The sequence below is a fragment of the Buteo buteo genome, chromosome 25, assembly GCF_964188355.1.
Source record: "Buteo buteo chromosome 25, bButBut1.hap1.1, whole genome shotgun sequence".
NCBI classification, from domain to species: domain Eukaryota; kingdom Metazoa; phylum Chordata; class Aves; order Accipitriformes; family Accipitridae; genus Buteo; species Buteo buteo.
Window position 1 is genome coordinate 16,874,439 of NC_134195.1, and position 288,358 is coordinate 17,162,796.

The window sequence follows — 288,358 nt, forward strand, 5'->3', positions numbered from 1 at the left end:
GTCCCCAAAGAACCTAGACATAGTCCCACAGATCTGTCTTGTCTCAAGCTTGCTGGGAACTCTGCTGTGAATAACACAGTACTTCCACCCTTGGGATTTTTTTTGGGGGGAAGGAGTGGCTAGTTGGGGAAGGGGGTGGATCCTGAAAGGAAAACAGTATGTAATTCCACCCATTTGGGTTGTTTGAGAAGCATAGTTCTGCTGTGGGAGCACACAAAGCTCCTTTGACACCCTTGTGGGTCACTTCTCCCTACCCACCGGGGTCTGTCCGTGTGCCTATGATGAAGTAAATGGCACTTGTTCTCACAGCTCTACACCACTTGGCTATGCTTTGCGACAATCTGGGCAGATATGAGCTCTTTTTAATAGTATATTAAATAAGCTTAGTAAGTATGGCAATCATTGCCGTATTCTGAGCAGCACACCTCCTGCTGAAGTTAATAGCTAAGGACCTGAAGTCACACTGAAATCAAGGAGCGATACCGCTAAGCAAAAAAGACTACCCAGGATAAGGTCCAACATGCCCTTGCTATAAACGCAGCATAACTCTTCTTCCACTGCACAACTTGTAAAACAATTTTCTGCTGAGCCTTTGCCAAAAATAAATCTTAGTTATCTAGAGCACCCTAATTAAGTCATTAGCTCTTCCCACTTATCTGATCATTGCTGAGCTTATCTTTCCTATTTGGCCAGAAATTTTTCTTTGCTTCTTTCTACTGAAAAAAGTGCACAACATAGTCCATCCCTTTCACTGTAATAAGACTGATAAACCTCTAAGGTCCCCAGGATTTAAAATGAGGAGAGCTTGCCCTTTGTTAACCTGAGTGTTTGGAAGTTAGGTTCCCAGATGTATTTATGTACCGCAAATTGCAATGTTGCAGAGCATAACTTAAGTGCCCAGCCTTATTTCCTCAGATAAATTATTTTCCTAAATCTCTTAAAAACTGGGATTTATCCAGTCATCCTCTATAGTAACGCCTGTAATGCTGGTACTCGGACTATTCCAGACAAGGAGGTCTGCTGAATATACTGAAATTCCCTCTCTGTCTTGCTCCTAAATGTCATTCTAATTAATCTAAGGCCCACAGCTGGGATAGCAGAGGTAGGAGATTCAAGAGACAGGTTCATTTTAACGTGTTGCACTGTCATGGTATGACAAAAGATCACTAGGTCTGAGAAGTGCTTGCAGGTGCTCAAGACACCCAGCTCAATATAATTTGAAAATTAAATAAGTTTGAGTATTGAACAACTGTTTAATGTCATGGAAGGAGGAAAATCTGTTAAAGAAAATTTTCTTTAGTTATAGAATCTTGTACAAGAGTTGCTTTCCAGCTCAGTATTTAATGTACCAAACAGTCATGGTTTCTTTTAAATGTCCATAATTTTTTCTTCCTATTGTTCTGCTGTGAGAATGATTCTAACCTAATTAGGAACCTCATTACTCTGATAGAAAAGTTATGAGCATGTAGGGACAGAAACATCTGAGAAAGGAGAGATTTACAGGTTCTCAGTTAATTCCATTCCCGGACAGTTCTCTGCTAATGCCCCTCTTTCCCACATCTGAATCAGGTGCAGTGTAAATTTTATCTGATGAAAATCCCTAAGAAAAGTAACAAAAAGACTATCTTTCTCAAATGAATCTCTAGTCTCACAGGCATCTACAAGAGCAAAGAATTAAGATGGTCTGCAGGAAGTGTATTCACTACAAATTACACAAACAAACACAAAGTACCTCAAAAATGCACAAGAGACTTTATCCATATCCATGTGGGATCCAAAAAAGGAATTATTTTTTTCTTTCTAATTGAAGAATCTTCCATTGTCTAGAACTGAAAAATCCTGTCATTAGGAGTGTACCTCAGGGATTGCTACTGGCTCCTATAGTGTCCGACATCTTCGTTAATGACCTGGAGGATGGGACACAGTGCACCTTCAGCAAATTTGCAGATGATGTAGAACCAGGAGGAGTGCTTCATACATCAGATGGCTGTGCCACCAATCAGAGGAACCTCAAAAGGCTGGAGAAAGGGGGCAGAGAAGAACACGCAAAGGTCAGCAAAGGAAAAAGCAAAGCCCTCCACCTGAGGAAGAATAAGCCTGTACAGTTTGGGGGCTAACTGGCTGGAAAGCAGCTTAACAGAGAGGGACATCTGCGTCGGGGTGGACACCACGTTGACCATGAGGCTGTAGCGTGCTCTCGTGGCAATGAAGGCCAAGAGCAGCCTAGGCTGCATCAGACAAAACATTGCCCGCAGGTCAAGTGATCCTTCCTCTTTGCTCAGCACTGGTGAGACGTACCTGGAGTGCTGGGGCAGTCCTGGGCTCCCCACTACAAGAGAGACATGGACATAGTGGAGCGAGTGCAGCAAAAGACCACAAAGGTGATTAAAGGACTGGAGCGTCTTGAAGACAAGAAGAGGCTGAGAGAGCTGCGACAGTTCAGCCTGGAGAAGAGAAGGTTCGGGGGGAGATCTTATTCATGAGTGTAAATATATGATGGGCAGAATAAAGAAGAGTCAGCCAGACACTTCTCAGTAGTGTCCACTGACAGGACAAGGGCACAAAAGTGAAACTATGTCTGAACATCAGGAAACACTTTTTTACCGTGAGGGTGACTCAGCACTGAAATAGGTCACCCAGGGAGTTTGGGGAGTCTCCATCCTTGGAAATATTCAAAACCTGACTGGACACCGTCCTAAGCAACCTGCTGTAGTTGACCCTGCTTGAGCAAGGAAGCTGGACTAGACTATCCAACCTCATCTATTCTGTGTAATTCTGAGTAGTCCAGCCTTTTTATGTTAAAATTGGATGTCAGTTCTGGGATCCATCTTACAGGCTACACGGGACAGATGGCCAAGATGGCTCTCTGATCTCAGTATTGAAAGCACTGACTCAGCAGTGTTAATAACAATGTCATTTCTCCCTCTGTGTATAAATTCTCCGTCTACTTGAAGCATAGCAGGTCAGATCAAGTCATCTTCTGTGACAGATTGCCACTTTATCCACTCTGCTTCAGAGTGGACTGTAGGGAAATGGGAAAACCAGAATCTATTCTTAGGTTAGTCAAGGGCTTGTACAGGACCTTAAGAAAGTTCTTAAAGGGGCATTAATCTAATAATTTTAAAAGTTGGGCAAAAGCACGCTAGCTTCTAAGACTCTAATGTATGACCAGAGACATAAGAACTTTCTGAGTAAGCATTGATATGATAAGGTAGCAAAGCTCTTCTTCTTCAAGCAGTTGGGAGGCTAATTGTCTCCTTAAGCATAAAACAAGGTGGAATAATTATGTTCGATGTCCAAAATGGTTCTGGCAGTACATGCAAGTTTCATATCAGCTACTCAATCCTCAGTCATCAACAAAGTAACCCTTCCCACATGACAACTGAAGTGATGTTTCCTTTTGACTATTTTAAAAACAATACTTGTTTTTAAAACTTGAACATTTTTTTTCTCTCCTTTAGAAAATGTACAGCTTAAAAGAGACATTTACTGATGGAAAAGACTTTTTCATTAGCAATTACTGGCATGATAAAACAAAACAAAACCCTTACATAGGCTTAATTTCAACAATTTTACCTTTCTCAGCTTGCAAGTTCTACAGTTCTTTTAAAATTATACCACATAAAGCAGAAAGAAATAGTCCTTGCAAACTAAAATGATAGGATTTTACTGTAAAAAAAAATTCATAAATGAAAGACTATATTGTGAAAAGTGTATGAAGTAATTAGCACATTGAGCTGTTCTGAAAGCTGCTGGCACTGTTTAGAGATTAAGTCAGCCTTTGGCATTGCTGATCGTTATTATTTCAGTGCTGTATTTTTAAAAGGGGCTTTTAATGAAAAGCTATTGGATTAGTAGTTTGGAAAAAAAGGTTTACGTTATGAAGCAGATTTATAATGAAAGTCCATGTTGGTGGCAAGGGCAACAAGAGGAATATACCTCTGGTATTGCAAATCACTAGATATGCTTTATGCTGAGCTTTTACCTGAAAGTACAACTTTGAACAACAGCTAATTCATCTGTGATCTTGGGAAACAAATGAATCTTTTCCTTTGCAAAAGAAATAGAATAAAACAAACTCGAAGTTCAAAATGTAGGTCTGAGAAATTTGGCAATTTTCTTTCAAAAGGGAGTTTCAAGAGTGTGCTGATTTCCGGAGATGTGTCTCAAACCATTTTCTGATTCTCTCATATTTTTTCTCTTCAGGGTTTGAATGAACTGTTGACTTTCTCCTCTCCTCATCGAAAATGGAATTTTTGTCACTTGTTACCTTAGATATATAGGAAACATTTGGCAATCAGCAAGCCTCTCAAAGCACAAGGTCTGAGTTACCAGGTACAGGTTTTTATCAGGGCAACAACCATTAATATTTGTGAAGCAGTTTGTGAGGACAATGTAAGTGAATCACACTCAGAATCAGCAACTTTTTGCTTCTGTTTTCCATTTTTTCTGATTTTATGCAGCTGCCTAAGCACAAATGCATATTGAAAAAATATATATTGAAATAGAATTAAGCTTGCATAAAGCAATTTCTGAATTTAGATGGGATGCACTAATTCACAGGAGATACACTGCTGTATATTCACTGCAGATCTAGGGAATACTAGGGAATCCCTACCTTAAGGACAATAAGAAATACTAGGTCATCAGAAACTAGGGACTAAACGTTAGAAAAGGATGCTTGTCATTGCCTCATTCCATCTGGTCAGATTAAAGCAAAAAGGTAGTTTTCAGAGTATTCATATTTTCTTCTACAGGAAATCATACAACTCCCTATAAGCACAAATGATGACATGACTTACGATTTCCAAAAATCCATTTCTATTTGGACATAGATAAATGCAGCTCAACTTTTGCTGTGATCTTCAGTTCCATTGACTTATATAGGATTTAAGCAGACCCAAACATACTAACCTGAATGAAAGTGATCCCCAGAGCCTCAGCTAACATAACATCATCAAATAACCCTCACCAGCAGAGAAGCTTGTAAGCTCAATTTAAGACAAGGTCGTGTTGCAGAATCCACAAATGAAAGCTTCCGAAGTCTGAAAGCCATTCAAAATATTTGCAATAACATCTTTTTTTTTCTTTTTATGCAGAGCAGAATGCTTTGGAAAGCACTTTTAGCAATACTTTCCTTCGAAAATATTTGCTGTTATTTAAACAGTGTTATCAGCTATACTACTACAAGGGAATAGGATGCGAAGAAGATAGGGTAGTCCAACAAGGCAGAAATATTTTTTTTTTTTTTATCTTTCAAGAGCATTTAGAAGGAAGTTAAAATCATTGAGAATTACATTGTTTATGGCTTTTGTAAAAATTGTTCTGCTCAAACAGAAAACAAGTCACGCTGCTCAAAGAAATCTCTCTTCAGTTTATTCTTCAGATTCCAATAGGGACCATTATAATCATCAGATGTAATGACAGATATCAATCTCATCTGATCATATATTACAAGTGTAATGAAAACCCATTTCCTTTGGGACAAGAAATGTTTATTCTGAAGGTATCTGACAAAGAAACTATTTCAGGATCCAAAATGAAAGACAAAAACAAGGGCTATGTTTTTTCTCTATGTGATATGTTGCCCTAGGCAATCTTGGGAACCTTCATAATTTTGTAATATTTCTAAATCACTTTGTTCTTATTCTTTTTATAAGCTGGTGGGAAGTAAAGTAATTTTGGGTAATCAGACATCTTCCGTTAGCTACTTTATATCATCAGCTCCTAATTACACCAAAAAATTAACATTCCTTAGAGAACTTGACTTTTTACTAGGATGAAGTTAAGTCTGAGATTTACCATTTTACCAAAAAATCCTGTATTCTCTGTTAGAATGAGGCAACAATTTTCTCTGTGCACATTAGGGGATGCAGTTTTTTAAAATGCAAATATATGTAAAGAAACACTCCACACAGATTTAAGTCATAAACAAAATCATTCTATTCATGATTTTATATTAACTTCTCATTAATATGGTAATGTCCTATTAAGTATAAATGTAGTGCTTAGAATCAAAGTACAGATTAAATAAAAGTAAATTACTCTGTCACAGCCTCAATCTTTTATAGATACTTTCCAGGTGACTAGTATGCCTGACTGTTAAACAAAGCAAATATGGACCATTTGGAACTACTTGGAAATCCTTTCATCATTTGCTTAAAAGAAATGTGTCCCAAATAGTTCAGCACATCATCCTCTGGAAACCATTTAACTAATTTATAAAAACAAGACCACTGTTGAGAGTGTGGCCTGCATCTACCAGGCATAATGATGCTGCCTTATGTTTTGTTCATTCTGGAAACAATCAGTCACACACGTGCCAGGAATAATAGTTACTACATGTTCAGAAAGTACCCAAACACCAGAGACACATGTATCTCATTGACTAAGTGGGGAGTATAAATCCACACCAACAAGCATCATATTCTCATATTCATAAGATATTTCATTTCAGCTGCTGACAGATTCAGATCATTTTTGTATCTACTGCATCACAGTTCAAAAATACCATGGAGATAAAGCATGTGAGTGAGAAAAAGAGAGGGCTGTGGTGAACGGAGAAGTGAAAGCTGCAGAAAAAAAAGACAAATAGAAGACAAATTAATAGTTTTCTGTGACAAATTTTCAGAGCAGCTGGAGATACCAAGTAGACAATTACAAAATATCCCATTTCTACAAATTCAATGTGATATGCAGTTGTTATAAAATAAAATTCACACAGCCCAATAATATCTGTTAGAAATTAAAACCAGGATGTCTCAGAAGCACAATCTACTTTCCTAGGACCACTCACAGGACTAAATATTGAACAATTTCAGGAAACTCAACAGAACCAATTCCATAACAATTCTTTTCACAAATAAGTATTCCTGGCAGGAACTTGCTTCCCTAAATCTCCCTAATAATCATTTTAGAAAACCAGCCACCCACTCTACCTTCTTCCAAAGCTTTTCCCTCCCAGTTAACAGAGTGAACTGGGGAACATTGCTGTATACAAAGAAAAAAGAATATTGAAGGCTGTATCAGTTGTATCTGGCTAGAAAGATTTTGTTAATACCTTGCCAATAGTTTATGTGTTCCTGTGGACTACAAAGTGGGGTTTTGCTCTTTAATTCAATCAGGCCATGAAGAATCCCAGCCCTTGCTGGAACTGGAAGACTGCCTTCATGGGTGTTGGACAGCCACAACACACGAGCATTATCGACGACACTCTCTTGTTCTCTTGTCTGGTTCCCAAAGTATTTATGGGGATATATCCTCTGGTGACAGGATTGGCAGCACAGTCTTCCCTTTAGCACTTTGATGGGAGAAAGTATGTCCCTTTAGTTATGTGATTTAGTTTAATGTACATTCAGAATAACTACACACAGGTCAATAGGTTGAAACAGATGGAAATAAGCATGTCTGAGTCAGATTTAGTAGGTGAACTAACCAGTAAAATGTACTTTTACACTGAGGCAAGACAGAAAACACAACTGATCCACTACGGGCAGGGTAGAGAAGTTACTGTCTAGGGGCCCATGGGTTGCCTTAGCATAAAATCAATGAGGGTTCAGATTTGATCTCTCAAGATGAAAGGATTAGTGCATCTGAGAAATGTCAAAGAAAACAAGATTACAGTGCATGTGATGCATAAAGAACTGAGGGTTAAGTATGCACAAGGTCTCTGCAGGGTCAGTTTGCTGGATCTGCTCCTTTTCTCTGAAGGCAGAGTAACCTACTAGCAAATCTTCACTGGAAATGCATTATTAACTCTGCCTACATTACGGTTCATCTTAGAAGCATTATACATTTCACTTTGAGAGCTGCATCTTTAAAGCAAGATTAATACAGAATTAGAGGTAGGTAAGCTAATGGAGGACTGGATGGCTGTGATGAGACATACAGCCCCACATGGCCTAGGAGCGATTGATCCGTTGGGAAACCCATGTCAGATCCCCTATCGGATGGCTCACAACCCCGCTGACAAGGGACCGTCGTGGCACTTGTTCTCTTCGTTACTACCATGTGGTTTTTGCACGGAGCTCTGGAATACTAAGAGGACTGTGCTGTAGCCCACTAGGGTGGTTTTACTATAAAATGAAACTGGGGGATAAGTGACACTGCCTGAGCTGCCACGTGAAGGGGGACCTAAACAGCGTGGCTCTGTCTTTTCCAGACTGCCTCTGGAGAGTAGTGCCAAGAGAAACTTATCCAAAGTCTGGGATTTGTCTCGGGCCTCACTAGTTGGAGCACTCCTATCTAGGGCAGGAAACGAACCAACAATTAAGCAATGTGTCTGGTCAGGCATCTGGTACTGGAGCTCACTACCTGGACCTCTTTCATGCAGATTCACAGAGGCAGTGCCTTAATTACACAAAGCAACTGAGCAGATCCTGCCTGAGAATTGATGATGCTTTTCCTAACTCCACTTTACCTATCACAGGATGGTTGAGGTTGGAAGGGACCTCTGGAGGTCATCTGGTCCAAGGCCCCTGCTCAAGTAGGACCATCTAAAGCCAGTTGCCCAGACCACGTCCAGGCAGCTTTTAAATATCTCCAAGGATGGAGACTCCACAGTCTCCTTGGGCAAGGTGTGCCAGTGCTCAGTCACCCTCACAGTGAAAAAGTGTTTCCTGATGTTCAGAGGGAACCTCCTGTGTTTCAGGTGGTGCTCATCACCTCTGGTCCTGTCACTGGGCACCACTGAAAAGAGCCTGGTTCCATCTTCTTCACACCCACCCTTCAGGTATTTGAACGCATTTGTACCTACTGTGGCTTTGGGCTTAGGAAGGGAGCAGCAGAGGCAGTGATATCTTCTGTGATAATTAAAGACACAGCATGAGGTTCAGGACGAAACAACTGATTTCTTGTAACTCCAGAAGTAACTTAAACTCTGGTATTTCCTAATTTTCAAGTACTCACCTTTTCAACTTAAATATAGTTTAGTAAGTCTGGGGGACATAATGGAATACACATTTCCCTCCAGTTATAGTACAGCATAAAATTCAACTAGTATCTCAGGTTTTGCACTCATTTTATGCTGTACTATAACTGGAGGGAAATGTGTGTTCCATTACGTCCCCCAGATTTACTAAACTATATGTTTGACTAATTATATCTTTACATTAAAGAGGACTTGTTTTAATATATATTACCATTTTAAAACCTTGTGTCAGCCAAACTCTCTTCTCAAAAGCATCTGTGAAAATGTAAGCAACAATAAATTTGATCTAGTCTCACCTGAAAAATCAGCTTTGGCATCACGTTTAAGCTACAAACTGAAAAGTAATCCAGTCTTCACTTTCTAATTTACCTAATTCCTATTTTACTTGAAAAGAAAAATAAAAGATAAAAATCAGTGGCACACATATTTATTATTTCTATTATTTAGTTATTATTCTGCATATACATACACACACATATATACACATGCTGTTTCTAGACACAGTGAGGTTTTATTGATAAGCGAAAGTTATCAGGGAGAATCTCTGACCTGGGTCAAGCTGATGAGGCAAAACTGATAGGTCATGAAGGTCAAGACCTCTTTCAATTAACCCCACACCATGTGAATGGCATTAGGTAATTACTGTTTTAGATGTGCCAGGGTGGATTAATTGTGTGTCTATTAGCATTTAGACATTGAAGTAGTTATGAGTGAAACTTACGGTATACTACTACAGTCTATTACCTGTAAGATGGTAAATGCTGATACTTAAAAATACTTTTAACTACATAAATTTCAGTTTCAGAGCAATAAATTAGCATGATGGCCAAAATACTGTCATTAGTCAGACTAACCTCCCTTCAAGGTTAGGGAATGAGGGGTAATGCTACCATTTCATTAAAGGAGTAGCTATAGGCCCTTATCCAAAAAGCATTGAAGACAAGAATGCTAACCAGAAAAAATATGGGTAGTCTTAAAAATTATTAACAGACAATAAACTTTAAAGAAATGCATATTGATGTATGAATTATAAATTTATTCAATCTAGCATCATAACCAGTTTTTTATGGCTAATCTGTCTACCTTTCCAACATTCAGCAGCATCTCACATCTTTCCCAGTGAGTGGGTTCCTGGTCCAGGACCTGTCTGCTGGAAGCAAGACCAGCTGTGGTGTGAGACACTGGTTAGAAATGCGCTGCCTTCTTTCACGGGGGAAGATACCTGAAGAAGAGCCCTGGTTACAAGCAGAAGTACTTTACTGATGGTTGTGTGCTTCAATAACAGTGAATGACTTCTGGCCTAAGGCCTGGAAAATGAAAAGTGACAAGAAGAAGTTCAGAGCAGCTGAATAGATGGTGCCTCTTGTGCAAGAGAAGAGTGGTTGTGTGTAGGTACCGGGAAGAAATCTGAAATCCAGAGCTCTGTAAAGCTTTGGAGCAGTTCTGTCCCACCAAATAGCACAGGGCACTTGCTACAGTAAAGGCTCACAAGATCACCTACGGCTTCTTTGAAAAAGAGAATCTAGTTCATCAGTTTACTGAAGTGACTGATGTTACACCCATGGCATTAGCATCCCTTGACAGCTGTGTCCACAAGAAGGAGTATACCGGTGTTTGTAAGAGGGAGAGACTGTACTTCAACTAGAGCAGGCTTTAGGCTTTGGATTTTTATAATACAATGAATTAGACTGAAAGACTCACTTTTTCAGAGCACCACAAAAAACTTGTGCTTGGCTTAGCTCTCATTCAGTTTCTCATCTATATGCAAACATCTACGACACAAACAAAACTAAAGCAGAACCATGAAAAAGACTCACAAAACACTTCCATATCCACCCCACTGATTTTTCTTTTTCTTTCTCCTGTACCTCAGCAAGCCACTCTCAATAGAAATTTAGGGAATATATTTTGCCTAAAAAGGACACTTTTGCCAACATTTCTTCACCTGAAAATACCAGTGGAACTAAACTAAAATCTTTGTATTAAAAGCTTTGAATTTCTATATATCTAGGATGAAAAAGTTTATCAAAACCAGAACGCAATTGCCAATAAGCGGAGGGGCAACACAAAGGACTCTCTCACAGAGCAGACTTGCAGCTGGGTCTCCACCATTGCAAGGAGATACTTGAACAATAAAATTTTACTTTTTATGGGCTGGATGTTTGCTTTTCCATGGCCAGGTTTATTCCCATGTAGAATACAGTACAGAGGTTCTCTGAACAGACATTGTGCTTGCTGTGAAATCTCCAGTTTGGGCTGCACTTTACTAGCTACACTGAAATAAAAAATAATCACCGTCCCAAAATATGGGGAGAGAGACAAAGTGGCTTAAAACAGTCCTTGCCAATGTTTTATTGCAAAGACTAATGCAGCAGGATTATTGACCTCTTTTGACCTTTTGACCTTGGTTAACTACATCTTTAAAAAATACCATTTGCTCCATGCATTTTTCCCCATGAATGGGAGTAATTTTTTAACCTTGTGGTATTTGTTAGGCATAGCTCAGTCAGGAGGAGGGAGAAAATGTATGTTCTAAACAGAGCTGGTGGCATTGTGAATTCTGAGCTTTATCATTGTAGAAGTTACAGATAGTCTTTTTTTTATTTGCATCATGAAAAAAATTATTATTCTTCCCATCAGCTTGAGAAAAGAATAAAAGATTGTTATTCCTCTCTTGAAATCCTCTTAAGTTACACACAAATTGCAATGGGAATTATCATTAAAGTATATGAGCATTCTGCCTACATTTTTTGTTACTCATTTAAAAAGAAAACAGTACATATGTCGTTATAAGTTGTAGATCTTTAGAAACACAATCTCTTCATTTGATGTCCCAGCTTCTTGTTGTAGGTGTTGGCTTTAGTGACAGAAAACACAAACTTGATGACAGAATGAAAGGCTGAAAGCACCTAATTAATTATCATAATTAAAAAGGTTCATAATTCTCTTTGCACATGCGGTGTGTACTTACATTTTAACTGAGACAGAATCAGCACTTCCATGTATGTTTAAAGATCAGAATTATTTTGGGAAGATATAGTGATTTCAGTTTCAAAGCTTTTCCTTTTTCTTCTAGGAGCATGTCACAAGGAAATATTTCTCCCTGTGCAGTTCTTTACACAAACACTGACTTGATATATCAACATTCAATCAGTTATTTTTGCCCCTTTTTCAAAGCCAGAGAAACAGTACTGTACTGCTTCAGTTGTGCTGGTCCTCCAAAGAATTCTTTTTTATAGTATCACAGTATAAAATTCCATTCATCTTGATGTTAATTTTTGTATGTAAATATGTTGCCTTTACCGTCCCAGAGCTAGAATTTTATGAAAACCAAAAGTGAAAATATATGGACTGTGCTAGTAGGAACATCTCCATTTCAGTCCCATTGATTCACTGAGCCCTGACTTCATGAATTATAAGGGGCAGGAAGTCTACCAGCTACTAGGTTCATTACAAAAGGTATTAAGGACATAGTCCCAGCGATGCTTTGTTCTAAGAGTAGCACCAACACAAGCCTCAGCTGCACTTGTGAATTACAAAGATGTCAGAAACCACATATTTCCTGCTTTCATTACAGTGCTGATAACATCAGAGCTACCAGGCTCTGTGAAGAGTAATATAGTTAGTAGTTAAAGCTTTCTCATCTGTAGCGAATGATGTGCATGGCACTAATAAAGTTTACTGGTTTACAAATGTGCAATAAAAATCCATCACATATTTCAGTGTGAAAAAGACTAAGTCTCAGGTGTTTCTGAGATTTTATGTCAATCTACCCACTTCTGGATGAAAAGTAAATGCTAATTACTCCCAAATGGCACTTGTGAGCTAAACAGCTATTTAACTGGGGGAAAGAGGTGAAGAAAGGGTAATATTCCCACCTCTGCATGTTTTCCAGGCCAAAAAATGGAAAAAATGTCTTCCAGATATAAAGCAAGATAGAAGATACTGCGTAGTATAACAACTAATGGACCAAACCATTCTTCAGATCAAATATTTATCTACCTGATAAGAAGGAGCCAATTTTGGAAAAGTACTCAGCTCTTCTCTAGACCAAGCTGTTTGCTGTATCTTGAATTAATATTAATTAAATCACTCAGTATCTCCTTAATCTTGGTTGCATTTCCGTAAAGGAAATAAATCATAGTTTTCCATTAACTATAATGTAATATGATTTGGCTGATGTTAGTGAATTGTTCTATAATGCGATCAATCCATTTCTTCCAGAAGTATTCCAAAGCACTGTATGTCCAGTCTTTGGATTAATAAATAAATATGTAGGAAAAAAAAGGGGGGAAAGGTTGGCATTTGAGAAACTAAACTAAAGTCATTTCTTGTAAAGTTACCTTGATTTTTCTATGCTAGACCAAAAAAACCTTAAGAACCACCCTCCAGGTGTGCACATTTAATGCTGTTTAGCCTTTGTACTTAAACACCAACAATCAAGGGATGCAACCTTAGTAATTACAAAGTACAGTACAGCAATTGCTCTGTGCTGATTAATGCTAATATATTAGTATGCTGCTGATTGAATCCAGAGGTCATGACTTGCAGTGAAGTTCTGGTGGATCTCTTCACTACCAATGCCTTTCTTTTGATAGAAATACATAGAAATAGAAATTTACAGGGAATTTTTTAAAGTTGTATTAATATCGCACAAACTCTGATGCTGAGTGTATCACATAGATCTCATAATAAGATATGAGTAACTTTTCTGGGTTTGTTATTATTAAATGATCTTGTGTGAGTGTTTTGGTGCACAATCCCATTGTGTTATTTTATTACTCTAAAGTTGGATACTTCCTTTTCCTACTATAAAGCACAACGGACACACTCCTCAGAAGAACACTGAAGCATCAGCAATATGCTTGCTTATTTGTTTCTAGATTAAGTGACCCTGGAGCTAAAAGACCCTTCGTGGCCTTTTCAAAGCTCCTTAATATTTTATATCTGATGGAACCATACTTGGCAATATGGTCCTTGTAGTGCAGGGACTACTTCATGAATGCCAGAAAGGTTTAGTTTTCACTTCAGGTATGAACTCAAATCTCCATAAAAATCTTCTACTAAACCCCTCATCTATTAGTTGAGTCTTTGTGCTCTTCATATTTGGCCATCCACCTTTAGTGTGATAAAATTTTCATTTGTCTCAGTCAGAAACTTAGTATATTTCCCCTAGGTACTTAAGTCAAAAAGCTAGAAGAATGAAGGTAAGGCTTTATTTTCAGAATCACATAATTTATCTTATCACTTCCTCTCTTTTTCATTTCTTTTTCTGAATATATCAGCTAGTGCAGAAATACCAACATTTTATTAGAACTCTCAAGCTCCTTCAATGCCATTCAGAGCATTAAATCCGAACCCCTATTTGGGCCTATTTTACCACTTCGTGAAGTGGAACTAGAAAACTTTGTTAGCCTCTCAGCTGAGTATACAAAACCCGAGTGTTAGCCAGTCCTCCCAGTGTAGAGGACTCTTTATGAATAACCTGGGAAATATTCAGGGAGAAAATGTGCCTCACTCCCAAATAACTCCAAAAATCTTCCCTTGCATCATAAAATCCCTGGATTCCACCGCAAGCTGATGCAATTTAGAGGCTGCTTCAAGGATTCAGGGGAGAACCATGATTGATTACTGCTTTCTTGTTTTGTTTTCCTTTTGTCCCTCTCTTAGGTTATGCAAAGCAACAAATTATAACAGAAACTGGATTAAACTGCTCTGGAAATTATCCAGATCACCAAGCGTAACAGCTCTGAAGTACCATCATATTGTTAATGCCCAGAAATAGTTGTTAGATATTTCTTCTGAAGTAGTAGCAGCAATTTTCATAAATGTTTCATTTTATGTTTAATATATTAATCCATTATGGAATGAATGTCACTGCTCATCCTTTGGTAGTATCCTGTAAAAGAGGTTATAAAGTATAGTAATAACATTTAGGCATGCTTAACTAATTATGCTATAGGAACATACTGAAATGCTTCTACACTCAATACTATGTTTGTCATTCTAGAATGCTTTTTTACTGTTAAAATACCGTTTTGTGAGCAGTGGTAACGATACTGCTCAAAGATAGCATCTGCAGTTGTGCAAATATCTGTGTCAATTTTTGCAACCACCCGAATACCATTTTTGTAATAGCAAGACTGACTTCCAGCCTCTTTAGTTTGACCTAATCAATGAGCACACCTTGAGTATTTAACACATATCTTTTGCTTAGTTTTTGCTGAATATACACTTAACAATACATCTTTAACTAGAAGGGGAAGTTTCTCACTTCTACAGTGAATTTGCCTACTGAAGGCAAGTTTCCTATTAGTTGTGAAGAACACAGCATTTCTATTCAGTGATCTGTATTTTTAAGCACAGTCAGTCTTTAGTTCACCAAAATCATTCAGTATGCATGCTTAGAAAGCTTTAAGGGGGGGTAGTCTCATGTGCCTCGAAGCTTAATTCAGATAGGAGTAGTTCAAAGCACTTACATCAAAGCCCTAATTTTTTTGCCATTAAAGACTGTGGAGGTGAGTTTGGCAGACGCCAAGTCTTGCATTAAAAGCCAGAGGCGAATGTATATATCTCTAGGCATGTTCTGTTCATGTTTTCCTTAATTGCAAAGAATGTATTGCTTTAGGCTTACTTTATACTATAGATAACAGAATCACTTCAGCAGAAGTAAAAATTCTTTAAATCACCCACAGAATTAGATACAGACACTGAAGAATTTTGTGGTCCCTATTTTGCTATGAAAAAATACTTGAGATTTCTCTTTATATTTTACAAAACAAGCCATGCCCTCACCAGTAGAAGGCAGTTTACTTATATGCTCAGCAACGCTAATGGTACTAATTCTCCAAATTGTTCTGAGATGCGTGAAAGAGTTATGGGAAATGGGAGGAAGAAATTGAGTGGGGATCAAGTGATAAAAAAAAAAAAAAAGATATTTTAGCAGTTCCATGGCTCTAGATTACAGTGATTTTGTGGATAATTATAAAACTTATATTCTTGAACCTGACATACCTGCAGTGACCCATGTTGCTCCCATTAACTGTAGCAGACTGTCAGTGTCTCTGTTGGCTCCTCAGCTATGTGTGAGAAGGGACCACAGAAAGAAGGGCGGTTTTGTTAATGGAGTTTGTTATCTGTAGGAGCTGCAGTGACAAATATAAAGGAACTAAGGAAGTAAGACAAAAGAGCTGTGAAAAATAAACTATATGTAAGCTGCTAGTAGAACCTTCAGGGTAAAAAACAATCTTCATTCCTTCAGGAGGAAAGAAAAATCATCGATTTAGCTTTATTTTCATATGCTTCTTATACACCTTTCCCAGTCACAGCTAGAAAACATCCTAACCATAGCAAACTGTGGTTCTGGTAGGGAGGTGACAGTTAAAGACCAAGAGGTAAAGAAAAAGGAAACAGTCACCAAGGTCACCTTGAGCAAAAAGACCTTCCTATTTGGGGTCCCAGATGGTTTTGGTTTCCGCTATGGAGACTCGTGCAGCATGAAACCAAGCAGAGCCCTAGCAGAGATGGGGAAGCTTCTTACTGAACATGTCAACGGAGTTGATGTGCAATACTTGTGGGGTGGCAGCTGGAATAGGATCAATATGCAGTCACCTTGAAATGCCTGGAATACTAATGTGGTAATTAATACTAATGCTAAAATTTGCAAGTCTGAGGTACCTGGAGTCATCTGTGGTTGCAGAAGTTTTGCTCACTGAGTTTTCACGGAGTGGTGTTTGTGTGTAAGAAATCAATCAATTTAACCATCTTAATTATATCCCTACAAAGGGTAGACACTCAGATAGACGCTTTCCCTCCAACTGCAATGGAAAGATCAGAGGGGAGCCAAATTCTTTGGTCTTTCCGTAAGCATTAAATTATCACTGAGGTTTCTCAAATTCCAAGGCCCTGTTTGCCCCTACTAAAGATTGCTGTATTTCACACATATGAGTAAAGAACTCTCGAAGGATGAAAGCTCTGCCTATGCTTGGGGCAAAAGGGAAAAGCTTTGTCTTTTGTCATAAGAAAAAGCTTAGGCCAGAGTTTTAAGCACATAGGACCAAGCTCTCAGTATCACTGTCAACCGCAGAAGGTTACAACAGCAAACAGCAGCAACCCAGTAGCATAATGTAAACACATGCTGGGGAAGTAAGGGTTGCCCTTAAGAAATGAAGGAAGTTAATGTTTTGGGTTAATGATGATTTTTCTGGAAATTCTTGGGAGGTCTAACTGTACTCTGAGAGATGTTTGGTTTCTCAGAATTGCACAGCTTCTGAATTCTCCCTCACACACACACACAAAAGCCAGTGCTATGCACTATATAGTTGTGCTAAGAAGTGAAGCTCTCTGTAGGGACAGCTCACCATTTTCTCTACGTTCCGGTGAAGCCAGTGCTGGAACGCCATTGAGGTCCTGGCATCTGCTTTTTTAGTAGGTTGTTGGATGGAAAAAAGCTTTTTAGGAGTTCTACCCAAAAGACAGCAGTAGCAACACAGGGATTATGACTGTCAAAGTTACACATTTGCTTCACCCATGCATGTGTGCATACTAATGGAGTAATTTGATTATTTTTTAAAAAGTGTGCTCGTCGCTTGGTTGGTTTAATAATCAAGAATTTGAAAAGCAGAGTTTTTATACAGTAGGGATTAAATTATCTGCCTTTATGGTTTGTGTTTCTTTGTGCCCTCCCTTCTCAATATTCTATTTACCTGCTGCAGTTTGAATCCCCCACCTTCTCAGCCCGGCTTTTGGTGCTGTTCTGCTCCCATCTTTTACCACCCTTTGTTTGTTACAAATAAGATGTGATCGTAGTTACACACCTGCTGTTCTCATTTCATGATAGCATCAGAATACTACTTTCCCAGCAATGTGAGACCGACAGCAGTCAGAGCTTTTTGTTGGATTTTTCTTTTTTTTCTAGCACATCTTTTTGAATATTTGGCATTAAGTGAAAAGCAGTCTTTTCCTTTCACACTAGTGCTGTTTTGAACAAGCAAGGTTTCAATTTCTTTGAAGATAAGAGAACAAAAAAATCTATTCTTTGGACACATCTTCACTATTTTCCTGTATAATGACAATATTGACTCTTCTCCTCATGCCATTAGATCATCTACCTTGAGGCCAGGCAGTAAAGATGCTTAATTTGTCTCTCACCTGACCTTGACATTTATTTTAAAATTGCATACATCATGCATTATGGGAGAAGACTCTCTCATAGATAAAGCACATACCTCATAACCATCTCCTTTCATTTCAGATTATCTAAAATGCATGTCCCTGCTTATGCTACCTTCTTTTCAGTAAGTTATTTCAGAGTCCTTTCTGCTAGTTAATTCCTAACCATTGGAAGTCAATACTTTTTTTTGCTGTTAGTTTTGTTTGCTCAGCATTACCCTGACTTGTGCCTTGAACATACCCCATCACCATTCTCTTCAAACCGCACTGTTAACAGTGCCAGCTCTCTATTTATTGCCTTTTTTCAGCCCTTTTTTTCCAACAGTTGCCATGTGTTTGCTGTTGCCATCTGCTTGCTGCACATTTACATCTCACTTAAAAACCTGTCTATGTTCACATGGGTTGCAGATGGAGAGCTCTTTTTGTTGTTCGTAAGTTAATTTACTATCAAAGAAAAAGGAAAAATTACCTGAAGTGATTACTTCCTCTCAGTCTCCATTTTGCAGGGTTGGAAATGTAAATTAGTCTTGTGTAGAAATGTAGAATCAAGTATGCTGTTGGTGCTAAACAACTTTTGCATATGTATTTATTAACTGACACAGAGAAATATATTTAGGAGCAACAGCTATAAAAGGTTTTCACAGTTCCTTACTTTGCTTTGAATTAGGCTTTCATGTTATCAGCTGCAGTATCTGAGTTAGAAGTTAATCTGTTGCAGCTTTGGGATAAATGCATAATGCTAAGATTACATGGAATGCTATTACTATTTGCATACCCCTCAAATCAATTAAATAAATGAAGCTAATAAAACTACAAGCCAAATAAAGCATTATCATCATAGCAGATTTTAGTCATGATTATGTACACAGACCTCTGAAATAGCACTGCTTAGACTCTCTGATTTCATCCAATTGCCTTTGAATTTACATTAGTAAAACTCAAGCTAGAAATTCATTAATTCTCTTTGCAAAGAGATTTCTATAATATCTTGGCAAATATGAGTCTTGTTTTTAATCACTTTATGAATGGAAATGAATTCTACTGTGTATTTGGTAGATATATTAGGTATCTTAGATTATGTGATATCTTCAATACTACCTATGAAAATTATTAGATACCTTAGAATACATGGAGTCTTCAATACTGAGAGTATTTTCTGTTATTATTCACATCATGTAATGCTACATGTGCACAACTTTTATTTGAACTCTATATGATCACACTTTCACAACGTGTATTACAAATGAATATAGATCTTCGAGCCCAATATTGTGATTTTTTTCCTTAATTTGACCTTTCCTGAAAAGTTTACCTTTTTTTTTTTTTTAAGCTGAAAATTCAGGTGTTACCTACTTGGGATCTACCCAAGGAGCAGTCAGTTTATGCAAAGAGTCTGTAATGTGGAAATAATTCAGACTTCTGCAAAAACATACCCAAGAAGTTAATCCTTTTGCACCATGTGTATATTGACTATGAAGAAAAATGGGGAAATTCTGAATTATTATTTTTGTTCTAACCATCCGTCAGTAACTTTCACTTTTTTTTTTTTTCCTTTGACCTACTAAGTTGTGTGTATGCTCTAATGAAACTGAGCTACCCTGGGACACAGAGAACTGAAATGAAAGAAGAACATGAGGTAGTCAAAGGTTCTTGTTTAATGAACCTTTATTAACCTCCTACACATTCCTTCTCATTATGTTGATTTCAGTCTTAGAAAAGATTTAAAAAATATATTCAGAGAAACTGCCTGCTGTGGAAAAGTTTGGGTTGTGAGGAATGTGGTGGTATGCCAGTTCTTTCAGCATGGAAAGAGAAAAACTAAGAATGCTTACCAATTAAGGCAATGTAACTCAGCAAGCCAGAGCCAAATGCAAAATAGCTCTGCTAGACTGGAATGATATAACTGCGGCGTAACAGTGCAATCCTAGAAAGGATTTGTGAGAATCAGTTCCTATAAGACAACCTTACGATAAAATTAATTTGTGGCTGAAGACCTTCACCAAGGAAAGTAACACATGGGAGGAAAAGAACTGCCTCACTCTTTATGGTGTGACTAGATAGCATAAACCAGTAGAGACCAAATAAACCATTATTAAAGTCAGTATTGTGCAAGGAGATAACAGAGTCTTGCAAAAATACACTTTAATTAGTAGCACCTTAAAGTCAAAATGGCTATGTTGATTTATAGTAGCTGAGAATGCAGCCTTCTATCTTCAAAGAACTCCAACTCAAGGAGCTTTGAATCATATAGGACTAGAGTAATATCATTTCCCTCAAGACAGGTTCTCAGTATGGGGACATTGCTACAGGGTGAATTTATTGACTGCATCTTTGATGCTACTGACCAAAAGGAAACTGCACTGTATTTTCTCAGGTTGCAAGCTCAACTTTAAGGATTTCAACTTCAGTGCTCCTGCCTTGTGAAATGAAAGGGAAACGTGTTAATTTGCTCTTGACCTCGAGGGATAACTGTCATGAAAGACATCGTCCCCCTTAAGTAGCTTAATATTTCTCTTGCCTTTCTTATTTCTAACAAGAGTGCAAACTCTTTCCTGACCAGGTCTTGGCAGGAAGGATGTGCCCTTTTTACCTTTAGCAGTCAATCTAGCTATAGTTTTAAATGTTTAGCCCAGGTACACTTGTATTCCTCTTTCGTTGTACAGAAACAACCCAGTTTGGGGAAATCTCTGATATAGAATACAGTTCTATTTTAATAACATTACTGGAGATGACAGTGAATATTGAGCATTATTAAAAGAAGGACTTAGTCTACACCGATTCTGAGACACTGTAGTAGCTGTGAGAAGATTAATAAAACCGTCAGCAGCCCAGACACTGGACTTCAACATGGAGCATAAGAACTGATAGAGTTGCAAATATCTGACATTATGCAAAAGTTAAATCAGGGCCCAGATCAAAATTTCACAGGCTAGTCACATGGCTGTTAGAGATCTGAATAAACAATGCTGCCCTTATTTTTACTTTCTCGTTTCAAACACAATTATGCTACATAAGAAGCCAGTCAATCCAACATCCTCAAACACACCATGTTCTCTCTGTATTGGTTTTCTAGCTGTTTCCTCTTCAGGGAAAGTAGCTTCAGGTTTGTCATGGTTTAAGCCCAGCTGGTGACAAAGCACCATGAAGCCAGCCATGGTGGGATGAGGAGAAAACATAAAGAAACGCTCGTGGGTCGAGACAAGGACAGGGAGGGATCACTCCCCACTTATGGGCACGGGCAAAAGACACGCTCAACTGGGGGAAGAAACAAAATCCATTTAACTTACTGCCAATCAGATCAAAACAAGGACACTGAGAAGTAAACCCAAACCTCAGAACACCTTCGGGGAATGGGGGCTGGGGTCGGTTCCTCACCCCTTGTCGCTGCCGCTCCTTCCTCCTCAGGGGAGGAGGACTCCGCACTCGGGCCCTGCTCCAGCTCTCCCACCCCAATCCCCCACTCCCTGCAGGTTTCCCCTCTTAAATCTGCTCTCCCACCGGTGTTTCCACCATCACTGACGGGCTCGGCCTGGATCCGACATGGAGCCAGAGAAGGTTCCAGCAGCTTCTCACAGGACCCGGCCCTACGGCCCCTTCAGTACCAAACCCCCGCCACACCAACCCAAACCAGGGTTGTACCTTTACTTCAGACACTTAAAATTTTGTCAGTACGTCTGCTCCTTCCTTCTCCTTCTGAAGGTCTGCAGCTGGACAGTGGCGTTTGTGGGAGGACACCAGCTGTGCTGTATTGGTGAAGGGAAGTTGGGAGGGGAGACAGCAAGCAGAAGAGAGAGAAAAGAAAACCAGAAAGGAATAATTTATCTTGCAATATAGATGGCTTGTCTTAGCAGGATGCTTTAATTACCTTATTAAACTAACTGTTTGTTTGTTTGGGGTTTTTTAAAATATCCAATAACATCAGAAATTCTAGAGTACAGAGTGAGTATTTTTCTTTTGAAATTCCCTGTCTTTACTTATTTTCTACCAAGGAAACACCTAGAAGCTTGAGGATATTTTTATCTATGCATTATAGGATGTTAGGGAAAAAGTAAATCTCTAGCCAGAAGAATTGATTAGCTAAATAGATAGCCAAGAAATTTCTGTTATCTATGTTTCACTGGGACAAAACCGAGGAAACAGCAAAATTCAGTAATTTGCCAAAGGTTATATAGCAAATTGTGATGCTTTGAATTCAGCCCCAATTCTTCTGTCTTCTAGTCTTGAGAATGAGGTCGGCCCTCTCTGCTGATGGGACGGGTGTCTAGCAGCGTTTCTACTTAGACCTCTGCAATAAGACTGTACGGGACTATGTCAGGACTCAAGCTCCTTTGACTATATCCACTTGCGTGGGTGCACCCTAAAAGACGACGCAGTGCACAGCCACTTGGCCATTCCTTTTTCCACCCACACTAAACAGCATTAAGGCAAACGTCATAGGCAGAGCTGACAGAAATAAATTGGACAAAAGCGACAGAGCATGGAGAATTATTTAGCAATAGTGGAAACTTCTAGTCAATACTGACCTTTACTCAAGTGGCAATATTTCTAGGTGATGAATAATTGCAGACATACACTCAGTGCATATATACCTTTCTGAATCTTTGACTTTCTATGTGGTTTTTGTCTATTTAGCCAATATTTATTCTTCCTCCACTGTATTTGTCTCTTAAAAGATATCAAAACGAAAGCAGTGTAATATTTTTTTTCAAAGCTTTACTTATTTTATTAGCAAATTCAAGACATTTTTTATCTAAAGCAAATGTTAATGTATGACCTTCTGCAATGGCAGGTTTACATCCTGAGGTGACAAACAGATTTTAAAATACACCTGGTACCTTTCATCTCTCAGTCACGAGTGTGCTTCAAAACCAGTGAGATATCCTATGACCAGCTTTGATGACATTCCTGGAAGAGTATGGTGTAACTCAGAGTTGACTAAGGGCAGCAGAACAGAACTGTCATTGAACCATTTTCTAATTACACAGAAGTTTACTGACAATTTTGGCCACAAGCCCAAGTAAATCACATCACATATTCTGCATGTGTTTAATGCTGCAATTTTTATCTCATGAACTAAAAACATTCCAAAAAGTACTCTTGAAGTAGTGGAGAACTCTGCTGCAGTAAGATGTCTAATTCTGTTAAATTAACAGGGAACGCACCATGTTTACAATCTATGTTTTCATTTGAATGGAAGATTTTCTATAGAAAAAGCTAGTTATTTTTCTTACATTCTAAAATTGGAAATTATATAGAAAAGCAGTGTTTATTGTCTCACTATACGAGCGTACCTGTAGGTTGTGCATGACTGGAAAACTCAGCGTTTGTGCTGAGGCTGTAGGAAGGGTGACATCCTGTAGTGTTTTCTTGGTCCTGCCCTCCAGAGGGGAAACTGGGAATATTTTCATAGCTCTCTGCAGTTCCCCTCTGCTCTGCAGGTCCAGGCTGCCTTCTGTAATCCAAGGCTATAGAGGCAGGAGGAAGGGTTAAATGATATCTTTAGACTTTGGAGACAAGGAGCAGTCAAAAAAACCCATCAATTTAGACATAAATGAGATGTAATTGATAATATGATTGAAATAACAGTGAATCAATCTATGTTGTTGGTGGTGTTGGTTTCTTTTTTTCTTTTTTCTTTTCTTTCCTCCACAGTAGATGTATATCCTGGAGCAAGAAATCCTATATAGCTAAAATATAAGAAAAATAGGTTTCTTTTTCTTCACTGTCAGATGACAACTAACAAGTCTCTTTTCAACAAGATTCTTATAAATGATAATCGTATCTGTCACTGTTCTGTTATGTTGAGTCTTTGGTTCAGTTGCCATTAATCTATACTAATTTTACTAGTAATTTTTAAAATAGGATTTATTAATTTATTAATAGGATTACTCATGGACATAAGAAATATGCCTAGATGTTAGGTTTACATATGTAAAAATGGTCTTTGGCATTTATGAGAAATGCCAAACAAGCTTTTAGTCTTGTACTATTGCACTTGTATAACACCAAGGCATTAATAATGCAGACAAAACTCAATTTGAAAAAGCTACCGTATGTATGACAGATTCTTCTTGAGATTTCCATTTCATACTATGAACCCTTTTTACATGAGTACTTTATATTCACTGAAGTCAAAGGAATTGCTCTTATAAGTAATGCAATACTATGAGCCCTTTGAATTTTAACAGCAGCTCTCTTTTAGGAAAAAAGACTCTTTATAATAGCAATTAGAAGCATTCCTGTATTCGCAATACAGGACTGTTTGAACTATATACCACTTCACATATTTTCCAGAGAAGTATAACAGTGTATCCAGTACTGGGAGTTCAAGTTCTATATAGAAAGAAAATATAAGCAACTCATGTTGGAAGTCAGTAACAGCTGCTTTATTTTAATTATTATCCCAGTAAAAAGTAATAAATAATGTTGGAAAATTGAAGACAATAGCTGATTCAACTCCTTAAAGAAGGGCCAATTCTGCAGTTATCTTGCTCCGATTTAGAAATATAGTTGAGTTATATTTTTCTCCAGTGCCAGTTCCAAAGCATTTGGTATTCATCTTAAAGATGGCAATTTTCAGAAATTTTCTTACCTTATGGTCCAGTCCTGCCCATGTTAAATTCAATATAAAGTTATCACCATTTTCCATTAAATCATTGGTATCACTCCAAATTTGACAAATTTGTCCTTTCCATCCTGCCATTTCCCTATCAGGTCCTTTGGGAGAATAACTTCCCAGTTTCCTGAAGGATGCAGTGAAACATCGCAGGAAAGATACAGAAGCATTAATGAGAAGAACTGGGAAAGCTCCTTTCAGGCAGGGTGTTAAGCTATGTTCTCTAAAACTGTTTCAGAAGTGTTTGTGAGGCTTGACTACACATATGCCAAGCTTACCCAACTGATTTCCTAAGGACACATTTAAATACTTCATAAATTTCACAATGAAACTTTTCTTGAACTCCAGTATCCTAAACTAGTTATAATAGATAACGGTGACACACAGGCTTCAACTGAGAACCAGAACAGTTCTAGGAATGCTCTTCAAAGACACTAATTTTTAACAGTGAGGGAGAAAAAATATTTTTTTCTTAAAGTTTTTTCTTAAACATGCAGCACAACGATTGAATGAAGAACAATGTGTCGTGGATAGGACATAGAAAGTGCATGCATTACAATGACACAAAGTGTGGACAACTGATAACTTTGCTGCTTCACAATGAAAACCAAAACTGAACTTAAAATTAAAGTCATTGCAGTAATGCAAAAATAGAGATGATTAAAATAATAATAAAGCAGAAAGGCTTTTCTATAATTTTCATCTTGCCAGGAGCTGTTTCGACTATCAGCATACAGTGACCACTGCATGGATGTTAGAGGAACAGTAACAGCCTGACAAATGAAATGAGGTGAAGTGATGCCTGCCCACGAGTTCCTGTCCAAGCTAGTTATTCTGGCTGTTTGCCCAAACCAAGCCTCGTCTCATTTCAGTATTCTTCCTCCAGTGTTTTCTGGACACCTATTGCCCTTACTAATGACGCTGAAATAAACTGCCGGTGTGGCTATCCACACTTGCTGAGATTCCATCCGTGTTCTTTTATGATCTTGCTAATCATTATCCTAGTTCTGTATTATAACGTACACTGCATGTAGGCCTACTAAGTTAAAATCAAATGGTAACTCTACAGCAGTAGTTTTTTACAGAAATTGATTTAATTTCATGAAATATTCTATCAGCTAATAATTCTATAATTGCTGTACATATCACGGAATGCCTTACCAAAACTTCCACTGAGAAAAAATTACTTCTCTATTAGAAGAATCCATCATTTTGTAGGCTATAACAACATAGAAAGATGTGAAATTTGAATTTCCTTTTGTTGAAACTTGTGATAACTTCTGCTTTTCTCTTATGTAAATTTTCCTCTTTCATTTAATGTTTTAAAGACATTTAATGTTTTAAAGCATTTAATGAAATGTGGTAGGACACTTTTTTTCAAATTAAAAGAAACCCAACCCATTATCATAACTCTCCATGAACTTCAAACAACTAAAAGGAAATTAAACAAAGTAAGTTCATAACTTTCAAAGGCTGTCACAGATAAGTTAAAACCTCTAAAAATCTAATAAACCTCTGAAAAAAAATCTATGAATGATTATTGTTTTACAGTTTTGTGCATGGTGGCATTACAGGGCATTGTATGTAAGATGGGAGACTGCCCACATCCCTGCTTCTTGACATGAATTCTGCCATCACCACTTCGGCAACTAGCTGGGAGGAAAGTGAGCTTGCTTTGGCCTCTCATTCTTCTACCAGTATAACCAGTAGCAATATGCACTCTTGAGCTCAAAGTACCTGGTGGCACTTGTTGGGGATTTTCTCACTGTCCACTCTGCATGTCCTGCACTTACCCAGATATCCAGCTCCCTGGATCTATGAAGACAAGGCTTTCTCCTTCAGGAATGAAGTAGGAGGCTGGTCCTCACGTATTCAAAGCTGGCTAAGACCTTTAAACACCCACATGCCTGAAAGCAAAATGAATTGTGCTTAGGACAGAAGTTTATTTCGATGGCTCTTAAGCCCTGGAAACCACATAAAATCTCTTCAGGAAAGGTTCTCTAGTACTTTATTGTCCTCACTAATAAAAAATATTTTCCAAATACTTAAATTTGAGTCCATTAGATATACCATTAACTTGAGATTACTACTAATCTTTCTTTAAGATGTACTTCCTTTATCAAGTCTGCAAATTTAATAAAAACTCCCTATTTCACCCTCCAAAATGTCGATGAAAACAGCACATAATCCTGGACAGAGCAAGAGTCCCTGTAGTACATTAGTGGACACATTCTTCAAAATTGGCACGTATCATTAGTAATTACTGTCTAAACATTTTTTGAAACAAAGTTTGCATATACTATAAAGCTTTCATTTGAATAACATTTTCCAGATTTGACCCCAAGTGTAGAAGACAGAGCCAAAAGCTCTGCTCAAATCAAGATATGCAGAAATGCTCTTCTTTTCTGTCTTGAAGGGTTGTTGCTATGTTATATGAAGAAGTTATGCTACTGTTACAGTTTAGTCTTTATAAATTTGTGTTGGCCATTTTTTTTGTTGCCTACATTATCTTCTAAGTTTTCACAGGTTGGGCCTTGTTATTTTTTTCCATCCTTTGCTAGGTGAACTTCCTTTATGCTTTTGCTTATTTTTGTCCCCACGTCCATCTTTACTGACCTGCCCACAGGCAGTATGCCATCTGGTATATGACATCAATACTTTGCAAGTTAGTCAAGTTGCAAGTGCAGCTTGGTATTCTTTCTCTAACAGACTACAGCCTCTTTATAACATCCTCCTCTGCAGGATTTTGCCTCCTGAGTCTATTAGATGGTAACACCACCATGTTCCAAAAACTTGTTGGACTCCCTGGATGGGATTCATATCATCCTACTTTAAGTATCTTCTGCATAGACATCTGTATCTTAGGTTTTCATTAAAAGATCTTTTTGACAACATAAAAAAAAAAAAAAGGCATTTTAATGCATGGTTACTCAGATCTCAGCAACTTTTTAGTGCCTCTGTTGACTAGAGAGTAGCCAGCACAGCTATACATGTCCTCTCTGTAGAAGACACCCTTAGTCAGGTGAGTTCCCACCTCCATGTCTTGCTGCGTTCTTTCCACAGATTATGCCTGAGTAGTGACCAGTGACTACCAAGTAATTACAATATTACTACCAAGTCTTATGCTTGGATTATTCTGATTTTCATCTCCAGGACCATCACTATGATAGTGTCCATCTTCTTTCTCCTTCAGTTCCAAGCAGTATAAAGAGGGCTCTGAACACCCACAAGAAATGTATGGTTATCTGTAATCTGGCTCTCAGACCAGATGTAAGCACCCTTCACATTTAAGAATATTTTCTTGCTGCCTTCATTAGTCTCCTGCTTGCCTTTTCTGAGCAAGGTATACCCTTCAGTATTAATGCTGTGACACATGTGAATCATCCAACAAGATTTTAATCAACCAAATGTCATTTACAGCAAAATGTTGGCCACGTAATAAAGCCTCCAGTTCCTCCTACTTAATCCCTACATTATCTAATATGTTTGGTGGACCAACCCACCATTCTCCTTTTTGTCTCTCCTCTGACCTTACGGTAAATACTTCTTATCTTGCCAATATTTAGACTTCTGTTAAGGGCAGAATAGTTCATACTAATCTGGTGGGGTTTGTGAACCTGTCTCAATAAATCAGTAAACTGGTGTGAGAGAGGTGCAGTTCTTCCTTGTGCCATAGGGTTTATGGAACATTATTCCATGGTCAAGGCAGCTGACATTCTGCTGGCAGCACCATCTGCTCACTCACATATTTATCTCCATGTCACATCTGTCCCTAAGCCTTGACCTTTGATCAGCAGAATTGACAAAAAAGCCACCTGAGCTCCTGACCCCTTCACCTCCCCGTTCCCAGAGCCTTACAGTAGCTTTTAATCTGTGCGAACTCATTCCCAGTGATGTTATTAACACCCACATGGAATGAGAGCATGGGGTAGTGTTCAGAGGGTTGGAGGAGCCCTGGCAACATTTCAGTAACACCAAGGATTTGGGTTCCTCAAAGGCAGCACGCCTCCCAGAATGTCAAGTCTTGTCAACAGATGGGTCCCACTGTCATTCTCATCACTACTGTCATTGACAAATCTTATAATCATGTCACAAAAGTGGTGTTACTTGGTGTTTTTCATGCAACCTAATCCTTTAAATTCTTAACTTCTTGAGAATTTCACCTTCTTCTCTTCCAACGTCTGCCCTCCTGTTATTGTCACTCTTGTAAAATTATAACTTCTGGTTACAAAGAAAAGCTCAAAACCATAAGTCTTGACTGGAAGAAACCAGAATGTAAATTAAAATGAAACAAACCAAAACAAAACCACATATTTTTTCTCTTTAGAGAAGCTTATGATTTTTCAAGGTTATACAAGTTTGTATACAATTCCAGGGATTATTTTGCCAACAACAATTAAAAGTACAGTAGAATAAAAGAATACAAACTCATCCATCCTTAGGGGTAAGTGGTTGAAAAGAGGGTAAATGTTTTTAGTAATAAGCTTTCGCCTTAGCTAAACCTCTGACTGCATTCTTGAAATACTTCCTGAAATACACTTCTGTAAACAGTGCAAGTTTACAGTGGAATGACTCTATACACACAGAGTGCCGTGCCATAGACAAAGTCATACTTCTGAAACACTTTAAGGGACATCTAATATAATATAATATAATATAAAATCAATCTTTTTGTGACATAATGATTAGCTGCTGTGAGGATGCATCGTTCCCTTTATTTAAATTTATAACAAGAAAGCAGGTAGGGATAAGAAAATTTTAGGGAAAATCTCTGACACGAAGCCAGTAGCATAAACATTTTATGGTGCAAATTGTGACCCATTATGGGGAAAAAAAAATCACTCATCATTATAAAGATTTACCTTTTTTTGTCCTTTTTAGATCCTTTATGGGAGAAATAGACTCATTTTGTAGAAGACTAAATAAGGAAGGCAATCAGCTGCAATCTAGCCCTTTAAAAGTTTTCTCATAACTCAGTTATTGAATCACCTGGGAGGAAAGAACAAGACACTAAATATTGGAAAAAGGAATGTTCACACAAATCTGTGAAGTACAAAGCATCTCATAATGTATGCAATGACAAATGTGATAATATTGCTAGATCATCTCTATAAAAAGTAATAGTGATGTTATTTAAAAAAAGTAAGAAACCTAAAATGTATATTATGCCCAAACAGGCAAGTCTTTTTCCACAAAATAGTCAATGATTAGAAGATAAAAACTTTGTAAAGTTGACATATAAACAAGAAGTGCAATTTTGAGACTGAGAAACATAACAGAGTGTTTAGTAATTTGAATTTTAAAAAACATCTTGCAACTAATAATTTAATTTCCTCTTAAATGAGTAGTGGAAAAGCATCACTGTCCAACTCAGGCAAAATTCAAAATATCCAGTGAAAAAGTAGGGGGACAGTCATGAAGAACAAGCAAAGGCCAAATCCCTAGAGAAACAAGGAAGCCCACAAAAAAGCTTTTCAGAAGAGTGGATTTCCGATGGCACAATTATGGCTGTTAGGGACAAGGCAGAACACAACAGAGAGGAGAGAGGCTCAGACAACAGAATTATATCCAGGATGTGTAAAGGAAAAGTCAGAAGGAGTGTCTGTCAAAAATCTGTTTAAAAAGTCAATAATGATGAGCAGGTTGGGTTTGTTAGTCTCAAATCTGGCACTACTACTATTAAATTTAAAATGGATTTAAGGGCAGAGGTGACTGTGATTTGTAAAGAGACTTTACAAGAGATGATCCCCGGAACCAGATGGAGCAGTTGCGGATAGTGCTCAATAGCCCTGGGGACATATAAGTTGCCTTGTTTGGTGCAAAGTCCACCTTAGTGACACAGGGAAGGCGTGTGCGTTCGACAAACTCGGCTTTAATGGGATTCCAAACACTAAAATGCCTAACTAAATCACAGTCATTAAGAAGGAGATTAAAAGCAATTGGGAGAAGCTTGTCATGAATTTGACAATAATGGCCTAAAATCAGTGTAGAATTTACTGAAACGTGACCTTACTTCATGCCTTTTGCTTACGCATTTTTGCCATTCTTGCTGCTCATATGGCACAAAGACTGAAGAACATGGAAAAACCAAAGTAGCAGTCATTATTAAACTGACAGTGTGGAGTGTCCTTACACCATAGCTAAGCGATGCTAGTTATCGCTTAGCTAAGCCGTATATACATTTTTCAACAACATTAACATGTGTTAAGTGTAATATGATGTTAATAACTAAATGCAGTATTCCAAGATGTCCAGCCTCATTGAAATACTGCAACTAAAGGCTTCCCAACATTGCACAGGCTTTTTTTTTTATTCCTGTGACACACTAGAAACATATTTCATGGACTGATGTTATAGAATTTGCAGAAATGTTCTCTCCAACAGTTTCTGACTGATTTAGTATCTTCATTTTTTATATTTTTCTATCATTCCTAAGAATAACTAGGTGATATTTAAGAGAAAAATAAGGATTTTTGAATCATATTTATTAATATTTGTTTCACTCTTCACCTCATTAAAATCTTTCTTGTTCTTCTCTAAGTCCTTTTTTTGATGGTTTTCTTCCCACAGAGGCTTATCAAATTATCCTTTTCCAAGCTACGGATCTGTTCATTTGAGGGAAAGCTAAGTATTCTCCTACCATGAGAAAGTTTGCTAGGATAACGAGAGCAGCCTGCCAGAGACCAGAAGTCTTCTTGTTCTTTACAGTGTGCTGGTTCCATGGCAGTGGGACAGCTGTGGAATTTGCTGGCAGAACTAACTATACCTGGAGCTGCTGAGCAGCCAAGATGCACAGCAAAGAGATGTGCAGGGAGACTAGTATTCACATCTGGCCTCCTTTTATTTCTGGCACCAAACATCTGGTGGGCTACACTTGCTGATCTTTATCCTCTCCTTCACAAGTCCTTAAGAATTTCTGTAAGTTTTATTTTCTCTTGTGTGGCTGTGCGTTCATTTAAAGGGTGACCCTTTTTCTTGTTTCTGAGTCATCATGAACTAAGGAGGAAGAGAAACATTTAGTTGATCTATAAGTATTTCAATATTTCCACATTCAGGATGATTGTAACATAGGCTTCACAATGCCTGGAAATGGCTTTCTTTCAATTGTAATGGAGCAAGTCATGCATTTAGACTTCTCTTTCGAATAGAAAGGAAACCTATTGACTTCAGAAGTCTAAGTTTCGGAATATTTCACAGTAACTGTTGCTAAAGCCTCACTATAAGTTGCTGAAAACCAGAGCAGCTAACTGGTTCAATAGGCAAAACTGGAAACTGATGACACTGCAGAAATGTTTTGCCTGCATCCCAGCTTCCCCACAGGGAAACATAGTTTTAGGACAGTTGAGGAATTAGCATGAAGTCTCTAGACATTGCTTGTCTTCTCTTGTATGCAAATTGTCATTTATTTTTAATGTTTGGCTCTCACTATTCTGTATATAGCAGGACTTCTACAGAGAAAGAAAAACTTCTGCTTGAGACCTAATACCTTGCCAGAAGGACTGAGCATGTGAGGCTCTGGATTTCAGCTGTGATGTGTGATGAGCCCCCCGGTGGGCTCAAACCCTGCCTTTAGGAGGAACGTTCTTTTCTTTCGCCTCACATCCAGTGCAGCTCCAGCTTTTGGCAGCTCAGGGCCTCATTACTGTAGGTGTTCTGGTGTATAAAGGCAGAGCTCACTCATCTGCGGTCACTGCTGAAACAACACAAGGGGAATCCTGCTTGTGGTTTCCTCCTTGGACGCTCCCTTCCCCTATCCAGCTCAAGAGCTCCAGCCTCTTCGCACGCGATGCAGGATTTACCCTTTCTAGCATGTAGGACCTTGATTTTCTCAGCTTTTCTTATGATCCAACACAGTCCCTCTCCTTTCAGCAACAGCGTTTGACAGTGTTGAAACTCGCACAGCTGTCCCTCCAACACTAGGCGATATTTCGGAGACCACCCGAGATGGGGTAGCCCCATGGGTGTGAGGACCATTTGCAGGGGAAGACTTGCTTAGGACAGCTCAGCGTGACTTTCCCTGAGCACATGGCAACCCAAGGGAGATAAAGGAAGAGAAAGGACAGCAATACATGCGTTCACCACAGTGGTGAAAGAGTGAAGGCTGAGGGAGCCCAGAGGTGTGCTCCCACTTAGGTCCCAATCCCGCATCTCAAAGTTTTGCTCCGATACTGTCCATCTCGGAGGAGCTGAGCTCCCTACACAGCACCAGCAGTAGACACAACCCCTGTCAGAGCAGGAGGCAGTGTCAGTCCCAGCTAGTACCCGAGCCATGGTGATACTTTGCGCTGAGGTCAAGGACTTCCAGCTCTGCACCTGCAGATGTCTGGCTGAAGAGCAAATCGAGGTATTGCTGTCTTCGGCAAGCCGAAGATCAATGGGAGTAGGTCTCTGTGGATTCCAGCAGCGATGCTCTTCGTGCCAGTCTTCTTCGCGTCTTGTCCACCTTTCTCCCCACCCTCACCTAGTCCCGTCAGAAAGGCAGCGTACTGACCGTGTGAGGTGTAGCGGGACGAGAGGCCTTTCCACGGCATTTTCCCCGAAAGCACTCCTTTCTTTCCGCTCTCAGGCAGCCGTCCCCTCTCCCAAGCACGGGCATTTCCACATCTGCGGAAGCCACAGCGACCTGCTCAGCTCTCCAGAGCCCTTGGGGGTCTTCTCAGAAGCTCAGACCCCCCGAAGAGTAAAGCGTTACCCGACCAAGGAGGACCGATAATTTTGGCAGCTGTAACAACCCATGGCATACAAAAGAGGCAACACAAATGGGCCGTTGACCATTGTCAATTTAATTATTCGTTGAATGTTAATATGGTAAACTAGCACGTGAGTCCTAATTCATTCAGTTTTGCAAGCTAAGCAACCAGTATGAATTCTCTAGAAATACGGCTGAGCAGCTTCCCGTTTCTGAAGGCTTGTGAGGCAACTAACGTCTGACAAAATAAAAGCATATTGAGAAGCTGCAGGTTTCATTTTCTGCTAGTTTTGAATTCCCAGGGCCAGTGTAATAAGAAGGGTTTCCTCACAAACCTACCGAGAATAAGAGAACCTATAAGCTTGTGCTTCAAAGGGTTACTTTTCAATTTCTTTGTAATTTGACAGGCCCATCAAGTAATTGAAATTGTTTATGCCATGTGTTTTTTCCCATACAATTTCCTTGACAGTTAAGATGTTGCTATTTGCCTTACTGTTGTTTCACAAGTAATTAGTAAGAGAGGATGTGGCATCCCCATCCTTGATTATCTCCAAAACATGAAAGGGCAAGGCCCTGAGCAACCTATCATCTATGAACGATAGCATGCAATAAACTATTCTAGAGATTTTGAGGTTCGCTGAGAGAGAGAACAAGTTTCCTAGATAGAGTCGGACAACAGCTACCGAAATCACTGACTACATTATTTGACTCATAGTTTCCCAATAACTGTATATATAATTTTTTAAAAAATAGAAAGATTTTTTCAGTCAAAGGTTGAATTTCAGAGAGAGAACCCCAAACTGAACTATTCCCTCAACTGAATTACACTGCTCTATGCCAGTTTTCTGCTGAGTAATTCTGAGAACTTTGTTAGGTAAATATTATCTTTATAAATGGAATTTAACAAAATAAAAGGATTAATTTCTCGTTATTGGTTCCACATATTTTGTAAAGCTAGTTACAAAATAGCCTACAAAATAAATGTGGGATCATCTTAGGATTTTATTAAAGTATTGTCTATTAGTGATTAGGAAAAAACCATATAATTTAAGCTGTATCAGCTTTGTGCTTTTTGATATTATTCAAGCACAGAATTTTATATTGTTCCTGCTACATCTCTCTCCAGACTTCTGGTATTCATCTACATCTGTTTTGCAGATGAAATGGGTTCAGTTTTGCTCAAAGTGATGTATTTAGCTAACCTGAACATAATTTGTCTTAACAGCATTTATCAAGCTGCAAATATGAGTGATACCTATCAGTTTAATATGTGTCTGTGTGCTTGCTACAATTTCCTGTGGCTAGTATGGCTGTTGTTTAAAAAGACAGTCAGGTTTCCTATTCTCCAAAACTATATTATGTACATAATAATTTAAATGAGATACAGCTGCAGATATACTTTATATCTAAAAACTAATATTACTTTGTTGACAGGACCCCTTTATTGAAATCAGCTCTAAACACATGAATGTATATATTTTATCTTAATGGCTTTATTTTTTATTGGAAAGGTATCATAAATCTAAATCTTCATAGCAAAGAGCAGTGAAGAGAAACATGCTTTGAGTGTGTCATGTATGATTAAGATTAATAAATGCGAGAAGTTCTCACACTGAACATACAACAAAAGCAATGAACAGTGATCCTTTATAAAACAAACAAACAAAAAAATTGAAGTTCAGGCCAAAAGATGAGACCAATTAATACCATCTTCAGATAAATGAAAAAATACAAAGTTCATTCACTAGTGCATCATTACAGCGTTGAGTGACTGTGTACCTCGGGTAACTCAGCCATTCATGAAGCACCTTTAGCCAATTAAATGTGATCCTTTGTGATAAGAGGTATTTCATTCAAAGCAAGAAAAATGCATATGGACCTTCTTTGTTTTCAGTATAATTCAACAAACACCAAGCAAAAAGAACAGTTTTCCCTACTCTGAGAGAGCCATTAGCATCCACCAGCTCACTTTTTTTCTTATATATTCCTGTTTTATGAGTTACAGTCTAATTGATTTTGTCTTGCAGGTATGTTCACTGAAAGTCTGAAATATTTATATTTTAAGCAAGTATTGCAGCACATCTTAGAAAAGAAATTTAAAATATTATTTTGAATGTTTGCAGATAACTACTAATACTGCAAATTAGATGTTTGCAAAGAAACAAATACATCAGATGATTAGCTTCTTTTCATGCCACCTATGCTCTTCTGTCCCCAATCTGCCTCCTCTACCTTTCACTTCTACATAGAAATGACAGCGTGGAAATTACAGCCTATCACTTTGCATCTACTAATAACAATGCAGTCTGAACCATTTAAATCAGGCAACATTTTCTAAATAAAATTATAAAAATATGAAAAATACGTTGGCTAATCAGTACTAATCAGCAAACCCGGAGTTACTTTTAAACGTTGACAATTTTGAACCTATTACAGGTATATATTATTGGGCAGCTTGTGAAAAAGACAAGCAATTTGGTGCACAAATATATTTGCACACAAAGATAAAGGGATATTTGTGTGTCGTGTATTTGCCCAAGTCTTGAAAAGTGACAGCCCACTATTTCCAAAGGTGATCTTCCATTGACAAGAAACAGTTTATTATTAAGTAACGTGAATAAATCCCCGTCACAGGTGAGGGACTGGGTACAGAAAGCATTCATCAATTCTTTAGTTCCTGTGCCAGACGGCACTCTCAGTAAATGCTTATAGCAAGGCACGGATTAAATATTCATCTCTGCTCCTGCCAGCACCTTGAGTGGAAGCAGAGAGGCTATTTCAGTATAATCCAAGGGGGACGCAGCAATTCGCTTCTGCTGAACCGCAGCCCCTCCGAATCCGCAGGGGTCCTGCCCACGGGCTCTATTTCAAAGCTCACGTTCTCAGTGGTGTCCCCCGTGATTTCTTTACCCGTACAGGTGCTGCGTTGCCACCGAAGGGCGAACGGGGGGTGTTTTGGCCCAAGGCTTTCCTCCAGGCGGCTGGCATATATCCAGACAATGACACTGCAACGCCCGTAGTAAGAAAACAGAAGTATAGACGGGGGTTTTTTTGTACTGTAAAAAGTTTTCATTGTATTACATTTCTTATGAAGTGGAATCTTTTGAGTGCATTCCGGTTTTAGATGCACAAAAGCCAAGTTGTACAGAAGCACAAGCCACAAAACCCCAAACCAAAATGATCAATATATAGCAAATTTGCTTTATTTCACCTGATTCACATCATCTGGTCATTGCCTCTTTTAATTCAGTGTTGAAGAAAACATTTATTTTGAGTTATGGAAAGAAAAAATGAATGGCTCTTTTGAATTACAGTGTATAGAACACTTCAACTATTTATTATAACAATTTACCTATCCACGGTGATATATCATTCTTGTCTGGGTTTACTGAACCATAATGGCAAATAGCATTGAAATAGTCCAACTTGCAAAGAAATTTAACTATATGGGTTTTTCTAAATATTATCCATTTATGGAAAAGGAAAACCAAACCCCCAAATTTAAGCAGTTACTCTAATGAGAAAGCAATACCAGGAAATTTTGGAGTTTACGTTCAAGTTAACAAAATCTATATGTTTATTAGGTAAGTCAAGAGTAAGTTAAAGGCACATCCCTGAACTAAAGATATTGTATCTGAGAATGACAGCACATCTATGATAATTTGAAACAGTTAAATGATTGTTCTAAGACGGAAATTTATATTTATTAAAAATATAGAATTTAAATCATGGGATACTGCCCTTTAAAATAGAAAATACTCCAAATCTGGTGTATACATAGATTTCACCACGAGTTTCAGTCATTAATATCTTGACTTGCAGGATCAGGCCACTGACATCGATCCAGCAACAGTTTAATTATTTTAAGTTAGTATTACAAAGGGTGAACTAATCTTCACTGTGAACTATCCCATTAAAACAAAGAAAGAGATGGCAAGTTCTTGAGTGATTTTTTACTTCAAGGATTGCTTTTGAAAGTAAAAGACTCAAATGATATCTAAATTTATTTTCAGATTATTTTGATCACTTTCTAAACAAAACAAAATGCTGTAGTAAATGTAGGATAAAATGGTATGACTTGATACACAATGAAATTTAGGTGTAGCAAAGGTACTTGGTGTGACACTGATTTTTCTTAGATAACTCTATGTCTTCAACTTAAGAAAAACAAAACTATAAATTCTGTATGGAGGAGATAATGTAGCAAGACTTTGATGAAGGATAGTTTATTACCTAAACAGTATGTACAAATTCTAAACATGAAAATAGTGAGTAAAAGAAATCAGACTCGTATTTACATTTACATTTTTTTACAAATTGTTTTTACAAGAAGTGTATTTTTTTCTCTAAATAACAGGACAAACACATAAGACCAATCTTTCTGTATTACATACATAAATAAATATTGACTTTAAATGAGTGTTATAGGAACATAATTTCTACAGCCAATTTGGGTAACAGAGAAGCAGTTCTGTTACCTTTACTACAATATAATTAAGCAAAAGGAAAAATTTTATATATAGAGCTCTGTTAATTACTTTGTAAATTGTACCTTACTAATATATTCAGTAGAGGTAATACAGTCGTTACATTTCATGCCCACAACTGAACAATGAGTTTTGGCATGCAAAACCATATATAATCATCAACATCTGCAGGTATTCATTTACATTTTTTAAATAAAGGGTTTTCTTAATTATTTAACACTACATGCAACAGCTTATTAGCATCATATTCCTGGTTACAATGCACAAGTTTGCATAACATTATTTTTAGTAACTGATGTTCACAGGTACTGATCAAAAGGGTAGGAATATACTTGGCACATAGTATAAGAAAATGAATTAATAAATAAGTCAATATCACAACTACATTTACATATACACAAGACAAAAATAAAATTTTTTATGGTGTTGTACACAGAATTTAGAACTGTCTGGGTCCCACACTTGGTTCTATAAGGCCCTGATTTAAGACAGTATTCAAGCAAAGTTTGACATCCATGCTTTACTCGAGGCATTACTAAAGCTCATTCTTAACTGCAAAGGTTTATTTCCATCCCACTGACTTCTTCTGTGCAAATGGAAGTTTCCTTTTCTGCATACCTTCCTGAATCAGGGCCTGCTAATCCGAAACTCTCCCTGACTCCAGTTGGGAGCGTGGAGATGAAAGTAGTGTGGAATAAGTTGACTCAGTATTAAGTTTTCTATACAGTTCTGCTAATGCCAATGGTAAAATTCCCATTCACATTAGCAATGAGTATCTCTTTGACTTTGTGTGTGACCATGCCAAACATTAATGTCAATGTTAGCATTGCCACACCATGTCCTCAGCTCTTTCTGAAGCCACTAAGTTGAGGATGTTCAGCATTTCAGAGGTTAAACCTCTTATTTATTGTCTATGTGCTACAGTCCTAACGAATATTCAAGATGATACAGACAGATGATACAGCACAAGCTCTGTCTTATTTGAATTCCTCCTGCTCTATAAACAACTCAAAAATGGTCAAAAAGATACATATAATAAGAACAAACCATTCTCTTTTGAAACAAAAATGACCAATGAACAGCAAAAAAATCCACTTCTCAAAGCAGTTAGCAAAAATGGCATAATCTTATAATTCTCCTTTAAGAAATAAAGATAAACAAAATGCATCCTGAAGTCAGCTGATAAATCCATCAGAATCGTACATAGCAAATAATACATTAGTGTAAAGGTGCAGAGTATCTAAAAACATCCCAATATCTATATTAGCTCTGTATTACACAACTTCATTAGAGAAAATAAATCTTTAACTAGTAAATCAAGTGGTGAACTACAACTGTATTGCTGAATTAAATGTTTAATGTGATTTAGGCTAGTAAATTAGGACAATACCCTGTACAATTCAGCAAACAAGTCTTTACGAATTAGGCACTAACAACTTCAAATCTGTACTGCTAAATTCAAAGAATAATCAGGAAATCACTCATAATTGGGAATTTAACATCCATGTGTGAACTTTGTTGACCTTGTATTTTTCATTTTTGATCTGGAGGGTGACTTGAAAGGTGAGATGATAAGCTGATTTGTAGAAGGAAGAAAATAACTTACATCTTAGTGGGCTCTATATAATACACTTCTTCAATACAATTCTACTTTATCAACTTTTTTTTTTATTTTCCAGAATCTGCTTGAAAAGAGAAAACCCCTCCATGTTCTTCAAAAGTACATTGTAACTTTTAAAAGTTGAATGCTTCAAAGAGACTGGCATCAGCAAACAGGAACCTTTTTGATTCATTTCAGAAGAATGAGGCTTCCCCTCAGCAACCAAGACTAAGGGTATGATCACTCAGGGCTGCTAACTTCCAGTTTATCTCCAAGCCAGATTTCGCATCCTTATAATAAAGACCGACATCCATGCTCTATGCTTTCCCATGTCACTATGAACAAAACGTAATTTCATTAACATTACGCAAGTCACTCCAGATTTGCTCCAGCATAACTAGAATAGACTGTGATTGAAAGGTTTGGACAGAGTTTTTCAGAGAAGCCTGAGGTAATTACTTGCCCTGATCCCACCGACTCCTGCTCTCAGCAAACACCACGGAAATCCCTTCCATCCCTGCCTACACCCTGCGCATTCTAAATGTCGAAGCAGTGCTGCACACCGGTCTGATTCAAACTGTGTTTTCTTTGTAGAGAATTGTACACACGGAACATTTCCATCCTGACAAAAACCTCCGAGACTCTGGCCTTCTGTCAAAATTGAACATAAACCTTCATACTATTTTACGAAGAAGAGTTCATCCCTTTATTTGCTGATGTACTTTGGAAAAGGGGAGATGACAGAAGGGTAGAGGAAGGAATTAAAAGCACCATAGCCTTTAATATTTTTAAAACTACTGTTAAAGGCCCAAACCACAGAGCAATAGAAAATGTCTGGAAAAGTTCTTGGTCACTGAGTGCATATCAAAAAAGACAACATGCAAAGTAGAAAGAGAATGGAAAAAACCAGCCCTTTAAAACCAAAGGTAGAAATGTAGAAAAACTGGAATAAGCAAGTAATCAGAAATTACCTGTTTCCTTCACCCCCTGTGGTATCAACCCACACGAAAAAAAAAGGCTATAAAATTCAGTATAGACAAACTGTATTTGAATATTTTCTGAATGCTCTACTATGACAAACATAACTCTGATCCTCTGTTTCAGGTATGTATTTCTTTTCTTCATATTTGCTTTTCCACAAAGCAGTTTGTCATCAAGAGCAGGAAAATAGATTTACCACTTAATGTCTGAGCTGCTCTCACTGAATATCTCGGGCAAATACGAAGTACAGGTGAGGCTGTAGCATCTGCTGGTAGGAAAAGCGGCCACCTTGTCAGGGTTGACTCCGGAGTGTTTGAGGTACGTTAGCCTCATATGATGATTTAGGGAGAAACAGAAATGGTGCCAAAGAACGCAGGAGCACTTTGAACATCTTGAACGTTAGAAGCTGATTATGAGTATTTGTATGGACGTTTATTGGCAGATATTTTCCACCCTCTCGATAATAAATCCAAGCATTTTCTGTTTACTATCGAGGTATGTCTCTCTGTGTGGCAAATTATTCTAGACAGTTTATATTGCACAATAAGGCAATATGAATTCCCTTATGGTTAAAAAGGGCACCCTTCTGTCTAAATTTGAAAAATGCATTCAAATAAACTATAAGCCAATGTTTTCCAGATGCCAGAATATTGTCACATAATTCTTTCTGTAAGCAGAACAGCAGAATAGAGCCAATATATCCATCCTTCTGTTCAAAAGATCCACGGGGAAAAGAAATATGTGCATCAAAATACAAAGCCAAAAAGTAGCTCTAAGGCTACTTGAATAATAAATGTGCCTCAGAATTTCAGTTTCTAAAATGTTAATGTTAACTATTCAGATTTTTAACTCGAAAAATGGTGTTTCTTTTCAAGATCTTATTATTCCTTGAAATATAATATACCAAAAAATTATAAGTGGGATTTTAAAAGTCATTCTTCCACGACTTGTCAAGTAATTGTATTAACTGCCGTTAATTTTCAACAATTCTATTAATTGCCTTTTGTTTCTTTACAATGGTACATCTACCCTGTATATTTTTTAGCTATTAACTACATTAATAGAAGATCTACATGCTAAAACGTTACCACTTCAGAACAGATGGGTGATACAAAGATATCACCCTCCTCCTCTGTGGTGATACTGCAATTATTAAAAACTGACTATTGTAGGGTTTCTGCTACCGGTATTTATTTTACATACGTCCTTATTTCAGACATATGGAGATCTTCTTTAATAGCAAAATACACTAGGCCTTAAACTGGTGACAGGCAGAGCTTTAAGTAAAATATATCATTTAAACACGCTGATGAGAACATGGTCTCCAGTGTTCAAAAGTATGTATACATCACAGGACAACCTTGCAAATATTAACATTGAAGTCACTAAGAGAAAAACTGCATACACCGCACCGTTTCAATCTACTTTAAACATAGAAATACAAAAGCATTATAATGAACACACTTCTGATTTTCTCACAGGTGTCGAGTTGGATGCGATCTTCAGTTTGTTGAATAGTGGTGGTAGTGAAATGATACGTGCTCTATGTTTCATCCTGGTCTTGGTGCAAACACAATTCTTCATGGCTAAGCTACAGCGAAGTAGGTACAGATCGTACAGGATGGTAACTTCCACTGGAAAACTGGGTTCATTGCTCCTGCAGATGTGCCTTTTTCCAGCCTTTATTTGGGAGCTCAGTTTTTCTCTCAGTTATTTGTATAATCATCTCAAACAGTCTAATATTTCTCTGGGGGTGGCTTGTAGTGATGTGGATGATGTTGCTTCAGATGAGGTCCTAAACAAAAAAATAGGAAAATATGCATATATCAAACCCTGAATACGTAATACCAACCTTTATCCATGCTAAAAAGGCTTCGTGAGGCCTTCAGCTTATAAGTGAACCGCCTGTGCTGACAAGTATGTGCATGTTCAGTCCAGACAACTTTCGTGGGACTGTGAATGGAGAAAAAGATTCAAGCAGATGAATCTTGGACTAATTCATTATATTTTTTACTGGGCTTCGCGACACTGAGCTGTACTTTTCAGAAACACATAAAATGCTGGAAACGGCCATCAAGAGGTTTGCACTGCTTTAGAAATACGATCAGGCTCTCGCTGTGCTGGGCTGAATGCACCCAGAAAAATCTAATCTGGAAAGCCAAGGAATCCCAGGCCTAGGTAGCACCTGGAGGACAGACCAAATTTGAATCCCAAGTGCTATAGGCATAAGCCAAAGAGCTGTGGTGGGATGAATGGCCAACGTCAGACCACAGAAACGAAATGAGAGAAAGACTGCATTTGCTTCCATCATTGCTGATGGACAGTGATGGGGTGGCGGGGGGAAGGCAATATTTTCACACATCTTAAGTTTATGGAATGCTACTGGAACCAATAAAGTCTCGAGCAAATTGTTTATATGTGGAGGACTGAAGTTTTCTAACACGTAACCACATGTCAAAACGGTGTAGTACTTACTGTGGGGTGAAAATAGAGGAAGGTCGGGTGTTCGGAACGATTTTATTGTAGCTGGCCCTTCCCCGCCAGTCGTCAGCACTTGAACTTCCAAGCGGTACAGCATTGATGGCCTCAGATTGGGCACGGTAAGTACATAATGATCCTAAAAATAAATAAATCGCATTAATTCTCAGAGCATCTAAAAATAAAACACGGTTGCTCTACTCACACAAATCATTGGTTTAAACAAGTTCTGGCACTCTCAGCACCCAGAAATTATTTTCTTAGAATTCTGTTAAAAGGATTTAACATATGCATCACTTTGTTGAGAGGGTTTGTTTCGAATGCTTTGCTTGCCATCCCCTTTGAGCAGACTCTTTTACCATAATGTTATGGTTTCATGTGTAACAGGTCCAAATTGTTCCTTAGTGTTCTGTAAAATGGATGATGTGCTCATCACTAAAACAACAAAAAAAGTAACTTCCGAATCATTCTTTTTAACAAACTTGTTCATTATATAAACTTGTTTTTATTTTGCATCTGCCTGTGAATTCTACTAATTGGTAAATTAATTAATGGCAGGCCTGAGGCCCCTGCTGCAGCTAGTGAAAGTAAGTGTGGCTACACTGATTTCAGTAGATTTGTCCCAATTACACTCTAAGAATTTGTCTTCTATTTTTAATCCCATTTCTGGCATGACGCACTCACTTTTCACTGTTCCGTACCTTTTGTGGTCACTTACACCTGTGCAAAATAATTTCAGAGTAAGTTTATAAGTGCTCCCAAATGGGAATACATCTGGCTAAAGACTAAAGCGTATCAAGGAATCAAAAGTCCTGATTCATCCCATTCTGAACTGAAAAGACCCAGTCTCATGAAGCGGCCAGCAGGGCAGTGACACCGGACAGTGCGGGCACGCTCTGCTCCTGCCACCAGCCAGGCTGGGCTGGCCAGAAATTTGGAGGGCAAGCTCTTTTGGCTGGCACTGCAAATTCCTGGCAATGCAGGGAGACCTAAGCAAGCTGTGGGAATAACCGATAATTTGCTGTTACTGTCAGAGCAGACAGTAAAGGGGAAAGGAGAGAGAGAAAAGGTGGGGGGGAACGTATAGTTTCACTGCCAAGTTGGCACATAGTCTGAGATGGGGCTGCTCTTAATAGACCTTGCTGAAGCTGTTCCACCTCTTATAAAATACTGAATGGGTAGGAGAGAGGAGTGCGTGCATCACACTCACACACTCTGCTCATTCAGGCACTCCTCTTGCAGTTGGGACCTATGCGTTTCAGCCCTGGTTGTGTAAATATTAAATTTTTATCACTCAGAGGCTACCAACAAGAATGAGTGAATGATCCTCACTGTAAAATATCCTACATTCTGGTGGTTTCTGAGAGGTGCGAGATACTGTTTCAACTCAAATCAGAGTTTTCTGCAAGGTAACCGGTTGCCATAAATAGATACACATAGTGACAGATAATTAAATAAAAGGAATCTCCAGGCTCTATGGTAGTGAAACCAGGGGAAAAAAAAGATAAAAAATTAAAGAATTAAATAATTACTTTATTAAAATAAAATTAAATTACATATATTTCAGACCTATCTGGACCAAAAGCTTAAGAAAAAGGAATAGAAATTCTGAAGAAAACATGCACCTGCTCCTAAAAAAAAAAAGACAAAAACCAAAGTGGAAATCAACATCTCATGGTTTGTAACTCTGCTTATTATTGTGCTAAAGTGGCTGCTTGGAGCCAAAGTTCTGTGACTGAGTAACCCCTTCAAGGAAACCCTTGCTGAAGAGACCAAGGCGGTATCTGCGCTGTGCTTCTGCTCTGGACTGTCAGTCGAGCTTTGAGTGAATCCTTGCGGATCGCACCGAGCCTGCACTAAGCTGTAACAGAACAACTCCGCACACTGCGGGGTAGCTTGCCCCATAGTTTTAGAGCATCTGCGGCCAATTCTGTTGCTCTCCCCCAGAACAACAGGCTTGGAAACATGGGTGCCCTGGCCCTAGGGCAGTCTGCTAGGAATTCGGACAGAATGGTGAGAACCTTGTCTTGGATTTGTGGAAAATGTGCTGAATGTAAGATGTGTCCAACAAAACATTTTACGCATTCTTTGATGAAACAAACGTGAAAAGATTTTCAGCCCGTTCTGCTCTAGACACAATTGCCTTGATCCATTTCCCTAAGTGAATGGAAAGACTCCCAGTGTTGTCAGCAGACTGGACCACGTCCAGCTGCTTCAGCCTTTTTGTTGACGCTGGTGGATCTGGCAGCAGAGCCTGAATGAAGCGCTCTTCACCTGCCTCTGCTGGAGGAGGAACTGAAACAGCAAAGGCCGTTTTAAATTAAATAGGAGGAAGAACTCAAATTGTCAGTTCTCATCCTTTCAATAAACAGTGAAATCAAGTTCTCCTTTAAATTGTTTGTCCATCGGACAATGGTGCGTATTAGCAGAGGGGGAAGTGACTTTTATTTTTCTTAGAGCAATGAATGACTCAAAGGAAGAGAAATTCTCTTAAATCCATCAACTTGGACACCAAATAATTAGTAAAACCGTAGTAACTGCCAAGTTGAACAGCCTGATCATCAAAAGAAAATAAAAACTATCTGTTGCCACACAGATGATCTTTTCCTCCCTTCAGGCATTTCTCAGACAATGGTTGTTAATTTGACAATTGTGCTCATTAAAATGTTTGATGTGTCATCAGGAAGAGTAGCTGTGCTTTGTAGCTCCAGCAAGGAGGAAAAATTAAGCAGTTCCTGCTCCAACTTGCCTGCAGAGCCAGAGAACGCGATGTGCGACACCTGCATCGCCAGTAAACTTTAAAAATAGGCCATGTACGCACACACTTACGAAGCCGCTAGCAACGGAAAGTAACAACCAACTTACTGCTGGCAGTATCTGCGACTGTGAAATGATGCTGTTGGGTAAGCTGTTCTGCCGGCTTTCTGTGGTTACTTCTGCCCAAGTGACTTGAAACCCTGTCATGGGCTGGTGAAGGTCTGCCTTAGATATCTTCCAGGAAAAATGACCAGTGATGTTACCTTCCTGAACAATGAAAGACGCAGAGAGATTCTCGGGTTTGGCCAACACTTTGGGTAGAACCGGCACTATAAATTTGGAAAGCAAAAAGATAAGCTAAACTATCAGAGATCATGGTCAATAATGTTCATTTAATTCCACAAATCACGGTCAGACAGAGCTCTCTTTCCAGTGTTACCCACGATCCCGCTAGCTTTCTGGCATCGCATTTTCAGTGTTAACTAAATCCTATCTTTGATATATTCCATTGGCATTTTGGGCCAAATTCAAACTTCAGATCAAATGTTGTCAGCTGCAGGTGACAGAAAGGAAAGCCTATGACATGTAAAGGTATAAGTGCCTCGTTCACAGGCAGCCATCCTCCTGCTCCTCTGTATTTCAGAATACCCAAGCTCTGATTTTCAGTTTCAGCACCACAAGAAAACACACAGGATAGCGCAGAACTCCACGATTCAGGCAAAAAGCAAAATTCTTGCTCTAAAATTGTACTACAAGTTAACAGGGACACTCTTATTAGGGGAAACATATGCCTGAGTTGCAGTTGCCCAAGGAAAACTGTAATGCTGGAAACTGTCAGGAAGGGTAGTGAGGAAATGGCACCAAAAAATGGTGAGGTGATCCTCAGAGGATGGAAGTACCCTTGGGGTGCAAAGCCATGGTTAACCTGTTTCGAGCGGGCGGCTGGACTAGCTGACCCCAGAGGTCCTTTCCAACCAGTATCTCCATAATTCTGCAATTTCCACAACCCTCTAGCTATACCTACCATTGTGGCAACGCTGTAAAAGGTACGAGTGCCTTTATGATTTGAGAGCAGAATTAACCTAAACAACTTCAAACTGAAAAAGCAGCTTGCATCACTAGCAAAACATTCAAAAGATGGGTCATGCCAGCATAATTATGTTTACAGTTATCATCCATCATTATAATAAATATAACTGGGAAACTGCTCCTTCTTACAAAAATAAAAACTCCGTAGTAACAAATGTCATCATGTTTATAAACAGCCCACTAAAATTATTACCTAATTGACTAGTAATATACTAGCCAAAATCTATATTGCTCTGTATTTTAGTTCATTTTTCACATAAACATTAGTCATATTTTTATTTGTTCTGAATCTTTCATTTCCCATTTTAAAATTGCTTTTAAAGACTTTTTTTTTCTGGTGATTATAAATGCATTTGAAACTATTTTACTAGTTCTCCAGATCATGCCTTACCTCCTTCAGCAGGACAATTAATGTGCTTGTGGTTTTTTTCTTTAAATGCAGAGCAAGGTGGAGTAACAAAGAAAATACTCTCAGCCTTAAAACGACCTTTAGATTTTGCAGGCAAAACAGTTACTTTATATTTGCATGAAAACGACAGGTCCTTCAGAATCATGTAGTTTTCCTATAACAAGAAAAACAGAAAGATCACATGCTGCAAATAGACCTCTAGAAAAAAAAATTGAAAAATAAGGTTGGCAGAAGATGAAAAATTTTCTACAATAAAGTATTTTCCTGATATGCTTAACACATGCCAACATGGCTTTTACTCAGAGAACAAAGCAAACATTGCCTATGTCATGATTATTTTCAGTAGCAAAATATATTAGCATGGTATTTGGATATGTCCTTCAATTCTACACAGTTCCTTCGCCACGCTGCATCAAAGCAACTGGCTTCTAACATTTCGAACAGTATCTCTGACATGATGGCAGTGGGGGTAGCAATGTGAGGATGTAAATGTTAATTGAATTAAATAAATGTATGAAAGCTGAGCTAAGCTGCTGTAAATGACAGGCTTCATCTACATTTAACTTTTAAAAAGTCCAGCATGGCATTATGGATCCATTTTTTTCCGCTTTAGTACATTAACTACTTCTACCTTCTTATCAGGACGAAAAGCTCCACGGCTGAACTACAAAGCACAAGTCTCTGTTTAAAGCCAATGACTGGAGAAGAAAACTTTACACAAAGTGTAAGTGTCCTGCTAAATTCTTACTGTTGTCTACAGTACTTTTGAAAATCACAGCCTGAAAGCTTTAGCCCAAATCATATATGAGAAAAAAATGTTTGGGTTTTCTTTTTCCGGGAAGTTGTCCAATAATACCTTACTGACTAAGGTCAAAAGTCTTTCACTGCCCTTTATATCTTTACTTTCCTTCAGAATCACTGATTTTCAGCGTTCTTCTGCATAACTCCCTCTTTTTTCTAATCCAAAATTGGATTAGTCTAACCTTCACTTGGAAGGTCATTTTGGACAGGACATAGACATTGGGCTGAGAAGGGACTTGAGTCCCTGCCTTCCACCTGCCAGAAGAGTGCTCTAACAGGCTTGACACCTCCTTAAAGTTGTGACAGGACTATTTTTATTTTTTGTGGCAGAGCCTAAATGCTCAACGCTGGAAACGTAAGGCCTTTATCTACCTTGATCTATCATATCCAGCACCAAACCTTTCATAGCATCCACCTTCTTCTGTTTGCTTGTAATTATTTTCTGTCTCAAAAGAAAGCTTCCCGAAGTAGATTGGACCAATTACCATAAGATGATTGAGAGGAAATAAATGAACCAATCCCACAATGCATTTGGGCAGATGTACAAAGAGTCTTTCCTGACCTCTAGTGGAAATAAACTTCTTAAATGTTAACTTTCTCCTAGCTTCAGTGGGCATAACTTGAAATATTGGGACTGATCATAACACAATGTCACAATCATTTTTTTAATCCACCTCTAATATTTGCTTTGCTGACCCCAGGAAGCAGTAAATCTTACAAGCCAACAGCCTCCTGTGGGAGAAATGATGTCTTTTGATTTACTCTACTTTTACATGTCGTTAACTCCACTGAAATGATCCGGTAGTATAGGTCAGGGTAAGAAGGAAAGGTGAATTGTGACTTCTTCCATTCTCCATAACCCACTAAATCAACTGTGATGCACCAATCACATTACTATGTTGTTCAAATAATGTGTCACAGAGACAGATGACACTAGATTGCCAACAAATTGAGCACGAAGAACTGCCACTGCAGTATATATTTGGGCTGACGTGTAGTTACATAGAGCTTTTCTCCTTACCTGATACCTGTCTGACTTCCAGATTTAATGTCTAGTATTTTTCACCTATGGCCTTTTTCTCTTATTCTATTATTCTCCTCAGGTTGTGAAACCCACCTGCATGTCTCAAAGAAAACCTAGTTTATTAATTACTGTTATTACTGTTCAGTATTTGCACTGTACTAGAATCCTACAGTACTAATTATAGATAAAGCTCTGTGTTCTGTATGCTGTAGAAATATCTAAGTACTTAGCTAAGAAGTTTGTTTGCCTGCTCTTGTTTTCTGAATAAGACCACCAAAAAAACCCAAAGATTTTATTCTAGTGTGGATTCTAAAAAAGAAAATAACCAAAACCCAAACCAGTCCAGATGCATTATTTTTCTTTTGCTGAAGAGTAACATAAAAAAGAAACACTCTTACTTATCTGCGAAACATGGTGTAAAGATACTGTGTTATATTACAGAACCATCCTTTCTCTTGCTGTTTCGAAGCTATTCAGAGTCAAGCAGAAGGCTGAATGGAGACTTACATGAGCCAGCTCTGTTACTTTCCCAAGTCCTTTGGTGTCATTGTGTGCACAGGACTCCAGTAACCAGTGGACTTGGAATTGATTCATGCTGATATCTAATTGAGATAAAAAGAGAGGAAAAGACATATATTATAATTATCCTTTCACCATTGCAACTTTTCTGGCTTCTCTGGATAAGAATAGAAGGAATTTTAAGTATTGTAGAGTTGGTAGCTCCTCACTTGTTCCTAAGCATCCTTTAAGAGAATGCAGAAAATATTATACACATACGTAATTTAAACCTTATATCACCTAATGGAGATAAATTTTAAAATAGTGAATTGGCATTTTCGACTATGTAAGTATATCCTGCTGACATTTAAAAAAAAATCAAGCATTTAAATTGAGCGTTAAAAAAAAAAATCTCAATGCTGCTACTTCTAAACATCTTGCAAATAATGGGAATGACTGTGTCAACTGCCTGTGACTGTTTATATTGTCAGAGCATTACAATACTGCTGCCTGCCACTGCTTGACAAATCTGTGTCTGAAGATATGTGAAAATGTCTGTAAATCCCTGAGCTTTCTCCTTTCAGAATATATCATAAGACCTGTTCAGTATCTGTCCAAATAAAATTCTAGTCTTGACTGTTAGGAGTAATACTGAAGGCTTGACTTTGCTCCCATTTAAATCAGTGACAAAACTTGCCGCAGTATCAATAGTATAAGCTTTCAACCAATTTCCAGCTCTTCTAGCTTCTTGTCTAAATACTGATTACATAAGGAAGCAAAATAAAGGGCAATAAAGAATTAGACAAAAGAAGAAAATCTCATCAGGTAGTACAAATACATCCTGTCATTTTCCTGGATTTAGTTCTCCTCTATACTTATACAGGGGATGCAAAATATGTCTGTTGTTATTAATTAGCTTGGTATGACATAGCCACTAATGCCAAGTGCCTGACTGTGGGTTTCGGGAGGGAAAACAAATATCTCTGACGCCTTAAGGGCTGATCTGGCATTAGACTGCAATGAGCAATTTGGACGCAGAAGGGAAGGATTGTAAAGTAAAGAGAAAATAAGTAGTGTCTGAAACTAGCTCAAATGGTATTCTGGTAAAAAGACTGATTAGAAGCTCCCTGAAATAGATTTTTGCAGCAGCTATCTTTATGACAACGTGTATGCTAACTCGTGTGATTTCTTTGGAAACCCAGCATTTTTTTCAAAAAGAAATCTGTAAAGAAATAACTTGCTGACTTGTGATTGATTGCTCCCTCTCATTTAAAAATAAAGAAAGAAATGGATGTGCTTTCACTTGCCTCTTAGTTGCTGAGCTTTCCCACTTGATGTGCCTATTGGATGAAGACACAAACTCACCGTGCATTTGTAAGTAGGTTTTCATCTCTGCCACTTCACTCAATTATTGCCTATCACCTGCTTGCGCCCCTCTCTTGGGACAAACAAAACACCCAGCTTCTTGGGACTGAAAATTTTGTGCTGCTATATTAGTCATGCTATATGAATGATGTATACTCTGTGCCAAATAACCACAGTGAATCTGTTATTGATTGTATACTAACTGATAATCACAGCTTATTATTTTAAACTATCTGCACGTAAGGTGGACTGCTCTTTGTAAACCTACAAATGGGCTAGTTTCATTTGTAATAACTTTCGCTTGCAATCCATAAATAACTCACTCTCTCTTTGGTAGAGATTATCCAAGCCAATTAAGCCTTGCCATTATCGAGCCATCAAGAACTGGGTAAGACACATACTGCAGGTAGGTCATGGACTATCACTACATGGTGCAGCTGGGGAGAGATAAACCCCAAGCATCAAGAACTTACAACAGCTCAGCATCCAGATATATCACTGTAGAGGTTTACTAAGCCTCTGTTCAGAAATGTAACTAAATAGGTTGTAACGCAAGCTATTTAGTATTTCCAGCTCCTGGCACAATAGAATTCTGGATTTTCTTGCAGCTCCACCTCCATTCCTTACGTGAGCTTCTGCTCTCAGGCAGTTCTCTTCTTCCTTCCTAATTCTCCTCTCCTGCATTAGTAAACCCTTAGTATCCCATTCCTAAACAGCTGTGGTTTCTGATAACCTCTCTATTTGAGCTAGAAAATCAGAAAGGGGTTAAAAAAAATTGTTATTTCACTTCCTATCAACTTGGACTGTAAATGTAGGGTGAAGGTTTTTAATAAACATAATCTTACTTTTTTTTTTTGTTTAAACAAAATGAACAAATCAATCTTGTATTTGATAGTGCTCACATCTGGTATTCTGATAGCAACCTATATGTTTCTTTCTTTTCAGTGAGTTTGTAATTAAAGTTATTTCAAAAAGGTTTTTGCATATGTGTATACAAGTACATCAAACTGCTATCAACTGGAATGCACCATGACAGCACCAGCTAAGTTTATCCAAAACTTGTCATTAGAACAGGCCTTTCTGACTTCCCTAAACTTTTCTTTTTCAAAACTAAAACTTCTTCAATTCTCATCTCCATCTTTGTGATTGCTGTTATCTAAAAGACTTGAACATAAGCATGTTAATGGGCTTTTGTTAAAAAGAAGAATGTAAAAACAATTGACAACAATAAAACCAATTTTCTCCTTTTAAAAAATCTATCTGTTAGGGTCTGAAGCCTGAGTAATTTGGGTTGCAAAACTGAAATATAATAGGGAAGTAGCTCCTACTTGAGACAAACTTTTTCAAAAATAGGGAAAGGTGGGACATTTTGTGATTAAATAAAGCTAGAAGCATGAAAAACTCAAAGTGTATGCGCATGCATGGAATGTGCATATTAAATAAAAAGACTGGTTTAGAAATCATCTTTAAATTTTTTAAAAGCAAAAGGAGACAAGACATATGGAATGATCTAAAAAGCTACATAAGAGACTTCAAAAAAAAAAAAAAAAGATAAAAATATGCATTTGTTTTGTGTTTACAGCACATGCAAAAGAAAAGCTTCTCCCAGCCTTCCTTTCAGCCATATACACTCTCCCAGAGAGATTACTACTATAATTTTATTTAGATTTTTGTTTTCAGCTGCCTATTACAAACTCAGTGGTAGGTACTGGACAAGCGATCCAAGCTGCAGGCAAGCTGAACGTCAGCCACCACCACCAAAGCTAATGGGTCTGAATTAAGCCCAGCTGGAGTTAATACACTGTAACCCACAGCCACATCTTTTTCTGAAAAGTCATTTGAGTAGTTAATATTAACAGAATATTCGGTATCTAATGGGACTGATTTTGGCCAGTTTTATCAGAAAGCCCTTCTATCCCTTCTAGAACAGGTACACAACGCTGAAAAGAAACTGCCTTCAGTCTGGTTCCTCAATATTTCAAATGTCACATTTTTTGTATATAGTCAATCTCCTTCTTAACAGTTTGGAGTTTTCTTGATTCTGTACTTTTAATTATAAGTCTTTTTAAAGCTTTATAACTTCATTGTTCTCATGGTTAGCAAGTCTACCATTTAATACTAAAAAGACTGATGCTTGCACAAACAGCAAGCATTCATCTTTCCCAGAACTCAAAATATTTGTATAGAAACACTGATCTTGAAGGACATACTAAGTACCAGCACTCATTCCAGCAGCTCTAAGCTTGTGAAATTAGTCAACATAATAATCATTTAAGTAAGAACTCCTTAAAGGACTGTTAGAGCAGACAGCTTATTCAAACAATTACTTTTATTCTCAAGCTTCCTTAAAAATAAAAAAAATAAAAAGCAAACCAGAAAAATTACTTTAAAAATCCCTGTAAAGTTACTGTCATGGATATGACCTTCAGCTGCTCAAGCTAAAGATTTCTTGATGTTTCAGACAGTTGCACAAAACTAATCCTCCCAAATAAACTAATAGCTAATGGTAATCGTTTTGGCTATGATTTTTAAAGTAAATTTTCTGAAGTATAAAATGAGTTCCTAGCCTTAAGTAAACATTCCTACAGAGACATCACATGAGCATGTTCTTAAAATTCCACATATGCTTAGCTGTTTTACTGAACAAGGGTATGCAGCCAACTTTGTTGGACAGAACTCTTAAATCTCTAACTAGAAATGTATTGATCAGGGATGCTCTAAAACATGTTGAAAAGTTGTCTGTTTTGATTCCCTCCCTCCTATGTTTCACCCCAAAAGCCTTTAACTCCACATGAGTATCTCCACAAAGCTATTTCTCTATCGATCGTGTTTATGAAGATGTTCTTCGCAAGATTTATCTTCTTTCTAGCCCCTCCCCAACCTAAACCCTTCTTCTTAAAATAAATAAATATATTTCAGATTTTTTTTGGGGGGGAGGGGAAAGCACATTTATTCTGTATCTTTAAGCTGTAAAAGCAGCTTAAAATGCCATTAATGTCAATGCCAAATACATTTGTTTGCCACTTTGAAGAGTTCAGGTTCATATGGACAATTTAAGCATCTTAGATTGAAAAGTTTTGCTTAAAGTACTGCAACATATCCTAAGCCATCGCTGCGCAACAGTTAATAGGAATACCCCAGGCCCACATTCTACATTTTTGCTAAATCTCGTATCTCCCCACAGAATTTGAAGCTCAAGACCCATTTTGAAAAATCACCAACACAATGCCAGGTAACACTGCAACTTTTCCTAGCTGGAATTTCTAGTTTAAATAGTTTTACAGTATATTGAAAAGAAACTAAATATAAAAGTAATCTCTTTTCCTCATCTTTGCCAACATTTTCCACATTTCTGTTCTGCTGTACATTTCCATTACAGCCAGCCATGTGAATAATTTCATCTGATGTGGTTTCTTTTTTTCTACCACGTTACTGCAGACAGCTCCTTTCTTTGCCTCAAATACTTTTTTTCTGCTTTATTTTACATTTATTGTTGCAGAAAGGTGCTAACTTGACGATCATGAGGAACCGAAGTCTGCTTTGTACCTAGAAAACTGGCAGAGCACGGGCAGGAGCAGCAGTGAAGTTTGGTCACACAACCCAACATGCCAACAACCTACTACTACTCCAGGAGACCAGGTAAAGAGATTTCAGAGGTATGTATTTCTTTGTATTCCTGTGATCCACAGCAAGAAAATTGCAGTAGACTGTTTTGGGAACTGGGGCCAGTTCTGCCGCTGGTTTGAGGTCTTTGGGCAAAGCCCTTCATGGCTCTTTCCCTCTGTTCCACCTCTGGCAAGTGGTGATAATGATAACGGTCTCTGCTGTAAAAGTATTTCAGCTCTGTAGTTGTATATTATTCTGTTTGACAGGTGGTTGTTGGATGATGGGTCTCTACAATTTTGTATAAAAATGCCGATTAATGCCAGCTGTGACAGCACTATTATGCAGGCAACCAAATTACAGAAAGTTATTAGAAAGAAAAATCAAATGAGATTTGCTGGAAAACAAGATTTCAGGGCAGACTTGTTCAACAACAGCAGCTCAAATTAAGGTTTAATTACAATAAAAATGTCTGGCATCAATAAACACAGTAACGTCAAGCTGATTTCTGTATCATGACAGGATTTGAAGTAATTAACAAGCAGTGTCTGACAGATTTTCCCATTAGAATAAAATATGGTAAAAAAGTAAAGATTATAAAACAAGACATACTTATATGAAAACCTTTACCTGGCAGTATAAAAGTATTAATTTAATATAAATAACAAGCATATGTGAAATGAGTATTTCAGTAAAAAAGGAAATGGCGTTCTGTATTGTTTGTCAAGTTATCTCAGCAAACTGACTCCCTCCAAAATATATAGGTATAATTAATACGCTAACTGTATGTCAAAAGGAGTTTTTATCAAAGTTTGGAAGATAATTAGCCATTCGTAAACCTGCTGTCTTCATTCAAACCTTCAAACAGAATGCCACAGAACGAGACTGAAATTTCTGTGAAGCTATTCAGTAAGAAAATTACTGAAAGAATTTGTTCTGCATGCAGCTAAACCTTTGGATTTATCATATATTGTTAAATCTGATATTTCATACAGCAAATTGTAATGATTATTTGTGACTGGCCACATGCTTTTTGTTTTTCTTCTCATACTGGGGGGTTGATCTTACAAGCTTCTAAGCGCTCTGGCCCTGATTCAACAAAGCACTTAAGCATATGAACAGTCGTGTTGACTTCAATAGTTAAGGGTAGCTAATGGATCAGGCCAGAAAGTTTAGTACGCACCAAGATCAAGACACTAAATGACCATACAAACTGTAGTTAAAAGACAGTCTTGAACATGTCTTTGTCTTAGACTAATAGGAAGAAGCAAAATAGCAAAATTAAGTGATTTCCTTTCTGGATCATGTGTCTTGCAGCATTACTGCGCTAAAAATAGCCTATAGCAAGGGGTAAAGATTTTATATTTAATATCACAGCGTAGGGCAGAATCTGCTCAGGGCACATGAAGTGCACGTTTCAGTATCTACAAGCTCGATCGTTTCTATGGCAAAGTTAGAGTATGATTTTGGGGAGCTCTGTATAAATCCTGTGTCAAACAACACACCATCCAGGACAAAAATTATTTATCTCATTGTATTGAATGGTGAAGCTATGCTATGGTGAATGTAAAAGTAACAATGGCAAATGGTGAAATTTATGATGCCTTGCATAAGGAAAAACATTTTATCATCTCTGAAGTTCCTAAAGAAGTGTATAAGTCAAAGCCTTCCTACAGAAATGTTCCTGCTGTATCTTCTCCCAGTATGCAACCCCTGACACACCTTTACAGCCGTGGATCTAATAATATAACACAGCGCTGCTCCCAACCCACCGTTCTGGCAGAAGGATGAGCAGCCGTGTTTGCTCTGCAGCATAACCTGCCTGTATTTCCACACCAAGAACTATCGTGCAAAGAGTCGAGATAGAATGTAATGAAGCGTCTTCTGCTCTCTCGGGCTTGCATTCATCTGTTTATCACCCACCATTCTTCTGCGTGTCAACACAGAGTTCTACAATATGCAAGTTTCCATAAACACTTTTTCTGCTAAAACTCAGTTGCTGGAGAGGTCCTGAAAAATATGCAGGGAAGGCTTAAATATGGCCCAAATCCAAGTGAATAAATGAAGCAGTGTTATTTACTGCTAGTTGCTTCAGTTTTGAAGACACAATTGGTATAAAGTGATCCACGTGGCATTTATTGCATTGTACTAACAGCATGACTGAAGAACAGTTTGGGAAGGAATACTTTAGCGTACTGCAGAGAAGCAAAACATGATCTCAGTCAGTACTTCATCATAACACTTATTTATTTCCTCACATATTGGCTCACGAGCCATTCTATGCCTCTCTGAATCATGGCGTTTCTTGCCAACATTTGCAATCTGAAGCTAATGATAGGACAAGAAACAATGATAGAATAACAAGTGTTATTTTACTTATAGTAGTTTAGCAAAAGCAAAGTGAGTTATCAGTCTTAGGACACATAGGTAAACACAATTTACCTTCAACTAATGATAAAGTGCTGTATTAATGTGCTAACGCATTGAGAGCTGCACTCCTCTTTTCCCTGCAAAAACTATGCTGTCAATGTGTTCTGTCTCAAGCATTTTAGTTAAGTTCTTTTAAAAAAATGAGATGAAAATAACTCTGGGTCTCTAGCTGCCTGTGCATTGATTCACCCAGTGGTACTAAAAAAAGAAAAAAATATCCAAAGTGTCAAATGTTTGGTTATGAAATTCATGGTATTCATGACACCTCTGAGAAAAAGAACTTTTTAATAATCACCTATTCAAGCATTATGATTAAACTAAACACCAAACCCCTCAGTTGACATTTAAACTTCATTCAATAAACACTCCCTAACAAGGCAAACTATACTGTTTCCTGCTCTTACATGGAATATAAGCAGTATCGATTAAGTCACAAAGATTTTGTTTCTCACGTTATGCCATTTAAAACAAACTTTCTCTCTACAGAACACATTCTTCATATAATACAGCTATAAGCCTTTCCAAAAATTATATTAACAATTAGTGTGTAATTTAAAGACAGGCCTGAGCCACAGTATTTGTCTCCATATCTAGACCCAGGAAGCCTCAAGGTTTAAAGATGTTTATATTGAGGGATTTAAGCTTGGGATCATCTCTAAGCCGGATTACCTCTACCCTCACTCCTTCTCCCACACACAGCATCCTATAGAAAGTGAGTTCAACAGTATCTCATTCTGGTTTTCTATTACAAGGAAATTCGCCTCTTGTAAGCTCCGAGTCTCACAATAGCTGCTTGTAGCCTCAACAGAAGCCTCCTACATTACGCCCTCATAGCCAGATTTTCAAAGGTATCTAAGCATCAAAAACTGAATTTAATGAGAAAGAAAGAAACCCAGACAAACAAGTCCAAGGCTCGCTATGGTTACACATCTATTGAAAATGTCAGTAGGTACTCTATCATTAACTTTAGCCTTCTGTGTAACTTTGACAAATCTGGGCATTAATTTAGGTGCGGAGGCTATAATGAGGGTAGGTAATCTGGGAGTCCTTCCCAATTCCACAGCCAAGGTACAGACCCAGTTTACCCCTAACTCCACAGTGGGATGAGATAGAGATGCAGCTCCTACTCCCTTCTCTCTCATACCCTACACAACGCACGTACAATGCTCCGTCAAGTTCCAAAACCAGACTTTTGTGGTACGCATCATGGCACGCCATATCAGGATGTTGCTTTGCTGACCTGTTATTCATAAAGCTAATGACATTAATATGCAGTTTCCAAATCTGCGGTTTAAGACTACTGGGTCTATGAGAAAAAGAACAGGGCGAAACCAGGTTAAATGTCTATAAAATCATGTGCGTACGGACAGGGTGAACAGAGCTTGACTGTTTTCTGTGTCTCCAATGTAAGAATTAGTATTCAAATGAAGCTAGAAGAAGTGGCTTCAAAACAAATTAAAAAAAGTTGTTCTTCATAGAACAAGTACTTAAAACTCTGGAACTCCATAACTCAGGATGTTCCAGGAGCCCCAAATTTATGTGACCCTGATGGGACACTGGATATTATCATGGAAGAGAAATGTATCTCTTTAAAGTCAATAAATACAATGAAATCACACTGGGCTCAGGAAATCCCATGAACTAGAAGCTGTCTGAAGCTGCGACAATAATCTGCAAAAGTATCATTACACGCTTGCCCTATTCTTATGATGCTTTGGATTTGCTTTTGGCCACTGACGGGAACAGAATACCTGTTGGGATGGACCTTTGGTCTGGACTACTATGGATCTTTTTATATTCATTTTATGGTCACAGGAGTAGAAGTAACTGGTGTTTAAGAACTCATTATTCATCAGCTGCATAAATGACATCTTTAAATTTAGATTATAATGTCAGTGTCAGATGTCCTTTTTTAGTGTCTTTTCCTCCAACTCTAGTTACTCAAACAGTCCAGTTTCCTTCCCTGTCTGTAGTGTTTATGCAGCTGGTTTTATGGCCGCCTTACGAACTCGGCTAATTAAACAAGACAGGTTAAAAAGAGGCATGTGGAGGAAAACTGACCCAGTATACAACAGGACACTCGTTAGCTTAAACTACCTTCACCATGAGCATGATGACTCCCTGCTGATAGCTCAGCCTCCCCTGGATCATAAGCTAAATATTTTATTTCGGAACTTCAGCAGGCTAAGAGAGCACACGTGAGCAGTTATTACCCCACAGCTGATGAAAGCTGTCTTGCTAAACTGCAGTACCTCAGTGCCTTTTACTCACAGTAGGAATGACAGGATTGCTCCAGGTATGATAGTGTAAGCATATAAGACAAAGCTTTGACTGTATGTGACCCAGTGATACAGTTTGGGGAAAAGAGGGGAAGAATTGGATGATAAAAAGCTTGCTATTTTAGCCCTCAGTTATTCAGACTGCCTAACAACAGACATTACCATTGACAATCTTAGTGACGCTATATCTATCTATCTATCTATCTCTGCATATATATAAAGTTCTGTATTTGTTGTTAAAATAATTAACTTTATAGGTTGTGGTAATACTCAAGAAGTAATAAGAAATGTGGAAAATTGTGTACTGGGCAGACAGATATTATTGAAGGAACGTAAAGATGCTGGTTTTGAAAACATATTTTTTCCTAAAGAATTAAAAATCAAGTAGGAGTTTATTTATTAGTCGGCCAGTTCATTTTTTCAGTGCCTCAAAGTGAGTTAAGTCTTGATAACTGATTTCACAATGCAATATTGAATGTGTATCTTCAGTCTGACTGCAGGTACTCATCCCACGTAATGACGGTCTATCTTTGGATTGCACTCATGGACCAGGTAATTTGCAATTACATTCCTATTTGATCTTTTAATGTAAGTTCAAAAGAAATCAAGCTTAAATTTGTATTCAGTTATTAATTTTAAGAATAAAAAGAAGATTTCTTATAAATGCAAAAATTAAGTCAAATTAAATACACTTTCACGATTACTAAAGGTGTTCTGGAGTATGATTCGGGTCACACTGAGGGCTTGTGAACAGCATACACTATGTAAATTTTAAAGCAAAGCAATAAGTGGATCAACCATACAAAGCATTAGAACTAGTTTGATGAATGCTCTGGACCAAACCATTACAGTACAGCCACAACCTGCCCTCAGCAGACATCAGTGGGTGCCTGCTAAGCAAATTAGTCTTCTGTGCTGTCTGAGCTCTGGGACCACAGAGGGTAGTTCTGATTTGGCTGGTGATATTTGATTTCCTGGCAGACTTTGAATCAGTTCCAATTACATTCCTGGGACTAATTGTTGGACAGACTTGCCCCGAAGTCCCTCATACCAAGAGCTTTAACCACCTACCCTGGAAGGTATGGAGGTTTGGAAGCAAGTGAAAGGCAACCAGTAATGGGTTTTTGTTGTGCCTGTGAAAACATGAAGAAATCCAGTAAACTGTGCCCTTGAAAAGACTCCCCAGTATTGTTCCATTTGCAGGGGAGATGCCACTGAGGTTGCCACTACCATAAATGTGATTTTAAAACTTTATTATTTGTTCCACTAATAATTGCATACTGTTTGAGAAGTCACACACTGCCTGCTCTACCAAATTGTATTATTTGTTGCTGATGTTTTTCATGACTCTCACTGGCAACATATTAAGTGTTGTTAGCACTTCACCTTTGGACATAAACCAAACAAAACACATGCAAACAAAGCAGTTTGAGTCCTGTAGTCAGTTTATAAAGTACAACGAACATAACTGGAGATGGTCAGATGCTCCCCTTTTCATTCTCTCCAGGCAACAAAAAGGCAAAGAGATTTTTCCTGGAACTACATTAGACCTATGTAAGACAAAGTTAGGGAGGAGTAGGAATCACACAGAGGATACTTCTGACAGGATATTCTTGCAACTCTGGAATAATTTCCCACCACAGTTAAAGCTGACAACATCACCTCCCTCCCCAGGCAGGATGCTGGGGAAGCCCATAGGATACAGGCATCTGAGTCAGCTGTAGCACATGTGGAAAAGCAAATTATGCAATGTCTACTGGTGCCTTTCTAAAGAGGTGATCTCGTCAAAGATTCCTGTGCTTGGGGCCAGCTTTACTAATTAAATCCCTAAATACAAATGCACATTACGTGTACCCACACAGCCAGCCTCTACTGAGCCAACGTCTCCTATTCGCATGGAAGTATGAGGGCAGTATATTGGTCTATACTTCACTATAATTAACAGTGAGGTCTTCTTGTTGAAAGAACCACCTGGACCACAGTGATACGTTCAACTACAAATATTTTACTGTTTAAATATCGATAATCAGAAAATGGCCAGCTGCTCAAACACTGATCTTACTAGTGCAACAGTTAGTACCAAACTAAATAATTCATTAGCGTTAAGCAACTACTGCTGAATTCTTTACAATAACAGCTAGAAACTCCAACTGGCATTGAAGGGTTTCATTAGCTTCAATGGCTCTAGTTCTGTGCAAAAGGACCATTGGATAACATGGGGAAAGCTTTCCATTATTTTAAAACCTGCCATATGAAATACCTTATTGCAAACAAAGAGTCAGCACATACAGTCACTTCATTTATCTCCTTGAACTAAGTGAAAGTTAATTTTGTTTTCCTAAGATCTGGTTTTAAAAGCATTTGTGGCAGCTTTCTGTTTGCTTTGCCTTGCCTTGCATTTTATTCTTCTCTGTAATTTAATTCATTATTCTTGTTTGGTTGATTTATCAGACAATGGAGGATTCTTTGCCTCTCCCTGCCTTAAGTGTTCTTTTTTTTTCTTCTACTTCAGCGTTTACCAGAAACACAAAAAAAGAAGCCTGAAGCCAAGTCTTAATGCGTTTTAAATATTTGTCTTTTTAAGCAAAACCAAGGGGCAGATATATTGATTTTAAATATCTAGAAGTACTTTAAATGTTTAATTTAAACAGGGGGACATAAATGCACATAGACTTCATTCAAAGAAAAGTAAAGGAAATTAAAGCTTTAACTGAGCAAGGAGAGTTACATTATACTCAAATAACAGGCACTAAGAAAACGGTAGCGAAGGCAGAATAATGGGTTAGAAAATATTATTGTGACATATTGCTTTGGAAAGAAATCATCATACTAAATTACATTCTAATATTTTCATGTACTATAATTATTGCAGTAAATGATGAGAATTGATGTAGTGAGTTCATAAAGAATAGTTTCTTTTTCCTTCTGTCTATGGGAAATATCTTATTTTCATACACAAATTTGCAGCAACTTGAAGGCTTTTCAGCTGAAGTCCAAAACCTCAGCTCTCTAGTTGCCAAACCACTGAGGAACAGAGGAAACATAAGGATCTTTTTATTTTCACACTTTCAGTCTTGATTACTGCACAAGATAGTGAGGATCTTAATTATGCTAAGTAGCTAGTCCTTTTAAGTAGGGGGTTCAGAGTGCATCCACTCTTGGTAATAGATGGTGCTCTCTGACTCCAGCAGCAAGGGGTTAAAAGTGGTTTGTTTAAGTTGATTCCACTATTTGACATAAATAGGACATAATTTCTAATTTCACACAGTCGAGATGGCCAAAAAATCTGGCCACAAGCAAGTTCTTCTTTTCATTTACAAAAGTGGGATTCATGCTGTCTAAGGAATGTACTGTGTTTCTCTAATCCCAGGCCTAAGTCAGAGGCAGCAAGTGAAAGACATTTTCTTCTTTCAGAAAGAAGCTATTGTATTCATATAATTGCAATATGCTTTTGTGATGACTCTGTCTAGCAAAATTATGTGCATTTGCTAAGCACCTTGTACCGCTTGAAGTGTGGAGTTATTCTTGCTAGCATACATCCTGAAGTAAAGTTATTATTGCCATCATACCGAAGCATTCAAACTGAAAGATTATTTCGGAAAGAGATTTATTTTAATATAAAGTCCAGATCCTACATTCCATTCATGCCTCATGCTTACTGAAGCTAATGGGACTTAAGAAATGACATTTGAAGAACAGGTCTAGCTAAGTCTTTCTGGCTACCGAACTGTGGCACGTTACGATGCACACATATGGAAATAGGATCTTCCAGCCACTTTCTCAGACTTTAACTCAAACACTGCGCTCAGTTTCTGAGTGCTGATAAGCAATCACTTCTTTACTGTATAACAAAGCCAGCCCAGTAATAGTTTGCAACACCCCTTCTATTGCAGTTGTTGCACAGGACAGAGGTCTGATGAATTCTATCCAGAGGGATGATAGAAAACCAAGAGCTTCAGCCCTGATGTCGTCATTGTGGTCTTTCTCTGGCTTCCTAGAGGCACATCTGCAAATGACACGGAGGAATACGTCTTCTTTGTAGTAAGGAAGAACTAGCTTTGAATGTCAAGAGACATCACCATACATTCTGGAGATCCTAAGGTACATTGCAATAAACTGCCAGGTGGCCTCTGCAGCCTGATATTCATAAAGGACAAATTCCCTGTCATTCAGAAAACAATAACAACATCTGTTATAGGGCCGTACAGGTAGGACTGAACAACTTGATTTAACTTCGGGGTACTACTTTGAGCAGATGGTTGGACCAGCTGACCTCCAGAGGTCCCTTCCAACTCTATTTTGTCCTTTTTAGAGAGAGTAAATTGGTTCAAATTCAAAAGCAAAACAATCTCTCAGCTAACATAGGGACCAATGAAACTAAAGTAATAATCTAAAACAACCTTAAGAACACAATGTGTTTCTTAAATGGTCTGAGACTGCAAGAAATCCACACAAGTCTTTGCTTCTGGTTTTTTCTGTAATCTCTGGTGTGCTGTGAGGCTACAGTGTTGCGAGGCAGTACAAAATTCTTCTACAGAGCCATCTTGGTTTCGGACAGAATTAAAAAAAAAATAATAATACTCTCAGGTCTAAGTCGAATGGTAGGGCCACTGAATTCAGGAATACAACAAAAAATTCTGAGCAGCTGTTACCATAGAAAATGAGTAACGTTCTTATAAAGTGAAAGACTGCTGGTTTAGTAGTTGTTAAAGTTTTCATTACAGCTAAAAGACACTGTATATCAACATATCATACTGCGTTGAATGTCTTAATCTTAAAAAAATCCAAAATCTAAATAACATATCTATTTCATCACCACTGTAACCATCTCTTGTTAGGACCATGAAGTCCATCACAGAAAGTACAAAAAAACTTAAAAATCAAACCAGACAAAGCAAAGATTGCTACAACCAATTGAAATTTTGCTTGATTTAGAGATGTCCAACATATTCAGGCTTGAGACTCGTATTTCTTAAACTATTTTTTATGTCATGGGAACTCTTGCCATTATCAATATACTTATTTCACATGGTTTCATGATAATTTCTTAATTTCTATTTGTTTTAAAGTCACACATCCTAATTTAGGACTATAGAATGGCTGTGTTCCTGTACCAAAAAACCTTTTTTTAATGTTTTAATGTATTAAAAATGTTTTTAATAGCAAACTACAAAATAATGAGAACATTAGAGCAATCAACAGGGACTCTTGTTTTCACCCACCACGCAGAAGACGAAGAAGTCAATTCCTTGCCAGGAAGGATTTGAACTCTGATTGCCTATCTGCAATGAAAATAGCCTAGACGCTAGGCCATAGAGTAAGTTCTCTCTCAGCATTTCCCATTTTAGTTGCTGCACTCTTATACCTCCTACAGCTCCCTAAACACGACTTGAGTCGGCGCAGCTCATAAAGGAGAAAGACGTGTGGGTACAGCTCCCGACGCAGCCGGCTGCGGTAACCGCTGTCTTTCATACGGACAAGACGCAGCCAATATGCTTCTCCTGCTGTGCTCCTTGCACGGCAAAAAAGACTCGCTCTGCAGTAAATTGTCACTAGTAAATTTATAGTCAGTACCTCATCCATAGACTACATAACCTCAGACTCCTGTAAGAGCTTATCGAAGCCGCTAGGTTCCCAGGAGCAGGTAGCTGCTATATTTCAGTTCCACATGAGGCAATGGCTCCTGCTGAGTTACTGCAGATGCTGTTACTCAGAACACAGCTATTTTCTTTTTAAAACAGAAAAGAAAAAAAAGTAAGTGTGACAAACTGCCGTATTCTGCCCCTCTTCACACAACTTCGTTGTCACCGTTGGTTATGGGAGGAAAACGAAGGCAATTTCCACTGCGTGGCCGGGGCACCTACCGAAGCGCCCTGGTGCAGGTGACAGCTCGCTCCCACCACGCGACCCACGGGGACCTCTGGGCGTCCCCCTTATTCGATGGGAGGTACGCAGATTTGTACGAGATGGGTCAGCTCTACAGTCAGCAACGCAGGAACAAAACCCGGCACAAGGTGACGGGATGTAAATCCATGTCACTTCTAACAGATCTGTGCCATATCTGCCTTTGAAGATCTCCAGTTGTGGAGATTACACCACTTCCAAACACTGTTATTTCCAAGCTATAAAATATTCCCTGCCTTCATTTAATCTTAATTACCTCTTTTCTCGGCCACTATGAGAAGGCTGACTACCTTATTTCTTTTTATAGGCATTTATAACTTTTACTACAAATATTACTTCCAGGTATGTAACAGGTATGTAATCAGCTCCAGATTTAGATGTCAACATTCAAGTAACTACTGTGTAACATCTACTTGATAACCAAGTTACCATTATAATTAGTGGACACCTAGTTCAAGCTATCCACTCTGGAATGAGATGAATATCGTTGTACAGGTCATGGTTTTTCCTCCATTAACTTAACAGTGAGTTCGGAAAACTCCTTGTAAGGTGCATTTCACTAGGGATGCTGGCATTTTGGCCATAGGACACATAATCTTTGTTCTGGAAATAGGCTGGCAGGAAAAGGGCTGAAGCTGGATCGATTGCTCCACCGGGCTGAATCCTGCCGGCAGACTGGGAGTTGCACAACCCAGTGTTACACCTGTGGGAGACATCAGAGTCTCCTCATCTTTGAACCTTGTCCCTCAATTTTTTCAGTTCAAACTGCTCAGAATTGAACCTCAGCTCACAGAGAGATGTTAGGCATCTCTAAGCCTTCTACAAATGAGTTGTCCAGGCTCCCTTCTGTACTCAGTAAGGAAGAAAGGCATCTCCAGGGAACGATTCAGCTGCTGCGTGGGATGAATTGCTTCAGAAGTCACCTGCTTTTCTTTTTTGACTATAGAAGGAGCTTGGACGACGAGTCGACATCTCACTTCCAGAAGGCTAAAGCTTGAGGTGATCAGTCCCAAGCTCAGAATATATAAATCTCACTTTGGACAACCAAAAGCATATTGTTAGGTAAACCGAGTATTCGCAATTAAAAATGCCTTACCTTTTATCTAAATTTTAAATTATTCCAGCTTTCCATGAAGCTAGGCAAAAATGAATTATAATGGGGAAAGCTAGAAAAAAGAAAACTAGCATAGCCAAGATATGGACAAACATTTAAAATGTGTATGTAGTCAGGCTGAGCCAAAGCTTGCAGATTTTGTGGAGGAATAAGCATTTGATTTGAAAGTATTTGATATAGCAGGGCTAGAAAGGTAATCATTCGAACAGGCAGGCATTTTTTTAAGAAGTAAAAGATACCTCTCACAATCCACACCATCCAGTGTGACATATTCTTATGTTACGTAGCATAATTGAATGGTTATATAGCCTTTCCTTGTTCAGGGTGGTGCTGCATACACCTAAACTCAAAAGAACTTAAATATTTCTAAAATTCTTTGAAAAATGCCAGAAGAAAAGGCAATTATCCATTTTGTAGCCCTTCATTTCAAACATAAAAATTGAATGGATTTTATGCATGTGCTACTGCTACACACGTAGATGGCTCCAAGTTAAAACACTAACAGCGTTAGCACATTTTCAAAGAAGAGCATATGAACCTGTTACAGCTAAGCTGGAGCAATGTGTAACAACCTATATGCTCCTAGAGGGCAAGAAAGGAAAAATCCTTTTTTTGATTTCTGAATCTGATTAGATGCTTAAAGTTTATGGCATTTTCCTTTAGACTGGAAGATTTAAACATAAAATTCTTGTTAGATTTTTCTGAAAAACAGAAGGGTGCCTGCAGCCTAGCAGTAAACCAACTTAAAGGTTTTTCCATTGGCTGTAGCTAATTATTCGTCCTGTTCTAATTCAGGGTGGCTGATAAAGTTTGGCAGAAAGCCTATTGTGGCCTTAACATGAGCCAGTATAACTCTAAGTTTTGTGGTTCAAACTACAGTTTAGTTTTTGTGACACCACTGCACGATTTCCATATACATTCATTTCCCGACTCATTTCTCAACTGACAAAGCCCAACGAGTAATACTGCAGTGGCATCAGCAGAAAATCCACCCCGGAACTGTATGTGCTTGAGATGCTCCAACCACACTCATAGCCACAAAAGCTCTGTTGAACATAAGACCAAATTCTGTTTACCCTATTTAAAACTTTACAGAAGCAATTTCCACCAAACTAAAATTTATCTCAGCTCTGGGAAGATTCAGTGTCCCAACATGACTGACTGTAATTTTTGGATAGCTGATTCACATTATTTCCTTCTGCCCGACATTTACATATTGATAACACAAAAAAGAGAGGCAATATTTCACTCTAACGTGCAGGTGAAGCAAAGGAAGGATGGGTGTAGGATTTAACTTTGAATGATTGTACAAGGTTCATTATATTCTAGCAGTGTTTTACAACTCTAAGGCAGTTGATGAGAGTTCCTGCTTAGAAAAAATAGTAGTAAAATAAAAATTCGACAAACCTGTCTTCTTCCAGTAAACTTTGACCTGGAGCTGATTGTCCTGATAGAAAGGAGTTCCAATTTTAAGAAAACGAGTGGTTTTTCTTCTTTGAAATGTGGGGTAAGAATCTACCAGTCCTTTCTGGGGTTTCCCAGCAGCAGATGTCTGTTCCTCTGCAATACACAGAACAATCAGCAATTATTTATTTAAGTACAGTGCCATATAATGACTATGTTAACAGTGCTGAAATTCAGAAAATAATACTATCTTTAATCCAAATTACCTTATTTCGGTATCTTACCTGAATGAAATTAAAGTAAAGAACAAACTGTCCATAATGGTTGAAAAGCATATCATTTGTTTGAAATTCAGTCAAAACAAAATATTTTGGACAGAGAGAGAGAAGAAGATAAATATATTTTAATATGCAAATGCTCTGTAAATTTTCAAAAGAATAATAAGGAGGGAGCGTATGTCCCCAAGAACAAGAAACGTTAACACATTGACTTTTTAAACAGGCAGAGTATCCAGCAGCAGTTCTGCATAATCATTCATGGTCTTTATATTTGTGCAGCATTTGAATATACACAAAACCCAAGGATGGCATTGAGTGTAAGCCACAGAGGGCCACATGTGGTTATCACATCAAAGTAAATATAGTCCTTTGGTACACTATGTAAGAACACTCTGGTTAGATTAAAGATCTTTCTTGCCCGCTTTCCTGTTTCCAACAGTGAACAGTGAATGCTTAGGAAAACATCGTAAGAGCAGAATTAACTTTGAGCAATTCCCTTGGTGTTTTGTGCCCAGCTTCCAACAAGCAACGGTAACGGGATGTCCCTCATCAAGCATTTTGTTTGACAACAGTTCATCAGTATTTAGCGAGGCTGACAGTATTTCTAGATATTTTCAGTTGAAAAGGCAGCAATGCCGATTCAAACAGCATTTTCATTGCATACTTGCAAATATATCAGTACTGATTAAGAGGACAGTGTTTGTATCAGATTAACAAAAAAAGTTGTATTTAATTCAATCATACATCTAAATGAAAAGTAAAGTTTCTAATAATTAGGAAGTGGCAAATTATTAACTACATACTTGAGAGAAAGAGGGAAAGACTCAAGTTTCACTAATTACCATGAGTAACATGTAAACTTGAACATTGTGCCCTACATGTAGCTTCAGCGGAAACCCACTTGCTTTTTGGCCAAATTTTACTTTGTCAATCCTTTGCTTAATCTGATACAATTTTACATTTTCTTTGCTGGTTTTAAATTAAAGTAAAACTACCAAACTTAAGCAAATTCTTTTTCAAGGTAACCATAACGTTTATGCTACCTAAAAGGAAATCAAAAAGTGATAGAAGTACAAACTTAAACCTATTAGGTATACCTCAGCTTAAAGTACTTTAATTTTACTAAATCCCTGCTTTGCTGTTCTCTGTTTGCTCCACTTCCAGAAAAACCAGGACACCAATTTAGAATATTTCTATATAAAGATCAAGAGAGAGACTCTTGCTGCATTTCCCAGAAGTGAGGCATACAAATATAGTGAGGCAATGTATTTCTGAGTGTGGGGAAATATAACGCCAGAGGGCCAAGGTCAAAGCTCACAGAGGTCTGTAGGACTAAATTACTTCAGCGGGTTATGGACTATTCTCTATTCTGACAATAGGAACAGACACCTAAAAAATCAGAGCTTAATTCCACAGAGAGCAGAGCAATTGACAGTGGGACTTCAGCAAAATTGGCATGTTGCTTCTGGAACTACTTCCCAAAGGCCATGGAAGTCCCCAAATAAAGAGGGGGCGTGAATGCCATGTCCTAGATACTATTTCAGGCAATTTTTTTTTTTTTCTTTTTCATATATCTCCATCTGCTTCTGAGTATTCTCAGAAGTACCTCAAGCAGGACTGGCTCTGTACCTAACAAACTTCAGTGAGATTCAGAAGATGAATTTGCATCTCCTCCTGGAGTAGGTTTTATTTGCTTTTCTATGTAAGCTATAATTTAGCTATTTTTTTAAAAATGCCCAGAAAGGTCCAAATACACTTCTCAGCAGAGTGCTGTATCCACTAAAAAGTGTGATATCAGTGGTTTAGGCTCAAAGAATCTTGAATCTTTTATTTCATGGCTTTAACAGAAAGGATGTTCAGATTTGTCTATAATCTTACTATTGAAGTACTCTACTGTAAAACAAATATGTGTTTTAGTTGTCACAGGCACTGATTTGCAGTTAAAAAGAAAATACTGCATTAACTAAATGGATGTTCATAACTTGAACGTAACAGTCAAATACTTGAAGTATATGGGAAAACAAAAATATTGCTCTTAGTATAGTATTACTGTGGTTTAAAAAATAATACAACAATTAATGAACTTTTTAGTCCAAAAATGTCTCCACAGTGAAGTGAAATAAAGCACAAGGCATTAGAAAGTCTATACCAATTAGAAATTAGTAGATAGCAGACTTTCACAGGAGCTACTGATGGCCTGGTTTCTGAGTAAAACAATCAAGGAGAGGGCAGATTATCCAAGCGAAATTGTGGAAGGAATTTAAATGTAGCTGTGATGATGATGGGAAATAGATGCCACTGGAGTGGACAGAAAATGATGGAACCACCAAAGTCAGACGTGAGGTATAAGGTAAATGAACTCCATTTGGTAGAGGATTTGTAATAAATCCAGCAAAAGGGTTTCTCACAGTAAGTATAGAATGGTACCAAAAAACACACAGTCCAATCTCAATTACTCAGCTTCAGCTTAGAGGGTTTTTGTAATATAGAAAGTTTTTATTTACTATCATGCCTGAAGACTGTGATGATCTCACCTAATGTCAGGACTAGCAATAAAGCCTGACAAACATCAGTTGATTAATTATCCCTGCTCCCAAGAGAGGAAAGTTTATAAAGTTATTCTCATAGTAAAATGAGAGAAAGAAATTCAACAGCTTGCCCAATGTCACTTTGGCTAGGTGTGTATAATGGCACCTAGAATTTTGTCCCAGTTACCAGGACACAGCTCAGCCTCAGGTGAAATCCAGGCACCAGCCTTCTCCTGTAAAGTAAACTCAGTAAAGTTTCAACTTTGAGTGTACTTTAAATAAAGAATGTAAATGGATGAAAAATGAAATGGAGTCAGGACAGGATATTTAAAATTATATTCTTTAACATCTTATTATCAGATTTTTGCTGTATTGGTTAATCAGAGATACATCAGCAGTTGGGGCAGTAACTTGGTACTGTAATTATACAAAAGAGCATTTAACTAAGACTAAGGATCATGGTTTACTTTCAGATTCAGATACGCTTTTCAATTACATTATTTAGCATGGGAGGTTTTAAAGAAGATCTTGACAAGAGATAAGCTGACATCTTAAGATCTCAAGATTCTAAGTTGAAAGTGGGTCTTCTGTGGGCAATAATTTCTTCAGAATTCATTGCTTGTTAGGCATGGAACATTTTAGATTCCCTACTAGAAGAATTATTGTTTTATATCAGTTCATAGTAGATACATATTTGTGTGGTCCAGGAATCTGAATTAATGGGCTACTCAAAATTGTTAGGATTTTGAAAAGCATTGCAAGCTAAAACTGTCCAGTTAAGACAAAGACACAGAAATGGTTTTATTGGAGCCACTGACAAATAATGTAAGTATTTATACCCGTACTGCATTTAAAAAATATTAACACCACAGTCATGCAAATGCTTCCATTTTCATTTGATTTGTTTATTTCAGGTGAATAGGACCTAAGATAAAGAATTAGGCAAAAACTGTCACGAATTTTTAGATAAGAAATTTAACATTAAAAGGTTACTCAACTTCACCGAGACAGGATCGTTATGATATGAAACATAAAGCTTCAAGCATTTTTTTTTTAATTTGAAAAATCATTATATAAAACATTCAAATTCCAGATAAAGAAGAGATAAAGCATTCAGGTGTTTGAATACAATTACTCACTATTATTCCTGGTGTCCTGAGTTGTGCTAAAATGGAGAGAAACCTTAGCACTTTTTAGGCGTATCTGACCCCAACGTGTTACTGCCTGCAGTTCTACATTGTAGTTGCTGTTGGGTTGGAGTCCCTCCAGGACCACATAATTTTGGGCCTATAATAGAGAAGAATAAATATACAAAGTAGTTATAGTATTACTGAAACACAGGCCCTTATTAAAAGCAGGCCTGTTATCTTAGGCACACTACTCTTTTAAAATTAGAAAAGAAAACTCATGTATAAATTTCAACAGAGCAAAATTTCCTTTCTTTAAAAAATTTATTTTATTGGACTCTTTTTTTCTGTGTCATTTTTAAAGTACTAACCTTCCTGATGTTTACATAATTTTGGCAACTACTTGGCAAATAAAGACACCTCTTGTTTAGGTCAAAACTAAAGGATTTTTTTTACATATAGCAAGTTTTTTTTTTATGCCAAAATTATTTTAGCCAAAGAAATTTAAACTTTTTATTCCCCAATTTCTGTGTTAGCAAAGCAATTGAAATCTTTTTCTAGAGACAGTCAGTCTGAGGGCAGCTAAAATCCAACATTCAGAACATTTGTCAATATTTTCTATTTGTTTCAACTGTCGAAAACAAAAATTAAAAAAAAACCCCAAACCCACAACCAAAAATACACTTTTCTGCTATAGAATGGAAAACAGAAAAGAAAAAAAAACAGTTTCCATTGTCATGGAGGTGTCTTAAACGGGGAAACATCAGAGTAGGATTATCATTCTCCAGTCAATAATCCATAAACTAAGGCAAGTCCCATGATATTGCAAAGAAGGGCCAAGGCTTCTCAGTATTCTTAGATTTCTAAATTTTTTAAAATGTATTTATAAAAAAGACAGAAGACATTACTCCATGTTTTCATTAGAGTACTCTGTGCCTCTGAAGTTTGACAGTCAAGCCAGAGTGGAAAAGATAACCACGTACTGCCATATTTAACACTTCGGGGATTGTCAAAAGCATTTCATATCAATTACCTTTACTTGTTTTGTGCTGAGATGTTTATAATATTGACTATAACGCTCAATTAACAGTGTTAATATTGTAGTCAAATTATTTGAATGTCTACCTGGAATGATTTCATATGGCAATCATTATAAAACTATTTGGACTAGACTACATCTAAAGGTAAAAACTAGGTAAAAAAAATTTCAATGATCTTTAAAAAATAAGACTTTTCCACCTTTAATTTATTTTTTTTTAAGTTTTCTGCAGTTTCAATTTTTAGACAGAAGAGTTGCTACTATAAGTTGTAATTCAAAGGACTATTGATTAGCAATAGCCTCAGGAGCGTCCTGTGGGGGAAGTTTGAATCTCACTGGCATTGCCGTACAGTTTCATGACATGCTGCAGAGAAAAAAGTACAATAAGCCAGAAGTAATATGAAAGATATTCTAAGAGCCTGCTTTTTCTCTCCAATATGCCTTGGCTCTGCTGACTTCCCCATATTCAAGGTCAGAACTTGGTCCCAATTACTATAAAGTTGTATATTGGATCTGTTTTAACATATTTATATGTAGGATGTACCCTACGCAAAGTGCTAACACAACATTAAGGACCCAGCTCAATTTTAAAATTCTCTGGGGTTTGTGATTTAAGGACCAGCTTGTAGAGAGAAAGCTCCCCTCTATCTTCAGGCTGTAGCCTCTGCCATGAAAATCTCTAGCCAACGGCAGCTTTCCTGAGAAACACAAACTTTTCGACCTAGCACAGTCCAACCCTGCTCCTATCTTGGCAAAGTAATATTTTAAAATTACAAGAACTATCTTTCTTTTCGAAGCATATTTACTTTTTTGGTTTTTTAAAGTATTTAACGGAACTAGAAACAAAGACCCAAGTTATCTCAGCCCCTGAAATTACTCCACGTTGTCTACATTTGCATGAAAATTTCCTTTTCTTGCCTGCCCAGCACAGAGCTGGTGGTGGTGGTTCTGCAGCCTCCGGACCCTGACCACCCATCAGTTCCCATGAGAAGGCGTGGGTCCAGCATGTTCCCACGGTGGTCCCTCTGCTGTGGCCGATCTGTTGTAGATGAACTCAGCACACAGCCTTCGTTGCCTTTATTTTCTCAGGGTTGGTGACTGAGGGACAGAGAGGGAACTATAACGCTCCGGTTGTCATTCATCACAGGGCAAGTGGGCAGCCAGAGCCAAAACGCCGTGTTAACACAGACGTGCGACCAAATTCTCACAATGTATTTATTAAGAGCACTGAGAGTTAAGTTCAGCCTGTTATATGTAAACGATTTCTATTTCTATTAACTACTTTAAAATAATATGCAATATGCTTAGGGATATCACAACAGATAGTTTTCCAGTAAAGCAATATTTGATACATCATTCAAGAAACTCAGAGGAACTTGCTGCTATGGAAAAATATCACATCTTTGGTACAGCAGCTTACCTGAAGAGTTTTGAGTTAGTTTTTCCCTTGGACATACACTGACTATTTAACAGTTATTCTATATGATAGTGTCACAAGTTTTATTTGCATACTGAAAGAACAATCTGACAGATAATGTTAGCCTTCTTAAATAAAACAAGCACTGTATCTTTAAGAAGCACTCATAAAATAAGCCTGAATTTACAGGACAAATAGCATTTACCTTTCCATTCATCTCCCCTGCAATATCTTACAGTATTTACCTGCATTTTGAGGCAGATGTCTACTTCTCTCCCTGAGTTCAAAGACAGAGATTAAGAGATCAAAATTGTCTATGGGGTTGGTGATATGAAAAATTAAGACCTCTACTTTACTAGCTGCTGAAATCATTGCAATTGATCACATATTTTATACTTACACTCTATTTTGTGCCAGAAATAACCCATATTTCTGTCTCATTTACTATTTTCTTTCTTACCCCATCGGTAATCTTCCTTCTCTTTTTTTTAGCTGGGATTACATATTTGCTATATGTCCAGCTCCAGAAGACTTTGTAGTGGTGCACTGGGATATCAGGCTCTTCTGGAAGGTCCCAAGTAATCATTACATCTACACTCCCGTCATTGTTTGCACTGATATTGGCAATTCTGATATTAGACGGAGCTGGTGGAGCAGACGGATCTGGAATTTAAAACAAACAAAAAGATTCTAAACTAAAGATCATCTTCAATAAGGTAAAGATCATCTTCACCTTATGTATTTACCAGGCATACACAAACTGGATTAAACGCTCTCAATACACTGAAGAAAATTCAGGCAAAAATTTCCCGTAACTGATAGGGCTTCTTGTAAACTGTAGAAATTCAAGCTCTACTGAAATAAGAATTAGGGGTTAGCATCTAGTTTTGTCATTATTCTGTGTTGTTGATAGTTCACAAATACCACAAAGCTTTATCAAAATGTACTAGACTATCAGTTTCACTGCTGTCATTCACTACTTTACATATATATAGTGAGTCTAAAACATTTGTGTTCTACAAGCGGCCTTGTATAGTCATCACAGAATTGTATGGTGAAAACTGAGTATTTTTACGGTGTTGCCAGACACTTCTCAGATGATAAAATTATGTTTCTACATGATGAATCTTTCTTCAAAATTCTAGTATAGATATCTTCCACCATAGGACATAAACTCTTCGTTAGAATAAAATGTAATTAAGATGTAATGATATATTATGGTGTCATAGAAGTCTACAGGGTTTTTTTAGAACAACAAAAAGCAATTAGCTACCCCTATGATTTATTTCCCTATTCTGGTTTAATTTCTGGTCAATATCAACTAAAATATTATTCCTTTAGTTGTGGCAGTTCCTCTGTACTGACCCTAGAGTCAAGAAGGACACCTGACAGTCAGACGTTCCAATACTGAAACTTTTCCAATATTGGATGTTAAGTCCTCCTTGTGGACCTACTGTATAATATTCTGGCCCTGAGTAATGTGAATCAATGGAAATTTTGCAACTGGGCTTCTGAAAGTACACTTTGCTATTTACTAACTCCTACTTTTTAATCTTACTTTTTTTAAATGCCTGTGGTAGCCAAACATTGGTAAGAAAATACAAGAAAACTGCAAAACCAAAATTTAAGTAAAAGTAAACAATGTGACTCAAAAAAAATTAAAAGTATATCAGGCAGAATAAAGGAAATTCATAGTAATTAAGGCATGTTATGAACCTGTAGGCAAGAAAAAACAATCTGATTGAAAAAAAAATTTCATATAACTTTTTAGCCAAATGAGCCACCATTTATTTGCTAGCAATAAAACTGGAGGTGTGCAGAGGAGACAACAGGCATTCATTTACAGCATGGTTCACCTGCATCTTTTTATAATGGTAAATGAGCTGTTAAACAAACTTTCCAGGCATACTAAGTTCATCAGATAATCCCTATGACAAATGGTCTCCCTGAAAAATACCGTCATTTAGGTCATGCAAACTGACACATTCAGAATTAATAAAGACAGCATTTCCTTTCTAAAGATCAGCATATGTGAAATAATGGCTTATTCCTGTTATTTAACAGGACTCTTGGTTAAATGGTAATGGATTCCCCTGTTTCCTCACACATATAATTCAACCTCACTTTTGGCTATAAAAGTTACAAAGCATGCTTGAGTTTAAGAATACTGCAAATTTAACTTAATTTTCAAAATAATGAGAACTCCTTATTTTTTCTCACTTGTTTTTTAATTAGCTGGCAAGCCGGTTCCCTTTATTTTTTTCTGGCTTTGGAGAAGCACTGTCCTTACACTTATTTGCTTACCTGTGAAGTAGCCAACAACTCCATCTTAAAGTATACAAAGCTATTTATACTGGAGGGGATAAATTTAAGAGGTTAATTTAGTTAAATGGTTTGTACTGTTCTCTAACACAACTTTTCATTTACTTCTATAGTTTAATAAAATAAGCACATATAAAATGAAATTTAGGTACAATAAATATAAACAGAATCATGATTCATAGATCCAAATTCTTTCATCTTCACTGATTTAAAATGTTAGGGGGTTTTTATGTTATATGACAATGTACTATGGCAATAAAACATTTATAACCTGAAGCGCAACATGATCATATTACCGTAGGTGAATTATTCAGGTTATCTCCCAGAAGTAAGATGCATCATGTATTATGTATTCTTAACATATTGGATAGAATTAAAATGTTTCAGAGAATGTCTTCACAAATATTCAGATATAAGCAAAAATAATTCTAACCATAAAACATGTTTGTCTTCATCCTGCATCTATAAAAGGCTCTGAGAGTCATTAAAAAAAATGAAAAGTTAAATGAAATAGCTCTTCTGGACAAAGTGTATTATACAATTAAAAATATTTTAAAGTTCCATTCACCAATTTTTCATAGGTCTAAAAGCTAATGACCAAATTTACATTCTCCCTTTTCAAATGTTTCTGTTCCCATCAGAATGCAAGATAGTGGGTCATTTTCTTTGTATAAAGTTAGCGATTGACAAGAACGGAGCTTTTATATGTCTCAGAATCACAGGAATTTGGGTTTTTTTAAGGTAACTTCAAACATCCCTGTTTTTCCAGCAACATAAGCAGAAAAAGAGAACAGTAAGGAAGAACTACGTGCATACTGAAACCAATAGGTCATTTCTTCTGACTTCTACAGCACTAGCACTTCACCCCGTACTTTTTATAATTGCACAGTTTATTGAAAACATTACTTTATCATTAGCATTTCTTCTGTGTTCACTAGAAACAGTCCAGGCAGCAGACAAAATGCTGAACCATATTTAAAAAAATACCCAGTAGTGTTTCTCCTTTCTTATGGGAGAATGTAAATGTTGTATTAAAAATCATTGTGTGCTACAGTTAAGGAAAGAAAGAACATCCTCTTAAAGGGAATATACATGTGAAATAATACAGCAATGGCAGAAACATTTTCCTTAGTGCCCCTTTTCTTCAAAGTCTGTCTTTTGCAAGCCTCGCAAATGTCATCCAGAAAAATGCCTTTGAACAGGAGAGTCATGGTGGTAGCGGCAGAAGACAGAAAGGAAGAAGATCTGCAGCTGACAGACATCAAAAGGCAAGACATTTGAAAGTGCCACATTTTCTAGAAGAGCTTTTTTAAATCTAGTAGACTTAGCTGGAGAAAATAATAAACTAGAAGGATGTAAGATGTCAAGGATGAGCAAAACTTAATTTATTGCGGTTTTGCATTTAATCATCCAAAAAACCCCTGTCTGATTGTAGAGACACAACAGTAAAATATTTCTTGGATTTGGGGTGTATTACCTGAAATATGAAGCCACTTAGTGAGCATTTCATACCACCTGAGGATCCATACCATAGGAAATATTTTAATACAACTATGTAATTTATTTATTTATTTCTATATATTTCTGTGACACTCATCACTATTACAACTGACAGAACTATCATTTTGTAAGCCAAAGAAACAACAATAGTAGTATTTTCTTTCATTCCAAAGGATTTTTACCAGCAAACAAACAGGTGAGAAGGAATAGCAGCAAGGCAAGATACTGTGACCTCTGTTATTAACAGGAAAAAAACCCAAAAGACCCAAAACCCACCCTCAAAAAACAAAACAAAAAACCCAACAAAAAAAGCAAACCAGACCTCTCCAAAGCCTCCCCTAAAAACCAAACCCCTTAAAAACCCCCAAACAAAACACTTAAAGATAAGAGCATGCTCCTCCATAATGTATGCCTGCCAGGTACCAGATAACAGATTAGTTATTTTTTTCTGATTTTTTTAAGCCTTCACTATTGCATTATTGAATGGAAAAGTCATGCTTCTACAAGGTGCTCTATAATGCGTATGTCTGTGCAGACATTAAAAGCAGGGTACAACTCGTGCTGAAATACTTCAAGGTCTAATAGCTGGTACTGGGTTATAAAGCTTTTATACATAAGGTGTTTGTTACCCTGACAATGAAGCTAAACTGGCATTCTGCTGACTATAAAGCTAACAGCCGTTCTACTGTTAGTCTTCATATATCTGTGATCCCTTTGACTGACTGCCCACATGTATAATTCAGATACATGAACACTAAATTACTGGAATGGAAACTACTGCCAGTTTTTCAAATGTAAAGTTCTGAAATTTTATATACACAAATTTATCTGAGTGTTAAATCAAATTCTTTGGTTTGCAGAAAGAGTGATGCTAGTTGCAGCTTTTCCTTTGCAGTTTATACTACAACTCAAATAAAATAAAAGTCATTATATATATACTAGAATTTGGCACAGACAGCTGTCCTCAAATCCAAAAAAATTCTGGTCTCAGCAGTCTGACAAGTAAATCACTTTTTGCTGCTAGAAATGATAGCTTCATTAGGTCAAGGCTGAAGCTGCTGTTCCAGCACATGGAGTAAGTACTGCATTTGTCTGGATTGTATCTGGCTTGAGTATACCCAAAGGACTTAAATTCTTGTCTTGCTGGCTACTTAGCCATCACAAGCAAAACTCTGTCTCCAGTCCCCAAAAGGGAGGTTTCCTTGCTGCAAATAAAACCAAAAAAGAAAACCCTCACATCATCACCATTTCAAAACGCACATCTTCCCACACTCGTATTTGTGACATGGTGATAGACAATTTATATTTTACAAAATTCTTTCAATCAATAGGATCTGGAAGCACTTTGTAACCTTAACAAAATAGTATGGGCAAGCTATACACAAGAATCGCATCATACACTGCTGCAGTGCATCCGCTTTGGCTTTAAATGTGGCAACCATAATGAAAACAGTAAATGATTTGGAATATATGTCAGAGAAGAAAATAATGACATTGGAACCAGAATTCTCATTCTGAGCTGTAAAAGTGATAGCAAGTTTGACTCTAATTTAAACCCTTTTTTATAGAGCTTTTTTTTCTGACTTAAAATGGATCTCCCATTGCTATCTTTTAAACATTAGACGTTCCAACTCTAAAAATCTGCTGAAGCTGCTCTACAGACAAGTTTCCAACCATTAAACAATTCCAAGGCATAAGCGGGGCGACTGACTTTGCCCAATGGAAATGGCACACATAAACCAGCTGTGCAACAGTATAAAAAAATCATTGGCCCCAAAGGAGCAACAGAAAGAATTTTATTGCCGGGAGTGGGTGTCTGTTCTGGTTTTACTAACACTCAGTAATGTATGCATGAAATCACATCCAGCATGGTACTTACGTGCTGTGAAAACAATGTTGTCTGCCTCCTTTTGCTTGACAATTTATCCTGTGTGTGCTAGCAACTGCCTTCATGTTGAAGATAAAAAACTTCAGCAGAGGTAGAAGGATCAGATGGTTTGGGCTCATTGTGTTCATCTTATAGCCTCTTTTTGTCTTGGGAAATGGCACAGTACCTAACTACAGACCAGCAAGATAATATATGGAAATGCCTAACACTGATCCCTCTAGTTAACTGTGGTCTCCGTTACTAAGTGTTCCTTCTCATCACAAATCATGAAAAGCTAGAAAAAATGAGCCTAAAAACTCTTACCCAAATGCAACAAATTAAAAGTTTTATTACTAGTGCCGAGCAGCTTCTGACCAGTTGGGTTAGGCTATTTGGTGCCCGCTTAATGGGAGAAACGCATGGGCAGCTTTTCATCCAAGGAGACTCATTTATGGGTTGGAAGAACAGTCCTCTCCTGCTTCCTGAGAGAATGAAGCAGCTTGGAGAGAGCCAGTCAAAATATGAAAAGAAATATATTTGTACCTTTGGGGATCAAAAAAGTTCTGCCAGGCATTCGTTACCTTTATTTATTGCTGTTATTGCAAATTGTTGCCACTCAGCTGAAGATCAAAAGGAAAGCACACACAATTTAAAAACCCTCAAAAGTGAAGTGGAAACCACTGTCAAAGGAGCAGAAAGTTTTGATCAATTTTAGCTGACAGTATCAATCTGAAAAGCCATATGCAGAGTTCTAGTTCTAGGAAAGAACCCACTCTCCTAGGTGCAGTACTCTTCTAGACACTCTGCTCCAAACAGATAGGTATAGTCTAATCTGTGTTTCTTCTAATTTTGGAATCGCTTTTTGGCAAAATGAAGCATCACTTCATTCCCTGTGAAGGGCCATGCCAGAGAAGCACATGCAAATCCTTCATATCCTTTACAAAAAAGAAATAAACAGCATAAAAAAATTCTCTCTGCTTAAGCTCTGAATATTTCATGAATTATCTCAGCTGTGTCACTTTGATTATTTACAGATTAATGCCATAAATGAACACACGAGGCAGTGTAAAACAGCTAATAAACCTTCACCTCAAATGTTTACACTGTAAGAGCATCAAAAGCTGCAGTAGATAAACCCTCAAAACACAGCTAGATGAAGAATGGTAAGCTGGAATGCTTAATGAAATACTCTTCCTGGTTTTGTCTTTTTCATGACTGGGAAGTTAAACTAATTTGGATAATAAGAAGCTTTGTTTAGTCACAGAAAAGTTAATGCAAATTACATACCTCAGAAGACTTAACATTATTTTGAGTAAAACAAAACGGTACTTTGCTGTGCCTACTTAGAGATCATATATTTTGCATTTGCAAAAAACACAAAGTAGTATAAAACAGTATGGTGGTAATGAGACAAAAAGTCTCTCTCCAAGTAATTACAGCACCAATGTTTCTGAATGTTCTTTTTAACAGCTTAAAATATTTAGTGACAGAGACTTTGTGGTGCCATACTCCTCCCTAGATTCAGATTATATATCATGTTTGTCCTCCTTTAAAGAGAAAAAAAACCCCAATAATTTGCTATTTCTTATAACTTATGAGCAATTGGTAAAAGTTCAGCATCTTGTGTGAGAAACTGTCTCAGGAATTGCTGTCATGTTTCCTGATCAAAGGGTTTCTTTTTGAAGAAAACTTCTGTTAGGTCTGAAGAAGATAATAATCTTCTCTTGGTCTTGGCACAACAGGGTGAACTGAAACAGCACAAGAACTAATGTGAATTTCTGTCCACACTTCACATAAACGTGGCACAGACAGTCAGCAACCTTCTAAAGGGGATGTGCCAAAGTCCGCTTTCCTTCTCCAAACTGGAGGTTAAATGTGCCTGTAGGAGCTCAGCAGGGGCCAGCAGATACTGGCACTTAAAAAACTAGGCACATCTGAGCAGCAGTTTCTTGCCTCTCTGCCAGGCAGGGGCTGCCACTTCCCACTGAGCTCCAAAGTAGTAATTAAAAGTCTATATGACACCATAACCGTTACTGCTATGAGCACCTACTCGGGGACGTGGAGGCTGAGACGGTGACTGCAGCATCCCAGTGTCACTCCCGACAGTCATCAGCTAGCAGCGTCTTCATCTGTGTCACCTAGTGTTTCTACACGTTTCATCCGGAGAAGACGGTGTCTTTATAATAACCGCTGACAATACCAAAGCCTCTGAAATAGTCAAGTGAGCTGCCAGAGTAGGACGATTTTGGCTATGGAGCTAACTGAACTCCTTGCTGTTTGTCTGGCAATTTGCAAGTCTCTGCCAAGGGCTGGAGTTTAGAGCTGAAAATTGTTATTTTGAGGGTTATAGAAGCCTTTTGAACAACACTGGCTACGTACTTTCTGCCATTATCAAGATCCCCTTATTTTGGTTTATTGGGTAAGAGCATGCAGAGGCACTACTGGCTCCTGCTGTCCTTGTCACAAAGTCCTAAAAGCGCTCCCCACCTCCACCAGACAGCCCCGAGCAGCGCTCGAGGAGAGCAAGTGCTTCAGGGGTAGCTGCAGAGACCACAGAGAAAGAGGACTCCGGTACCCAGCCTGGAATCATTTCAAACCCACAGGCTCCTGAAACACAAATCACTGCCAGCTGGGAGGCTACTCTGAAGAAGTATCCCTCCGTGCTTACCTCCTTCTTGCACTGTTCTCCAAAACCTCGCTTTTGGCTGGCGTCAGATGCTGGGCTAAAGAGACCTTCAGTATGACTTACCATTGATGTTCTTCTATTCATTACCAACGTAGGTATTTTGAACAATATACTCCTGTGGCTAGCACACTCAGTAGGGGACGAATTTTTTGGAAAGTAATACAAATCCTGCCTGAAAATGTCACGCTCAAGCCAAAACCTTAGTGTTATCATGATATACTTTATGTAATTGCAATTATAGTGGTTCCAAGCAGAATAGTTGGAAAATCTTTAAAAACTCAGTAAAGCAACTGACAACTACCTCAGTTTAAAAGAAAGTTGGTTCCAGATTCAGCAACAAAGTGCCGTATCTGCTGAAGTGCTGCTCATGAAAAAAGCAAAGAGAAAGCTACTGCTGCTGCTGAGTCCTTGCAGTAAGCTCAACACAGCTTGAAGGAACTGTATTTTTGATGTGACTGAAATGGTATGCTACTAAGTATAAAAAAATCTTAAAATAATACTTTTATACTTGAAAAGGCTTGTGGTCACAGCAGTAATGGGATAGCTATGCCAGCCTACCTTCCTACCACAAATGCGGTTATAGCACCAAAAGCTTATTAAGTCTAACGTATACTTATTCAGCAAGTAATTAAACCATCCATACCAGCAAAAGCACTTGCATGCCTCTACAACTGCATCTACAATAAGATTTTTTTCTAGGACTGACTATGGCCAAACAGCAAGCTAAAAGCTAGCACAGGAACCCATAGATGGCAACTGCCTGTATTGCAAGATAATTCTGTCTGCAGAAAGAGGAGGAAACGCATTCCTTGAAGTATGTGTTATGCCAGTGTAAAGATTCTGTCACTACTAAAACTAAGACAAGTCTTTCTATTAGAAACTACCTCTATTAGTAGAGTGAAGAGTGCTAGATCTCATTCTTTGGCACTAAAGTCAACTAGCATGGTCTGGCTATGCCCACGTTATCGACTGCCTTTAAGAGAGGGTGACCACATCCAGACCATCTGTCTGTCAGGAATAGTTTCTGGCCTCTGCTAACTCCTATACTATGCCTGAGAGTCATCCAGGAAAAATTTTCCTTCGCGTGGGTCAAAGGCACACCAGGGACAATGCCACCAACTTCACAGGATAGGAGATCAGTTTCTATCTCCCTTATCCCCCAAGGACCATTTACTGGTACAGAGATAATTTTCAAAGTTATTTTATTACCCAAACCCTTGCAAAACCAGAAATGGCAACAAAAATTCCTACAGTACTTTGTGGATTGTCCAGCATGCCTTTCTAATGAACAGAAACATGCTATTTAGCTTTTATACCCTTTTTATTCTTAAGTCCTTACAATTACTGCCAGCAAGGGGAAAGTTATATTAAGAGAGCCTGCAGTTCCATCAAAACAATGCTGCTACAAGTATTCAGATACAGGCAACAAAATATTTTAATACTCTGCTAAACATATGGCAGCAACGTATTTCTCATAACTAAAAAGAAAAATAAGAGAAACCTCTCGGAATAACACACTGAAACGACAGTTCCTTCATGTTTCATGGTCAGGGTCATGTTGTTTGATACCAACCGTGCGGAAAATGTTTAAAAGGAGGTTTGTTCGTTGAGACCCCTTACTGATAAAAGAATAATGGCATCTTTAACCTTTAATACCTTTGCTGACTTCAAACAAATCTCACACCATTTCGAAAGCCGGTGGCAAAACTACCCCAAAACCCCACCTGTTGAATACCTTCTGCCACAAAAGTAGGCAGACCAGGTTGTGTTCCACACGTGAGCGAGCGGAAGGTGAGCATCAGACACGGCAGAAGAAAACTAACCTTTCGAGGATCGAAAGTGCTTGCTGGGTGCCGTGAAGCCTCTCGTCCCGTGCACGTTCACCGCTGCCACACGGAACTGGTACCACCTGCTCGCTCGGATGTCCGGCAGCCGAACCCGCTCATCTGTAGTCTGGTGGGGAAAATGTCACACTTACACTCGTTGTTCTGACAGGGCTAATTGCGCTACCATGTCCCACGCGACACCGGTTAGCCAGACTGAATCCGCAGCAGCGTCAGCAACCGCCTCACCCGACTCAGAGCATCATTCTGCGCTGCGAAGCGTTTACAGCTGGGAAAAATATCATATAACCACCCAATTTTACAGTGCGTTGCAGGTCTCTTCTGGAAAAAGCAACCTTTAGGAAACTGAAGTGTTAAATTCCCCAAATTAGTTTCCCAGTTATCACAACCAGTGATATATACCAGTGTATAGGGCCTAGCTGCTCAGGTGTTGATGTTTCAGGGAACTCAATTGCCCCAGGTCACAGGAATGGTTTCTCCAATTCCCAATTCTCAGAGAATTAGGGGTCCAAAATGGCTTCACAAAACCCAGCGCTGTGAGAAGCCGCCTTTTCTGCTTCACAGGAAACACAAAACCCTCAGGTAATGAATGTAAGCCTTCTTCAGATCTTTGGCACTTATGTCAAAAAGACACTCACGGCCTTAAACTCTTCCCTGCAGACTTTTCTCAGGTCATAGGAGATGACCTTTTCTCCAACAACACCCACTGCGAGTGCTAGTGTCACGAGTTCAATTTCCAGCTTCTGGGGGGAGCACCTTAACTGCTGAAATATGGCATAAGCATAGATGCACTCTGAACCCTTTCAGTAGGAGGTGCTTTACATGCTCTTATTCTGAGCCCTGCTTTCCTCTAGCTTTTTTTTTTTTCCCCCCTTTAAACAGCTATCTTCTGCACTGTTTCTTATTCCTCCTAAGGTACGAACACCAGAACTGAAAACAGCCTCCTGGTAACTGCTGAATCACTGCCAAGTACAGAAGACGTAGCATTTTTGTAGAACTCATCAGAAATTCATCCACTTGTTGCAGATTTTACTTTTGCTATTACCTCTCAATTATCGAGTTTTCAATTTATTTTAGGATGTCATGTTTATTGCGTTTTAATTCTTTAATCAAAATAACACATGAACCTGAACCAAATGCCCTGTATATGTCTAAATATACTATATAATCATTACTGATTACCATTACTGACCAAACATGCAAGCTCATTGAAAATGTAGTGACATCAATTTATTTTTACAAGCTCTGTTTTCTGTAACTTCAAAAACCCACCTTCCCTGTACAGCATTCAATGTTACTTGCAATGATGCCAAGTAGTTCCCCAAAAAGGCACAGCATAATTTCTGCTTTTTGCTCCCTTTCCAGTCTGTGTAAGAAAGCAGCAGCTGCTGATCTAACTCAGATAGCCAGAGCTTGAGGAAGTTGCTTCAGCTCTCCAGCAAAGGTATTTTTAGAGCCCTGACAAATAAAATTTGTAGGTGCTATCCTGCACTTAATCTCTCCATTTGGTGACAAGCAAAATTTACGGAAACAGGTATCTCATTTGTGTGTGCATGTAAAGGAAAGAGAGCCTTTCTAAACTGCACTATTAACTGCTCTCAGACTGGTAAGTGTTGCGGACTTTGAGCCCCTCACATATTGCTGCTACTTAGAGTCCTTCTCCATTCAGACTGCTGTATTTGTCTTTTTAACCTAAGCAGGGGTAACAGTCCTGATGTTTTCATTGCCTGCCTCATCTTTCCTTTTTTTAGCTTCTATGTTACCTGTAGAGTGAATTATCTCATCCAGTGAAGGGGTTCCCCTAGGGAAGAAAAAAAAGCCTACCTGAACCAATTTTTACTATTATTTTCATCTTATGGAGCACTCAAATGTGCGAGCTTTTTCCAGTACGCAGGCCCACATACTCAAGAATTTGCAGGTGAGACTAGACAGTGAACTAGAGTAATATAAACTATCACTATATGAACAGAAAAAACCCCAAGGAGATATTCAGGCTACTGCTGCAACTGAAATCAGGGTCAGGACCAATATCTAACTGTAATTAACTAGTTACAACACTGTGGGTTTTTAAGAACAGATTTGCTGAATTTAGTTACAGGGCAAGCATAATCTGAATAGAATTGACCCCAAATTCCTCAGCTAAGGAATCTTGTTTGTCATTTGCATCGGCTTAGCTATTCTGCTAGGACTGACTAAAAGAAAAGGTTTCAGTTGTGTCAGTCTTCCATGGCAACCATGAAATACTGTAAAATCAAATAATCTGTCAATCTATATCACCAAAATTATTTTAATTTATTAACATACCTTGGGCCTATTACTTTAATCATTCCTCTTGTTGGCAAAGCTCCTGTTAAACTCAATGGCATGCAGGAGATGTATCTCTAACTCTTGCACTATAAACTACTCTGGCACCTCTAAGCAACCTTTACATAGATTTAATAGATTTCAAGAAAGAGCTAAATACTACTGAAATATCTTACACTACCTTAATGGTAAACTGAATTTTTTGTTTAATTGCTTTAGTCTAGTTAGTTCTCACTACTTAAGTATGTTTGGAGCTGAGATCATAATATTCAGAGTCCTTTCAATGTCTGTCTTATATTAATGTAAGCCCACTAAATGGTACGCTGAGTGGTATTAAATAACTAATGGTTGAATTTCATCACACGCCTAAAATTCTACCTGAATATGAGAGAAATTAAACAACAATTTTATTGATTCTAATTTCTTAGAATGCTAGTATATTTTGTTTAAGAGTCATAAATAAAAGACAAAACAAAAAGACCACCCCTCAAATCATTACGGGGTCATAATTACTACTAATTTTGGCTATGCATTACCCATTTACTTAGAAGAGGAATGTTTTGAAGCTAACCTCCAATCCTAATAGGTTTAAATAGGATTAAAATAACAAATGAGTCCTCAGACAAAATCATTGGCCAACATGTCCACCTTCAGCACCATCCAAAGTTCAATGAAGACAAGAGAAAATCCCCATTAATTACATTACGATATAACTTTATAATAGAGCAGCATGTAATCGCAATGACATAACCTGGAGAATACGGAGAATAGCTTGACGCTCCTTCTCAAGAGGGCATTTCAGGTCCAAGGGACAACAGGCCATCTCCGATGGCCAGAAAGAAGAAAGTGGTTGGGCTTTCAGGAGGGATTTTGGATGAGATTTGCCCAGAGCTGTCCCATTTAGGAAGCACGGACAGTTCTACTCCTCTCCCAGCAGCCCTTAACTGTTCAAGCCCTGAGGCTTCTCCTGAAAGTAGTCCCCTCATCCTGCCTTTCAAAATGGGTTATCTGCTATTCTCTTCAAAATGCCTACAGAAATCTCCCCAGATCCCAGCTCATATAACTGACTAATGATTAAAGTACTTACCCAGAGCATGGATGACCTATCTTCAATCCCATCCTTTGTCTGAAAGGTTGGGAGAAAATATTCCCTAGCATCTTGGATGTTGCATGCTCTTTGGAATTAGAACATGTTCTACCTTCAGGGGCAAAACTGTTCCTCGGAGAAAGGAAGGCTGAAAGTTACAACTTCTTGTAAGGAAAAGTGGGATTAGTTAGGATGAGGAGGGAGAAGAAGGAGAATATACGACCCAGCAGCATAGCAGTTAGGCCATCAGATGGGATTCTTGCATCACCACTCCAAGGATTTTTTTCTGTCTTATATATATATATATTTGTAAAAATTGGTGTAAGAAGGTCTTCATAGCAAAGACTGGTACGGAGGATTCTCCCCTCACCAAGGATTACAGTAATCAATGCACTGTTTCATTGTGTTCATTCCCTATCTTTCACACTGTCGATCCTGGATTCCTTTCTGTAGTGCAAAGGTTTACTGGAGATAGGAGAGGACAGCCCTCCCCTCCTCAGTTCATAGCTCTACACCTTCTCTTGAAAGAACACACAGTGATAACAGGATTTGCAGTTCAGAGAATGAAGGGATACCATCCAGGGTATCAGAAGAGCTGAGCTTATGTTTCCTCTGATACAGAAGAAACCTGACAGTGCTGCATCTACTATGCTATCAAAGGAGAGCAGACCCCCCCTATTTCATGGGAATGCAATCCCACACAAGGTGGGCACTTTCTAAGAACACTCACCGAAGCAAGCCCCTCCTGCAAGATGGAGAGAGAAACCTTTAGTGTACAAGACTGGGGGTCAGCTCCAGCTGGGATTTCTCACTGTCAGGGGCTGAGAAACCTTTTGTGATCCTCAGAACCAGAACTTTAGGTGTCTCAGAAACTTTAAGTTTTAAAAAAGATTAGTTGTCCACATAGTTTAGACAATTCCAAAGTGAAGCGCTAAGGTCTGTCACAATCAAGCTAGCAGTAAATACTGCCCCTTATTTCTTTTAATAAAGGAATAAACTAATAAGTAAACTTCATTATTGTCTGCTCATACGTATACATATATGTGTGTGTGTATATATATACACACACACACACACACACACATACTTGACATCCATTCACACAACACAGACTTGTTCTGTCTGAAAATAACTGACCTGGCATATTTGAATTAAATTCATTAATTAGCTTAATACAATTAAATATCTAAGTTTCCAATGTAAACAGTAATACTATTATTTTTAGAAAGCATTAGCACCAAACAGAACGGTAAGTTTGTTCACAAGATGTATTCTCATAGGATACTGCAGCAGGTTCTGCTCAGCTGGTTAAACCTTAAAAAACAGTAGCGTAAGAAACTTGGCATAACCACTTAGGACACTGTACATCATAGCTAATTAGGCTAACTAGTATCTTAGTTCCTGTAGTTTTTATATTAATCAATGGAAATTAGTCAAATGGTTAGTTATGTCAAGTTTTCCCAAAAATGTGCAGTAAAAAACTAAAGTTAGCAAAATCCCTTCTTCCTGAAGTGAAAAATAACTAAAATTGTTTTCAATGTGTTTGCTTTTCTTGTATACTTGGAGAGTTAAATAAATAACATTTTAATAGATTGAGCCTTCCTCCTTAAAAAAAAAAATCAAAAAAGAACTGATGACACAATACAGTACAAAGGAAACAATCTTTTTCAAAATTATTTTTTCAATACCCAGTAGACATATATGAGGGCTGAAAAATTACTTGCAAATTAGCTCATGTAAAGGCAATAGAAAACAGCAAGTTTTTTTTTAAAAGTAAACACCTTAAAATAAAGTTATTGAACATTATAACCCCATTTCTTCTTGGACAGATAATAAAAATAGAATATTGGATCAGGAACTCTGATAAAATATTATGAAATTTCTTATAAGAAGATGCAAAGAATAACTTTGCATAATTACACTACATATCAGCATAAGCACGGAGAAATTCAGATCCTCACCCACAGCCTTTTTGATCTTTGGCTGTTTTTTACACGCTCTCTAGCTCAAGTTGCAGAGTAATGGAAGAGCCAGCACTGTCTCCCCTGGACTGAGATGCCCCAGGAGCTCTCAGCCGAACGGCTGAGCTCTTCGCCGCCTTTGCCTGTAATTAAGGTCTCATACCCCAATGTTTTGGAATCATACAAGAAAAAAATCTCAGTTATATAGACAAGAAAAGCCCGGAGGCCATGCACACAGTCACTTTAGTCAAACTGGATATCCATCCTTGTTGCTGACGTTGCAAAATAAATTCTATTGCAGGCAGCCACACTTAACAAATTTGACTACCTGGTGGGATGTCTAAAACTACAAACGTGATGGAGGTACGATACTCTATAAAGACAGAGATTCTGATTACTAGCCCCCCCTCAAGGGTGCCCAGCCTGTATGTCCCATAAGACATACACAGTTCACGAAGCCCGTCAGACATCCCGAAGCTTGCTCTGACCTGACATGGCTGGTGGGGTCCATCACACAATCAAACACGCGTCTCTTGTGATGCAGAAGGGACAGTGAAGGTCTCGGAAAGATGTCAGTCGGAGGAGGCTTCTCCTGCCACAGTGATTAACTCAGCCCCTTCTGCCTGCCTGTAACAGACCCCCAGGAAAGGCAGCTGCCGGGGTTCTTATCGCTCTTGCACAAGAACACGTCTCTGGACCACTCTCTGCTGTACACCCGCTGCAAGAAGGTGGAGGTTCGTATATGCTCCGCTGCCGTGGAGCATATATAGTGCATGCTTCCAGAAATGGGCATGAGGTCTGCTTCTGGGATGAGAAAAAGCACAGCAGCGTGCTACCTTTGCAGTCTGGATCCACCAGCCCGAAGAGTTGGGCTTCTACAGTCTAGCACATATACACTGCAAGGTAACAGTGAGGAGTAATCCAGATCTGGCTCATTTTTGCTGCATGTTATTTTCCTGGTAGCAAAGGTAGGAGGTTGTTTGCTGAATAGGGAGAATGCAAACTGAGGACCTGAACCTCACCTGAGAGATAATAAATAAGTCACTGCAACTTTATCAGGTTTGGAGGTTTGCACGTTCCCTTGGGCTTGCACAAGCTGAGTTTCGTGCCAGGCTCTGCTGCAGGTGACTTTTTCTGAGCAAGACTCTAACAAAGTGACAGTCCCCTGTAGCACCACATTGAAGCTAAGAACTTCACTTCTGAGTGTTCAGTTTCACAAACTTGACATTATTTTAAGATAGCTTTTCCCTACACAATCTGAATTGAGAATGAACACAGATTGTCACAGAATTTAAAGTCCTTACTTTATTTTGTGGATGGTTCTATTTATTCTCTCTTTCCTTTTTTTCTCCTAGCTATAATGACATTTTGCAGGTCTTTTCAAAATCAGCATTTTAGTTTTCTTGTCAGCAGGGATGAGGGTGAAGCAGTTAAGATAAACGATTGGAACTCTGCCATCCAGGTGGACTGTCAGCATGTTAAAAAACAGATTGAAACTGGGAAGAAACTAAGTGAAAATTTATGCTCTGTTGGCTGCTTCTCATTAAGAAACATTTGCTCATGAATCTTACATTTTCAGTCTGGATTGCACTGAATGATAAGAGCATGACATCATAGGCTTTTCCGAATTGGGAGGGTAATATCTGAAAAAAACAACTTTACAAAGAATAAATGTTTTAGGGTTTTTTTCACTCTTTGTTTTATTTTAGAAAATTAAATAGCCTTTTCACCAATTGTATTTCTTATCATTTTGATAAGATCCAAGCCATGCCTTAGAGACTGTGCACTGAGTCTCACTGACCTCAGAAGAACTATGTCACTTATGTGCTTCCTTCAGTGGATTTTGGTATCTAATTCTACATTTTTCAAGAGACTTGTAGCTTTCAGAGACTTTGGAATTCCCATCTGAATAGACCATAAGTATGTGCTTACAAGAAAGTGCCACTCACCAGCCTTATGAAAATCAAGCCTCCAGCTAGTTCTATAGATTTGTACCTATAGAGAGCAAACCCACAAAATAAACTCATTTTGAAAACATAGACCTCTGAGTATTTTTTCTTTTAGGGACAAGGAAACCATTATTTACTTCTTTACTAGTATATTTTTTTACGAAATCATTTTCAATACATACCAAAAGCATTTGATGTTTCTATAACTGAAAATCTAGAAATGAAAATACTGAAGTTCATTTCTCTTGAGTAAATCTAGGAAACAGTTCATTGAGCAGTGAAGTAAGGCCTTGGAGATCTGGATTCTGTTTGCAGCTCTGTCATGACCTGGAGAGAGACCCTATGAAGGGATCCCTCCGCACGAGCCTCCCCACCTGTAAATGATCTAACTCTTCTCCGATCTGAAGACAACCTTCAGATCATTGTCTGGATCATATGGGATCCATAGCAGTTTACAAAGAACTGACCTGTGCCACAGTTTGCCAGTTAGTAGCATCATCCTCACTTGGATGGATTCCTTGATTCCACCTCCTCTGAACAACATAAATCACAGGCTCAATAGAAATATTGAATTTTGAAGACCACTTCACCTCCAGGTCTCCAGACTGAAGTTCTATGAATTTTAATTCTTTCCGGGGTTTCAGTGGAACACCTGTAATAGCAACATGCAGACAAAAATACATGAGTAATTTACAAGATGTGATTAAACCATACGTAGATGAAGCTGTATAAAAAAAATAATCTAAAAAAAAAAAGATTGTTGGTCAGACAGAAGGAAAAAAGGGGGAATGGATAGGCTGATGAGCATGGGAGTTTCAGAAGTGCTCATAGCTGACCTATCTGCTAACAATAAAACTTGTTTTTAAAAAAACTTCAAAAATATATCTTTATTTCATTTAAAAACTAAAGGATCTGAAAGTTGTAAGCTAAAACTGATCTCACAGAAAACACTTTCCAAATATTCTTTGATAACCTGGAGAAAGATCCTTTTGATGCCAAGCAGAATCAGCCATACCTGTTGTTCAGTTTTTCACCTAATTTGTCCTTAAACACATCTAATGACAGAATTTCCACAGCAACACATAGTAATCCATTCCACTACTCTATCCTTACGATTAGAAAGCTTTCCCACTACCCTGTTTAGTCTCCTCTGCTGCATCTTAAACTCGATACTTGTCCGTGACGCTCATGGATCGTGGAGAACAGATTCTTTCTTTCATCTACACAGGAGCCTTCTATGAACCTCAAGACTGTTATCATGCCTCTGAATGTTTTCTTCTTCAGCCTAATAACCACAGGGCACCCCATCTTCCTTTTAAATCAGTGTTTCTAGACCTCTGATCATTCTTGCAGTCATCTCTGAAAACTCTCGCGTTGGCCCACAGCCTTTCTCCAGTGTCAAGCCTAAAACTGGGCACAGACTGTGTCTAAGCTCTCACCAGCACCGACTTGAGAAGCAGGATTGTTTCACGCGTCTTACATTAGTCTGATATACTTAAAGCTGTTTGCCTTCTCCGTGGCACCATGATCTTATTGACCCACATGCAACTGCACTGTATGACGTGTCACTCTCCACTCTTCCCTAAAGATCTAGGAAAGGTAATTCCAAAGCATCTTCGAATAGATATACCTAATATATATTGTCCAATTGTTACATTTCAGAGACAAAGATGTCCTTCTAAAATTTTACAGCACTTTCTCATTACACAGTGACACTGAAGGATGGTTATTTCTGTTGTTTCTACTGCTGGTAACATCACCTTTTTGAAAACACCTGCAGTAGCTTGAAGGAAAAAAACAACTCTTCAAATTTGGCATCTTTTGATTAAATCAAGTGTTAGATACATTTCTCTAGACAGACTTTAGGAACTCATATATTTGAGTGAGCAGCATTTTGTCACTTCATGATATGTCACAAATAAGATTTCTATGCTGACATATAAACCTTCTTAGCAAGTTATCAAATGCACTTTAGTTATTTTGCCATTTCAGTGGGTGTCCACGTAAGTCGAGCTGTATGTGTTGGTTCGATAAATTGTTTCCTACTCAGTCTGCCACAGATGACTGAGTACCAAAATTTCCTTAGGCGAACAAACCGCTTTTATATTTTAAGAGCTGTTCTCCTAAATCTGATCATACAATTATCTATAAGTAAATAAAAATTGATCTTGTAGCCCTTGAAGAAACCTAAAATCAACCTGAGGAAAATTCAGTACTTAAATCTGGTTATCACAGCAGTTTAAACCCTGGATATCCTTCAACAGCCTGCAGTCTTAGTCTAATACAACGAACATCACAGAACATGTCAGTTCGGATTTCCATATTTGAAAATCCGTCTTTAATTATGATGTACAATAATCCTACAATTTGCATGTTAAGAAAACTTCCATCTGCTTTGCATTAGGGGCAGTTGGATTCACTTGATTGCAAGGATCTCAGCCTCTCCGGCGTTACGTAATTGCGTGCAGATGGAGCGCAGCAGCACAAACAACGAGGGCACAGCACAAGTGCATTTTAAAATACTTCTGTAGAACCAGCACCACCAATTTAATATCCAGATGTGTAGATCCAATTACTCTTCAATGTGCTTTTTATTATGTAAATGGTCAGCCCTTTCATCGTGCTGGAACAAATTAGTCCTCTGATGTCTGCAGTGCTTAACTGAAGAATTCAAATCACTGATTGCTGTATGTGTGCGATAGCAGAGCCCAGGAAAAATGTTTCTAAAGGTGTCTTTCAAACAGCACATGCATCTCTGTGCCATGGAAAATAAATGTGCGCTGGTCCATCATAAGAATCTGTATCTTACATGTCAGTTCCCCAGGAATTCAAAAAGTTTTCATGGCACGGTTTCAGGCAGTAAAGGGTACATTCATGCTATTAGTACAATTGTAAATACAGTTGTTCAAAGACTCAGAGATGTGCGCTTTTAAAACTGTACACTATTTTTTTAACACAAAACTATTTTTCTTTAAGCATGGAAAGAGTCTTTAAACTGTGGGTGACTACTTGGCCTCAGCAATCCTATTATGATATTGTTGTACCATCATACCCTTTAAATGTCACAATCTTCACAATTTACCTTGCCCAGATCCGCAGTTTGTCCTGCTGTATGGATTGCTCCCTTACACGTTTCAGACAAAACTAGTTAGGCTGGTTTAGACAGCATGAACCCTAAATCTTTGTTAAGAAGAGGTCCTGGAAAGTTCACACAAGTAGGTGTATCATCACATCTGAGAGACCACTAACTTCTGAACAGGAAAAAGGTGATGGGTAATTTTTTCAGCTGTCATCAGCTGAGTGCAGAAAAAGATACATGTCCTTGTCCTTGTTTGGGGATTCATCGTGCACGTTAGACAACGTGAACCTGATCACGCTTCTTCCGTCCCTTTCTCTTCCTTCCTTCTTCTTCTGCATTTTTAAACTGTTTTATTTCTAAACAGAGATATCGCCCCCAACTCTAAAGTACCAAATCTGCTTTAGGCACTTACTGTTATTTATAACATCATTATCTCCATATAGAAAAAAAAATGATATAAGCCATGGAGAAAGGACACTTTCTGAAGTCCTTCACTAGTTGAGACAATGTAAAGGAGGTGGATGAGGCACATGAAAGAAGAGTAGGAGAGAACATTTGATATCTCCAGTAAAGGGAAATAAAAATGTGAAGACTGTGTAACTGATTAGTAACACTCCCAACAGAGATGAAAAACTACAAAGATAATAGACAGTTTGAAGTTTATAGCAAATGCAAGCCAATAAACAATTAGGATAACAAGTAACTGGACTTGTTATGTTAATCCAACGACATTTGCAATATATGACTTTGGTGGCAGTGTACTTACATTAATATTCTTTTAGGATTGGGCTTTAGCACTCTACTAGAGGGAAAATCCAGTTTGTAAATACAGCAAATCAGATGGGTATTTTATATCTGCCGTTGTAACTAATCTCCAGAGCTTGATCAACAGGAACTTCTCTAGACTCTTAGATTCAATCTGAGTTCATTTTCTAGCTGTGAGTGCTGTCAAAATGATAAGAATAAGTACTAAACTTATTCACTAGACCTCAGTCATGCTTGCAGAGTTTGCTCTTCCTTAGTGACAGGAAGGTCATTTACCCCTGGAGGAAATGAATAGCAAGCCTGCTCCGCTTCTATTTGTCCTTTGTTGCAAAAAGACAGGTTGAAGAGGCTAATTAGCTGAATTCATCGTACGGTATTGGGCTTGCCCTTCCTCTGCAAGACATAGATGCTCTTACAAGCAAGCACCTCCTGCAGATAGGTGATAAGATGTTAGAGAAGGTTAGTTCTGTTCCTATATAATTAGGCTGAACAGTAGTAGACTTTCCAGTGTGCAGTTATACAACGTGTCATATCCTGTGTCCTCTTCAAAAGCATGTCATCTTGTTTCATTTGTTTGTTTCTTTGCTTGTTTTGTTTTTACCTTTTCCAGCTGTTACAGTTACTGGAATGCTTTGTAGTTGTGGTATGGAGCCTGATCATGTAAATCATGACATATACACTGGGAATGCCAGTTCATCACTTTGGCCATTTGTCTCAAGAAGACGAAATAAATAACTAAGGGATCCATTTTCATAATTTTCATTTTGAAAGGTGCTGTGTATAAGAGTATATTAATTCCTTATCATTTTAAAGGGGCTGCTTTGAAGTATCTTGGAAGCAAGAGAATTTCCCTTCTGCACTGGAAAGCTGGATGACAGTACTGCCTGCTCTTCAAAATACTTTGACTACTATCTTCTTCAGTTCTATGCTTACTCAACCTCTATGACTTCTAGATCAAATTTTCTCCATTTATGTCAGTAAATAAGACAGTGCTTCCTGATGGTCCATCCTGTACACTCAAAGACAGGATTCAAAAGTCAAAGCACGTTATTTCTGACATACATTCTCATCGCTAGGGACATTCAAAAAGATGCATCAACGTATCAGTTAAAGCAATAATCTTAAAAATAAAATCACCATCTCCTTCACATATTTTACCATTTTTCCATCCACAGATGGAAATAAGTCTGGATTCAGACCTAAGCCTGGACCTTAGTTCAGAGTTCTGCTGATTAGGCTCTCCACAGAGAGCCCATGCTATCAGAAGAATAACTGGTTAATATTTAGTTTTTTATCACTGAAGTAAGGAGAATGGATTTCAAACAAAACATTCCAGCTCTGTGGAACATAAAAATGCCTTTCATAAATGCTTATTGTTCTGTGTTACGAGTACATTTTCAGAATATTTCCGTGTATAAAGCTTTTTTTAACGCCAACAAATTAAAATCTGGAGTTTGTCTAAGCAAATCATTTCTAAGGCTATATGTTCTTGTCTATGGATGTCATGGGAAACCTTTTTTCACAGAATCTCAGGACACAAAACCATTAAACATTTTTGAATAAGACTGCCTTAGATTTAAATAATGAATTTATATAGAAAGACATATATATGGATAGTATAATCTTTCACTATTTTGTTCTTAGGTCATTAAGAACACCAATGTCAAATATAATGCATTGATTTGTTCTTTTACCAGACTACCTCACGCTTCGTATTTGGTAGTCCTACCTGCTTGGCTTATAAACATAAATGTTATTTGTGATTAATTGGACTTGAACTATTTATTGTTAAGTATTTTCCTGCTGCATTCTCTCTCATCTGCATCAAATTAAGTGAGATTTCACCTAAATTGGCAAGTTTGTTCTGCTTAAGATGATTCATAATAGCCACATGTTTACATTCCACAGATTTCCAGACATGGGCTTCAAAAGGGGGAAAAAAAATCAGAAACTTGAGCAACATTTTTCTCTGACTTTCCACCCTTTCAGTGTCCAGCCACATGTCTACAGGCACCTCTCCTTTTTCTTCCCATCCATTCAAACTCCTATGAAAAGTAAGTCCTGATTTTCTAGGAGACTTTATTATGGCCTGAGGTTATTAGCCCAGGGTGAGTATATATTAATAATCTCTACCTTTGTACAGATTTTTTGGAACTTGGCATGTATGACCACATCCATTGGAACAGCACTTCTTCACTCCAGAACATTCACTATCAGCTTCACAGCTTTCAACACAGGCAGCTGCAAAACCGCTGGCCTTCTCAGGTGCTGGGCAGTCCCCTTGCTTCACAGACAGGATGTACTTAAGGAATTCACAGCTAGTTAGGCATTCATAATTCTTCTTGGGGAAAAGAGGCTAAAGGGAAAACAAAAGAATTGTATAAAGTTTTCAACAGGGGAAAAAAAAAAAAAGAAAAGAAAAAGAAAGAAAAAATGTTGTACATTTTCCAAGACCTCCTAAAGGAAAATTCAGATTTTCAGCTTTTGTAAGACTGTCCCTGCAGATTTATATATTCAAGCCACTTCTAAAAAAGCATTCCAAGTACAGAATGATGAATTCCCTCAAGTAAGACCACCATCTTTAATGGAATAAAGTTGTTTATATCTGCCAGCTTCCCCTTGTTTTCCTCACATTGGCTGGCTACAAAGTTGCTCAATGACAGATTAAAAACAGTCCCAAAACAAAGGGGAAGCAATGGTCAGACAGTCTTCTTTTTGGACTACCCCACATTCCTCTCTTTGTACTTCATAACACTTTACCCACAATATCTGATGTAATGCCACTCTAGATAAATAACTGAAATCTTGTCTCATTATACTGTTTGAACTGAGCTGGCTAAGAGAAGATTTTCTAGCATCTTTATGTTCTTGCCAGCATATTAGTAGTTGTATAACTCTTCATGGAACTGGAACTAAATTTCTGATAAAATTATCAGCAGAAAATACAGATTAAAATAAGCCTTAAATATACTGATTGAAGATCAAAGTAGATGCTACTTCTTTGAGAAATCAAGTCCTAGTTATATGAGAGGTTGCTTCAACGCATAGACATTTTATAGCCTATGTACTACTCAGAAGTTTACAAGGTTCACTTAAAACTCCATTAAAAATATCAACTAGCACCCTGGGGAGAACATTGTGTGTGACCTGGGGACTTCATCTCCTCTTTTATCTGGTGTTTTATTTAGTTCGGTGCAAAAACAGCTAAAGTGATTCCCTCCAAGTGATTGGTGGAACTGTAGATGGGCAACCCATGTAACTGGGGTTATCTATAGCCTGTCTTTCTATCTCAGAGCAACCAAAAACCTTCCACTCTGACAGATCTGATTTACAGATTCCTAAGCCTACCCAGAAATTATAACCCAGTCTCCATCCAACTATTCATGTAATTTCTGCAACTTCCTTCCATATTCAAATGTTTTACTTTCTTATTTTTACTGTTTTCCTATTTTTGGTAAAATGAGAAAGACTCCCCTATTACAGAGGCCAAAGTGTTTCACGGACTATATGTCAGTTTATTCTCCAAAGTCACTGTGGTCCAAGAATGTGCCACTACGTTACCTCTGCTATCTTCTCCTACAGAACAGTCCAGAATTTTTGAATCAGATTTGTAAGGATGCATTTAGGTGTTACAGCTTAACCAGCCTAAAGGCTGCCAAAATGAGCCGTCCTTACATCTCCTACCGACCCCAGCGATCCTTGGACCACACTCCTGCTGTTCTCCCCATTGGAATGCACCTGATCCCATGGTTAGCCAGTTAAGAAGCTAAACCAGCAGGAAACTGAATTTATGGAAAAAAAGGAGTCAGGTAAACTCTCTCCTTTTCTTCTTCACAAGTAAGGTTCCTTTAACATCAGTGCACTCATTGAGTAGATAAGAAGTAACATACCAAGCAGGGACCTTGAGAATCACAAAGCTCCAGATTTTTCACAAAACACAAAAAGATTAAAAACACTCTCAAAGGAAAACAGCCTTGTTTAATTCAATCAAACAATGTCCATGGAGCATACATGAGTCTGAGAGAAAGGAAAGTAGTCCCCTACTTTTGTGTGTGTGTGTGAAGCTAATTTCAAATCCTAAAACATCACAAATTTGCAGCTACTTAATTAAAAACTTTATAGCTCCCTGAGGCATAATACGTCCTCAAGGCTTCTCCTCCTCACCCTATTTCACAGCTCATTTTTCAGTTAGCTGCTAAATGTGCTGCTCTTCATTACAGGCCTTTGAAGTTCTAAATTTAGCTTCAACCACAAAACACTAATCAAAGAGGGATGCTCACTGTTTTTAACTACAATAGAACAGTGTTCTACAAATGTTTTCCTTTTAAACCAATTTTATACGTATTTTCACCCGTATCTGGAAACATACAGCCTGAGTGAGAAGTGATATATGAGAATGACATAAATTAGATCCACTAAAACTGGTTTATTACACTACCCTAGAGTTTTTTATATGAGGAAGCAGCAATTAATCTGGGTTAAAGAACTCTTACAAGGATTGGTTTTCATGAGAAATTTTTCTTTGTCTTCTAATGTAACTACATACATCAGTAATCCAATAAACCCTATTTACACATAGTTGGATCTAAGTACTTTTTTAGTTAAAATTATAGCTTTTCCTGATCATCTTCATGATGCTAAAATCATTTAAACATAAGACATGCTCTTGTACCAGAAAAAGAGTGCCCACAGCAATGAGGGAGGATTTAAGTCAGTATATCACTGAGATCAATTCATCACTTAAGGTCACTTCTATTTTTTTATAGGAAAAGGTGAAAATCTTCATAAACATACACTTTCACAGACTTCAATAAAGTTGTATCTTTATATTGATTTAGTTCTAATAAAGCAGCTTTCTATTGAGATGATATTTCCATTTTGTACTAAAAAACACATTTCCACCAATTGAGCAGAGCCATGTTTTAAATCCAGTAAGACCATCTCCTTTTTTGTACTAGTTTAACTCATCTAGGTTTGCTTATTCACCAGGTTATTCTGAAACATGATTCAGGAACAGTTTTCCAAAGACTTGTTCCTGAATAATTATGTATTTTGATAGTAGTCTTCTGAACTAGGAGTCCACAATCCTGGAGAGATATTCTTTTAGAAATCAGATTGACTTTCACATACAGGAAAGCCATCTTTTCTAGCTACCCGGCACAAGGATTTTCACACAATGACATTTTATCTTTTCAACAAAGATACTCTTTCTTACACATGGCCAGAAAAGATAGAAGGGCATGTGGTAGAAATAGCATCTTGCAGGAGGGATTTAACGGCACCTTCTGAGAGAAGTTAGGTAAGAGTGGCTGGATCAAGTCTTAAAACTTCAAGTTGAGATAAACCATTTGGTCAGGGAAAAAAAAAAATTTTTTTTCTAAACTCAGACTTAATAAGTCTAAATTGTTATATGTGTACCCATACAAATGAAAGCAAATGCTGTAAAAACCCCATGTTTGTTAGCTGTCTACTTGAAGCTAATAATTTAAATGAAAGAGACAGCTAGAACAAAGTGAGAAAGAGTGCCCTTGGGCTGACTTACCTCACAGAAGCTTTGGCAATGGTTTTTCTTCAGGTCCCAGGACTCTTTGCAGGGCTCCAGGCACTAGGAAGAATCAGGAGGCAGAGAAGTGTCAGGAAGAGAAAGAAATAAACAACCACAAATGACCCCATTTCTTCTCCAGTTGTTTGTTTGGCCCATAGGAAGTTAATAATAGGCTTTAAAAATCCACTTCTCCTGAGGATAAGATTGTGTCATTGAGTCACAGTGTCAGAGCAAGGTCATGCCAAGCCACGGTTAGATTACAAGAAATATTTTCAGTATTTCTTACTGTACAAGGCAATTGCCTCACTTGTTTATACGCCATCCTATTTTCCGTGTTATTGAATCTAGGTCCTAATACCATTTAACACAGTGCCACTGGATCACAGAGACAATGTCAAAAGCACTACTCTAAACTACAGAAAGTTAAATCTTCTCCTCACTGACCAGCCTAAAGATTAGACAGGCACATGGCTTCCCAAGCGAGAAACTATTTTATCAAGCTTTGGGGTAAACTCAGCAGAGGTTTAACCACTGTTCCTGTATAAATAGACAATGTGCACTGGTCTGTTAGCAAAGCCACTTTACTTCAAGTACCATATTATCATTTCTTCACCTTCAACCTCTACTGCCGCGGTTATACACAGAGTTGAGATTCCAACTCTGCAAACCAGAGTCAAGCTTCACAGCACAGCATAAACTATTGAGAGCATTTGCTGCAGCTGAAACATAAATTCAGACTCGCATCCAGAAACCTCTTCTCTTCCTTTGTTAGACATATGATCTTGGAAAATACTGGCATTGTTGGGAGTTAATAACACCTACTCCTTCTGGTAATAGTGGAAAGATACTTATTGCACCAAAAAGAAAGGCCTTTGACTTGCAATTTAGTAGTTACATAATTTGCTTCTCTTATACATAGTATTAGATTGGATCCCTATATATTTATGCTATTCAAAAACAAGCATGACTACTTAGAGGCTGTACCTCAGCTGTCCACCTGTACCGTTAATGTGCTAAAAAAATTAGTGGTTTAAAAGTTAACCATTTTTCTTACTAGCAACAACACCTGAAAAATATAATAAAACCATTAGTCACAGAAGTTATATATTTCAGGAATGAAAAATGCCACTCAAATTTTATATATATATATATATATATATATATTTTGGTCTTTTAGACTCAATTTCTAGCTCTTGAAAATTCACAATGTTCTGTATACAGAGTAATTAGAAGGATACATTACAAAATGTCACTGAAGTCAGTAAGTTTAATTCATTCCAGAGTATTGCTCCTTCTGTAGTATAGTTACTGCACATTTGAGCCCAATACCACTGTCATGCCAATTTTACAACTCTACTAACTGCCTGATGGATTTAGCCCCAAGTTACAGAGGTATAAATGGTGTCAAGACAAAAATCAGCAACATTTTGACCACACTGGGACTTTGTCAGTGATCCTGGAGGCTGTCAGGATTTCCATACCCTTGCCTTCTCTGAATTCTTGCTTCGCTGCTGCTCAGCCACACAGAGCGTATCTAAACCAGTGCGTCCACAACCTTCAGGTGACAGCTAGGACCAAGTTCATGCTGGCTGGCCCACCTCTCCTGCAGGCTCTAGAACAAAAGAGTTGGTACTCCTGGAAGGAAATACCAAGATGCTGTGTGCTTCAGAGGGTTTGTTCAAGGCGCGCGTACGAGGACGGCTTCACCTGCAGTGCAAGTAGGTTCCAGCACTTGATGCCTTGACTGGCTGACTCTCTGCCTCAGTTATCACACAGGACTGCCCAGGCTACTCTTTTTGAGCCCCAGCATCTCCTGCCATCAGGGCAGGCAGAGATGATGATGTCAACTCAGACACGTTAAAGGCAAGATGGACAAAATGAACCAGGGCTGAGCAGTATCCTGCAATCTGACTGCTCTCAGAATACTCCAAGGGAAACAGATGATGGAGCAAGCCATAAGACCTCCATCATAAGCTTTATAGGCTCTGATTAGAGTGCGCTTACCTATACATAAACAAAAAAATCTTCCTACTCCTGCCGTATGAAGAGTCCTCAGAGCACTGGGCTTAGCCTAGCACCATGGGCTGCTGCAGAAGCCGACTGCCTGGCTTTAGTGGAGCTGCACCATTCCGGAGGTTGGAAAAAAACTGGTAGCAGACAGAAATGTTGCCAATAACTTTTCACTAGAAGAGTTTGGGACTGTCCTTCTAAAAAGGTAGTTATTAAGCTTGCAATAACAAAGGTGAGAGCATCTCACAAACACTGGGGTTTGTGCATTTACCCTCTTAGCTACTCTGTTCTGAGCTTCCCCTAAACTGGGAAGCTGGAAAAGCTGGAAGCTCGGATCCAGGTCTCACCTTTGAGTCCTCAACTTAAACTGTAAATCAGCTGAGATCTTAAGATCCCCCCACTGTCTGGTGAGCTTTATCCTCTAAATTGCAATAATCTCAGGTACAGAGATACCTTTTTTTCCCCATGAAGTTTCTCCTGATGTTTTATATGGAGAGGGAAATGTGTTCCAGATCCAATGTGTTATGTACATGCTAGCTCTGAAGAAGGGCTATTGTGCACATATTTTTGTCTTTTTCCATACATTTCAGCTTTCCAATAAACTCTCTGTCCCCATAAACTTTAGCCTGTCTGGTTCTGTTAAACTTTCTCATCCCATTTACATGTGTCACTCTGAGCCGTATCTTTCATCTGGAAAGGGTTGTGGGTTTTTTCTCATCTTTGGCAAGCTTTGCTATGAACGTACATCAGGATGAGTCTACTGAAGAACACACATTTTGCAGTGCTCCACACAGTATGTAGTAAAACATTTTTCCCTCCGCTATGGATCTCCCCCATTTTTAGTCCATCCAGCCAAGGCAAGCACCAAGTTGAAAATTCTCTCAAGAAAAAGCAGAATCAGGCCTTACATCGAGAGCAGCTGAAGGTTTTCTGACAGGTATCGTTCCATGCATAATAAAAGTTAAAATCAAGAAAATGTGAGCCAGAACTAGTGGCAATAACATCTGTTTTCTTAAATCCATGTCTTCAGAGAATATAAAAAAAAGAGCATACATCTTAAAATTTAAAATTTCAATAATACATTTCTAATAATTTCAATGCAGCTCAGCAAAGCCCTGACCCAAAGCTCCCCCAGACCAACAGGGGTTATTTCACTGGTGTTTAGCTTAGCCTTGATGTCTGAAAAGAAAGCCTACAGCATTTCCCACCGATGAGAAGAGCTCCAAGGAAATATCTAAAACACCCATGAGAAAACTATTCCCACCCAGCAGGTGAACACATCCAGGTTTTCCGGATTAGCGTAAATGTGCGAGCCTGTTAAAAGGATACTGAAATCCTCCATCCCGGATAAAAAGGAATCTAGGCCAAGCAGCAAGCTGGTTTTGCCTCTACTTTGTGTAATAAAAAACACCTTGCAGACATTCCCACGCGCCCTCCGAAGCCAAGCTGAGGCGCGGAGCCGGCAGACCCCCAGCAGGCAGGAGGGCAGCGATGTGGGGAGCATCCCGGCATTCCGGGGACGTCCCAGATGTTACCGGTCCCCTGCGGCCACCGCTGGCCGCTGCTGCGGCATCCCGTCAAGGCTGCTCTGCTGCGGGGCTGGGAAGAGGCACGAAACACTGGACCAGTCCTTACGGGCCGGTGGCACCCTTCAGAAGATGATGGGAGTTAATTACAATGGCCTTGCTAAATGGAATCCTCCTAAAGCACCCGTTTTGTCATCTCCTGTGGATAAACCTGGAAGCTGTCAGCTTGCTTTCTTCACCCAGACTGCTGCAGAGCTGTTATTCCGTACTAGACATCTGCAGCAAAAGCCAAAAGGAGGGCTAATAGAAAGCACCACAGCGTTTGTCATCCATCAAAATTTGTGTGTGTGAGTACACATGCACACACACACAGGTGTAATATATCAGATACTACTACAGTTCTGTTAATACTTAGACTGTATAAAATTAGGAACAAGGGCAAAGTACTGTTTCATTCAAGGGAGAAGGATTACTATCGCTTTAAAATATTTTGGTTTGTATTTTTTTATTTCTTTTCTGTTAGAGAAGTCTTTTTTGTTCTGATTTTTAAACTATAAATAAAGCAACTATGAGATTAGCATATGATGCATACCGTTTACAGTAGTTAGGAAAGGGATTTTCAAAATAGTCCACCAATACTTTTGCTTGGGAAATGTTGCCTTTGACTTGAATGGGAGAGAGATACACCAACACAGCAATTCTGAAAGCCTAATAAATTGCAAAACATCACTTAAGTATTGAAATAAATACTCATTCAAATACCGTATATTTATTCAAATATTATATTTAAATTAAATAGCTGATATGACATATTTATAACTGTTTAAAAAGCAAACAATTATTTATTTCAGAGTAGAAGAGTCTACCCACAGTACTTTTGTGTAATAAGGCTTCTTCCTTCACCAAAGGGGAACCAAGTCATATGTAAACTATTGTAAAAAGAATGGAATCAAAGTGTTATAGCTGGAATATAATTATTCTTTTCATTATCATTCACCATCTGGTTTCTCACAACAGTAAGGTCAGAAATTAATGATTTATGTTTACAATATATATTTAAGTGTTTTGCTGTCCTAAGGTATTTAATTAAATGAACTTAGATGGTTAAAAAAAGGAAAAAAACACATTTCAGTGTACAGTCTCCTATGAACCTGCCATGTCATGAAGACAAGCACCTGAAAAATACATATACTCACTATCAGGCACTGAGCAGAGAACTTTCTTGGGGTCAGGAATTCAACCAAAGTCAAAGGAGAATATAGTGTTCAGCACTCTTAGAATCATTTCGTGATGGGTACACTTTAATATATAACTGTGCCTAAAGGAACCATGAGAAAAGTGATTTTCAATCTGTAAATCTTAGCATAGTGGCAGTAAACACAATGTAAAACATAAACAGGCAGCAAGAGAGAAATAACTGATTTTGAGATTATTTTTAATCTTCATCTGCTGTTTATCAATAGCAATAGAAATTGTTACTTTCTGTGTCTCAAAAATTGGACTATGAGTTGTCCAAAGAACACAATTTTTTGGTTTCAGAACAGTAAATGCACAGTTGAATATTTACCAGTCCAAATCAATTAATAGCACGCTAGCTTGGTAGAACAATATTAGGTATTAGCGGTATCACATCATAGAACATACTATCTTCTGAACAGTTTGAACAACTACTTTTCTTCTTTACTATATGAGTCATGAGATGCAGGATGTGTTTATTGAAACTATTTCTCATGATAAAACTAAAGAGATGCATCAGGAAGATTTATAATTTAAAAAATTTTGACACGTCAATTAAAAAAAATCTCCCATTAGCTCTGGATTATATTTTCCCAAAAGACCCATACACAAAAAAACAATCCTCAAACGTTCTCTTCCTAGAAGATACATCTCATTTATTAATGCCAAAAACAAATATCAGTATTTATGTTACTGTTTGAATCAAAGACCAAATTAGATTCTCCAAATTGACACGAGTCTGATTTGGTGCTTCTGCACTTAGGAGGACACGGTGTAATTCTAAAAGCTATACCAACAAGGAAATAATTTAGCAGAATAGGAGAATATTAATTACACTTACAAGTAGGTAAGAATCACAACTCTGACAATTTGCAATGAAACAGAAGAAAAGCATCCTGGGGTGAGACCAATGAATCCATCTGAAGGACTTTGGCTGCCCACTTAAGGAACGCACATAATTTTTGTCAAATCATTTTATAAAATTCCATTTATTTGTCTCTCAAATTCCTGTGGTAATGCATGTCCTCATAAACTTTAAGATGGGTATTTTCCTTCCATAGATTCAAGGCAGCTTACCTGAATTCTGCATATTAAAATGAAAGAAGTGTTTGGTTATGAAATTGAAGTTAGACGCACTCTTTTAAAGATCCCTGTTCAATTTTTTTTTTCATCTCCAGTTTAAACCTTTGACCAGCCCTAAGGTATGGGCTGTCTACCCACCCAGAACACACAAGTGTGACTGTTTCATAATGTACATTACAAAATGAAAAGCTCAGGTAAACAGAACTATATGCCGTGAGAATTTCAGGCACTTCGAGTGAGGAATCGTGCAGAGGCAGGTAAGTGAATCCAGAATTGGGATGCAAAAAAAACCTTTTCCCATTCCTATGCTGGATTATTCTGGATGCTCTCCAAAACCCACGCTCAATAGTTTGATTGATTCGGAGGCTTCACGTGAGTAATTCTCCATGTGAGCGGTTCTCGGTACCAGGGTACTGCCCTCAAGCTTGCAGGCACCTTTCCTAGCGATCAAGTGCCCAAGATGAGGCACTGCAGCACTTCAGGTATGAGAAATTTCGGGTGCTCGTACACCCTGCCAGGTCACGCACCCCCTGTACACGTCTATCTTCTTTAAAACAAACCGTTAGAGGTGGAGATGCACTAATGAATCAGCTGGTTCCTCAGGCCAAAAAAATCCCCGAGCCCAGACAGGAGTGTTCAACTGCAGAATCAGTAGCCGTCATATTAGCTTGTAGATCGATGCACGCTGCTCAAGAAGCCTCTGAGCATTTTGTGGGATCCATTTTAAGCCGAGTCAGTCTCTTGCTTCTCTGCCTCTTTTGCCTCTCCTCCCCCATTAGCAGACTGAACCATCGGAACACTAGTCACCAACTTTCTAGAAACACGGTGTGACATTTCAGCTCCTAAAATTCATTTAATGCAGACTGGGAGAGGTTTAAGTATCTTTAAAACTTTGAAAGTCTAATAGAAACAACTGCGAAATGTATTCTTTTATGTAAAATAGCAGTTTCATGTGGCTACTTGGAGTTACTCCTCTGTTCACGTTAAAGAGATTCTCATGAGAATTACACTAGTAATATATTTCCCTTGTAACTGAACAAACAAATGGGTTAAATGACAGAGAAAGGTTCCCTGACTGTGTCGCCTGTTTTCTCTCCTGTAGGTCAGTGAGCATCATGATTTGGTGAAAAGGAGTGATTTTGTATTCCAGGATCAAGTCTTAATTAAATTAGTTACAGTTGGGGTTATTCTGTGACATTATCATGTACACTGGGAACCCAGCTGATACTGTCTGAAAGTATTGCTAATTGTAGAGCTGGTTTTGAATGAAAGCCAGGTCTTAGATTTTAAATGGTCACTAAAGAATGTGCTTGGTTAGAGTGATCTGGGTCTTTAAAATCCCTTTAAGGAGCACTTCTTAGTCTTTCTCAAAATGTATTTTTTCTTGTTCTGTACTGATGACATCCTGACACATACTGTGATGGGGCAGATGACAAGGAACAGGTTACTAACGTGGAATTTGTTATCATCTGCAAGTACTAATTTATTCTAATTAATAAAAGTATATGTATACAAAGAAAAAGAAAAATCCTTCATTTGTAATCTACATTCAGACAGTGCATCCTTATGTTTTAGGACAGATGACTGCTTTGTATTTTTCAGAATTTAACTGCTCAGAAAGAAGTACCAACCAAATACCTGGGGCTGGCACTGAAACTAAGGGAATGGTGTCTCTACTGGAGATGTAGTTAACAGCTACCTTAACTATTCTGAGTCCTCTTCAATTGTAAGGTAACAAAGTGCAGCACAAACCTCCAGGGTCCAACAGGAGCAAGTAGGGACAGACAGGGACAGGGAACAGCAGCCACATGGCCACCATCCCATTATATTGTATGGCATCACCCAAGGGTGTACCTGCAGCATCCTTGTCTTGACTTGATTGATAGTAAATTAAATTGATGCTGTTTCTTCCCCAAGTTGAGCCTGTCTTTAGCCCGTGACCATAAGTGGGAAGTGATCCCTCCCCATCTTTTTGTTGACCCAGGAGCCTTTCTTTATATTTTCTCCTCATCCCACCTTGGCCGGGGTGGAGGAACAAGCGAGCGGCTGCGTGGTGCTTTGTTACCCGCTGGGTTTAAACCATGACACAGATTTTTCTGGTTAAGTCACAAGTGACCTCATCCAGAGCAATTTGGCATTAAAGTACTAAGGGTTAAGTTATGAGAATACAGCATTTTGTGTTGAGTTCTAACATCAGAAAGTAAGAGGGAATATAAGCCATCCAGCAGTGGTCTTTGTCAACAAGAATGAGAGCCATATTTCCTGGCAGAACTTGGTATATCCCTTATGAAAAGACTAGCAAAAGCTGTATAACAGAGATCCAAAACATATCATTATATATGCAACTGAGATTTACTTTTAATAATTCTTATCTAAGAAGGATGATGCATACAACCTGCATGTGAAATATGGAATTTACAACACATCACTTGCTTTAGAGAATTTTCCAGGAATTGCATTCTTTCTATTTTTCCTCATTGTTTTTATATTTTAAGAAAAAGATGGTAAATTACATCTTCCAACTATATGCTAAATATAAACCTACGAAGTGAGACATTCCCTATCTGGCACCTTGAACTGAAGTCTTGAAAGTTATGAACAACCCTTATGCACCTCAAAATGGTGTTAATACTGAAATACTTTTAAAAATCACATTTCAAAACCAGCATTAAATGATGTTACTTCTGGTTTCACATCCGAGCAGTGTGCTCTCAATAAATGTAAACTATTTCTGCAGATGGGACTGTTAGTGTCTCATAACAGACAACTAAAACCTTCACTTCACCAAACCATGCAGAACATAGCTACAGTATCTTCCAATTATGAATTCTGAAGGACACAGAAAACGAATATTATTATCCAAAATACTATCCAAATAAGTAAGAGAAGGACAGCATACTGACATGTTTCTTTGAAGCTCTATTTTGCTACTTGAGAAGGGAGGTAGACAAAGCCTTGATTTCACCTCTGTTTACTCAGCCTTTTACAAGGCTTAGACATACAGTTACTGAAGCAAACTGCAGCAGTTTTAGGTGCAACTGTTTTCTCTGTTACCAGCACTTTGGAGAGTGGTCTGGCCATTCGAATGGTCATTTCAGAGCAGAAGCTTTACTGGCTGCAAAGCCAAGCAGCATAGTTTAAACTCCTATAGCAAACAGCTGCATTCGATGTGTATTTATTTTACTTGGGTGTAGAGGGACTAAAAGCACACATATGGACAGGTACTACTGCTCTCCACAATTATGCAAACTTGCTAATATCAAATCAGGACTTACAGTAAAGGAAATTTTCAGAAGTGCAATTGTTGGATATCTAACAAAAACATGAACTTGAAAAAATAACTTTCTTTTAATTGTCCAGTTCACTTCAGTAGACAAACATCAGGGATGCCAATACCACAATTTTAAGTGTTAGCAATCTGAGTTACCGAATGCCTTCAATACCCTAAGCAAATAAAGGAAGCCTTATGACTTAGGATCAGTATTTCCTGGAACAGAGATAGGGAAAGGGCTAGTCAGTATACCGGTTAACTCTGTCCAGACCTTTGCATATACAAAGTAGCATTACAGGCTTTGCTCCTAAAATGGAGGCTCTGTTTCAACAATTTGGATAAAAAAGCTGTTCTGACTTCATTGATCTCTGAAAATCCACCATTTCAAATCTCCATATGCTCCAACACCCTGCATGAGAGCACCAGAAAGACCAAGACCATTGCCAAGAACTTCAGGTCAAATTTTCTGGAAGTCCCTGTAGCCTTTGCTGTAAATTCCCAGAATTAAACAGCAAGTGAAAGCTACCAGAAAAGTTGTACATGTACTGATGGTGAGAATCACTGAAGGTGTTGAAAATGAAGGTACTGTTCTGACATAAAATATTTGGAAAGTAAATGACTATTAAAAAAGAGGGGGGAGGGGGGAGAGAAGTCATATCATCACACTGTAGCAGAAATGCAGCAGTTTCAGCTCTAATCCTTTTGGAGTGAAAATAACTTTCAACACTGACAGCTTGATAACTATCTGTATGGCTTAGTTGTCTGGCATGTCAAACTTTGCCAGCAGAAGTGTTTGGTTGAAAGGACAGAAGAACAATCCTAGGATGCTTTTCATGTTTTTATTGTTACCAAATCAAAATCATGGCCATCGATGTCAACAGAAAATTGGCTCCTAAACATTAGTTCATTCCTGACCAGTCCTCTTCAAAGTTTGTTTACAGGGTTTTGTACCAGCAGATGAAACTGGGACATGCATTTTCATCTCTTTTCCTGCCTCATAGCCTAGAGCTTAACACAGTCACCAAATAACACCTTTGAGTTCTTATTTCGCCTGATTTTGAAACATGGAATTGAACTTAAACCTCCTACATTCAAGATGAATGCCCTAAACTTAAAGTATTTGATGGAGCTTTCTCTCTCCTGCTGAAGCTGTTTCATCTTGTATAAGCAATGAGTTCTTCTCTAGAGAAAAGCCTTAAATGTGAACCTCTCACCTTGAAGGGGCATGCCCTAGCAGCACTTTCTGATCCTCCTGAAGTTCTTTTGAAATGCTTATAATAGGTACAAATATTTTGGTTATGTCTCAGTGCAGTAGCTATTCCACCACCACTTCTTTGCTACAGAGATAATATTCTTTTCCACATTCTCCTTTTTTCACATCTTTGTTTCTTCTACCAACCTACACTGGCCGTATAATTGTTGTTACAATTATCCCTATTCAAACTGTTGCCTCAAAGATTGTTTTCCTATCCTATTGCCTTGGGTTTCTGTGCTGCATCAAGTGCCAATTAGTCTCTTTTTTCAAAACTCTTCCTAGCCCTTATTCTAAATCTCCACATTCTGAGGTTTCACCTGTCAAGATACGAGGCATAGCATCGACAAAATGCTCTGAAGCAGCAAGTCCAGCCTGGAGCACTAGTGTGCACACAAGATATGTACTGTGGCAAAGTGCATAAAAAACTTTAAATCAAATGAAGAGTGATATAGTCTAAAAAGGTTAAGAAGCTCTTTTCTAATAAACTTCTTTCTGATAGTGATAATAGCTTTAATTGCTTAGTGCCTTCCTGCTTCTTTCTGTGCTATTGCTTATGTATGGAATTCTTTGGTAGCGTAGCTACCATATTAATGAATAAAGAAATTAACTACCTCAATTAAAAAACAGTAGCAGTTTTGCCTCTCTCTGAACTTTTTTTCTTCAGGCTGTAGTCCCACAGTGCAGTTTACCAATGAACTGATTTGTCATGTTTGCGTCTGTTCCACCAATCTATCATGGATCAGTCATGCCAACTCTTTCTTTCTGCTTTTAAAGCTTCTCCAAGATTGCATCTATAACCTAGAGAGTAAAGCAAAACGGCAGAAACTTTCCACTTGTGCATCCCTACTGTTTCTAGATAGCTGTTCCCTGCCACCCTCTCTATGCGGAGAGGGTCCAAAGAAGGGCAAAGAAGGTAATCTAGTAAAAAAACCAGTAATACTTACTGCTAACAATATGGGTCTGCAAAACGTAACAGCTTTTCCATTCCAGATATTAGAACTGCAGATGGGCTTTCACAATTTGTTTCCAGCAGTAGCAACAGTGATCAGCTGATGGATAACTTTAGGGTTGAACTCGATGATCTTAAAGGTTTTTTCCAACCTAAATGATTCTAGGAGAAGAAGCCCATCTTACACTCTACAATGTCTCTCTCATAAGCTGTCTTTTCATCTCCTAATAGTTGAATATTTGCTTTAGTGATTGCATAATACTTTTAAAGTGAAAGCGAGCATAAATATTTTGACATTTTATATATGCACAGAATTCTCATTGAGAAAACATGATTCCTTTAATCTCAGGCAGACAAGGGAAAGCCTCTTCAAGCTGGCACTTTCCCCTCCCAATCTGTTACAAGGCAGCTTCAGATAACCACACGCGGTCTTGTTATAAACACCATCTTGCTACGCGACTTCAAGTGTCTGTCAGAGCAGCGCTGCTCTCTCCAAGCAAAGTCAAGGTTTTTGTTGCTGTTTTATAAATGAGTTAAACTACTGAACTCTTCTGATAACAGATGACTATCCTTACACATCACCCTGCAAATTCACACATACATTTCTGAATGAAAGAGCCGCAACTAAATGTTCTTTTCGCTTGTAGCCACCCCAGTACCATGGTTTTATAGACCACCTAACAATCAGAGACGACGACAAAAAAGGGGGGTCCTCTTTGTCTAAATCGTTACTTTGTCTCTCTTCCCTGGCTTTCTATTCCCCTCCCAGCACTACCATCACCATCAGAAACGACATATTCCGCATAACTAAACAGCAAGAGCCATAGGGCTTTTCACTTCTAATTTCACGCCATAATAAAATGCAGTGGTTGTTTCACTGGGGGACCTGAAAAGCCTTCCTTTGTGAGGCTGTTTGACGGTCAGGTTAAGTATCACGCTCTGGCAGCAGGCATCTGTGCATGCCTCTTCACGCGGTTATGGCAAAGGAGGGGGAAAAAGAACGGAAAAATGAAAAGGAGGTTGTCTTGAAAAAAATATTCATCCCCTGCTCTGAAGCGAGCAATTCACATTCTATCGCTTGGCCTAAATACTTTTAAATATTGTCTGTTGTCCACCCCACTGATAGACCAATCAATCTAATAATAGTAAATCTAGAAAGTTTTCAGTGTACTCAGAGTTGCGCTTGTTGCTTTAATGGAAAATCTATTGACCTAAAGTAGACTGATGATACACATTTGTGTAGGTGAGAGGAAGGAAAAAAAATAGATCTGAAGAAAATACATTTGCATTTTTATTAATTTCAGAGTAAACAAATTCACGAAAGAACAGTGAAGATGATCAGCAATAACAAACAAGAACTATGGTATTTCTAAAAAGTACCAGGATCATATGTAACAGAAATATTGCTTCATTCTATAAAAATAGAAGTTAAAATTCCATTAATCCAAAGTACAACGGGAACAAAAAGCCAAAATGTAACAGGAAACTCTGTGAAGTGTTCTATACTTAGCTTTTTCCAAATATATTCCCACTACACAAAGAATGTTTTTCTGTCCCATGTTTAGAAACCCTATTGTATCCATTGAATCCTTTGTAAAAAGAGATAATGTGATTCCTTTTCACAATAATCTCTTCATGTATCTTAACATAGTCTACCGGATCACCAAAATGAGTAAAATTCTATCAGTTTTCATGACAATTCATAGAAAAAACACTGCTGAGTAATACTTTAAAAGTTAGTTTCACATATTATTCGGAAAAAAAAAAAATTTAAAAATCGTGTTTTAAATAATAAAGTGTCTGAATACTTTAAAAAAATTAAAACAAAGTAACCTAAAATAGCTATGTTGTTTCAAAGGAATTCTTTCAAAGTTTATTAAGTAAATGCCTTCCCTCCTATTATTTTTCAATGCATGCTATACATGAGCAAGAAAGACTACACTTACACACTAAATTTCTTTATAAGTATCTCTAATTGTTATACCTTTTAGGTTATGGTTATGTGATGGGCATAAGCAAATGCACGTAGCATGGGGAATAAACAAGAGGAGTTAGAGATGTGTGCACACCTGCAGGGCTATAATCTTATTGGCATCACGGAGGCATGGTGGAATGGCTCCTAGGACTGGAGTGTCGGACTGGAAGGATACAGGCTCTTTCGGAAGGACAGGCAGGGGAGACGAGGATGGGGTGTCTCCCTCTATGTCAGAGACCAGCTGGAGCACATGGAGCTCTGCCTGGGGATGGATGAGGAGCCAACCGAGAGCCTACGGGTCAAATAAGAAGGTGATTGTTGACAGCCAACATGGCTTCACAACGGGCAAATCGTGTCTGACAGATCTGGTGGCCTTCTACGATGGGGTTATAGCATTGGTGGATAAGGGAAGAGCAACTGACATCATCTACCTGGACTTGTGCGAAGTGTTTGACACTGTCCCGCACAACATTCTCATCTCTAAAAAACAACTAATATCTCATTTTCCCTCCAAGGCTGAGTAATAAAGGTTAACATTATGGTGTAGAGAAGTAAGTGGGACAAACTGGCAGCTGAGTTAATAAATAAATAGTTCTGATTAAACTATCATAGAACATAATAAACTGTTAAATCGAACCTCAGCCTTGTGCTGGAAGAATTGAGCTGGGTACATTTTCCCTGGCAATAGTCTGGGCCAGGCAGGCCACTGACCATTTCTACTTCCAGGACAGAAGGGAAGGTGATTTGGCTGTCCAGACTGTCACAGACTGCGCCCCAGGAACACATTCTGATTTCAGTGTTCATAAATGTGGTAGTTCACCTCTGCAGCTCAAACAGGCATCACTGCATTACTTCACTGTATAAACTTAGATTGTGAATTGGGCAAGCAAAATTCTTCTTAAATATGAAATTTAGCTGGCAGATATTATTCCTAAAAGAATTCTAGGATTGTGGCTGAATACGTAGCTTGCTTTTTTTTAAAAAAACTTTAGCTTGGAAGCTGTGTATTTTGATTAAAAGTGATAGTACTATACTTCTAGTCATCCTAAAGTGACTTATGGTAGTGTGCAGATGTTAAGATGACGAAATGATCTTTAGCAGCTGGACTCAATGATCTTAAATGTCCTTTCCAACCTAAATGATTCTACAATTCTATGAAATTGAATATAATCGTGATACAGGTGATGTTGTAGCACAGCAAAAAATGTGAAGTGGAAATTTGGGATATGTAATGCTTCATCTAGTTTTCTGCCATTCATCTTAATGGGACTCTTGAGCAAGGTCTCAGAGGAATCAGAGAGTAAGATTATGGAAGTATGTTGGTATTAAGTCCCCAGAGAACAACTGTCTGAAAAGCAGCTCTTTGCATAGCATTCTGTATGCTGACAGATGAAATGGATAGCTTGCCAAATGGATATTTTGTGCAAATACATGCAAGGAAATGCACACTAGTAAATGAAGTATAGCCAAAGGGTCACAACCAGGAGTCACAACTATTAACACAGATTGCAGGTGCCCACCAATCTCAGGAACAGACTCCCTGGGATTTCTCAGAGGCATCCTAAATCTCATGGTAATGCATGTCTAGATAAGAGTACCAGCATGCTTGATTTTGGACAAAGAGCATGTACATGTCAGCTGCTCTGTAGTCACTGTCATTGTAAAGTGCAAAACTTGACAATCCCAAAAAATCTTCACTGAGGGCTCTGGAGTTGCAGCAGCTCTAGCTGGATGTCATTTTTTACCACTCATCTCAATACAAACGTGCTTAGGTTGGGCACTAGTGGTAAGATGGCAGGTTGGAGGACTCCGTGCAAAAGCAAGAAAGAAAACAACGGCACTAGATGAGGGAAATAGAAAAGGGTATGGGGAAAAAACAGTCCCGCAAAGCTTTCCATGTGAAGCAATCTGTAAGGACCACAGTACATTCCTGAGCGTATATTAATGTGTAATCAAATACTACAGTTTTTCATTCATTCAGGATATTTCTAAATTTTCTGGTTTTTATATAGCTACCTCTTTTAATGAAACGATTTAGGGATTTTCTTTTAAGAGTTAAACTCCTTTTGAAACCAAATGTCAGGAAAGGAAGTATATGAGACGGTTGCCCATTCACAGGTACCTGTATCTAATCTAACGCACAGTGTGGCAACTAGCCTCCAGCTGCCACTCCTGAAAGGCAAACACCTTTTTCTTAGGTATCTGTCACACCTGCCAGCCCCACACGGACACCTCCAGGACTCCACAGAAGCTCAAACAGAACTAGGTGCTCAGGTGTAAAGGAACAATACGGCCCTTCTGTGGGATTCAGCTTCAGAGATGTAAGCGGCACGTCTACATGTGAGACGGGGACTCCACTTCCCATTAGCTGATGGAGATCTACTCAACACAGTCAACGGCACGTGGAGAACCACTAAATGGACCCAGTACAGACGTCTCCTACAGGGTGAGATAAGTAGCTCTCTGGAAGTTACTGACTGTACTAACTTCATCCGTACTGACAACAGAGGGAGCCTGGATACCTCCATCACGTCTAAATTGTATAGAATCCAAAATTCAGGTGTCTGAATCTCAAGTCCCACCACTGGTCAAAGTATTGTTAATTTGATTAGCATGGGGGGGATTATCGTATTGAATAACCATTTCTTACCCAACCACTGTAATATTCCAGAGTATTCCTGGAAATAGAATACTTATGTAACAAGTATTTCAGGCAGACATTCATAATCTTGTAAGAACGCCCAGTCATAACAGTAGATAGAAAAGTACTCATGAAGAGACTTCTGAACAAGACATAAGATATAATCTGGTTTGTTTCGCTGCCAGTCGCATTTGTTACGTGATTCTATTCATTTTTTGTCCCTCAACCCAATTTGAATTTATATCATTTTCAATTGCTGCAACATTTCAAATATGTTTAGGCCTATGTATAAAACCACCAAGGAACTATTTTTTGCTTATTCAGTCTTAGCCATTTTTTATTTTCCACAGTATTTCTTTAGGCAAGTGCCTAGAGAGCAATACATAAGCACCTTAGGGTAACCATCCTATATTTGTCTGAACAAATGCATCAGTTGATGCCTTATAATAAAAAAACCAGTTGTCTCTTTTCCCTAACCTCCACAAGACAGATAAAATTTCTCTACCACCATGTAAAATTGCCAGTGCCCAGCAGCAAAACTGCTAGTATACTGAAAGAGTTTATGGAATTATTACTTGTAACATAAAATAGACATATGATCTTTACTGTAAATGCCAATTTTTACAAATCAAATCACAAAACTACCCTTTTTTTGGAACAGTGCAAATTTTTTTGAATAATGTTTTTAATACGCAACAGAATGAAGAATATTTCAGAATTTGACTATTAAAAACATTTTAATAATGTCTGACTGTGAAGAAATATACCCCTCTCCTGCATTTTACAATTGCCTAATGGAATGGCCGTAAAAGTTTGCAAGCATCTGACAAATGTATTCTTCAAGTACCCTAAAATTTGCTTACACATTCATATAGAAACAACCTGTTTTATAGTTTAACCTCAGTAACTTAGTATCATAAGGCCAATTTTGTGCTTGAATTAACATATGCAATGTTCATTAAAATCAATAGGAGCCACCCAGGCAATCAAGGAGACAAAGTTTGATCCAAAGGGTCTTAAGAATAATTTATGTATTTGGCACAAATTCTGGAACAACATTTAGGCCAAGCCACTTATATAAACAATCTTTCCATCCATATTCTTAAAAAAGGCAACAGCAACAACAGCTGTCACAGCTCGTTGTCCAAATACATCTTTCTCTTTTTAATTTTAACCTCTTAGAGTAATCTGTACCTGCATTTTTAAGAAACTAATTTCAAAATATTTCTTTTTCAGTTCTGTTCTTCTACGAATACAATTTTCCTTCAGACGTTAAAAAGTAGCTTGAAAATTATATTCTTCTAAACTGTGGCCATTATAGTTGATATACCGACTTCTTCCTCAGTCCTTTCATGCACCCTTTTCTTGTTCAGTGTAACTACTAAAATCCTTTCCAGGCTTGAAGATGACCAACGGAGATGACTATATCAAGATACTTTAGATACAAGAGCCTTTCCAGAAAAGGTGCATCACTCTAGGCATAGATGGACTTCATCCATGTTAGAAAACCTAGACTTCTTGAGAGTATCTCAGGCTTTACTTTGGTTACTAAGACTCATGATACAAAATCATTCTAATTTAGGTGAAGCTTACAGTATCATATAATGTGCTTTTAAAGATACAGCCTATCACAGTTAAGTCGAAATATTCTGTGCCTGTAAAAGCCCTTTTATTGCCACTATAATTGCATCCCTGCAAGTATTTTGATAGATGAGTATCAAAAAGCACTACTATTCCAATCTATACTGCTAAAGTAGCAGCTGATATAGTTTTATACTTTTCTCCTCTCCTGGATCTGACAACAGCATAACAAAGGTATGGTGTTAAGACAATTAAAGTATTTTTTAAAATAGAATACTACTTCTAGCCAAAAATCATTATAACTCAGTTCTTGAAAAATGTCACCATATCTTTTCAGGCACAAATCCAATCCAAGGAGTGGAAGAGAAAAAACATGCCGGCCCCATCTGTAACACATTTTAAACTAATTTATTGCCACTAACTGTTCTCAAGTAACTGACTTGCCCTGCAAATACTGTAAGCTAAAGCTTTCATTTAAGAGCTTTATTTTATTTGCTTCATGGATCGTTTTGGCACATTTTGCCATTTGCCACTGCAGGAGAAGGACTAAATTTCACGTACTCTGCAAACCTCCATGTAAAATCTCAGAAGAAAGAGAGAATACTCTGACATTTGTTATTTGCCACATTAATAATCTAAATTGCTCCAGTTACCCTCAAGAAGGACAATCAATCACAACATTTGCTATGAGTCTCCAGAAGTTATTTCCTCCATGAAGCCACTTTACTAATTTTTCTAAATGACATACAATTTTACAGTCAGATTTGCTTTTAAAAAAAGAAGTAGAAATACAGTTTTAAAATGATCGCTTTGACGACTATAACACAATATACAGTATAGAAGACAGGGACATTTGATGTTTGAAACAGTGACTTCAAAACATAAGAAAGCAGAAGTAGACTAAACAGTGGCATCTACTTCCCAAGTTTACACTTGGAACACTTCATCTGCCCAAAATACTCACCATCCTCTCCCTACACATAAATATGCTTGAGGGTCTGTATATCCTAAAGCTTTTCAGGGTGTTTTTTGTTTTGTTTCACCACCCCCGGCCCCCTGAGTTATGCTAGCGCCTTACAAAACCTTTATTCAACTTTATGCAGATTATACACAAGACAAGACCTGTAGTGGGCTTTACGCTCCAGTGCATTGCTTCTTGTAGAGCAAGAAGGTTCAAACCAAGCACAAACCAAGTGATACGAAAACAGAATAGTGTTTTCCAGTATTAGTCAAGATGTAGTGGAGAAATGGCATCCTCCCCCACAGCTATCGAGTTAATTAGTACAAGTGAGAGGAGACTCAAGTCCCATTGCCCGTTATAAGGAGTGAGCGAGCATTTTGCAGACACGAGCAGGTGAGGCTCCAAGAACAGCCTAAGCTAAATCAACCATGGGCAGACGTCCTGGTTCTGCGCTCCAGCTCTGTCTGGGCTGCCCACTGTGTTTGCTCTTTTACACTTCAACTGAAAAAGTGAGCACACTTTTAGGCTGGCAATGCTGAAAACTCTCCCTTTGCTCATCTCCTCCACCCTGAGAAGTTTTTGGGCAGACACGTGAGCTGACCTTGCTCACCGCAAAGTCAACATAAGGTAGTGGGACCGAACAAGTAGCTGGGGGAAGGGAAGGCTGCCCCTTGCCATGTCAACCGATATATAAAACAGCCTTATGGCCAGCCCACCCCAGAATGTATTGGTCTGAAAATTTCCTTTTTCTAATCCTTTTACTAAGCTGAAAAAACTTTGGGATTTTAAAGTGACCACCAAGTAAAAAAAGATGAAGTGATAATGTTTTTTTCTACTTCTGCATTTAGAAGATGTGAACTGTTGCCATGATCCTCAAAGAAAGGAGTACTGCATTCTAAAATAATAACACCTTATTTGCCCTATTTCTGTTCAAGATCTCATATACAGAGACATAAATTTGAGCAAGCTGAGCATAACAAAACACACTCACAGAGAAGATAGTTATGACACCATGCTGCTCTATGACTGGTCCAGTGACCAAATTCTCACACTGAAATTAAAATTTGGTCATTAAATCATCTTTGATAGAGATAATTTGCTACTAATTCCAGCAGAAAGCTTATACGCTTTCAGGCTGGACAGTACTATTTGCAATCATATATTCTGACCATACTTCACTGTCAAACTGGCACAGGTGTTAAGGAGAAGAGTAAAACTTTATTTTCTAATTTCACATGCTCCCTCTTAAAGCAACAGGTTATGGGAGTTGAAGAATTTCCCAGCTGCCTGCAGCAAGCATTCCCAGGTCTCAGCAGAGCTTTTCCCACTCTCAAATGTCTCACTTTCTATCCCAACTACACATTCTTTGCTCTGGATCTTCACCAGAGTCTTGGGTGCATGCAACTTTTTTGCAGTGCCTGTTCTGGAGAAATTCTCCTTAAAAAAGCTCAGGGGCTTCTCAAGTGCTTCTCAGCAACATGAAGAATCCAGGCTGGAGGAAAGAGACAAACATTTCTTACCTTTCCTGAAACCAATATTTTGGTAGATAGTAAAAATATAAATGAACAGATCTTTATCAAACCCTGAAAAGCTTAAAATTGAAGAAATGAAGATATAATACTGGCCGAATTAATAATAAAGAAAAATACTCAGAGGAAGGGCAAGGAATTGCGTTCTGAAAATTCTATCATAAGAAATAAGATTTTTAAAACTGAAAACAATAATCACAAGTAGCCAATAAGGCTTCAAATCAAAGTAAACTGAAATTAATGATATCTTTGCATTTACTTCAGCAGGCTTTCAATAGGGCTATAATTGCTTTAATTGAGTCTTGAAAGATAACCCGTGATCATATCACGCACATTATAATAATAGATAGCTGAAAACTGAGAATGTTAATCACAAAAGGCCTTTTCTCCTCACTTGTTTACCATCTCTGTAGTTTGAATGAATACATTTTTCCTAAATATTTATTCAAGTTTATATTTTTACACCATTAACTTCCAAACTAAGTCTTACATTGTTCAAACATCTTTATGTATTTCCATTTACTCAAGGTGTGAAGCAGCTTGCTTTTTGAAGAAAAGGTGCAATTCTGTCCTACCGTTTCCTTCCAGTGTAACTCACCTTTCATTTTATCAATGAAAAATTAGCAGACTGTTGTTTCCAGAGCTAAGCACATTTTCAGTGCAATGTCAAAACATGAAACATTTAAAACTTTGTTTACTGAACTTCAGCAATTTTATAGCAATAAACATTGTATGCAAATGTTTACATTTTCTTGTAAAAATGTTTATAAAGTGGTGATTTTATTAATCTGTCCTAGTAGTTCTTGTCTATCACTTTGAAAGAGCACCCAAATTATCGCACAGGGGTTTACAGCAAAACTTGTCTCCTGAAGCTTTTCTACAAAACAGAAGACATTAATTTCTACACAGCCTTGCAACTGTACCAGTTTTCCAGAGCTTTTTATCAGTTTCAAAAATATTGTGTCTAATTACTGGCCTTGTCTGTTAAACTCAATAGTAACTTCATCAGCATAGCTCATAGGTGTTGTATTCACACATTTATAATAAAGAATTGTTCAAAGAAAATGTGTCCAGCTCAAACTACAGTTCTTAATTGCTAAAGCAGATCCAAATTAGCATTCACAGCCTGCATTTCCCTAACAACAGGCTTTCAAGCTGAAAATAATTTGTAATTCAAAAAGGATTTTGGTCAATAGATTCTGAGCATGCAAAACATGTTTGGCACTTAAAAATTCTGAGACCTGTTGAAAACTTAACTTATGCGTTTACATTTTCTCATTTCCTGTTATTTTTCAGTGAAACATGATAAAATGAGTGTATGGTTTGATAAAAATTGGAATTATTCCCAGACATTCAGTTTAGACTAGATTTATTGCTAATATCTGATGAAATCTTAATCTATATTTACAACAGTTCTTTGCTTTGACTCCAAATGATGTAACATCCTTATGGTTTGATAAACAGGAAAAGATGTTAAGAAAAATAAGCTGTTATGTAAATTTGAAACACACCAGCCTCCTCTTCAAAATGTTTGTCTGGACATATGTACACATTATAAGTATAGCTGCTGCAATATGTTTACTCCAATAACAGATGCAGAAAAAATCAGGCTGATTCATTGATTAATTATATAGTTGTGTGCAACATCTAGTACTCAATGTGCATAAATTACATGCAATTACATTTTTATGAGGATTTATGGTACATAACAAATCATTAGATTTCGAAAAACTGAACAGTACTCTCTTATTACAAAAATAGAAAAGCACATACACAATAGTGTACATTTTCCTTATTTGGTTGTCTTTGGAAGTCTGAAATATGTAGACATGACATGATGGAAGTAATATGTGGTATTAGTATTTCTGCACTGCACCACACTTTTATAAGAGTGCTGAAGAAACTTCTGAAATAGTTCTCAAAGAATTTAAAATGTGATTTCCCCTATGAGGTCTGTTTATGATTTGGGCAATGTATGTCTTCCCTTTATTTGCACTGAAGAAGAGGTACGGAGAAGAACAAAATAATAGACCTGTCAAGTCTACTATGACAAAAGAGATGCTCACCATTTTGGCCTTCACCTTAAGTCCTCTCTCCCTCCCTCCTTCACCTTGATGCCCACATCTGGACACACCTGCACACCCATCAACTTCTGCAGCTCTACCTGGCCAGTTGGAAGAACTCGCTAACAAGATTTTCATGGTGCATGGAATCCAACACTTTAAAGCAACAGAACCATGCTGCAACAAGGAGAATGTATGCCTAGATACAGAGATGCTTATGTGTGTCTACAAAGAGACTATTCTCAGAGAAGAGCCACAATTCCACATGGGGAGCAAGACTCCAGAAGACTGGAGGAAGATCGGCTTCTGTACAGTTTCCAGATAAAGTATTTTGTCCTGAAGAGTAAAAGTGTTCCAAAGAAGTTCCTAATCACACTGAAACAGATTCAAGTATTATCTCAGCCATGAGAACAAATTAATGTAACAACCTAGTCCGCTGGGGATTTAGGACACAGCAAGAACTTCTCCCTGAAACCTTAAAGCTGTAACTATACTTCATCACAGCTATAGCTTTTTTTATGCATCAGGGGGCACACAGGTTTTATCTGTATTTTTATTTCACGTTTGTTTGTCAACTTGGATGTTTTTGTTAGGTAGGCTGCCAGTGTTGTGATAATTCAGGCTGTTGAGTGAAAAACCATGTGAAACCTTGTAAAGGAATTTTGAAGTCAACTTTAGTAAAAATTCTCTGAGATTGAAACAGCAATATTTGTACCAATTTCACTTCTTATTTTCTGAGGCATACAATATGTTTTGCTTATAGTCATGATTTTAGGAGACTTGCTATCTAGAAAGAAGCAAGACCCACAGATCAAAGACTTGGCAGACAATTTGTAGATTATTTCATTATGTAACCACCCTTCTACGCTAATCTAAAAAGCAAAAGAGCTGCTACAGGTGGCTTCTGATGGCAATTTTTTCTTCATTGTAGTTGTAAGACACATTAGAACAATTGACAGCTGAAAGAATGTCCAGCCAAACCTGTATTTCTTTCAAATAAAATCAGAAGTATGATCATTATGGGTTTATCCAAATGCTTCCTCTGTCCCCACATCCTACACACACAAAAAAGTTAGCTGTGATTGTTTCCCGCACTCAGCTGCCATACTAGATGCTTCTGTATGAAATTATTCAATCAGAACACGAAATTACATTTTTCTCACTCACCCTGTCACTCCTGTCTCTTACATATGATTTAAACAAGAAAATGAAAGCCTGTTTTTTACTGAAGCTGAAAAAAAGTACAGAAGAGCAACATAAAACAGTATAAAATTTTTAGTTTCACAGAATAAGAGAAGGTAAAGCATTTGCTGGTTCCTACGGACCAGATTATTATCTTTTATATTCTGGGGCACAATACAGGATATAAATATTATACTTTCATAACATTTCCCATCTCTGTCATCAAACTTCAACCACCATCACTAAAAAGACTGAGATGATTTACACAGCAGCATGTGACAGCTTTAGCCAAAGAAAGGGAGAGAGTGAGTGGATGAGACATGACTTTTTAGTTTTGATTCTGCATAAAAACATGGAGAAATACTGGTGTGATGGATAAATGCATTAGCTTAGTGTTTCTGAAGCTTTTTGAGGGGTTCTTTTTGTGGCTATGCTGCTTTGACAGTCATATGACAAATGGTATTGGTTTTACAGCAGCAAACTGAGAGTTGATGAGGGTTTTGGTTGTTCTAGCTCCCTCATACTGGCTACCTGTTCCTCAGAAGAGAGTCCAGAAAAGGACACATGTTCAGTGCTCATCTTCCTTACTTGATAAATCCCCATCTTCATATTTACCAGCATTAAGGTTTATGAATTTTGTTGACTCAGAAGAGGAAACTAGAATTCATCTCTCCCCTTCTTTCTTTCTTCCTATCTTTGGGACAAATGTTGAGATGCTGCACTCCATCCCACCTGGGCTATGCTAACACCAGCTTTGAAAGCTATCAGGAGGTCCAAGAAGTAGGGAAAATACTACATAGGCCACCTATTTACTCATCATTTTCCTGCTCCATTACACCAACTGTTATCACAAGACATTACACCAGAATACTGCTAAGAGTTTAGTCTCTATTGCTAGACATGTAGGAGTTTACTACAATCAGCACAGTAAATGTTCACGACAGACCAGCATATATTAATAAAGTTAAAATATTTCATCAACCATTATTATGTTTAGAGGACACTAATTTAAAACAATCTATTAGAGTACTTTATGATGTGTAAGGAGAATCAAGCTCTTTATTTATCTGCGGTGCTGGAAACAGGGAGCCAAAGTATGGCAGAATTATTTCACACCTATCAGTTTATCACGGTGTCAGTTATCATCCAAAAGAAATGAAGAAGATCAGAATTAATCAAAAATGTAAGTCTAGCCAAAGGGAACATATATTACATTATGACACATTGATTATTCCATAAATATCCCGTTGAAGCTTCCACTTTGGCAAAGCCATTTATACTAATACAGTATAATCTTTTTCCTACTTAGCACAAAGAAATGTAATCAACACATAGTTATAACTAGAAGAATCTGTGAAAAGGGTTCATGATTTTCTTGGTAGAGCATATAATGAGTCCTTTTCATCATTGTGTTATTTGCTACTCTTTCTTTGTTGTACTGAGATCAGATGTCATGAAAAATGATTATAGAATACAGTCGTATTATCCAAGCAGACACTAGTGACCAGGCACCCTACATGCCTGCATGTGTAACCTAAAAACAACTTCCCTATCTTGTTCTTGAAAAAAAAAAAGCAATATAAACCTAGGATTAACATTTCACAAGAAAGCAAGCCTCCCTTCCACCAGAGTTGCCCTTGGTTGCTATTCTGTTAATGTGTCGTGTACTCATATTTCTTTCTTCCCCATCTCTCATCATTGATTTACATAAAATTGCAAGAGACTTGAGTTGGTGCAGACACCCAGCAAAGACACGGGACAGCAAATGTTTGCTATGTTCACTGAAATACTTCATTCTACAAAGACAGCTGTAGGAGACAAGTAATATTTTAATTTCAAAGACTGTCACAGCTTTCTTCTCAAGAAAATTTTCAATTCTTAGATAAACTCATGTATGTAATGCCAAACTTATGGAATGGAATTATTTTTCAGTACAACAGCAGACCTAGTGATACCTCTGTACTTTGTTAACCCTGAACAACTTTTTCCAACAAAGTCCATGGGAGGTAAACACCGTTCCATTTTACAGATGGGGAAGTTAGAGAAGAGAGAGGGCACAGAATTTGCCAGGACTACTTCAAGTATATGAGCAATAAGAACACGTGTCTCTCAACACCAGCTAAATCAAAAGAACATTGCTCCTACCTGAGTTACAGTCACCTACTTGCAATTCACCTTTAAAAATCACTTTCTATCCCTGCATGACAGCATAGATACTCCCAAGCCTTAAGTACTTTGTTCAGATTTTGCTGTGAAGATCCCCATATCCCACCTCTGCCTTCTGTTGTGCTCCCTTCGCAGCAGAGAATACTGCACCCTAAGATTTCCTCGGGCAGGTTGGCCTGTGACTTTTTCCAGTCAAAATGAGGCTGGTTAGCAAAAACTGTACATTTGTGCAGATTAACCTGTTTTGAGTGAAGCAGGTTAGGATGTGCTCACTACAGTAGCAGAGCGGAGAAGCGGTAATCACAGGGATGCTGCAGAGGGGGAAGAAGTGATAAACAGCTGGGGACAATAACCTCTTCAGTGGTACTATAAGAACCAAAAAAAGGGTAGTACACAAATCTGCAGCCCAGCTTGAAGGAAAGATCTATATTGTACTAGGCAGAGAATTTACCTAGTCAGCACCGCACTAACCTGAACTCTGTATGGTCATTAAATGAATGCTCCTAGTAAGAAAGCCCAACCACCTGAACTTGAGGAACAGTAAGAGCAGAAGTTGAAGGTAAATTATAAGTTCCAAAGGAGAGGAGAAAAAGGGGTTGATTTAATTCTCATCCACTGACTTACAGCAGCCCGATTTCCCACTCACCAGCAATAAGAGTGAATGTAAATCAAAAAAATGAGGAAACTATTTAGTCAGTTAGTTAACTAGTCAGTTAATTAAACACTGGCATAACTCTATTTAATGACAATATAGTCATATCGCAACTCAATTTAGAATAATGTATAATTTTTTCTGTATTCCTCTTATAATTGTGAATTACACAAAAAATAAAGGCAGTGTCCCCCTTGTGAATAAAGTCAGCTGCAATTAGAAAGTGACCAAATAACCACCAGTCCTAGCTGCAACACTCCTCAGTGATAAAGACTGCTAAAAATTAAGCAATGATACTTTCCTGCAGCTCAAAAGACAGCCTGTGCAAGCCTAAAATTAGCACATACCCCTCCTCCAAGTCATTTTATCTGTTCCTTCAAAAAAATTCACATCAACCTGAATATGACTTAAATGCTGCTTCTCTTCTTTTTCCTCTTTTAACCAAAATCTGCATTTCAAAGGAAATAGACAATTTTGTGTTGGATAATGAAGACAGTATCTGCGAACTCTTCCTTTTGTGTTTCATGTTTCATATCTCCCCTTTTCAATTTTGCATCTTAAAACACCTGGTTTGGCTGGTAAGAAATGCACTGTGCAAAGAATAGCATATTACAAACAATCAGAGGGTCTAATTTTTTCTTGGTATGTTACTTCATGTTGGTACCTATATCTATATCACAGAATAGTTGAAGTTGGAAGTGACCTCTGGAGATCATCTAGTCCAACCCCTTCTGCTCAAAGCAGAGTCCACTAAAGCAAGTTGCTCAATATCTATACAGAGAGAAAAGGGTGGTGGTGTTATATATTCTTTTATACTACAGCAGCAGGCCCATGCTCTGGTTACATTAGGATCCTATATAACTGTATGGACAAAAGCTCTGTAAGAAATAATTTTGTGGCCTGACAAGTTTTCCATACAAATAAAAATTATTCAACAAATGACTATACCACAATATAAAGAATAAAGGTAACTGCAATTACTGATGTGCTCAGCCTTCACAGAGTATCTATTTCTCCATAACCTTCTGAATAGAAGCAACACTACAGATAAATTAAATTACACTATCATAACAAGCTACATAACTGCTGCATTTTAAGGGTTGGCCAAGTGCACAATGGGGGTATGCTTCAGCGTGGGTATGCTTGGGCACAGGAATTACTCGAGGATGCACATTTAGACATGAACTAGCTACTGGACAAAAAGATAACTAAACAAATATTAGAGTTTTAGTAATTTTTCCTTGTAATTTCAGCCTACTAGACATATCAGTCACTAAGAGAGATTTAATCTATTTTATAAATAGTGACATGAAGTTTAATATTGGCCCAGTATTTTAGACAGACATAATCCTTCAGTAAGATACACTTCACAGTAGATGCATAGACATTTTATCTAGACATTCTTGTAAATAGCACTCTATAGGTTCTAGGAGCTCAGGCTGTAATCATCTGTAAAGATTTCTGTAGCAACAAGAAAAAGAAAATCCTGAACTCATATGAACTGTTTTAAGTAGAGCACCACTGTTTAGCTTCAGAGTTACACTGTCTGCAATGATGGTACTCCAAGTTCAATGAACTTCAGTGCTGTTCCTTACCACACTGACACTTTCAGAGCAAATTACACTGACTTCCTTGGGGACTGGATTTTGCCTGAAAAACATAATAGAAAAGCATGTACAAGTGTCTCTAAATAGGAGTCAAAGTGGAGAAATTTATGATGGATTATCAGAAATCTCCTTTAACAGATGTCTAGCTTTCCACTGGAACCTCTCACTGCACAGTCTCTTTTTAAATGCCTAAAAAAAATTGTCTCTCAAAGTATCCTGCTGGTTGTCATTATTTTAGAAGCCTGGTTATGTTCAAGAGCAAATACAGCCATTTTGAACATAAGCTTGACTGGCCACACTTTATAAAAATATATACTCTAAATCAAAAATGAAAATCAGGATGACTCTCTCAAACTGGATTTCCAGCAGAAAAAACAGTTTTAAAATATTCTGTAACGTTGAAGAAACACGCAGACAAAAAGCTCACAGGAACTAAAGTATTCACCAAGACAAACAGCTCATCTTCACCATTTCAGTAGCTCAGAGAGGCAGCAGTCCCAAACACCTTTCAGCATCTGTATCAAGCCACAATTTGCTCAGTGTGCCATAGCCTGTGTTCCCTGCTAGTGTATAAGTAACATTTTGTGAAGCAGCAAAAACAAGAACACATACAGATATAAGATTTTAAATCAGCACTTAGGTCCAAGTAAAACTTACAGTTTTCAAACAAAAACTCTTCCCCAATTCTTCCCTTATGGAGGGAAGAATGCCTCTACTTATCTGAAGGGACTACTGGACCCCAAGGAAGGCAGATAAGTTTTCCCAGGGAAATGATGTTTCGGGATGGAAGCTGAAAGATGAGGTGAGATGATGTGTAGGACATCTGGAAGCAGAAGATGCCAAATGTTTGTGCTTCTTTTCTGCCTTTTCATGGCAACTCTCTCTAACAATCAAATCCACATCCTTGTAAACGCTAGCAAAAGTCATGACAAAGGCTAAGCCTAATCCACATATTTGAAGAATCAAAAGGCTCTCCAAGCACATAGCACTTTAAAACCAGAGTTTAAGCCAGTGGAATTTAAAAAGCAAGAGAAATTAGCATATTTAAGAATTGTGCATTTCTGCATAGGTAGATGCTGGTTTACATAGACAATGCAGCAGAAATAACTACTAAAAATCTCTCTCTCCCAGACACCAGTTTCTACTTTATGTTATTTTTGAAAAGCCCAGATATGGGAAGAGACAATTGGACTTGAAATATGAATTCTGTATAAAAACTGACATTTCCCTACTCAAGGTGATTTAGTAAAAACCTGCATCATGATTAACCAGTCACAAAGAATGAATATGCGTGTGTTTTCGCAGCTGTCTCCTGCAACATCCTGCAACAAAGTTTGGAGCCCAGTTGCAAAATCTTCGACTTGAAAGGTGTTATTGCTGGAAGAAGACTTTGTGTCACTGCAGTGTCGACTTTCACTGAAATTTTGCCTGGGTACAAAGTAAGGAAAGCCCCAGGAAATTGCTGTGCTGGATTTGTCCTGTGGGAGGTGTGACCAAGTCCAGATCTCTGGATTCAGGTCTCAAAAAAAGCCTCCTGAGCCAGGTAATTGAATGTCATTGGCCAACATCAATTCATCTGCTTCGGCAAGAATAAAAATTACTTCTTTTTAAACATATATAGATATATACTGTATTACCGATCAACAAGAATGATTTTCTCAGGGGTTAAATGAACAGGTTCAGAGCATAGAAACAGGTGAAAACAAGGAATAGTTTCAGTGCTTTCAGTAAAAGTCAAAAACTATAGTATCGAAACAGATTCAGATAATTAACATCTTTAAAATATATCACAGTAGCTTACATTGTAAGATCTAGTTGAAAATTCTTATATCCCACATAAAGGCTGACTAAGGATGTCAGGCTGGTATATATACACTTGGATTGAATCTCCCATTCATAGTTTTACAATTTTCTTTCATACAAATTTCCAACATAATTTTACTATTTCTCTCTCTATAAATCAAGTATCACTGATGCACTTGCCATATATTCTGCAAGTAGAACATAACTGGAATAATCATTTAAAAAAAAAAACTTTTTTGAGAGATCCGACTACATGTCATAGCGTTCTGTACTAAAGGCCCAGGAAAAAGCAAAGAAGCTGTTAAGATTCTCATCCTTCAGAAGGAAACAACAGAAGGTTGTCTCTTCATCTGTTTTTCCTTAAATTAGTGTTAGGGAATGTTGCCGGGGGGGGGGGGGGGGGAGTTTCTCCCCCCCTCCCCACCCAACACCCCCTCCAACACCCCCCCCCCGCTCTTTCTCTGTTTTTCTTTCCTCTGTGGGAGAATGCTATTGTACAATAAAAATGTCTTTTCAGTAATTTGTCATCTGCTTTGAAATCATTCCTTTCAATATAACCTTTTATTAAAATCAGGCAGAAGAACACATCTCTTTCTGCAGAAAGGCACAAATTAAATTTCTTTCTACTACACACCGGGTGAAGGAGTTCTACCGACAAATTGCATTACATGAGCATTAATAATTACAGTTGGAAGATGAAGATATTTGACACACTTAGATCTTACCTTGTGGTGTAAAAATCTGAACTAGTGCCCATTATCACGTTCATATTCTAAAGCTTAAATTTAGTACCTCAAGATCCTCCTAAAACTGATATCATTTGACAAATGTTCAACTTTGAAAAAGTTTACAAAATTATTCTTGCTTACTCATTTTTGTGCGTACATATATATTAAAGGGGAGAAAGCAAAAAATGCCTTTTTAAGCGTATGTTGACTTAGAACCTAAAATCTTGTCTTCTTTGCACCCACCCAATGTCACCTATGAAGTGGCAGTGCTACCATAATCCTCATTTCCGAACACTTTCATATTATTGGAAGTCGTGCATAAACACAGACTGCAAGGTTGGACTTTTATAACTGCCCTGCGTATTTCGCTAAGTCTCAAGGAAGTTTACAAACCTACTTCTTTACAGAAAAATGTCCCTCTGCTTTTACTGGTCAGATATTTAAACTACTTCTCGTGTCCTGAAGTGCAGAGACCATGCTGCTAATGCCTATATTTATGCATATAAATCTCTAATCTGTCAATCCAGTTCCCCATGAATAGTCTATTTAGGTTGGGTTTAAAGCAGTGGGAAGTCGACCTACACGAGAGAGTTCCCTTGTAAAATGACCGGAGGTCAGTGTTATTATCTCTGTAGGCTACCAATGGTGCATTTGTTCCACCCTGTGTATGAGTCATTCATTTATAATAAGCTCCACTGCGCTTTGAAAGTGCTGGGAGGGATGGGTACAGAAGCTTATCTTCTGTCAATTGGCTGAAGCATAAGACGACTCAAAAAAGAGATGTCCTCAGTATTTAACTGTTCAACTAGAAGATGATTAACTTTGTTATAAATGAATTAGAGATCTTACACCCAAATCCCAGTAGAAGCATGCTATAATCACACTTTCTCTTCAGACTGCCACTTTGTTACATACTTCCTTCACTTTTGAAGTTCTCATTGTTTATAAATACCTACTGAAGATGTGTACGGTGGATAGCAACTTCCCATTAAAAGCAAAAGTAGTTACAAAAGCCAGTTTAAGCAATTAAAGTACAACCACATTATCAAGATGTGATTCTATATCCCAGTGTTTATCTTTCACACGTAAAATTTAAATAATGCAAATAAAACAAGCTCAATATTCAACTGAAAGTAAATTACATGCAGATTTAGGTTCAGATTTTCCGCACAGCCTACAGGAGTTAGATGCAAAACCCCCATATGGTTTGAACAGAGTGGAACATTTCTCTTTTATAGGTTTCTTGAGGGAGTGAGAGAGGAAGGTGAAAGGAAAACACAATAAAATGGAACCATTTCAGAATTCCTGCAATCATTGACATTTGTAGATGGCTGTGGGGTTCATGCAAAAAAAGTATTCTCCTACTTAACGTATTTGTACAATGTATTTACACACTAGCTTAATTCATAGTTATTTATAAATTATAATACAGAAGCATTAGTTAAATGTTTCATACACTCTTTTTATGATGCACTCTTGTCAATCCTGGAATCCCTTAAATTAGACAATTTAGCTGCTGTTATTTTTTCCTAACTTATTCCATCTCCCTGAGGCCTCTCTTTAAAAGCCTTTCCACCTGTTCTCTTTATAAGATGTGGCATTTTTAGACGGTAGACCATAGAACTAAAGAGAAGTTAGTTAAGGCTGTCTTAATACAAGAGACAAAGGTGTCACGACAGATAAACTTCTGTGGCTTTGTCTTGAAAAGATACAGAACAATATAACTTGGCAGCTTGACAATTCTTCCAGGCTTTGTTTACTGTTCTTGCAACATGCACAGTAAATGAGATCACCAATCAGACAAGGTCAGAATATCATGCTGTCCCAATGCTGGATAAAATATAGCACAGAGCATGTAAAGTGAATGTCATACGTCATTACAGAGGAGCTCAGATTACTGCAGGCGTACAGTACCAAGCATCAGCAGTACTTGGATTTGATGCAACATTTACCACTTTGACAGACCACCCCAAAATAACTACATATATAATTTTTTTAAATAAGAAAATATTTTTACTTCCTTTAATAATATTCTGGAGCCATGAACAGAAAGTGTAATAATGTTTTTGAGTGCAATTGCAGACATTACAAAACCTGGGGGTTTTTTCCATTGCACAGTAAAACATATCTGAAACCTATTCACATCCTTTCCAGGTTATTTGATGTCTACTTTCAATTCAAGTACCAAATGTGGAGTCATTTGCAAAGCTGAAACAGTAGAATACAAACAAGGGGCAGAAAGGTCAAAATAGGCCTGACATCTTTACAGGCCTGTCTTCTCACTGACAGATTTCCCCAAACACACTGTGCTTCTTGTTAAGCAACTGTCACAAGTTTCTTTATTGTCTTCTTCCAAGGTGTTAAACAGCTCTGTTTTGTTTGATAACCTGTCATCACCCAACAAATGTTAGTAATAAAGAGAAAATGCACTTGCTTTCCATGACAGCACTATAAAACATACTCAAGAGCTTTTCCCTAAATTCACCGTTTGATAAAACTGCAATAAAAAGTACAACTGTATTGAGGTATTTCAGCCTTTCCCCAGGAAAAAAGCAAAACCCAAACTGTAATGCACTTAAAATGTCACTCTGAACTAACAGATCAATCAAGCGAGTTTCTGTGCCAACACAAAACACGCTTGCCACACACGCATCTGTTTGAATTGCACTCCTCTTCCCAAAAACTGACAACTCAGGGGGGAAAACCCCTCCCAATTATTACGATATAAGATCTTCTTTCATTTTTTAATTCCATGGTGAACAAATTCATTTTTTTTTAAACAAAAAGTAAGTTAGGGAAGTAAAACCACAGCTCATTTTCTAGCAAGGGGAAGATTTTGTAGGCAGATGGCAGAGGTGCAACAAGCCCCCACTAGAAGGATCCTGAACGATCCCTGTCGTTCGTTGGCAAAGATGCGGGTATGGGATCTGCCTATGCTACTACGCTGCCTGTTCACTGCTCCTTCCCCACCACGCTGTCCTCTTACTATTTCTTTTACAGAATACCACCAATGTTTTTAACATTTTTACAGGTTTTGTCAAAAGTAGAAGTTTAAATCGCCATGAAGTGCCTCGTACACTTCACAAACACTTTTAAATCACTATTACATCTGACAATCTTTCTACCATTGAACCAGTAAAAACTGGGAAGAGCAGAAATACTAATTAATTCAATCTTCCTCTATTAGTGATTAAAAACATTCATGTATATGAATAGAGTTTGCAAATCTATTTTGCTATTGATGTTGTCTGGATAAAAAAAAAATTAAAAGGACATCTTTAAAGAACTGCATATAGATACACCCACTTCCTTACAATAACTACTTTCAAGTGTATTATAAAATGAATTTGCATAATGTTGGACCCAGGAATAATGAGGAATAATGAGGACAAATAAGCCTTTCCCTGAAGATGATGATGACCTACTTACTTGCCATTTAAGGAATTAAATTCCTCTTTCTGCAATATTTTCAAACCCTTATTAAATCTAGGAAACATGAAAATCAGATGATTTCCCCTACAGCCAGATATTACTCTGAATGAAGTACATATTGCGATTTTATGCACCACTATTACCCTTTAACAAAAAATGTATTTATTTCCACACAATAAGGCTACATTATTCTAGTTCTCCTGGTTTCAGTTTATTTAACGGTAGGGGTAGAAATTAAAAGGAAAAAGCAAGGCAAGAAACCTACTAACCAAACCTCTTTTTTTAAGCACTAATTTGTTATTCAAATGTATTATGTAACTACAAATTAATTTTAAAATATTCAGTTATGAAACCAAAATACTTAATTCATCTTTTGAAGAAAATGAGCAATTAAAAGATGATTATTTTCTGTATCATGACCCCTCCAAAAAATATAGGTTACAATTATCGTAGGAGTTGTGTGAGGACACAAAGTGAAAGATTACTTTGGATGAGGAAATTGTGCAGCAGGAACAGCTGAACTCTAAAGATACACAATACTTCTGTCATGCAGATACCTTCAACGATAAATAATGGTAGGAAAATAGAATACTAAATAATATATGGGCAGAAGAGGTCTCCAGCAGAAAGATGTTGGAGGTTTTCTCTGAGACACCAGTGGTTAAGAAGTATTTGCTGAGTTGATGATCTTCCAAGGTGGAATAGACAGGTTTGGTAATGTTTTCATTGATTTAAATAGTTACTCATCAGTTCTCATTTTCTCGATGCTTCTTTACATCTACAACTCCTAACCTTCCAAAAATCTCACCCAAAAACCTCCAATTTCCTCCCTGGCTCATAGCCCCTTAGGAGCTTTATACCTGCCCCCTGGTGAGTGACTAATGATGCCCTCAGATATCACTCAACGGTCTGATCCAGATCCAAACAAAAATGAACCGCTGTGGCTGGAGTGATCGCTGCCTGCTGGCTCCAACCGTACCTCCCATGAGCAATCCTGCCCCCCAGACCCCAGCGTGGTCAGTTCTCCTCCTACCAACAGCTCGTGGACCTGGCCGGGGATGCATTTGGGGCTCTGTGTGATATTCTCAGGCCAAACTGAAAGAATTCCAGACATTAGGAAGTGCAACACGTCAGAATCCATGTGATGCTAAAGCCTGATGCAAGTGGACCTAAGTTGAAAACAATGATAAAGTGGCAACTACTGTTTAACCAATATCTTCATTGTTTACTAGGGCTAACAGGGTGTTGTTCATATTTACGTAAAAGAAAAATAAGTCTATTTCCCTCCCAAAGGAGTTCAAAATTCAGTTAGTAACAATATAGCTAAATGTTTTACACAAACCATCAAGTTGGAGATGTTTCATTCCTAATATGAAACTGCTTTAAAAATTGATTCTGCAGTCCTAACTCTGGAAAATGCCTACTATCTTCAGAGGGTGCAGTTCAAGTCCCAAGTGCCGTAACTGAATTTTCTTTTCCTGCTTGTGCCCTGATTTATCGTGGATCTTTAGTTTCAATATATTTTGAATACAAACAATATCATCTCTGTGAGAAAAAAGCATAGGCACCTGTTTTCTTTATCCGAAGTCAGAAGCTGCAAACTGGCATTTGTTGGAATCCACATGTTTTACATCTTAAAGCAAGCACAACATTACATATTCTGGGGTAAAGATCCTTGTTCATAATTCAGTCTCCTGGTTCACACTCCAAAGGAAAAATCCCTTTCCAGAATTAATTATGGCAGCAATCCTTTCATTCCTGAATGCATAAGCTGAAAACACCTTCCTGAAAAAGGAAATCCCTTTTATGCACACGTGCACCAGCATCAAAATAGTACAATGCTGAACAGTTAGCCTTCGTCTTCTTTCATTTCATTGGAGTGGATCCCCCTGGTATTCCTGCATGGGGAAGTCCTTAGGTTGAACGTGAACCCAAAATACCTCTTCGCATTTCCCATACACATTAAATATGTATGTCAACATTCAAAAAATATGGCTATGATTTTCCCCATCACTTTACACCCCAAGTAACTGTTCACTTACATAAAATGAGGATGAAAAGCAATTTTAAACTAGACGGCAGGAAGTAAGTACCGTTTAGACCCAACTGCAGACACATAAGTAACTTCAGAAAGGTTACAGTATTGGAAAACAGGTCTGAGTATTTTCCTGTCACTATCTTAGTTTTGGGAATTTGTATCTGTATAGTTCTATGCTGCCTCTGTGTGTTTAAATTCATCAGGCCATTGAAATAGCGAAAAACATTCGATTTGACTAAAATCAGAATGCATGTTTGGAATCCGTATAGTAGGTGTGATTACTATGGAAGAACTGTCAAAACCAGTTACCTTTTTGACCCGTTAACTTGAGACTACACCCCGAACTGACTTTAAGCAGAACTTCCTAAGGAAATTCAATGAGGAGATCTGCTTAAAATCCATGGCAGAAAAACAGCTTTTTAACACTGCACCCTTTCAGAAACATTTTTGTCTGTTGTACATAGAGAGTTATTCTAATATACAGACAGTGCTAAAAGGCAATTAACTCTTTAATGCCTGATTAAATATCACACAGTGTTACAAAACAAAACCTGCAATTTCTGTTTTAGGACAGACCACGCTTCTGTGCTTGGATAGCTTCCCAATTCTTTGCAGGCACTCAGAAGAGGAAAACAATCATAGCTCCCACTTCCAGCTCAATGCTTTCCTTACAGCTCAATGAGTGTGTGGAGAAAAGGACGCTTACACCCTTGTCTGTGCCTCAAAGACAGTTGCCTTCCTCTCAGCACAGTATCCTCATCTACCTAAGAACATTTTTATATCTCCTTCAATATTATGGTAATGGAGAAACTCCAAGGTAGGTCACTTGAAAAAGCACAGTCTTGCCATATGGATGGATATAAAGCTTGTTTGAAGTCAGTATGCCTTACTTCAGTGGGTTTTGAATAATGCCCTGGGTCTAGTCAAGCAAAATTCCTTTTAAAGTCAAGGCTGAGATACAGACACGCATGGTTTTCAGGCTCTCTCCCTTTACAGTGGCTTGAATATATTTTATTACTACATTAAAGGTCAATGCAAGTACGTTTTGTCTTTGTCACTTAACTAGAGCTATATTTGATCTAACTCTGCAGTTGTCTCCCACAAGAGGAGAAAAAGACCATAGATTTAAACACACTATTACAGCCTGTTTTGCACTAAGAATTAATTAGGTTAATGAAATGTAACTTAATAAGATAAAATTAAGATTCTGATCTCAACTGCAAAGTTATGAATTTTGTACAGATTCTATGACTTGTATGAGCTATTAAAATTTCCAAATAGTAATTCATGCAACTGAGCTTAAGGAACTAAGATTGTATTTGGGAAATCAAAATCTCAAATACACTTCCATGTTATATATTACTCTCCACACATATTGTGCAAAGTTATTGAAAGATGAAAAAAAAATATCTACAAGGTTTGAGCAAACTGAGTGGTGAGAGACCTGGGCAAACACTGAAGATTTAGAAGGATAAATCTGTTGTTTTGTTTTCAAGCAGATTTACTGCTAATTTTCCTTAGTCTTAGTCGTACTGTCTGTCTTTACTGTCTGACCACTGTTGCTCCAGTGATGATTGGCCTTCTGCTAGATGTTACTTAATCAACTGCTTTCTAGATGACAAAAATTTACAGTTGATTAGGCTGCATAGCTTTGTTGCCATTTCAAAAGTTTCTAGGAAAGGATTATTTTTGTGCTCAAATACCTCTAAATAAAGGGTTCTGCAGTCTGAATATCCCTGGATTCTGAACAGTGTTCACTGAAGCAGATAAAGCTAAGTTAAAGAAGCATTTAGTGCTTCAGCATGCCAGCTTCAATAAATATCTGTCGGGTGTGCGTGTGTGTGTGCGCACCCATGCACGCATTTCTCCCTTTAGGTGTAGTGTATGTCCGTATATAGTGAAGAGTATGCAGACTTAAGGTCTAAAGCCAGCACTTGCATTTTTGAGACCAGAGTTGAGACTGCTATGCTATTAACCTCAAAGCCAGTGTTGGCACAATTCAGTCATTAACGACAATTTTGTGTCCTTTCTCCATGAAAGAGGGCTACTTAATCTTTGGCTGGTTATGCTCAGCATTGGCTCAGTTTGCTCTGTCTTCAGTAGTTCAAATTTCAAACAGCACAGTGGTCAGACTTGCTTACCTCTGTTAACAAGTGGACCAGATACAACTGGCCAGAAAAGCAAGCTCTAAAAGAGCCAACCTTTTCTATAAACCCACGATGAAGATCAATGAGAAACTCAGCAGAATTCTGTATCAACAAAAACCTGGGGTACAGGGACAGACAACCAATATGATCCTTTCCTCCCTACCTATCATAAGGGCTCTAGCAGAGATGATAATCTTTTACCAGAAGAAAAATGAAAATAACTTTATTCTAACCATTCATCCTAGAAACAGAAAGTTATCAGCAGGACCATTCAGAGTGAAGGCCAAGTAAAAAACACCTTCTATCGAGCCCTAAGGTATGTTCTTCAAGACAAAAACATTTAAGTTGAACAAAACAATAAAGAGCTGAGAAACCAAAACTAGTATCTTGAAAAGGACATACCCTTTATGTTTCACAGTACCACACAAAAATAAGTAATAGGGCTTAAGTAAGTTTATTCTAGCAGCAGGTTATTCCAGACCTGCAGGTTTACTTACCTATGGAGAGTCTAGCTGGTAACACAGATTAGACTGGAAGGATGACTGCCATGATCCAGTATGGCAACTGGGAAGAATATGAACTTTCTCCATTTCCACTTATTTCAGTGTCCCCTGTTCTAATACAACTCGGTTTTTGATACCCAAAAAATAAAACTTGTATTTACAAATATAGAGCGATACATCACAGGATTACAAAGTACTGTAAACATTGTTTGGATTTTAACTCTGTTTCTTTGTCAGTTCTGAAGGCCCTTAGAGAACAAAGGGATTCTTGTCATCACAGCACATTTATACACTAAAGCTTTTGTATAAACATAAACACTGAATCACAAAGCTCTTTCTTCTATTTCCCCAAACACAAATATCCAGAAACTTCAGTCAACCTATTTCTTAGCTAGTTCAGCTTTAATCATCTAACCACTATGGTTCTCTCAGCCCCCTCTACCTTTTTATAGATGAATAGAATAAAAAACTCAAATCATCCATAAGAATGCAAGCAATAAGCATTACATCTGCCCTCTTACTTCTTATATGCTCAGGATTATTTTATCTATTTATCACACCAATAATCTTACCAATTCTTCTGAACTCTGATTCTATTAAATGGTTTTACCTTATCTTTTGCTAGATGAAAGAAAAACACTCTCTCTAGCAGATCAGGAAAGAAATTTTTATTCATTCTTTCTTTTTAGCCAAAAATCAAAACATCCACTACCTCACCCTCTCATGGGTGGTACTTTAATCACGATAGACTGACAATACCAGGAACCACTATTCCTCTTAAATTTTACAAAGCTATCTCTATCCTGCTGTAGCTTTCTTGTGTAAATAACAGTGGCTCAACACACTTTCCAGCAGAGATGTGAGTTTCCAGGCTAAGAAACCTGGAATGTTCCAGCTACTTCAGGCTAATGATCTCTCAAATGCACACTAATATGTTTGATAAAAGTCTCCCAGCATGTGTGCACAGAATGCTTACCATAAGAATGACAGTACTGTGGGCAGGGCAAATCGCTGACACCATTTCAGACTGAGTTAGATGCTGGAGGCACAAATTAAAACTGTGAGCTTTCATTTCAGTGAGCTTTGACAGATGGAAGAGTGCATCAAATCTCTAATTGTTTAAACCATTAACTCATCTTTCCACCTGCATTATCTTTGGAAAGAGCTCAGCTGGAAGCCTGAAACAATTGCTCACAGACTGAATTCAGGAGTGTGTATTATTCTAAAAAGAAATTAGAGTTGTCTTTTTGAAACAGTCTGTTTATTTGGCTGCAGCATTTGTAAACTTATTTATCTTTATTTTCACATTTTCCTCTCAGTTCTAAGACTCAAAAAACAGCCTTTCAGCCTTTCTGCAGAATCAATCAATCAGGGCCCACTGTCCTGGCTGCTGGGAACACGAAAGTTGTATTGGAATTCACAGTGCATTATGATGATTCTCATTTATCTCCAGTCCTTGTAAATGCCACTGCACATGCAGCTCTAAATTATGCCTGCTGGTCTTTTGACTTTCAGTTGCTTACAAAAAGAAAAACTTGTGTAAGGAGCTGTAAAAAAAAAAATTATCTCTACTTCACAAACTCTCTTGAAATGTCTTTCCCAGTCATTTTGCCCCCCCTTAGGACTAAAATACATTTTTCACTAAACCAGCATCAATGTAGGGCACTTTGTCATTTCATGATACTCTCACTAGCATTCGACTCCTACTGCTGTTTTACAGGGAAGCACCTGTTATGTGCTCAGCTCTTCCAAGTACTTGAGAAGAACGGCCTCGGCACTATGGAGCTCACGCTGTAAAAGCAAACGCAAAATGGAGCAGCAACAGCAAATGCTGTGCATTTACAGACAGTTTAGCAAGACTCGCTGTTAGTAGGATGACAGGAGGCAGTGGGATTTTAAGAACAGGACAGGAGCTTTGTGAGTGACAGTAGGCAGGAGTCATTTTGGCCTTAGAAAGCATAAGCAGAAAAGAAGAAAACATAGGACCATGAATACCATTAAGGGACTGGAGCATCTGCCATAGACGGAGAAGTTCAGAGAGATGGGACTGTTCAGCCCGGAGACAAGAATGTTCAGGGGAATCTTACCCATGTTTACAAATACCTGATAGGAAGCAATGAAGAAGAGGGAGCCAGGCTCTTCTCAGTCATGCCCATGGACCAGACGAGGCAATGGACACAAATTAAAAAACAGGAAACACAAAAACTTTTTACTGAGCAGGTGGTCAAACACTGGAACAGGTTGCCCAGAGAGGTTGTGGTCTTCATCTGTGGAGATACTCAAAACCCAACTGGACGTGGTTCTGGACAACCTGGTCTAGCTGACCCTGCTTCAGTAGGGGGGTTGCACTAGAAGTTCTCGAGAGGTTCCTTCCAACCTAAACAATTCACTGATTCTTTGGTAGATTTGTAAGAAACAGGTAGATGGGCATACAGAATAATGACACTAGTGGAGAGAGAGGCAAAATACCATATAAACATTTTCAGAGGATAAGTTAAGGAAAGATAAAGTTTTAAACAAGAATTACGTAAAGATTTGGAAGTTAAATCCAATAGCAAAGGTGAAGACAGTGGGGGAATTCAAAACACAACATAAACCAGTTTATTGCGATTGTACAAAAAGCAAATGTCCATTGCGACGTTATTATCCTTGAAGTACTTGATTCATCCTTGCAGACTATTTCATTGGGCCAGATTCTGATAGTGTTTCACACCTCAAGTAGTACCTTAATCCACACATAACTGTTACTTAATCCAGGAAACTGCCCTCAGGGATGAAGGAGCAGAACGGAGCTGGCAGATCATTAAGGGCGCTTTCCATAGAGCTCTTGGTCCCCAGGTGTAAGAAATCAGGAAAGGAAGGCAAGAGACTGGCATGGAGGAGTAGAGACCTGCTAGCCAAACTAAAAGGCAAGAAGGAAATGCACAGGCAGTGGAAGCAGGGACAGGTATCCTGGGAAGGGTACAGGAACACTGCATGGTTGTGTAGGGATGGAGTCAAGAAGGCCAAGGCACAGGTGGAGCTTAACTTGGCAAGGGACACAAAGAATAAGAAGGGCTTCTATAAGTATGTCAGCCAGAAAAGGAAGGTCAAAGCAAGGGTACCCCCCCAAGGAACACGACTGGCAAACTGGTAACAATGGACAAGGAGAAGGCTGAGGTACTCAACAACTTTTTTGCCTCAGTCTTCACTGGCAACTTCTCTTCCCACACCTCTCAAGTGGATGGACCGCAAGGCAGAGACTGGGGGAGCAAAGCACCTCCCACTGTAAGAGAAGATCACGTTCGTGACCACCTGAGGAACCTGAACAAACATAAGCCCATGGGACCTGACGAGATGCACTCCAGACCCCTGAGGGAATTGGCTGATCTAGTTGCCAAGCCACTCTCCATGATATTTGAACAGCCATGGCAGTCACGTGAAGTCCCTGGTGACTGGAAAAAGGGAAACTCTGCACCCATTTTTGAAAAGGGTAGAAAGGAGGACCCTGGGAACTACCGACCTCTCAGCCTCACCTCTGTGCCCAGGAAGATCATGGAACAGATCCTCCTAGAAGCGATGCTATGGCACATGGAGGACAGGGAGGTGATTTGAGACAGCCAGCATGGCTTCAGTAAGGGCAAGTCTTGCCTGGCCAACCTAGTGACCTTCTATGATGGAGTGGACAAGGGAAGAGCTACTGACATCATCCCTCTGGACGTCTGTAAAGCCTTTGACATGGTCCCCCACAACAGCCTTCTCTCTACAGTGGAGAGAGATGAATTTGATGGATGGACTGTTCAGTGGATGAGGAATTGGTTGGATGGTTGCATCCAGACGGTAGAAGTCAATGGCTCAACATCCAGATGGAGATAGGTGACAAGTGGTGTCCCTCAGGGGTCCGTACTGGGACCAGTACTGATTAATATCTTCATCAATGACATAGACAGTGGGATCGAGTGCACCCTCAGCAAATTTGCAGACGACACCAAGCTGAGTGAATGCCATTCAGAGAGACCTGGACAAGCTCAAGAAGTGGGCCCACGTGAACCTCATGAGGTTCAACAAGGCCAAGTGCAAGGTCCTGCACCCGGGTCGGGGCAAACCCCTGTATCAACACAGGCTGGGGGATGAAGGGATTGAGGGCAGCCCTGCAAAGAAGGATTTGGGGGTACTGGTGGATGAAAAGCTGGACATGAGCCAGCAATAATGTCCGCTCGCAGCCCAAAAAGCCAACCGTACCCTGGGCTGCATCAAATGAAGTATGACCAGCAGGTCAAGGGAGGGGATTCTCCCCTCTACTCTGCCCTCATGAGACCCCACCTGCAGTACTGCGTCCAACTATGGAGTCCTCAGCACAGAAAAAACATGGACCTGTTGGAGCAGGTCCAGAGGAGGGCCACAAAAATGATCAGAGGGCTGGAACACCTCTCCTGTGAGGAAAGGCTGAGAAAGTTGTGTTGTTCAGCCTGGAGAAGAGAAGGCTCCAGGGACACCAGATTGCAGCCTTTCAGTACTTAAAGGGAGCTTATAAGAAAGATGGGGACAAACTTTTTAGTAGGGCCTGTTGCGACAGGACAAGGGGTAATGGTTTTAAACTAAAAGAGGGTAGATTCAGACTAGATAAAAGGAAGAAATTTTTTACAGTAAGGGTGGCGAAACACTGGAACAGGTACCCAGAGAAGCTGTAGAAGCCCAATCCCTGGAAACATTCAAGGTCAGGTTGGACGGGGCTCTGAGCAACCTGATCTAGTTGAAGGGGTCCCTGCTCACTGCAGGGGGGTTGGACAAGATGGCCTTTAAAGGTCTCTTCCAATCCAAACTATTCTATGATTAAATAAAGGGGAAATTACTGGTCAAAGTAAACAAGAGGAGTGAAACAGACCCTTCACCTGTGTGCAGTCAGTATATGTAAATAGTCAGTGGGGTAATATGCATAAGAAAAAAATACAGTTGTGAAAATGGGTGGATGTTTTCTGCTTTTCTTCCTAACCCACTAAGTAAATTGTATTTCATTTTAAGAAGCAATATAATGAAACTGCCAGATAACATCTGTATATAGGATAAAACCAAGAATACTATTGTCTACCCTTATGAATATTGGGAATTGCAAGTAAAGATGTAGAAGATCAGCTCTGGAAAACACAAATCTAATAACAACCATATCTGAGCAAAATTCTTCTCTCAACACTGAACACACATCTCTCTACTCAGAATTTCTCATTAATGTCAATGAGAATTACGCTTGCAGAAAGAACTAGAATCCATACAGATTTCATTATGTAACTTTTCTTTATAAAGTCTCTCTTAGAAAAGAAAAAGGAAAAATATTCTGAGACCTATCACTTTAACAAATGATAAATCTCTAACAAAAAGTGTCATAAATATTTCTCAACAGCAGCACTATTCACTCTGGTTTAGACACTGTATATTCAACTAATGGTATTTTAAAAACTGACCTATCCTACCTTTCCCTCCCTAGCAGCTGCCATTACACCCAAAAACAAAACAAGATTAAGTTTTTTCTACACATTTCCATTTAGACGGAGCATTTCCAGTATTAATGAAAGTTGCAAATGTGTATCAAAGCTGACTGACTACCTGTGTTGGAAATAACTTGAATTCTTTAAACTGAAATAACAGATCAGATTATTATATGTTAGATGAGATCAATACATTACAGACACTACTTCATCGTGTATATAACCTGTAAATAATTACCTAGGTAACTCAGAGTATGAGATATAGAAAATATGAACTAATCAGAGGGAAAAAGGAGGAATAAGCCCAAAGGAGGTTTTATTTGAAAACCTACACATGTAACTTATGTCAAAATATTATTTATTTCTGTTTTTAAAGACAGCCTACAGATGATAAGCACGAAAATATTTTTAATTGCAATATGAAAGCCTAACACTTTGCTATGATGCAAGACTTAAGTCCAACTTGCACAAGTATACTGGATCTATCAGATTCCAGTTTTAACTGTCTTTCCCCAACCAGACAATACACTCTGCAGAGCTTCTATTTTGAATTTCTCTGCTGGGCCAGCTGTTGGCAACAGGAGCTGGGGTTTTGTGTAGTCATGTATGTGGAAGAAAAGAAGGGAGTGTCTACTTGTCTGGTTCTCTCCCCAAACAAGCTTTCGACCCATGTGGTGTCCAGGAATGAGGAGAGATGACTGAGATCCAGGTGCTGGCCAATGTCTCTGTGTCAAGAAATACCGAGCCCAGCCCAAACCAGCCCATTTTGCTGTTTCTCAGTCTCTCCACTTTGCAGCTCCACTTTCTCATGCTGTTGTGTATAAGCCCACCTGTGCATTACTCAGCAAGTCTGACAGGCTGCCAGTAATCTACTGGTAAAGTAAAACAAAATAAATGCTAAATTTTAACTTTCGTTACCTAGACCAAATCTGAATGGAACCTCAGGACATAAAGTAAGTTCTATACCATGTAGTATCAATCCTAATGAGGGTGGCAATACTGGTGGGAACATTTATGCTGCTCCTGGGAGCATGGAGGGCTCCAGAGCATATCTGAAATGCTTGTACACCAATGCATGCGGTATGAGAAACAAACAGCATGAACTGGAGGCGTTGGTTAGTTCCTGGAACTATGATATAATTGGTATTAGTGAGACTTGGTGGAATGAGTCCCACGACTGGAGTGCTGGGATGGAGGGCTACAGGCTGTACAGGAGGGATAGGCAAGGCAGGAAAGGGGAGGTCGCACTATAGGTAAGGGAGAGGTTTATTTGTACAGCCCTTATAATTAGTGACAACGTGGCTGACAGCCTCTGCATGAGGATTAGGTGGATGGAAAACAAAGGTGATGTTGTAGTGGGTGTCTACTACCAATCAACCAGCCAGGATGTTAGCACTGATGAGTTATTATATAGGCAATTAGAAGAAATTTCCAGATTGGTAGCCCTTGTCCTTATAGGAGATTTCAACTTCCCAGATATCAACTGGGAATATCATACTGCTGTGACAAGCAGGTCTTGGAAATTCTTGCAGTTCGTAGGAGATAACTTCTTCTGACTGGTACTCAGTAAGCCAACTAGGAAAGATGCCCTCCTAGACTTGCTGGTTGTGATTAGAGAAGGACTCATGGGGGATGTGATGGTAGGTGGCTGTCTTGGCCACAGTGGTCATTAAATGGTTGAGTTTAAAATTTTCAGTGTAATAAGAAAAAAGGACAGCAGAGTTGCTACCCTGGACTTCAGGAGAGCAAACCTTAAGCTATGCAGGGAGCTATTCAGCAGAGTACCCTGGGAATCTGCTTTTAAGGGCTTAGGAGTCCACGAGTGTTGCTCAGTTTTTAAGAACTACCCTTCAGAAGTACAGGAGCAGGCAATTCCACTGTGTTCTAAGTCAAGCAAGCAGGGCAGAAGACCAGCTTGGCTGAACAGGGAAGTCCTCATGGAGCTCAAGAGGAAAAAGAAATTGTATGATCTCTGGAACGAAGGTCAGTCTTTGCAGGAAGATTACAGAGCTGTGATTTGCATATGCAAGGGAGAAGACACAAAAGGCCAAAAGTCAATTAGAGTTGAAACTGGCCAGTGTTGTGTCAGATAACAAGAAGGCTTTTTAAAGTATGTTAATAGCAAGAGGAGATCTAAGGAAAACATGGGACTGGTACTTGTTGAAGATGGTCACCTGACTAATAAGGATGATGAAAAAGTGGAGGCATTCAATCCTTCTTTTGCCTCAGTCTTTCATAATACTGATAGACCTCGGGCTGCCCAGTGCCCTGAGTCAGAGGACCACGAGGGTGGGAACGGTGACTTTCCATTTGTGGACACCAAAATTGTAAGGGACCAGCTGTATCAGCTGAACGTTCACAGGTCCCTGGGGCCTGATGGGATTTATCCCAGAGTTCGGAAGGAGCCAGAGGATGTTCCGGCAGGACCCCTCTCGATCAGCCACCAGAGGTCTTGGGAGTCTGGGGAGGTCCCCGCTGACTGGAAGCCAGTGTTATATCAGTCTACAAAAAGGGTGAGGGAAGACCCAGGGAACTACAGACCTGTTAGCCTAACCTCAGTTCCTGGAAAAATTATGGAGAAGATTATACTGCGTGCTGTTGAAAGGCATTTAAAGAATAATGCAATCATCAGGCAGTCAACATGGATTTACAAAGGGAAAGTCCTGTTTAACCAATTGGAAACCTTCTACGATAAGGTCACCTGCCCAGCGGGTGAATGGAAGGCGGTGGATGTAGTTTTTCTGGATTTTAGTAAAGCTTTTGATACTGTCCCTCACAGCATCCCTCTGGACAAGTTGTCCAACTGTGGGATGAGGAGGTTCACAGTGTGCTGGGTGAAGAACTGGCTGAAGGGCAGAGCTCAAAGGGTTGTAGTGAATGGATGGTGACCGGTCACCAGCGGTGTTCCTCTGGGCTCGGTTCTAGGGCCAGTTCCACTCAATGTATTTGTCAGCGATCTGGATGCAGGAGTTGAATGCACCGTTAGCAAGTTTGCTGATGATGCCAAACTGGGAGGTGCTGCTGACTCTCTTGAGGGACAAGATGCCTTGCAGAGGGATCTACATAGATTAAAGCTTTGGGCTATGATTAATGGGATGAAATTTAACAAGTCCAAATGCCGGATTCTGCACCTGGGGCAATAACACCAGGCACAAGAATAAATTGGGAGAGGAGTGGCTGGAGAGCAGCCCTGCAGAAAGGGCTCTGGGGGTGCTGGTGGGCAGCAGGCTCAGTACGAGTCAGCCATGTGCTGCGGCAGCCAAGAGGGCAAACTGCACCCTGGGGGGCATCACACACAGCATGACCAACCGCTCAAAAGAGGGGATTTTTCCGCTGTATTCAGCATTGGTGCGGCCTCACCCCGAGTACTATGTGCGGTTCTGGGCCCCACAATTTAAGAAGGACATGAAGGTCCTTGAATGCGTCCAAAGGAGGGCAACAAAGCTGGTGAAAGGGCTGGTAGGAATGTCCTGTGAGGAGCAACTGAGGACTTTGGGTTTGTCTAATTTGGAGAAGAGGAGGCTGAGGGGCGACCTCATGGCTCTGTACAGCTTCCTGAGGAGGGGACGTGGAGAGGGAGGTGCTGAGCTCTTCTCCCTGGGATCCAGTGACAGGACACGTGGGAATGGTTCAAAGCTGCACCAGGGGAGATTTAGACTGGACAATAGGAAGCATTTCTTTACCAAGAGGGTGGTCAAACACTGGAAGAGGTTTCCTAGAGAGGTGGTCGATGCCCCAAGCCTGTCAGTGCTTAAGATGCATTTGGATAATGCCTTAAGAACATGCTTTAACTTTTGGTCAGCCCTGATCTGGTCAGGCAGTTGGACTAGATGATCATTGTAGGTCCCTTCCAACTGAAACAGTCTGTTTTATTCTGTTCTGTTCTATGAGGAGCGGATGAGGGAAATGGGGTTTAGCCTGGAGAAAAAAAGGCTGAAGGGAGACCTTATCGCTCCCTACACCTACCTGAAAGGAGGGTGTAGGGAGGTGGGTGTCAGTCTCTTCTCCCATGTAACAAGCAGTAGGACAAGAGGAAATGGCCTCAAGTTGTGCCAGGGGAGGTTTAGATTGGACGTTAGGAAACGTTTCTTCACTGAAGGGGTTATCAAGCATTGGAACAGGCTGCTCAGGGAAAAGTCACCATCCCTGGAGGTATTTAAAAGACGTGTAGATGTGGCATTTAGGAACATGGTTTAGTGGCAGACTTGGCAGTGTTAGGTTTATGGTTGGACTCGATGATCTTAAAAGTCTTTTCCAATATAAATGATCCTATGACTCTATGATTCTATTCTATTCCTCTGACTTCCAAAGAAAAACCCACCAAGTTTTCAAGACTCAGTTTCATGCTTAATATATTAAAGATGGATTAAAAGATTAAAAGAATCAATTTCAGGACCAAATACCTACTGGATTAATATTCACTGTTTTTATCAATATATAAACAACATACGATGTTGTCACATAAAAATACATTAGTTTGTGTGTACAATAGTGCTCAAGCATTATTTTAATTCTAACCAACAGTACCAAAACTTTTCTCCTGGATAAATTGTAAAAAAAATGTCTAAACCTTATTATAAACTTCAATGCCAAAGTGTATTTTTTCAAGGACTATAAGCAATTAAAACACACCAGATATCTACTGTAATTAGAGGGAAAAAAAAGAAAAAAGATTTATTCCATTAAATTTCTAATAAAAATTCTTATTCTTCTCAGGCCATAAGAATTAAAAAAAAAGAAAACCAAATACCCGTCATAAAGTAGTAGTGAGAAGAATGAACACAGTAAAAAAGAGCTAAACATAAGAAAAAAGAAAGACAAAACTGTAAAATAATATGAAGGGCATAAGCTCAAACAAAACAATAGAACTACGGATGAAGTTAGACAAAAGAAATTTGGTTTCAAATCTATTTCCAAAGAAGTTCACAACAAACTTCACTGACTACACTGCCAATTTTACCTCAGTAATCATATTCACAGTGGAAGCCAACCAGCCAATTGACAGGATCCCAAGAAAGCCCTCAATCTGCTTCAACTCTGTACAAGCAGACAAGTAGGAGTGCATGATGCAGGAGTGCACTGAATAAATAACTACTCGGACCAAAAATGGCAATTTATTTAATGATCCTATAATTGTCCTAATTATAACAGAGAACTTTAACATATTGAAATTACCCACCTCATGTCAAAACAGGGCAAGCATTCAAGAGCTCTCTTGTGTTTTATCTTGTAAAATAGCCTCTGGAGAGGTCTTATTCAATTAAATTACATATAAAATCATTAGTGCATATTTTGCTGCTCACAGCCATGCTTTGTGACATGATCCATTAAAATAACAAAAATGAACAGCCATTTGGGATGTAGGTAGTGATCTACAACTGTTCCTGTGAGAGCTAAAACCATTTTAGTTCATTAGATTTGCACCTCTCTGAAAAATTAGTAGATCTCAAAGGTATTCATCTTCAAACTAACAGTTGTTGTCTATACTTATATTAGAGGGCAATGGTATAATAGCTGGAATTAACTTTAGAGGTACTTCACTGACCAAACAAACCTGAACAATATCTTACCAACAACTATCTTCAACTACAGAAGTATTCTTAAATATAAAGACCACAGACTTCCATGAGGAAAAAAATAATTTTCATTGTATGCTACTAATAAGATATTTTTCCCAGTTATTCTACATACAAAATTGTGGACACAAAATTTCCATGGAGTTTTATGCCAGACTGATCTTTAGTCTCAGAGAATAATGGACAGAGACTTTAGAACAGTTTTTTGTCAGTTCAGGTCTAGGCAAAATGAAGCCAAAACAGACATCAAAGTTGCAATGTGGAGAAAACACATGCAAAAGCCCTGTATTGGATGCTTTATGATGTTTTTTTCTTCTCCAGAGCCCCATCTCCCATCCAGACTTCACTTTTACAGGCTACTGTCTGCCCTTGGAATGAAAAAAATTCTTCTAAAATAGAATTGGGATAGGTTAAGTTACAATTAAGAAGATGGACTACACTGTACCCTTTCTATCTTTACATTTTTCTATGAAAGAGTAAAATAATAGAAAAGTTACTAAATTAACTACATCATCTTTTACTGATGTATCAGGTACTGTCTGATACATTGATGTAACCAACTTCCAAATAAAATTTCTCCACTGTGTATCAGATGCAAATACTTGCACAAAAGGTGCTTCTGTGCTTCAAAGTGCCCCCCCTGCTAACAAAGTAGCTGGATGTTTGCTGTCATCTGCACTTTACCATAAATCACCTCAAAAAGCTGTCACTAAGCACCACAACCACAAAATAAGGGTGGACACTGGGAAAATCCCTTAGAAAAAATGTCATCTGAGATATTTAGCAGAATCACACTCATATAAACCTCCTCCACTGAGGTGCTGAGCAGCAGTGAAAGGAATCTGCATTTTTAGAAGGTTAACTCAACCCCCTGCATTGCTTTGAAAGTTTCAGTTAGGTAATGCAATTGTTTTGACTTTGCATTGCAAAACACAGAAAACCAAAGCGTGTCTGAAAGGAGAACATTCTGCTAATGTTCAGCTCTGCTAACAACTTGACCAAGTTTATATTTATTTCTTTTTCTAAATATGGCAAAGCTGCTTTCTTAAGGAAAATGTACTGCCTTCCTAAGAAAGAATGAAAACATAAGATAACATGACTGTAAAGTATATGTTAAGTAATTTAAAACTCAAACTGTTGTTGCATTTTGTATTATAATATTAATTTGTAGCATTCTTACACTGATTTCAAGAGACTAATACAATCTTAACATAAACCTTAAACTCATAATATCTTATATATACCTTACGTTGATTCTGTGAACTTGGGAGTGACCCAGAGAAATGTTCCTATAACCTCTGCCCTGCTTTAAAAGCTAGACAACTTTTCTTGTATGATTCCTTCTTTGTGAGGCAGACACAAACCGCTGGAAAACCTTTCAGATTACATACCACAGTAACCTTCATAACTGAATAAAAAAAGAGAATTACATCAGGATCACTATGGTACAAGACCCATGCTTTCCTTAAAAGGCAATTCAGTTATGATGGAACACATTCTCTGCACCTTTGTTTGGGTTTCTTGAAGAATGATGAGATTTCATTGCAGAAGTGCAACCCTTAGCAGCGTGGCACAGCTAATAGGACATGTTCCATTCTTTTCTTATACTGATGTTGTTATACCCTGTTTTTAATACTGACAAAAACGATCGACTTTGTTTTATTTTCCTGTGATGGAACAGTCAATAACAGATTGGTCCATTTCCAACCCCATTCATTTCAACGGAAGCTAGATCAGTGAACCAGTAATCTCAGACTTTAAATGTAGAGAAGAAATTGTCATGTGTTAAAATCAAGGGTTAGCACCAGCATTTACATAGATTACATTATTAAAACAATACAGAACAATGTTACTTGGTTTTAATCCCATTTGCAGTACAATTTGCGCAGAATGAAGAATAAATATTGAAGTCTAAAAGCCTAAGTTATTGTAGAAACACATTTTCAGGAAGGTTAGACAAAAACACTACTTTCAGCATTTTCAAATTTCCAATGGATGCATCTTCTGTGACATTTACGAACAGTCAGCAGCAGGGTGTGTAATTCCCCTTTGACCCACCAAAGCTCTCAAATCATTGTTGCTTCTATCCAGACACCATAGAAAGACTCTTGCCCAGGAGAATCAGTTGACAATTAGCTCACCTACCCTCTAGGTTTTCAGGGTTGAAGCGCTAGGAGAGGACAGGGCATCAGTAGAGCCACTGGGATTTATATCAAGATTTTTTTTCAAAGAAATTCAGCGTCAGGCTAAAAATTAAATACCCAAACTGAATGAAATGTTGAATGTTGACATACCTTGCTGCTGTTGGAGGAAGATTTTAAAGTGATTGACAGTTTTACTCTCTTATTACCAAAAATACTGAAAGAACACAAATGATATACTAGATTTTAGCCCGTGTAAAGTTTGTTGGTAACCACAGAATTATGTTGGTTTAACTTGATACATATACTCAAACATGATTCCTTTGTCCTGAAAGAGTAAATCACTCTGGTTTAATTTTGTATATTTTATTATAGGGTGAGGTTTCCAAATAAAATACAAACATATGCTTCTGAAAACAGGCTAAGATGATAAGCACTTAATCTACAGACAAGAGATTGAAAGCAACTAGGTAACTTAAATGAGAGGGGGAAAAAAAAGGACATACCTTTGAACACTGTTTATGATTCTGGCACCAAGCAAGTGACCCATTGTTCTGAAAGACAAATAAAAAGTACATGAATATTGATATTTCTTTACGACTAGACATGATCACCCTAACGGGTTTAAACAGAATACACCATCCAGTTCTGCTTAGAGAATGATGTTGTGTCACAACACTAGTACCAATCCTGACTCCAACTCCCTTGTGTTGAGTAAAAGGCTCAGGCAAGTGTAAAGTGACCAGAGAAAAGTTAGGAAAGCATTTCGTCAGGCGAGGCTGGTGGAAAACTGACTGAAGTCACCTTTTAGTCCATCTTTGTAAACACTTACTATCTAGACTTGCTAGGAAGCAAACAAAAGGTAACACTTTTATTTAAGAAACTCATACAAATTGGTAGTGATTCATGAAGAGAAAACCCATTAGTCACATTTCAATATTGCACAGTACTTAAAATAAATTATCAAGGAAAGATAATGAACACCCTTGAAGTAAATGGAAAATTTAATTAAATGCAACATGAGTTAACCAAAAGTCAACCATGCCAGTTTTGATACATTTTTGATAATACAGCGCATTTCCCAGATCAGGAAACACTATAGCTATCATTTGTCTTGACTGCAGTAAAACAACCAACATAGTATCACATGCAAAATAATAATTTAAGCTAAAGGAAAAGAGAACCTGATGAGAATAGAAAGATAAATATGAAACAGGGACGAACAGCAACCTACTGTTCTGCTAGGTGAGCTTCTGAAGGGTCAATTTTGAAAACAATATCTCCTGGTAAAAAAAACAGCTCAGGAAAGAAAAATGCATGTTTGTGGGGTTAAGAGATGAGACAAAATTGATTGATTGATTCACTTTCTATATAGTGGGAGATTGAACCAACATCAGGAAGACCTGAGTGACTGTGGACTGAACACGAGAAATGGCGTACAAACTCTGCAACACAGAGTATATGTTCATGTACTTAGGAACTTACACATATATATTTCTTCTCTAATTTATAAGGTCATACTCTGGAAACAGAACAGATGAAGATTCCAGTAAATTTGTGGTTCAGAATCCGACTACAATGGTGAGTCTATGAGGGAGTAATAGGACGTCCTTTCATATGAATTAGGCAATTTCCTCAGGGATGAATTAATGTGATTGTACTATACTTTCACCTTTGGCACTGACTAGACCTAGAAATCAGTCTCCAAGGAAGATAAATTCAGGTAGGCCAGAATGCAAAGGACTAGCAGGACTATACTTTTTTCTCTTTTTTTTTTTTGTTTGTTTGTTTGTTTTAATAAGGGGAAATGCATATAATGGAATAATATATATATACATGTGCTGGTTTTGGCTGGAATAGGGTTAATTTTCTTCACAGTAGTTACTATGGGGCTATGTTTTGGATCTGTGATCCAAACAGGGTTGACAACACAGGGATGTTTTCATTCCTGCTGAGCAGTGCTCACCCAGAGCCAAGGGCTTTTCTGCTTCTCCCCCCACCCCACCAGCGAGCAGGCTGGGGGGGCACAAGGAGTTGGGAGGGGACACAGCCGGGACAGCTGACCCCGACTGACCCAAGGGATATCCCAGACCATAGGACGTCATGATCAGCAGATAGAAGTCAGGGAAGAAGAAGGAAGAGAGGGACGTTGGGAGTGATGGCGTTTGTCTTCCCAAGTCCCCGTTAGGGGTGCTGGAGCCCTGCTGTCCTGGAGATGGCTGAACACCTGCCTGCCCGTGGGAAGTGGGGAATGAATTCCTTGGTTTGCTTTGCTTGTGCGCAGCTTTTGCTTTACTTATTAAACTGTCTTTATCTCAACTCATGAGTTTTCTCACTTTTACTCCTCCAATTCTCTCCTCCATCCCACCATGTGGGGAGTGAGTGAGTGAGTGGCTGGGGTTAAACCATGACAATACATAACTTTTTGTATAAAAATCACACAGATAAAGCCAAATCATTCTCTAGATGTACAACAACTACAAATCAGGAGCAGAAAGAGATACATTAGCATGCATTGTAACCAAGCCAACTACACCAGTTTCTCAAAACAGCAGTACTCTGTTTTGATCTCAGCAAAGCTTATAAGCTTGAATAAAATGACTTGCTACCACAACTATGAAGTCTATCCTTTGAAGCTGGATCTCTCTTAGTGAATATTTGAGGAGATCATGTTTGTGCATGTCTTCATAGGAGTATGTAGTCACGCCTTCACACAAGCTCCCAAGATGTAGCCAACAGGTCAAGGGAAGGGATCGTCCCTCTCTACTCAGCTCCCATGAGATCCCACCTGCAGTACCGCGTCCAGCTCTCAGGTCCCCAGCACAGGAAAGACATGGACCTGTTGGAGCAGGTCCAGAGGAGGGACACGAAAATGATCGGAGGGCTGGAACACCTCTCCTCTGAAGACAGGCTGAGGGAGTTGGGGTTGTTCAGCCTGGAGAAGAGAAGGCTCTGGGGAGACCATATTGCGACCTTTCAATATATAAAGGGGGCTTTTAGGAAAGACAGAGAGAGACTTTTTTACCAAGGCCTGTAGTGACAGAACAAGGGGCAACAGTTTTAAACCAAAAGAGCGTAGATATAGATTGGACATAAGGAAGAAATTCTTTACAATAAGGGTGCTGAGATACTGAAACAGCTTGTCCATATAAGTGGTAGATGCCCCATCACTGGAAGTGTTCAAAATCAGGCTGGACAAGGGCTTTAAGCAACCTGATCTCATGAAAGATGTCCCCTCCCAGGGTGGGGGGGGGTGGACTAGGTGACCTTTAAAGGTCCCTTTCCAACCCAAACCATTCTGTGATTCTATGACTATGAAGATTGTTCAACTCACACACTCAGAGAGTGATTGAGGTTGGAAGGGACCTCTGGAGGTCACCTGGTTCAACACCCCTGCTAAAGCATGGAGACCTACAGCCAGTTGCCCAGGACCAAGTCCAGAAAGCTTCTGAGAATCTCCAGGGTGGAAGACTCCACAACCTCCCTAGGCAACCTCTGCCAGTGCTCAGTCACCCTCATGGGAAAAAAAATTGTTTCCTGATACTCAAGAGCGAGTCTCCTGAGTTTCAATTTGTGCCCATTGCCTCTGGTCCTGGGCACCACTGAAAAGAGCCTGGCTCCATCTTCTTCGCATCCTCCCATCAGGTATTTATACATGTTAATGAGATCTCCCCCCCTCAGCCTTCTCTTCTGTAGGCTAAATGATCTCAGTGCTCTCAGCCTTTCTTCATAGGAGAGATGCTCCAGTCCCTGAAGCATCTCCATGGCCCTTCACTGGACTCTCTCCGGTATGTCCTTGTCTCTCTTGTACTGAGGAGCCCCAGAACTGGACACAGCACTCCAGCTGTGGCCTCACCAGTGCTGACGAGAGGGAAAGGATCCCCTCGATCTGCTGGCAATACTATGCCTAATGCAGACCAGGATACCATTAGCCTTCTTTTCTGCAGGGGCACATTGGTGGCTCATGTTCAACTCAGTGTCCACCAAGACCCCCAGGACCTTTTCTGCAGAGCTGCATTCCAGATGGGTGGCCCCCAGCATATAAATTCAGACCGCCTGGCATTTTTGCCTGACTTCTTATTCATTGGGAGGCACTGCTCTTGAGCTTGGAGGAGGTGATCCTTGAATATTAACCAGCTTTCTTGGGTCCCCTCTCCCTCCAGAGCCTTATCTCATGGGTCTCTCTTCCAAGCAGATCTTTGAAGAAGCCAAAGTCTGCTCTCCTGAAATTGTTCCAAAAATCTTTGCAGCTGTCACAGGATTTTGGCCCCAACACAAAAATGTAGCAAAAAGAACCAAAATTCTTTTTTTTCCAAGATGCTGTACACCAAAAGGACCAGAAAGCACAGCAAGTAAAAGGACAGAAACAGACTGGATTCTGACTCACATGTTCCCATTAGATAGTTTGTGGAAACTAAAGCCTTCATACAGCAAAGAACATAAATCTGCTTTTAACCAAAACACAAGTTATTCTAACAGTATCAACAGCTAAGCGCACTCTTCTATGCACTGACGGACCAACTGAATTTAAAAAAAACAAACAGATCTACTCCAAGATCAGTAGGAGAAACAAATTTCTGGTTAGATCAGTCATCTGAGGGCATATCCTTTCTGCACGTAGAGATGAGCACAGCTCACTAAGATGGTTCCATAAAAATACCAATGGCAAGTCACTTCCAAGGACAACTCAGAATCACCTTCCAACTTTTTCTTAAGCTTCTGTTAGCAGGAAAGACAAAAAGGTGGAGGATAATTAGTCTACAAACTTGGGCATTTCAGCCACGCAAGATAAATCACTGCCTTCTTCATTTTGAGCATTAAGCATATTTTGAATCTAATACAAAAGTAACAGAGATATGTGAAAGTAACACAGATTTGGACCAGACACATCAGGAAGTTCAGGAACTGAAACTAAAGCATTGAATTTGAATGTTACTCTTGTACCTTAAGAACCAAACTAATGCAAATTATACTTATGCTTTCACCTCAACTTTTAGTCTGAACTTGATATATATACTTTAGTCTGAACTTTATATATGCCATTTTTTTCATATGAGCTGTAATGCTAAAAATTTCTATTCCTGTATTACCTAAGGAGCTCTGGGAATGGTAAATGCAAAGACATATCCAGTCCTTTCCACTTGTAAGCCTATTTAGGAGCAATTTAAAAATTTTAGTTCGTACAATTTAATTTCAATGTTTAACGAAAAATTATTTTGTCTCATCTTCCCAGCAGATTACAATGTGATCATTATTTGATTTTATAATACCATTTTTATCTGTCGTTACTGTAGAATTTAGCTAAAACTGACATTTGCTAGCGTAAGAAGAGCTAACTATGAGCACCATGTCAGGTCCAACCCCTTCAAAAAGAGAGACACATAAATAGAAGATATAAAACTTTAGAACAGCCGTAAATAACATATGCTAGTGGGAATACTTTAGTATTACCCTCAATGCTGTATGAGGATTTATTATTTCTATTTACAGGTCTAGCCAGCAGTAATGTTAAAACGATATTTTATGTGCTACTTTCAATTTATCCACCCTTTCTTCTTAATATAAAATGTGACAGAGGTAGCTGATTGCAATAACAGATTAGTAGTAGCTCACCACTTTGTTTCAGTTATGCTGCTGCTTTCCACTGAACTGGAAAAAGCACTCCTGCTTTTGAATTATATCTGTTACTTGAGACGATAACGCCATAAACGTCCAGATGTGTGGCTCCCCTACTTTGTAATTTCAATGTCTACAACTGTTTTCATTTTTCTGCTGAAAACTATTACCATTTGAATTAAAAAGTAAGTTTAGCAAAACATAAAACTATTGTTTAGCAACTTCAACTTCACACAAACTAACATGATGTGAATGGATCTTTCATTGTACAAGGTGAAAGAGCAAATTCTAGAGGCTTCCTTTGAACAACAGGCTATCAGAGGAAGCAGGAATGCTAAATGAATGCTCTCCTCCATTCTGCATCTTAGCAAATGGTTAATCTAAGTTACACAAATGTTCAGTTGTGATTTTTTTTCTGCTTTTAATCTAGTGTACCTGGCTGAAATTGCAATTTCAAACTATCAGAAATTTGTGTTTTATCCGCAGTACTTTACATGCTCCAGCATCCTCATCCCGACCCGATTTATGCTAATGAGAGTTTTGACTTAGTCTTAAGTGGTGGCTTAACTCTGCTGTGCAGAAATGGCCTCGAGGAAGAGTTAAATGCCACTGTTTCTGCCCACCTATAAGCCTTCCACCAGCGTACCTTCAGGGCAACCTTAAAGTATCTTAATCTGTATACCAAAGAGGAGAAGAAACTGTGCTCAGTGGGGCAAACTTCAAATATTATATCTTCCCAGCACTGATGTGTCATAAGAAAGATGTCAGGCAGACAAAGACAGGACTAAAACAGTCTCCAACATCACATAGGAGATGGAGGCAACAGGAACTCAGTCCACCACCTGAGCGCCACACGTTTTCAGTCTGCCAGAAAGGAAACTGTAGACAAACAAAATCAGACCTTCAAAGACCAGGACTGTTTGACATGTGTAAGGCAAGAGCTGACAAAAGCAAAGACAGGAGAGAAAAAAGAAAAAAAAAGGGGGGGGGGGGGCAAAAAGAAAAAAAAAATTAGACAAATACTACAAGATTTATCATTCAATTTTTTCACGAAAATACAGGCCACAAGTATTTTCAATGAAACTGATAAATTGGCATCTCTAATTAGCCTTCTAGGCTTCATTTCAGCAAGTATACGTGCACGCTTGCTTTCCTCTGGTAAACCACAAATGTCCTTGGGCCTAAACAGTTAAGACAGAAACATCTGTGTTCTGTGCCCTCCTACGCCTTGAAAAAAGAAAAGTTGTGCAGCACCTCTTGTAACAAAAAAATGCATGTAGAGAGGCAATGAAGAATCAATCTTCATCTATCTACAGTGTGCCCCAGGGAAAAAAATTAATAACCTTCACAAGCAAGTAAAAACTGGCCTTTCATTGGAGCAATGGCAAAAAAAAAAAAAAAAAAAGAATTTCCTTCATTTGCATCTCTATCCATAATTATGTTAGGAGATACAACCCTTCTTTTGAAATGCTAGAGATCAGCTGTGAAAAATGAACCAGCCACTTCATCTGCTATGACAGTACCTGTATATCTACTATCAGTTTTGGAAGTCTTTTCTCTCCTGCCCAATATTCAATTCACAGTTGAGTGAAACCGCTATCTCTCAGAATTGGCCACTCCTGACAACCTCACTGATTCTTTCCAAATGACCAAAAGGCATAGAAATAAGCCCCTTCAAATAACAGTACCCACTGATGTGACACAGAACATTTGAGTAGACAAATCAATAGCTGCTGCAATGATGAATTTAAAGAGGCAGTTTCCCAACATTTTCCTGTCTCTTGAGATTAAATATGAACTTGTAGTAGATGTATGGACAGGGGAACCAAAGTCCCACCTCTCCTGGGCTCTGCTATTTAGTTATCTTTTGCATATGAAAAACCAGAACACATTTTTCTTTGAAAATATGGCAGAAAAATGAAAAGAGGATAACCTTTTATACAGCAGCTTCAACACTTGCCCCAGAAGTCTTTCACCAAGCTAAAGCAAATTTAAGCCCTTATGCACTTTGAAATGACTCTTAGCAACAGGCTAGAGTGAAGACTGAAACCTGGCCAGCAAAACTGAACCACTCTATAGAAATGAACAGGAGATACACGGAGATAGAGATGGTGAACGAGCAGGGTCACAAAGTCCAATGATGAGGTCCACCTCTGGGAAACAAGACTCCCTCCTTCAAGAACAATGTATGCAAACATATTTTTAGCATCTTCACTTCTACATGCTTGTCTAATATACAGCAAGTTTGAAGACCATCCACTGGAGAAGCCAGGGATAGAAGAGGATCAGTATGAGGTGAAACCACCCATAAAATATAACAGAATCCCAGAAATATTCTGGTTCCTTGGCTTCCATCCAGGGAAGACAGGAAGGACATACAACCAACTGAAATGTGTACATTTTGTTCCTTTTATAAAGTTTCTTACTTCATTGTAAATTATGTCTTAAGGAAATAATTAATTCCTTAGTAAGGGATTTCTGTTGCCTTATAATGGTTCTAATAAGGAATGAAATGGAATAAAGCAAGCATAAACAAATAGTTAATTGAATGTTATTGAGCAGGACCACTTCTGATACTTAAACAGGAATGGTGTTCGCAGGTATAGCAGCAGTTTCCATTATAAACATTTGATTGGGATACTTCTTCCCATCCTGATAGAAAATGATCAGATCTTGGTTAGTTACGCTTTCATCGCCTCTAAGCTATATTAAACCACGTGACAACCCTAATTACTACTAGGAAGTTCCAGCTAATATAAAACAATGTCATATACTGCAGAAAACACAAGTCTGCCCAGTAGGTGACCCTGGATTCCAGTCTTCCCAGTTGCTGGCACCTGGATACGAGCCCCCAAGAACACAGCCCCACACCCGCTGCTGGTACACCCCGTCCCACACTCACTGACGGAGCAGACTGGGACTCCAGTAGCCAACCTCCCTGTGGTTGGGGTGGGTTACTCCGGCCCCCAAATACCCAAGTTCCTGCAGTCTTGTCCTTAGAGACACGCTGTGACACACACAAAACCAGTCAGGACTCCCCCGGTCCTGCAGTAGCTGACTTGCTGTCCTTTCACCCTTGGAGGCACACACTCGTACCCGGCCCCCAGGCCACCTCACCCACCCACGGGCTTTTTTCCCCCTAGCTTTGCTTCACTAGTGCTTACACACTCGCCCACGCTCGGTCCACCCGCTGGCACCACCACAGACACACAGTCCCCTGTGACCTGCGGTCCCAGCCCAGCCACCAGCACCCAGCAACTGGTACCATGGACACAGACGGGGCTCTGTCCTGGGGGCAAACTCTGGTTGCTGGCACTCAAGCCCCCCATACACACACACGTGTGCAGACACGCACGGAACGGATGCTCTTCAGCCAGGAAAAGAGTTAGAAACAGAATTTGGTAAAATAGGACAGACTGCACCAGTCAGGACCAGGGCACGGCCAGACGAGCGTGTCACCTATTTACACACATCCAGCCCTTTCTATCCCCTCATCCCTCTATTTCCCAGTCACAAATCCTGAGCGATCCCCAAATACTCGTCCCCAGCACCCCGTAACGCATCCCACACGCCAGGCAGCGTCTCCCCTCAGTCCAGAAGGATCTGCCTTCGATTCGCCTTGACGGGTCCCGCGGCCGGGCCGTGGGGCTGGGGCTCTCCTGGGACAGGCTGTCCCTCTCTCCCAGTCCTTCACCCGGGCTCCCGCCTGCCTTCGGGACTCGCTGCTCCCCAGATGGGCCACCGGTGGGCTGGTGGCTCCTGTGGTGGGACTGGGACCCGCTGGGCAGGGTGAGATTTGGGACTCCCCCCCCGCCGTTGCCTCTCTGAGCTCTTTCACCGGTGTGCAGGCAAACTTCTATCACACAACCTAACAGTTCATATCTAAATATTTTATAGCTGTCAGAGAACGGAACCAAATTGCAAATAGTCCAACGTCCTGTACCCAAGAGTGGCAATAAATGGTTACTGAAGAAAAAGTGTAAGAACTGGATGAGCAACTAAGGGTTCATTCCTAATTTTTGGTCTTTCTTGTTACTCTTCTCTGTAATTTACCGACTCCTACTATACCTTTATGAGATGGAAGCACAGCAACAGCATGCAACATTCAAAATGGATCATGGCATAATTTATACAGTATTGTATTTTCAATTTTTTTCACTGCTGTTTTTCAAAAAATCCTTAACTTTCAGTTCATAGTTTTGATTTCTCCAGAGAAGTTAGCTGATTTTTTCACCTTTGTCACATTTCAATGTTGTGTGCAGGTGTCAGGGCCCTGAGGACATGAGTAGGACTTACTAGCCCTGACCTGCCTCACCTGCGGTCTCCACACTCACCTCCTGCCCATGGGCCCAGAAGTCCCATTTCAGCCCAGCTGGGGCCGTCAGTCCTGCAGTGAGCTACGCTGTAGCTGTGCCTGTCTCTGGCCCTGTCTCCTCATAGAACAGAATAAAACAGACTGTTTCAGTTGGAAGGGACCTACAATGATCATCTAGTCCAACTGCCTGACCAGATCAGGGCTGACCAAAAGTTAAAGCATGTTCTTAAGGCATTATCCAAATGCATCTTAAGCACTGACAGGCTTGGGGCATCGACCACCTCTCTAGGAAACCTCTTCCAGTGTTTGACCACCCTCTTGGTAAAGAAATGCTTCCTATTGTCCAGTCTAAATCTCCCCTGGTGCAGCTTTGAACCATTCCCACGTGTCTTATTGCTGGATCCCAGGGAGAAGAGCTCAGCACCTCCCTCTCCACGTCCCCTCCTCAGGAAGCTGTACAGAGCCATGAGGTCGCCCCTCAGCCTCCTCTTCTCCAAATTAGACAAACCCAAAGTCCTCAGTTGCTCCTCACAGGACATTCCTACCAGCCCTTTCACCAGCTTTGTTGCCCTCCTTTGGACGCATTCAAGGACCTTCATGTCCTTCTTAAATTGTGGGGCCCAGAACCACACATAGTACTCGGGGTGAGGCCGCACCAATGCTGAATACAGCGGAAAAATCCCCTCTTTTGAGCGGTTGGTCATGCTGTGTGTGATGCCCCCCAGGGTGCAGTTTGCCCTCTTGGCTGCCGCAGCACATGGCTGACTCGTACTGAGCCTGCTGCCCACCAGCACACCCAGATCCCTTTCTGCAGGGCTGCTCTCCAGCCACTCCTCTCCCAATTTATTCTTGTGCCTGGTGTTATTGCCCCAGGTGCAGAATCCGGCATTTGGACTTGTTAAATTTCATCCCATTAATCATAGCCCAATGCTTTAATCTATCTAGATCCCTCTGCAAGGCATCTTGTCCCTCAAGAGAGTCAGCAGCACCTCCCAGTTTGGCATCATCAGCAAACTTGCTAACGGTGCATTCAACTCCTGCATCCAGATCGCTGATAAATACATTGAGTGGAACTGGCCCTAGAACTGAGCCCAGAGGAACACCACTGGTGACCAGTCACCAGCCAGATGTAGCTCCATTCACTACAACCCTTTGAGCTCTGCCCTCTACCCAGCGCACCGTGAACCCGCTCATCCCACAGTTGCTCCTGGTCTGCCCCTGACGCTGGTCCATCGCTTGCTGTGCCTGGGGCTGTGGATGACCCTGTTACCAGCACCCAGCTCTGCCCGCCCTGTGCAAGCCCTTCGGGGCTGCTCCCCTCGCAGAGGCCACAGCATGCGATGGGGTCACCCTCGGCCCCCAGCTCCACACCCGCAGGGAGCAGCCAGCCCTCACTGAGCCTGACGGCTGGACACTGTGTTTTGGGGTCTATAACAACATCTTCATTTTTTGCTGATGAATAAGAGATGTCCTTAGACTTTGCTCTAGTTAGCAAAAGGACAAAACAAAATTTCAACAACAAAACCAAATAAAGATCACCCACATCAGGCAAAACAACAAAACATATAAAACCTACCAAAACAAACAAAAAAATCACGGCACAGGACTGTAACATGAGAAAAAGTAAGAGAACAAATATTACTTAGCAGATACTAGTCACATTGTTTAATATATTACCATCAGACACTTCGATAACTTTATGATGAGTGTGTTTTACAAAACCTTGTGTAGAAATAGAGCATTAAGCTTAACTATCTACATCTATTTCCTCTGCCATCTTACAAGTACATACAACTCTTTTTATTAACAAAAATAATTAACTGAGCAACAGTATTCTGAAAAGGAAGCCGAAGGCAAGAACACACTTTGGAACATACACCTGGAGTTCTTCTGTTACTGTAACTAGCCACTGTGATCCCTCACAGATACATCAAACCTACATCCTCCTTAGCAGAAGGCACTTCTATTCCACAGATGTTTAAACTGCAGAAAAGAAAATGTTGGTTACCGGTTAACACAAAATAATTAAGTTAAAGAGGTGACTGAATGTAAGAAATAGTTATAAAACTGATCAGCCTAACAATTCATTCTGGTGACATAACTGCAGTTTGTAAATATAAACCAAAATTAAATTATCATGGGTAACAGCTTGACTAGCACTGCAGTCTAATTTTAAACATCTGGATTTAACATCAGAAAATGGATATCACAAATAACTTTTAGAAAGTCTTAGTCAGGTTTCCTTTTGCATTTACACTAATGCTGCCATCACCTGTCACGTGCTAACTCCTATCACAATGATATGGTGGGTCCTCCTGTAGATGAATGGGTACAAATAGAACAGTATTGGCCTAAACCTTGCATTGATATTTCCTAAACAGTTCATGCAAAGTCATCCTCAACCTTCGTTTCTATTACAGACGGTTTTCATTAGAGTTTACACTGAAATATTTAAAGCCACAACCGTACATGCACCAAAATGAAAACACAGAAAAAACATTAAGATCAGAATAATCACAAAAGAAATTAAGGAAAATCAGAAACTATGACCTAAATCGTGAGACACAACAGTATTCATTCTCTGGCTGTCATCATGAGTAGGTTCCTAGAAAGACAGTCATCAAAATCCAAAGGTCATTACCAATGAAACAGCAAAAGATCAGTAGTTTTGAAAATACAGACTATATAGTGCTTGGATTAAATTTGCATCTCAAGTATGGAATACCTTTTCTCTTTTTACAGCAGTGTCTTCTCAAATGCATAGAAAAACCTACTAGATAAACACAAGCTGTAAAAACAAATGAGCCACAGGAATCCTTGTGTCTCCACCGCACTTGTGAGTTATGACTGCCTTCTTGTGGTTTCGCAGACTTCACTCTTACCACTTCTAAGACTGATCTCAACTGAGGTCTTATGCTACTTAGCAGAAGTTTCTATCGATCTGTAAAAGAATCCAGATGAAATAAACTTCACTTCACTCAGCAATAGGAGGAATTAAATACACTGACACTAATGTGAAGATAGTAAAATTAAATATGGAATCTCACACTAAGGCATATACTTTGGGCCAAATCCTGCACACATTTCTTGGGGTTAAGTAATCTCATTGAAGTGAACAGAAACTAATCTAATAGTATCAATATGGGAAGCAAAAAATAGCTTGTTGACTGTTTGTAGGCTCTATTTCAAAACCCCCACCCTTTCAAAATGCTAATGTGCCTTTTTTGTCATGTCATAAAGTAGATTTGCTACACAAATGAAATAATGACACAATAAATGTATATGCCAGTTCAAGGATGTGACAGAAAAGTAGCCCACTGGAAAATTAACACCAAAAAGAACAAAATACATTCTAAAAACGTAATGTTTACTTATGCAAAATACAATATGAACGTAGACATACATGACCCACTTTAGTGTACTTGAAAAAACATGACTGATTTACCAAAAAACAGTAATATTCCAGGTTTCAGAAATGTGTGCATGCTCCTTTTAATGCTGATTGGACTTTATAAGTGAAAATTGTAGTCCATATTACTATACTGTATAACTATAAGATTATTGGTTAGTTGGGTGATTCCCAACAGCATGTGATGTGGTACATTTACCACAGGCGGCATTCGCCTCTGCTTGCCTGCACTGCCTACCAGCTGATCGTTCCACAATCAGCTACAAACACTCCAGGGTGTCTCCACACTAGGAAGTCATGTGAACCACAGGAACACATCTGTTGAGCAAAACAACTGGTGTCGATGGACTTGATGTTTGCACTACACATATGCCAACTTCCCCTTTCCCTTTTCCTTCAACTAGTCCTAGTCCGGTTCCATGGACACAATGTCCATTAGTTGCTAAAGCACATTAGGTCCTCCTAGATCATCTCTTCCAGTTATGTTCATCCAGAAGAAATCCACTGCATGAACTCTCAGACAGGTCCATGATGTGAAACAAAAGATTATCATGATGCTCAGGAGACTCACTCCAAAAGCAAACTCCATGTTAAAACACTAATGTGTAGATGCATCTCAGACACTTCTAACATCTCCCACAAACACACAAGAGTATTATTTCAGTGCTTCCTGCTAGACTAGATTTTCCTCAGAAGCCACACTGTTTCTGGGCCATTCAGGGCAGCATTCCTTTCTGGACTTGAAAAATACTTAAGGTTCTGGTGTCTCATGTCCTTAAGAAACTAAGCATAAAAAAAAGAATAACAACCACACATTTTCAGATCATCTAAAATGTCCATTATAAACTTAACTCTATGGTCTTAACTATAAACTATACAAACACAGGATACTCCATGCACGTTGCGTTGTCATGGAGTAATTTCTGATTACAAAACTGCTAAATGCATTGTATTACATACTGGCCATGTGATGTTTTACTGTATTTTCTCCTATTCTGTTCTGGTATGTATGGGAAAGACATCACTATATACTACACTTGTATCTTTGGCAAGAGTACATATACACACCTGCCCTTAAAACTTAACAGCGCTTCAGTACCCATGTCATTATGACTCAATATCAGGCACCACCAAATTCCATGCTTACACCCTTGTACTTAACATAGTATTTCCAATATAACTGCATGAAATTCACATGATAAATTTCAGGAATGTATTTCCTTTCTCTTTGGCATGTGTTATTAGTTTACATGATACTAAATATTTCAAGTAGTAGCAGCCATATCCACCACAAGCTGATGGATAAGTATATTTTCATTTCCCTTTAAAAGAAAAACAAACAAACAAATTAATTAATAAATTCCATGCAGTACCTTTCTCAACAGAAAATATTTGTGACAAATATCCCCTATCTTATTCCAATTGTCTTGATATATTACTATAAAATTTATCCTCTTTGATCTGTGAAAGGCAACAAGCTCAATAAACATCATTGCCAATATAAATACTTTGTTTCACTATCCCAAGTTCTTTTAATGCTGTAAAAGCATGTAGAAAAGTATAATCTCAGCAGTAAAAAACAGCACAAATAATAATCCTACAGATTAAATATGCAATCTAAAATTTGACTATAATTATACATTGGTAGTTCCACAGACCCAATATTTATAAATAGTTTTCTCGACAAAAATCCTATTTTAGAAGGATTACTGAATTGCATAGCAAAGCTCTCAAAAGCAACAAGTGTCAAAATTAATACAGTCCTTGGAGCTCTAACAGTTGGTTAAAACAGTCTTTGGGGATTTTTTCCTATTTCCATAGAAGACCTGCCTCAGTGAGTGAAGTGCACCTCACCAGACCTGGGATTTCCTAGAAACATTTGCAAAAGGGTTCTGTGGTCATTTAGGAGTCAAAGAACTGTCCAAATTAAAATGACCCTTGGACTTACAAACAGAACAGCCCATCTTCAATCTGAACAAAAAGCAACACAATATTGTTGACATACACTCGGAAAGCACTAATTCAAAGAAACATATGTCAGCCATCCAAAAAAAGCTTTCACCACAACAGTTAAAGCAGCATTTCAGGAAGAAGTCTTATTTCCCAGACATATTTTAATTGCTAGAGTCTTTCCATACATCTGCCTTCATTGTAGACATTACAGAAAGACAGACAAGATGTAATGGGTACAGTTTAATTAGCCAACTTTATTATCTCACCTCTAAAGCACAACCCAACAACAAATCACACTGTGCAAGTTAACACTCTTCTCTCCATTGCTCCTATCAATTTGTCTCTCGGCCTGTCCCTTCCCAACCCAGCTCTCACTTCTGCAGAAAGCCAACACACAGGACTGCCACATTAAGCCAATAATAAAGACTAGCAGATGCCAGTTGCGTACAGGTCAGATACCAGATATCGTATCACGTAATGGATGTCCTCCTAATTGTATCACATAACAAAGAGAAGTTGTGACCCCCTTCTCCTGACCAGCTCAGTGCTGCTCTCTTTCCCCAGCCCCCTGACCTGTAAACCCTGCTCATATTTGTCTGCAGACCACATTTTTATTCCCATCCCTTTTTAAGGAACAGCAACAGTTCCCAGAACAGCAAGTGTTGCAATGACATTGTGTTGACAATGGATGAAAAGCAGGCATTGAGTGAAGGAGCACATAGAAGGGTGGGTGAGTCTTTCCCTTTCCACTTGAAATTTAACATGCCTGCTAACCTGATCCTAGCTGGGATCCTTCACTCCTGCAACACCAATAGTACATTCCTGAGAGAAGAGCCAGCCTTTTAATACAGGTTACAATAGATACAATCCATTTCTTCCAGTTTTCTTAGAAGCTTTTTCCAGTTTGTTAAGAACTGTATGCCACAAGAAACATATATTGCATGGGACAATTGCTGCAGTCCAGTCTGATAGATCAACCTACAACCAACCTAAGATTGTGAAAGGACTGATGAGAGGGAGAGGAAATCAACATCAAATTCTATTATTTGAGAAAGATATAACATACTAAAACTACTTATATAGTTCAAGCTACAGGGATATTAACTGGATTTTTCTACAATAACAATCTTCAGTGGAAGATTTACGTTGCCTCACCATATTGTCATAAAACTTTCCACAAACATAAAAGCCTTTCATGTGCCAGCTTTCTAGAATACAGTCTGATAACTAGCTAATGAAGACATACCATAAAAAGAAAATAAATCTCTCTTCAAGGCAGGACTGAAGCATTTGTCATTAACACGTCTGGTTACCGGAGATATAGCTGTTATGCAGAGCAATCATCTCCTGACAGGTCCATCATGTTTCAGACCTTTCTGACATCAGGTGAAAGAGTTAAAAATTAAGACAGATTAATCTGCACTGAAGTTATTGAAAGGCTTGTAACATGAGAGATGTCAAAGCTCAGCCTAAGTCCCTACCCAAGCCACGGCATCTTAAAGCCTCCAGTTAATGTAAACAATTGGATATGGAATTTTCATAGAATTCCACTGCAAGGATCACACCGGTTCTGAAGCCCAGCATTTTCTTTTATATCTTCAATCTAAATTAACAGCCACAAAAGAAAACATTGTAATATCTATCCTTAGGCTCATAAAATGTGGACAATTAAGGTTAACACCAGTTGTCAACATCTTGTATTATCAGCAGGCTTTTTATATTAAAATTTTGTGTTTCTTTCTTAAATCATCTATTTTTGCAGAACTGACAAATATTTCAGTTCTTTCATCTTTGGTAAGTCTCAGATACTGGTGGCATGCTCTAGGAATTCTATCCCAATTATAATGTTTCCTTCCACTTTACCAGCCTTCTCACCTGTGTAAAGCAATTAAGAAAGACAGTGAAGCGAAGTGGGTTGTGGTACTACAAATATGTTGATAATATTCAAGTTTCTTTTTCATTGGACTGAGGAGCTCTGCTTGATTTGCTTTCTCAGTGGGAAGGTCATGGATGAGAACAACTTGACTGAGGCTCGATCTATAACAGATGGATCTACTGGGTATGAGTAAGCATCTTAGGGGCATGAAAATTTGACATCTGCTCCTATTATTAAGAGGATAAGCCATGCCTGTTGATGAAACTTACAGGGATGCTTTGGAATCCCTGAGGGCACCTGGATACATAGAGTAACAATCAGTAACTGGGCAATATCTCATTTAAAAAAAAACCAACAAACACCATATTTGTTTACTGTCTTTAGTAGTACTCAGCTCTGGTTACATCAAAAATTGCTTTTACCTTCTCTTACCATCTGAAAGAATCTCTTCTAAAAATATCTTAATTTGAAGTCAAGGTGCTTTGCATCTGGCAAATAACTGGCAATTCAGTTTTACTTTGTCCTCATGGAATAGTATGATTTACTACCACTCTGAATTGTAAAGGATAATGTCAAGATGCAGTAAGAAGGTATTTAACAAATTCAAGTTAATTGTCTTTAAACAGCATACAGGGAATTTTCTTGTTTTTATCTATAAATTCTGAACAGACATTTTCAGTACTTTTGCACTGGTCTAAGCTTATTTCCGTTGAAACCACTGGATACATTACTATCAACTGTAGCGATATAATACTCAGGCCAGCGAAGAAAGCTCCTGAAAAATCCTGTATTAAACTATTAATCATATAAATAGAAGAACTGATAAATATCAGTCAGAAGGCTGAAAGATCTCCAGCTAGAGAAAACAACATGAGCTTACACTACATTAACGTGTAAAGCTTTTTAGTCTTTAAAACTACCTGTGAATCATGCTTTCTATCCCAAAACAAAGACAGTCAGTATATTCTTTAGGAAATTCTAAATGTTCATTCCTTTCTACAATTTGGAAAATGGCTAAGGTTAGGTTTAACTTTCAAGGTTAGTCCACATTGCTGCTCTCTTTTTCTACTTAAGAAAAGGAATGTTTTGAACACTGGAAGAAGGCTTGAAATAATTATTATTTGCTGTTGCACATTTATCACCACTGTAATTACAGCTTTGGTGCTGTCCAGTGCTCAAATGGATATGTGTGTGGTTCTATGATTAAACTAAATCTTTCACAAGACAAGCTAATATGCTGCATGTGCAGCGTTGAATGCATTCCTACTCCACTTGGTCAATGAGGATCCACTGGATGGAAAATGCATTAAATTTACCAAAAGCCTACTGTCTTTCACACTGTTCATTCAATTTTTTAACTCAAAGAAAAAAATCCAACAATAAGCTGCTAGCTGCAAAAATCTACGTCTTCTTTCCTTATTTATTCTGACAAACATGTCCCATAGCTGCTACTAAGTACTATATGAAGAGTGACACACACCTCGTTACTTGCATGATTTTTACCTCTTTGTGTTGGTTTGTCTAACCCCAAATGCTCCTTCCACCTACTGCAGATCCAGACTGACCAGCGCTTGGCTAATTCATGATCTCTGTTCATAGTTGCATAGAAAGAAATCTCAAAACAGAAGCAAGCCTCAAGCTCTCCTAGTTGCAGTTCCCTTCCCAAAATTGCTAGATACGAATCAAATGTCAACATATTATACAGTCTTTGTGACTAAGAAAAATGGGGGCAGGTAATGATGTGATTCATTATTGTCTAGATGTAGTTACATAGTAAAGTGATTTCATTGTTTTCAAAGAAGCTATAACCATGACTTAGTTGAAAAAAAACAACAACCCACCCTGCCGAATTAGTTTCTATGTAGGAGCACAAATCCTGAAAAAAAGCTACAAACAGTCACGGTATTAGGACACATCATTATTAATATTAATATCACCCCTTCCTCAGCATTCAACTATTTGCTGCCTCACATATCTGTTCATCCATGTATTAAATTCTGACAAAACCCAAAGTCTTCCAGCAAGTGAGGTTAAGAAATGAATTTATAGTGTCTAGGTCCAAAAATGCCCTGAGGCCTGACTGGAAAGTTCCAGTAGTACAAAGAAATCATTAACAGTTAAAAAGCTTTATCAATTAACTACGAATGATTTATAGCTCTAGATCTATGGCCTAAATCACAAGATGAGAAACCATGTTCATGTATGTGAACTGTGATTATTTGTGTTCTTTTTTTAAAATATAAGTTAATGTAAAGGTAACTCCCCTAAAGACTAATCCATAAAAAAGAAAAACAGAAATATGCTTATAAATTCTTACCAGAATGGCAAGGAAGGTTGAACTATGTTTGCACTGGATTAAGTGAGTACATTATTCTCACCCAGTCTTCACCATCAACCTCAATCTCTGACTCTCTGGACAGAAGACATTTGTTCCAAAGCAATCTTCTTATTTCCCTCACATTATCTTATTAAAGGATCCATAGCAGCTGGATTGCAAGGCAGAAAAAACAGTCTTCACTACCTTGGCTAGGTTTGCAGTTTGAGTTGTGACCACTTGAGAAATTACAGTGGCAGCAGTTTGTCAAACTTCTGACTTGAAAGACAACACCCTTGTAGTAGATGGTGCACAATGTACTGCCTGGGGAGGCCACTTCACCTTCTCTACTGTACGGGAATAAAATTTAGGTACAGCTCTTCTCTCATCACATGACTTTACTACATATGTGCAATACAGTAAATCCAGCACTTCTGAAAATGCACAGAACACATGCATAAGAAGATTGAAGAATTGGGATTGCTATTTAATTCAGAATAAATGTAAGTAAATCACAGTATTGACTCAAGAGAGCAGGCTGCCATCCCCATAACATATTTCTGGTTGAAAACTGTCCAGAAAGTAAGTTTGTAATGTTTGGAGAGCAGGAATTGTTCAGAAAGCCAAAGTAGCCTGTTTCTTTGTCCCTCTTTTCTCACAATCCATCAATATGTTTAAAGTCTTTAGGAAAGACAGAAATGAGGAGCAAGCTGCCACCACCAGGACACACTCAGCCCATAAACTGCCTCCAGACTCCCAAGTTATTTTTAGGAAAGGAATGAAAACGAGCTGAAAATAAGCCAGCCACAGGTCAGCAGCATTACCTGGACAGGCTGCACACTTGAGCACCCCCGGTCTAGAACAAACTTAATGTTTATTTGCCAGCATTGGTATACAAGATAGGAGCACAAATTAGCTAGAACTTTGTGGTGAATTTTCTTGGAAGTTTTACCTGTAACTAGACTTTCCAATGAAGACAGAAGGATCTTCAAACCACATTTTTACTAAACTACAAACAAGAAAAATAAACCTTTTTAAACCAAGTAAAACTCTGTGCAGCCGAGAAAGAACAGAAATAAAAAATACTTAAAAAACAACTCTTCCTAGGCCCATTGTGTCTGTTCTCTGTTTCCAGTCTTAGTTTCAATTAATTGTGTCACAGTAAAATCTACAGTCCCCTCTACTCCTAGACAATTTCTCTTCCCAGTATTGTGTGCCTGCCAGAGGTGGCCTATCTCCAGCTTTCTCCCTTCTGAGACTCTGTCCCTTCTTTTGCTTCTCCTGCAAGTTATGAAGCCATGCCTTCCTCAGGAATCTCAGCTGCTCACCAGGGGAGTCACTCCCTTTGCAAGCTTGAGTCAACTCAGTACTGTTTTAAAGGAACATAATGTAACATACAGACCAAGAAAAAACAAAGCAGTGTCCATAAAGTTATAATAAGCTATAGGGTTTTTTTTTCTGGTGAAACACACGTGTATTTTCCTGTATTATATTTTTACATAACTTTCATGTCATACCTCTTTGACAGTCTAAAGACACATTGGTGAAAATATGGTTCACAGAAGTCAATGGAAATTTGATAAAAACTTTGGGCTGGGTTTGTTCCCCAAAACTGGAAATATCTGATATTCTTTTTGGTGGATGGAAAGGAATGTGAGATTCTTTTTAATCAGAGATGAAAGGAACAGCACTCTACTTTCAAGTTTAAAAGGTCCACTTACCTTTCAACACCCCCAGTTCTCCATCTTCGTGTCCTGTGATCTCTTGGACATTAAAAGACTAAAAAAGGGATACAACTAGAGTTGGGATACCAAGTTCACAGCACTCTTCTTCTTTGTTGACAAAGGCTGCATGGACCTAGTGTTCATACATGGACCTGATCCAGCTGAAATCAACAGAAGGCTTTTCATGGACTTCAAAGGTTTTTGAAATATAAGGCCTTATAAGGCTCAGCTGTGGGAAAGGTCAAAAAATGAGGATTCTTGGTGTGAACCCCTAGGCAAGTGCTTTTTTGGAGCAAGGTTTGCATTTGCTAGGCACTGACTACTTAATATCAATACGAATGTGTCTTTCTCCTGTATCATATTCCTGATACTCGGTCAATAATTGTATTTTTTATCTTTAAAAATATGGATGCTAAACAACGGCACTTTCTTTTTCTGTTTACAGAAGTTGGGTATGTACTCAAATCCAGATAATCACAGAAAGCAAAAATTCACACAGAATAGCCAATCAAGATGTTGATCAGCTTGTGAATAATAATCTCCATTTGTAGACACATATAAATTCAGCACTCAGTCTTAAGAAGTTTGCCCTTTGCAAAATGACAAATGTTCAGCATCTGGGAAATCAGTCTGGTCCTCAAGCCATCTCAGAAATGTATTGGGTTTTTTTTTTCCTTATAGGACACTTACTAAACCAAACACATTTAAATACAGTTCAGAACACTAGTTAATCACAGAGACAACCCATATGCAGGCAATGAATAATGTTTTAATAATAGTTTTAATATGAACACTACCTAGCTTATAACCTTTCACTCTGTAGTAAGTGGATATATGTTTGAATGGAAAAAGGATTTACATTTTAGAACTCCCAGTGTTTTTCTTTCAAAAGTTTTCTAATGCTTTTCAAGAGCAACATTTCCTTATTCTCTCCGGCACGTGCCAGTGACATTGAAACTATGCTTTGCCAATATTCTACACATAAAACATCTGCCTCAAAACATACTAGTTACATTCCTATTTGTTTTACTGCATTTGGTATCAGGCACATTTATCAAATTAACAGCAAGTTTTACTTTATGAAGAAGAGCAAGATAGCATAAAGATTTTTTTTCTAATATGTAGTATCGACAAGTAAAATGCGAAAAAAGTATCTTGGCAACCCTTACTGTTCAATACAATTGCTCTCCATTTGCTTACATTTTCATACAGTTCATTTGACTTGTATTTAAAACTTACACTTGAGGCACAGCCAAACATCCTAATTTGGGAAAACAATGGTCAAGGTGAAGGCCCCAAACCTGAGTCATCAAAACCACTAGAAAATAATGACCAGGCTCTGTAATCCCTGCACTCATTATCAACTGCACAAGTCTTCACTGATGCCAAAGAGATTTGAGTTTGTTTATAAGAAAGTGAACACAAATCCCACTGAAATCAGGGAGGTTCATATCAGACTAGGATACAATTGCAAAGTCTAACTGTGGCTCAATTCCACAATATGGTGAATAATGCAGGTGTTTTCACTAGATGCAACCATCATTATTCAAAATGAACTTTTCGTCTTCAAAGATTTTACATAAGATCATGTCAGAAGATCTTTGCACCTCTTGTTCATGACAGCAGATCTCAATAATAAGAGCACACCAAATGCCAGAACAATTATCCAGATCATATGCCATATGAACAATAAAGACAGAAGAATGATTGGGAATTTTAACAAGTTTTGAGAAAATCATGAAGTAATGACAAATGTTTAAATTTGTCTGTGGAAAGAAATTAATAGCAGTGTGCTTTATGAGACACATGAAAGTCAGAATTATTTAACACAAGGACTATTTTTGGAAAGGAGATGCATACTGAAATGGCAACACAAGCAGATGGCACACGTTTCCTAACTAGTAACATGTAGAAAAGATTGTGAACATGTCCCGAAAGATCTAAGCAAACTTGGTGCCTGGGCAGCCTATCCACTGGAACTGAAACATTCCGGGAATAACACACTACGTATCTACTACATTTCATTACAAAAGTACTACATGTCTTTTCAAAAGATTTCAGGAAAAGTAATTTACAGTTTCAGAATTATTCAAGACAGTTACAATAAATGGTTTCTTCATGACCTCCATCTTCTCTACAGCAGAGCACAAAGAGGCACATGCACCCTAGACTTTCAGCCTGGCCTACCGCTTTCCCATCTGGAACTGATTGTAGATTTTTGCAGGTGCAGTCACTTTGGAGTTACAAGCAATCTGAAGGCAGATGTGCTGGCATTTAGACAACTAGCTGCCTGACTTGTAGGTAAAATCTGGTATTGGGTGTCTAGAGGTAATCATTTGCACACTATTTGCTTGCAGATATAAAACCTGAGAACCTTTTATTATTTATTTAAAAGAATTGCCTGGTTTTCCTCAAAAACTTCAGTTGTCCTGACAGGCAACAGTCCATCTATAACAGTGAAAACAACCTCCTACCACCACATAGTTATCAGTCATTCAATATAACAAACTTTTAAGGCCTTATGTTCCCTCTTACAGCTATTAAACATTACACAACATATAGATCTATTATCTTAAAACAGTGTTTTTCCACCCTTTCTCCCCAATAATTTTAAGATAGCCATAGCTGATCTAGCTTAGTACTAATTCCTAAGTACTAATTCTTAGTACATAACTATTAGATTTATACTAAATCACCCTTACAAGGAGAAGTCTCTCAATAATTTCCCTTCCTATATCACAAAACTGGCTTACCATTTGAGGGATGTCTATGCTGTATCAAAAGTTTCAACTGTAACTCACGCACTATTCAAATAAGTTAGCTTAAGTATGAATACAGAACCCCTGTGTGACCAAGTTCATCCACACTGATGCTGGTATGTTTTTAAATAGTACCCATCTTAACAAGTTTAAACAATCTCTCATGAGCCTATTCAAACAGCAGTCACAATTCTCGATCACACTACGTGTATACATCACAATGTACCTGGACTTCCCTCTTAAGAATAAAGATATGCATTTGCTAAGATTCAATTTACTACTGAAGACTACCTAAAAAAAAAAAAAAAATTAAAACTACAGTGAGATGTACCGATATCTAAAAATATGGGGAAAAAAAAAATCTGATTTGATTTAGCGTGAGCATTTTGCTTTTAATGCACTGACAATCATAAATGGTCATATATAAACTAATGTAAGAAAATGTAAATAGTGAAAGTGAATGTAGAAGTAAGTACCAATATTTAGTAGCCACTGTATCTTTAAAATGTAACTATTTCTATTCTCTGTTCTAGTCACTCCTCCACATCTGGAGTGCTAGGTCCAGTGTTGGGCTCCCCATTACATGGAGAGATATGGACTTAGCAGAGCAAGTCCAACACAGGGATTGTAGCATCTCTCCCATGAGAAGAGGCTGAGAGAACTGTGATTGTTCAGCCTGGAAGAGAAAAGGCTCAAGGGGTTCTCATCAATGTAAGTAAATACCTGATGGGAGGGAGTAAAGAAGACGGAGCCAGACTCTTCTCAGTGGTGCCCAGTAACAGGACAAGAGGCAATGGGCAAAAATTGAAACACAGGAAATTCCATCTGAACATAAGAAAACACTTTAAACGCCTTTTTTTTTTTTTTTCATTTACTGTGAGGATGGTTGAACACTAGAACAGGTTGCCAAGAGGTGCTGTCCAGCCTCAACCACTCTGTCACTCTGTGAGCATGTGGCTGTTGCCTCTCTCTGTTCCTGTGACTCTATACCACAAACACTGCCAGTCAATTTGACTGGCAACTACGCCCAAATTCTTGCTGCAGCCATTCTTCCATCCTGTGGTACGTTCTACCACCCTCTCAGCTTTTGACCCAGTAAACAAGATTGACACCACCTCTACCTTAGCTAACTTGTCAAGTTTCACATACCAAGCAGGAAGACACTTGAGAGGTCTGTAACAGATGGCAACTAGGACAAAAGATCCATGAGTTCACAGGTCCGAGTAAACACTGTTTGCTCTCCATAACATTTTTATGCTCTACCTTTAGCCTCTCTGCTTACACTGATGTTCAAGCTCTTATTCACAAAGAAAACTTTTAATCATGCTGTTTTCTGAACACGGCTCAGATGGCTGGCAGTAGAGGTTAAAATCCAAACTGTGTTTTCACTCCGCTTGAAAACAGAACACTAAAGGTCACTGCCATGTCTGCTCCCCCAAAATGGAACGAGTTCATCCACAACTAATATCACAGATGGGAAAGGCTACACCCATAGACAGCAATGCAAGGAATTTAGTCTCACTCCACTAAAACAGGCAGGTTACACAGAAAAGCCCTAGCTAAACTAATCTGGGTATTCAAGCCTTTTTTCCAGCTAACTATACACGGTCCCTACTTATATCCATACCCTCCTCAGGAATACAAAAACTTGTCCAGTAGCTGTGACCTCATCTTCATGAGGGTTTTACCTACTGTACTAGGTTACTATAAAACCAGATTCACAAATAAACTTTGCATACCTCAGATTAGAATTCCTAACTTTCTCCTGTACATCAGCTAAAACACTGACAAGGGAACTGCCTTAATAGCCTTAATAAGAAAATGTTAAGGGAAAGACTGTATCCACTGACATCACTCTTCTTTACAGCCTCGGTCCCTGAAACAGCATGCCTTCTTCCACACAGGATTCACAGTCTTGATGATGTTTTTTGTGGAGCCAGGCACCTTAGCCCTTCCTTTCATTCCAGACTAGAGGAGGAATCGCCCTTCCCATCTTATAAGGGCAGCTTACTAATACACAGGCATGCTCTTTTAGACAACAACCAAATGGGTACAACGCTGATTATAATACAGGGCTGTCAGGTTCAAACCTACATCTTCTCCACCATAGGCAGGCCACTTGACTTTCATGCTCTTGGTTGCTGGACGAACACTCTCGCCATCCTCCCCCGTTCAGGTGATTTACAGAGAGTTTTGCCAGAACAAAGCACAGTGGTAGGAACTCTACTCTGCCAGTGCAGTCACCCAGCAGCATGGACGGGTTCCAGTGAATGCTCCAATTACTCCCTCATACATGTTACACAACAGTCATTGTAAAACCCCGGTCTCAACACCCAAAATAGCTAAAAGTGAGTACCCTAAACATCAGGCTAGAGAGACATGTTCTCTTTGCCCTACTCTTTCTGGTCACAGGTCAACGAATGCTTCATTCAGTGCTCTCCAGTGGCCCAAGTTACACGGTTGGGATGAAAATGCTTTCTCTCATCTGCAAAAGTCCAAAGTAAGCTAAAGCTCAATGCTGCACACACTCCAGGAAGATAGAAGAGGTAAGTCCCTTCATTCATAGATTAAACATCATTCCCTACCGTGGATGAGTATGTAATTAATATGCTGTTATATAAAAGAAGAAACCACTATGACCCATTCCACTTACATTTTTTGTTTGCTTGCTTTTTTATGAAAGGACTCTGTGCCAGCAAGTTATGTGTGAAACTTCCCAGCCTGTAGATAGGCCATAGATCGATATAAGATGTACTTATTTCAATGGGCTGTAAGATCCATGTGGTGCGGTAACTCTCATATTAATCCCAAATGTCCTTTGGTGTAACCTCTACTCAGAATTCCCCAGCACTCCCAAAACTGGAAAACTCCCCTGGTCATGGGAATTGTATAGCAAAAAGCAGGTATCTGTGCCTCTTCAACAGACTTTCTGAAGATCACAGACTTTTGACTTAGGTGATTAATTCTAGCCCACATCAATAGTGTACATGGAAAAAAAAAAGTAAATTATTTGACCTGTACATCAGTTTAAATAATTTCGTACTGAGAATGCACCTTTAAAATAGGCTTAGAACTGCTTCCCAAATGTAAATTAACAAATAGATGATTTTTTTTAAAAAAAAAAAAAAGAACACCTCTCTTGACCCTTTCACAAACAGGGATGGTAAAGAAAAATGGGTGAAAATTCTCCGTGGGGGAAAATGAATTAAAATCTGTTGTGAGCATTTTGGAAATTTGAAAAATATCAGCTGGCATTCAAACAAGGGAGCAGCAGCAGGTGCAGAATGAATCCTGATTTCCTGTTCATACTACCTCATTCCCTCTAAAAGGTTGTTAGTGATGTGGTTTTAGTACCGTGAACTACGTGAAATGAAGTCTCTCTGAAGCGTTGGGGAGGCCACCTCCCATGAAGCACCTAGCTGCCATCTCCCTGACACCCCCTGCACTGAGGCTGTACCTAAAGCAGGGCTGGGAAATGAGTGGGTCAGTCTTCTTTCAATTCCTGTCCTAACTGGGAGACGCTAGAGTTCCTTCCTGCTCCAGTTGGGACGAGCTAGTGTTTAGTTGGCTTCAAAGGTTGAATCAGATTACAAGATAAGTGGACATCTCTGAAATGAAAAGAACACCAGAAACTGCTACCAGTTGAGATGAAAATGGGGAAGGGGGGGAGTGGGGTTAAAAGGAGGGAGAAGAGAAGGGGATGAAAGGAACATCGTATCCTTTAGCCCTCATGGAATAATATGGCCCAGACCTGCACGTCCTACAGTCCACCGTGCATTATCGGTCTCCAGCGAGAACATGGGATGCTTGCTGTACTCTAAAACTCTCCTCCCTTCCCTCATTAAAAGACAATGGAAAGCTCAACTTTTATAAACGAGAGCACTTTATCTTCCAAACATTACAGTCGTTTCATGTCTAGCAGGAGCTTAATCCCTGGTAATTTAGATAAATTACCGTGTGCTTTAACAGGTTGGGGTTAAAACCGCAAGATTTCCAACTGATTACAAAAAAACAGCCAGTTATCAAGTCCTAACTGAGTAATTTGCAGCTTATTTCACCCTGGCTAATTAAAACGTAATCACTATTGTTTGGCAATGTGCATCCTGTCAGCAGTTTTACGTCGGAAAAGAAATCTTGCCAAGAAAACGCACCAAAAAAAAAAAAAAAAAAAAAAAAGCCTTTCACGGGGAATTGGCTTGATCTAAACTGCCTCTTTAGCCACCGAAACTGTAAAACAAGTAAGTTACAGCCGCCTGACAACGCCATAAAAAATCACCAATCCCTCTCCGAGATAACGAACTGTTTTAACGGGTTCCCTCCTCTCAAGCCGTCCCGTGAGGCGGACACCGCGCTGACAGCGCGTCCCCGGGGCTCCGGAGCCCAAATCCCGTTACAGGCACCGACCGCTGCCGCTGAAGCGGAGGCACGAAGCCCTCTCCTTCACGCCGACTCCTTCTATTTTTTTTTTTTAAAAGCGGGTTATCCTTAAATATCCCTCTGCGCCAGCCCCTCAGCCCCGAACGCTGCTTCCCCTCACAGATCGGCCCGGGCGGTTCCGCTCTCTGACTGACAGGAAAGCCCGCGGCGAGCCAGGGCCGCGCTCCCCGCCCGGCTTCCCGCCCGCTGCGCTGTGGGGACGGGGCCGTGCCCAGAGGCGGAGGCGGCTCCCTCTGCCCGCCGGGCTGGTCAGCCCCTCTCTCCTCAGAGGGGCTTGGGAGGGAGTTCGGGAGGGTTTCCATCGCTCGGGCGGAGTCGGCTGGGCGTAATACTTGCAAGGGCGTAGAACAGGTGGGGAAGGGAGGAGGGAGAGGTGCGTGTGGAACTGGAAGAGGGGGCTGTTCACCACCGCCCGCACCGCTCCCAGCGCAGCCGCCTGCCGGGCTCACCCTCCCTCACTTCGCTTCAGACCCCGCCGGTCTCTCGCCGCTCCGACCCCATTTCCCCACTCCCGTTAGCCAGAGATGTGCCACTCCGTTTCAGAAAAAAAAAAAAAAAAAAGAAAGCGGGAGCACCGCGCTGCGGCCCCTCCGCGATCTCGGGCATCACCGCCGGCGGCCGGGTCCCGTCCCGCCGTGCCAGAGGCAGCGGGTGGGAGCGCCGAGCACCTGCGAGGAGCCGGGGCAGAGCGGTCGCCTCAGCCTCGCGGCTGACAAGCGTGTGGCGGGACGCGGCGAGCCGGGAGCCCCGCGATCCGCCGCCTCCTCCTCCTCCTCCTCCTCCCGGCCACCAGCCACGCGGGGAGCCCGGCCGGCGCCCACAGGCAGCGGCGGGTCTCGGCACCGCCGGGCCGTGCCCACCTGTCCGCCGCCTCCAGGCGCCGGCGCCCGCCGTCCCTTGAGGAAACGGCACCCCCCGACCCCCCCAAGTTTGCCAAGAGGCGCTCCGGCCCCCGGCCGTCCTTTCCGAGCCCGGTGCCGAGGGACGCCCGCCCGGCGGCGTGTCCCCTACCTGGAAATGCTTGAAGAAGGCGGAGATGCGGGTGATCTGGAGGCTCAGGCACCTGGAGGTGCATCTGGCGGCGGAGAACGCCTCGTCCTGCCTGCGGGCGGCGGCGGCGGCGGCGCCAGCCCCCGGCCCGGCGGGGCTGCCGCAGGCGGCCGCTACCCAGAGGAGCAGGGCGAGGGACGCGCCGGGCGCCCTCCGCACCATCGCTCCGCGGGAGAGGAGGGCAGAGGGGCACAGCCGGGCGCTGAGGAGGAGGAGAAGGACGGAGGCGGGGTGGGGTGGGCGGCAAGCGCCGGGCTCAGCTGCCGCTCGGCGGGCTGGTGCCGGGGCTGCGCCGGGGGCAGACACCTCCGCGCCGCAGAAACTACACAAGAAAAGTTCAATCATTCAACTCTCCTCACCCCCCGCCCGCCCCGGCCCACAGCCCTCCCCCGCCCGGCAGCGGGCGGGCCGAGGCTGACAGCGGCCGCGCCATTGGCTGCGCCGAGCGCCAGCGGCGGCGGCGGGGGGGAGCGGGCGGGCCGTGTGGCCGCGGGCAGGTCGGGCGGCCCGCCGGGGCCGAAGGGGCCGGGGGTCGCCCGCCGCCACCTGCGTGGGCCGGGGGAGCCGCTCGCCCCGTCCTCGCACGCCCAAAAGGCGTCCAGGGACCTGCCCGGCCGTTGGGGAGCGGCGGGGTCCGGGCCCGCCGTCCGCGCTAGGGCCGGGCGCGGCGGCCTGCCTCGGTCCTGTCACACGGCCGGTGCCGGAGGGGACCGTCCGTGGATCGGCAGCCCTGCTCAGGGGCCGATCCTTGGAGCCGTGTCCGCGTTAGTCTCTTTCATTTCTTCTTTTTCAAAAAAAAAATCAGCGAATGACGGGGAGGCAGGAAGGCACGGGAATTACTTTTGCGAAGCTCGGTGTTTCTTACAGAGAAACGCTGCAGCGAGCGTTTGTCCCAAGGTGAAGCCCACGCAGGCTCCTCTGAAGAGTTATTTAAAAACGAAAACCTACAAGTCATTAGTCCAAATACCTCTGGGTAATAGCTGCAAAATTAAAACGGCGCCTTGAGCCTTAAAATGGCTCCCACACAGCAGACATCAGCCTAACGTCCTTTCTCTCCGCGCCCTCGGTTCCAGGGCTGGGAGCGCACGCCGCAGGATGTAGCACAGAGGTTACGTGCTACATTCCTCTCCCTGCGCACGCTGTATGGACTCCTCCCGTTGCAAGTATGCGCTACGAGAAAGAGCAAGTGGATCTTTCCTCACTGGAGCCTGCGGACTGTGCCTCCTGAACTTGGAAATCCCAAGGTGGTATGAGCTGAAGTAAGTAGTCTTTAGGCCGTTTCAGGAGTTAATACTAGATTAGTCACTACTAAAAGTAGTAGCTTAATGTGGTTATCAAACCCCGTCTTAGACGGACTGCAGGAGTCATCTTTACTGGAACAAGTTTTGGCATAAGTTAAGCACTCATTAGGAAAGTCACCTCAAATCTCATTGCAAGACAGCACGGTCTTTGACCAGTCTGGCTTGTACTAATTTTACAAGGCTATAATTCCTCTCTTTATGGATGTTCTTATGTACACAAATGTGAAATAAAGCATATTCCCCGATGTCATTATTCTTACCAGACCGTACACATACACCTTCCATACACCCATATATATATCAGAAAATCAAAGTAGAAAAAGGCTTGCTACATCCAAACTAATAAATCAGTAGTTAAATTCTAGCTTTAGATTCTAGCTATAATTTTACTATCTTGCCACAAAAGGCACAGATTAAAAAGAGAGTTCTTGTCTCAAGGATTGGTAATGTACGAATATAATAGGAAGCGAGACAAATTTTAGTTCAGATATTACTCTGCAGCTTACAGTGTCTCTTGTCAGCTGGCCAGAAATCTTCACTTGAAAGAAGCCAGTAGGCTAGATTCACTCCTGCAAGTGTTAACAAATTGAAATGACAGTTTGCGCCCTTGGATGCTTGAGGGAGCGCAGCTGTCAGAAGACGAGGTCACCTGCCACGTCCTGGCATAGAAGTTGCCCCACTGCTTGCACTGTGTAAGCATACTCCGCCGGCTATTTTGGAAGTGCCCTGGTTAGGCAAGGAAGACCGTCTCAGCTGCACCACCCTCCAGAAGTCTTCCTCATCCCTGGAGCTGGAGTGACCACCTACCTCTTGCAGTGAGCAGAGGTCGTAAGTGGCTCAGAAATGCTGTTCCCAATTCTGACTGCTTTCTCACCACTAGAGAACCAGTTATTTCGCCTAATCCAGCATCTCTATATTTAAAAAGAAAAAACAACCACATTATAGAACAACACAGAAATAAATGCACAGGCCTAGCAATATTGTGACAAACAGTGGTGAGCCCATTCAGGCCTCAGTGTTAAGTCAAGGACTTCCCAGTTTCTAGCTGACTAACTTTCAGATAGGTTTTCTTAAGCCTTGACTAAAAGTTTTGCAATTTTTGCTCTGAGTCAGGAAAAGAAAATTGCTTCACTGATTATTAGTGTTTACAGGTATACCAAATGCCTTCAATTCTTGCTGTATTTTAGCTGATAATAAGAATTGCCTGAAAAAATGTGTAACTATCTGTAAATCAGATGCAAATCTAGAGAGGGCAGATGGTTCTGTAGATATATCCCCTCCGTGTTAGTACTACTGCAACTTATGTTGTATGTTATAAACCCCAGCTTTAAGTACCAGGGTATGAATCCTGTTTCTTTTCTTTTATAAAGTCTGGTAGCAAAGGGCATAGAGTCCTTAATAATTAAAAAGTTTGTGAATACACAGTTTACTCAGTTGCTTTTGTTTGAAAGGTCATGGTTACAGAGATCATCAGTGTAGTCTGTGAATTCCTTTTTAGTGAGGGCTGACTTGGTTAGCACACAAAAGACTGGCTGTTCAGTTCCAGGAAAACTGTATTCACACAGGTCCTGTTCCCTTATGTGGAGATTAAGAAACAGGCTCGGTAGCTCAACAATTTAGTAGGTAATTAAAACCCACTATGGGCTAAATATCCAATAGACCAAAAGACAAGAGGCACAAGTTTTTAAATACACTCGTTTTAAAGAGGTTAATAAATTGGTTAGAGAATACAAAAATTTGGAAATAAATGATATATACAATGCAACCAATCTCTAAAGATAATCATGGTCCATAAACACATAAAAAGACATATAGACACTTTGGGATGTTTTGCTCACTGACATTTTTTGTCAATAAATGACATTAAATAATCTTTTAGTATTAGAAGTAGTAGAATTAGCACCAATAAATTCTTGCAAATGCAGAGTATTGGTCTTATGTTAAAAGCACAGGGATTATTTTCCTGCCTGTGCTTCAGAGCAGTCTGACAATGTAAAAAAGAGCTTTTTTGAAGACCAGCTTTGCGAAACTCGGGGCTGGTTTTTTACAGGAGACAGCGCCACATGCTGGTCTTGTGACGTGAGAGCCACTAGGCGTTGTACTGATTTATGTCTGTTTGAGGAGTTGTTTCAATCGATTTGAAATTAAGATAACTGCATTTTAAGTAATTACTTCTTATTCTAAAGGGAATTAGCAACATTAGGTTCTATTTTCAGGTAAACAAATAAAGGAGATATTGTTACTGTTAAAAATATTTTTTTCGTATAAACCACTGTATTCTAGCTCACCGATTTAGTTTATTATATTAAATCATCCTAATGTGCCATTCTTTACTCAATTCCCTTCAGCTTTAATTACATTATGTCAAAAACGATTATAACTCTGGGTACAACATAATGTCCCAAACCCTCTCCAGGAACTCAACATGCTGGGGTGCCTCTCTGAAGTGCCTGCATACTAACAGAGGCAGTATGGGGAAAAAAACACGAAGAGTCGGGGATCTGCGTGAGGCTGCAGGGCTACAGTCTTGTCGGGGTCATGGAGACATGGTGGGATGGCTGCCATGACTGGAGTGTTGTAATGGAAGAATACAGGCCCTGTAGAAAGGACAGGATGAGAAAAGGAGGAGGGGGACTTGCCCTTTACGTGAGAGAGCAGCTGGAGTACATGGAGCTCTGCCTGCGGGCGGATGAGGAGCCAACTGAGCACTTAGGTTAGGATTAAAGAGAGGACAGGTAAAAGTGACATTATAGTGGGTGTCTGCTATCGACCACCTGACCGGGAAGAACAAGTGGATGAGGCCCTCGACAGACAGATGGGAGCAGCCTCATGTTCGCAGGCCCTGGTCCTCACGAGGGACTTCAACCAGCCCGATATTGGCTGGAGGGATAACACAGCAGGGCATAAGCAATTCAGGACGTTCCTGAAGTGCTTTGTTGATAACTTACTCCTCTGAGTGACAGAGGAGCCAACAGGGAGAGGTGATCTGCTGGACTTCATACCAACACGGAGGGGTTCATTGGGGATGTGAAGGTCAAAGGCAGCCTTGGCTGCAGTGACCATGAGATGGTGGAGTTCAGCATCCCGAGGGCAGGGAGGAGGGTGAAAAGCAAGCTCACAACCCTGGACTTGAGGAGAGCAGACTTTGGCTTCTTCAAAGATCTGCTTGGAAGAGTCCCATGAGATAAGGCTCTGGAGGAAGAGGGGGGCCAAGAAAGCTGGTTAATATTCAAGGATCACCTCCTCCAAGCTCAAGAGCAGTCCCTCCCAATGAATAGGAAGTCACGCAAAAATGCCAGGACGCCTGCATGGATGAACAAGGAGCTCCTAGCAATACTCAGACATAGAAAGAAAGCATACAGAGGGTGGAAGCAAGGACCAGTAAACTGGGAGGAATACAGAAACATTGTCTGAGCATTCAGGGATGAAGCCAGGAAAGCTAAAGCTCGAATGGAGTTGAATCTGGCCAGAGACATCAAGGACAAGAAGGGCTTCTATAAGTACATTGGAGACAAAAGGAAAACTAGGGAAAATGTGGTCCCATTGCCCAATGAGACAGGGGACCTGGTTAACAGGACATGGAAAAAACTGAGGTACTGATGGCCACCTTTGCCTCAGACATTACTAGCATGACCAGCCTTCAGGAATGCCAGATTCCAGAGTCCAGGGGGAAAGACTGGAGCAAGGAAGATGTACCCTTGTTGGAAGAGGATCACGTCAGTGAGTGTGTAGGCAAACTGGACATGAATAAGTCCATGGACCTTAATGGGATGCATCCACGAGTGCTGAGGGAGATGGCAGATGTCATTGCAAGGCTACTTTTTAATCTTTGATCATGGCCACTGAGAGTAGTGCCCAAAGACTGGAGGAAAGCCGATGTGACTCCTGTCTTCAGGAAGGGAAAGAAAGAGGACCTGGGGAGCTACAGGCGGGGCAGCCTCACCTCCATCCCTGGGAAGGTGATGGAGCAGCAAATCCAGAAATAAATTTCCAGGCACATTAAGGACAAGAAAATCACCAGGAGTAGTCAGCATGGCTACACCAGGGGGAAGTCTTGCATGACCAACTTGATAACCTTCTGTGATAAATTGACTGGCCTGGTAGACAAGGGGAAAGCTGTGGATGTTGTCTACCTGGACTTCAGTAGGGCCTTTGGCAGTGTCTCCCATATGATCCACATAGAGAAGCTATTGATGTATGGGCTGGATGAGCAGACAGGTGGATTGAAAACTAGCTGAATGGCCTGGCCCAGAGGGTGGTGATCAGCAGTGCAAAGTCTTGTTGGAGGCCAGTGACTAGCAGTGTGCCCCAGAGGTCAATACTGGGTCCAGTCCTGTTTAACTTCTTCATTAATGACCTGGTTGATGCAGCAGAGTGTACTCTTAGGAAGTTTGCTGATGACATAAAACTGGGAGGAGTGGCTGATATGCCAGAGGGTCATGCTGCCATCCAGAGGGACCTCAACAGGCTGGAGAAATGGGCTGTAAAGGAGCCTCATGAAGTTCAACAAGGGGAAGCACAAAGTCTGCAGCTGTGGAGGAACAACCCTATGCACGAATATATATGCTGGAAGCCACCCATCTGGAAAGCAGCTTTGCAGAAAAGGTCCTAGGGGACACTGAGTTGAACATGAGCCACCAATGTGCCCCTGCAGAAAAGAAGGCTAATGGTATCCTGGTCTGCATTAGGCATAGTATTGCCAGCAGATCGAGGGGATCCTTTCCCTCTCGTCAGCACTGGTGAGGCCACAGCTGGAGTGCTGTGTCCAGTTCTGGGGCTCCTCAGTACAAGAGAGACAAGGACATACCGGAGAGAGTCCAGTGAAGGACCATGGAGATGCTTCAGGGACTGGAGCATCTCTCCTATGAAGAAAGGCAGAGAGCACTGAGATCATTTAGCCTACAGAAGAGAAGGCTGAGGGGGGGAGATCTCATTAACGTGTATAAATACCTGATGGGAGGATGCGAAGAAGATGGAGCCAGGCTCTTTTCAGTGGTGCCCAGGACCAGAGGCAATGGGCACAAATTGAAATTCAGGAGACTCCCTCTTGAGTATCAGGAAACAATTTTTTTCCCATGAGGGTGACTGAGCACTGGCAGAGGTTGCCCAGAGAGGTTGTGGAGTCTTGTACAAGGGAAATCAGTAGTAGATAGTAGGAATATTAGTAGTGTAGTTAGCAGTCACAGTAGAAGGCAGGATGAAATAATGGTTCACTGCTCAAAAAATCTCATCATCTGTGTGTAAAGCAAGAGACAACAGATGCCTATCCAAAGATTGCTGGGGAAATACAGGAAACCAATTAGGTAATTTTGAACTAGTTGATAGGCCTCATTGTGTGTGTAAAAAACACAAGAGCAGTGAGGTCTGAGGGGGGGGTTGAAACAAAATGATGGGATAGCTTTAGAGAGATTCACTAGGCACTCTTCCCAAACATAAGAAGGAACATAACAGAAACCATGAAGGTGCTTATTTTATAATGTAAGAAATGAAAAGTAAAGACTGATGTCATCAGTTGACTGTACAAAGGATTGGACTTTTCAGTGTTGAACTATAACTTGATGTTCTGTGTCTTAATGCAGCGTGGAAGAGAAGCAAATTCAGAAATAGAAAGAGAGATGACTAAAACAGAAGGCTGGGAAAGCACCTTCTGCTCTGTTGTTGACAAATGAAAATTTGCTATTATGTCAAGAGCAGAGAAAAGAAGTCATGGTGTTTAGGATGGAAAATGGTAAGGGTTTAGCTGCATGAATGGGTAGAAAGGACTGAATATTAGAGACAATATGACAAAGAATGCAGATTTAAACAAACTTCAGTTTTCAAGATGTGGATATCAAAGCCTTAGAGTCAAAGATGGTGCCCAAGTGATACTCCTGAACGAGGTTTCATCCACAACACTAAAAAAAGGAGACAAAACGAGACAAATTATGAGCGTACTGAACTTGGGACATCCATAAAGAAAGGTCAGAGAAAAACAATGCTGTTAGCTGGAAGAACGTACTTATTTCCTCCCAGGGACTCTCATCTTCTTCAGGGTCACATAGAATAGGGAAAAACCAAGGCCTCACTCACACCAAATGTGTGTCTTCAACTAGTTTGCAAAAATAAATTTTCCAATAAAAATATATCTTACTGGCAAGTTCCCGGCTGCATCTTGTCATTCCAGTCATTTGGTCTGATATCTTGTCTGAAACAGACCATAATTCTTTGTCTTGTGTTTTCTATATCCCATACTTATCTTCTGATTGAACTAGAGCATATTTTTAAGCAGGCACCCACTCTTTATATCAGGAGAGAAAACAATGTAGAAATCAACACATCTTTGGAGAAGTTTTTTTGTGGTTGTCTTACTTTAAAAATATGTACCTTATTTCTAGCCTGACTGCAGTGTTTATTAATGTTTAGACATTGAACTTTTTTCCACCTTTTGGATAGATGAAGACTGCCTTTCATGTTGAAATCCACCTGAAGATAAAGCCATCTGAACATAAATCTGGGATATAAGGGAAGGTTGCTTGCAGGCCACGATTAACTTCTTTTATAAATTAGCCAGGCTGAGATTTCTTTGTGAAGTTTTGCTGTATTGCAGATTTTGTAAACCTTCTGTTTTTTTCAGAAACTTTCCAACCTTGAGGTGTATACCTTAGGATTAGACATGGTATTCTAGTAACGGTGTCAATAATACCATAGAGATGTAATATGAGATCTATAGTCTGACTTACTTGTCTTCACCTTATATACTTAAGAGCTACATTAGTGTTAGTCACTGTATTACACTGGGAGCTTATGTTGAGTTGGTTACTCACCAGACCCCAAAGGCTGTCATAGATACAGGCTTTCCAAGAAACATTTTTGTCCTGTGTGACCTACTTCCTGTGTTCCTAGATGTACAATCTCGCATATGGCAGCATTAAAATGTATGATGTTTAGAAATGAATTCAGATTACTGAGTGATTCAGAATTCTCTATTATTTATCACTTAAGTCAATAATCATGTCATATGGAAACTTCATAAGAAGTTATTTTATTATTTGTTTCTAGATTACCAATACACAAACTAAATAACACTGAGTCAAGAACAGACAGCACTGTACTTATTAATTTCTATTATGATTTCCCACTTACAATTAGTTTTGGAGATGGTATAGTTACCAAGTTGGTTTTTTTTTCCCAATCTGAATAACATAAGTGTTTTACATTGATTATTGCTGAATGTCAAATTTTACTTAGAAAATCACATACTAATAAGCCGAGTGACATGCTTTTGACATTGTCTTTGCCAATCAGATTTGTAATCACCTGTCATGTTAACCCCAGCCAGCAACTAAGCACCATGCAGCCGCTCACTCACTCCTCCCCCCTGCCAGTGGGATGGGGAGAAGAATTGAAAAAAAGAAGTGAAAATTGTGGGTTGAGATAAGAAAGGTTTAATAATTAAAATAAAATAAAATAACAATAAAAACAACAACAATAATAATAATAATAAAAAAGAAAAGGAATATAACCAAAAAAGAGAGAAAAAAAAACCCAAGAAAATACAAGTGATGCACAATGCAATTGCTTACCGCAAGCTGACTGATGCTTGAGCAGCGATCTGCCCCTCCCAGCCAACTTCCCCCAGTTTATATACGGAGCATGACATCCTATGGTATGGAATATCCCTTTGGCTAGTTCGGGTCAGCTGTCCTGGCCATGCTCCCGCCCAGCTTCTTTTACACCTGCTTGCTGGCAGAGCATGGGGAACTGAAAAATCCTTAACTTAGGATAAGCGGGACTTAGCAACAACTAAAACATCAGTGTGTTATCAACATTCTTCTCACACTAAATCCAAAACACACTGTACCAGCTACTAAGAAGAAAATTAACTCTACCCCAGCCGAAACAAGGACATCACCTCAAAAGACAATGTCAGATTTGCTTTGTATATGTGTATGAAAAATGTTTTAATGCATTTATTGATTTAATTTGCTGCCATACTTGCCATTGTTGCTTTTGCCAAGGAGAGGCAGACCTATCAAGGTGAAGGCCCTCTTGGGCTAGGTTGTACAAAGAGTCAACCAATCTGTGCAGAGTCTGAAAGAAATATGTGATACAATTGTAATAATTTTTTAATTAGCTTCAATCTTAAGCAACTATCCAGCCTGTTAGACAACACGTATCACATCACTGCATAATTTTAATATCATATAACCTTTAAGATTTATTTGCAAAATATTTAATTAAACAGCATTCAGGTTGAGAGAACTACAACGTCATGAACTGATCCTTTATAAACATATCTAGATAATAACTATGAAGTCTTAATATTCCTGTTCAATGTCTACAATAACATTTTTTGTACAAAAAATAGCTAAAGGTAAGGCATGGTGTATAAAAACATTCTGTGTTCCCTTGAATTAAGCTGAAACCTTTTGATGTGCTCGAGAGGTTGTTGTTTGTGCGCTGTGTCCTTCAACCTAAAATAACACCAAAAGTGATAGAATGAAAAATGACAACAATTAAGAAGAAGCTGAACCCGCAAATTTGTTTTTATGGATTTTCCTGCTCTGTGTTGCAAATGTTAAGATTTAAAATACAAACTAATTCAGACTTCTATTGTTTACAGTTCTTTCTTCAAGGTTAAATAATTTTGAAATTAATAGAATGAAAATCCATAGCAATATATTTGCCTTGATCCCCAATCTTTTATTAATGGTACTAAAAATGGTTAAGTATATACCTGTGCTGCTGCATGTGCAGACAGACACGTATGTAGAAACTCATGAGAATAGTGAATGACCCCGGGTAAGTTGCTTTGTGTGTCTCTGTTGACTTGGCAATAAATTTCAGAAAGTGCTGTTCTTTGTGCCACTCAGAAGAGCAGAGAGGCTGGTGACAGTTATGTCACTCCCTGCAATACCAAAGCTTAGGAGGATATGACCAACAAAACACAAACGGGGATATTAGTGCTAACATCCACCTTCCCATGTCTGCAAATATGGTGTCTTTATAAGAAAATACTTTAGTGAACTATGCCAGTCCATCAGTCTTCAGCATGTATCGGTGCCTGGGATTCTTCCTTTTCAGGTGCAATTCTTGTTGTATTTCATGAGGTTCCCGTTGGCCCCTTCCTCCAGCCTGCCTGGGTCCCACGGGACGGCAGCCCTGCCCTCCAGCATATTTACTGTTCTCCCCAACTGGAAGTCATCTGCAAACTTGACAAGAGTGCACTCTATTACCACCTCCAGATCACCGATAACGGTGTTAAACCTGACAGGTCCCAGTGCAGACCCATGTGGTATCCACTTGTCACAGGCATCCACGGAGAGTGCTACCCACTAGCCATGGCTCTCTGACCCTGCCCACCCAACTAGCTTTTTACCATCTAGTTGTCCAGCCATCCAGACCGTGATTGTCTAATTTGGCTAAGAAAAGTCATTAATTATGGCTTAGCTAGGCAAGCGAAATGAGTCTGTCAAAATGTGGACTAATCTGTCCCCTACACTAGTAAGCAGAATTCCTTCTGATTACCTCCAGGGCTAATGTTGAACTGTGTGTCTTGAACAACATAGTTGATTTGTCTGATTTGTCTTTACAAATGTCACTGAGCAGATGAAGTTTGGCAACTTGCTCAGTATCAGCTTATGTATTTATGATATTGGGTACTCATCAGACCTTCACTAGGAAGAACTGCTAGTTACAGAAACTGCCCATTTTCTTTTGGCTAAGAGAAAAACCCTCATTTTTTCACAAAAACTCTGAAAATTCCATTCAGAGTTTGAAGTAGTTGGAGCTTAATAGTGACGTAGTGATACAGTGTAGTGGCTCTCCCACAATATACATTCCAATGTACATAACTTTTTGGGCATAGCTGATGCTACTCCATACACAAGTTAAATAGGGAACCCAAATAGTTATTTACAGTCAACTGAATTGATCAGAATTCTTCTATCTAAATGCTTGTCATTGAAAACATGTTTTTAATATAGAATGAAAACTTTTTAAAATATTTGATTTTAATTAAAACTCTCTCAGTTAAAGAATGCTTTAAAAAGAAAAAATGAAGCAGTTTGATACTTACATTAAAGCATCTCCTGTTTGTGTTTGTTATGAACCCTTTTGATACAGGAAAGAAAAAAGGAGCAGTGTTCCAAATGTGCCAAAATCAGTTTTTGGTATTGATTTTAAGAATAATGAAATATTTCAGTATTTTTTCTTACTGTCACATGCCAGTAGTAGTGCTATAGGTGAATATGCTGCTGATGATATGACATGAACTAACTAATAAGTATTAAAATAACATATAGTATAAATTTCAAAAATCTACCAAATTAACAAAAAAAAAATTATTCTTACAGTTTGGGGGTTTTTATTTTAGCTAAGCAAAAATCACCCCAAAGTGACATGTTTTCAACAGTTTTGTTTCCAGGAGACTTTTTTACAGTTTAGTTTTAGTTCCAAATCAGAATGAAACCCTTTTTTGAAGTGCTGCATTTTCGATTTGAATTCGAATGCCAAGAATTTAAAAGGTCTGTCCTCAGTCTTATCAAAAGCTATTTAATAGTTTTAATATCTAGAAAAAAGGGTGCATGTCTCTGATGTCTTGATGATCTGGAGCAAGATACAGATTCTCAGAGGATGTTTGCTTTTTGTGCTACTCTTTAAACTTCTCTAATTTAATTGAGAGGTTGGACTGACATTAAACTGGTCTTGACACTGAGCTGTTCATTGTACGGCTTTTCCCACCTGTATCGAGTCCATTCACCCTAGCTGAAAATATCCTTCCCTCCACCCCCACAAAAAAACAAATCACAGTTTTAATGTTTGTTACTGCAATGACGAATTCCTGTGTTGTTTTATATCATGGCCCTGACAGGAAATACCATTTTTCTTGACCTCCTCAAGTCATTTGTGTAGCTTTCACACTTGTATAATGTTCAGCTTTCTTTAATAATGCATGTCTGATCATCTATATTGCCATGAAGACTTTAAAGGAAGAAAGATAACATGCTTGTCAAATCTTTTATCCCTACCAAAATTCTATGGTTGTCACGGCAACTGTGAAAAAAAAATAGGAAAAAGAAAAAGCAGATTGTGTTTTTTTTAAAAGATAGTATTTCATGGCCATTAGAAATAGAATAATGAGAAAATACTGTAGTTTCTCTGTTGCTCTGTAAGGCAGGATACAAAGAATGGTACTTAAATTTACAAAGGAAAAAAATTAGTGTTTTCTGTTTATTAGAAATCATATCAAGTCTTCTTTTTCAGTTCAGCCCTCCTAGCCTGGGGCATTCCTGACACAATAACAAAACTGAATTCAACCTGTATGTTTTAACAGCAGTAAACCCCTTCATGAACATTATAGTTTTTGAGAGCTCTTTAATTATGGAGTTTGCCCACCTTCCTTATCATCTCATCATCACAAGGGTGAGATTGTTCGCCCTCCTAAAATAAAGTTCCATGATTTTGAGGAAGCAAGGTCATTTCCTAGTGACAAATGACATAAAGTGCTGCATAACAGTTTAGAAGGCTTTAACCATCCTAAAAGCCCATTGATTTTACTAAAGATTCTTTTCTCAGAATTGAGCAGATTACCCAAAATAACCTAATTCATCTAGTTATTTAAAAATAAACCTAGTCAATGTGAAAGGGAGTGGTAGGATCAGATTATAAAAGAAAAAGGTTGCTTTTCTTCTTCCATCTGAGGAAAGATTTTTATTTTAAAGTAATCAAACTGGCGTAGTGTATTTATTTCATATGCAGCCATACCATTTTATTCTATATTGCCTAAGCCTTCCCATCTCCAAAAACTTCTTGGAAATGGACAAATGAAAAATCTATGCAACTGCTAAATAATGGTACCATTTTGTCACTGTTGAAGAAAGTCTTCAAGAGTCACATTCAGAGTATTTGGAATATGCTTTCAAGATAAAAGAAACTGTAGGGACACTGTCCTAAATACCTAGAAACTTGAGCGGTAAGGGTCTATATGGTCCTTAGTTGCCATGAGAAACATCTACCACTGTAGCCCAAAACTGTCAGTGAGGCTAGAGTTTTGAATGAGATGCTTACATGTCTACTTTGCCAAATATTGGAATGGTGTTTGCACACTAATCTGCTGCACCAAACTTTAGGTATTTAATTAGTTGTCCTTTGCATGTTGCTTCCTGCTGAACCCAGGAGGATTCAGTCCTGATGTGACAAAGATATACGCTGCTGTGACTGAATCTGAGAAGTGAACCAGTCTCTTGGAATACAGTATTTCTGCCATTCTTGTGATACATTTGTGTAAAGATTTGGGTGAAGGATTCAGCTCTTTCAAAATTGGGGTATATATATTTCCAATAGAAGAAGACAGCTTCATCTTCATGCTTTTTGTGCACCACCTGAGGGAGAAATCCTGTTGAAAATGTGAGATTTGATCACATAACTAAATACCTTAACATGATATACATGTGAAATGGGCAAAACTAATTGTCAGGATAATTTAGATTTTGCATTGTAATTCTTGTTTTGGAATGCTTGAACTTGTGGTTTTAATACCATTGGTTTTAGATGGGGGTTTATGGCATATAATCATATATTAATATCTAAAATTCTTTTGCTCAGTAGTTGTCCTGTATCTTCAATAACTACTTTTTAATAGAAATTGTAAGTACATGATGACATAAGAGTCACATTATGAAAATGCCTTCTGCAGAAAACTTTGAATCTAATGATCCCTAGCTGATCCAGTTTAAATGAAACAGTAGGATAAACAAAAATATGTCTGTAAGTAAGGATTTTGATTTTGAAAGGGCAAACTTTGAGAAATTACAAGAACCGATTAGAGACAATGACTGGATTGAGAGTTTGAGGACTTTAATATAGAAGAGCCATGCACATTAATTCAAAAGAGCAAACTCTATCTGGAATTTGGAGGCTAAGCAAAGAAGAAAAGTTTGCAAACAACATCCCAGGGCTCTTAGACTAAAACTACCTTCAAAATTGTAGTGGATATAAAAAGATAAATTGGTAAGAAGAAAGAAAGGAGGTTTGATTTTATTTGGTGATAGAAAGAGCAGGGATAGAATAATAAGATAAAGCCTTGCAAAAGATATTTAAATACATTAAACAGTATATTTAACCAGAATTATGAAAAGAAAAGGCAAAGTAAATCTCATGATAGAAAGGTGGAGGTAGTAAAGAAATGCAAGATTTTGTTAGTGTAGCTCTAGAACAACATGAATGTTGTGCTTCAATTTTCAGTACAGCTGATGATTCAGAACACCAGTCTCTGGGTCCCAGTCTTTCTGCAAACCAGGCATGTGCTTTCCCTTGCCACATAATCTGGCATGTATAAAACATAATTGAGCTAAGAATTCCTCTGAAGAAAACTTACATTGAAAAATGAAATAATGTTATTATCTGCAAATATGTTTAAAATTTCTGTATCATGGGAAGAATCTGCAGAAATGAAACAAAAATATGAATTTCATGTGGTTTATTTGCTGCAATCCTTACATTTACTGATATAGTTCTTTGAATCCATATTGATTTTACCATTTTACACTTACCACAGTATTTGTCAACGAGAAGTAGATTTTAAGTATAGATATTTTAGAATTCCATCTTATCTTGTTTTAGAAAAAAGCTTACAAATTAAATTAGTTGGATTTTAGCCCAGATAACTGAAAACAGGTCTATTCAAGAAAGACCAGTATTCTATACTTTTATTCGTAAATGATTACTTTGATGGAGAATAATATTTTGCTGTAAATTTATTGTTCTATAAAAAAGAGAACAAGTTTCCTCCTCTGTGGAGGACTTCTGCATGAAGTTTACCAGGAGAATATAGTTTTGCTTAGCCCACTGAGAATACATAAAAGATTCACATATGTTGTATTAGAAGAAAAATTAGGGGCTGTAATCATTGTGTAATGCATTTAAAGACCACATCACAGAAGCACTATCTGTGCTTTGCTAAGGGCTTCTTCCAGCCTGTGCTAGAGCCCAGATTTGTCCCCAGAACTACTAACGTGAAGAAGCTTAATTCAGTTTTCCTTGGTCCTCTGTCTTTAGTTTTGCTGGAAAGATGAATTAGTATTTGCATATAGCCACTTTTCTCACTAACATTATTGGGTAAGATTTTATAGTCTGAACAAAATATTGCTGCTAATGGATGTATTGTTTCATATATATCAGTAAGAAAAAATAACCTGTGCATTGTAGTCACTTCTTGTCTTTGCCAGCATTATCCCTGATCTGGAGATTCCTGTGCTGGACAGTTTAAAACCAGCTATGCCAACTCTAAATTGAATTTCTAAGAACCTTACCAGTAACATTTTCTAGATTATTCAGAAACATTCAATAATATTTCTGATTTGTACTTCTTCACAGCTCACAAGATCTTTTCACCTTGCTCAAGGTATATAATAAACATTAGACAGTCAGATTTACCAGGGGACTTACACCTGATGTTCTTTGAAGTCTCCGTGCACTGAAAAGCAGAGTATATTAGCCCATGTGAGACTTATTCCCAGTATAAGAGTAATGAATTTAATATAAGACCTGGCTGTATGCAGACGTTCTTTTGGAGATAATATCGTGGGAGTTGGAAAAGAAGCTAGGGCTTTACTGTGTTTCACGAAGTACTTCTATGTGTCCTAGAGATTCTTCATTGCATGTTTTTTCTACACTGTGGAAAAGTTATTTTCTCTGCCCCCTTATTGCTTTCCTCTTTTCCCTTCTCAGCGCTCCATTTCAAGCACTAAATATACATTTCAGACCTTAGCTTCTAGAGCTCCAATCCCCATACAAACCAAAAAGGAAATGTTTCTGTCGTTCACACCAAGGGGTTGTTGTTATTCAGCTCAAATGAGACCAGGATTTTACCTCAAATATTTATGGCAAAACTGTGGACATCAAGGCCTATTGAATTTAGTGAAAAGTTAGAATCTAAAATACTTTCTTAAAGCTTATTATTCTTTGGTACCTTCTCTGGTAGGAATAGTACCACTTGCCACATAGCTGAAGATAAACCATGATTTTCCTCATATGAATTTGCTTGGCAATTCTTCTTGATCAAAAAATATTTAATGCACTAGGCATTTGTCAACTCTAGTAGTCCATACTTCTGTTTCCCCTTTTCTAGGCATTCTGAAGAAAACAGTTTGATCCACCCTTGGATCAAACTAATGAAAACTAAGATATGCTTATATGTATCATGTAAGTATGTATACACACATAGCACTTGAATACAAGTGTGTGTATATATGTATTTTAGCCCTGGAAGATAATTTATTCATTTCCAAATCAGGAAAAAAAATTTTTTACCATATGGATGCTTGAAAGATTATGCTCATTCTGAAGATTTGTATTTTTGCAGATTTGCCATCCTTGTACTACCAGACCATTTTCTATTTTGTAATTCTTGAATGCTTTGCAGCATCCTAATTAGAAAGCTCACTGCTCACACACAGCAATTTCCTTTTTTTTTTTTTTTTATTTCATAATCAATCTAAGGAAATTAGTGTTTATTTAGGGGGATAAAGTCAAGAGTGGCAAGAGTGACAGGCCTGTGATGATGACTGTCTTAGAAACACATGCTTTGTTAAAAAAATCATTTTTGCTATTAAAAAAAAAAAAAAAGGAAAATCCAGTGGAACACAGTCAGAGACTTCACAAACATAGATTCAGGTCTCTCTTCTGTTGAATTTTCTGGTGTGACCTTGGCCAAGTGTCATAACTGTCCTGTGCTTCATTTCCACATCTTCAAAAAGAGGCCAACAGCTCTTCCTACTCCACAGAAGCTGTGTGAGGAAAAGCATGTGGAAGACTATTAAGTAATTATACACAATGTGAAAATCTATCTGAGGAGGATTTATATTCATTTACTTATCTGTTTAATACAGATGTCCACTTTTCAACTGCTCACTTCTTGTTTTCTTCATAGTCACTGGAAATAACTAAGTACTTCCAGGGCACAAATCATCTCATCCTGAAGGAGACATTGAAAATAAGTCAGCTGAACGATGGGCTGAATGCCTCTTCCTCTCCACTGACTCCAAAGGAAGACTCAGGTGTAGATGTGCAAATGTCTGTAACTGCAGATATTTGGCCAGATTACTCACATTTAAAGAATGCCAAGTTCCTGATAATATCCATACAGATGAAGTGTGGGGCAGTTAGTCAGGCAAAGATACACCATGTCCTCCATGTCAGTTAAGTGCCCTATACTAAAGCAATTAGCTCTACAAAAATCATATCTTGTTGAGCATATAGAAGATAGGCATTTAAATGTGTTTCAGTATCTTGCTTACTTATAATGCTGAGGGAGGCAATGTGACTTTCCATGCACACCTTGAAAATTCAAATCCAACTGTTATCTGTAGTCTTGGGAAAATCTATTTAATATGTGATTTTATTGATCAGAAAAAAAGTTGTGGATTACATTTTCAGCCAGGACCTCTACTCCTTTCACACATACCTATTTACTTTCAGAAAAATATTGACATCTTTGCCAATGTCTTTTTGAGGAGTACTTTCTTCTATAAATACCCCTATTAGTCATGAGGGTACTTGTAGAATAAACCACTGTCTATCACAGAATCTGAGACAAACAGGCTGAAAGAGACCTCAGGAGGTCATCTACTCTATGCTTTTGCCTGCAGGCAAAATCAACTGTACCTGTCAACTCTGATAGATGTTTACCTAACCTGTCCTTAGAGATTTCCAATGACTGAAACTCCAAAAGCTCTTCAGGCAATCTATTCTAGTGTGTCATGATCCATGTCATTAGAAAGTTTTACTTAATATCTATCTTAAATCTTCCTGGCTGTAATTCAAGCCCATTAATTCTTTTTCCACCTGCTCTGGGCATGGAGAACTGATTATTTCTTTCTTCATTCCAGAAGCATTTTATGTCCTTGCAGATCATAACAATGCCATCCTCTTTCTTCTGTTTTTCCTGAAGCATTCCTAGTAGTACACTTTTTCAGTCCCTCCTTCCTGAGGTGTTGTGTGTTTTGAAAGTCCAGTTATTTTCATTGTTCTTTTCAGTTAGACCAAATGATAATTATACCTGGGAAAAACAGATCTTTTCTGACTTCCTGAAGCTTCGGGAATGGCCTTGGTAAGACTGAATACATCCAGTTTTGTTAGATAAACCTGATTTATATAGAACATAGAGGAGAAAATGAAAATTTTTAGCAAGTGTTAAAGAGGAAGGAATGTGTGATCATGACATTGCAAGTGATGTCGATTACCTGGCATGCAGACTAGATGACAAACATAGAAGTCTGATAATTCTTTCTCTTATCCTAGCATCTGAATGATGTAAGTAGTTGAGGGGAAGAGTAGTTAGCCAGAATGTACCAAAAAAAAGTTGTAATGTAGCCATTTATTTAGAATGTATACCCTGATAAAAAATTCTAAAATGTCCAAAAATTAATAATCTCTTGTGGCAGCAGTAGATAAATGTGAAATTCAGAGCTGCCAGCATACTGTAGGTAGATACGTGAGCTCACCAGTGACCAATGCTGAACACAGAATATGTTTTACACATCAGGGATTTTGTTGACTAATATCAAAACCCACTTTCCTTCTTCCCCCAAAAAAGGTTTGTATCATATAGCTCAGGATGGGAAGAAATCACTGCCTCTCCTGTGGAAGGCTCTTGTGTACAAAAGCATCCATGATTTTGAGGGTGAAGAAATAACAAGGTCACCAAGTCTCTGAACTGGGCATTCAAGAGAAAAGAGTTTCATATACATATTTCATAATCAAGTTGAGGACAGCATGTGAGAATGCAAGGGTGCAGTTGTCCAGAGGGAATGTCCTAATACCAGGCTAAGTTATTTTGTTCTAGCTCTCTGTCAAATGGAAAACTGACATCTTCTTTGGGAAGCAGTGCATTTTCAACAGGAGGCACGGAGAGTCCCCATCCCAGAAGAATTCAGACCAGGTTATGCTCCTCATCTGTCCTACCCATCAAGAGGGGTGGAAATGTGTGTTTCAGACTTCTTCAGCTGAGATGATGCTTGAGTAACTGCTGTGGTCATAGAACAACAACAACAAAAAATTATGCACCGATTGTTCATCTGCAGGAACCTAAATTCCACCTGCTCCCACAATAGATTAACAAATATTTTTGTAAGACAGCATGTTGCCCTCAAAAATCTGCCATATAATAGGAGCCACACTACAGGAGAAATGTGGCATTTGTACATGTTTTAAATAGGAGAAGTAAGGGCATCCTTCCAATGTCAGTGTATATTGGGTGTAGGCTGCAAGGTTTGGTAGTGGGAAGGGAGCTACAGGGGTGGCCTCTGTGAGAAGAGACCAGGGGCTGCCCTGTACTGGACACAGCTGTTTCCAGCTGGATCTGCAAGGGACTTGCCAGAGCACACAGCTGAGCCCATTAGCCAAGCTGGTGGTGCCTCTGGGAAAGCATCTTTTAGGAAGAGCAAACCACTGCGCAGCAGTGAGGAGTAAGGAGAAAAAGCGTGAGAAATAATCCTGCAAACAGCAAGGTCAGAGAAGAAGGAGGGGAAACAGGTGCTCCAGGCACTGGAGAAGATTCCCCTGCAGCCTGTGTAAGAGACCATGCTGGAGCAGATATTCACACTGCAGCCCATGGAGGACCCAATGCTGGAGCAGGTTTATCCTGAAGGACTGCAGCCCATGGAGAGGACCCATGCTGGAACAAGGGAAAAGTGGGAGAAGGAAGGAGCAGAAGAGAGGAACAATTATGGACTGACCACAGTCTCCCATTCCCCGTCGCCCTTCCACCACTTGGTGAGGGAGGAGGTCGAGGGGTGGGGAATGAGGGAGTAAAGTTGAGTCAGCGGAAAAAACATGGCTGGGAGGAAGGTGGTTTAGGTTTTGTCTTTGTTTCTCACCATCCAGTTCAACTTTTAATTGGCAATAAATTAAATTCATTTTCCCCAAGTCAAGTCTGTTTTACTTGTGACACTAATTGGTAAGTGAGCTCCTTGTCTTTACCTCCACCCACGGCTTTTTTCATCTTATTCACTCCCCTGTCCTATTAAGGAACGGGAGTGAGAGAGCAGCTGGGTGGATGTCTGGCAGCTACCCAAGGTCAACCCACCACATTCCCACTACAGGATAATCATTTATATTAAACATTTTTTCCTGCTTTTTAAGTACATTTTACATATTTAATGTAAAGAATGAAAATAAGGAAGTCAGTTAACAAATCCTTTTCTATCCTATCTTTCTACCTCAAACCCCATTCTTCAAAATATTATAAAATAGTATTCAACAACTAGACTTCCCTATGCAAAACACAAAAATATGAAACAACCATCTAAAACTCTAAAACTTCAGATCTTCAATGATTTCACCTGCAAGAAGCTAAACAAAAATGCTACTTATTTTTACTTGAGAAAAAACAGTCCTTACTAAAAACCGTATTAAAAATCCAGCCCACGCTCCTTATGGTTCCATTTCTGATGAATTATGTTAATTCAAAAGTGTCAATTAACCAAGATGTCATTCCATCCTAGTAAGAAACTGAAAATGTTCAAAACAGCGGGAGTTTTATATTTTTACTTTATTGCTTTAATTATTTTAGCAAGAAATTACAAAATTTTAAAGCCAGAAAGAAATTTGTTTATAATGATAATGGTATCACAATTTTTTAAAAAAAGCAGTCAGCCTTCATTCACATCTTTCAATATGACTTCAGTCTAAAACAATGCTGTACATATGAAGTTCATTTTAAGCATTTCATCTTAGAAGTATATTGAGATTCCAAATAATAAATAGGGAACTGTGCTACACCGTTTGCTGCATAATTCAAACTTCATAATTAGCATGGTTGGGTTTTATGAATTAATATGTGCATTCATGGGTTCCTGGCTCAGCTTACTTCAGTGTGATAGTATTGAGAAAGGTGACAGATTTACAGGGAAAAAAAATTGGAGCAAAGATTCTTTCTTGTAAGCTATTTGCGGCAAGCTGATTAATATGAAGAGCTAGGAACTGCAATTTACAAGTGGTACTGATTGAAGTAAAAGGTATAGCAGAGGGGGCAGTAAAATAAGCCATTTTCTGGAGCAAAAGATGATGAACAAGATCTGTGACATAATTTCTGCCTAAATCCCAGCATCAGTCTATTGAAATGTGTTCTAAAAACTCAAAGAAGGGCCAGGCTGCTCTGTTAGTTTTCTGGTGGTGATACAGTCACCACTTCATAAAACTATAGAATGGTTTGGGTTGGAAGGGACCTTTAAAGATCATCTATCATCCAGCCCTGCCCTGGAGACATCTTTCATGAGACCAGGTTACTCAAAGCCCCATCCAACCTGACTTTGAACACTGCCAGTGATGGGGCATCCATCACTTCTCTGGGAAACTTGTTCCAATGTCTCACCATTGTAAAGAATTGCTTTATTGTAAAGAATTTCTTCCTTATGTCCAATCTAAACCCACCCTCTTTCAGTTTAAAACCGTTGCCCCTTGCCCTGTCATTACAAGCCTTGGTAAAAAGTCTCTCTTGATCTTTCTTATAAGCCCCCTTTGTATATTGACAGGCTGCAATAAGGTCTCCCTGGAGCCTTTTCTTCTCCAGGCTGAACAACCCCAACTCCCTCAGCCTTTCTTCACAGGAGAGGTGTTCCAGCCCTCCGATCATTTTTGTGGCCCTCCTCTGGACCCAATTTAACAGGTCCACGTCTTTCATGTGCTGGGGGTCTGAGAGCTGGACGCAGTACTGCAGGTGGGGTCTCACCAGAGTAAAGTAGAGGGGGAGAATCACCTCCCTCAACCTCCTAGTCACGCTTCATTTTTGCAGTCCAGGATACAGTTGGCTTTCTATGCTGCATCACACATTGCCAGCTTGTGGTGGGTTGACCCTGGCTGGACACCAGGTGCCCACCAAAGCTGCTCTGTCACTGCCCTCCTCAGCTGGACAGGGGAGAGAAAATCTAACGAAAGGCTCATGGGTCAAGGTAAGGACAGGGAGAGATCACTCGCCAATTACTGTCACAGGCAAAACAGACTCTACTTGAGGAAATTAATTTAATTTATTGCCAATCAAAGGTCAGAGTAGGATAATAAGAAATAAACCCAAACCCTAAAATGCCATCCCCCCACCCCTTCCTTATCCCCAGGCTCAACTTGACTCCTGAATTCTCTACCTCCTTCCCCCATGGCGGCTACAAGGGGATGGGGAATGGGGGTTGCAGTCAGTTCATCACACATTGACTCTGCTGCTCCTTCTTCCTCACTCTTCACCTGCTCCGCCATGGGGTCCCTCCCATGGGAGACGGTCCTCCACAAACTTCTCCAAGGTGAGTCCTTCCCACGGGCTGCAGTCCTTCTGGCACAGACTGCTCCAGCGTGGGTCCCCTGGGGGGTCACAGGTCCTGCCAGCAAACCTGCTCCAGCGCGGGCTTCCCATGGGGTCACAGTCTCCTTCGGGCATCTACCTGCTCCGGCGTGGGGTCCTTCCCAGGCTGCAGGTGGAGATCTGCTCCACCGTGGACCTCTCTGGGCTGCAGGGGGACAGCCTGCCTCACCATGGTCTTCCCCATAGGCTGCAGGGGAATCTCTGCTCCGGTGCCTGAAGCATCTCCTCCCCCTCCTTCTTCACTGACCTGGGGGTCTGCAGCGTTTTTTTCTCTCACATATTCTCACTCCTCCCTCCTGACTGCTGTTGCGCAGCCATTTTTTTTCCCTTCTTAAATCTGTTCTCCCAGAGGCGCTACCACCATCACTGATGGGCTCAGCCTTGGCCAGCGGTGGGTCCGTCATGGCTGTGGCTCTATCAGACATGGGAGATGCTTCTGGCATCTTCTCACAGAAGCCACCTCTGCATCCCCCCCGCTACCAAAACCTTGCTACGCAAACCCAATACACATCTCTTGTCCAATTTTTCATCCACCAGTATCCCCAAGTCCTTCTCCGCAGGGCTGCTCTCAATCCATTCATCACCCAGCCTGTACTGGTGCTGGTGAGTGCCCTGACCCAGGGGCAGGACCTTGCACTTGGCCATGTTGAACTTCATGAGGTTTATATTGGCCCACTCCTGAAGCTCGTCAAGGTCCTTCTGGATGGCATCTCTTCCCTCAAGTGTATCACCTACACCACTCATCTTGGTGTCATCCACCACGTGATGAAAACCTGTTTGGTGTAGCCTTGACTGAACCTGCTATAGCCCTTTTTTTTTCCTCCATTAGACTGCAGGTGCAATCTGAGAGGTTCTGCCTATTGAAGTGGAACTTTAGGCTTGAAATGAGTGCATATAAGGATTTGGTGTTGGTTTCAAGGCCTTTTTTGGTTTGCTGCAATGCGATGTAACTTTTGCCTGACTATCACAGGAGAAGAGCATCAAAGAGCATGATATTAAAGTGTGCTGAAAGTTAAATTATATAACAAATAATAGTGAAATTCTTAATGAAAGCTTTATGGCAAGATTTTTGTTTTTATCACAGAATAAAAAGCTTTGCTTTTTTGGAATCATTCCAAGCAATCAAAATGTTCTCTCAGAGAATTCATTCTGCAACAAACTATGCCTTCATCCTATACTACAGAAAGCCGTGTTTTACCTCAAGCATACATGTCATGGCTCTCTGCTATGTTCTGACCTAACAGCACTTTCACAGGCTCCACTGAGACTCCACTAACTTCACTCTATTTCAAGTCCATAAAGAAGATTTAGACCAGATCCTATAAATTCAAGTGTTGTACAAATATAATGGTTGTCTGATGGCTACTATTCCAATGCTTTCAGTACAGTGTAACTTAGTAATATGATCTCAGCCAACGGTTATGTTTTTATGTGGTTAGAGTCCCAGGCTGGGAGTTAGAAACCTTGTGCTCTGTTCCCAGCTATGCTTCAGATTTACTGTGCAACCGTAATCAGATCTGATGTTCTCTCTGTGCTTTGGATTGCTGTTTGCACAAGGACAATAATATTTCTTTACCCTGGAAAGCTCTTCTGAGAAATATGTGTGAAAACTATTAATCTGTTGATTAGTTACCTTACTTATTACCTTGGGTGTCAAAGATAGCATTGCTTAAAGCAGCCATCGATTACATTAAGACTCCATGACTTTGAAATGGGCTTCTGCAGTATTTAGGAATGCCAATGGATTTTGCTTTCAGAAGGACTCAGTATCTTCTAATGGAAACAATGTTATATGTTATGGCTAGGATAGCCACCTCACGAGATTCAAACCAATGTAAAGCATTGGATTAAAGTTTTGCTTTTTGTACCCCAGGTTTTCTGGTCTAATTATTCATATCCATCAGTGCTTTCTCCATTTCAAGTGAAATTTCCTGTCAAATGGAAAAGAAACGCTTTTGATGTGGCATGGTCCTTTATTCTTCTATTATAGCCTACTTCTAGCTTTATATACTTCAACATAAAATAATGATGTAAGAATCATCTAATATAGTTATCTCTCGTTCTGTAAATTTTGTTGCAGATACAATGATAATTGATCTCTTCATGTTTCTTTCAGAGCACTCCACCACATGCTATTTCCAGCTATTTCATGCCGTATTTTATATTCCTTTCCAGCCAGGTTAAGAGATCTACTCATAATAATCTTTTAAACCTACACATGGTGCCTATATTCTGAACTTACATTTTTCCTTTTGTCCATCTTTCCCCAAACATACATTGTGCAAAGAAGCTGCATATCATAGTTAAATACTCAAGCACTCCTTCTGATCTACCTTTTGCATACAATTATGTTTTTCACTTCCTTCCTCTAGCACTGGTATCCCTTCTGTTTTTCCTGTTGTACACATAATTGTCTGCTCTGTTATTGAAATACCCATTAAAAGTCAGCATTTGCAATGGCATTTAAGATTCTGCAAAGTTTCCCTACGCTGCAAATACAGAATAACAATATTGCTTCTGCCGCAATGCTTTGGAGTAAAGCCAGACTTTTGAATGGTGATCACTGGCATTTTATTTTACAGTTCAGACAACTGCATTGCCTACAGTAGCACACTGGAACCCCAAATTAACTTACTAATATGTGCTGATGCTACCCAGTATGTTTTTTTCTTCATTACTTTTGATATTTAAGAGCTATGATATGCACTCGATAGTTTCATGAAATGAGATGGTTCACATTCTTGGGTACCTTTTGTCCTTCGCTCTAATAAGAAAGTATATTCAGATTCTCTGAGTTATTAAACGCAGTTCATCTTGCGTGTACAGAGAAGGAGCACTTCTAATGCACATGCTGTGCAACAAATCTTGCCTCCCTTGCAGTTACTGAGCTTTGGGAAGGTGCCAGAATGGGAGCCGAGGTGCCCAGAGGCAGACTTGCAGAAGCTGTGCATACAACACGTGTAACAACAGCCCTCAGTCTCTCCGTGGAGACCGTGGATGCAGATGGCTTTGGATGCTCCTGGAGCCTGTGGGAAGGCCCAGAAAGTAGCTTATATGGTGAATCTACCTGGACATTTAGGACTACCATGGCTGGGTACAGTGTTCTCTCGTAAGGCAGAAAAGACATCTGGGAGATTACTGAGGTAATGTCCCCTAAAAATATTGTTTTCTCTTTGACAGCCTCACACTTAAATGCTTCCAGCTATGACATTTGGTCTTCAACTCATAATTCAGTCAGAGCCAGAAGATGATGAACAACAAAGGATGAGAGACATCTTTTTAAAAAGATTTTTGTAATAGTTAACAAGTCAGGTAAAGCATGATTGTCATGCCCTTCATAGGATAAATGGGGCAAATTCTACAATGCCATAGGCAATGCAGACTATCAGAAATGAAATGCTGTTCCTACCTCTCTGCACACAATTCTTTATGGTTCAAGTGGTGGAAGACGGGATGTGGCAAAAGCTGGAAGTCTCGCATTTAGTGTATCAGAGATATTCCAGACAAGGAAACTAGATTCCTAGTAATGGAGTGAACCCATGGTATATGAGGAAGTTTTGTCATCCTACTCCCATTAGTTGTTCTGAGTGATGAAAACGAAATGTACTCCTAAGTGCTGATCGAGTTTTATCCAGAGGTCAGGCTGAATTATTAAAAGAAATGCTGAACCTTTTTGGTATCAAATCATCTGTACAAAAGGTCTGTGACCGTTATCTCATACAGTTACTATTAAAATCTGGCCTCAAAACTAAATGAAGTAATGTTCAAAGTTATGTCTGTAACTATTAAAAGAAGAAAAGACACAGCAATAATGGAGGAAAGAATAATCCATCATATGTTCTTCGATATGAAAGTCATATGTTCTCCTTTGCTGTAAGGTGGCTTACAGGTTACTATATTGTCTTCTGCATTTCATTAAGGTACTTTTACAGCAGCCTCTGAAATCCACCTAGGGCTGGTCCTGACAGGGAGTTCTGACCTTTTGAAGGATATTGTTTTACCTGTAAAGCAAGCTGATGGTTAACCTTACCCCCAGTGGACAAATGTCCATAGTGCGAAGCCTAGCAGTGCTCAGCAAATCTGGGCCAAATCCTCAACTGGTGCAAATCATCATAGGTTCAGCAAGTCACTGTGCAACAGCTGAAATCGAGCCTCGGTAAAGTCGATGATGAAATTCATATTGCTGCTGGTGGAACCAGGGTTTTACACTTCAGATTCAGCTAATATGAAGTCAAGCTTGTAATATTACTAGAAAATAAATTTTTAATTGCTCTGTAATATGCCACTTAGAGCATACTAGGTGCTTTGATTTGGAAGTCTCGTCTAGCTCTACTGTATTATATCAGCGCTTTTGTGCAGAGGACTTTGCATTCTCCCATGCTGTGTATGGCACAGCCTCAGACCTAGTATCAAAGGAGATCTTGAGCCCTTCTCTCCTCATAACGTTTCACGGTGGGGAGGTGTGAATTTACAGTGCTGGGCTGCAATCACACAGAACACGTCGTCTGGTGACCGTGCGGCATCTCATCTCCCTGGTTTCAGGAGATGCAGGGGCTTCAGAAAACAGAAAAAACCTTGGTGCTGCTCTTCCTGCTGCATTAGCAAAGTGCTAATGTCCCAGTAGGGGAATGGGAAGTGGGGCAAACCCTTTTTTCTCTCCTCATCTCCCCCTGTCACTGGTAACATCCATTCTGCGCTTTAGGTCTTCTCATGTAATGAAAGTAAATGTAGACTCCTCTCCAATATTTATTTTTATATTACACCTTATCTCTTTATCTACTGTTGAGCCACTTCTCCAAATTATATTATGAATTTGTATGTATATACTTTAACATGAAAAAGCGTGAAAAGTGAGTGGCATGGTGTTGAAGTGCTTGACATTTAGTTCTTTCTTCTATATTCCTGTTTATCTGTTTTTGCTTTCCATAACAAACACTTGCTGTTCCCTCCAAATGTCGTTCTGCCAAACATCTTGAGTCATGACCTTTATGAGTTAGACAAACTGAGCAAGCAGAAATACATACCCAATTACAGTAACTTTAAGATGTATGTACTCACAAAGCACGACGCAGCTGTAGGCCACTTAGAATGAAGTTGGTTTATGACTTCTATATATTAACATAGATCATATCAGATCATGTTTGGCCTGGATTAACATAGCGGTTTTCACTGCTATGACATCCGCAGCTTAGACAAACTGCACTCTTAGAGGATGTAATTGCTAAAGAGGTGGTCCTTTTCTGATTTTTTCAGGGAGTTTCAAAAGCACCTCATACCTGATAAGGGATTGGCGTTACCTTTGTGTAACAAAGCAGCAGGCATTTCTAAGACAACCATTACAATAGCCAACAAAGCCACACCTAAGTGGATATGAATAGTAAAATATGTTTTCCTGTAAGTACAGGTATCTCATAGGTTTTCAAAATAGATCTATAGGTTCTTCAAGAATATCTCAAGTGAAGAATGAATTTTCTTTCATAGAGCTCTAATTTATAAAACATTGAAGGCTCAGCAAAATTATATTCTTTGCAGCCCACGTATGTGCAGCTGATGCATTAGTCTACTTATAAGTAAGGATGATATAAAATGCTGGAGAGTTTTACATTAATAGCTTAAAGTAGTAGTGCATAGACTAAAATTTATAATCACAAATATGTTGGAAAATACATAAATTACATTTGGTGACATCCAATTCAAGAGAAAACAAATTGTATTAAATATTGTAAATGCTTAACTTGCTAATGCCTTAAATAGAATAGTTTGTGTAAAAAATAAGCAGTAAGAAGAAATTACTAAGTAATTTAATGTGCAAACAATCTTTAATCCCCCATTCTCTTGATGTGTGCTGAAATGTGTGGGTTTGCTTTTTGGGTGTGTTACCAAGTATTTTCTTCTCTGATTTCACCAGACAAAAAAAAAAAAACAAACCAGCAAACCAAAACCGCCGCCCCCACCCCCCAAAAAAACCCAAACCAAACAAGTTTTTAATATATTTATTTCCTATTTGCGTAGTTTAAGATTTTAAGTTTGTGAAGCCATAAATTTCTGGCAATACTAAAGTTACATGAGCTAGCAGTGAACAGACTGAGTCCCAAAAGGTATCAAAATATCCTTTTGCAGAAACAAATGCATTTTCTATTGTTTCCTTTTCCAAACTTTAAGTTTTACAAAATGAGAAATTTTCCCTCTCTTTAATGTGAAAAACCACCATCAGCCCAGTTCCACTGAAACTAAATTCAGCTTAATTCATATTTCTTCTCTGATTTGAACAGTTCCATAGACCCAAGCCAGTTCCAGGATAATTGTGACCAGAGCTTTTCAACTCAGCACAAGACCTGGAAACATTTGCATGGAGCTTTTGAAGAAAAAAATGAAAAAAGTTAATAGAAAATTTAATTTTATAAAAGTATTTCAATTCTCTTCAGTACAGCTTCCCTCAAAGATTTGAAACAGAACACTTCCTAAATTTTTTTTTAATCACTAAAGAATATTTTTGATCTGTAGTCATTTTTCTTTTTTTCTTTGCTGCCACTGGATTTAACTTAAAAAAATCTGTGGGATTAGATATTTTTCTTGGTGAAAAATGAATGAGAGTAACTTTACTCTTTCCAAAAGTTCTAATACTGAGGATATTTTGCAATATTATGGAACAGGAAAAAAGGAACAAAAAATAACGATAAAAGAGCTGAGTAAAATAAAATAGATGTCAGTAAATTTACAGCAATAAAAAGGAACGTTGATGGCATAAACACTGCAAGTTTAGATTTTTTTTTCACTGAGAAATAAAACATAAATTTTAGCTAAAAGCAAACAAAAACCCAGATTTGTTTAAAAGATTGAAATGACAAATAATAATAAAACAAAATAAAAAATTCTGAATAAAGGTTTCCATATGTAAGAGCTTTTCTTTGTGGTTCCTTTTTCTAGCTATATCATGGGTCTCATAAAAACTATTTCCCCTCTGTACAAATTTTGACTCCAGTGAGATTAATGATATCTTTCTGTGAGAAAAAACAGAGCCAGCAAATTTTTCAGGGAAAACTTTTTTTTTTTAAATGAAAAATTATTCTTCATCAAAATTACAACAGGAAACAATCTCTTTCAATAAAATATAAAATCAACTCATACATAGTTACAATTAAGAATTTTAAAATAATGTTGGATTATTTCACATGGCAAACAAATTACATGCAAGTACCTGGTATCCATGGAACTGCTTACGTATGAAGTTTATGAGGTCCATTCTTAGCAGTCAATTTGTCAGATTTTCTTCTAAGATACTGCTTTTGGAAAGTAAGGATTCCACTTTCACGACAATTTCTGGTCATCAACAGCTTCAGCTTTCATCTTCTTGAATACTGCTGGGAATATATCAGGCCTTTAACACTACTCTAAACAGGATTTTTATGGTTTAATTTATACTTCAGGCCTTTGTGCTCAAGAAGGGTAAAACCCATCTGATGATCATCACATCACAGTTAAGATCTGACTGGTGTCTCAATATGTAATTTAATCCGTATGTACAGAGTAGCTGGGCCTGCAGTATGTAACCAATAGATATGACTTAGAAAGCTAGAATCACATATGCTTGAAATAAATGTCAGAAAAGAGAAAAAGCAGGGCTTCATATTTTAATGGTAACAGACAAAATATTTAGATGCACTAGGTGCATTCAGCAGGCTACCAGTAATTCATCCCCAAGGTTGAAGCCTTGTTAATTCCTGGAAGTTTAAGAAAGACTAAAATTCTCTGAAAATACCAACACAAGGACCCAATTTTTTCCACTGTTGTCCATTAGAGATTTTCTTCAACATCTTGAAACCCCAAGACCCTTGGAAGGTCCATGCCTTCAATAGAGTCCAAGGGCCATGGAAACTAAAATAAGAAAATGTTCCTATACTCCTTTATATAACACCTTGCAACTGTCCCTAATTATAGAAGCGGTTATTGCCAAGAATAATAGGCAGATGTGAACCAAGTGTTGAAATAATTTCATATCTATTATCTCCTTACTTGATTTAACTGTTCATCGTTTTTGTGAAAAGAAAGGATTCCCCTCAGCCAGAGGAAAAAATGGAATTTACTAATACCTAAACTGCAATGACATTCTCAGCACCAATCCTCCTAGATGAGAAAAAAGGCTTGTGTTAATTACCCATACACTCTAGAGCCATTTTTTAAGTTATTTTATCCTTCAGTTATTTCTACATTCCAAAAATGCCTAATGCTATTGAATCAGTTTTCCCTTGAACTGCATTAATATGGTGTCGTGAAAATGAGGAAGAACTAGTGTTAACAGTTATCTACATTAACAGCACATAAATACCTCTGCAAAGGTAACAGGAATTAAAGCAGTGAAAAGAGAAAAGGTTGCACCGGGTGAAATAACCTGTCAGGGCAAAGTCCTTGATAGCCGATGAATAATGTACAGAGGTGTTAAACTAGCTTAGTGCTACTAATAGGGAAGGAATAGCAAATTCAAAATTCTGTAGATACTTACGCAGCAGGGAATAGATCTCGCAGTCTCTGAAGAGTGTTGGCTTGCAGCAAGGTCTGACTCCCGGGCTGCTGTAAACAACGGCACCTAATTCCTACGGTCTTTGAGCTACTCAAACCAGGGGTGCAAACTTACCAATTCCGTTGTTATCTGCCTACAGCTCACAGGATTTAAGCACTTATTAATTAAATTTCAGAGGAATCTGTATTTGAAGGGTCTGGCTTTCTGAGCTGTTTTGCTCCATATGTGGTATTAGACATATCCAAGCATATATTTTGTGGGTTTGTGATCTTCAATGTAAGAAGAAAAAAAAGCAAAGCTGTTAAAATATCTGCAGGAGGTAGACGTTAGAATCTAGTTAGTGCTTTCTCTGAATCATTTTATAGTAGGGCAGGCATGGTCTAAAATGCACTGCAGTTGATGGGGCATATTTCAATTTGAATTGAAGTGGGAACCGGTCCATGTTATGTAAAGTTTTTATATGCCTTAATGCAGTTTTTAGCAGTTCTTGTCTGTAGTTGATTGGAGAGCAATAATACTTCATGTATAATAATAACTGATAGCTACTAACTACGTAATCTATAGCCTTAGCCCCACTCATTGCTTCGGTTTTTCTGTTTTCTTTGTTTTTTGCTTTAATGTCCTACGGCTCTGAACTGTGGGCTCTGATACCCCAGACAAGCTGCAGAATAGGAACGATTAGTTCAGTATACCCTCTACTGTCACACCAGAGCTTCTCAACTTAATCTTTTTTAAGAAACTATACTTAGTCTCCACTGTCTATTCTGTCTTTTTTTTTTTTCCCTTACAGTTATTGCCTACAAGAAGAAAAGAGAACTTTGGAGTCATTGTGTCCCTTAGAGCTAATGTAAAACTAAGCAGTTTGCAGAGTTTTCCACTGATCTGAAAATGCCAGGACATCAAGATTAGGGGAAGGCAGCTGTTGTGTTTCTTTTCTCTTAAGAAATTCAAATAAGATGGGAGAAGGATGGTAGTAGAAGAAAATACTGAAAATAGATTGCATTATACTGAGTTATTTTCCTTCTGTTTTTTCTATCACAAGGCAGATTAAGAGACATTCATATTACTCCTCAGAAGTAGCTCATTATAACATGATGAATGAATGAGTGAATGAAACAGTGAATAGGAAACAGCGACCTTAATGGAAGCATAATCCCGAAGGTGAAATGAAGTTTTATGAGGTTTTATGTTATGAACTTTTATGTTTATGAAGTTTTTTCAACTGAACATTTAGACTCCAAGACATCTTGTCTCTAAACCCCTCAGGTCTCAATTCACACAGATTGTGTTGGAGAGTATATAGAGAATTTTTGTGGGAAACATCTTTAAATGAGTTTTTCTTATTTTATTAGGAACAGAAGCTTTGGAGTCCTATGGAAACAGAGTCAGCTTCTGCAGCAAGCTGAAAAGTGTTGTTAAGTATAGTTCAATATTTCCTATATTTTCAAAAGATTTGTGCCAGAAGAATTCTTTTTAGGTTGAAATTTCTCCTTTGTTTCTGTAACTGATTATTTTCAACCTCACTGCTTTCCTCCTCTTTCTATCCTAAAACCAGAAGACTTACACATTTCTTAACTGTTGTTTCCCTAGTGAATTCCTTTTCTCTTGTATATTGATCACCATCATGTAAGCTATTTTAATAATGAAAACAAAATCATATCAGTCAAAAGAATGTTAATGCCTTTATATTACATACTTTATATTTCAAAGTGTTTTATGTATTTAAAATGTAACCAAAGCTTATTCAAAGTAAGAGTTTAGAAATTCAACACAAATACCATTTTCATGCTCTTCATATGATTTATCCATCAAATTTTTTTTCATGATGTGCATTAAAAGGATGGAGATGGTTTGTCACTGCCATACATTTCCTTCCATATTTCAAACAACAATTAGACTTCAGAGGTCACTAATAAAGAATAAAACTTTTCTCTTTTCCTTCATACAAGATCATTGTTTTATTGCTTCCACTTACAGCAGCAGGTCAGTAACTGAATTTCTTTATCATCGCAAAGCATTTTAGTGGCATACTGAAAAACATGGACAGTAAACACTGATTCCATTTCAGTTTTTCTAACCCATGGCTTTCCAATTATGAAAATTATTCTCATTGTAGTTATTGAAAACAGAACCTATTTAATTTATGACCCCTTGAACACCCTCTTCTTTTTTCTCTCATTTTAATAATTAAGAAATTTCAAAGGGAGGTGATAAGGAGCTTACAGAGTCGATCCTGAGCTCAATCATTTTACACTGCCAGAAGTCAGCTGTAGGTGAATCTGTAAAAGTCACTGACTATGTCACTGGACAGCAGATAGTAACAGTATTGTTGAAACGAAAGGATGTTAAAGACACTTGGGAGTTCCATTACAGGGTTCTGCTTCTGTCATGCTGGAAAAAACATCCACCATGTCTCATTCAGGGTTTTACATAAGTTGAAGCATTCACTCTTATTTTTTTGTCTAACATGTCACTGTATGTCTATTGACATCCCAACAAAGCAAATGCCACACAGCCAAACAAAATACTGGGTTAGTGCTGTTAATATACAGATAAGCATGCAAATAAGAATCAGCAGGGCTGAGTCACAACTACATGCAACAAATAACATTTAGTAGTTTTACCTATTCAGTAAAGTATGCTGAGAGAAACGGTCTGTTCACCATCTTCAGAAGGCTCAGAAAGTTGTTCTGGGTTGTTTTTTTATTTTCCCATTTTTCCCCCCTCTAAATAAGTTTATCCGTTTTCCCAACTGAGCCAATGACTGTGTCCATTTTGGATCAGCTGTACTGTTCCACTTTATTAATTTAGCCCTGTTAACCACAGGTACTGCTGAAAAGACATCCTTCAGAGCAAAAAAGGAGAAAGGCTAAAAATGCCACCCTGAGAGAAAAAAAAATTTCTTTGAGATGGTGATCCAGTATATGTGTGAAGGTTAGGAGTCCAGAGAAGCCCCTGTTGTGTGAGGGAAATCAGAATATTATTTCTGAAAGTGAAATATCTTGAGTTTTCTTATTTGAAGCAAATGTCCCTCACAGGTTATTTTAGGTGTCTCTCAGAACCATCTTCTAAAAACCTGAGGAGCAAACACAGCCGTCTTTGATATAAAATGATGTCAGCTTTCCATTTTGGCACTGGTGCATGATTTATATGGGGGATTGTCAGCAAACCTAGGGAACAGACTCTGAAAGACCACTTAACTTTTCTCATTTCCGCCTTATTCCCCCCTTTAGTTCTCAAAACTGCACCAAGAGGAAAGCACCAGACTTTACAACTTCCCTGTAGACAAAAATGGTCGCATAGCTACGTAGCAAAACTGTACTGAGATTGAGGGACAAGAACTGTTGTTTTCCTGGCTGCATACTTCATACACGCTCTCTGTTATCTATAGGAATATGCGCAGATGAACAGATAATACTGCTTTGCATACCTATAACTATCATTAACATTAATGAACTTGCGAGTGTGAACAGTGGTGTTTGCCGAGGCATCTCAGAGGTTCGCTGTGTGAGCTTACGTATATTTTTTAACTTTTTTTTGTTAATAATGGTCCAGATAATAACAGCTGGATATTTATGTTAAGTAATTTGGACTAAGGACAGGTATATATTACAACAATTCTAAATATTGGGAAAAAAACATCCTGTCAAATAGGCTGATTTTATTATTTTTGTAGGGGTATGTGGATCTGATACAGACTTTTGACAAGCCCCTGACTTAGCGCTACATGAGAATTTGTGGTATACAATATCAAGAAAGCAAGCATTAAGTAACTCTAAATATAGTTGTCATTGAAGATTCACTTTTTTGTGATCGTGTCTTGTGTGGTGTTTTTGTGGATTTGATTCTGTTAGTTTGGCTTCCAGTCGGATTCTACTTAAAATTTTTCATCATGAAAACTTTTAATGAATATAATCTTGTTAAGTATAGCAGTTTGACATGATTTTTTTCCTAAGAAATGTAGATTGCATCAATTTCATACATAATATGTGGCATGACTGAAATATATTTTTGTTAACACCTGCGTATCTCAATTGCGGTATGTAAAAGAAGGGCAGTGTGGAGTAGAAGTTATCCCTTCATGGTTTCACATCGAACATTTGACCTATTTAATGTTTGATATGACATATTTAATGTTTGAAGTGTCCCATATCCCACATAATAAAAGACTGAAAATGGGAAGTAGACCAGTAATGTGTGCATGAGTCACAGAAATTTCATTAGCACACCACAGAATCATCACCAGGCGGGTTAACTATTCAAGGGAGTTCTCCTATGCCTCCTTAGGCATCTCTCCAGGTGTAGGACTGTGCTCCAGAAGAGCAGAAACTGTATTTTACCAGAGAAAGGAACTTTGTGTTGATGACGATGCAACCAGGTTGCTGCTTGATTTGAGTGGAAGGGGAAGACTTGCTTTGGGTGTAAGTCAGTATAGGGAACTGCTGTGAGATACTTTACTACAATGTAAGAGAGGGATTTAAAAAAGTGGTCTAACCTGGAAAGAGTTATCCAGAAGTTCTACTAGTAGACTATATAGGAGTTGATTTGAGGATCATTCAAGGGAATGAAGTAGAGTCTTGGGGGCTTATCCTCCCTACTTCTTAAGGTTCTCCAGGTGAAAACCTTGTATGACAGGATAGGGGCATTTCTGTATGATGGCCCTGGTCAAGAAGATTTAAAATGTCTTAAATGATTAACTTTGTGGCTCTGACAGAACTGATGGACTGTAGGTTCAGCGTGATGCTGGTAGTTACTCTCCTTCAGCAGTTAAAGCAAAACTGGTCATGTTTAATTCAGCTTTATAGCACAGTTATGTTGGATTATATCTTAACTGGTGAAACTAAGAGCACTTCCATGTTTTGCTTTCTACAAGAAAAAATGTAAATATGGAATGATATGGAGCGCCCTGATCATTTCTCTAATGTGGATAACCAGAGGCAGGGATCATAGCGCACACCATGGCAAACACCTTGTGTGGTATGGATTGGCATCTCCGCTCCTACAGTATTAGGGATTCAAAAGCACTGAGAGCTGGAGGACCACCCAAAAAACACAGGCAGCTGATCAGAATGGGGAAAAAAGGTAAAGCAAGGGCATAACTGAAAACAGGGAAGGTAAGGTGGTCCTGATGGAGTGTCAGTACCATGTTTGCTCACCTAATCATACACGTTCATAGGCAGATTCAATTTCTAAAAGAGTTTCATGAGAATTTTTCTCCTGTTTAATGATAACTGAAGATTATAGGTTTTCTTCTGTGTGGAAGTTAGTGAGTCAACATCCTGAGAACAAGATAAAATGTAGGTAAAAAACCCCTCTATGTCCTTGCCCATTGGGGCTTTTACCATATTCAAATCTGGTAGGTTTTTTTGGGGGGCGAGGGGTGTTCTTTGGTTTTAGTGGAAGGTAAGATAGTTTGTGGCAGAGATTGTGGCAAAGAACACAGCAGTATTTTATGTGGTTCTGCGCTAGAAAACAGCAATACTCCAGGGAAATAGATCAGGAGGAACTGGGAGTTGCAAGTGTGGGTCATGTACAAGTCATGATTTCCTACAGCATAAGGTACTACATTATCTTATATACCCTAAAACTGAAAAACAAAAAGCTACCATGTTGTGCCAAGTAAAAAACAAACAAACAAACAAACAAACAACACTTCTGCAATTAAAAAGAGGAAAGTGACAGTTTGTTGTACAAAGTTCTTTGGTTGGGTCTGGGTTTTTTAATTTAATTTTAAATTGCAAAGTGGAAGGTGTTCCTGACAGCATAAATCCAACTGAAAGAAACAAATTATATTCTGGTTTTTTTTACATAAAGGTGAATTTCATTTGGACTCTTAGTGATTCAAACTAACTGTAGTGGAAAATTTCAAATATTGTATACTGCTAAGCAGAGGGGGAGGTGGGTTGTTGTACTGTAAAAACAAATGCCAGAGAAAATTAGTCCCTGCAGTTGTCAGCAGAACAAGAATGGAGTTGCATCAGAACTTCTTACAGTCCCTTGTGGGTAATGAACTGCAGGTCCCAGAAATGGGGAAAATACCTTTCTTTTCTGGGCACACAGCACTGTCCTCCATCAGCATACACTTGGCTTGCTGTCACTACAGCCTACTTGATTGTGACCTTGGGTCCCTTAGATCATGTGTGGGTTTTTTTCCAGTGACTTCAGTGTTAGCTCAGTCCTTTGACCAGCGTATGCTTACTAAAAGCACTGATACACATCATCGTTCTTAACAGATAAAATAATTTCAGAATTTTAAATTCCTGGATAAATGCGAGGTATTATTAAATCTCTCAGGTTTTTGGAAATAGTTTGCAAGCAACTGGATCTTGTAGTCACTTGCCCTTTTGGGAACTGGCTTTGTTAAGCAGGAAAATCGACATTGCTGTACTACTTAGACTGCGGAGGATGACCTTACATAAACTTATAAATGTCAAATTCTGGCAAGAATAGAGACAGCCCTGTGGGATAGTTTGAATCAACTGTATATGTTATTTTAGAGATTCAGATTAAACCTGCCATCAAAAAAAAGTACAGTCAAAAAGAAGGGTTTTGTCTATTAATCATATTACTGGGTAAAGATAAGGTGATGCTGTGTTTCCACGTTAGTTGGACATATTAGACCCAGGCTTGGACTTAGTGAAAAGGATAAAGGCCTTCTAACTTCCTGGGTTCAAGCACCAGATCTGAAGAGAATTTGTAGATCTCTACTTAATAAAGATGCAAGGTACGAGATAGCTATTGCAGTGAAAGAGGAACAGAATGTCTTCCTTTACTTGCCCTGTTTTCTTCTGATGATCAGCATTTGCCTCAATTGTGATGACATGCTTTTTAAGTGAGTAGTGGTGGAGAAAAGAGAAAAGCTTCTTCTTTCTGGATATTGAAGGGAAAGGTGAATAAGTATATGAAAAATCAGCACATTCCCATACAAATTCTTAAGTCAGACTATTCAGTGCTTTTCTATCAGTTTCTGAAATATTTCTGCTTGTAATGAAAATTATATTTCAGGTATTTAATGTAATTAACATAATTTCTGGCTTGCTTTAACTCATGTTAATCAGACCGAGCTACCATAATTACTGATTTAAAAGCTATTTAATTAAAATTAATTTTCACACTGAACTACATAAAATGTTAACTTGACATTTTCTGTAATTTGACTGCAAAGAATCTCATAATACAGCTTTGAAGCCCATTTTTTTAATAATTGTTATGGTGATATTTTAAAGTTAATTCTAGCATTGCTAAGAATATGACCTATCACTGCATATTAGTATTAATAAAAAAGGTTTCAACACATTTTGTTTCTGAAGTATCCAGATGCTGTTATATATCCTGGAACACTAGCGCTGGAAATCATAAATGCCTTAAGGTGAGACATAAAGTAAACCATTTATCTCTTATCTTTGCTGCTAATTGAGTAGAGTGAAAATTCATCTGAAAGGTTTTTATGTATTTACTGATGACTTTAAGAGACTGTTTAAAATTGCTGTTCGCTGAAATGAGGACACCATCCGTAGTACCAGCAGGTTTTCCCACGCTGTTTCCTGACCTGCAGAATCCCTGCTGCTCCAGTGTTTGGCTTTTCTAAAGCACAGACCACCAGTTGTGTTAAATTATTCTGTAGTATGTGCCTGAGGATTTATGTTGATTTCAGTGCCTGAAATATATCCCTTTCTGTTGACATAAGATGACCACTTAAAGCTTCCATCTAATTTTTTTAATGGAAGCTATATTTTGAAAAGAATACTTCTAAAATCCTACTTCCAACAACTTGTTTAATAGAGTGTGCTGCACTGCAACTTGATTATAAAATGTTTGATATATGCCTTCCATTGAGTTTGCATAGGACAGTCATACAATCTAGTAAACTTTAGAATAAGTGTCTTGATTAATACTGTTCTACAGACAGCAGATTTTAGCCAAACTTTTTAAAAAACTGTATTTTAACATGGCCAGAACCATGAAAACCAGGTTACAACTTGTGTGCTGCTTACAAGCATACTTGAAATGTTTAGGAATGATCTGATATCACATTTGGATTTATGTCAGTGTAGGATAATAACATATATTACTGCTGATTGTCTTTTCTGTCTAATGAATAAATAAAGATGAAGTTTGAAGATACCAGTACCACCAAAAAAAAAAAAAAAAAAAAAAATCCATATTTCTCCTTTTAGAAAAACATGATTAGTATAAAGAACTTAATTAAATTTTCTGTGAGGTTATTTAGAGCCTTAAGACTCAGTTTCCAAAATAACTGCTTTTCATTTTCTAGTTCAGCCTATACTTGCTTATAATAAGTTGTCTAGGTTTTCACAGCTGTTCTGTATTTGTAGTCTAATGGGAAATTTCACTTGTCAGGGATGGTATGACAAATAAATGTCCCATATGTGCATTTTATTCTTAGGTGTATCTTCTCATCAGCCAAAAAAATGTCAAGAAATACAGTTTGAAGCCATTCAACTGCACACACACAGAGGCTATGTTTTTTCTGTGGCACATCCCAACTGATTGAGAAATGATCTACAGTTTTCTTAAGGATGTGTAAAATTTTACTGACCTTTCAGACCTTTTGGGACTCTTTACTACAGCTATTCCCATTACAGGAACTCTTGGAGTGGTCAGATGGAAATCATACACTTCAGTGTGGCAAGGGAGACCTGTAATAAATCTCCTACGTGTCATCAAAATTTTCTATGCAGCGCCTTCAAGACAGTGTGTGAACTTCTCTGTTTTCTCCCTGTTCTTTCCTAGGATAAAATGTACATCACATCACAAAGAACCTCTAACCTAACACTTCCAAAATTCCCAAAAGACGGAGGCTCTCAGTCTGTTTTCAGAAGGGAACCGGCACAACACATGTGCCTCTGGAAAACTCTGCTGGTGAGGCCTCTGTGCTTAGGTTTTCTCTTAATGTGTGGGTCAGGCAAGGAAATAAGTAAAGTCTTCATATCGTTCTTGCTATTGGTAGGCAGCAGATGAGCCAGCACATTACAGCAGATATATGCTATTGACAGAGGTTCCTAGAATAAATGGGACCTGGAAAGAATTATTAATGACCCTTTACATTTTTCATATACATCTTGGCCTATCTAGTCCATAATAATTAGTTCCTATTACATTGTCAAAAGGAAGTCATAATGAAAATGGCAGCTTCATCGTAACTTACCTTAAAGCTGCGAGACAAGTACTAATTACTGAGACATATATTGCTGCTGCTTTTTTTTTTTTTTTTTTTACAAGAGAGAGTAATGTAAGGGCTAAATGAATTAGACATGATTTGTGTAAGTCATAATAGAACCAGCTCTGAATTGGCATATTTCATTCCAGTTATGAAAGATAAAAAGCCTGGCAATATCCACAAGGAAGATCAAACTTTCCTAATTTTCCTTTGGCAAAAGATGTGGGGTAGATCAGCTTTGGTCAGCAGGGAAGGAAAGAAGTACAGTGCACAGGAAAGCTGAGTTGACAAGTAATTATTAGGAATGTCAAGGCAAACAAGGTCCCAAACAGAAGACTTAAGTGTTAGGTAAAACTTCTCTATTATCAAACATCTAGGGTTGAATTGATTTTTCTGCTTTGGTTCTCTCTAATGACTTGCCCTCTGGAGGTGTTTATCTTCCATTATAGTCAATAAAGAAAAATCTAGGTAAGCAGAAGAAAAAGGCTGAAATTAGGTGAGTTAAATCTCACTTTAGTATTCAAGAACCTTAGTATTCCCCACCAGCCTTTCTCCTGTGACTGGTACTGGACTATGGCATTAAAATGTGATTCCTGCACCTATGATGAACAAATGAATTCCATTTATACATAGTGGAGAAAAAATACCTTTTTACGATAATGAGTAATATTTCTGCTACCTGTTAATGCAATAGATGGAGTGCTACACTGTTGTAGTAGGTACCATACAGCTAAACAAATGTTGGCGCTTAGTACTGAGAAAGGCACTTGCATAAAGAAGTGTTTGGATATATTTTACCATTTCCTGCCATGTTATATGAATAAATGAAGTCAAATGGCAGTACACTTTTCCAGACAGTATTGCCAAAATAACCTCTACTTGTTTGAATCGTACTGTAAAGAACTGCAGTTCTCTTGAGCTGACTCCTTCCAATTGTTTGTTACTAGAGTGAAATAAATGGGATAATCCTTTTAAGCTTCTGCAGCTTACCTATAGCTGTATCTGTGCTGTTAATAGGCTCCCCTATATACCACACAAGATTTACCAGTTGCCAGCACAGTTCAGGATTTCCTATTAAAATGTGGTTTTGCTGGAGGCAGTCATATACAATGCTGGTGGCAAAGTTCCAGAGAACAGTAACTTTGCAAAGCATTTAAGAACATGTCAACAGAAATAGCCGAAAGTGTTTAACTTAAACATTTAAGTTACAGCTTACTTAAGTAAGTGGCTAAATGTTTTATTGGACTGCAGCAGCTATGATGCAAAAAAACCACAAGCTCCCTGTTCCCTCAGGAATTACCGTATAAACTCATTATGTGAACATTTTCTGTCCAGAAGCAGTCTCCTGTGAGCCGGCAAGGTCTTCTGGCTCTTTAATGGTGTGCCACTTCCACCACACCGTGGCTGAAGGTCATGCCCAATGGATCTGCTTATGTAGACTGTGAATTCCTACCAAAATCCAGGCTCGCCTCCACCCCATAGGTGCCCTAATGTCTCTCCTGCTGACCCCTAAGTTTGTCTTCAGTCCAGGACAGCCAGAATCTTTCTGAAGGTCAGTGCCCAAAGCCCTAACCCTACTCCTAAGGTGGGTTCAGAGCTTCTCAGTGGCCAGCAGGTCCTTCAAACAAAATCTGCAATAGCCCACAGGGTTCCTGTCTTTAATCCTCATTGCTGCTCTCTTTCATCTCTTCAGTAATTCCATTTCTGGCACCTTTGCTTGAAACCACAGATTTTCAAGAAGGAAAGGAGTGGGTTTCTTGAAGGGTTTGCTGGTGGAACAAGCTTCATAGTACAGTCAAGCTTTGACAGAGTGACAAGCACCGGTGATTGTCAGGGTTGATCTTAAAAGTGACTCTAGTGCTGATATGTCCTCACATATTTTTATAATGTTTTTATAATGTAAGTCATCAGCAAATACTCCATCTCCCCTAGCAATGTAATTACACTGTTGCAAACGTGGTGCATTTACAGAGTGGCAAATGCATTTATCTTCTCTTATCCACTTACCTGACTTGCTAAAGGTTTTTAATAATGCCCACAGTAATGGGAGCTGAATAATTCATGTCCAAATTAGATATGCATTAATGGTCCCAGTGTAGTTAACTGGAAAACTAGGATCTGGCTTAGTGCATGCTTAGAGCAATAAAACAATTTGAAGGCTACTGTGACTGTAACTGCTAAGCTGAATAAAGCTGAGTCACTAAAAAGAGATGATTTAATCTTTCCTGTTTACCTTCTCTAAAGTACACTGCTTGTGGAACCACTGCCATAAAGGAACACTTTAATTTATGTGGCAATGAAACAGATTTTTGCTATCATTATTTGCAAAATACAATCATTTAATCATACTTTTTTTCAGTGAAGCTACTTTTATACATTCTCTACAATATATTAGTTAAGATTTTAAAAATCTGATAAATTACCTATATATTAAAATGTACAGGACTGCACAGCTCAACTAAATTTTTAAGCATTATCTCAAACATTTAACACAGGGGCATTTCTGTTGAAATAAGTTGGCCGTGTTCAGATAAGGCTTTCTTTTGAGTAAAAGGATAAGAATTTTTTTTAAACAACAAGCTTAAGGCTGCAGTTGCTGCAGCCAACTTATCTGGGGGTAGCAGTGCCGTGTAAGTACAAAACCGGGTGAGCATCTTGTCTGCTAAAAGGGAATATTAAATCTTCATGTTCTTATAGCCAATACTGTGATTACTCTATGCACAGTATTTCCTGCATTTTCTAAATCTGTGGGTATCTCTGCAGCAGTTCCACGCAGAGGTAACAGGGGTCGGGGCGTTCCAGGTGGAGGCTGCGGGGGCAGCAGGCAATGGCCACGGGGACGGGAGGTGACACTCTTCCCTTTGGGCTTGTTCCTTCGTGGCGGTGCTTCGCGGGAGCGGGCACCGCTGCCGTGATGCACAAAAGCAAGTCTATCCTGGCAAATTAAAGAAATTCATACTTCGATTTCTTCCTTAAATTCTATCCATGTATTTACAGGGTGTAGAGCTGTAAAAGGAATATACAGTCAATTTTAAAATGTTGTTTAATCTAGTAATCTAACATTACTCATTTTAATCACAAAACCTTCTTTTTTTTTTTTTTCCTTAGCATTGTTGATTTAAACATGATTTCATATTATGCTTTCTATTATGGCTATAAACTCTTGTACAGCCACAAACCTCTCTCTCTGACTTGTGTGTTGTGGCTTTACCATCCATGTGGTGAACCTCTTACCACATTTCTCTGTAACACTTCTGTATCCTCCAAAAAGATTAATTTATTCCTTCTTTACCATTTCTGTCCCTAAGTTTGTAACTTAGAGGCTATAAACATGGTAGGCCAAAATATACAGATGACACAGCTGTGTGTTCCATTTTGCATGTATGCAACCATTTTCATCTTAGGGCAGCCCTAATGTTCAACGGAGAGCAGTATCGGAGTGAAAGAACAGATGGTTTGTGTAAGTAAGTGGTGCATGGTCTAAGCAATGATACTAGAGAGTAGGCAGAATGCAGTCATCCCTCTCTCTTCAGTTTGGTCTTTGCTCAACAAACAAAATTTAAGATCCTATTTGATGCATTACATTGCTACATAGATACATCATTTCATTTATTTATGGTTGTAGAAGAATATAAGCACAAATTCAGAATCTTCTGAGTTCCTTAACTTCCAGCAGACAAGCAGGCCATTGCTTCAGAATATGAGGGTATAATAATAAAGAGGAAAGAGAAAAAAGATACAGTAACTTCCTCTTTTAATTTTTATGTTAGAAATACTATTCTCTATACAGTTAGCGATGCTATAATGTTTCAATCTGAAATAGTTATGTGTTGTAGAGAACATAGTTAAAATTTTAATATGTAAAACACTAAAGTGAATGTCTGTGTAAATTTTACCACATTAACAGGACAGCTGTAGAATAATGGGATAAAATAGTTTGGAAGGAACCTCTGAGGTCATCTGCTACAACCCCCTGCTCAAAGCAGGGCCACCTTACATCAGGTTGCTCAAGTTCTTGCACAGCCGGGTTTTGATTACCTGCAAGAATTTATATTTTACATCTTCCCTGGGCAACTCATTCCAATATTTGGCCACCTTCATGTCCATTTTTTGCCACAGGGGCACAGGGCTGACTCACATTCAGCTTTGTGCAACAGGTCGTCTTTGGGAAAATTGCTTCCCTGCCAGACCCCAGCCCGTGCCAGTGCAGGGGCAGAACTCTGTCCCATTGTCCAGATCATGACTGTCTGCTTTGGGCGATCCTCCAAAAAACACACGGAAAAAGTAATTGGGAAAGGTACATGGAGGAGTATAGGAAGTAAGAGTTCTGGCTGTGCAGGAAATCTGATGGTTTTCAGAAAAGGATTATGCTCGAACGGCAGAGAGGTGGCTGGCAGTCAAAGAGAGCAGGAAGGCAGATTACTGATCCTAAGGTTCGAGGGACAAACGAGCGGTGAAGAATTGTTCTGCTGGAATGAAAATAGTCAGGCAATGGTTGGGGAAGAGTTGACGATACAGCTGGAAGGTAAGAATTTCAGATGAGTGCTGTACAAAGTGGGGAGAGGAGGCAAGCAGATTCAGTTGTATGTTTTTAGTGAAGGAAATCAGTTCATATTAAACTACTCTTTTAATTTTTTGAGGTGTTTTTGTTCAGCTAGTGAACTTAAAATTATTGTTACTGTCTTAACTCCTATGTAAAGTACTAGAGTGCAACTGGACGACACAACTGCATAAGGGTTAAAAAAAAAGAAGCAAATAAAGTCCCAAATTGTTCACATTTCAATACCATGACTGGGTATCCTGTGACAAAGGGATAAAAAAAGAACACTCCTCTGGAAAGGAATAACCCGCCGCATTGTTAAATGCTAAATCTGTGTTCTGTTTCTATTTAAAATGTAGACAAGCTTTTCAATGAGATGGAATTTCAGTTTACTCACAGCAAATGTGAAGCAATACTCTGCTTGTTTATTCATTCTAGAGTGAGTATAACCAGTGAATTTTCTTCCATTACAGTATGCTTAAATCTCTTATTCCTCCATTGGACAAAATTCTCACTGTAATTCTAGATATTGTGCTTCCCTTAAATTGAAGTGATTTCTAATTATTAGTTTTCCTTCAGACAGACATGAAGGTTGAAATATAGAAGAGCACTGTCCCATTCCCAACCTTAGGTCTGACAGATAGGAAAATACTGGGCAAGAAAATGAAAGCAATGGTTTTAGCCATGTCAATAATGAGTAGAATTTGTATGAACAGTTCCCTTTAAATAGGGAAAAATTACTCAAATTAGCTGAGGTTATGAGTGGGAATATGCACAGGCTAACAATAAGAGGGGAAGACAGGTTGTGTGTGAAGTGCCCAATTTTGGACATCGAGAACATCCTTTTGGGTCTCACCTCAATTTTTTCAGTATCTGAACCCAACTCTTAATTATTTAAATCAGAAATGATGTGCAGACAAGCTTGTAAGTGCATAAAGGGAAGTAAAACCACTGGCGAAAATGGTTGTATAAAACACTAAAAAACTGGTTTAGGACCTAACATTATTTCTTAATGCATCTGGACAAAATTCACTCTCTCTGACCTGTGGGAACTCAGACCCCTAAAAAGCCTTCTTTTTTGGTCTCATTCAACACTTTACATTGAAACTGTTGGGGATCAAGTGAAACAGCTAACTTCAATTACGATTTTAAATTTTGATTGATTTGACATCTAAAATAAAGACAGGTATCATACAAATAAGGCCTGAATAGTTGTCTCAAATCTGTTGCCATTCACCAATGTGAGGACCAAATTTGACCCTTAATTCACCTGTAAAATGGACAAGACTGTCTCACAAGACATTTGTGTAAGTCTTACGCTAACCTCTCTGTCTTACATATCATCTTAACCCATATTACCTTCCCCAGTTAATTAAATCAGAAGAAAACTGCATTAAGTTTTTTTAAACATCAAGAATACATTTATACCATCAAACAAAAAAAAATAATAGGAGGCAAACAAAATTTAGCTGCAAACATTAGTGACTTTTCAGTTAGAATTTCTTCAATCAATATGATACTTTGATTGAAGCCATTTCTGAAATAGTCCCAAACTTGAATCTCTGCAAATGTCTTATGTAAAAGACGAAACAAATTTTTGTCTCAGGCTGAACTGAGCTACTCCTGCACTGACAAAGATTAATTTTGTGAGTTGCAAAATGCTCTTTAGATTGCTAGGCTACTCGTGCTGAAATCTTGATTTCTTAACTTAAGGAATTAGAGCATCCTGCTCTAATTGACCCTACCTTGAGCAGAGGTGGGACTAGAGGTCTCTTCCAAACCCTTGTGGTTCTCTGATCTGATTCATTAATGTCAGATACATTTTATTACTGATCCAGGTGCCTCCTTTATACATGTGTTGAGGATTACCACCCCACTTAATAACTTTGGTTGAATGGCATGCTTATCCTCTCCTCAGCCTCTTCAGCTTATAGCCTCACATATTAATGTAAACGACTGTGATATATCCTGCAGCTGCTACAGCTGTCTTCCAGCAATGATCAGAGCTCTTTTTCATTCATCTGTAAATAGAAGATCATGAGACTACTGTTGGCCAAGCATTAAACAGATAAAAATCTCTTCAGGTTCACCTTACCAATGTCTCGTCTCTTCCCTTCCCACGTTCAGTACGTGTCCCATAAGAGTTCCTGAGCAACCAGTGGCATACTTCAATGTCATCGTTTATCTCTACTTGTAGAATCTTTATTTTGGCACTGTTTAGACAGTTGAGTAGATTTTCTGCTAGAAGATGTTAAGAATTATGCTGCTTTGTAGCACAACAGTCACTCCTCAAAAGCACTGCCTTGAGACAAATTATATTATAATGTTTTTGCATGGACTATGGGCCTTATTATGTATTAAAATCTATGTACTAATTGATACACTCAGACAAAATCAGTTTGGGTAAGTCAAAGATGTCTCAATAGCACCAGAAAAATGATTAACAAAAAATACACATGTAAAAATTTAAAGACTGTAGCGGGTTTATTGTTCATGAGTCAAAGTTTGTCAGAGGATATTTATCAAATTGCCATAGCTACATAAAACGCTCTGATTTAACAGCATGGAATCACCTTCCTCACTTTGTATTTATTACATCTTCAACTTATTCTTAATATATCTTCAAATATTATCTTCAACTGTGAAATAAATGAAGCACTTTACAGCACCAGACATGCATGTTAATGGACACAGGCCACAAAGAAAAGTGACTTAGTCACTAACAGCTGAAATTATGTTAAGCATCTGAGTATGATTTCATTTCCTCTGGTTTCCTTTTATTTGTAATAATAGGCCTGGCTTTTCAAAGGTACTTATTAAAACCACATCTTTATTTTTTGTGACTGCACATTTACTTTACTGACACAAACATACTTTGGCTAAAAAAAAATATTAAGTATGGAAAGTGCAATATTAAATGGAAAACACCCAACTACTTTTCTAATTCAGAGCTGATACTTTTAGCTTTCCACTTCAGAGTACTTACTTATGAAGCTATATAACTAGAAATGACAGCTGAATATCACAAATGAAAGTAGACAATTATTACCAAATCTCATGATGTTTAATTGTGCATAGGTGGTTATTAACAAAACAGCATAAATAATGAGATATTCAGACGTCTTTGAGAGTTGTCTTTTAGTACAAACTTAACTATTGAATTCAAAATAAATAAAACTTCATATCAACGTGGGGAAAAACTATGTCAGAGCAAAGGAATGGGAGAATTCGAACTTCAGTTAATTTTTAAAAATGGTAAAAGAATTTGTTGATATTAACTTCTTTGAGATCAGAGAAGAAAATTAGGTCTATACTATTTTTAATGAGTTTGATTCTTATTATCTTTGAGCACTGAGACTTTTAGCTATTAACTATCTATTAACTCCAATTATGAAATACAAAATAGTATTACTAAAGAAAAAAAAAAGTTTAGAATAACATTATTGCCATGAAACTCATACTCTTTCACAGATGAAATCTTGAGAGAAATGTAAGAATTCAATGATTTTTTTCATCAATTTGGAGTCTACCTCTTCAGCAATTATCCAGGGGTTTTGTTCTGGTTAAAAGCATTTTCATTATCACCATCAAACCTGAGAAATACTGAAAATTGAACTGTGAGCTTTTATTTTCTGCAAGTCCTGTTAGTTGGCTCCAACTGAGTACTCACTAATAATGAGAAGAGACTTTTAAAGTATTTTTGACACTCCAGTAACACTGCACTGAGAGGTAGTTCCCATATGGAGAGGTGGCTGCTATGGCCAGCACGCTGAAAAAGCATGTCTGTCTTTCCTTTTTCCATACGTGCCTTTGCTGCTTTCACAGCAGTCACAGCATCCTCTGGTCTCCCTGTTTCTGGTCACAGGAATCTTGCCTTTCTATCCAAGTAGCTTTTCTGCTCATTATATTAACCCAGATAATCTAACTAGCTAATAGCCTGGAAGACCACTGAGCAAGAAGTGGGAAAAAAAGATTTGTTGCACCAAAATCTCAGGGGTCCCCCACTTTTGGGGTAGTAGTCTAGAAGTCAAAATATTTAGATGTGGAGGGACAGATTTTTTCCTGGCCGTGTTTTAAAACCTCCTGGCTGCAGTTCTGTGACGAGGGACCATGTCTGCTCACAAGTGGTGATCAACTCTAAGCACGCTAGCAAAAGTAGGAGATTCAGGACCTCAAACCAGCACAGATGCACAAGTGTTCAGGTCAAAGCAGTTATAAGCCTGCAAAGGAAGAACTAGGAATATCTGAAGCACAGGTCAAATGCAGGCACACACCAAACTTAGGTGACTGATGTGTAAAGATATTTTGGACAGTAATTTTGGCTAAGGTTCCCGCAGTCCAGCTTAACATCCTGGTTCAGATCTTGCCTGAATTTCTTCATTTCTCTTCACATAAAGTGGATTAGGAAAAGCTTGAGAAAGCCCATCTGCTCTGCTCTCTTACTGAACTGCTCAGCTCTTTCTTTTTTCAACAATGCTTGTTGGGATTTCAGTTTACCCTCTCCTACTATCCAGGCTAAGTGTGCAGATTAAGATTCATACTAATAGATTAATGTGAGCAATGGGCCTCTGTTGTCCCAGAAAGACAAAATTGTATTTGTGCAGACCAGCAGCAAAACTCATGCACGGCTTCTGCACATGAGCTTCTTCATCCCCCTGTGAGCTCAGGTGTCCAGGTACCTTTGGAAAAGCAATTATTGCAATGAGAGTTTGTGTCCTGTATAAAAACAGATGGCACAGATTATTTTATTAGATAATAGAAGAGAGTTTGTATTAGGTGGGGCAATTAGCAATCCTAGTGCTTGCTATCATTCCTGTGTGGGGACCTGATACCTCTAGCCTAGTGGTCTTCACCTTAGGACCATGTTAAAGGAGACAATTCAAGCCTAAACAATACTTACTTAAGACAGTAATTAAGCCAACCATCAACTGACTGGTGATATTGTAGGCTGTTGCCTGGCAACTGCTAGGAGCTAACAATTAAATCTTTTTTTAGACTGATATTAGTTGCCTCATTTCATTAAATTAAAAAACAAAGAAACAAACAAACAAAAAAACCAACCAATGTTACCATGCATTTAAAAGTAAAGGAAAGAGAAGATAATCTGAGGAGGAGAGGGGGCGCAAAGTAGGAATAAATCATGTAAAAGGAAAACTGAGTTAGAACAGAACAGTGATTCATGGGAAAAAAAGAAAACACCTGGAGAGGAGAGGAGAGGAGAGGAGAGGAGAGGAGAGGAGAGGAGAGGAGAGGAGAGGAGAGGAGAGGAGAGGAGAGGAGAGGAGAGGAGAGGAGAGGAGAGGAGAGGAGAGGAGAGGAGAGGAGAGGAGAGCTTTCAGTGTGGGAACACTGCCTTTACCAGTGATATTGGTAATTCGGGGGGGGGGGGGTTGGTCTGGAAAAACTACCTCTTGATAAAATAAAACCATTTTGATTCCATAAAAGTTTTCTTGAAGACTTGCCTCAATTTGCGCAAGAATTTAATTGATCGAATATAGAAGACCTTGTCAGAGTGACCTCAGATAACCTGAAAAGATCTCACTAATAACATTATTTATTTAAACTAACTTTGAATGAATAAGGAGGCATAAGTTCAGGTACTTGCTGTATCTAGAGTAGAACAAAAACTTGAAACTGGATCTTCAGTAATGAAGGTAAGTGATTTTATCCTGCATTGGTATAACATACTCTCTCTCAGTACGAATTCCAATGTTTTAAAATATTGCCCTATTTCCCAGATTACTGTCTGCAGTATTTTTATTGGAGAAGGCCAAGGACCTTTTTCTGTAGTGAACGGGACAAGTTGTAATTAGCTGAGATGATGAACATGGCTAGACTTGTGCCAGCAAAGAGTGGTTATCTTGTAGTTCAAACACCTCTTTGTAATTAGTTCACCTGATTACTCGGGTTTAAGGAAAGAAAACAAATCCACATTATAATACAGGCACATTAACTTCAATACAATTAGTGTAATTGCAGTGTAGTTATAATGCAGTTACAATTTATTAAAAATAATTACTGCTAATGTATCTGAATTACAAAGAGTATTTAGAAGTTTGACTTGATAGTTTTCTGTATAACACTAGAGAAATTGTTTGTTCATTGCTTCAGCTGCCACAAATTTTTGTTGTTATTGTTGTTTCTCTGAAGCTTTATAAACAGCCACTGGGCAAAAATCCCTGCTATTCCAGCTGCAATAAGGTTATCCAGTCAACTGCATGATGAGGATGTCTACCCATATGAAACAGTGTTTTTGTTACTAGAAAGGGATTTGGATTGACTTTCCCTTGTACTGCATCCAATGTCTTCAGATTTAGTGAGTCTAGGTTACGTTGACTCTTTAACGCAACCTTAGGTGATTCCTGACACGATGTGCGAGACTGGAAGAGTTAATGTCTCAAACATTGTGGTGGGGCAAGTTCTGCTTAAAGACAAACCCTGCACAGCGAGGACCCAAGGTGCAAAGCCCATCAGCTCAGACATCAGCAACAGGAGGGGAGGGCGTGCTGGAGGGTGCGCAGCTCTCCGTTCTGATACAAAGATCAAACAACAGCCACGTCTGCAGGGAAGGAGAAGTTACTCCACAAACAACCCCCAAGCCCAAAGGCTCACAAACTGCTCATTAGCCTGATGAGTTCGGGTGCCCGCCCGAAGGAGGGGCAAGGATGATAAAAGGACACGAACTGAAGCAAGCCCACCGGGACTGGACCCCTCGCGTGACTGCACCAATGCTGGACCCAGGACTGGTGAAATCTTTCTCTCTCTCTCTGTCTTCTTCTCTCTTTCTTTTTCCTTTTACACAATCCATACATCTCATCCATTTCAAGATATAAACCATTGACCAAGTCTGAGACTAAGAGTGGATCCAGCCGCCCCTAGACCCTTCTCTGAGGAGGAGTCTGGAAAGCCAGGGGGTCTGCTCTGAACCTCGGGACTCAACGGGAGGGATCTCCTTATTCCCTGAATTGATGTATATGGTTACACTATTTACAGAAGTAGTCTTATTCCAATTCCTGTTGTGAGAAACCCTGCCACCTACTACCACGCCTCCCCAGTTCCATTTGCTTGTCCTAAATAAAATCTTTAACTGATCGTTTGGTGTCGTTTCACCTTAATTTATCCCGAGGGAATTTCAAATTAAACACAACTCCCTGGTCTGTCCAGTCTGGGTCGTGACACGTGATCAGCAAAGGGATAAGGACGTGCCAGTGCTGAGCACCACATTTCTTCTAGGTGCTCCTGTTCCAGGGGCCAAATTTGCAGCTGCAGACCATGGTCAGTCTGCCAAGGGAAGGGGACAGGGAGAGAAGAGGGCATCTCTGCTGGCTACAAAGAAATACTAGCATACTCTCTCTCATTTAACCCTAGAGATAAGTCAGGGATACAAGAAAGTACTCATGTAAAATTAGATTTCATGCCTAGAATGATCTCTGGGATTTAGATGCTGAACATATCCCTTTCAGTACGGACAATTGGCTTATTCTTTTTTTCCTGCAGTCTTGTAAGAGGAGTTACTGCCACTCACCTTTAAAGACAGGGTCTTAACTATTTGGGCTGAGCCAGAATGAGCTCGAATGGTCACCACTTGTGTCCCAGGTGAGCATCCTCAGCGCTGCCAAGGAGAGGATAATTCCCCTCTTCTCTCCACCGCCCTGCTGGGCACGGCAAGAGAGCATCAAAGGAGTCTGATCCGACTGCCCCTTGGCACAGGCACTCCGCTGGGAAAAGAAAGCAGCGAAGCCCTCTGAGAAGCTTCCATAGGTTTTTTCCCATGACCTTTTAGTGCAAAACGCCTAAACAGTTGTGGGAGCAGGGGCCAGAACTTTCTGGATTACACACCCCTCCAGTGCAGCTTGCTAGAGAGTGGTCTGCCTTTTCTTAGAGACAGCAGGTATTGGAGCACTCTCTTGAAAGTTTAAATACCAAAGGGAGGACTATGGAATAACCTGCATAAACAAATGACCTCCCTAAGTTTCCATGAGAAAGGTGCTGGAATGCATCTTGAAAGAGACAGGTTTCTATCTTTTTCTAAAGCCCCAGACCTCAATGGTATCTTGTGAAAAAGAGAATTGCAAGAATGCAGGAGAAGCTGTAGTCTGTCAGTTCTACTTAGTTCCCTGTACATGGAATTAAGTTACTAATTGGAGTAGGGAGCGGTAAGAGAAGTCACATGCTCTTTTGCACTGAAGATCTTGAAATTAAAAATACTTGAGAAGCCATTCTTAACACAGAAGTGAGAACTAATTGGTAGTGGCCGTACACAAGGAAGCATTCATTATTTTCACCTTGTGAAATTTCCTTATCCTTAGTATTTCAAGATTCTTGCTAGTACTTAGATGGAAAAACATCATTAAAAGTAAATAGATTACACTGAGGTGAATTTTTTAACATGAGGTACTCAACCTCTTGCCAGAATTCAATGACATTTATGACGTGTGAATGTCTACCAGATGAAAAAAACAATTATTTTTCAGCTGTAACAATTCTATAATAAAGTAGCCCTTGGAGTAGCTCCATGGGTGATGTTCACAGGCACTACACACACAGTCTAAGTGATTATGCATAGGCAAATGGGGAGCTATTTGTGAAAGACCTGAGTTCATTTTGCTGTGGAAAAGTAGCCAGTCTAGTAACAGCCTTTCTCCGACAGTTACTCCCAGCTCAATATATTAAGTGGATCTCCTACACCTATTTGGACGTTCGTTGACTAGCAAAGCTGTACGAGTAAAAGCCCACAGGTCTTTAACTAGACTCTGCCACTCCACAGGACTTTGTGAAGAGTGCTTTATGAGTAGCCACATCGACCGACGTGGTCCTCCTAGAAGTCCCCAGTTCTTCCCAGGGACTCGGATGGATCCAGCCTGGAGCAAGGCACTTCCAGCGTTCTGCGCTGAGGTGGGCACCATCTGCCTTACAGATTTCGGTGAGGACGTAGCAAGCCTTTCCTGCTCAAAGAGGAAGGACTCTAAGGAAAGGGCATTATCTAGGTGATCAACGGGGAAGCATGAATCAGAAACGTGGGCTTTGTCAGACTCTGCATAAAGCATATTCTTCTGCATGATGAAGGAAAATCAGTATATGGAAAAATATTATTATTTAATGAACTCCCATTGTCATTCTCATTTGAAGTTGCTAATGAGGCTGAAGTCAATATCCTTCATCTGTTCAGTAAAGTGAATTCTTCATCTTGACAGTCTAAGATTGCCAGTGGGTAGATGCAGATTTGTGAGAAGAACTAAATGGTGTTTACTATGGTGACTGATTATCTCCTGAAGAATCATGTGTTTTTCTCCAACAGTAGAGGATATAATTTAATTAGACTGTTATTTTAAATGTTCTGATTTTTTTAATGCATTAACTTATGGCCTGTGGCTGATAGAAAAGAAATTAACACTGACTCCTTTGAGTGTGGAATGAATTGCAGTTTGCAAGGGGAGAAAATTAATTATATATGCCTGCTATTTAAGTTTTCCAGATTCAGATGATAAATGAAGCAATTATTACATGTCAAGTATATAAACAGTAATTCGTCAACATTTCAGCTTATTAATTCCAACATTTGCCATTCCATGTAACATATTTATCACATTTTATTGCTTGTTGATGAAAAATCTAGCATAGTTCTCTCAATTATCTTTACACAGCTGCATAATGAAGCAACAAAGTAGGGATGTATATCACAGCCCTGAACACCATGAAAGGATTCTTGTTTGTTCTTGACTTCAGCTCAGAATAAAACACCGAGACCTCAACCTGGCCCAGCTACAGGCGTCCGTCCTTATTTCAACTTTGCAACCTTGCTTTCAAGGTGTTGAGCCTCTGTCGTCCTGACTGCGTTTCAGAGCCCATTTCTGCTGACTACTGTGTGCCAAAGCGCGCTGACTCATCCTGCCCGAACGCTTCTTCCTCCTCTTCCTAATCACATCTCTGTGGCTTTCCTCATGCTCTCTCTGTACCTGGCATGACCTCAGAGCTGGACACTGGGAACCTTCCATCGTTTTCAGGCGTTGCGCGTGAAATTTCTCACGCATTGGTGCGTGCGATCTATTTCTTTTCACCCTCCCATTCTTGAACACAGCTGTCTAATCCAGCATGCTCCAAACTTTACCTACTGGACTGAGAAGAGAGGCTCAAGCTCCCTCTTTACTAAGAAAGACAGTTATGTTTTTTAATAACCTATTTATGGAGCTGTTGTAAAATCTTCCTGTTCTGCACTACTGCTTCAGTTTGGAGGCTCTTCCAATAGAGGGTGTCAAAATGTGGGAGCGTAGCCACGCGGTCGGACAGTCTGGGTTTCACGACAGCTTTGTGCTGCTGTGCGGCATGTGATTAATCGTTTTATATCCCTGGGTGAAATCCTGGCCCAAGTTACGGCAGTGGAAAACAGCCATGACTTTAACCCCTGACATTTTGTTATTCCTTAACAAGGTTAGCCAAACCAGGTTTTTGAATAAATCAAGTGTGAGAAAAAGAACGCTCATATGAATCTCTCAAGGTCGTCGTCATGTTTTGGGCTAAGGGGAGGGCTGTAACTGAAGGTTAAGGAGTTGCATGAAGCTCAGTGGTCACTCAGGGATTACAGTACATCAGCTACTGAAGCCATCTGTACAGGGGATGGGGAGGTGTGACAGGAAAAAAAAATTATGGATTAAGTTACTTAAAGCTAAAAACCAAAACACAGAATCACAAAAAAAATCTGTTTATTTGTGCTCAACAGAAGGAAAAAAATATTTTACTGACTACATGTTTATTTACATGTTGTGCACGTTGCAGAAGAAAGCCATCGCTCAGCTGATTCATCTCCTTGTGATCCAGTATGACACCTAGAGCCTTCTGTGCACAACTGTTCCCTAGCCAGCTATTTCTTATAGGTCAACCTACTGCACTTAGTCGCTCAGTGCAGATGGTTATTGCTGCCCAAATGTGTAATTTTATGTTTATTAAATAGCATCTTTTTTTTTTTCATTTTTCAAGGTTACTCTAAACATTAATTCTGTCTCCTGAGCTGCTGATAGTTCCTTCCATCTTGATGCTGTCTGTAAATTTAGAGCATACACTGTCATCATCTAGCTAATTGATAAAAACTTTCATCAGTTCCAAGATAATCTGGTTTAATTCAGCTGCTAGTGTGAAGTAAAAAAACCCCAATAAATATTTGAGGAAAAACACATGATTAAACATTAGGGATAAACTTCTAAGGCACTTTAGTGGGCTTTCGGGGATGCTGACAATAACAAGACACAAACATACTCAGAAAAGTTTGCTTCTACCTATTTTCTAGAAGACAAAACTGGAATAATTTACATGAAAAAAACTTTACACTTCCTTTACAGTAGTTACCTTGGAATTAAAAAAAAATAATAATTTTCATATGATTTCACGCTTTAGAATTATACAGAAACTGCAGCAAAAAAAGTAATAAGCACAAGCCACTTCTAGAATTTAAAGACTTAGGAAAAGGAAGATTAAAAACACAATTTACAAACTAGTCGTTTCAGAGAAGACATGTATGCTGGCAGTTACCCAAATGGAGGAACTGGCTATGATATACTTGTTTTAGGCTTACCTGTCATTGTATGTCTTTGCTAATAAACTCTAAGTCTTCTAGTGTTAAGACTGCATCAGCCCCTAAGACCACTTTGCCACAAACACATGGTAGATGTGCATTATGTGATAAAGTAGAAACCTGCATAGAAACATACCTTTCTGATGAGCACCCATGCACCAACAAACTCAGTCTATTGCCAAGACTGAGGCTGAAGCAGATTGAGGATGACGAGGATGACGAAGGCAGCCAGTCCGCCTTGCGTTGTGTCCCGGAGTCACACAGAACTCAGTTCTTCTGGGCTATCCAGCCCCAGAGCCACGTCCACAGCATCTCCCTCTGAGCTTATCGAGCCCCATCTTAAGACCAGCTGAAGTCCTGCCCCTCCTTGAAGTGACTCCCTAATTTCTTTTACCTTTTTTCTCTGTTTCAGCATATAACACATGACAAGCTATGGCACATCAAGTAACAGATATTGCTCTGATGCCTTCAGGAGCTGAGCCACTTAATTTATTTGTATGTGATAGCTCTATATTTATTATGAAACAGTTTGTTTAGAGGAGCTGGCACAATGTTGTCAGCATAAGAAAAGTTGGCAACAGAGTCTAATCATGTCATGGAAAAGCAGTGTTTGCATTAGATATCATAAATGTCAGTCTCAGTTGCCCTGATAAGTTAAGCAGGCATATAAAGAAATAGTTTTAAAGAGAAACTCAGAGAGAAACACCCAACTTTGTGAAACTAGTATTCAATTTTAATTTTCAATAGTTTAAAAAACCTTCTAATTTACCCATACAAGACATTAACGGTATTATACTTGAGCACAGATGGAGTAAATGACAGGCTGATAGTATTTGCTCAGAGAGCTGCACAGGACAGTAATAAATCCATAGTAGAAGATGTTACAACATCTGACAGCTCTCACCCCCAAAAAAGTTATGAGCTCATGAATCTGACTTATTAGTTGACAATCTCCAGTTTGTTCCATACCTCCACCCATGTCTCAGGGTCAAACAACTGTTACATCTTTAACGATGGTCTCTTCCCTCCTCTTGCTGCAATTCAAAGAACCATTTGCAGATGTTCAAGGTTACTTTCCTGCAAGAGAGAGGTAAGTTCTTACATTTCTCTTAAGAAAACGGACTTTTCTCTACATATGCCTAATACACATATCAGGGTGTGCTGCCTGTATGCTGTCACAGTGTGAAAAATAAGTAATAGAAGGTATATTTGCATAGGAAGTGTCAATGTGATATTTGCCATATAAATAGGAATAAGAAATAAAAGTATCTTGTTTCTTTCTCACATTCTTCTACACTCCTAAGGACATCACATACAAGTATATCTGAGATGATCACCTTGTTCTGAAGAATTGGAATTTATTTTAATTTCTTCTTTTCTATAATGGTACTTACTTCCACTTTCTAACATTTTTAACGAGATTTGAAACAGATGCTTACTTTCATCTGAAGAGAATATGAAGCAGCGTCTTGGAGGTGTACATGTCCTACTTAATTTAACTTGCTTTAGCAACGTCTAAGGATAATTTAGATGTTCTCTGTTTACTTGTTTATGAAGCATGCTAGAAAAGGAGAGGAACATGCACTAAGGCACTGCCCTCTTTTGGCACCACCAGTGGGTAGTGAGGGACAAAATGAGGTCTTAATGGGTATGTCTTTATAAACAGCGGGACAAAAATTTCACTGGAAAATGCAAACCAAGGGCTCTGACTCAGCTTGTGGCTAAATCGTATTTGGACAGCTGAAGACACGGGATTAATAAAGCTCTCCTGAGGTGGAGCCATTCCTGAATTTCCTCACTTTTAACTGCGGCTTACTCTGGACTCGGCTTACCCTGCTGACCGTGCCAGCAATTCAAAGCTCCTACGGATATCTTTGTCCCACCCATCCAAGTGGCAAAATGAGCCGCAAAGTCCCAGCCCAGGCTTGGCCCCCGACTTTTTCAGCCCATTTCACGAGCCAACAAGTGCCCAAGAGCAAACCTGCAGAGCCGGGGCAGGTCCCTCGTAGGCGAAGGAGCCCAGCGGGACGCTGCCGAAACAGCGACGGGGCAGAGCTAACGCCGGCTAACTACTGTAGACACAGTGCTATAGTAATGCAGGTATATTGCTTTCTGAAGCCTGGTGAGGACTCTAATTGTGTCTGCTTTGTTTAATCGGTATATCGGAGTACGTCAGTCCGTTCAGAGGCATCTCTGTACGCTCTGCTCAGCTGGAGGCTGTAGGCACCTCCGAGGAGATGTGATAGGAATATTCTAATGAGCGTATTCTATTAAAAGAATCCTTCCAGTAAATAAACCAGATTTTTTTTTTTTTTTTGCAATGGATACACTGACATTTACAGAGATAATTATACTGTACAGAATTGATACCTTTAGCTACAGTAAAGGGTCTTAGAATACTCTCCAGGCAGCCTCAGTAGAACAGTTCATACAAAAAGATAATCAAAATTTAATAGCAAAAATCTAAGGCTGATACTTATCCAAACTGTTCTCATTTGGAGCTGGACAAGAAAAAGAAAGAAGATATCTCAGGATCTGAAGGGTATTGAAGGGAGACCACTTCAGATATTTCTGAGCATAAATCAACTCAATAGCTAAATTAAGATGTACATGGTGTGCAACTTCAGCTCTCTCAAAATGCAAAGCCTGCTTTTTTTTTGTAGGCCTTCCAGCAAAAACAGTCCCAAAATAAAAATACATAAATCCATTCCAGTCTGGGCTGCCTGCAGGGAAGTGAGAGAAATAAAACATCCCAACAAGATGTATTTATGACATCTGGAGCAGGCTCAGTACAATGAGCTTCTGACCAAAGGCTGAATCACCATTTGCTAAGCTACCCCCAGTGACAGCTAGCAGAGATGGAACATAGCAAACCATTTACCTAATAATGGAACAACAGAAATGGTCTAGACCTTTTTTAACAAAATTATCTTTCAAAGCATTTCAGTAAAAGCTAAAAAATTTAACTAATAAAACCCTGTAATTTTGGCTAGGGGCACTTGCATTAAGTCACAAAGGAATGTAGCTGGTATCCTCTCTGTTTACCATTATCACCATAGAAATAAAGCAGGTAGTGCTACAGTTTCAAAAGTTACTAGATGCCAAGAATTTGCTTGCCAGGACAGAACAATATTATTTATTGTTGTGTTTGGTTGGAGGTTTTTTGTTATTTTCTTGCCAGGGGGGTGGGGGCAAGGATATCACTCTGCTGAACATTGAAACAGTTTGGCGATTTTTGTACCAACCTTAAAAATAAAGTCATGATCTGCTTTCAGTGTTGACAAAATTAAAGGTATTAAGGAAAAGGTAAATATTCCATGCAAATACAGGTTGAGTGAATTTGACTTACGGAATTGCTTGCACATCACCAAAAGCAATCTCATGAATATTAATCCTGTCTCTAGGTTAAAGGAGCAGAAATGCTGTAAATTAGATTTATCAATATTAAATATAGAAGTAATTTAAATTCTAAACATGTTTTAATCTTGACAGTGTCTGATATAGAAGTCACATACCTGTCTCTTTAGACAAAGAGAAAAAATGTGCTTTTTTTTTTTTTTTATCTGCTTCCTCCAAAGTCCTTTACATCATCTGGATCGAAAAAAATTCCCCAAATCATTTTGCTGCTGCACTTAAGCTGACAGCAGGAAGCATAAAGCATAAGAATACCTGGCTTTCCATCGAGCCATTACAAAAGTCACATATAAATTGTTTCCTTTAATTTGCAGGTGCTTGCCTAGCATTTGGATTTCTAAAACCTTGTCCTTTGGTGCATATATCTATTAACCTGCTTGGCCTGAGCCCTCCAGGTGAAACCTCCCCGTGTTAGTCGGCAGCCAGCAGACTGTGCCAGTAGCGGCCAGGAGCTCCGGTGGGGGGAACTGGTGGGAAGTCCCCATCATTCCTGACCATCCCTGCTTTGGTTTTGCGTTAGTTGGCCGGAGCGTGGAGAGGGGCAAGGTCAAGCGGAGAAGGTCCAGCCCTGCCAGCCGCCGGCCCAGGAGAGGTCTCGCTGCAGCGGACAGCCCTCGTACACCGGCCCCTGAAGCGCTGGACACGGTGCCAAGTGATGTTTCCCAGAAATACACGATGTGTACGGGGTTTTACAGCTGCAGGCTGAAGCCAAGACGTGGCTGGGAAAGCAGCGGGTGAGCTCGCAAGACCTTCTCGTATATCTTTGGAAGATTACAGGCCATCCAGTTTGAGTCAACATTGCCTGTTGAATCAGGACTGCTGTTCTTTCCTCCTCCGGTCCGTACAAGCATAACAGAGAAAGCGAGTCCGCCCGTGAAGAAAAATTTCAGGGATGCATATCTCAGGCATGAAACAGAGCTCAAGCGTATTATAATACCCATCAGGTCCAGGAGCACTTTGAAGGCTGGTCCAGCTCTCGTACAGGACTTCATTCCCCGTGGCTGCGGGTCAACAGACCTTTGTAATTGTGGTGCCCGATCTCCGTTGCCGTGATGAGATCTGGTGAAAAAGAGAAAACTGTTTTTCTCAGTTTCTGAATTTACCTTTCAAGTTTCTTCTGTTCGTAGTGTCGCAATATATTGTCTCATCTAGAAAGTAGCAGCTTAGCTGGCTCCAACTAGTTGTGGGTACATACAGTCTTTTTTATGAGCAATTTTCACTGCAAAATGACCAACTATTAAAGCACCGTCTCTCTCATATTTCTCTTTGTATTTTTTAGCCCATTTTACACAGCCAGAGTTCAAGATGGGCAGTTTCGGTTAATCAAACACTAAGTAAAGAATTCTCTTTCATAAGATATAATGCCACAACTAACACAATCCCATGTGAAAATACAGACTGGAGGAGCTCAAACCATCCATTTTCTTTTCCACATTCTTCTCTTCCCACGCTAGATGGCACTGCGATGTACATTATTAGAGACAAAAGCAGCTTTTGCTGTAATGTAAAAACAACACAAATTTCTGAAGAAAACCTAAAATGACAGTGGCAAAAATGCTTGCAAATGTTCTGGAGTTCTCAGAGATGCCTTGTAAAAGCATGTCTCATTTCCAGTCCATAAATTTTGTATCCTCTCTACCTCAATGTAATTTTGAGATGACAGTGTTAGGGAGGAAGGGCTGCTTTCTGGAAACAATGCAGAATTTTATTTCCATAGCTGTCAGTTTGCTAGAAATTGAGAATGAGAACATGCTTGCAGGTATTCTGCAGGAAAACATAATTACACAGCTTGAACTTCTTATAATTTTTGCAGCTTCTCGAAAGAAGTAAAGTTTATATCTAGGATTATTTATTTTTTTCCCCCCACCCAGCTCTAGCACTATGTTATTTCAGGTCAGGAAGATGAGCTTTGAAACATTTGCATATATCAAAAATACTTTTTGAGTTCCTGTTATTATGACCCTAGTTAATCTTACACAACTTTGTGAGCTGCTTTTTGAAATAGCTGCTCTCCCATCCTCCCCATAAAAAAAAGATTGCACAGCAGGGGATGTTAGCTGGTACACAACTTTTTCAATGTTATTGCAATGACAGCTTTGGGTTGGTGGTTGACATTAAAATGAAAGAAAAATATTTTCCAGCACAGCTAGTTCAAGAGCCAAGGCCATGACAAAGTTGTTTAACGGTACAGTTACTACAAAAAAGAATTGACTTTTAGAGACTTTTTAAAAGAAGCCTGAAGCAACATAGAGGCACAATGTCATATCAGATAGTAGCACCACTTTTTTAACTGGAAAATAAACCTATTCGAAGATGTCAGCTCAACAATTGTTTTGCATTAACTAAATGCAATGATATCAGCATCTCCAGAATCTGCGAGACTGGTTTCCTTTATGTTGCTATGATACCATATTATTATTTGATATGATATGCTTTATCATCAACCAACATAGGAATAATGGTCAAGAGTAAAAATGAATAATTCAAATCAAGAAAAAGCTCCCTTTCTAAAAAACACTGTTTATCACACAGTTTCCCTCTGAAAAGTGACCCTGTGAAACCGATATCTGTAGGTTTTTATGTTTACAGTCTTTCAATAGCTCCAGTACCAAATATGGTTACTTTCCAAGCTGTTTGCTTTCTCTAACTGCTATTTCTGCAAACTCATCTATGGTCCAGACTGATTTCCTGGCTCTCTGAAGTCAGAGAACACAAGGTATTAAAGATTATTGTCACAAGGGGACCAGTACAGCCCATTGTCAAGCTGATGAGGTTAAATAGGTTCACAGGAGGCAGCAAACTAAATTATTCTCATAGGAATGGGTAAAGCACAATAAACTCTACTTGCTTATCAGAAGTAAAAATAGAGGCGGCTGACGTTTTTCACTAACATTTGCAGAATCAAGCTCAACATCTTTTGTTGGGGGTACCATTGGCTGAGTGGCCTTCCATCCCTGGGGGTCAGGGGGTCTACAAATTTCAGCAAAGAGCCCAGGGACCTTGAGCACGCCGGGATCCAGAGAGAGGCACGGCGGGATGCAGGGCAGCCCCATCACCGACAGTCGTGCTCTTCCATGGAGCCCGGGCACAGCAGCCCTGGCTTTAAGTCACGGACCCTTGGGATGCATTCAGCTGTTTAATGAAGTTTATCTACATCTAAAGAAATTCAGTTGCAAGGCCTGGGGCACATGTGGGCAGTGAAGTAACATTTGCTGGTGTTTCAAAATGGAGCTGCCAACAAATTTGTAGTTCACGGGAGATTTTGAACAGTTTCGCTTGATCAGATGATTTAGAGCAAAATCAAATTTTGAAATTTAATTTGTCATACATTAGAAATCCTTCTTCTCTGCAGCGAAGACATCTTTTGCTATTAACACCAGAAGGCATGAATTAATATGCCAGCAAATAGTCAGGGTTAGAAGGGGTCACTTTTAAAATTACTCGACCCAGTAAAAGTGAACTCAAGTTCACCTATTTAATACAAAAGCACAGAAATATCTAAAGGATAGAAGAAAAAAGTTCTAACTCTCTGCTCTGCATTTAAATAGTCTTTCTTATTCCGTGCCTCCTGTTCTTATCTTCTCCCACTCTGGTAATTACCTCTTTAACCATTTACCACCTTGGGAACAGGCAGTGTTCTGTAGGCACGTGGTACAGTGTGAAATAAATACACCGGTGTAGTCCTCCCAAAACACCATACTGGGTATGATGGCACAAAACAACAGTGAGAACTTTTAGCAAAATAGAGCAACAACTCATACTCCTTTATATTCTGCACGTATGTATTCCCTATGGCAAATATGCAAGAAGTGAACGGCTATTTTATTAACCAACCTAGTCATACTATTTTCTTCATTGTTAGTTTAAAAGTGTTCAGTGCAAAAATTTAAATGTATATATGCCATAATATTTAGATATTAATATGTTATAAATTATGCATTTTTATGTATTTAATTCACCTATGGTCATGCTTTGCATGTGTCCTGGTTTCAGCTGGGATAGGGTTAATTGTCTTTCTAGTAGCTGGTACAGTGCTATGTTTTGGATTCAGTATGAGAAGAATGTTGATAACACACTGATGTTTTCAGGTGGTGCTAAGCAGAGTTTAGACTAAGTCAAGGATTTTTCAGCTTCTCCTGCCCAGCCAGCAAGAAGGCTGGAGGAGCACAAGAAGCTGGGAGGGGACACAGCCAGGACAGCTGACCCAAACTGGCCAAAGGGGTATTCCAGACCATGGGATGTCATGTCCAGTATAGAAACTGGGGGTAGTTGGCTGGGGGGGCGGATCGCTGCTCAGGAACTAACTGGGCATCGGTCAGCAAGTGGTGAGCAATTGCATTGCACATCACTTGTTTTGTACATTCCAATCCTTTTATTATTATTGTCATTTTATCATTGTTATTATTATCATTGTTAGTTTCTTCCTTTCTGTTCTATTCAGCTGTTCTTATTTCAACCCACAAGTTTTACCTTTTTCCTTCCAATTCTGTCCCCCATCCCACTGGGTGGGGGGGAAGTGAGTGAGTAACTACGTGGTGCTGAGTTGCTGGCTGGGGTTAAACCACAACAGCATGCTAATGCAAATTAAAGATGACTGGTGTTGGTTTATGACATGCAAATTAATGTCGCACCTGATTCATCAACACGTTCTCATTTGTTAGAAACAGTGGCACCAAAAGACCACAAATAACTATATGTGGTTGCCTTTTCCTGGAAAGAGGGAGTCTGTCTTTGTGACACCATAAATGAATTTGCTATAAATGAACTAGTTTGGCTACCAAAATCAGTACAATCCCTAATGGAAACATCAGCCCAGGCTGATCAGTTGTATCTGATTTGTATTAGCATACAAAGTATGCCTATAGGTGAATTTAAGAAAAATTCAGTCTTGCAGTGTAAGATAGCTTTACCCAGAGACCAGCTTTACCCAGAGCACAAACTGCTCACTTCAACATCTAAATAAAATTTCCACATGTGGCAGGACACTAAGGACTGATGCAGCATGTTTGATACCTGCTAATTTAGAAAACAAGGGACTCTATCCATGTAAATTCTCCTTCACAAACAGTACAGGTATTCCTTTCCTTGAGAACAAACGATTTAACACCGCATCTGCTGCATATTTTTAAAAATACCTGAGGTGTGTAAAATGCCCTGGATCCATGATATCAAAGACATATAGCTAAGAGGGCCCTGAAAGAGTTGCATGGATTTGCTGCCATTGCGTAGTTGGCCATTCCCAAGAATTCAAGGAACCTGCTTAGGCGTACGATTCACTTGTTGCCAATCTTAACATTATTTTACTTTTCATTTAAATGTCTGTAAAACCCCAGCTACCACCGTGAGTGTGCATTTCTACAGGTTCTTGCAGGCCTTCACATAATTAATTGTCTAATGTAGACCTGAATACGGTGGGGCTGCACCTGAAGCATGTTTAGTGTTATTTGTTGTATAAGCAAATGAAGCTGGGGAAGACTGCTTGTACCTAAAAGGTCACTCACCACGGTAACAAATGATTTAGCTAGTGCATGAACTAGTTTTAGTTTCAAAGCTGCAACCTGCACTAGTGAAATTTGGATTCACAGCTTTCAAAATGTGCTCAGCTACACTCTATCAACATTAGCTGCCATTCTCCGTGACAAGTATGACAAGTAACCAGAATCTCTTGATGGACAAATATGAATTTGGTATTTTAACTGCAAAACCCAAGAACAAGAGTTCTTATGAGTAACCATGCCATGTGTGTTATTAGTACTCTGCTCCTTGGATTAAAAAGAAATAAAACATAATTAATAAACTCTAATCTTATTTGCTAATCTCTCCATCTAAACTTGGAACTTATGAAGGAGCAGTCAGATTTTAATAGCTGGCCAGCAGATCCTGTTAGCTAGAACAGAGCAACACTTCATAATATTTGTATAATTGTCTTTACAGTATTTGTAATTTTGTTTTGTATGGTGATATTTCATACCTTCAGAATGCCTTGATAAAAATCTCAACACCTTTCAAAAGCAGGCTAGATATAGCATAGCTATATTACAGATAAATACAGACTTTAACTGCAGCTACAGATGGGGAGAATGCTAGTGCTGTAATAATACAGAACTAAGAGAATGAAGACCAGGTGTAAAACATACTTTTAACACCTACAGACCATGAGGTGTGAGTGTTGTGTGCATACAAGCATAAATTATGTGCCCAAACCGTTTGCAGTTCTGTGAGAGTAATGCAAGCCTTTAGCTAGTGTAACAGAAATAAGCTGAATGCCACGTTCAGCATCCTGACCTGCTGTCTCATGGATGAGTCCCAGACAGTAAGGTTGACAGTAACCTGCGTATCAACTGAGTCAACAAGAATTCTGTAGCAGAAGAACACCTTCCTGTTCGTTAACCTCTGAAATAATTAAATTATGCAGTGCAAATCCAAAATTATTTTTGCCTTTTTGATTGATACTAAAACATCAGTTCTTCCCTTTTAACTATTTCTTCCAAGCTGGATTTGCATTATAATGTCGGTCAAAAACCTGGACTTCCCTGGCTTCCAGCCTTGAGTGCTGGATTTAAAAAAAAAAAAAAAAAAAAAAAAAGATTGGTGAAGAATATTGCCTGCATTTCTGTGTGTGTCTGTTTATATATCTGTCTAATTCTTCTTGGGTTTTTATTATTATTAAGCAGCTGATGAGTGGCTGACTATGTACCAGCATAACCCCTGAGAATTACCACTTCTCATAAATGAGTTTTGTTTGCCCGCCGTCAAATCCGCACACCACTGGCTATTTACCAGGTATTAATATTTGTGGTACCATCAGTGGACTTCTCCTCATACATAAACGCAAGCAGCATTAGTTCATAAGATGTTGCTCAGAAGAATTTGAGACTCATTAAATATGGTTTGTTAATATTTATTTATTATCATACTACCTTGAGACCAAGCAGTACTGGGTCTTCTTTACGCTGCACCCCATGCACCCCCAAAGAGACCATCCTGCTCCAAAAAGTCACCAACTATATTGAGACAAGCTGCAGGAAAGGTATATGGCACACAAGGGAAACGGCCAGTGGAAGGATGGTAAATGCCGTGCTCATTCTACAGTTTTACGTTGAGGTGCACTTAACTACAGGGAAGAGAAGGGGAAAAAATAGGAAGGAAGCCTGATGAGTTTGTGAAGTGAGGAGCGGGGCATAAAAGAAATTTAGAACATGCGATTAGCAATTTATTTTTTTTTTTAAAGCAAGCAACTTGCTGAAGACTGAAGGGCAAAGACGTTATCTTTGCTCCGGCTTAAAATACTTCTGAAGGTACCGCAGCTGCTCCAGCTCATGTAGTTTCCCCCATCACCCCCACCGTAAGATCCAAGTGGCTGACCACGGGTCAAGCACCATTTGTTCTCCACCTCCCAACTCCGGACCTGCAGACTGAGGGGAAGCACCATGGAAAACAGCCATGGATGGGTCCCATTTTACCCCCTTCTTCCCCTCCTCTCCTTAAGGCTACCACCATTCTGCCTGCAGCTGCTTTGTGCCCTTTCTTATCCACCTCACTTGGTTCTTTAAATAGCTATTTTCTGAGGCTCTTCCAGTTTAGTACTGACACATCTCGGAGCCCAGATTTACTTCCAGACCCTTCAAGATTCATTTGTTGATCTTATGATCTGAATAAGAAAAAAAAAAATCCTTTCAGCCAGAGGAAGACAGAGTTGTCATTTTCTTTTCTGCATATAAATGGTATTGCTCATCCTGCTGGACAACATCCATGCGTTAAAGGTTAACCTGTGGACAAGGCTCAGGTGCAGCAGTGTTATCAGTCTGTAAGCACGTATGTGGTACATCTGTTTTATTACTCACTCGATTTTCTGCCCTTTTGGGGGGCTTTTGGGAGTATCGGGTACCAGCATCAATAGAACCACACTCCCATTTACATCGGGTCACTGGTTTCTAGGTGTTCAGGATCATTTTGGAGTGTTAGCTCCTCCACTTGTTTCAGAAAGTGCCGGAGGGATCTGGCAGCAGCGGTGTTTGTCCTGGAGGTGTGATGTCTCCCTCGTCAATGCAAAGGCAGAAAAGGAAGGTACCGCCTCTTTCAGGAGAAAATATTCTTGCTTGAGGAACCCAACCATAGGAGCAAGGTTCACAACAGGGGTGTCACAAGCCATATCATTAGTAGAAAACAGGCTTACTGAACCGTCAAAGCACAATCTTAAGTTAAAACTTAGGCTAACCTTGTCAAGGTCCCAGACGTGTGATGTTATCTTCATCTCTATAGGAGATGCCATGTTTCTAACAGTTTTCCCTGTTTGTTTTGGAGAGCAACTGCAACATTTTCCGCCCTGAAAGTAATACACAGCATCTAAGCAGCTGGGGAGAGCTGAAGCTGTTGTTACTGTCTTGTTAAATGGAAACTGGTAAAAATTAGAAGTGCTTCTCAGGAAAAAATTGTGTAGAAAAATTTAGCTCTGATATTGCCATGCTGTCAGAGAAGGGAGCACATACCGGAGAATTCATTGCTTGATCCACACTGTTAAACATTCACTGCTGAAAAGAGACATAAATAATGTAAAAATTGACTCTCCTATGGGAACATTCCTTGACTCATTGATGTATCTATCATGCCTGCCTTCCCTTCCTCGCTTTTTGTGCAAAAGCTTTGAATTAGATGTCCACTTTGGAAAATATTTCTACAAGTTCCTTACAAGATCAGTTGCTCTTTGTGGAGGGAGGTGTTTTCCAAGTCTCATATGCAAAGTATGGTGAGAGACTTTGTGCAGTACCACACTGAATAATCACAGAAAATCAGGTAATTTATTAAGTTAATCCTTAAAATCCTTAAAACTTGAAATGTAAATATACCTACTGAACCAGAAACCCTATGTCATTTGTGCTCACCACAGATGCTTTAAAACTAGAGAGAGTGCACAAGCAAAGCCTAACTTAAAAGAAGTATTTGATAATGGAAAGCAATGTTAGGATTTTGAGAAAGGTAGCATATATTCTTTTTCCTGAAAAAAAAAAAGGAATATCATGGTCAGTTCTCAAAAAAATGGCACAGGCTGCATAAAGCTGCCCTCAGCTCAATCAGCAGCATTATGACTTCCGTAACACACATTCAAATAGCTTTTGCAGTGGGCTTCTAATTGTGGCAGATTTCTCATGTGGTAAATCCAGCTGGACTTTTAAAAGTATTACTTCTGAAGATAAATGGAAAAGAAAAAGACTACTAAGTAAGACAACAGTGGTTTGCATGTGGAAGGCACACATATGAAGGAACGGCTACAAGGCAAGGAAGAAAGTAGTTGAAAACATCACAACTCTTAAAGGGCTGCCTCTATTGCTGGTGAAAAAGAGCCACAATTACAAAGGAATGTACATTTGTTTCTATCTTATCTTGTCAAGTAATCGTATTGATAAATCATGTCTGGCTACACTGAGAACCCCCGCCCAGGAGGAATTGCTCTCTAGACACACTCAGCTGTGTCTCACAGCCAGTGGCACTGGCAGTCAGCATCCACTTAATCTTTTATGCAGTTCTCTGTTTGAGAAGATGCAGCCCTGTTCACTCCTTGCAATAAGCAAGTTACAGCACACAAAGCATCTCTTATTGGAGTGTTTTGATTTTTTTTTTTCCAAGTTTTAAAAAATTTCTCAGGTTCTGCAACAATAACATTTGATGTGGAAAATGAAAGAGTCAGAGGTCCCAGATTAGCCAGTACCAGGACCTCAGTGTATAACATGTATATAACATTGTATATAACAAGGTAAATAACATGTATATAACAATGTTATATACATTGGCAAGCAACGTTATATACAGTGGCAAGGGATGCAAAGAATAATAATAAGGGCTTCTACAGGTACGTCACCCAGAAAAGAACGATTAAAAAAAAAAATGTACCCCCCACCAAAAATGAGACAGGAGAACTAGTGACAACTGGCACGGAGAAGGCTGATGTTACTCAACAATAATTTTGGCTCAGTTTTCATTGGTGATGTCTCTTCCCACATCTCTCCAGCCCCTAAACCTGAAAGCAGGCACTGAAGGAATGAAGTGCCTCCCATTGTAGGTGAAGATTCGGTTCGAGATCACCTGAGAAACTTGAACATACATAAGTCTACGGGACCTGACGAGATGCATCCCAGGGTCCTGAGGAAATTGGCTGATGGAGTTGCCAAGCCAATCACAATCATATTTGAAAAGTCATGGCAGTCAGGCAAAGTCCCCAGAGACTGGAAAAAGGGAAACATCGTGCCCATTTTTAAAAAGGTAAAAGGAGGACCCTGGGAACTACCAACCAGTCAGTCTCATCTCTGTGCCCAGTGAGATCATGGAACAGATCCTCCTGGAAGATATGTTGAAACACCTGGAAGACAAGGAGGTGATTAGAGACAGCGAACATGGCTTCACCAAGGGCAAACTGTGCCTGATGAATCTAGTGGCCTTCTACAATGGAGGGACTGCATCAGTGGACAAGGGAAGAGCTATGGATGTCATCTACCTAGACTTCTGTAAGGCCTTTGATACAGTCCCCTACAACATTCTTGCTGCTAAATTGGAGACATGTGGGTTTGATGGATGAACTATTAGATGGATAAGAAATTGGCCGAATGGCTGTGTCCAAAGAGTTATAGACAATGGCTCAATGTCTAAGTGGAAACCAGTAACGAGGCTACACCAGGTTGTTCAGCCTGGAGAAGAGAAGGCTCCAGGGACACCTTATTGCAGCCTTTCAATATAGAAAGAGGGCTTATAAGAAAGATCAAGAGAGACTTTTTACTAAGGCTTGTAATGACAGGATAAGGTGCAACAGTTTTAAACTGAAAGAGGGTAGATTTAGATTGGATATAAGAAATTTTTTTACAATGAGGGTGGTGGACCAGGTAGCTGGAACAGGTTGCCCAGAGAAGTGGTGGATGCCCCATCATTGGCAGTATTCAAAGTCAGGTTGGACGAGGCTTTGAGCAACCTGGTCTCATGAAAGATGTCACTGCCCATGGCAGGGAGTTGGACTAGATGATCTTTGACAGTCCCTTCCAATTCAAACCATTCTATGATTTTTTGCTTCCAGTGTTTAACATGTCTATAACAGTGTATATGAGCCAAATGGTGTTGGACATTATTTATATGTACTTATGAATTTTTATTTTTATAGGATGGAGCAGCATAAAGATGAGAAAGAAAGCACATCTTAGATTGCCTACCTAGTATGCTGACTCTTAGAATCTGAAGCAGGAAGACTGAAGGCTTAAGTTATATTTTCCCAAGATCCATATAAGCATTCTTCCTAATAAAAGATTATTCTGATGTTGAGTGTTATTCATGCTTTTTGTTTGTTTTTCAGACAAATGTCCTGTATATGATGAAAATGATACATATAGAAGTCCTCTAAAAAGCTCTAATAGGGATAAATTAATGTTTTCTGACTTTTTTTTTATTTTGAAAAAATAAAAGAATCCCATCTGAGCTACTTGTCTCAATATCAGCTACAGATAACACACAGAAATGGGCACCCCTAGAGTACTGCTCATTAAAACTTACAACAGTATTCTAAAATACATCAGATAATTTGCACCTTCTTTCCACCACCTACAAAGAGAAGACAGATTAGGCATTTAAAACATGTCTGTAAATAGATAGAGATGAATCCTACCCCCAACTTGCTATTAAGTCTGTCTTTCCTAAGTAAAACATTACAATTTTCTGTGTCCTACAATTTTTCGATGTTGTCTAGATAAATGATATGCATTTTTGGAGAAGGGTTATGTTTATGCTTGCCACCTAGCAAAATGGGGTACAGCTCTCTCAGCAGTACTGTAATATAAATAATGCTTGTGTTACCAAAAAACCCTTAAAAATTGCTAAGCATCAATTCCAGTATTTAAAACAGTAATTTCATTAGGTAATAGGCAGTTGCATAGGAAATCCTGCTTACAAAATCAAAAATTTAAATGTAGGGGGAAAGCAGCTGTCTCATTAAAACTTTTTGTATCTGTAATACAGTGTTTCCAAACTTTTGCTTGGAGCGCTCTTGGAAAGATGACTAGCAAATATGCATTCAAATAGACCCCTTCTTATTTATATTTCTAATGTAATGACCTGAAACCCTTTTTTAATTTCTTCTGCTTCTTGTTTCTTTCTTCTGGCACTTCTCTCTCTCTTCTGTGGGATCTTTATATTTCTTGTCATTCACTCTTCTTTGTCCTTTTTCTTGAACCTTCCCTCCCCATATTGTCCTTGAAAATTTGGATTAACACCTTCCTTTCATGAAGTCATTAGCAAAGCTTGCTTGGTGACTTCAGTGGACATGTAACTTCCTTCAGTGATTTCCATAGATGCTTCCCCATTATAGCAGCAAAAGAGCAAGGTAATAGTGAAATCAGCTTTTATAGTGCAATTCATAGTCGGGTAAGTTCTCCAGGCAAGAAGGCTCAGTCATGCAGTAAAAAAAGCTTTTCTTGGGAAGCTGTCTCACATTCTAAGCTTCCACTGTAAGATAAGGCAAAATCTCGAATAAAATCTTGGAATTCAGATTAACAAGTACAGATATGCTGGAAAGCTGCACATTTATAACAAGATGTAAAACAGATCTTTATTCTATATATCAAAAAGCATTAAGGAATGTATTATGCCTATAGGTAAAATCAAAGCTCTGATTAGGCCAAAGCATCTCTTGCTAAGACAGCCAACCATTGTCTTGCTTCTGGTGCAATTTTAATTTTGCAAAAAATCATGTAAGATATCCTTGCATGCAGGGAACCTGTTTGGATTCAGTAAGGTTAGTGCCTGAACTGCTGAATTCCGTGTGGAATAAGGAACACGTGTCAGCCCTGTTTGCCTTCAGGCCCATGAAAAGGAATCTGTCCATGGAAATAAGATAATTTCTTAGCAATGTAATTTAAACATTCCTCTCTTCTCCCTGTATTATGAAAGATACTGTTAAGCACTGCAAGATGAAAATCAGAAGCAGCTCAGACGTTCCTTTTGGCTTGCTGACTTGCTATTATCTTCCAAATCCATGCAAATTACTCACACACAAAACAGTATTCAAGATGCTCTTGACTTATTCATAAGAGATAAGAGATACCAGATAGGCACAAGCTCCCTTAGTTTCTGAAGGAACTGGAGGTCCTCAAAAAAGAATTTTCCCCAAAGATTTTGAGTCTTTATCATTTTTCATTGGACTGCTAGTGAAGGTCATATCTGAAAGTAGCAGTTAATTTATCTGAGATTCTAAAGTTAACTGTATTCTCTAAGCTCTTCTATTACAGTACCCCAGCAAAAATATTCCAAACATGAAATCTGCCAGATTCTGGATGAGTGTGAAATGACTTAGCTCTGATAAAATTTGTGGAGCTTTGCCTGGGTAAATCAAGCCTCACACAGTTATAGGGAAAAAAAACCCCAACCAATTAAATAGAATAAGAAGTTCTGTGTCCTTGCTGGGGTGATGCCCCAGATCAGTTTGGAATTGGACTTGGGGATGCTCATCTCCAAGGAATTTTCTGTCTGTACATCATGACCATTCGGGGGTGGATGGCTACCAACAATCATCAGCCAGTCTAAGGCCCTCCCAAGCTAAAGTGCCATTTACTCTATAAGGAAACAGTTTCAGTAATTTTGAGAAGTTGGTGGCTCAAACTCTGGTTTAGGATATGCCTTATAACAACAACAGCAAATCAAAATGACTCAGATAAAGCTTAACAGTGTGCCTTTGGAAAACCTTACAGCTCTTAGTAATATTGCATTCCACAAGACACAATTCTTTCTGGTATTTCCTGTGCAGTAGGTAACTCCCTTTCACCCATCCCTCTCCCAGTCCAGGAGAACCTCTTGACTGGCTCCTTACATCCCGAAAGAACCCAGATAATAGTCACCATCAAGAATTAACACAGATTAAGTGGGTATTTCTGACCGCTGCCCTAGGAGAATGTATTGTAACTCAACTGATAACCTACGTTGCCCATATAAACCATGCATGTCTTGTAAAATAACTTACTAATGGTACTTTTTAAACTATACATTTTTCTCATCTAGAATATGCATGGAGAGAGAGATATGTGCATACACTTGTATGTTCAAAATGGGCCCAAATAAAAAAATAATGCTGAACTTTGATTAAATCTGGAGTACAGTGCCGCAGCCAATGCCTAATATCTATACAAACTTTTTCTCTTTTTGCTTTCAAAATCTTACCATCTTGCAAAGCAGAAGTCAAAAAGAAAAAAGAATCCACAGAATTCCTACACTTGTATATTGGTTTTCTAAGCTTGAGATAAGGGAAATGGGTAATTAAAGTTAATGGAAAGCTTTCAGTTGTTAAGTGTTTGGGAGCAGCTCTGCATATTCACTGTAACTTAGTGGAAAATTCACATGCCTGTTCAGCACGTGTTGAGTTTCACGGAGTTCCTCTCAGCCTAGTCCACGGAACTCTGTGGGTCCCTCTGAGTGGCTGCTCTGCCCTCAAGAATATCAATTGATCCCCCCAGTTTGGAGTCACCTGCAAATGTGACAAGAATACACTCAATGACGCTATTAAGTAAGACAGGTCCCAGGACAGACCCCTGTTATTCTCCAGTTGTCACAGACATCAAAGTAGGGTATGATGCATTAACATCACCCTTGTAGACCAACCATCCAACAAGTTTTTCATCCAACTCGTTGTCCACCCATCCCCCATAACATTCTAATTTTTGAACAAATATGTTGTGGGAGACAGCATCAAAATTCTTGCTGAATTCAGTTAGGAAACCAGTAAACTACTGCAATATGGTAGGTTAAGCTAGGGAAAGAATCAGTCAGTACTCACCCTCTTTCCCCTAAGAATCCTTTATTAACTATTAGTAGAGGCAAGATGGGCTATGTGGACTTCTAATCTGAGCGTGTCTTACACTCTTGGTACATATTCTTCAGGCACATCTATTTATCAGTAGAAGTGCTGGTTAAAATATACCTATATAGAAAAATACCATACTTTTTTCATCTTTGCCATCTCCTATACTCCACTTACAGTTTTCTTCATTCTCCCACCAAACTCTACAACGACGTCAACAAAACTGAAGAAACACATAAGCAGGGAATAGAGAATGACAGCTGCACTTACGGGTGCCGGAATGATGGCTGACGTCTGCTTTTGACATTGCTCAATCATGCTGAAAACTGTAAAAATGCCAGTTTCAGATATTTCATTTGACCTTCATTATAGAGACTGACTTTTTCCTAGATGCTAAAAACCATAGAAGTCAGCAGCTTGTTCCATGTATTTGAGTTGTGCAGGACCAGAGCCTATCAAGTGCCTTTTATGCAACATCTGCTATATCAGTTTTACTGATATGCTTTGTACTGCTCCATGGAGAGGGGTTCTGCAGAAATAGTATTGTTCAGCATCTTTCACAGCATCATTTTGAAACAGCTTGTGCTTTGGAATTCTTCACTGTCATTCGCAAACCCTTGTTTCTCTCAGTCCACCATCTCCTACCTACATGGAATAATGCACTAACCCAAATGGTCAAGCCCACCCTACATGTAATACCATTTTCTAATTGCTCCATAAGTAGTATCTCGTAATGAATCTGTTACCTGTGTTGGAATGATCTTTGAATAAGATGTGTATTTACTAAGGGGAAAATTCAAAACTTCTCTTCACTGGAATCTCCTTTACTCGTGACAGATTTTCATATTTCGTTTGATATTATCTACTGACCGGGTTTTCCATGCAAGCCCTAACCATTTTAATTGAGCTCCTCATTGCCCAAAGCATGGCATTGTAATTCCACAATCTGCTATTCACTTTGTATGTGAAGAATTCCTTAACTCCTCAGGGAGTTATTGAACAACATATATGGCAGCCTGATCACAAAGTTGCTTTACATTTTTAATCCTTTGGTCGTAAAACATTGCTCTTCCTTACATCAGAAATGAAATTTCATAATTCTGGAGTCAAGACCTCATCATTGCTAACATTCTTTTGGCAGTGCTATAATGGTCTTTGGTATGATGACACAAAAAATAGTGCTACATGGAAAATGCAGAGAATATAAAGAAAGCACCCAAGGAGATCTAAAGCTACAGCTTAAAATCTCTGTGAATTAAATCTCGGGACTATTTCTGTTTTAACAGTCTTCTAATTCTTGCAGCAAAGACTGACCTAATGGAAATAATAATACATCGAGGTTTCTGATTGTGGCAGATCATTGACTTTCAATGGGTACAGGTGCCTTTTTGATCTTTTTTGAGCTGAGCTTTAGGTAATATGTGTGAATTGAAAGATGGGACCATTTTTTGCCTTTACAATAACTATGTTTGCTTGGTTTTGTTTACTACAGTGATGTATTCAGAAATGGTCCTATTATTACAAACTACTGGATTAAAGTGAAAGATATGAACTGACTAATAAGGAAAACTACACAATGTTAAGACGGAAAGAGGGGAGCATTACTAATTTGTTGGTCTGGACTCTCTTAGGTGGATAGTGGTATTGGTATGTTCAATATGGACGTATTTCTTAAGACTGATAAATCTTGGAGAAGTTTAGCAGGCCAAGTCAAAACTACATCTTTGGTCACGTATCACAGCAGTACATGTTAAATATTCACCAACAGGCTTAGTATTATCAGGGAATATTATTCAAATAATATTTTCTTTGTTTGGTAAACAAGATGATGTTGCTTTCTTATGACCTAGGAATTAAAAGACTTCTTTTTCTTTTCTTATATTTTCTATTAATAAAAAATATTTCTGTTTTCTGGCTGGAACTGATGTCGCACAGTTTTTGTTTGTGTTCGTGTCTAAATATTCAGAGGCTGGCAGTCGTAAAAATTTGAATGTAATTTTTAACATGCCAGAAGCATTTAAAAGGCAACACAGAATAAGTTAATAACATTTCCATGTAAAATTGGTCAATAGTTCCTGTTTTGTATTTGGGTTGGAAAAAACCCAGCCTGGTGGAATTTCCAACCATTAATCCAGTCTTCCAGACCCCTGGGGCAGCAGGGACACACGTATGCCACATATCCCATCTTCAGATCTGTTTTAAGCTTGCCGAGGAATGTGTGAATACTTTCTTGCTACACCTGAGTTAATTTAGCTATTTTTATTCAAAGTCCATGCTAATCTCTAATCTTTAGTTACTGCCAGAGGGAAGTATGAAAACAGAGTGTAGGTCAAGTGTGGGAAAGTGCTCATTCCCTTAGATGCCTGAGGCTTTCAGTTATAATACTCAAAAATTATATTATTTTCCTTGTGACTATTTTAGGACTAATTTAATGCTGTTTTTAATGAGAGCAGTTTAAGATAAATTATTTTTATTATAGTCATAGCTCAAGTCCAGGTTGAGATTCAAAAGCAGAGCAATCCCTGTCAAGTGGCAAGAAACTGTGAAATATAATTAGAATTACTGGTAGTCTCTACTAAAAAAAGACTTAAACCAGAATTATGTAATTATTTTTCTTTAGAAGAGCTTGTCTGGTGGATTTACTTTCCTATTAAATCCAAGAATAGTGTAAGTAAGTCTTCTAACACACTTTGTCAAATAGCAGTACAGACTTTGCTAAAAGAATTTCATTGACCTTAATTGTGCCTTGCTCTGGGTGTCTGTATGCCTAGGGAGACTAGGGGTGTAACATACTCTTTTGCATTTCTTTCTCTCCGAACAAGCGGGTCTTCAGGATAGAAAGTTCCCTTAGATGTTTTCTGCACAGGCATGGGAAAGCCTTTAACTATTGTCCCCAATTGCACATTAATTCTTAGAGTTATTCTGATATTGTGCAATTGTTTTGCTGTTGTAGCTCGCATGAGAACTTGAGGAAAGGCGTTTCTTCTCATGAAACTGCTCAGGCTCCTTATTATCAGTTTAGCAATGGAGCAAACTTGCAGAGAAAAATGAATTAAACCTAGGCGGTAATTTGTGCCGGGGTGGGTAACTGAACCCCAAAATTCTGACCCTTAGGTGCTCACTTAGCTGGGTCCGAATGAGTAAGAGCAGTCCATCAATTAATACATGAGGCTGTTTCAGTTGCAAATGCCAAAGTCAGTTTTATGATGGGGCATTGCTAATTTATTTGAGCAGGCTCATCCCAAGCTACCATGATTCTTTTTCTGCTTTTTTTTTTTTAATCTTTTTGTCTTGTTGCACTTTCTGTATTAGAAATTACTGCCTTTAAGAGAAAAATAGCAGGCACTGAGTTTTTTAACTAAGAGGAATACTGATGCAGTATCTCAGTATATTATAAAGAAATGCTGATTTCAGAGGCACCAGGAGAATAATGCATTCAGAACCATTACCTTAATAGAAGGAGATAGAGAGTTATTAGTTTTGAAAATACAAAATAAAAATTACACTATGTACATTAGGCACTGAGAAGCATGATACAATATCTAATACATCTCTTACAATACTAAACTGTGTATTTTAATATTATTCAGCATTCCTTGTACATATGATGAAATTGCTTTTATTGATCTGGATTTCAGATTTTCCCTTGTGTGTACTTGGGAATAGAAACTCATATCTGGGACTTCTTAGAGGCCCAGTAAGGATGAATGATTAAAACAAAAACGAATGTTGTCAAATGTGTTTCTCACAGTACTGGTACCATTGTAACCATGGTCTTATTTGTAATGATACCAATGTAAATGTGCTCAATTAACCACTAAATATTTTTCTTTTCACAGCCACCTTTGCAAATACAACCCACGAGTTAAAAATCATGGGTTCAGGTTGGATTCCTGCCGCCTTCTATTTTCTTGCTCGCGGTAAAGGTTTTTCAGTCTGCACTAAGCTTTCAGCAACTCACGTTGTGCCCTCAGTGAAAAACTGCACGAGTTCACACAGACTGACTGGACTTTAAGACACGACTGGGGTGAAGACGTGGCGGGTGGGTGACCTCGTTTCCCCTCCCCATCTCAGAAGGTCAGGTTCCATTACACGTTTGATCTTCAGAGCTTGCAGAGATGAGCATCCATATAAACTTTGCCGTCAAATAAGCAAATAAAATTCAAAATACCCAATATGCCAAAAAGGGATTTCATGGGAAGATATCTGTTTATAGTAATTTTTGGAATAAAACAGTATTTACAGAGGAGTTACATTCTTGAAGAACTTTATCCTCCATGTGGCTGTAGAGCATTGCAAGTTGAGGAGCGATATTAGAAATTTTCTCACACTTACTCATTAATACACTTCAACTCAGCTTTGATACGGTTGAATTGATTCCTACTGCAAAATTCAAATAAATGTTCAGGAGTTCTCCTCAGCTATTCCAGCACATCACCATGTTGCATATAGTGATGTAACCAGATATGGCCTCAAAAGCGCGTTTTGCCTCCAAGCAATTTTGGTAACTGTGGACAATTGGCATTTGCTTTCCTTTCGATTTTCACATAACTAAACTGCTTATCAATATTTGTTCTTCTCATCTAAACTGCTTGCATATTATCTCTGCCTGTTGTTTGTATCACAAATTAGAGACAAAATCTGGTCTCCTTTACACACCTGGAGTTTCCTCTCCAGCTTCTTCAACCTAAGCTAAAATGTGCTTCCCCCTCTTTACTTTGCCCCTTTCAAAAATATTTGTTCCCTCCTTTCAGATATTTAAAAAGAAATCTGTTGTGAAGGGATTTCTTCTCTTTAAATGGCAACAAAAAAGGATTCTTTGAAATGGTGAAATGAAATGCTAATTTAATTTTTGTATCTGTTCCATCAGCTTTTCTGCTTAAAATAATTACTAAAACCACTTTACAAACATGATTAGTGTGATTGTTCTAAAGCACTTTTTTTAGGGGATTTACCATTTATTGAAAAAAAATTGTTCAGACATAAATAGATGTTTCTGAGGGAAGAATTTGGTGTCCTTTAAATTATAAAATCTTCAGAGAAAGGATTTTATTTTTCTAATGCATAATTTGCCTCTATGATGCCATCAAAGTAATGAATAATAATTACAGAATGTGTAAGAAACATGAAAAAATATTTTCTTCTTTTTTTCTGAATATCATAATATATTTAGCCTCCAGATATCCTCAAGAAAACACCATCTTATCAAGGGCAACTAATGTTATTAATCAAAGTAGCTATTTATGACATTTGAATAAATGGCTTTCACTTTACACACAAGGACAATATAGATGATCTGCAGATATCAGTTGTTTATCACACTGATGTATTTTGTTATCATAATGCCATTACCTTGCCACTGATTCACTGGATGCAAACTGCTTACAGTTTCAAGGCTTATTCTGGTGACAAAATATGAAACGAGAGCCTTATGAATATTCAGAGGCTTTCCCCATGGCACTAACTCAGGTCTATTTATAGTTGTGATTTATGGAGCTTATGAGCACAGCTAGAATTTGAGTTCAACATTAACATTCCTTTTATGCATGACATGACAGTTTATAGTTCACAGCATCTCCGTATTACAATTACTGGTAAATAGAAATGATTTTTTTTTTTTTATTCATTAGTTTAAGGTAAAAATCATTACTCCAAACCTGTAAGCTTACTTCTCCTGTATGACCAGATAAGGGGGAGGGAGGGAGGGAGGATAAAAGAGCATAGGAGAGAATTCACTAAAATTTATCCCTGGAAGACACACAAAATCTGATTTCTGGGCAATCAGGGAGTAGGTTCCTGTGTCCAGCTGCAATGCTCCCCATTAGCAGGAAGGAGTGAAAATACAAGAGCTGAATCCAGGTAGAAGTGTCATTTCCCTGGCCGCAATCTTAGGACACGTAAGCCAGCTGGTGTCTTGGCCACAACGACAACTTCTGTGAAAATCTGTGTCACCCACAGTACGTGGATGTCTTCTCTCTGGCTGACTGCCACAGCCACGGGAAGGTCGGTGTCTGCCCACAGCTAAGAGGGAAGGGGAATGGGGATAGAGAGCAACGACAAGGGCAAGAAGCCCTGAGCCGCAGCTACGGGAGTGCCTGCCCCAGAAAAGCAGAGAACTTTGATTTCCGATGAGACAAAGAAGCAGGAAAAATAGGGACAGCTTAGGGGATGGAGTCTGTAATTAAATAGCAGCTCTGGGTGTGCCGGCGTAATCAAGTGCAAGGGGATCTTATGAGAGGAATGGGTTTAGGCAATAATAACCATAGGAAGCGAAGAATAAGGCAGCCTGTCACATATATAAAGACCGGAGTTGGATACCTAAACAGGGATGCATTAGGCACCCAGTTTGGCCTTTTGGGTTGGGGCTCTCATTCCTCAAGTATTGTCTACAGCTAGGAATAGGATGTAAGCAGAGAATAAAGAAGTTTCTTGGGGCATTCAAATCTCTCGTGGCTGGTTTGGTTATCCTGCTCATGCTCTGGTTTAAGTTTATTACAAATTATACCCTTAGGAGAAGAGATTTTTTTTCCTAGAGCTTTCGCTGCAACCTGCCAATCCTCAATGCTCCTATTGAGCCTGACGTGAAAGGTGAGACATTTATGGGAGGAAATGCCCATTCCCCCTCTTCCCCTAATCTCTACTAATCCAGAAGTGCAAGAATGGATACACTTTGCACAACAGAAAACATTCCCCGGACAAACCTCATAGCCTCTTGATATCACTCTTCACCATTAGCTTGTCTGATGGTATATCACAGAGGTCACACCATCTCCTGAAGTTTACTCTGAAATATTTTCTAGAAGTGAAGCAAAATAGATCTAGCTTGCAGCAGTCAACTTTAACATGAATAATATCATCATGAATTTCATAAAATTCTAATGTATGTAACAACCTAGATTATGCCCAGAAGTTTTACCACTGAAAAAATAAACCTGCAGAAAACTTCCCTTTCTCTCTCTCTCTTTCTTTTTTTTTAAAAATAGCAATTAAGGCATGACTAGGTTGTAAATTAAGTTTCCTTTTTCTCAAGGTTCTTCTGCTATGCACAAGGCATAATTATTCAGGCATAATTCCCAATCTGTCATTCTGGAGGCATTCAAGACCTCTTGGTTTGTACAGGTTATTTGGGTGATGCCGTGCTGGAGAGTCTCTGCTGGTTGCTGGGGATGGGCTAGTGTTACTGCCCATCCTGCACCTCAGTCTCAGACAAATATGTACTTCCCTGTCTGTATTTCTGTCTTCTGTTAGGGATGGAATAACAAATCCTCATTTTTTAAAAATATATATCCATTGTCTGCCATCATATATGAATGACTATGTAGCTATTATTTGTTTAATGCACTGCTTCATTCCAAATACATTGTTTTTCCTAAAAGAAAAAGAAAACAGCCTGCAATTTTGGCAGGTTTTGCACACATTAAAAATATGCTTTGACTTTTCAGCATCCCTTTTTGTTACACCTAGCTGTAGTAAGGTAAAATTCCATAACGCTAAGGGAGATACATATTTTTACATCCAACATTATAGAGGTGTTGTTAAGACCATCACCAAGAGTGCTATTTCATCAGAGAATGGCTTACCATGTATTTGCTTTGATTTTTTTTAATATAAACTCCCCCCCGCCCCGTGGTTTGATACTGTTGGATGTGGCCATTAGACTGGCTGTTGTTTGCTGTGATGCTGCTGGAGTTGTACTCCTAGGCAATCTGCACAGCCTTACTGCAATTAAAACTTGCAAATAAAAACTATGTAGTTCAGCACTGTATGCCTAAAATGTTTCATTGCTAGGTCTAAAATGGTCACTGTGGTTGGGTCTGGGAGCTTGCCTGGTTCCCAGAAATCTAAATAGCAGTCTGTACTAAAGAGGTTGTTTCTGCTGTGTACAATGATTATTTGTCAGCTTTTTGGATTCATGTGCTCGAGTTTGTTAGAGTTATTTCAACAGGAATGCAGTTGACAGCAAATTTCCGCTGAAGTCATGGAAATTTATAAACTGTGTTGATTTCATCAGTTTTTTTCCAGTGGAAAGAAATTGGGAAAAAATGTGTACTATCAGAATGGAGGTAATGCATATATGTAGAGAAAGATAGATAAAGGTATTCTGTTTCAATGTGGGGGATTTTTTTGGTGAACCCATTAAAGTCTGATATTTAAATTAAATTAGGTAGTCCCACTACAATACAAAATGAAATTTTTGTGAAGAGAAATTTTCCCACAAAAATTTGACATTTTCGAATTTGTGATTCTTTCTAGAGGAGCTCCGATCTGAAATGGGGAATCCAGTGTGAAAATAAAATCTGTTCTCCACACCTCTCTAGTCCTAGTGAGCTACTGTAGGTGCCACCAGTTCTCTGGACACAAGTTTCCATTCCAGAGGGGATTCCAAGTATTCTTGAGGCAGTTTCTGTTCACAGTGATCCAATATTATGCAAGGGGTGTTTTACATGCACTCTTATCAGAAGTGAAGCAAAGCTTCTCCCTTGATGTCCAACTCCTCTGAGAGAGGCAGGTTTCTACCTTAAGCTAGTTCTTGCTTTTTTTATTTTTAAAGACCCTGTATTGGAACTTGTACATACCTACTTACTTACCTAGTTAGTTATTGGTTTTTTCATGTATTTCTCTATTCTGATCTGTTTGAGGATCTCTCTATTTTCATACTGTGGGGCTCCTTCATGCAGGAAATCCGTGATCTCTCTCACAGCATTCATCTTTCACTCCCGTGTTTTAAAGATGTTTGGGAGTATCCTTTAAAATGTGTTTTGATAGTTTGTTCTTGCTTTCTGCCAAAAACGGTTTCTTATCCTTGAATGCACGTATGAATTTCATACATCCAAACACAGTTGCCTGATGTCCTTTTTCAGTTTGTGTGTATTTCTGTTCAGACAGCCATAGGGACCTTGAAGGGAAAGCTGCCAGCTGTTCCCTGCAGTGTAACAAAGCCTCAAGCATTGCCTCATTGGCACCACACTGCAAATTTGCCTATTTATTCGCATCACAGCATAGGACAGAGGAGTTGGTGACCAGCAGCTAGACTTACAGAGTCTGGCCGACATAATCACAGCTCTTGGTTATTTGGCTGCTACACTCCTCAAAGTATTTGCATGCACCTCAGAAAAAGTATTATTGCTGAATTTATTTCACATTTCTAGGCACAGGTATCTGCTGTATTCTGTTCACTGTGGGGTTTTTAGATTCATGTTACAGTGGGAGTTTAACAAGTGTCCTGAATATGATACTGCAGATAAATACAATTCCAGCTTACTTTTATTTTATTTTATGTTTACTTCCCTGATCCCTTCTAAAAGATTGGGGATATTTTAGTCTTTATCTGCAATGGTCTTGTCATGTCTCTCCATGAGTTTTTCCTAAAGCCAGCAGGACACTCACTAACTTGTAATATAGATATCAGTTTATTTTGGTAGTGTTACTGGTAGTTTTCTCTCCTGATTTTTTTTTCCTGAACATCAGTATTTACTTTGTAACGCTCAACTTGTAGCAAGGCAATTGGATTTCTCACACAATATAACTTGTGAAAATCAGTCTTCTTGCACTGAAGTGCTGAAGTGTATTCTTCCATCCTTCTTATTACTTCCCTGGTAGTGAGATTTAATCACTACTTACTTTAAACAATTTGGACCTATCCCTCCAAATACTTACTGTGCCACTTACCCAACTTCTGGTTCCTCTGACTTCAGCAATGTCTTTTGCTTTCTTTGATTCTTTTCTTTCCTTTTCCTTCTGAATTTATACAAACATTAGTAAGAACCAAGCCCCTGAAGCACCAAGAGGAGGCTCCTGCAATTGGAAACAACCAGATCTTTCGCTGCCTGACCTGCCGGTCCGTGCCCTGCAAGCCACCAAACTTCTCCTGCACGCTGAGGCAGGGTCCGCAGTACTCAACATGCTCAAAATGCTGTCATTAGACATGCTGTCAGTATTTGGCTTTTTAAAAATTTAATTTAGGTCTTGTACCTGTTCATAGAAATTTTCTTGCCCCGTGCCCAGTGTCATTAAGTTCATGTATTCACTGTTAGTTGAGCTGAAGGCTGTAGCACTTCTGTTTAAGCCTAGATAGTTTTGCTTGGTAGTCTACTTGTAATTCATATTTCCCTAATTGTGTTTTGTCTATATAATTTAAATTTGTCTGGGTTTTAGTTTTGTGGATTGGGGTTTTTTTCCACAGTGCTGTAGTCTGGTGCATTCACTGATGTCCCGCTGTTTGGCACGCCGTTTCCTATTTGCGTGCTGCTTTGTCTTTGCATCTGGTGCTTCTCTGAGCTTTCCAAATCTTTTCATTTTTTGCCATTTTGCGCTGCATTAATGTCCTCCATACACAGGCTCATTTTCTCAGTTCCTGCTTGTTTCCCTGACATATTGCAATATGATTGTTTTGATTTGTCTTTAAGTTTTGGCATAATGATATCTCTTGTCTCAGTTATGGATAGTAACTCAGGGTACTTCATTTCAAGGCTAGATTTACCAGAAGTGATACAGAAGATACATTTCTACTGGCTGGGCACTGAGCTAGAGCTGTATCTAACCTTGTTCTTTCACCAGGATTTTACCACCATATCCCCACATCTGCCCTTCCAATACCTTTCTCTGCTCCTCTGCAGTATGCATTTGGTATATTAACTTCTTGCCTTGCTTTTGTGCACAGCAGATAAACACTGCTGTGATTCACATTCTGGACTGAACTTGGCATATTCTCTAACTTTCCAGTTGTCCAAAGCATTTAGTTATTAGCATGAAAGCTAAAAATATCCTCAGCTGTACTCCTGAACCTTTGATCCCTGTTGCTAGTCACAAATTACTGCATCTTTTAAGAACTGTTAGTTGCATGGGTCAGCTACTTTTTGCAATGTAGCATTATCTCAGCTGATTGCTTATTCAATGGTGGTTGTTGAAAAGGTGCCTTTATATTATCTCCTTTGGAAAAAAAATGCTTCTGGAGTAGTTCTTGTACTGCACTTGGGTCGTCCTGTTTGGATGCTGACATTTCTGGCTGATAATAGAATATGTGGCAACCTCTATTCATAATATGAATATTGCATTGTTACACTTGTTTTCTTTTTCCTTTTATCTAAACCTAGTATTGTTAATTAGTTTTAATATTGTTAACTGAAGAATGTCTGTTTGCAGTGAGTATTGCTTCCTCTTTTTGTCTGTGAGTAATATTACTATGTCTTCAGGAACTGACTCACTTTGGCCATTATGTTCAGGGCAAAACACTAAAGTAGGGCGAACCAGGACATCACAGGACTCAGGCTTTTCTTCTTCCTCCATAAACACTGTCTTCTCTCCTCAAACACTGTAAATAAATCCCTAAGTTAGCATGTCTCTTCTCTCCCTGTGTCACTTTCACTCTTTAGCTAATTATTTTTGAAGACTTCCTTTCGGTGTCAGCAGGGGTTGCACTAGATGACAGCTCTCAATTAGCACTCCTGTAGGCACAAGCCAAACGAAAGAAGGAGGAAAAAAAGAAAGGGAAAAAAAGAAAAAAAGGCATAGAGAAGGAAAAGAAGGTCTGATCCCTCCCACTTTCACAGAACAGATGGGAACAGAGCTACAAAATCATAAGGTATTGTGGCGGGTTGACCCTGGCTGGACGCCAGGTGCCCACCAAAGCCGCTCTATCACTCCCCCTCCTCAGCTGGACAGGGGAGAAAAAATATAACGAAATAAGGACAGGGAGAGATCACTCACCAATTACCGTCACAGACAAACCAGACTTGACTTAGGGAAATTAGTAGCATTTATTACCCATCAAATCAGAGTAGGGTAATGAGAAATAAAACTAAATCTATAAAACACCTTCCCCCCACGCCTCCCTTTTTCCCGGCTCAGCCCCACTCCTGATTTTCTCTGCCTACTCACCCCCCGCCGGCAGTGCAGGGGGATGGGGAACGGGGGCTGGGGTCGGTTCCTCACCCCTGGTCTCTGCCGCTCCTTCCTCCTCAGGGGGAGGAGGACTCTGCGCTCATCCCTGGCTCTGCCATGGGCTGTCTGCCACAGGAGACAGTCCTCCACCAACTTCTCCAGTGTGGGTCCTTCCATGGGCTGCAGTTCTTCACAAACTGCTCCAGCGCGGGTCCCTTCCCCGGGCTGCAGTCCTTCAGGCACAGCCTGCTCCAGCGTGGGTCCCCCACGGGCTCACAAGTCCTGCCAGAAAACCTGCTCCAGCGTGGGCTTCCCACAAGGTCACAGCCTCCTTTTGGCACCCACCTGCTCCAGCGTGGGGTCCTCTCTGGGCTGCGGGTGAAGATCTGCTCCACCATGGGCCTCCCTGGGCTGAAGGGGGACAGCCTGTCGTCTCACCACGGGCTGCTGGGGCATCCCCTTCTCCTCCGCTCCTCCTCCCCTCCTTCTTCACTGACCTTGGTGTCTTCAGGGTTGTTTCTTTCACATGTTCTCACTCCTCTCTCCAGCCACAATTGCTGTTCCACAGTAACTTTTTCCCCTTCTTAAATCTGTTCTCCCAGAGGCACCACCACCATCACTGATGGGTTCGGCCTTGGCCAATGGTGGGTCCATCTTGGAGGCGACTGGCACTGGCTCCATCGGACATGGGGGAAGCTTCTAGCAGCTTCTCACAGAAGCCACCCCTGTAGACCTCCCCTGCTACCAAAACCTTGCCACGCAAACCCAATAAAGGCATATACATGGTATTTAAATTTTCTAAGAATAGAAAATTCTGTGTTTCAAGAGGTCCCTGTGCAGGGGCAGTGAATCTACACCATATTCAGAGAAAAGTAGAGTAGAAAATAGTGAATGTGAAATATGTTTTAGAAAAAATGAAACATTATTTTTTGTGCAATTACAGATATGAGTTAGGAGCAAAATCATCTGCTGATTAAATTCATGACTGCCAATGGCATGAGTCCACAAAAAGCTTAGCATCGTGGCTATCAGTAAGGAATAACCTCATGTTTTAAAGATAAAGGCCAGGAAAAAGACACAATTAAAGGCCCTTGTCTCAGCTTCTTTAAATTAACATTTAACACTCTCTGTAATTATTATTTACTTGTAATGAGTCAGTAAGCCATTAAAACTAAGCAGGAGGCTTATTTCTGCTATGCACACTCATGAAATGCTGTTCAATAGAATTGCTTCTGTTTTTACAGTTACACAAGCATGAAATCAATGATCAATGATTTTTTAACCTCTCAATACAGCTTTATTTTCAAAATCACTCTTCCAGCCCAGTCTTCCTATTAATTTTCTAAAATGAGTAATGATTCCTTAAAAATAAAATATCATTAGTTGCACATCAATACAAGTGTAGAAATATGACTACATTCTGCCAGAGATAAGCATGAATTTTCCATTCAAACTGGTTTTTGAAGTTGCCTTTAGTTCATGCCTCTTGACTTTACCCACCCTGAAAAGTTGAATTATGCAAAATTTCAAGCAGCTTTGGGGAAGCATGAATAAAGTTTAAAAAATTCATTGCAATTGGAGAGTTCATGGTGAAAAGTCATGTGGTTTAGTGAAGTCTCTGACTTCTGCCTGGATGCCCCAAATTATTGAGGTCTATGACTGTCACGATACACAAAATTCTGGAGCTTCTGCCTCTACTCCTATTTATAGAGGACAGACTATTTCAACTGGACAGTCACATTTTTATTTCTCTGAAACATACCTGCCAACTGTGGATACAAACTTTACAGTCAGCTGTGATCTTTATGATGAACTCACCTGGCCACCTGCTTAGTATTTAATTTTAAATCCCTCATACCACTTTAAGAGAACCCAGTGAGGAGGGAGGTTCATGAAAACTGCATTTTGCTTTTTGCTTTCAGCTTGTGTGAGGGGCAGTGAGTCCTCAAATTACATGGATTAGACACAGCCTCTAACTCTTTTTTGCAAGGTAATAAGTAGCTTGCATTTAGACGTACCTGTTGTTGGGATATGTCGGATATCCCCCGGGACATATGGTTTCTAAGATCATTCTGTCCAGCTTGCACAGTTGGGTTGTCATTCTATAGAGCCCTATTTCGAAGACGAGAGATAGCAAAGGCAGGTGCCCAGAATTAATCTATATTTAGCCATATCAACTCTTAAGTCATCAAGTCTTGCAAACAGCCTTGCAGTAATGATGAGTTTAGAGACACTCACAGAAGATCTGCTCCAAGTGCTCCAGCCAAAAGTCCTTTTGCCACTAACATTTAATAAACTAAAGCCCCATAGTAAAAGACTGAAAGCTAGACAATTGTGCCTTGAGAGGAAAGTAGGAAAATCTGACAGCTTAGTGCCCAAGGTCCCTGAAATAGCATTTTGAGAGGGAACAATTCTGAAAGACAAACTCCCAAGCTGTCTTTTAGAAAGTGACGAATGACTATCTTAATGAAGAGGAGAAAAGCCTCCAAAATTTCAACCTAAAATTAAAAGTATAAATAAAAACACTGGAAGGGAGTCAAATTCTGTTCATGATACTCATAAACAACACTCGGTAACTTACTGGGATGGGCATAAGTGTTTCTACAGAACACTTTGGTGACCCTGGTCACCTGTAATAAGTTCAGGTCCTTATTACTTATAGTAAGTTCAGGGTCAGCAAAGTGTACACGTACAGAGATACGGTATGCAGGCAGGCCCACGCAAGCTCTGTGAGATACAGGCTCCATTCAGTTCTAGTTTATTCAGGCACAGCATCACCCAGACATGCCTGTGTCACTTCCAGCCAGGAACTTCGGTCTATCTGCACGCATCTGTATGGACACAACCCAAAGAAAATAAACTAGGGACAGAGACTATGCAGTTTTTCACAGAATTCAAACAAATTGCCTCTTTACTTCTTACTATACAGTAGCATTAGTAATAAAACCAGGGAGCTTGTTATTACACATGAATTTCTTTCTACGGGGCATTACAGACTGGCTGCTTCAGCCTCTTGCTGTCTGTCTTGTGTTCCTGAGCAATTCGGAAGGTACAGACTAGCCCTGGGCATCTGTCCTAGCTCACGATACTCTGAAAGTCAGCACGGCTCTCCTGCACAGACCGCTGCAAAATACAGCATTGCACTCGGCAAGCAGAAATAACACGCAGGCATGAGGAAAAGGGAAGCACGGACAAGCTATTTATTCTCCTGGATAGAAGCCTCAGGTGCATTACCTGCCTAGTTCTGTCTTCCGTAAATGTGAAAGACTGAATAGGAAAGGTTTTGAATTGGGAAGGTCGGGAGAACAGAAGCTGCATATTTATTAATCGTCTCGTGTTGTGTGTTATTTCAGCTACTCTGAAAAGCACACTGCAGCCAAAAGGTAGTGCTACTCATCATCGTTTTATTTCGTGTTTGTCTGGCAAGAAGTCAGGACAGATTTTATTTTAATGCAGAAAGGAAGTGCCAACATTGATTCAGATCAAAGGGAATACTTACTTTAAATCACATAGTTAATACTATTTTGTTCCTGTTTCCAGACTGAAAATTCATTAACGTGTTAGGTAGCAGTAGCAAAGAGTTTAAAAGATTTTCTCTGTGTGCATGTGTTTATAATAATTGTGTAATTACTATGTTAAGTCCTGTAAATTTTTAAACATACCATCATCCTATTTCCTTCCCAGGCCCAGATAAAATCTGCTGCCTTACAGATCAAAAAAAGAGATATTCCAGGAAAAAGTGCTTTAACTAAACTAAACTACATGTAGTGTGAGAGAAAGGAGGAATACAGTTAAGAGAAGATGGTGGGAAAGAATACTTTCTTTCTCTGTGCTATCAGACACTAGCTACTGCTGCAGTCAGATTATAGAACCAGATATACTAATGATTTTCTCTGTTTCAAAACTTGTTGAAATTCAGTGTTCATTTTGTAAAAGTTCTGGGTTTATTTGAAGTGTTAGATTTTCATGTATCTCCTGACAAGGATCAATAGTTACAATCCTTTCCATGTTAGAGATCTAAAGCAAGCAGGCTATTCACAGCTCAGGATGCAACGTGGCACAGCAATAAAACCTGCCATATTGACAGAAGTACAATATAAAGCAAAATATGATATAAAATATTACACCGAAGATTTAGAGCAATTCCTATGGGTCTTTAAAAAGGTACATGGTACTTACAGAAAAAGTGAACAGCAGTGTAAAAAAACATGAATAAACGAAAAAGATGTTAAAGACTGAGTCACAGTGCAAGATATTTTCTTTGTGTCTTACTTTTTTCTTTGTAGAAGAAAAAAATACTGATGTCTACATTATATTCTTCTATGTTCTTAAAAAAAGAATGGAATCTTCTTTTGCAAGGCATATATGGCAGTCTTTTTCTCTGTTGGATGCCTAGATTGAAAATGAGTATCAGACATGCTTCTCTAAATCCTTGTTATATAGATTTATCATTTTAAAGTGGGGAGGAAGTCAAAATAATGGTATCAGTCCTGGACCTTAGTGAAGAATGACATATCAGCTCCAGGAAATCTGCTGCTTGGTAGTTAGACCATTCGTCTGAGGGATGAGTGAAATGAACTGATGTTCTCCAGGCAAATGAGTCCTCCAAATGTCTCCCTGGGAGACTGTTTAACCGCTGGCCTGCAGGGAGGATGAAGCAGCATTAGCTCCCGCGGTCTTTGCAAAGCCACAGGCAGTGTCCAGGCCAGGGACCTTGCACCTCGGGATGTGGTTGGGACCTTGGAATTTGGTCCCTAAGCCTCAGCTTTCTTAGCTACATCTCTTTCTTTCTCTTTCCTGCTGCACTTAATGCTTTGTCTTTAATCTTTATAGAGGTTAGATAAGATATGTCCTTCACACCACAGGTGGTCGTGCCTGAAACATGAAGGTGCGGGTGTGAGTGCAGGGGTAGGGGAGACAATGAGGGACCTGTCCCTTACACACTTCCTCACACTCAGTACTCCTGATTTTGGGGACGTGGCATATGTCAGGTACATCAGAGTACATCAAGCAGCATTGCTTATTAGCCATAAGCTAATGACCCAGCTGGAGCTGAACTAATTCTGAATGGAGCCAGTGTGTGGTCTCTGCCTATATGGCATGACCGACCTCCAGCTGGGACACATCAAAAGTGAGTTGACTGCGGTTAGCTTAAGCTGTTTTCTTCCTCCACCTCTGGGTTTCTGCAGATCCCGTTACCAAGCGCGTGTGAACTGCCTGGTCAGCTGGATCGGATTCAACTGAGGGCCAAGGCCCTCTGAAGAAGAATAACTTAGGAAACAACACTATAGATTTCCCCAATGTACTGAACCAGATTTCTGTGATCTGAGCTTGTGTCTCATAGATTCACTGGATTCTCACCCATTCAGCCAGCCCCCTCTATGGAGACTTCAGCTTTATGTGGTAATTGATAAGAACTACCTATCTGCCTTTTATACGTGTGGACAATGGTCCACTAACTTCTAGGCTGAGAGACCTACCTCAATTTACAGCCATGAAACTGGGGTGACTTCTTTTTCCTAGCCTCATCCAGAATAAGACTAGTTGACCAAGAAGCAACCAGCTCAGCTTCCTATTTTAAATACTCAGAGATTCCCATTGCTACATTTTTTTTTCAATGTTTAATAAGCCAGATCTTTTTCAAGTTTGGCATTGAAAAGGGTGCCCAAGTCAAAAATCCACTTTGTAGCTGGTAAGTTCATCAGCATCACTGATAACGGAAGAGTCCTCTTCTCAAATTCACTGTGAACCTAATTAATTTTTTTTCTGTCTTGCATTTGTTCAAAGCATAGCATGTTTGAAGCAAGATCAGCAACAATCAATCCAAGTCTGGTTTTTAATGAATTTGACCATACAGTCCTTACTACATCCAGAAGACTGTCCTTACTAACAATGTTTCTGTTTTCCAAAATGAGAAACAAATAGCTTTAACAGATTTGATAAAAGGAAGATTTTTGCATCTTCCTATGGATCAGCCACACTTCCAGCAAGGATTTAATTTAAGTTGTACGCTAAATCAGAGTTAGTAGTGCTGTGCTACCTTCCCAGAAATGCCATCATCCAGAGTGGTACTTCCAGGAATAATATTGCAAAAGCATGGCTACAACCCAGCTGTTCAGTAAAGAGCCAGGTCTAGATTTAGCCTCTCCTCTAATCAAGGGAAAATTCTCAGCACAGTGGAGCCTTGCTGAGCCTCCAGGACACACACATCTGCCAGCCCCCAGTAGGTCCCGTTCCATTCTCCAGCCCTGCCTACACTGAGCTGGAAATCCCTATCCTCTCTCCCCAAAAAACAAACCACTGCTTCCTCCGGGGCTTGGGGATGGTGTCTGGGAAGGAAGGGAGAAGCTTTTTATCTAGTCCCCATTGCACCTATAGCAAAGCCAGGGATAAGCCCCGTGGTATAAGCCAACAAGTCCAGGGACTCGGTGAAGATCTCCATGGCCCTGGAGCTGAGCCACTTTATGTGAAAGCCAGTGCTAGTGGATGAGATGGGAATCTAAGCTGCTCATGGTATATCTGATCTGACTCGATATAAACTTCAGACATTTCCGTCATATACAATTGCCAGTTGTACCCTCCAGTGGGTTTTGCATGTCGGGAGGAAAAAAGGAAAGCCCATGGAAGAACCTACCCTATCTGCACAACAACCAGTGTCTAAGGGTGGTTTCAGTATGAAGCTTCCTTTAATGGAAGAAGTGTAGAGTTTATAATTCATTATCAGTAAACATGCCTGTACTGCTTTTAAATATAGACTTGTGTATCGTATCATGTTATCACACATCAAATTATTTGATTAGATAACCTAACAAAATATTTTGGCAGCCACCTGTACGCAGTTGCTCAGGCTGCAGAAGGTGCCGTAAAAAGTCCTGTGGCATTTATTTCTGTTTTGCCTAAAAATGTCTCCTTTCCACCTCACCATAGATGGAAAATAAACACTTGGGGACGTGCTATACAAATGTTGTGTACATGATGTCAAAATTCTCTTATAGCTGTATCATCATAACTCAGTGATTTGCATACTTGTGGAAAGGAGTGAAAATGAGTTTATTTAAATGGCAGATGAAGTATTCATCAAAATAGAACCAATAATTTTCATACTTCAGTGATTAATACTAATGGAGAAAGTCACTCTGGAGTGACTCCCCTGGAGATAATCGGCTTGAACCAGGCTGAACCAATTTGGAACAAACAAGATATTCCCCCACTCCTCTGATGGTGAATTTATCTGCTTTTTCCCCAGCTGAAATAAATTAACAACTAAACAGTGCACAGTCTATGTAGGTCACACAGTTGATGTACTACCTACTGCAGCCTCCTGCAAGAATTCATTTGTTCATGCTGAGCAGCTGTGACAGTCCCCCTGCACTGGAGTCATCTGGCCAGAACGTAACGCTAAAAATGCTGGCTGCTTCTTTCCAGCAAGAGCCATTTCTGAAAATCACGATGCACAGGTGTCTCTCACATCCCCGAGATCTGGCTCTGCGCTCCGAGATGCCGTTTCGGAGTCCAGCTGCACCGCTTGCTTCAGATATGCTGGGGCACTACAAAATGCTCTGTCATTATCATTTCTTCGGCGGAGTGTGGGTGTAAATAATGTGCCCACATTAGTGAAGCTCGGGGGATCTCCATGGAAACATTTAATCATTGACATTTAAGCTCCTGGTGCTGATAAGCGAGGCAGCTGACTCCTGACCTATTACTAATGGTTTATCAAGGTAGGAAGCAAGATTTTTTGCTTTGACCTGGCTAGAAATGATACAGTGACAGCAAATGCTATTGTACCTTTCCTCTTTTCCCTCTTTCCTTTCCTGAGCGCAGCTTGCAGTTCTATAATCGGATTTTTTTCTTGACCTTTTCTTGTTTATGTCACATTGGGACAATGTGGGATAGGACTGACAGAGGAAATGCCAACCTCCCAAACCACCCTCTAAAGTAGCAGAGCTAACTTCTTTTAGATGGTAAAAAAGGTAAATCCAGGAAAGCTCTCAGGTCATGCAAGGGAAAGCAGAAGACCTCTGTAGGAAGTTACACTAAAGTGACATTGCATTTCTCACCTGAGCATCCTCACGCACACCCTCGGAGCCCTATGAATGGTTTCGTGAGAGCATCTGATGAATCCAACCTCCAAGTGTCCCACACAAGACAGGAACCGACTTTCTGTAGGCGTCGCTGTGCTCACTGCATGCTGGGCTTAGAGTGTTGTTGCCTTGTCCCCGGCACATCCCTCCTGTGCCAGAAACCACGAGGTACCAGAAATTGGAACGGTCTAAACGTTTCACCGGTCAGCAGCTCTTCCAGGCTCCTCGCTCCCAGTCCCCCGAGCACTTTTAGTGCACAAACCACAGTCCCTGGTCTGCAGCAGCTCCCTGTGAAGCCTTCCCACCCAGAGCAGCCCAAGCCCACCATCAACCAGAGACCCCCACTCCGGTTTTGAAGTGACAGCCAACCCTTAAAACACACGTTGCAGTGTGCTGGCTTCATTCTGAACTGACGGGCATCTCCAGTAGTGCCCTATAAGTCTGAGATCCGGCCTCCACTGGCCACCCATTTTCCACTGAGACAGTGGCATCCTGATGGCAAACCCATATGACCAGCTGCCCTCTACCCAGCTGGTAATTACTCCCAGTTTCGGTCCCAGTTTTGCGACTGATTTTGTGCTGGCTCTGGCTTTGCATCGTGTTTCATTACAAAATGTGATTTGGCTTAAAGGAAAACCTTAAGTATCTGGCTTGTCTTGGGGGAAAAAGCTCATCATTCTTTTACTGTTTTTACTCCAGAATAATTTACAGGATTTATTCTCGCTAGGGTAACCATATATAGCTCCCATTACATCTAACATAACTGATTGGCTGCAGAAAAGACAGAAAGTCTTACATCACACAAATTGAAGGCCGATGACTGCTTGGCCCATGCACAATTAGCAGATTAACTCTGTGTCATTCCTCGTAAAACAAAACATAGCATTTCAGTTACAAAACCCACCATTGCATTTGCCATCTTTGCTATTTTTATGCCATCGATTCATGCATGCGGTGGGGTAGAACTTGGAGATTTGTCTGGTTTTATTCTCATTACTAAATTGTAGGGTTAGGATCTGGTTAGGGCTGACTCCGGCATGGTGTCAGTTTAAGTCCTACAGGGACCGTGGACTGGGTCAGACGTTAGGCTGCTTTCCTGCGTCTGCTGTAGACCCTCTGCCTAATCTCGGGGCAAGATGTTTTGTCAAGCTGCGACTCAGTCTTTTTGTTGTAGGATAGATATAATATTGAAACAATCAGGATTTTTATGTAGAAAATATTATTAGAGGGACTAATATTATATTATCAGAAACCAATAGCTCTGCTTCCTACCTCTGGACACTGATAGTGCAAGTAGCTGTCACACTAACTTGCACTGATAGTTAGTGCAATTGATACAAGGAAGATCTAAGAAGCCTGCCAGAAAATGGAAGGTTTCATCCTCTTCTAGCATACATCCATTAAAAAATGTTAATGCATACCAGCTATGGATGGTATTCCTTTTAGTTCCTGCTTTTAGAATTCATAACCCAAGCAAGCATTTATCGTAAAATTTTGCTCATTAACATAACACTGGGGGCTTTTAAATGATTAGAATAGGCTGCCTTACCCATATAAGAGGTGTATAAACACCATCAAAGAAGTGGCCCTACTGGCTGTCAAAAGATGAAAATGTACCATCATGCTGATTAGCAGAATTTGACTATTTAGAGTAGGATACGTATACGTTTTAGTGTTGAAGGTCTTGACTTCAAATGCAGCTTGAAATGCAATCAGTCAGTGTCGCTCGCATGCCACTTCTCTCAGATTTTACACCTCATGGATCTAAAGGGCTTGCTTTCTGATGTTATTGCAGGAGGTTTCCTTCAAAAGCACAATGTTTTTATTCAAAAGCCATGTGCTCATTCTGAGTTTCCTGTTCTGTCACATCACTGAGATTGATTTCAGATTTTTATTTCATTAAGAGTGTGCCCCTGGATTAGGATTTTTTTAAACTGATTTATCCTTAATTGCTACACCTTAGTTATTCCTCAAAATTTTGGAGGCATAGTCCAGTGTATTGAAACATTGTTCCTTGGCTACACCAGAGGTAAGAAATGAATTTATTGTTTAGCATTTGTGTACCCTCTTTATCATCAGTAATACCCATTATATGGGGGGGGGGTGTTGGGATAGAAAGAGAAAGCTTGATAAATCAGAGATAAACTCAGCATCCTGGCACCTTAAATGCTGAACTGTGCATTAGGAATGGAGAGTCAGCTCTGCTGCTTCCAGCTGTTACTAATCCTGACATGTTCAGAGATTTTTGGCACACACTGTTTTAACCTCCTGCAGTTTAAATACATTTAACATTCTCCCTCCCTCTTCCCCATAATGACTGTAATGTGCGATTTTGTTTTATCTCAGTAATCATATCCTTCTCCCTCTGAGAACAAACTCAGCACAGCACCCCAGATACAGGCGTAGGAAGAGCAGGCTTATCTGTTTGTACAGAATGTGCCATTGCTTGTTACCATAGAGCTAATGCTACTTAATAACATTTAAATAATAATTTATATTGCAAAATATAACTTATTCTGTTGTGACCTGATAAGACTAACTGCCATTGATTATTTGCAATATTACCGATGGATGCTTAAAAAAAAATTGTGGGGAAGAAAAAAAAAAAAAGAAAACATTTTCATAATAAGATACATTGGTTGCTGGGCTTGTCAGTAAGTACCTAGGCTCGTGAGGATTTCAAAAACATTCATTATGAACCAGACAGTGTTTTTTCCTGCCTACATCCTTCCCCATGGAGCCCCAGCTGCCAAATTACTTTTGTATGTTAGCTAGGCAAACTCAATCCTAAATTTCTTTCCATATTCTCTTTCATTATGGGACTATACAAAATCTGAGGTAAGAGTATATGTCAGAGAAATGGTTCCAGTACAGTACAGCACCCAGTTCAGAGGAATATACTTGAGGAAAGCCTTGAAATGCTGCTTAAAGGGCTATAAAACATAAAATTGTGAGCTCAGAGCAGCAAACGTTACCTCTGTTAATTGCAGTGGGGCAATGACTGTGAATAAGATTTACATTAGTTAGGCTTGCCAGATCTGTAGCCTTGGGAAAGGCTCCACGTAACAGCAACTGCAGTCAGTGACATTTTGCTGCTCGTTGGCAGACTGTGGCTATATCACTATAGAACAATAATTTTGTTTGTGACAGGAATTGCCCAAAGGGAGAATGAGGAATATCTGGATATCAGAAAGTGGAAGAAAGAAGGAAAAAAGCTACATGTCACTGTACATTTGATGCAATTAATGCCATAAAATGAGGCGACTTCTTTCCTTTCCTAGAAAATATAGAGGTTTTGACATGTCCTAGAAAATCATTAGGTATGAAAGGAAGTAACAGTTCTGGGGAACAATCCCAATTTCTAAAAGTGAAAATATCTGTATAGCATTCAGGAATTCACCAATATCAGACCATTTAAGATGCCTTTAACAAATTCAATAGCACGGCAAAGCTATCGCTAGGTAAGGCTCACACAGTACGGGTGAAGTCCGAAGGAGTGGGCACTGCGGGGAGGCTGAAAGGTCAGCAGCTTTGGGGTGGCACACAGGCATCAGCAGGAAAAAAAAGAAATAAAGGTCTATCTTTTAAATCCCAAATTTTCCGATGTCTGGGTGCTGCAATCATGAAGCGTTTCTGTTCACAAAGGGTTCACAAGCCAAAACCAATCTTCCCAAGATAGCTGTCTAAGCCCTTGTTTTGAAGAGTGTGGCAGGACTTCTGCTGCTCTTCAGGAAGGAGGAGCTCCTCGCTCTCTCCTACTCCGGTTTCCCAGCACCTCTTAAAGATCATCTGAGCAGTAGAAATAGGAAGCTTAAGATTCATTTCCCTTTTTGAGTAAATGAGATTTGAATTCCTTTTAGGTGTTTGGGATGACTTCAGAGGTGGCTGGACACTAAAATAGGAAATAAATCACTAAATATGTTAAAATAGTTGGGTTTAAGAGGGGAGGGGGTCCAGAGGGTTGGAATTTGACCCTTAGCCCCTTGGGTCTATAAAGCCTCCTGCTTAGGCGTATAGGGTTTCCCTGACATAAACCTGGCGTAACACAGTAGTGCATTAGGCCTTTGGCATTTTGATATTTACCAGGTGTGCCTGGATAATGGGCAATTTAACTTTTCCAGCAAACCAGCTCTACTGGGCCTGATTTCACTTTTCGGAGCATCAGTTGCTGGTCATTCTATTTAGCTACTATTACTTGTGACCCTCCAAAGGTGTATGTGCATTTATGTTCCATTGACTTCGATGGCATTAGCTGGAGTGAACAAAAGTAAAGGGAACTGGTAGGTCTTTGGAGGATCAGACTTACTTAAACTGTAAAATCTGCATCTAAAGGGCATTGTGTCAAACTCACATCTGGTGCAATTCTGGTGGCCAGGGAAGAACGTGGATATTTATAGAAGGAAGGTAGGGGCACATTTGATTATGCTATTAACAGCTGGCATTTAGTAAAAAATTAGAGGGAGAAAAAACATCATTAACCAAAGGAGGACTTTATTAAGTTTTTTATTACCTAAGACGGAGCTTGGCAGTTGTTACTGTAAGGACATTTCTATATCCAATATTTATGAGAAGGTCTTTTTTCAGATATCTACTTGAGGTAGAAAAATCCATTTTTATTAAATAACTTCCTGGGGATTAAAGTAATGCTTCCAAAACCATGTGTCCTCAAATACGTCAGTAATATTTTTCCATGAGTTTCTTAAAAAATATAGAGTTACGTGGGGTTTGTCAAAAAATGAGAAACAAATGGCATCAATAACTTAAATATCTTAATTATACTGGTGGTATGAGAACTACACTAAACAGTTCAATATAATACTATAGAAGACATCAAAAAGACAATGCTCATTCTGTATGGTTATTGACACAATGTGCGTGGTATAATGCAATATACTTCTTAATACAACCCATTCCAGACAGCAGCTAGCCAGAAATTTTACCAATTTGCAACATAACGTTTGCTCTATATTAAATTAAACTCAAACTAGAAGAAACTGGAGTAATTTTCTGGGCCGTGTTTAATAGTGGTATAAGTTACTTTGTTGACAGAGTGCCCAGAATCTGCTATTAAAATCAAGTAACCATTTTAACAGGTGCTGTAAAAACTTCATTTGAAGTAACTTCTGTTCAGACTACCTTATCAACTGAGTTGACCTTACAGGCAAGGAGGAGGGCTGAGATGACACAAGTACTTACAGTGACAAAATCATGGCTGAAAAAAGAGGAATAACTTGATGAGTCTGATAAAGAACCTCTACATATTTTCTGTTTCATACACACATTTTAAAATATTTTTGTCCATTTTCCTAAATAAAAGACCTGCTTTTCACACCTAGGTGAAGTCATTTCCATCTCTAGTAGTATCTGATATTGATGTTGTCCTGACACAACACAGGTGGGAATAACGACTGTAAATGCAGGGTATCTGTGCAACTGCGAGGAGGGGTGTTCCATGAGAAAAACATCCTTTTTGTTGTGGACAGATGAGGAACAGTAAGCCTATGAGTCACTTCACCTTTGCTTGCCTAGACTCTTCGACCTGTCAAGTAATTTGTTATGTTCCTGAAGAAATATTAGCTATAGTAAAAGTCAGCTCTTCACAAAAGTTGGAACCAGAGCCTGAGAGGAACTTTGGATAAAGTTCAGTACCAAACACTGTGGGCATTTTATACTTGCTTGGTCCTGGGTTTTGTCCTTTTTCTTTCTGGGCTAGAAACTTGTTCAGGTTCAGCCTAGCATTTGCAACCTTCTTTATACTCTGTTTATTTGTGTCCACCAAAGTTTGAATGAGTTCAAGCAGCTAGATGATGAATATGTAGTTTTTTCTTTCATCTTACCAGCTCAGACAAGGAGCGTTATGACCACTTGTACATCTGTGCTGTGATTTCCCTTATTGGTTCCTGTTTACTTTTTTTGTGCACTTCAAGTTCCCAGTGCAAGTTCTTTCCTTCTGCATGGCAGCTGTTAGCTGTGAAAGCTGCTTGCTGTGTGTCCTGAATCTTCCCATCCAGTCCTACTGATCGGGCTTCCTTTGAATTACCAGCAAAAACTATTACATAGTAATTCTGCTTTTTAAGATTACAATGATCTGAAAGCTCTTAAACCTATCTATATGGTTGCTATATAGTTTCTATTTCACGCTACACATTTATCCAAATGTAAATCTAGTATTGTCCACAATAGCTTTCTTGTGTTTTCCTCAGGGACAAATAGTCCAAGGTTAAATTTAATGATCATGTGCTGACCTGTGTTAACTAAGTCCATGTGAACGAAAATTGTCTTTGAAGAGAGAAATTGAAAAGGGAGGAGCACTTGGAGCTGTTGAAGAGAATGTGTTTAAATTACAGGACAGACTGGCCAATCACCGCTAGGCTGAGAATGCACAGCCCAAGAATATGCCTAGTAATCCCAAATCAGCGATTGTGCCAAGAAAACTCCAAAAACTCGTGTGGTACCTATTCAGGGATGCTCCTCACTAACACAGTGGCCAAAGGGGGAGCTCCACCAACACCCAGTGTGTGGCAGATGAACACTGCTGTTGCAATTATTAGATCAATCCTTTTATTAAAAGCTATAATTTTAACAAGCGAGCCAACACAGAATTTTTCCTAAATAATAAGAGATATATTTTGTTAAATATTTTGAACATGTTGATTTATAATCTCCTCTCTAGATTGCATGAGAAGGCTAGATATATGCGGTAGTACTGAGACATAAATTCTTACTACAAACATAATGACTTATCAGGCTTTTCGTCCCAGGAGCAATTTAAAATTATGTCTGGTACAATTTACAGCCTGTGGAAAAGAGGTAGCACCAGAAAAAAGAATTATTCTTGTGATCATGCTTTGTTAGTTTTGAATCAGATCAACATTTAAATCAAAGGACCTTTTTGGGTGTTAGAGTAATATCAATGTAAAAAGCATATTCTGTTTTGTTATAACAGCAATGAAATAACCTGTCAAAACCATCCTTACCAGTAAGCAGAATTGCAAGATAAAATGCATGCAAGGCTCCTGTTGGACGTGTATTTGTGAGTCACTTACTGCTTTCACCTCTTTCAGTTTCTTTTAAATTTAAATAGCTCCTAGTCTTCATATCGGAGACCTTATCTGAGGCAGCCTTTACGTTCATTACGTCAGCACTAATATTTCCAAGATGTCAGGGCAACTTTCCCGTGACACGGCAGAGAAGACGAAGAGATACAACCAAAGCCAGTAGGAGGCATCACAACTCCATTTTTCTTTGGGTCCAAAACCAAATCCTAAAGGGGGGAAATCCTTGTCCAGAACATGGATTATTAGCCAGCTGTATTACCGGTGTGCATTATACTGATGTCACTATACTTGAAGCTTGTGGTCTTAAAATAACCTGAAGTCCACATGTCTTGAGTATCCTTCTGGGTTTAGCAAATGTTTTTGAAGTCATGGGGAATGACAGGGGAGGCAGACCAGAAGCCTGACGTGCGACTGCTGATTTTCTTCTGGTCTCCCTCCCGACAGTCCCACAGACAAAGAAAGCAAATGTGTTTGCCGAGGCTACGACAGTCAATCTCCCTATAAACAACACCCGATTCAGGACCTAGTTATGCATCTATTTAAGTACCATTTTGAAGACAGTTTTTTCTTCATCTGAATTTGAGCTTTAGACTAATACTACTCATCAAATACCAGTTATGCCATAGTCAGAGACATCTAGATATTTCTGTATTTCATACCTTTACTCCCTTTTTAAATCTAAACAAAATGATTGAGATATGTTTACATTTATATTCCCCAGAGGTGATGTTACAATAGTTGTCACACTGTCATTGATGGCAATGTTATAAATTCAGGATTATAGCAACCTGTCCTTCCCAGGAGAATGTTTGAATCCAATTGAAGCCTGACAAGCTCCCAATGATTTCATCCTCACAACAGTACGCCTCGTTATGAGTCATGCAATTTGAATGCAGCTGCAGTGAGATTTGATCACTGAAGAATGGTACTTTTTGATCTGATGGGGTCCTCATCTTGTATTCACTATTGATTATTTCATTCATAGTCATTTTCAGAATAACTCATCATTTAACACATTGACCAGCTTGAAAATATCCAGTGCTTTGCTTTCTGGAAAACTTGGCCTCAGGCTGAAGCTTTATCACAAGTCTGTCCTTGATTACTGGGTCTCAGAGCTCTCCACTGGAATTGTGGACACTCAGGGGCTATTCTGCAAGTCTAAACTACAGTATAATGTAACAGTTCTTGAGGTAGGTCAGGAAGTTGAATTAATCCAGCTGCCATATCACAAATCTCCACATGAGCCAATTTTCCCTTTTCTCATCTAGTTTGGTTGCTAACTGTTACACGGTGTGTTTAGAAATGAGCTCAGTTTCCTCCACGTGCACTGTAGATGTACATTTGGACGCTCACTTTCTCAAAGCACTGACCACATTCAGAACAAAGACAATATTTTTAATTCTGCTTTATGGGGGTGCAGAGGACAGGTAAATTGCCATGAGGCATGCAAACCATTATCACTCTGGAAAGGTGCTACAACGAGGTGCATCAACTGTGGTTCCCAGACCACCAATGGCTTTGCATCCACGGAGGGTTATTGTCACCATCAGCAGTAACAACGTAAGAGTGAACAACTCAAGCTAAAACATCATTTGCCAGGAGAGAGTTTCTGTCTACTGCCTGTCATTTTCCCTTCACATACTATACAGATGGCCAAGATCTTCCTAGGATTGTTACATGGGACACATACTCTGTAGCTTTCTTTCTTGTTCTGAAAAATGCAGACAATATTCGAAGCTGCATTTTTCCATGTACTAACAGGGAGTCTGTCTTACCACATCTTGTTACCTTTTAGTTCATCCTTTTTTGTTAGATTTATTTTTATATGTTTATATAAAAATATTTTTAAGGGAGTTTTGCCATTTGCTTGAATGAGACCAAGACTTCCAACCTGTTTCTCTTAAGATTGGGCCGTTCGACAACCAGGACCCATCTGCCATGTCCTCTTCAGATTTTCAGGACCCCAAGATTACTGTGCAACATGAAGAGAAAGAGCAGAAGTTGTACATCTGCCTAATCTAGAGATCACTGTTGTCATTATGTTTCAATTTCCTGTAATATACTTACACAAAAGTCATAGCCACAAGTGATATTCATCGTGGAAATGTTGGCTGAAGGGTATCTCTAGAGGTCTCCTGGTCCAACCTCCCACTCAAACTAGTGGCTATTCCAAACATCGGTAAGCGCTGGCCTTGCCTAGTCATATCGTGAAAATCACCGAGGAAGAGAACAGGCCCCGTTCCAGTGTTGCACCATTCTCCTGGTCAAGCGGGTTTGCCTAACGCTTGGACTGAACCTTCCAAGCCACAGTTTGTGACCACAGAACTCTGTTCCATCTTGCACTACCAAGAATACTTTGGCTCCACTGTCTTTGTAACTACTCTCTAAGTTTTGTAGGGTGCAATTAGATTACCCCTTAGCCTCCTCTTCAAAAGACTCAGTAAACCAAATTCCTTCAAACTACCTCCGTAGGTCACATGACTAGGTCCCTGACCATCTTGGCAACCCACTGCTGAACACTCTCCAATTTCCCCACCATGGCTTTTGAAATGGGACAACCAAAACCGAACCTGGTATTGCAGAGGTGGCTTCATCAGGACCAAGAGGAGGGGGATACTAATTTTCTCCAGTCTGCTGGCCATGATCCATCCCCCTAAAGAAACTCATTACACAGTTTCCTTTATATGCGATGATTATTCTTGACTCATATTCACCCAGGAGTCCACTGTAATGACCTAATGACCTTTTCAGCAGGGTATTTCAGGTCCTTTTCAGCAGGGCTGCTGGCCAGCCCATCACGTCTCAGCCCGCACCGATGCATGGGAATTCCCACCCTGCATGCAGGTCTTTGTATTTCTTGGTGGACTCCACAACGTGTCTGTTGGCCCCGTTCTCAAATTTCCCCAGGTCTCTCCAGGTTGAAACTCCACCATTCATGTTGCAGTCACTGCCCCTAACCTGTGAATTTGCTAAGAATGCTTGTGTGTCACCATCCAGGCCACTGATGAGGACAACGAACAACGTGGACCCCAGTGTTGATGGAGAGAGTACAAGTCTACTCTTCTCACCACCCTCCACCAGCCAGACGTCAAGCCACTGATCACTATCCTCCATGCCTCCCAGCCTAGCCAGCTTTGTAGCAGCCTGTAGCATTTGTCCTGCTCGCACCTCCTGAGCTTACAAACGAGGATACTGAGAGACACAGTGTCAAAAGCCTCATTGAAATCAATGTTTATCAAAATCGCTGCTCTCTCCTTATCCACATCGTCAATTATTTTTCTACAGAAGGCCATCAGTTTGATTAAACAAGACTTGCCCTTGGTAGATCTGTGTTGACTGTTCCTAATTACTTTCTTGTCCTTCATGTGCTTGGAAATGGATTTCAAGAGAACGTGCTCCACGATTTTTCTAGGGACTGAAGCAAGGCCAGGATATAGCTCCCTGAGTCCTCCGTCTTGTCTTTTTTTGAAAACAAGCATAGTGTTAGCTTTTTTCCACTTAAAAGAGACCTGCCCTGTTTGCCACTGTTTTTCACAGATCATGATAATAATATCAGGGTCACATCCACAAGCTCTGCCAGCATCCTTACGTGAATCTCATTATCTCCGTGGATCACAATGAGTTCAGGTTCTCTAAGGAGTCCCTAACCTGTTGTTCCCACTGGTTTCTGCACTCCCCCTTCTCAATCTGTGCTGGTAAACACAGAGGTCTGGGATGAGGCTTTGCTTACCAATATAAGTAGGCATTCAGTGCTTCAATATTTTTCACATTGTTCATAGTTGTCCCCTCTAGCCATCCGTGAACCCGTATTTTTTCCTGAATTTCCTTTTGCAACTAGTAAAGTCCCTTATTGCTGTGCTAAAAGTCCCTCACCCATCTTAGCTCCAGACAGGCTCTCGCCTTCCTGGTTTCATCCCTAAGTACCCAGGCAATGCTTTTTTTGCTCTTTTTTTGTTGCCTGTACCTTCTTCTACCTCTTGTATGTTTCCTTTTTGTATTTAAGTTCAGTAAGATGCTGCCTGCTTAGCCAAGCATAGCTTCTGCCAAAATTCCCAGCCTTCCTGCACAACAAGATGGTTACCTCCTGAGATTTCAATACATTCTTGAAAAATCCGCCAGCTTTTCTTACTAGAGAATAAGTATGCACCACTTTGGCTGGAGATCACACGTATTGTGACTTGCCTTCTTTTCCCTCAAATATTAAAAAAGCTTCTATAAGTGGTAGAAACAATATTCTGTTTAATTACCCAGTTAAACAGCTTTTCTTCTTAAAATAACAGCTGTACTATACTTCAATAGGCATATGTTACAGTACCAGAAAGAGGTACTATAACTATATATAGGAAGAGGAAGTGGGGGTAGATCATACACACATTCACTCACTGTAGAAAATTATTCACATCCTTATCAGCTTTGGACAGAGAGGGGTTGTGCATTTAGCCATCCCATTCCCTCTTCCAGGGGCCACATCACCCCAAGGGTCAGTCTGCTGCTTGGTTGCCCCGTAGGTCTTGAGCTGTCTTAATGTGAAGAAAATCTCCTGTGGGCTTGAAGGAAGAAATATACTTTTTCTTCATTCTATGGAAAGACCTCCCATTCCTGCACCTGCACATAGCCTCTCCCTCCTCCTCCTCCTCCCTGGAGCTAGTGCAGCATTAACCCCAGGCTGTCTGGCCCTGTAAGACTTGTCACGGTGCCGCTGACTGTTGCTTACCTGTCCCCGTAGGAAACCCACCTTAGCACACCCTGTTCCAGCTGCCGCCGGCTT

At 39.2% G+C, this 288,358-nt stretch overlaps 1 protein-coding gene across 1 annotated transcript; it reads right to left on the bottom strand.

Moving 5' to 3' along the window:
• Positions 1-36,610: 36,610 nt before the first annotated feature.
• Positions 36,611-182,132, bottom strand: ANOS1 (anosmin 1). Its single transcript, XM_075057381.1, has 14 exons — positions 181,858-182,132; positions 152,950-152,997; positions 100,924-100,986; positions 97,515-97,737; positions 92,005-92,189; positions 84,216-84,345; positions 74,478-74,680; positions 71,574-71,721; positions 67,632-67,784; positions 49,539-49,633; positions 47,189-47,360; positions 45,817-46,037; positions 42,949-43,090; positions 36,611-42,268 (listed from the first exon to the last, which is right to left on the bottom strand). The coding sequence occupies exons 1-14, from the start codon at positions 182,056-182,058 to the stop codon at positions 42,210-42,212; spliced, it is 2,043 nt and encodes a 680-aa protein (XP_074913482.1). The 5' UTR covers positions 182,059-182,132; the 3' UTR covers positions 36,611-42,209.
• Positions 182,133-288,358: the final 106,226 nt, after the last annotated feature.

Excerpts from the sequence above, each read along its gene's own strand:
- ANOS1 (XM_075057381.1), bottom strand. The coding sequence starts at position 182,058 with ATGGTGCGGAGGGCGCCCGGCGCGTCCCTCGCCCTGCTCCTCTGGGTA. Across the intron at positions 47,361-49,538 it reads AAGTAACAGAGCTGGCTCAT|GAAAACTACATGATTCTGAA; the intron begins GTAAGTCTCCAT and ends TTCTTGTTATAG. Across the intron at positions 43,091-45,816 it reads AGTCGCAGATACTGCCAGCA|GATCATTATGTACTTACCGT; the intron begins GTAAGTTGGTTG and ends ATTTATTTTTAG.